The sequence below is a fragment of the Sturnira hondurensis genome, unplaced genomic scaffold (assembly GCF_014824575.4).
Source record: "Sturnira hondurensis isolate 20B ecotype Veracruz unplaced genomic scaffold, ASM1482457v3 Scaffold0022215, whole genome shotgun sequence".
Classification (NCBI taxonomy): domain Eukaryota; kingdom Metazoa; phylum Chordata; class Mammalia; order Chiroptera; family Phyllostomidae; genus Sturnira; species Sturnira hondurensis.
Genome location: NW_028094846.1, coordinates 1790604 through 2068302, shown reverse-complemented (window position 1 = coordinate 2068302; position 277699 = coordinate 1790604). Strand labels below are relative to the sequence as shown.

General features: G+C 58.2%; 7 protein-coding genes across 11 annotated transcripts in view; 4 read left to right on the top strand and 3 right to left on the bottom strand.

The window, feature by feature from the left end:
• Positions 1–23825, top strand: part of FAM78B (family with sequence similarity 78 member B) — a 24903-nt gene extending 1078 nt beyond the window's left edge. Inside the window, exon 2 of the mRNA XM_037035144.1 lies at positions 23033–23825. Coding sequence (XP_036891039.1) covers positions 23033–23555 — 523 coding nt within the window. The 3' untranslated portion in view covers positions 23556–23825. The remainder of the gene's footprint in view (positions 1–23032) is intronic.
• A 33804-nt stretch (positions 23826–57629) lies between these two features.
• On the bottom strand, positions 57630–95745 carry UCK2 (uridine-cytidine kinase 2). The gene is made up of 7 exons (XM_037034895.1): positions 95452–95745; positions 66890–67049; positions 65791–65887; positions 65089–65231; positions 61216–61313; positions 59551–59599; positions 57630–58728 (listed from the first exon to the last, which is right to left on the bottom strand). The coding sequence occupies exons 1-7, from the start codon at positions 95548–95550 to the stop codon at positions 58589–58591; spliced, it is 786 nt and encodes a 261-aa protein (XP_036890790.1). The 5' UTR covers positions 95551–95745; the 3' UTR covers positions 57630–58588.
• Positions 95746–108172: 12427 nt separating this feature from the next.
• On the top strand, positions 108173–125719 carry TMCO1 (transmembrane and coiled-coil domains 1). Its single transcript, XM_037035133.1, has 7 exons — positions 108173–108410; positions 108735–108812; positions 112581–112640; positions 114436–114482; positions 115792–115859; positions 116836–116980; positions 125208–125719. Exons 1-7 carry the CDS (start codon positions 108188–108190, stop codon positions 125304–125306), a joined length of 720 nt encoding a protein of 239 aa, XP_036891028.1. The 5' UTR covers positions 108173–108187; the 3' UTR covers positions 125307–125719.
• Positions 125720–128234: 2515 nt separating this feature from the next.
• ALDH9A1 (aldehyde dehydrogenase 9 family member A1) lies at positions 128235–141581 on the top strand. 2 transcript variants are annotated; one of them, XM_037035311.1, is made up of 12 exons: positions 128235–128474; positions 130253–130398; positions 132142–132271; positions 132633–132767; positions 133891–134087; positions 134459–134510; positions 134885–134973; positions 136066–136254; positions 136424–136511; positions 137651–137792; positions 139467–139579; positions 140942–141581. In XM_037035311.1, the coding sequence occupies exons 1-12, from the start codon at positions 128294–128296 to the stop codon at positions 141034–141036; spliced, it is 1557 nt and encodes a 518-aa protein (XP_036891206.1). In that variant the 5' UTR covers positions 128235–128293; the 3' UTR covers positions 141037–141581. The 2 variants fall into 2 exon arrangements, with proteins under 2 accessions (XP_036891206.1, XP_036891205.1); XM_037035310.1 differs by lacking the exon at positions 134459–134510 and having other exon boundaries at positions 134833–134973.
• A 2957-nt stretch (positions 141582–144538) lies between these two features.
• On the bottom strand, positions 144539–158283 carry MGST3 (microsomal glutathione S-transferase 3). Its single transcript, XM_037035317.1, has 6 exons — positions 158175–158283; positions 148134–148257; positions 147151–147224; positions 146339–146396; positions 145570–145642; positions 144539–144722 (listed from the first exon to the last, which is right to left on the bottom strand). Exons 2-6 carry the CDS (start codon positions 148248–148250, stop codon positions 144586–144588), a joined length of 459 nt encoding a protein of 152 aa, XP_036891212.1. The 5' UTR covers positions 148251–148257; positions 158175–158283; the 3' UTR covers positions 144539–144585.
• Positions 152922–265018, top strand: RXRG (retinoid X receptor gamma). 4 transcript variants are annotated; one of them, XM_037035316.1, is made up of 10 exons: positions 240909–241379; positions 253222–253469; positions 256391–256535; positions 257461–257640; positions 260209–260369; positions 260472–260601; positions 261606–261738; positions 262174–262265; positions 263292–263397; positions 264759–265018. In XM_037035316.1, exons 1-10 carry the CDS (start codon positions 241331–241333, stop codon positions 264904–264906), a joined length of 1392 nt encoding a protein of 463 aa, XP_036891211.1. In that variant the 5' UTR covers positions 240909–241330; the 3' UTR covers positions 264907–265018. The 4 variants fall into 4 exon arrangements, with proteins under 4 accessions (XP_036891210.1, XP_036891208.1, XP_036891207.1 ...); XM_037035315.1 differs by lacking the exon at positions 240909–241379 and adding an exon at positions 152922–152969 and having other exon boundaries at positions 260209–260601; XM_037035313.1 differs by lacking the exon at positions 240909–241379 and adding an exon at positions 157073–157626 and having other exon boundaries at positions 260209–260601.
• Positions 181848–189745, bottom strand: LRRC52 (leucine rich repeat containing 52). Its single transcript, XM_037035318.1, has 2 exons — positions 189130–189745; positions 181848–182173 (listed from the first exon to the last, which is right to left on the bottom strand). Exons 1-2 carry the CDS (start codon positions 189743–189745, stop codon positions 181848–181850), a joined length of 942 nt encoding a protein of 313 aa, XP_036891213.1.
• Positions 265019–277699: the final 12681 nt, after the last annotated feature.

Here is a 277699-nt window from a genome sequence, read left to right as displayed (position 1 = left end):
CCGAGAGCCCACCGCCGAATCTCGAACTCCTTCCAACAGCGCCGCCCCGTGCGCACCCGGCACTGCGGCCGCGGTGAGCACCCTGCCTGGAGCCGCTCCTCCGCCGCCAGGGGCCGACAGCCTGCACGCTGGGGCTTGGGCGGCGGCGTCCAGGACTCTCGTATTTACTAAATGTTCGTATTTCCCCGCCAGCTTCCGTTTGGAAGTAGACTGAGCAGATGGCAACCCCAGCGTTTGGAAGGGTTGGGGCCTTCGTTCCGCCTGCGGCTCCAGTGGGGCGTCCAGGGCACCCTAATTAGCCTGGAGTCTCTAGGGAAGCCCTTTTCTGGAAAGCCAGCCTCCTTTCCTTCATTAACCTAAAAGTCTAGAGCTCCCGAGGCCAGTCCAGTGCGTGAGGATGTGGGTCAAACCACCCAGCAGCTGCGGCAGGCTGCGGGCTTTTAGTGCGCCCTGGGAGCCTGGGCGCTGACAGCTCCTCCTAGGCGCTAAAAGGAATGTTGGCAGGTCGCTTTGTCCTCCCCGAGGAGTTTGCACTTTCCAAGTAGAAGGCTCCGAGCGAGGGGGGGGAAAGCCCCTCCTGCTGAGGGGTGTGAGGCTCTCCCACCCGCCAGGTCTCCACACACTGTGTCCCTGCCCTTCCGGGGAGCAGCTGTGCGTGAGACACGGGGGACATTATTTTGGGTGAATCGCGTCACTTAAAAACAGACACACCCTCACAGGAATGATTACACGTGGACGCATGTGTCTCTTAGGGCTGCTTTCGGATTTTTCTTGAAACCCATTATTTCCAGCCTAGTCAGCCAAAGGGCCAGATGGGGCAAGGGAGCCCTCCCTTTGGTCTCCCTGGCCTGGTGGCCCTAATGGCTGTGTGACCTTGATGGGGGATTGGGGACAGTGATTGTAGCCTAAGGCTCCAGTAGAATTGTGTAGGTTGCCTTATTCTCTTGTAAGTAACCAAACCAAAAACAAATACATGAAGAATTGTTTCCATCAGAAAGGATCCAGGTGACCTCAGGAGGCGCTGAGGTGAGAGAGGAACAGACAGGGGGTGGAACGCCCTGGAGTGTGTGGGAGGGCGTGGCCTCCCCCGACCACCTTTCAGGGGCGGGGTCTGTGCCCTGGGAGGCTCTGAGGGACCAGTTTCCCTGGCCCTTCCTTGCTGACTTCTCACCTCTGGGATTGGCTGGAACGTTTGCCTTTAAACTGCTCCTTTCAGTATCTTAAGTTGCTGACGCGGGGGAGCAGGCATGGTCCCCCAGGAGCTGTACAGCATGCTGTCGTGGGTCTGTGGGCCTGCCTGTCTCGTTGTGGTTGCAGCCATGCGCTGTGTTTACGGCCACCTTGGAGCTTGGAGTTGATGGAACCAATTTCCACAACATGCTGATGCCCGAAATCTTGGCCAGTGCCCACTTTTTCATGGGAATTCCTGTGACATGAATGTCACCTCGGCCTGTTGATTAGCATGCCCCCTTCAGCCAGCACCTGGAGTGGGACACACGCCACACCTGAAGTTTTCACCGCATGCAGTTAGCATGTTTATCATGTGGAGTGTGACAGGGGCCCAGTGAGAAAGATTCCTTTTCAGCAGCTTCAGTGGGACGATGCCGAGGAAATCCACAGCCCAAAACAGCACGAAAACTCCGTTGCATACTTATGAGAAAAACGTGAACTTCTGTGGTGTGAATTTTGAACATTTCCAAGAAGGGCAGGCTTCTGCAATGGCTGATGGTCAGAGCTCCCCTCAGTGACCCTGTAGAGGCCAGGGTGGCCAGGACCAGCCCAGTGGACCTGCTGCCACAGGTGGCCCCGCCAACATCGCTGCAGGCCTCGTCCCTCGGGGGGAAGGGCCACTCACCGCTTTGCTCAGTCCCCCACCAGTAAATGCACACTCGCCAAGGGCCGCGGACACACAGGGGCTGGCGGAGAGAAGACCGGAATAGCGGGCAGCTTCCCTGGCCCTCAGAATAGGGGTGTGGGCCCTGAAGAGAAAGCCAGGCTCCCGGACTGGGGGGAGCGGGAAGGAGGAGGATGCCAGAGAGAGGGACATGGGACCTTTACAAGGGAGCTCTGGACACTAGAGCCCAATGCCCGGGAGGTTTTCCTGAGCGAGGGTAGAACCAGAAATGGAGTCATGTAGCAAGGGTGGTGAGGAGGTGAGGCTGAGGTCGAGGGGAGCTGGCCGTGCCTGAAGCCCCTCCTCTGAGCCCCCACATGCCTTGTCTTCTGGGGCCGAGCGGGAGCTCTCTGGTCAGCCCAGGGCCGACCGCCCTGCAGCTACTACAGCTCCCAGTTTGGAGCTCGTTGGCCTGGGCAAAGCTTCAGGAGGCAGGAGGGCCTAGCTCACCCGCCCCCTTCAGCTCCTGCCTCCGCTACCCTCGCTCTCGGTCTGACTCTCCCCACCCCTCTCTGGAGCCTGTTTGGTTTTATCCAAGCCGGTTTCCATCGGTCTCGGAGCAGCTTCGACTCAGTTTCTCGGCTATGTCCACTCTGCCAAGTCTAGGAGAGACGCTCGCCTTTTCAGCAACAGCCCACTCAGCGGGCGGCTCCGTCCACCCCTGATCCCTGCCTCCTCTTAGCTCTGATGCTCTGCCCCTGTCTTCCCTGAAAATTGAGTCCACCGTCAGGATGCTTGCCATTCTGTGCTCTTCCTGGGAAAGCACGTCCACTCCAGGGCAGCCGGTTCGCGGTGGCGGGTGCTGTCTGCCCCACATTTCCCCCCGCCTGTCTGGGTGACATCCCAGGCCTCGCCTCTCCAAACCTGAACTCGACCTCCACTGCAGCGCCCGCCCCAAATCCCATTTGGGGGTCAGCCTGCATGCTTCCCCACACCTCCGATCCATCTGCAGGTCCTGCCAATCCCTTCTCTCCGGGGCCACCACTCCCCGTGGCCGGCCACCCCTTCCAGCTCAGGACACGCCACCCTCACTGTCACCGGCTCCGACAGAGGTTTCTAACCAAACTTGCCACCTCCAGATGCTTCCCCACACAGCAGCCAGAGTGGTGCTTTAAAAATAGAAATGCTACCACATTTTTTGCTCAACCCCTTGAATGACTTCGGTGCCGTTGGATAAACTCTGAAGATTTCTCCCACGCTCAGAATTTCTGCTCTGAAGCCGGGTCAGCCTTTCTGCCACAGAACGAGCCTCTCCCCGCCCCGAAACTGGCCGCGCTGCCCACAATGCTCTTCTTATGTAGTGCTGTGCATCCCTGCGCCTCCTCTGGTCTCAGCCGCAGGCTCCAAGGACTGGCCACTCCTAACAACCTGGTCCCTTTGCTCACGTGCCAATCCTTGACGTGTCACCGTTCGCCACACGTGAACTGCTCTCAGCCTCGCAGCTGCCTCGAGTCCTAGAATGCAGGCCCTCTGTTCTGTTCTCCGCGGGTCAGCGGTGCGGGGCCCGCAGCTTGGGTCCCAGAGAGTCTGACGAACAGGAATAGGTGAGCCGGTCCTCTGACCACACACAGGGTTCCCTCCTCCCTGAATTGTGTCCCCGTCCAGCCTCAGCTTAGTCGGGGAGCATGAGGCCCCGACCCCTCGGAGCTCTCCAGTGTGGGATGTTCCTGTCGTTGCTCGGCACCTGAGCAGCGTCATCCGCTGCACCTCATGGCTCTGCCAGTCCCCTCCCCCTTGGCACAGCCTGTCACGTCGACTGTCCCCTCGGTCTTCTGTGCCCCAGCAGGGGCGTTAAGCAAACACTGAGGCCTCGCTCTCACGTTTCCAAGGAGGAGTGACAACGAAAGCTTGTCCTAGGCCCATTCCACCTGCGTCACTGACTCCGGGCCCGCCCAGACCCCCAGGGCTTGTAGACATGAGGTTCTAGCTCTTGGGGCTCTGTCCTGGGTGCCCCCAAAGCTGACCTTCCCTCATTCCCAGCTGTCTGCCTGAGGGTGGTTCTGAGCCTGTCCTGCAAAGGTCATTGAGACGCCCCCCTCAGGCATTTTGCCCTGGAGGCCCATCTGTCCAGGGAGCTGCTGGGTGTCCAGAGCATTGCCCCACCCCCTGCACCCCCACTCCCACTGCGTTCCCCCCCAGGGGCTCCTGATCAGGGGGTAGCCACAGCTGCTCCTCAACAGAAACGCTGGGGATCCTCAGTCTAGAACCTGACACAGATACAGCGCCTGTCCTTGGGGCAAGTCCCGAGTGCCCTTGGCAGGGCTCTGGCCCCACCCTGTGCCTCTAATCGTCCCCATCTGGGTCGACAGCACAGCAGAGATTAGCAGGTCTTACCAGGAGCACTGAGCGCCCAGGGATGAGGCTCCATGTCAGAGGGGCTCGGGGGTGGGCACAGGTAACGGGAAGGGGTTTCGGGGGAGAAATTGACTGGGAGTTAAAAACGATGTGGGCTTGGGGGGCCTGGGGAGCTGAGACCTGCCGCCCAGTGCTGGGTGGGCTGCAGAAGCAGAGGCGGGGCAGTGTGGGCCATGGTGTGCCCATGACCGTGCCCATGACCGTGCCCATGACCTTGCCCATGGCAGCGAGGCCAGAGCTGCACAGAGCCAGGTCTGCAGGTGCCTCGTGTTCCGGGTCAGGGAGGAGGCTGGCACTCGAGTGAGGAGATGGGGGGCCTGCTGTAGGATGGCCCCCCCTATGCCACTCCCCACTCGGGTGCACAGCGCTCCGGCTTGGCTGGCCCTCCCTGCTACCCTGTGGGCTGTCATTCTGCCCATGTTACTGATGGGGAAACTGAGGCTTGGGGAGGTCAGAGCATTGGCTTCAGGCCATACATCTAGTAAGTGGCTGAGCTAGGGTGCCCGTGTGACCCCGCGTCCTGCCAGTCTGTACACGCACTGCCCCTGCATGGCCCAGCTGGGACAGGGACAGGTGATCTAGTGTCCCATCTGCTTCAGGACCAGGAACCTCGAGGTCCCGGATGCCACCAACGTTGGCTGGGCCTCCACGTTGGCCAGAGGAGACATGCCCAGGCTTGGCCCCAGGACCCAAGTAGGTGACTCGGTAGATTCTTTCCCGTCACCAAGCCACCAAGGCTCACTGGCAAGAACAGTTGTCACCAGTGACAGAGGGGCACTGTTTCTGTTGTGTGAATGCGGAGCAGACCCCAGGGAGTGGCCGTGATGAGACCCAAGAGAACCTGAAGTTCACAGTCACAGGGCAGCGTGGGTGTGACCACCCAGGGGCTAGGGCAGAGCTGTGGGTGTGTCCTCTGTGCGTGCCCATGCACATCGGTGAGGCACGGGTGTTGTGCTGGGTCAGTAACAAGTGGTGTGAGCTTGCAGGTGTGGGGACCATGTGACTCTGGGGATCCTGCCAGAACAAATGAGATTAAAGGTCAAAGTGCTGGGTGCTTCCCACACGTGCCCTCGTGGGCACCACCATGGAGGGATAGTTCCTAGCAGGGGTGAGGGGCCCCTCCTCAGCTCAGGGACCCCCTCCCCAGCCCCAGGCTTCTGGGCTCCTGCCCGGGGAGCTGCCTGGCGGCCACATGTCAACCCTAAGGGGCGGTCCTGGGCCCAGCAGACAGTCACCCAGGCCACTCAGGTGCTGAATGGGGAGTCTGTCCATCCCTCCAGATCTCCAAGCAGTTTCTGTTTGGGCCGGAGGGGAGGTCCACCCCGAGGGAGAGGGCGCCTGGCCCTCCCGTCAGCAGCAGCTCTGGGAATCTTGTGCGGCCATTGATTTTTCAAGGCCCCTGTGCCACCGTGTTGGCCTTGGGACCCTGTCCCCTCAGGTGCTGGCCGGGGGGAGAGGCAGCTGCTGGCTCCCCAGCACAGGGACTTGAGTCCAAGTGCCATCTCTGTGACCTTGGCAGTTCCCTTAACAATTCGCTGTCTCGTCTGCCTGCATGTACGTGGACGATGAGGTCTGTCCTGTCCCCTTCAGGAAGCCGGTGAGATGACAGGAGTGGCGGGGTGGGTGGGGCTGCGAACTGTGAGGTACCGCTCTGATCATTCTGTCATTCTGGGGTGAGGCTCTTGTTACTGGGGAGTGCGACCTGGATCAGCCTGAGGGGACAGGAAGGGTGTGGGGTGGTCCTGCGGCTTCCCCCGGCACAGAGGCACCCAGACTCTGTAGCGGGTCCCTGACCCCTCAGCCGCACTCAGAGCCAGCTACGGGGAGAAAGGTGTCCCAGCCAGGGCCATCCCCGGTCGTTAGGGGTGGCTCCCTGTCCCGCCCTGGAGTTGCTGGGCATGCTTCTGGCTGTGGATCTGGGCGCAGTGAGGGCGGGGGGTGGGGCGTGGGCGTGGGGCCAGCACCACGCAGGATTTGTGTCCGAAACTCTTCTAGGTATATTCCTTCCAATACATTTTTAGTAATATGCATGCATTCAGGATTCTCTCTCATGATAAGGGGATCTCCCATTATCAGCCATGCTGTGAGCAGGAAACCGCCGCAAGACAACTGCTTTTCCCCTCCCATGGCTCGAGGTCACTCTGGCAGGTGCCCTGCCTCCGGCCCTAGTGTCCGCCTGTCCAAGCGCACGGCCAGCCACCGGGGGCAGGAGCGGTGTGCCTCGGGTACGTCCGGCCGGGCGGGCCCCTGGGCGCTGTGGGGGCCCCCCCGACGGCCTCTGAAGACGAGCGAGGGCAGATAGCAGCATCCCAACGCGCCCGACGAAAGCACAGAGAAATCTCGGGCTGGCAGGCTCAAGCAGAGTAACTGAGACCTTGTGCCATGTGAAGGCGGCTGGGCAGCTTGTGCTGACAGCCTGCCCGCAGCCCCGGCTGTCTCCCTCTCTCGGGGCCTGACCTTTCCGCGCTGCCGCGCGAGCCTGTGCCAGGCCGGCGCTCCGAGCTGTCAGGGGTCTGACTAACGGGAGGCGATACATCACACCCCCCGTGAGCGCGGGGCCGGACATCCTGAGGGCAGGCAGGCCGTGGAGATCGGGCTCCCGGGCACGAGTGGTGGCGGGGACAGGCCTTGGCCAAATGGGAGCCTGCCAGAGACGGGCAAGGAGATGCTGGGCTTTGCCCGAGCCTTGGGGCCTGGGGGTCAGGATCCGGGATTTGGGGGAAGGGAGAGGCTTGCCTGGGACTGAGACGTGCTCGTCCTGAGGGTGTTGCCTTCTCGTTCCTCCTCCTCCTCAGAGCCACCAAGCTGAGCCAGCGTTCCAGAGTGGCAGCCTCTACCCCTGAGCCCGGGGACACACGACCAGATGCTTTTGAGTGACTCACATGTTAGAGAGTCTGTCTCAAGTGTCCGTGAACCACCGTTACACTTTTTAGGAAGGATAAGAGCTAGGCAACCAGACACTGAACCCAAATGCCTGTCGAAGACGTCTTCCCGGCCCTCGGAGCCAGGGGCCTGTCTTCTGCCGGGACAGATGTCCACTTTAAGGGACGGGCAGATATTGGCTCCTTGTCTCTCTGTCCCCGCAGGAGGCCATGGGCGACTTACTCAGGGACAGTCACACCAGCACTGGTTGAGCATTTATCTTTGCCAAATGCCTCACAGACACTGTCCCTGAAATCAGAGCCATTACTGTCCCGCTTGTGCCGACGACGAGGAAACTGAGGCCTAAGGAGGTCAGGCAGCTCGCCCAACACTTCCCGCTGGTCAGTGTCAGAGCCAGGCCCCCGGCGGCCCCTCCGGAGGTCAGTCTGCCACACGGACTGACCATCAGAAGGCCGGATGCACAAACAACAGAGCAAGTGAACGAGTGGGGAGAGGTCGGGGTGTGGCCTGCCTGCTGGCTTTTGTCCTTGCTGGGGACCCTCGGAAACAGGGTTTCGGTCAAATTGGAAAGAGCCACCTCCTGGCCTCTCAGCTGGCTTGCTTAGCTGGTCAGGACATGATGTCACTGAGACCAGGGTCGTGGGGCTATCCCAGCAGCCGATCAGCGCGCTTTACCCTTCCGGCGACCTTGAAAGTGACTCTGCTACCGGCCACCCCAGTGTCTAGATGACAGAAACAACCAGAAAGCACATTGGGGTCAGCAGCATCACCCTTGGGGTTTAGGGTGGTGTGTGAAGTCATCGAGCCCCTCTGCTCCCGTTACAGAGCGGGGCACCGAAACCCAGAGAGGGGGCAGTGACACAGCCAGTGAGGGCTAGCACAGGACTGTGACCCTGGCCCATGACACCACGGCCAGTGATCCCCCCACCAGCCACGCCAGCCACACTGGGCCTGACGGGAGGGAGCAGCTCACTTGCGGGCCAGTGCCCAGCCCCTAGTCTGTAAGGCAGTAAGCAGGCGTCACCACCTCCTGTTTTTGTCATCTCTGTCCGTGCTCTGTTGGTTGAGGGTCTGAGTGTGCGGGCCGAGGTGGCCACCGGCACTGGGCGCAGCCTCCAGCAGCCCCGGGGATGTCTGCACAGTGGCTGGAAGCAGAGAGAACAGCCGGTTCCTGGTGTCTGCAGGCCGTGGTAGCTCGCAGACAAGGAGAGGGTCTCCCCAGAGATGCCCATCACAGATGACGGGAAATGGGTGGGCTTGGTGGCCCAACGGAGGGGGTGTGTGGACAAACTGGGATTCACTCTGGGTCGCCAACACCCGGATTCCTTTTCCCTCCCCTCCCCACACCCCAGCTCAGGTGCTGGAGCCACACACGGGCCCCTGGCCCACAGACGGGCAGGGGAGCTCGATGGCCCCTGGCAGCCCCAGTGGAAACGGGATCCAAGTGGTGTCAGAGATGACAGATTGCGAGGGGCCGGGGCCGCCCCGGATGGGAGGCTCCGCTGGGAGGCCGGGAGCCGAGCAGCCGGGGACATCTGGGAGGGGCGGCCCGGAGACGCCGCTTCTGTGGTGGTTTCCAGTTGGGGTTGGGTTTCTCTCTATTTCTGCTTTTATTTTCTGTGGGCTGGACGTGTTGTCGCAGAGGGGCAGGACCGCACTGCCACGACTGCTTCCTCTAAAGGAGGGGTGGGGGGAGGGGACGGCCCATGCAGTTGGCTCTGCCCTGGCTGGATTTAAGGGGTGGGGGGGATCCCACCATCCGCTAAGTGGCAGACCAGCTGGGATCTTCACAGGGTTAAGTTGATTTTAAAACAAGGCTGTTTTTAAGTAACAGTTCAATTCAGCGAACCTCAGTTTTTATGAGCCACGCTTCAGCGTGCACCGGCCGTCCCCTAGAGTGACCCCACCGGGCAGACACTGTGCTGGGGGTGGGGAGGAAAGGGCCCCTGCACCGCGGTCACTGGGGCCTCTTGGCGCCAGGTGGCAGAGCGAGCTGTCCCTCCCTGTGTCCTCATAGTGCCCGTCAGAAACCTGGGCTGCACCTCGCCCCCCAAGCTGTACGTCCACCGTCGATTCATCACCCAACAGCCTGGGACAACGTGAGACGCTCGGGGTTTCGCGCCAACCGCGTCTCTCTCTAAGCTCCCCTGCACCTGCACGCCGTCTCCCTGCGGAAACCGAGGCCACGGAAAGAGCACAGAACTTGCCCAAAGTCCCAGTGCGACAGGCAGAGCAGAGCCCGGGTCTGAAGGACTCTGAATCTGCGTTTCTGAGACCCTTGTCACTGTGCCACTGCTCCATCGGAGACCGGGAATCCCACCTCCGAGGAGGCGAGGACGGCGCGTGGTGTGAGGGTCTGAAAACAACCCACCACAAACATTCCGCCAAACTGCAAGTTTATGAAGGCACTTCAAGATTTGTCTGTCGGCCCAGAGAACACTCTCATAAAAAAATATTAGCAAAGATTTGAATTCTTCATGTTACCAGCTTTCTGGACCCTCGGTCTCTTACCTTTGGCCTGTATCTGGGGTCCCCAAGGGGCCGGCCGCAGGCTGGGGAGGCGTCGTCACTTGCTGGTGCTGCTGAAGGTGACTCTCGGACAGGAAGTGTCCCCCTGGAGGAGGGCCTGGGCTTCGGGGCCACCAGGCAGCGGGCACTCACGGCCCTTCCCTCCTGTTGGACTGGAGGCGGCTCCCCACAGGGTCAGAGCTGCCTCCACCCCCGCCCGCCCTGTGGCCCCGGGCAGCTCCCGTCCCGAGGAGTGTGAATGCTGTGCACTTCGTGAGGCCGTTAGCCAGGGGAGCGGGTGGACGTTACAAAGTGCTCACAGCGGTGCCTGGTGCAGGGCGGGCACTTCGTGTTCAGGCTAAGTTTTTGAAAAAATGGGTGAAGCGTTCTGGCTGGTGTGGCTCAGAGGGTTGGGCGTCGTCCTGTAGACCAAAAGGCTCCTGTTCGATTCCGGGACAGGGCACGTGCCTGGGTGGCGGGTTCGGTCCCCAGTTGGGGCGTGTATGAGAGGCAACCAGTTGATCTTTCCCTCCCTTCCCCTCTTGCTAAATATATAAACAAATAAAGGATGAGGAAATAACTTAAGTGGACAAATATTTATTGCGTGCCTGGTGGGTGCCAGGAGAAAGGCTGGGAACATTTTCGTTCTGTGAAGAAAACCGTGTCTCGGGTCTGTCAAAGCTGCTTGTGCAGCTGACCGGCTGGTACTCGTCCCGCACCTACAGGCTGGGCCTTGAGCCGGACACCAGGGAGCCACCCGGGGAGGGGACCCCACGGACGTGTGCAGAGGGTGCCATGCGTGGCCTTCCTGCCCATCCTCCTCCGGGCAGAGCATGCCAGCTCCCAAAGGCGTCCGTCTGGGTCCGGTGACCCCGTCCCCAGAGAAGGTCTGGCCTGAGCTGGCAGCAGCCACGGGAAGATGTCCCCGAGTCCCATCTGGGCATGACGATCCCAGCCGTGTCGCCTGCTCTTTATCTCCAAGACCACAGCGCTCCGCTCCAGTAAGAGATGGCAGCTGGCAGCCGGCGCGGTCACTGACCCGGGGACTTCCTGGCCGCCCTCGCCCCTCTCACGGTGGCCCTGCCTGTCTGGGTGGGGAGCACACCTCCCTTCCCCGAGTCCCTCCCTGGCCCCCACCCTGGGGCCAGGCCTCTGCTGAACCCGGGCGGCCGAGAGCCAGCCCCAGGGCCGAGAACCCTGGAACCAGGGTACGAGCCCAGAATTCCTGGGAACCCTAATGGCTTCCCATGTGGGCCTGATGGCCCCAGGTGAGACCTGCAAAGAGAGACGGGAGGTGGCTATCACTAAGTCATCCACAGAGCCTGAGCAGTGACTACTGAGGGAGGCAGGGGACCCAAAGAAAGTCAGGCTAATTCCAGGTTCTGCCTGGGGGCTGTATGCCTTTGCTAAGGTGTTCACAGAGATGCCCCTGGGGCTTCTTCTCCATGGTTGGTTCCCTTTACCCCGAGATGGGCCTTCTGGGTGCTGGGTCTGAGCTCCCAGCGCAGTGGTGAGTCATCCCCACCCAGAGATGGAAAGGGTGACTCAGGAGCCAGAATGCACGGGATGCCCTGTGGTCCTGGACGCCATAAAGCCCTGCACGGACAGGTGGAAATCAGCCCTTGGGGTCCCAAGGCTGGCGAGGGGCAGACATCAGGCCATTGAGCTGCAGGCCCGAAGTGCCGCCCTGAACTGTCCTCAGGGAACAGGCTGGACCTGCCAGGCCGTGTTAAGAACCATCCTTCATCTCGGTGATGGAGGCTTACAGAGCGTGTGTGCTCATCACGCGGCTTCTGCTACTCACAGCAGCTACGCCAGGAAGGCGGAGAGGTACCGTCCTTCTTGGGAACAAGGGAACTGAGGCTCAGGAGTTAGGCAAGCCGTCCAAAGCCACAGGTGTGGACAGCCTGGAAAGTGTCTCCTCCTTCTCCGCTCTGCCCACGACGCCGCCCTCCTGGCCTCCGGGCGCTGGATTTGGGCATTGGCTTAATGTGCAGTCGGCCCAGAGAAAGGGGCGGGCACATCCCTGGGGAAGCTCGCAGAGACGGGCTCCGCTCGGTGGCAGGACTGTGTCTGACGTGGGCTGGTCTTCAATCGTCAGCAGACCCGAGGCTGGACCCTGTGCTGATTCGTGCTCGGAGGAGGCTTGGGGGCCTTTCTGAAGGTCAGCCATCAGGAGGGGACTCGGGACACACTGAGTCGTCCCTCCCCATGCCCCTCACACAGCCCAGAACAGTGCGTGTTCCGTGCTGCGCAGGCCCACTGAGAAGCCCTTGTTCTCTCTGCGGGCACAGGTGATGTGCGGGATGCACCTGGTCCCGACCCGCAGGATTGGCCAGGTGAGCTCAGACAGGGTGGGCAGGGCTGTGAGGCGGGAGGGAGAGCCTCCCAAATGGGAAACCGGGTCTCGGTCCCGTGCTTAGGGGAGCCTGAGTCGGGGCAGGAGCCCCTGATGGGAAGGGCGAGAGTCTAAGCCAGGGGACTCGATCCCCACAGCCCAGACCCTCAAGTCTGCGGTGTCGGGCAGCAGCTCGGCTCTCTGGTCCCAGGGCCGTCCAGGTGGCACTTTGACAGCTGTCCTGCACATTGATGGGAGAGGACTCAGCCCAGCCTCAGGACTCCCACCGCTGTCTTCTTGGATAAGAATGCCTTCTTTGGCATTCAAGGGACCTGGGGCTGAAATGCACCGTTAGAGTGACGGCCAAGTAGAGTGGGCAGCGCCGAGTCCCCCAAAGCCCACCCCACCTGTGGCTTTTTCACAGAGACCCCAAACTCCCCCCTTTTGTGGCAGGAGGCTGCACAAGAGGGGTGCGTCTTTCATGACAAGGTGAACGGACTGACGGAGAAGGCCGGGCTGGGCCAGGTGCCGGGCGGGAGACAGGGCTTCCTCCGCAGGTTGCCCTCCGCTGCGGGCTCTGTGCCTTCCCCGGACTGCCCGCCTTTGCAGCTGAAGATGTGCCCCAAGGAAAATTGGTTTATGCCTTGTTACTGAAGAACGTAGCTGGGGTTTGGGAGATAAACAGCCACCCACTCGCTGTCTGTCAAGAGCCAATGCAGCTGGAAATGAATGGGGGTCTCTCTCTGCCCCTTTCCCCGCCCTGGCTCTTCCTGTGCTGCTGCCCCAGGGGACGGCCAGCCCCTTCTCCCACCCCGGGGAAACAGGCCCAGGCCGCACTCTCGGGCCTCCCTCCCCCGAAGGCAGCTGAAGGGCGCCTGTGATCCTGGAGTTCGGTCTGTCTCCCCCACTTCCTACAAACGCACTGCCATCTGTTGGTTTTGTTCCTGCGACACCCACGCCGAGATCATTCACAGAGAGGAAGGACCAGAGCCGTTCCCAGACCCTCCTGCTCTCAGCTCTCCCTGCGCCGGAATGCCAAGCGCAGGTCCGGGAACTCTCTCTCCATCTCTCTGCCTCAGTCTGGCTCTCACTCTCACGTGTGTGAGGAGGGGGGGACCGGTCACACCGGTCCCTGCTCCCCCCAGCTCCTGCAGCTGAGCGGGTTTGCTCAGCGGGGACTCTGCAGGTGTCCCCGCCACCCCTCCACAAGCTCCTGGACCCGGGACTCCATCCCCCCGCTTGCCTGGATGTGCCCATCTGTGCCCACGCCGACTTTTTTTTTTAATTCTCACCTGAGGGTGCTTATTGATTTTAGAGAGAGAGAAACATTGAGCAATTGCCTCCTGTACACGCCCCAACTGGGGACTGAACCCCGAATCTAGGTACATGCCCTGACCGGGGATTGAACCCCCAGCCTTCTGAAGTGCGGATGACATTCCAACCAACCAAGCCGCCTGGCCAGGCCACACCACGCACTTCCCGATTCCCAGTCTTGCGGGCAGAGTGGCACTGGGCTCAGCTCGTCCTGAGGCCCCTTGACCCCATCACAGATCCTGCCAGGCTGCTGTCAGGCCCCACAGCTCCGCCACACTCCACATGGGGACCACAGGCCGAGTCTCTAGTCTGGCTTCACAGAGGGAGCAGGGAAGGCAGGGCTACGTGGCAGGGTCAGGGCCAGGGCCACACCCCTTTGGAGGACAGCCCTTCGTCTCCTCCCGGTGCCGACTCCAGCCTGGGCTCCCTGGCAGGTGGGCCCCAGCAGGGTTCCGGGAGGAAGGGCCCCAGCAAGGAGTGCAGGCAGGCTGTGGGGGCCGGTCTCCACCTCCTTCAGCACAGGACCATGGGGACATTCTTGTCCTTATTCCCAACTCAGACGAGGGAACCGAGGCATAAAGTGGCCGAGTCACCCTAGGTCACGTGGCGGGACCAGGAAGGGGGGCCGCCATGGCACCCGCTTCCTTCGGTGGTCTCCCCAGGGAGAGGCAGGAGGCGGGGATCTCTGCCCGGCTCCGTGCGGCCCCGGGGGCCCCCCGAGGCCCCCAGGGGAGCCAGAGAACCACTCTGGTGCTTTCCCACGCGTCAGAGCCCCCAGGCATTCTCAGGGTTCCTCAGAGACAGACAATATGTTGGGACCAGATGTCATTTTAAGCTGAAAACCTGTGATTGTGTTGCTTAGATGGCCGTCTTTATTTACGATAACCCGCAATCCGGAAGCTGCCCTAGACGGACCGCAGGCTGGGAGACTTCCTGCGAGGACAGTGGCTGCCCCCAGCGGGGATCACACTGCTGTCCCCAACCTGCGGCCTCCACTGCCCCATGGGCCCTGTGTGTCTCCTGGCACAGACCTCTGCCTGCCTGCGGGCAGAGCATCACCCCCAAATAGTTCTCGACGTGCTTACCTCAGCCCCAGGGATGAGGAGAAGCCCCTACACTGGAAGCCCCCGTCTCTCATGACAAAGCCCCCCCCCCACCGGGCATGGCCCCTGTGGCTTGGGGGTGGATCCGGGCAGGGACCACAGGACACTCCTTCCTCCAGGGCTTGTGGTGGCCTCCTGCTTCTTCTGTTCCCAGCTTCCCACTTACTACTTGGCTTTGACCAGCACCACCTCTGTCCCTGCATTTCATCTGCCTCTACTTTCCTGGGGGCTGTGGGCAGGGGCACCGTCTCCCTCCCATGGCTTCTGTCCGGGGTCGCATTCAGTGCTTCCCACCTCCCGCTTCCTGGACCCGGGCTCTGTGAAGCGTGGACTCAACACACGCGAGCACGCACATGCACGTATTCTCCAGAAGCAGCCCCGTCCTTGTTGCGTCCCAGCCAACCAGGATGCCAGCCTTACTCCGGTGCCTAATCCACATCTGCTCTTTCTGCCTCTTTCTTTAAAAAACAAACAAAGAGCACTTTGCACGGGCCTGCCTATCACCTGCCTGCTGTCCTCGGGCCCAGAGGTCTCTGCTGACCAGAACTCGTCTGTCCTGCCAGAGTGGCCTGGACGCCTGTCTCCATAAGGCTGTCCTCCGTAAACCTGGTGCCGGTTCGATCTTGTGGTGCCGTCCCCCATGGAGGCAGCATTCTGCAGGGAAGGCGAGCCCCATGGTCACTGCGCATCTGTCTGTGAGCTCTGGGTCGGTGGGGCCTGGCCGGGGAGGGCAGTGACGGTCTGGTCCCCTCCCTGGGCTTTTGGCCCAGGAGAAGAGGCCATCAAAAGCGACAAATGCCCCATCTGGCCCCGTTTTTCTTGGCGAGAGTTCAAGGGCAGGGCAGTGATTGGGGTACCTGCCTTGACGGCTGGGATTCCTGGTCCCTGGTGCGTCTTTCCTGCGGTTCACGACCACCAGTCACAAGGGGACCTAAGGTGGTGTCTCCCTGCCACCTGTCGCCCCAGTACCTGCCCGGGGTCTCCCCTCTCCAACCGACATGCCGCACTTTGAGACACTGGGTCTAGATGTTAAGGAGACTCAGGAAAGGGGCAGATGAGTGACTGCTTATTTCCCCGTCACAGGATGACTCCTGTTCCAAACACGTGTCTGCCCGGGGCTCCGCTGGGCGCGGCCACCCCTCCGTGTGTGTTCTTGTCTCTACACCCGCAGCTGCCGGAGGGAGGGCGGACGTGACAGCGTGTGGCGCTGGGGCTCAGAGAGGCCCGGTGTCGTCCTGAACTGGCTGCTCGGTGGCGGGCCCGGTCTCTTGGCCCCGTGTCCTGTCCCATAAAATGGGCATGGCCGGGGGTGAACGTTACTCCTTATTCACCAAGGCGTGGGGCAGGCTGGCACTTCCAGGGGCCTCTTTTCCTGTCACTATATCACACAAAACATTTCGATGGTAGCCCATTTCAGCGACTCTCTTTGGGCTGGTCGGGCTGAGAAGCTGTATCACAAACCCCAAATTCCCTTCAGGGAGCCCTTGCCTGGGGGGGCCCGAGGATCAGGACTGGGGTTCCGGGTGGACAAGGCTGGCGTGCCGCCAAGGGGCATGGAGTGAAGGAGGACCACTGTCTCCCTCAGTGACAAGGACAGGCCTAAGGAAGCAGGACACCCAGGAGGCAGAGGATGAGAACTGATGTCCGGCCAAAGGGCTTGGGGAGAGGGGGCTGGTCAGGACCAGCTTGGGCCGCAAGAGGTGGAGGCGGTGAGCGCACCGACCACCTGCAGGGGTCCCCCCACACAAGCCCCTCGTGGGAGGAGGGGTCCAGAACACCAGGCGGATTTGCACGGAGGGCAGGCTCCCCTGCTGGGTTGGGTGGGGGGTGCAGGCCTGGGCCCCCCCATCAGAGGGACACTCGTCCTTGGCTTTGTGTTCCCCACCCCTGCGCTCGCCCCCATCGGCAGAGATCATTAGCATCGATGGGGGCTCGTTAGCTAATTGTTCCTGGCTCATGTTTACCGAGTCTGTTACTGGCAGTTTGGACAGAGCCTTCCCCCAGAGAGCCAAGTTCTGGAAAATTCTTGAGAAAAATAGGCTCTGGGTACAGAAGGCTCCACCCTGTCTGTCTCTCAGAGACAGGCCAGCTCCTCGTGGTAACCACAGGGTCCCGCCTTCTCCAGCCGACCTGCCCTGTGAGGGCGGGATGAGCGGGCGGGGACAAACGGGGTGTGCCGGGGTTCCAGATCCCCTCGCCCCATCATTCACTAACCACTGGGCCTTGAGGAGACTCACTCGGCCTCCCTGAGCATTGCTGTCCTGGTGTGACAAAGAGGGGGCTCCTGTCTTCTTCCTGAGGGGACAGGAGGGTGAGCAAAGGAGCGTTTGGGAGAGGGGTGTTTGCGAATCGTGGGGCTAAGCCGGAGTGGGGCCAGGCTCTTTGCCCAGTCATTCGGGCACGACTCGGGTATCTCCACGGCCATGGGAGGGGGCAGGAGGCACAAAGGGTGAGGCTGGGACCCATCCCCTGGACCACCGGGGGCAGTGGCCAAGGCCCCTGGCCACCCTAGCTCTTGGCCTGACTTTGCGTCCAGGTGAGACCGAAGTGCCTCCCGCTTCCTTCCAGCCCTCGCCGCGCCGGAGGCCCAGCCATGCTGCCTCCTCTCCTCGACCTTCGTCAGGACTCCACTCAGGAGCCAGCAGGCCCGTGCTCAGGTCCCGCGTTGCCCCCAGCTTAAAGTGGGGACAGCGCGGGCTCCGGCCTCACCGGGTGCCTGGGAGGGTTACTGAGCGAGCCTCTGGGACACAGCCACGCAGCTGTCCAAGAGCCAGGCGGAGGGGACCAAGAGGCCACCCCCCCACCAGAGGCGCATGGGGTAGAATGGTATGGCTGTCCCGGGGTGTTCCTCGGAGAAGCGTGGAAATCGCAACAGGCCTGAGACCTGACATTCCACGCACAGCTCACGGAAGCGGCCCCCCCCGGGGACCATGTGTCCACCTGGCCACTCCGGCAGCTGAGTGACAAGCCGGAGTGTGGACGCGGAGCGCCCGACTTAGAGCCTGGTGCTCTGGCAGGGTCCGCAGGAGAGGGGACACCCCCTCCTAGGGAAGGGAGGGCGGGAACTCAGGACGCAGCGCACCGCGAGCGCTCCTCCTGGACCCGCACAGCCGCCACGCAGCTTCAGCGGCCCTCACAGCCGGGGAGCCCTTGAGCTGCTGGCTTCAGCTGGACATCTAAAGAGCAGGAGTTTCCAGAGGCCTCGCTGCAAGGTGGTTCCCTGCAGGCACCCTGCCAGAGGCCACGATCATCAGAACAGAGGTGGCCCGTCTGGGGCAGTGGCCAGTCCCTGGGTGTTTGATGCAGAGGACCAACAGCTGGCCCGGAACCGGCCCAGGGCAGCCACGGACTGGACTTCCCACGGGGGGCCAACTTCCAAGCCGCCCTCCTGGGCACCACGGGTGCCAGGGCTCTCTGGAGGGACGTGGGGAGCAGCCCCATGGCCAGTAACACCAAGGAACGAGCAGCCGAGCGGCAAGTGCCCTCTGCCGGCCCCAGCCTGTGTGTCACTGCTCGTCTGGCCCTGGTACCAAAGTCATTACCCCAACCCAGGGGTCCCAGCACAGCTGGCTGTGCGTCTCTGCCCCCTATCACCCCCAGGGACTTCGAACATCATGTGTTAAAGGAATTTGTCGATTCACAAAGCGTGTGTGGAAGGTGCCCATAAACAATGAAACTTCACAATGGAAAACGCAGCACAGTCTCGGGGGAGGCACCTAGTCCGGGGGCGGGAGCGCGAGTCCCACCCACGCCTGACAGCCCCCCTCGCCCCTCACCAGCTGAGACTTGACTCCCCTCAGCCCGAGTGGCTGTGTCTGCACGTCAAGGCTCAGGAGGCCCCCTCCTGTGGACAGAGATGAAGATGTACCTGGCACAGAGCTGGGAGCACGCTCCATCCCTGGAGCGCCCAGGGCTTCCGTCCACTGAGGAGGCCGCTGTGTGGGGGGACACCTGGGCCCTAGTGGAACGGCCGCCTGACCCCCGGCATCACACCTTCCCTGTGGCTCAGTTCCTTCCTTTACGAAGGGGGGCAGTGGGCACTGGGTCACTGGCCACGTTCTTAGAGTAAGCCAGAGCAGGTGTGTGAAGTCCGCACCTGCGCCACAGCCAGGGGGCGCCCGCCGGAGCCAGATGTCTTGGAGTTTCTGCCCAGCTGGTTGTCTGGCCAGGTGGCCCCCGTGGGAATTCCCGTGTTCCCTGCATGTGCACTCCACCCCTGCAGGCGGGCACCCTGTCCCCCGGACACACGCTGAGCGGCCCCGGGTTAGCAGCTGCCCTGCGACTTCAGCGTGAGAGCAGCAGGCAGTCACACAGCGGGGAGCCCACGAAGGCCCGGAGCTCTGACTGCGCCCAGCTGTGGCACCAGACCATGTCTGGCCAGCCTCAGCCTGCCCTCCGCCGAGCACTGTGGGCCCGCCCCTGCCTCACACTTTGACCTAGCTCCTCCGTGTCCTTGGGTGGGAACCAGGAGCCCCTTGATGGGAAGACAGAGAGCTTGTCAGCTGGGCGAAGGGGCCTGGTGAGTCCCGGGGCACATCTGTCGTCACCATCAGGAGCGTCAGGTTCGGCCCCAGACAGGCAGCCATGTCGTGGTGAACAAAAGCGAAGCCTGCACGTTCTGTGTGGGTCAGTGAGCTTGTGGGCGTGCCGTGCCAGACGGGGACAGGCAGAAGCGGGGGCCCCCTAATGTCCCCCTGCAGCAACGCACCAGGGGTGGGAGGGGGCTTGTCTTGTTCCAGGACAGGAAGGTCATGGCTGTGGAGACACACAGGGCACTGCGGGGGACCCAGCCGTGTGCCGTGGTGGTGTATGTGCTCAGAGGCTGGCGTGGGGTTCTGGAGAAGCCATGCGTGATCTGGCTGACATCCTACTCTCAGACGTCACCCACTTGAGACCTCAGGGCCACCCATAGGAGCAAGCCAGCAGGGACCTCTGACAACCCATCTGGACGGGGGTTCGAGGGGACCTGAGCTTGAACCGTGAAGGGTGATTCTGTACTGAGAAAGTGCCCCCAACACAAGAAGAGACCCCGTCCAAAGAGAGCGGGAGGGCCCTTTAAAAACCCTGGAAACGGTCTTTTTCACTGTGGGAAACAGCGCCCGGCCGCAAGCCAGAAAGAGGAGGATGCGGTCAGAAGGGAAGGGGGTGGAGGGGCGGCGGGGGGATGGCAGCCACAGGCTCCCGGAGTCTGACATAAACAGAGCAGAATGAGGAAAACCTAATTTTAAAACTTACTCTGCAATCATGGTGTGACCCTCTGAGAACTGGGCCCCCAGCCAGCGCTGGGGCTGGGTTGGCCTCTGCGTGGGCTGATGGGCTGCCCGGAGGCGTGGCTTCGAGGCTCACCAGGTGACGAGGGCCCTTGGCATCACGACCCTCCTGCTCCCACCTCCTGGCACAGCCCTCTGCCCTCCACCCAGAGCCCTGCCCCCACCTGCCCCTGGAGGAGGCTTCTCTCCATCCACTCCCCTCTCTTGACCTCCCACCCTGGGCTCTTATTTCCAGCTCCTTCCTGGAGGCGTTTGCGGGGACGGAAAGGTGTGGGGTGCTGCGTTTGCCACGGCAGGACGACGTGGAGCAGGAGGCCGGCTGGCACGTGGGCACAGGCCCTTCTCGGCCCTGGAACTCCTCTGACGGAATTTTCCAGATGCCGAGGGGCACTTGGTCGGGGCGAGTCGTGGCGATGAATCGAGAAGGAAGCCTCCCTTCCCTGCTTTTCCAGTCCATTTACATGGCTGCTGTGGCCGCCCACGGCCCAGCGTGCGTGCCCAGGTGGAGGGGACTGCCCCGAGGAAGACAGGCCAGGAAAGGGCCCTGCAGGCCCTGGAGGCAAGTTTGAGGATGTTTGGGTGAAAACACAGAGGTCCCAGATACCCAGAGTGCGCTCTAGAAGGAGGGGCATCGGTCTTCTTAGCCCCAAACCCCTTGAGGGCACAGCCAGAGGACACCAAGTTGGTGTCCCAGGCCCTTTGGGGTGTAGGGCCGGGCAGGGGCTCCTGTCACTGGGGCCCAGGGGCAGCACCACTGTGAATCGCCACCCTCCCTGTGTGGTCCCCGTGACTCCCATCCCATGTTCCATCAGCCCCCACATACCTGCTGCCACCCTGTCCCCTTGATGACCATAGGGCTTCCAGGGAGCCAAATGGGGCTCTTCAGCGAGGTCCCTCGCCCAGGGACCACTTGAACAAAATGCTTTGCGTGAGCTTGTTTGAGACTTGCCTCTTTGAAAAATGCGAAGCAGGAGGCTGCAAGGTTGCAGTGATCAATGTTTTCATTATTAGCTCCATCGGCAAGTCCATTAGCCTTGGGCGCAGGGTCAGAGCTGATTGTCCAGAACACAGACCCTGGGCTGGTCACAGCGAGGAGACGGGGGCTGTGGGAGGAGGAGGGATGTGACAACAACCCACAGAAGCCTGGCGAGTCCCAGTGTCCCCAGCACCTGCACACACCTCATTGCAGCTGGCTCTTGGGAAAGCTGGGGGATGGAAGGGGGTCCCCAGCTGTGCCCCATCCCACTGCACCCGGAGGAGCTGCTTTTCCTCATGGGAGTGTTGCCGGGGGCCGGTGGGGGCGGGGGTCTGCAGGCGAAGGCTCGTGCCCTTCCCCGTCCCCATTCTTCACTAAATGTCTGTCACTCACTCTGTGCCACACGCCAAGCTGAGCACTCCCCCTTCACAGCCTCCTTTAATTCTTACCCGAGCCCCTTGTGACCAAGCCACTCACTTTTACGTGTGGCGTGGCTGCCACCCGCTGAGCAAACATAACTTCAGTGCTAGGATGCGGCTCTAAGAATAGGTCCCAAATGAATGTAGGTGCTGGTGTCTAGGGCGAGTGGGGAACTGGTAAAGCACTTTGAGACACGAGCTCCACCAAGCCAGGGCCGTGTAGGCATGCCAATGATTCAAATCAAATACTAATGCATTCCTTTGATGGAGACTTATGAACATCTACCACGTGCCAGTAACGTGCTAGACGCCGATGATTCAAAAATAAGTCACAATCCCAGGCCAGAAAGCAATGGTGGCTGAATGGGGAGGCAGGCACAGAAACAAGACCTTGCCGTCTGGGCCCTGCAGGGACCTGGACACACCCACAGGCGCACAGGAGAGAGGGCTTCCTGGAGGTGGAGACCTGCAGCAATTCTCAGAGGTTGAGTGGAACTTTCCTCTGAGGAAGGGGAAAGGCAGTGTGGGCAGGGGGCAGGGCGTGGGCAAAGGGAGGGAGAAACAGCATGGTGTCGGGGGTGGGGAGGCCCGCGCTGGATGCATCGAATATGGGGCCAAGTCGCCCATGCGTGGTGAAGCAGTAGACGGGGCAGCATCCGGGGGAGCGCACGGGAAGAGCCAGCAATGACCCTCACTTCCAGCCTGGAAGCCGGTTAGGGCTGGGCCACCCCGGCAGCGGAAATAGGGGGGGAGGGCCAGCTTCACAGTGCACACGGCGAGTTTGGTTTAGCCCGCTGGTGATGTGAAGGGCCTCCATCCTCTCTTGTGTAAAATGGAAATAAAAATCCACTTATCTTGCAGTATATTTTGAGCATGACCTGAAAAAACATGAAATACTTAACACAGTGGTTTGAGTAGAGCAAGTGATGATGGTGATGGTGATGGTGGTAGTACCGGTGGTGATGACGGTGGTGACGGTGATGATGATGGTGGTGATGGTGATGGTGGTGGTACCGGTGGTGATGATGATGGTGACAGTGATGATGGTGATGGTGGTGGTACCAGTGGTGATGATGGTGGTGGTGATGGTAATGGTGGTGGTACCGGTGGTGACGATGATGATGACAGTGATGATGACGGTGGTGATGCTGGGAGTGGTGGCGACGGGTCCATGGCAGAGGAGAGAGACAAGTGCTAAGAGTTGGGCACGTGTCTCCCTCCCTCCTCCTGTACGAGGTCAGGGGCAGCCAAGAGGAGCAGCCAAATGCCCCGGGGGCCAGTTTGCTGAACTAAATGATGAGACTTCCTGCTGTACTTGAAGGTGGCAGGAGGCCCAGTGGGAGGGGCTGTGCCTGTCAGCCCATAGCGCAGGGTCCCTGTCAGGGTGGTCCCAGGAGGTGACCATCATCTTCTTGTGTCACAGTTTCCATGCCTGTGTTTTCTGGGTCGGCCAGTGACTGTGGTTTAAACCGCCTTCTTTGTTGAGTAGAAATCCTACTACGTGATTCCCTAGGAATTAGTATAACCTTGAACTTTGCCTCCATCTGCCCTCTTACAACCTGATGGTATCTTCCACGCACATTGAACGCTGGCTGCCTCTTCCCAGCACACAAACCTCACTCACTTCCCAGGAGGGTGGGTTCTGCAGCGGGATACGTCCAGCCACGGTACTGTGATTCCCCACCCAAACGGTCAGTGCCTTTTGGTGGGTCTCACAAAGGCCCATCCAAGTTCTCTGCTTCCAAATGGGCCAGCTATGGTTTTATGGAACTTGTTTTGGTATTGCTTTCTTATTTATTCTTGTTTTGCTTTGTTCCTCTTTATTCCTGAAACAGCACAGCACGGAACTTTTTGACCTGAATTCCCCTGTGAACTTCCCATTCTGCTCAAGTTGTCTGTGTTAGGAGGTGGCGGGCACCTCTCCAGCTCTTGAAAGATTCATTCAGCCTGTTCTTTTCTTGTGCTTTGCCAGGTCAAGCTGGGAACTGCCGGACTTGAGGGAAGGGAGAGTGAAAGCCATCAGCGACTCGGACGGGGTGAGCTACCCTTGGTATGGGAACACCACAGAGACCGTGACCCTGGTCGGCCCCACCAGCAAGATTTCCAGGTTCTCTGTCAGCATGAATGACAACTTCTACCCGAGTGTGACCTGGGCAGTGCCTGTGAGTGACAGCAACGTGCCACTGCTCACCAGGATCAAGAGGGACCAAAGTTTCACCACCTGGCTGGTGGCCATGAACACTACCACAAAGGAGAAGATCATTCTGCAGACCATTAAGTGGAGGATGAGGGTGGACATTGAGGTGGACCCTCTTCAGCTCCTGGGGCAGCGGGCCCGGCTGGTGGGCAGGACTCAGCAGGAGCAGCCCCGGATCCTGAGCCGGATGGAGCCCATCCCTCCCAACGCACTCGTGAAACCCAATGCCAATGATGCCCAGGTCCTCGTGTGGAGGCCCAAGCGGGGGCCGCCTCTGGTCGTGATCCCCCCTAAGTAGAAGCCACCTGGCTGGACTGTGTGTGGAGCGCACGCCGTGGAGACATACAGCGAGGCTGCCCGGGACAACGGGAGCCAGACTGAGTTTTTCTGAGCCAAAGCAGACCTCTTGGTTTGCCAGCCTTTGCGGCTGCTCGCGAGGAGCAGGGCTGCCCCTTGGGTGGTGGAACCATGATCCTTAGGAGAAGCCCCTCCCTCTTAGGAATAAAGAAATCCCTGATTTGGCGGACTTGCGGGGCTCACCCTGCAAGTCGCCACATTTCGGAGCTGACCAGGATGATTCTTTTATTAGAACCATTGATCATTTCTCTCCTGTGAGATGCAGGGGGTGGAAACGAAATCAAACAGTGCCTGTGGCAAGGGCTGCCGCCCCGCCCGTCAGACGTGGGAGTGGAAACGTGCACGCCAGGCGTGTGGAAGAGAGACGGAGCCTCTGTCCCGTGGGGGGCTGTGGGGCAGAGTGGGTGGCCTGCCTCCGGTGGTGTGGAGAGTGGGTGGTGGGGAGAGGGAGGCTGAGTTGTTATTACCAATTAATTATTGTGCATTTATCAGTTGACTATCAGATCATCAATTTACTCACTGGAACGAAAGGATCTCCCAGGAAACTGCAGGCATTTTGGCGCGGCCCGGAGCGGGAGCCCTGGGAGCTGTCCGCGGTGCTGACGCGAACAAACCGGGGTGACTCTCGGTGGTTCCATCTACCTACCTCTTTCCGAAAAGCGATGACTCTGAGCGTCCTTAATCACGGCACGTGGATAGATCGCCCCTGCGCCCTGCTGTCGCTGGGGTGTGGGGGGCCTTCACCATGTTTTTAGGGGAACCCGAATTGTGATTTTGTTTACAGCTGCCTATTCTGTTCCCATCACCAGTCCTAAATTTACGAAAAGGTAGCACGTACAAGCCATGAATCCATGTAGGGCTTCAGCAAATAAGAATAGCATTTTCACTTTTTGTTCGTCGGTTGCTTTAGTCTCTGAGGGGTTTGGACACATAGAATGAACACGTGCCAGCATGCGTGCCAGGGTCCGTGTAGCGTGATGGCCAGCAGATCTGCCCAAGTCCTGGCCATGTGCATGTCGCCGTGGCGGTACTCAGGGCACACACGCTGTGCCTGGGTGCGCTGGCTTCAGCTCGGTCTCACAGCGGCTCAGCTTCCGCTTCCTGGGCCGTCATGAGGGCCGGCTCCACATGCCTTAACTCCTGAATTCTTGGACAGAAATCGGGGCTCCTCGAGTTAGGCAGGCCTGGGTGCCTGACAGCCAGCTGGTGAAAACAAGGAACGCGATTTCCTTTGATCAGGCCGATAGCACACTTTCTAAAAAGACTTTCTAATTTGTACAATAAGGATTTTTCTGGCTCTTGTAGCTAATATCACCCCTCCCCCCAGAAAGAGCTCTCCCTTTATCCTCAGTCCTGCAAACTGTGCTGTGCGAACACGGTGCCTTATCAACTCGCCCCATGCAAAGCAATTCTAGAACGTTCTCAGTGTCGCCGTGGACTTCAGGGATGGACGTGCCAGGCTCAGTTCAGAGGTGAGCGGGCTGAGGCTCAGAGCAAGTATTACGGTCCTGAGGTTGGCTCCAAAGGTGTGTCTCCCACCGGGGCTTGAGGTTGGAGCAGGGAAAGCAAGAGGCCCCCCATTATTTATTAAGAGTGCAATGCAGGTGAGTTCCCTTCAGGTTCTAGTCCCAGAGGACGGCACTTATTTCCCTGAGAGGGGTTACAGACCCACTCCAAATGACGTGGTGTGAGCCTCTCGCCCCGTAGATTAGTTATTGATGGCAAGCTGAGCTATTTATAGCAGCACACTAATGACACATCAGTGACTCACAGAAGACCAGAGACACTTCATTTAGAAATAATTGAGCTGTTACATCTGGATTCCTCTGTCCCTTCTTGGGCTTTTGTGGGGTTTGTGGGGTTTTGGTTTGTTTTCGGGGGCGGTAGCCCCAGAGAGCTCCGTGGCTGAAGCATCGCGTGGCGTGTGGTCCATTCCGAGCATCAGAAGCAGCAGTGTCTCGCTCTGACGGAGTTGGGTGCTCCTCTATCACTTTAAGAAAACCTGATATTGAAAAACCCGAAGTAGTAAAAAAAATTTAATCTGAAAGGATTACTTACATGATAAAATCCTACCCAAGACTTCTGTTTCAAACCCCCTCCTTGCCCACTAGAGGAAGAATGAATCCCACGGTTATATTGATGAATGACTTTTTCAAGGGCACGCCTGTGTGTGTAAAGCAAGGTGCCACACACTTGGACGTGTTCCCGCTGAAAATTCACACTCTTTGGAATTTAAAAAAGACTCGACCCCTCCCCCCCACAGGCCATTCTTCTGGGAAACTGTGTAATGACAAAATGTGCTTGTGAAAGATAAAGTCCCTGTGGGAATGACATTGTGGTTACTGTCAGTGCTGCTGTGGCCAGCTCGGCCCTTGGGCCCCTCCAGCCTGGAGCCACCGGCAGGATGCGGCAGCGCCCGGCAGACACTCGCTCTAAAGTTATCGTTGTTTTACCAGAAAACACGCCCCTTTCCCTCTGCAACCCTGAGGTCGTGGCTTCTCAGCTTCGTCAGGATGTCACCAGGCGGAGCCTCTCCAGCGAGAGAATTCGCCCCGAGGTCCCCTCCCTCCTCCTGTTGGGCCTTTGTCCCTGGGGTTCCAGGCCTGATGAAACAGTTTAAGGGTTTGGTTTGGTGCCTTGGTTGGGTTTCAGTTGGATGGTCTCAGGATTACAGTTGGGTTCTGCACACAGACACACACAGGGTCTGGAAGAGAGCATTTCATCACGTCACGGATTCTTGAATACAGTCCCCTGTGGGATCTTTCGTCCCACAGTCCCAAGGAAATGGAGGTCCTGTGAGGGGCCCTCAGCTTGTCCCCTGAGGGCCACATACCTGCTGAGCCCCGAGGAGAGCCCGTGTCTCCCAAACCTCACAGCACGACACAGCCACACTCACCTGAGCCCACCGTCCCCTCCTGGCCTCCAGCCACATCGTCACCATCCCTGAACCGCTGACCCTCCTAGCGCCAAAAGAGTGTTCCAAGTTCCCTGTGACCTGTGACCGCTGTCTTGAGACTGAGCCCCCCCGTCTGCCCCTGTGCAGCATGCGTTTCTCACCCCTGGGGACCAGATTTGGCCCACGGCACCCAGGAGGCTGGCAGCAGGCCCCCTCTCCTGTCCCAGCCCTGGGCCTCTGTACGACTCTCCCTGTCCCGGTGCCAGGAATGGGGTCTCACAGATCATAGCCATGTTCTCGGCAGCGGTCCTGGGCATGACAATAAAAGCGCTGTGACTCACGTCCCACCAAAGGCTGCCATATGCATTTTCTCACCCCCCCGACAGTCTTGGAGGAGAGTGACATTGTCACCAGCACCCCTGTGTCACCAGCGCCACATGGAGCAATGGAGAGGTTAAGTGACTTGCTCATGGACACACAGACAAAACGTCAGGGGCTGGGGGCTTCAGCTATAGCCGGGCCATTTGGCTCCAAGTCCCTGTCCTTCTAGGTCCTGGGCTGCCCCCAGGGCCCCAGCCAGGAGGCCACAAAGGAAGAGAAGCGAAGGAGGAAGCAGCCATTCGCTCCCACACGGCCACACAGGCCCTCCCAGTAGGCTTCTCAGATGTGTCCAAGTGAGAGAGGGAGACTGTTTTCCGAGGCAGAGAGCCCTGTAAGCCCCGGGGGGCTGTCCCTGAAGCATGTCTGTTGGGGGCAGTGCGGGCGAATGGCCTGCCACCTGCAGCACCCAGCTGGTGATTAGTGGGCGAGCACATCTGCCCTGCGGGCCGCGGAGTCCCGGGAACACCGGGAGCACCGGGAGCACCGGGAGGAGGTGGCTGCACCAGCCCCCAAAGCTGAGGTCCCTGCTGAGCGAGGCCAGGCCCCCGTCCTCCTGCTTCACTGCAGGGGTGGCCCACAGGGCGGAGGCAGTGCCCACATCGACCTCCTGAACCCGGCCAGCATGGGAGTGCCCTTGTTAGAGCCGAGGGCACAGTGAGTGCTGCCGGAGCCAGCTCCCAGCTGAGCTGCAGAGAAAGATGTCAACAGTCGCACCCAGGCCCGCCACACGCACCCGTCCTCGGGCTGAAAGGAAAATTAATCGAACAGGCAAGGAGCACCCGAGCTCTATAATTAAGCCAAAACGGTCCTCAGATAGAGAGGGAGCTGGGCGGGCAAGCTCCGTGCACACGGATATTTTTGCCCCGGGTCTCACTGCCCTTCCTTTCTCGGGGGCTCCTGGGCACATCTGGTTCCAGCTTCCCCGCTGAAACATCTGCTGACCGAGGCCCCGCTGGGGAGTTGCCAGCTCTGAGGACACAGGACGCAGGCGCCCACTCATCTCGTGACAGATCCCATCACAAGCCTCAGGCCTCCTGAGGGTCCCTCCGACGTGTCCAGTGCTTTACAGTTTCCAAAGGGTTGGGACTGCGCAGCTGATGAACAAACATCTCTGTTCAAGACCGGGGGGGGGGGGGGTGTGTCTTCGTGTCTGTCGGCCTCATCTCTCTGTCCTTCTTAGTAATACCAGTAACTCCCACCGATCAGCCTGTCACAGCGGGCCCAGCACCGACATGCCTGTTTCGTCATGTGGTTCTCAACAGTCCCATGAGACCTGCCGCATCCCCCCGCTTCACAGGTGAGGGGTCTGAGCAGTCGGATCCGGTGGCCTATCCAAGGTCACACTGATCTGCCAGGGGGCTCTGAGGACTCAGGCCTCCATCTCCTCTCTCCATGCCGTTCCTCCACTTCCATGGAACGTTCTCCCCCTGGTTAGACCCAAGCACCCTTCTCAGCTCTCCCAGCCACAGCCGTGCCTTGGGCAGGGATGGCTGTCAGGCAGTTTCTGGGGGCTCTGGCCCCCTGGCCCCTGCGCGTGACCTGACCGGCAGAAGCAGCTCTCTGAGGAGCCCAGCCTCAGCAGCCGCAGGCTCGGCGCCCACCAGTGATTTCTCCCCCAACCCATAGCAGGAGAGAGGCCCATCAGGGTTCTCTGAGGTCAGAGGCCAGCGCCAGGCCCTCGGCACACCTTGAGATTATCTGGACCCAGCTGGTGCACTAGGCCTTGAGCGAATCACTCTATTCCTGAGCCTCTGGCCCAAAGGTTTCCTCTCTTAACTGAGCCACAGATACAGTCCAGCCCACATCACAGTGAGGAAGACATAGTGGGGTGATGTCTAGGCATGTAGATGCCCCCCCAAAAGTCTGAGGTGCTGCCTAAGTGTAAGGTCTGGTCTCATCCGCAGCCCCACAGGGCCTAGCATGCACCCGGCCCTCAAGCCCCATCCCTCTGCTTGGAGGCCCAAAGCCGCCCCCGGGAAACCCAGTCTGCCTGCCCGGGGGCCTGGCCTCAGGGGTAGGGAGGGCTTTGGCCCTGACACCACGCTGGAGAGGCCTGGACCCTGGCAGGCAGGAGAACCTCGGGGAATGCTGCAGGGTCCTGCAGAAGTCGGCTTGGGGCAGCCTTTGTGGCTGGAACTCCAGGAGACCTTTTGGAGGGAAAGGGAGGCTGAGCTTCGGACCTCGGCCAGACACCAAATCCCAGCCCCATTTGCCTAGTTGAGGACGACTGAGGAAGCCAGCCAGGGACTGCTGTGCTTCTCCTGGTGTGGGTTCAGGCAAGATACAGAGGGGAAAACTAATACAGATGGATGGATAAATAGATGATAGATGGATGGATAGGTGATGGATGGATGGATGGATAGATGATGGACAGATGGATGGATACGTGATGGATAGGTGGACAGATGATAGATGGATAGATAGGTGATGGATGGATGGGTGAATAGGTGATGGATAGGTGGATAGATGGATAGGTGATGGATAGGTGATGGATGGATAGATAGGTGATGGGTGGATGGATAGGTGATGGATGGATGGATAGATGATAGATGAATGGATAGATGATGGATGGATGGATAGGTGATGGATAGGTGGATAGGTGATGGATGGGTGAATAGGTGATGGATAGGTGGATAGGTGATGGATGGATGGATATATAGATGATAGATCAAGAGATACAGATCTCTCTCGCTTGCCCCACTTTCAGTGGCGCTCCATGGCCTGTCTGTCCCTGCAGAGGTCCCAATGCCCCGGATCTCAGCGGGGACACCATGTTCCAAGGCAGCAGCACAGATCTGGTCACATGGGAGCACGTTAAAGGAGGAAATGCCTCTTCCTGTGCTGGGCCCCCAACCCCCGGCTGTCCCACCACCCTGGCGCCGTCTTGGTTCTGGGCCCTCTCCCTGTCCGCTCTGCTCAATGCAGCCCCATCAGGATTGCCACACAGCCTGCCTGCCGCGCAGCTGCTCCCCCAGCCCCTCCCAGTGCCCACACCCCATGCTGCGCCTCTCCCCAGGCAGGCCTCCACCACAGGCTCCCTGAGGGGACAGGTATTTTGCCCAACTGGGGAGGGGTCCCGAAGAGAACCTCCTGGCCCATCTCAGCAGAAGGCACGTGAGCCAGGACTCCGGGTGGCAGGCTGCACAGCCCCACACAGGGGTCTCCCCACAGCCTCCACTCCTGCGCTCCCTGCTAACCCAGACAATGTGGCGTGGTCGCCGAAACAGCCCAGTGTGCTGGGTCAGGGACGCCCAAGAGCAGGGGAGTAGACCTCAGAGTCACAAGGGCAGGGGACCCCCAGGCGTGGGAAGGTTGAGACAGTTCGGGGAAGGGCTGCTGAGGCCCTGCATGTCAGCAAGGACACAGGGAGGAGGAGGGCGGATGCTTCGCCCCAGGCAGCCCCAGGATGAGGGTGAGTCCATCGAGGCCCTGGTGCACGATTTATGGCGGCACCCACTCAGGTTTGTGCAGACACCCATGTAAACTTGCTGCTGGGCCCCTGTGGGGGCCCGCCAGGCCATAAGGGGACCAAGGACAGAGTTCTCCACTGTGAGAATGGTGGATGAACTTGGTTTCTGGTCCCTGGAGCCGGCGAGTACCTTGACACTTTCCTAACCTTCTAGTTCCCAGCCTTGAAGGACACAACAAGACCCTGGCGCAGGTGTCATGTTCCCAGATGGTTATGAGAACTTCTTGACCTTTTGATAGCTTAAGGGAGTGCACGAACTTTGAAAAACAACATTGTTTCTAGTTCCCTGCAGTCTTGCTTTAGGCATTAACAGTTTGTATATAAGACAGCTGTTCCTTGAATAAATTCGCCATTTTGCCAGCAGAGCTTATGGTCCTCTCCATTTTTTAAGTCCCTCGCCTCACCTCGTGACCACGCTTGCTGCAGCGGGCTGCGGCAGGCCCCGGAGTCCGCTGTGGACCCAGGCTGGTCTCATCCAGCCCCGGCCCCGCTGTTTTCTCCTCGGGGAAACAGAGGAGGGGCCCGTGAGATCCCTCCGCATGCTCCGCCTTTCAGTGGGTGTTTGTGCGCCTACTGTGCGTCAGGCTGAGGGAGTGTCTGCTCGCAGGGCCACCTGCTCTCAGGGGGCTTTGGGAGCGCAGCACGGGGAGGCCCAGGTCCTGGTAACTGCTCCCTGAGTCCCCTCTCTTTCCAGTGCCTCTCTGGCCCAGGACTCGGGGAGGATGGGGGAAGTCACAGGGCAGCGGGCCGTCCAAATTGGAGCTCATCACAGGAAAGGCGCCAGGAAGACAGAGCCACGCCCACCCAAACACAGGCCCAGGGGCAGGGGGTGGGGGAGTGGGGTGTGGAGTATCGTCGCCCCAGTGGCCTGACACTCCCACCCTTCAAACCAGTTAGAATATGCCACCCAGGCGTGAGCCAGTGAAATGTTAATTGGAAAAATAACGAGAAAAATAATACATGCACTTCAGGCTACGAACGATTTCATTAAACTGGGCTTTGAAAGCAAGACAGCCAATTAAATTATTTCCCACTTCATGCCCTGGCACACCAGAACTACAGAAAGCTATGACTTCTAATTAAGCAGGACAGATGGAGGAACCCTGCCTGTGCATCTGGGATGAAGAGGGGCTGAGGCTGGACCCCCACTCTGGAGTGCACAGGGTGCACACTCACGTGCATACATGCACACACAATGAGCACACTGCACCCATGTGCACACACATGCACACTTGCATAGGCACACATATGCACACGGTGTACATCAGGGACTAAAGAGTCAGCAACTGTCTCCTGAAGCTGATGTAAAACACCTGCCCTAGAGCCACTCGCAGAGCCAACCAGAGGCAAAGGCCTGTGGGCAGGTCCCTCAGAAAAGGAGGCGGGCATTCGCCGGGAGAGGGCGGAGGGCTGGAAACTCAGACTCAGAGTTTCTGCAGTCAACGGGAATCTGCCTTTTCCTCCTTCGTGAAGCAGTGGGCACTCCCCAAATACCTGCTTTGAAGGATGGCACCCTTTGGTCACTGTCACGTCCAGGTTCTGGTCACCCAGAAGGACACGGCGCCCCAGCCGGCAGACCCACGTGGCAGAGACTGGGGGAAGGAGTAAATGGAGACAGGCGGCGCCGACACGGAGCCCCGGACAGCCCATTACCCGAGGGCCGTCCTGCCTGTCTCCCCACCACACGCCCATCCGATGGCCGGTCGGTCCCACCCACCACATGCCTGCGGCACGCTGGGGGCCGGCTGGGCTGGCAATTGGCTCGCGGGGGGGCTGGGCTGAAGAAGGGGTGGTGCCTGCTGTCTCTCTCTCGGTGCAGAGACTGGGCCCATCCAGGCCTCAGGTCCATCCCCAGCCCGCTGAGTGTGGCTGCCCAGGGGTGAGGAGCCGGCCAGCCTGGACTTCAGGCACCTCGAGTGGCCCGGCCGTGGCTCCCAAACCCTGCCCCTCCCACCCTCCCCTTCTGGGTGGGGAACAGGGACTGTGTGTCTCCCCTCTGAGTGTGAGTGAGTGTGTGTGGGTGTGTGAATGTGTGTGCATACACACGAGGCCGTAGACAAGCCAGCACCCTCCACAGAGCTGCACTGCATTCTCCATGGGCCCGAGCGCGTTCCGTATCAGACGCATGCACGGAACGCTGTGACCGGGACACACCGCCACACACACGGCCTAGGCCACCTGTGAGTGCATGGCTGTTTTGCTGCCGGGACCCACACCGGAGTGCCTCGGAGGGCCAGTGAGTGCTGTTCCACACACACACCCCGCCAGGGGCCCCGCCTCCCCTGCCCGCGTGCGTACCCCAAGCCTCTTCCCACAGTCAGAAGGTCCCTGTGTGCCCCATCTCTCGGTCCTCCTCTCTGATAGGTGCCGGTTCGGTCCGCAGGTGGCGAGAGCTGAGTGTTCCCCTCGAGGCCACGTTTACGTCTCAGCAGGGTCTGCAGATGACACCTTAACCCGCAGAAGTGGCTCTGATGGTGGGGACTGCAGGCACAGTCCTGGGCCAGGAAGGGAGGTTCTTTTTTATTGGGGGGGCGTGTTGTTTAGAGTTCCCAACTCAGAGCTGTGTCCACGCCCCACCAGTGCACGGGCACAGGCGAGCACACCTGCCGACGGACCTTTCCCGTCACTCTGAGACCCCTCTCTCAGAGTGGCCCTATCTTCAGAAATAAAAGGGAAAAAAAGGAACCAGCCAAAGTAACTTAAACCTCCCTGGGGAACATGGGTGGCCCCGTTGTCACCGTCAGCCAGCCATCTGGTCCACCCCGCCCCTTCCACTCGCCGCGTCAGGGAATGCGCTCCTGCGTGTCCTCTCTGTGGCCTCCCCACAGTGTGTCTCCTTCCGTTCCTGAGTTCCACTTAGAACCCTGCCCTGTGGGCACAGGGCCCCACGCTGGGGAATGACGCTTCCCATAATAGAGGGACCTGAGGCCTCTGAGGAACAGTCTGAGGCCGGGAGGCACGTTCACCTGCAAGCAAGTTGGCCCGCAGGCCATGGCAAGCCTGCCACCCCCGGGAAGGCTGGAACGTACAGAAACGACTCGGGAGCCTGGGACTCAGGGCAGAGGGCCATCAGTGACACATCCAAGGCCGGTGTCCTCCAAGGAGGCATAGCGGGATGTTTTATTCACGGCTGTAGTTTGAAGGGGCTTGCTCATGACTCACAAATTATTCACGAGCTTCTTTCTATTTTTAATGCAAATTACAAGGGTGCTTAAAGGGGCGGAAGTGCTATGTCCTCCCCCCACCCCCGCCAGCTCTGGGCTGCTTTGGGACAAGACTGTCCCCACTCCAGGTGCAGAGCCTCTGCCTCGAAGAGTCCCGTCTCACCATGCAAAGTGCAAAGTGAGGTGGAGACGTTTTCCTCTCCTAGCCAATCAGGAGGGGTGCGCACCTACCTCCCAGGCCCCGCCTCCCCTGCCACTCATTGTTCCCACAGCTCTGAGCCAATGAGAATCCAGGGACTGCCCCCCACCCCCACTCAGGCTTGTTGCACTGAACCCCCACCCTCAGACCCGTTCTGAGTCCTGGGCAAACCCCCAGACCTCCAGGCCGCTCTGCGTCAGAACTCCGGAGCTGGGGTCCGGAGACTCTCCTCCTGACTCGGCTCCCCCAACGAGTGCTGCCTGCACAGAGCCGTGGAGGAAGCGCCAAGCTGGTCCGCCGCAGGTTTTCAGACTTGAGCACGTGTGCGGGTTACCCGGACAGTGGACAGCTGAGCCCCACCCTGGAGGGTCTGGCCCAGCAGTCTAGGGCCTGAGGGTCTCCAGCAAGTTCCCAGGTTATGATGACGCTGCTGATCTGAGGCCCACACTTGGTGAGGGTCACCCATCTAGTCCATCGTTCTGAGGACCGCGGCGCAGGGGCTCAGGGTGGCGTCTTGCCCCAGTGGTCTCCCGGCCCCAGGTCTCCAGGACACCATTGACTGCTGGCCCCTGCCCACCCCACCTCTGAGCCTGTTCCCCAACCGCCACTGGCCAGAATGTGGCCAGGGCAGTGACACAATTTAAATATGACAGCGTTCAGAAAAATGTGCCAAGTCCTCCTGTTCAACCCCTCATTCTAGAATTCTCCGAAGGCCCCACAGAGGCACAGAGGGGACCCTGCCTGCACGTCCTGACCCCCCAAACGCCCGGTGAGCCCTGACTGCAGGCCCAGGTGCTGCAGAGACCCAGGGTTCCTGCCGCCAGGGAGCTGATGGGACCCAGGTTCGGGTACGGGCAGGTGACTAAGATGCGGCAGTTCTAGACGATGTTGGCGTTTCTGGAAAAACAGAGAGGGGGTGGAGGGGCCCTGAGGTGGATGGGTGTAAGCAGTCTGCCTGTCAAGAGGAGAAAGGTGGATTTAGCAAAGGAACCGAGATGAGGAGTCGGCAGGGGACAAGTCCAGCAGCAGGGGGGTTGTCCTCAGTCTGTGGGGACAGCACCTCTGACACGGGACAGGGCTCGCGGGAAGAGAGGAAACGGGACTCCCTCGGCTGTGTGAGGTGGAGCAGAACAGAGAAGAAAGTGGAGCCCTGAGCCTGTGGCGTTTCACGACCGTGACTGTGAGCATCGGCCCCCAGACCATCACTGCTCCAGTCGGCAGGGACGGGGACCAGGCGGGCTGGCAGGAGGTCGGCGAGCTTTCTGAGGTGACCCCGCAGGTGGCCTTGAGGAGTGGGCCCCCCTGACGGGCCTTCAGGAGAGCCCTGCAGACCCTCTGCACCCTGCCTCCGGACCCCCAAAGTGAAGCTACCCTCAGGCCCAGCTGAACCGCACCCTTCCCCGAGAAGGCCGCGCTGCGCCCCCATTGTCAAGGATGTTCCCCTCCTGTCCTGTGTTCTCATTCCGCCTGCGCCTCCTTCCAGCTCCGGAGACTGCCTTGGAGACCTGCACCTCCTGGGCTACACCGAGGTTCCCGAGGGCAGAGCCTGAGTCTCGTTCCTTTCTCAATCAGACACCCAGCAGCCGGCCGAGTGGCTGCCACGCTGTAGCGTCTCCAGGCTGTCGGCAGAGGGAGGAATGCGTTGCCTCCAGAGGGGCCCGGACGACGTCCTGCGGCGGCCCCCTTCCCAGGAGCAGGCTGCGGCCAGCAGTCGGAATAAATATTTAGGAAGGGCCGGCCTCCTGATCCCAGGTGTTTTCTCTTAGGCAACCAGCCTCAGAGAGGGAAGGACCCCCTTCGGAACCTCCTGCACCCCAGAGGGAGGTTCGCCGAGGGATTCAAGCTGTGTGGTTCCCTCTGGCTCCAGACGGTCCTCATCTTGCGAGGAGGTGGCTTCGACCCCAGCAGGGGTCATAGGCGAGTCTTCAGAGGTCCCTGGGAGCTGCAGGAAGCTGAAGTTACCAAGAAAACGCCCTCCTCGGGGGCGTTCCAGAATCACGTTCACCACCAGCTGTCCAGGGCTCGCAGGCCAGCTGAACGGACTGGAAGGGAGCGAAGCTATGTCTGAGACACCAGGTGACGGGCGCTCAGCAATTCCCACCTTGCAGACACCGAGCATCTGCAAGGGGACCTTGTGGGGCGCAGAGGCACGTGACAGGCCTTTCCCCTGCACCGTGTGGAAGTGGGCTCTGGGTCTGCGGCCATCCGGAGCCTCAGTGTCCTTATCTATATGCAGTAACCTTCTCAGAAGAACTCCAACAACTGTCAACACAGTATGGGCATCAAGACTGTGGCAGCCCGTCTGGGAGACAGAACGCGCTGGGGGGGGAGGGCTGGCTGCCCAGAGTCAGTGCGACCGAGTTGGTGCCGCCCACAGTCAGGACGTGGCTGTCTCTGTGTCGGGGACTCTGGAAGGACACCGGCGTCACTGGAAGGCGGTGAATTGGGAGACAAACCCTGGAGGCACTCCACAGTCCCCTCTGGAGCCCCCCCGGCACTGGCCTTTCCTTCTGCTATGTCCCTGCCCGGCACCCACGTACGACCCCACCACCCAGTGCCGCCACTCCTGGCTCCGGGCTGGGAGTTTGCCTGCTTCTCCAGCCCTTCTAGGAAGTTGCCTCCCGATCGGTGGCCCCTTCAGGACCTTCCCTTCGTAAAAGGGACTTTCGTCCCACCAGCTGCCCAGTGTCCCAGCTGCCTGCGTGCCTGTCCCAGGGGAGCCCGAGGAAGGGGCTGCCGAGCTGCATCCCCCTGCATGTGGCCACTGACTAGACCCAGGTGGGTCTCTGGGAGGCAGACCCATACGTGGTGCTAACGCCATCGTGACACTGAGGGTGTCATCCACGCTCTGATCACTGCCCAGTGCAGCAGGGTGCAGAAAGGGCCCAGCCTCACTGTCGTCCTGTGTACACGCCCTTAGAGACGTCTGCCAGGCCTCGCCGGGGGCTGCTGACGGGCTAACTCGGTTAGGCCTCTCGTTTCATTAGGGAAGAGACCGTAATCACCTTTGGGAGCCCGTAAGTAAAGGGTCATGACAGTTAAATGAGTGGGGTGGGCTGCAGAGCCCTCGGTGACTCGACCGGGCTGGGTGCAGGGAGAAAACGGGGTTATCGGGACCCCGGTTTTCATCAGTCCTCGCCCAGACCGCTGTGTGTGCAGGGCTGGGGGTGGGGGGGGGGCAGTTGCGTTCCGTCCGCCTCCTGTGGCTGGAAAGGCCATCGGATTCCCTTCAACGTCCACTTGGCAGAAAATTTAAAACAACCATGTAAACAAAACCAGCCTCATGTCCGCCGAAATCTCATGCCCAGCTTGGGGATGAGGAAACCTACTCAGGGTGGACAAGACCAGATACGGGTCGAGTGCACCCTTTCGGATTCGCTGCCCTTCGTCACTTACCAAGCGTTGTCACCTGCACGCTCTCGTGTACCCTCCCAACAGTGCGCGCCTCCACTTTTCAGGTGCAGAACATAACCCTGGGGACGCCTTCTCCCACTGACCCAGCATTTCCCCCCCGATGAGCAATGTATGGAGGGGGGAGCACTGCCAGGTAACCTGCCCTCGTCCCAGAGCCAATGACCCTGCCCCTTCACCTCCTGCCCTGGGTCTGGCTGTGCCCGTGGAGCTGGGCCAACGGAATCAGCCCCTCTGACTGGTAGGACGGACACAGAGTGCCTCTCCCCTCCCTGGGTGCACATTCGTCATCCTGGGACTCAGGTCCTCCGGTTTGAAAAGGTCCATCTAAAAACTGTTCAAAGTAAAAATCAATTTGAAAGTAAATGATTTATTCTCTTCTCCTGTGTCCCTAAGAAGGAGCAGAAGCCTGGGAAGATGAATGAGAACTCTCGGAGAGAAAATGAAACAGCCACGTGGGCGCCAGGACCCGGCGAGTTCTGCATGACACAGCTCTCTGCCCGCCTGTGAACGTGGCTTTGGGGGCCTGGGATTTTCTGGTCCAGGGGCCAATACTTCCCCGTAAAGAATAATTCCGTACAAAAAGGCTGTGTCTTGTCACCGGTCATCCTGTTGTCCACTCGGAATTCTCTCCTGTGGGTCTGTCCCACCTACCATCAGGGTGGCGCCTGGCCAACATCTGTGCTCACCACTCACGACACGTCAGTGCCCTGGACAAGCCCACGAGCGTGTTCAGGTACGCTGCTGCAATCACACAGAACGCGCCAGAACCAGGCTTTCTACGGTGCCTGGAAGAGCGCTTTTCGGGCACCACGGAAGTACCCCCCAGGGCACACACAGCCTCATACACGACTTCCCTTAACGGCCTCAGGGGCCACCCCACCGCTTCTCTGCTGCCCCTCCTGTTTGGCTTGGGCCATTGCCGTGGACCACGGCAACTCCTCCCAGGGGCGGCCAACCTTTCGGTGTCTCTGGGCTGCGCTGGAAGATGAACAGCGGTCTGGGGCCACACCTCAAATACGGTGCGACACATAATCACAAAAGCATCTCGAAATGTTTCGAGGACATTTACAATGTTGTGTTGGGCGGTGTTCACAGCCCTCCTGGGCTGCATGAGGCCTGCGGGCCGTGGGTTCGACACCCCTGTGAGTTTTCACCGAAGACGCCTCCTCCCCAGATTTAATTTGTGTGCTGACAGCCGTGACCCTTCCATATCGACGTCTCTCCCCCCCCGACTGGGAGTCCTCCGTGTCTTCGTGTCTGTCCTGAACTTGTCGGTACCGAAAGAGCAGGTCCACATCTCAGGGTCAGACTCACACTGAACAGGGCTGATGTAAAGAGTCAGAACACAGACTAGTCCACTTACGAGAGGACTTGTAACTGTGCCAGTGACCTGCCAACGGGCCCATGGGAGGGACCAAAGCCCAGCCAGCCACTGGCTGGTGATAGGATGCGGCGGGTGGGTCCCGTGGCCAAGGGCACCAACCTCCACAGCAGGAGGACCTTGCCCAGGGGCCAGAGGATCTCCGGATGAACTGGCTGCACCCTCAGCCTGGCTGTGCCAGGGGTTTGGCCCTTGGGGTTGGTCTGATTGCTGAGTCACAGTGCCCTCAGGAGTGTCCGAGACACAGAGCCCTGTGCTTCCCACAGAACCACAGGAGCCCTCTCTGCCCCCGCACCCTGAGTTCACAAGCCCTGTTCACATCCCCAGAGAGGGTTCTGAGGAGCCAGGCTGAAAACCCCCCACGTGAGTGAGTCAGCACGCCTTGCTTTCCCTCCTACCTCAGTCACCTCAGCCTCTGATGGCTCCCCTGTCACTTTGAGTGGTGTGCTCAAGCTCCCAGGAGTTTAGCCTGCCCACGCCTTCGCAGCGCCTCCAGCCCCTGTGGACAAGGGCTCTGGAGAGGGGTGGGGCCCTGTGGGCTGGCAGGCAGCAGGGAGTGAGCCAGAGCTGGCCTCCTAGGAAGAGGCCACCTGTCACCATGTAATCTCAGAGCTTTCTCTTTTATAGACAGAAAATCTACTTGAGGCTTTTACCAAAGCAGACGAGGAGTGAGCCTGGCTGAGAAGCAACCCTGAGGGGCAGGGAGGGGGCGGGGCGCTGGCTGTGTCACTTGGGTTGCCAACACAGAGAAAGAATGCAGGACCCCCTAATCTAAACGTGGGGTACAAGGCACCCCAAAAAGGCTTTTTCCTTTAAAAATATTACATTACTTATAAACTACAACAGGTATGAGTGGCACAGGACAACAACATACACTGGTTTTTTTCAAAGGTTTTATTTATTTCTTTTTAGAGAGGGAAGGGAGGGAGCAAGAGAAACATGGATGTGAGAGGAACATCAGCCCCCACACGAGTCCACAGCAATAATTCTACACCTATATTTTTCCTGACGCCGTGCCCGGTGCTAGGAGCCCTCTCCTGTGCATTACTTGACACCCACAAATATTCTTCAGGTAAAACAGTAACAACTGCTCTGTTCTCCCCACCCCACGTGATAACTGTCTTTGTCGAGAATTCGCCGTGTGCTGGGCACTGCTCTTGGGGAGGTGCGGGCGTCGCTGACCCTCACCACCCCCCTTGGAGGTGGGTATCACTAGGAATAACGAGGTAAGATGAGGGAACAGAGGCACAGGACATGAAGTCAGTCGCCTGCAGCCTGGGACTGAAATGTCCAGAATCTAAACCCCAGCTGTTTGGCTCAGAGTCTGACCTTTAAGCCACAGGCCTCTGAACGCGTTACATGCCGCTGACCTCAGGGCCTTTATCCACGCTGTTCCCTCCGTCTGACATCCCCCTCTTGCCCATCCCACCTTCAAGCAGCTGCTACTCGTCCTTCAAGACCCTGAACTTCTCTGGATCCTCTGCAGGGCTGACCTTCACCCACCCCTCGGCCGGATAGCATGCTGCCTGCAACGAGGTGTGTCGCCCCGGCACCGATGTCATTCCAGTTCAGTAATCTGTCCCCACCTGCCCAGATGAGGCTGAGGATCCTTGCAGAAGGTCTACGTGGCCATTGCAACCCCAAGACCACGTGCGTGGGGGTTAACACACTGTTGCCATTCAGTGGCAACAGTGAGTACTGTAGAGATTAAATGAGGAAGCAGAGTTTGCCGATAAACTGCTTGAATTCAACAAACAGTAAACTGCTGAGTTCACAGGCTGACCCTCATAACAAAATGGCTGACACCTCATGTTTCTGCTGCGAATCTGCCAAGGGTGAAATCGGATGCCGGGTCCCATCAGCTGCTCCTGGGCCAGGTCAGTTCCTCTCCCTGACTGCCGCCCTGCTGGGCCCCCAGCCTGCCTCACCCCTTCCCACCCACCCACCCAGGCACTGCCAGAATGACCTACAAAAACAGACCCAACCAAGCCATCTCCCACCACCCCTTCAATGTCCCCACCTCCCCAAGGGTGACCACCCTACTCTGCGGTGGGCTGGTGCCGCCCCTCCCCCCAGCCGCAGGGACGCATTTGACAATGTGGAAATAACACCGCAGTCCAACATCAGAGCGCAGGGCCGCGAGAGGATGCTGAAGTCATCTCACAGGCGGGAAGCAGAGAAATTCTAAACGCATTGGTTTTCCGTGCTGACCAAGTCCTATTGGGCTGGAAGCGGACAAATCAATCTCATCATCTTCACTTAATTAGCCCCGAAGCTGCTGGCCTGGGCATTGTCCCTGCCGAGCCAGCAGAGGCCTGCCCGCCTCACTTCCTTCCACATTTGTCAGCAGACGCTGTGGCCCCTCCACAGTTCATCCCAGTCTTGCAGCCACGCCCCCGGACTCCTGTAGCCACGCCCTGGACTCCTTCAGGCACGCCCCTGGGCTTCTGAAGCCACACCCCTGAAGTCCTGTGGCCACGCCCCCGGGCTCAGGCTGCCCTTCACTCACTTCTATACTGGGAAGCTTCTCTCACTCTGCCTCCCGAAGGAGGTACCTCTCTCCCCACCAGGCTCCGAGTTCTGAAGGGGCAGATACAATGCCCACTCATCCTTTATCCCAGGATCTGCATGGAGCCAGAACCCAATTAATGTTCAATAAATGACGTCACCTCCTCCAGTGAGATGCGCCAGAGCCATGCTTAGGACTTAAGCTTAAACTGATCGAGCCACTCCAACCCCTGGAGAGGGGCCCACAGGCCAAAGGGGCCCTCCCTAACTTCTCTCTTTAGGCAGGTACACAGCACACTGTATCCAGCTGTCCCGAGTTAAAGCCACGCCCTGGTACCCTAGTGACAGCCTCTCCCAGGTCCACATGGGTCAACCCCTCCTTGGGCTGTTAAAAAAAGAAGTAACCAGCCCAAGGTCTCGCTAGCCTTGGAGGCGTTCTGAGAGTCAGGCGACAGTTGCGACAAGTGCAGTGGAGTGCCGTGCGTGTCTAGGGTCTGTGGTCTGTGGGTGGTCCTTGGGGCAGGCAGCCCACAGCCCCTTCCTAATCCTAGCCCCTCATCAATCCACGTGGCCACGGACAGCCCCTCTGTACTCCTGATCTGAGGCCGACCCCCACACTGATCGAGGCAGTGGGCCCTAATCCCTCCCCATCACTCTAGCAACCTTCCTCATTCGCTCCTGTATCATTCCATTTCTCTCTCTTTACCAGGTATTTTCCAACATTCTACAAAAGCACTGAAATAGCTCCAAATTTTTTTAAAAATCCCCCCTTGATCCTGTCTCTTTCCAACTATATTGTCACCACAAACGTGAAATTTTTCTATCCTCACTGTCTCCACTCCCTCTTATCCCTTCTAATTGGGCTTGTCCACAACGTTGCACCAAAACTATGTTAATTAAGTCGCTAAAAAATACATTGTAACTAAATCGAACCCTGGGGACACAGGACTGTCTAACATTTCCAGACTCTACTTACACCATTCTTCATAGTAACAGATTCTGTTGACATTTTAAATAGAAACAAAAAATATTTGAGGGAATTCACACAGTTTTTAATCTTAAAAAATTCTCAGCAAATTAAAATTAGAAACAGAAGGGAACTGTCTTCTTTTAAAAAACAAAATAGAGAGAATCCACCAAAACTTTATGGCACGCGTAGCGCTAAGTTGTGAAATTCTAGAAGTGCTCTCATTAAAGGCAGGAGCGAGACAAAAATCCATTTTTGCCACAAATACAAGTAGCCCAGGTCTTTGTGCAGTAAGACCAGAAAAGACAGAGAGGGTTTGGGAAGTAAGAAACAACTTGCATTATGAAAAACTTTCATTATTTACTCATGACATAATTTTCTACACATAAAACCCAGGAGAGAAAATGACATGACTTAGAGATATTTTAAATGCTTTTCTTTAAAGCATCCCTATATTAAAAATAATTCTTCCAAAAAATAGTTCAAAGTTATAGGATCTTTAAAAGTAAAGCATCAGCAGGATAGTTTGGATATAATTATAAAGCCGAATTTAATGGCAAAAAGGAAGACTGGATAAATCGAGTGACGTGCCATATGTGGAGGGCAATTTTGGTTTTATTAATATGGGAAAATTCAACACATTAGAGATAACTAATTCTCCCCTAAATCAATCTGCATAGTCAATGCAGTCCCAATCAAAATTCCGACAGAATTTTTGGCCAAACTTGGTAAGTTAATACAAACATTTATACAGAGGAATAAAAGATCAAAATCACTAGGACCATTTTGAAGGCAAAAAATGAGGAGGGAACTCACCCTATCAGTTAACTGGCTATTACACAATAAAAATTAAGACAGAGTGGAAGGTGTGAAGGTTGCTTACTCAATATCCATTCCCCCTTGTTCCTCTTCAACAAAATTCCAATGTATTCCAATTCTGTTTAGGTTGGAAATGAGAACAGTTAAACTAACTCGCCTTCTCAGACTCTCTTGCAGCTATATGTCCATGTGACTCAGGACATAAAAAAACTTCCTGTTTTTTTAATTTCCTTTTCTTGTTTCCTCCTCTTACTTCCTAGTTGCCTATCTATTCTTTCTCCATTTACATACTTCCCCTTTTTAATTCTCAAATTTTCATCCCTCTTTGTGCATCTGGTTCTTTTCCACTTTATTGATATATAATTGACAATACGCTGGATGAGTTTAAGGCGGACTATGTGATATTCGACACATTTGTAGACTGCAAGTTAATTACCGCCATAGCATTAATTAGCACCTCTGTCAGGTCACATAATTACCATTTCTTTTTTTTGCTTTGTTAGCAACTTTGAAGACTCTAAAGCATGCTGCTAACTATCATGGCCGTGCTGTACATTCGATCCCCAGGAATTACTTGATGAGTAACTTCTCCCCTTTGACAAACATCTCCCCTTTCTCTTCACCCCTCTAACCACGGGTCACCCCCACTCCACTCTGTTGCTACGAGTGCAGCATTTTTAGATTCCACACAAAGTTATAGTCTGTGTATTATCTAATTTAAATTATTAACAACTCTAAGGAGTGAGGTCTATTTCTGGGACAGGGACCCAGAACATCAGGAGACTGAGGTTACCTCCTCACCCCCATGACCCACTCTGGATCCCAGGGATGTCCGCACAGTCCCAGCCCCATTAACGAGACTGCTGGTCCCCCTGAGACCTCTTACCCAGTGCTCTTCTCTCTCCACTGTGCTCTCCTGGGGACCAAGGATGGAAGGCCACATGACCCTTTCGAGGGGCTCACCCTGCACCCCCATACCCGCCTCCTTCTCCTCAACCCTGTGAGCTCGTCCTATGAAAGTGATCCCTTTCCCGTGTCGCTGCCATCGACAGAGAAGTCTGATGATTCAGAAGAAACAAAAGCAGGTGGGGAGGGGAGACAGCAAAAAAGGGGCTTCCCAGCCATTAGGGAGACCCCGAGGAGACACACAGCTGCTCCAGGATGGGGGGGTGCCCGGAAACCCAGCTGCTGCAGCGGCATCTCGGTCCAGGCCGCTCAGCCTCCGCACCTGTTCCAGGGCCAGCAGGAGAGCAGCCAGGGCCTCGAGCAGGAGGCAGCGCTTCCTGCCGGCGGTCCCACCCGTGAAATCAGCACGATGGCCTCCCTGCCTGCGGTAATTAGACGGGATGAACAAACCGAGTCCCCTCCGAGGTCCAGGAGAACGTGAGGTGTGAGCGTTTGTGGCTGTGGGTCCCAGGGCACCTACTATGTGCAGGCACCTTACAAACCCGCTTTTGGTTCACTCTCCTGACGAGCCCACAAGGTGCAGGTATCATGATCCCCATTTCACATGGGAAAAAATAAAGCTCAGGAAAGCCTAGGGAAACAGGCCCAAGGTCACACCAGCAGTGGGGCGCAGCTGCATTTAGGGTGCCAACCTTCGTGCCCCTAGTGGGGCAGCCTGTGTGTTTTCTGGGACCCGCACGCAAATGCTGTGTCACTGATGACCCAACAATTGGGTCCCTTTAACCAGTATGAATACAGGTCTCACCCTGTGACAGAATCTAAAATGATCCTGAGCAGCCAAGGACAGTAAGGGGCTCCTCGTCCAGGGGAGGAACAGATGGGGCGACGACAGGAACCCCGCCCCAGCTGGGAAGTCCCGCACGGGGCGGGTGCCACCTGGATGACATTTTTGGTCTGCATCTTTCCTGACGCCCTCAGGACCCTAAGCAGGCACAAGGGCTCGGGATACAGGACGAAATGTTTTTGAGATAAAGGAAGAAAGACGTGATAAGTGCAGGAAACAGGAAGAGAAAGGGGAATTATTTATCTACGTCTTAGAACGGGGTCCCCAGAGCAGCTAAGAGGAGATAACATGGTCAGGCGCTGGGCAGGCTGGCCACCAGCGACCAGGGCTTCTCTCTGCGGCTCAGAAACCAGGTGGGCCCACAGTTCGACAAGGATCCCACGGCTCAGCTCCCACCTTCCCACCTCGGGGTGCAAAAGGCTGCCAGGTCTCCCTGTGGTTACCATCTCACCCCCCGAAAAGTCAGGCTGGAGTAGAGCAAGTCTGTGCTACCAGCAACTCCTAGCAGGGCTGCAGACATCGGGTGGTCATTCTCACAGGATGGGCCAGAAGCTTCCTGCCCTGGGCCAGCCAGGGGCGTGAGTACCGTGCAAGGGCCACTCCCACTCTGAGGGGCCTGTGCTGTGATGTGACTGCGGCGAAGAAGAGGGCGGGACAAGAACCCAGTGAAGGCTTTTGAAGTTGCGGGGAGATGGGGACAAGCCGAACACGAGGAGGTGAATGTATGAGAATGTATGAGGATGAATGTATGAGAATGTGAGAATGTATGAGGTCAATTTCCCCTTTGAATCTGGGAGCAGAGCCCCCCTTTGCCCCCAGTTCGTAGGAGTGGCGACCAATACAGACCAGGAACCCACCCCCTCCAGGTACACGGGTCTTAGCAGGAGGACGCGGACGATCACCCGTAAACAAGGAAACGATCCCTGGCAGGTACGGCTCCGTGGATGGAGCGTCAGCCTGTGGACTGAAGGGTCACTGGTTCGATTCCTGGTCTTTCTAAAAATAAATAAATAAAATAATTTTGAAAAACTCACAAAGAAATGCAATAGGTAATTCTAGGCACGGGTAAATTCTAAGGAAAGAAAATGGATAATGTGATAAAGAGGGATCGCCAAGCTGCCAGACTCGAAAGCTCAGAAAGAAGCTCTCAGAGGTGACCTTGAGGAGGGTTGTGGAGAGGCAGAGGTGACTCAGACACGGTCCGGAGGAAGAAGGTGGCCCTGTGACAGTGAGGCTGCTGGGCTCCAAGCCAGTGCCCCTGGGAATGGGGAAGGGGAAACAGGGGGGACGTGGAGACAGAGCTCGGTGACAGTCGGGTCACCAGAGGTCTCACGGCTCACGCTAAGGGGTCGCGCTTTACGTCCCTAATAACGCTCCGGCGTGGGGCGGTTTGGGCAGCAGGGGACGGGACCTCACTCACACTTTTGGATGATTCTGGCTGCTGCGTGGAGTTTGCGCTGCGGGTGTGGGGGACAAGCTAAAATACCACAGGTGGGATTTGGTCCCTTAGAAAATCGTCTCCAGGGATCCCTGAAACAGAGGTGGTCCCGTAAACATGAGGGCGGTCCGACAGGAAGAAACCTGTGGATGTTCCACAGCACAAGTCACACGAGACGAGAGCACAGGATTATTTCAACGGGTGCGAGGAGGGCACCGCATACAATGTGAATGCACTGCAAACAAACAACATTTCTAAGACGCGCGACAAGATGGGTTGTTTTTCAACATGATGAAGTGACCCTGTTTCCAGCTGACATCATTTTGGGGTGTAAAATACTCGAGGCTCGAAGCAAAGAGGCCCGCCATCACCACGGTGGTTTATTGCGTTCTTTATCAAGTTCAGGACAATTCAACTAGACAGGAAACATAGATAAGAAGCAGACATTGGGAAACCACCACTATTGACAAAGAGTGTGACGGCTTCCCCTGCTGCGTACCTAACCCGAGGCAGCAGCCGGCTGAGCACCAGGTGCTTCTGGCCCCCACCTCACCCCACCCCCAACACACCAAGGGGAACGGCCTTTCCTTTGTGGACAGATGACGAAGGTAAGTGACCGTCCTGGCCCGAGGCGGGGCAGCTGGGATTTGAACGTAAGTCTGTGCTTACGAGATCGGTGCCCTCACACCTCGCTGCCAACTCAGGAAAAAGCCGGGTGGGAAGCTGCCAGCACTTCCTTTGCCCGAGTCCCCAGAGCCGGGCACCAGCCAGCCGCCTCCAGGAGCCGGGTAGGAGCCAGGGCACCCCAGCGGCTCGGAAGGCGCGTGCCAAGGGAAGCCCTGTGGCTGGCCACGGCCTCCTTCCCCGTGTCCCGGGCCATTCTTAGGGAAGAGGCCGCAGAGCCTCGGTGCTGGGCAGCAGCAGCGCTGAGGGAGTCTGTAGCTGAGCTCGAGGCTTGGCCCCTGCAGGGAAGAGTGGTATTTCACGATGCGCCTTCTTTACCCAGACGAATGTGGGCCTGGCTGAGTGGCCAGACAACATTCTGAAGGTGGGAGGGGCGGGTCCTGGAGTTCGGCCCATCTCCTCCACGCTGCTAGCTACCAGTCACACCCCCTCCGGTGCCACGTGAGGTGACTTCAGGACAGCTACACAATCTGGCTGGTCTCTCCAGACCCCAGGGGGACTCCTCCCGCACCCCCACACACCCTGAGACATACCCCAAGATGAACCCCGACAACGACATCAGGATAGACTCTGTCTCCTCCCCTTTTCAAACGCAACCCCTGGTCCCAGTGGTGGACACCCATGGCCTCTCCAGGGCGAATGGGCTGAAATCTCTCTGTTGTCCTCAGTTCTTGAAACCCCAGGGCCTCGGGCAACGGGCTTCTCAGCAGCCGCCTGCCATCCGCCCAGCTCAGCCCCTTCCAGCTGCTGGCCCCTGCGACGCCCACACTTTCCTTTGGGCATTTTCTTGCCTCCCGTCTGAACAACGCTGTGCCCACCTTCCAGTGGCCACCGCATCCTGGCCCTCCGCCCCTCTCGGCTCTGCAGCCCGGGGCGGCCATGCTGCTGGGATATGATGGGGGCTGGGAAGGCAGCCTGAGGAGGGGCAGAGAGGGGCCAACAGAAGACTCTGAGCCCACAGGGTCGTGGCACATGGTGCCGGCTCCGACTGCGGAAGCTCAGGTCTGGGGGGAAGCTTCTCTATCGCAGCCTGAACCATCTGCTGCGTTACCTCGGTACCTCGAGGGCTAATCCGTCCCCAGTTCTCAACTCACGTGCCAGCCAAGCAGCCAAGCACCGAGGAGTGTGACACTTCACCGTCCTGGCCCCTAGGGAACCCGCCCTCATCCTCCGGACCAAATTTCGTGGAGCACCATGGACAGCTCCCATGCCCCCCTCCCTCCGCAGAGACTTCCAGGGAGCTCCCAGACAGACCGACTTGACCAGCAAACTGGGTGGGGGGCACCCGACCCACAGGCAGGGTTGGGCGATCCGCAGACCCCAAGACTCTTTACACACGGGACCCACGTCCCCCAAGCTGCTGTGTGTCACTCATGACGAGACGTTCATCAGCCGCAGTACAGTGAACGGTGAGTGAACCCCTGAACACAGGGCTGAGAAACACTGTTAATCACAGCTGTGGCACAGCCAGCAGTGCGGACACCCCCTGCCTCCCTGGCTCAGAGGCTGCGTGGCCCCCAGTGGAGGGCTTCCTCCGGGGGCACGCACTCCAGTGCCCTCCTCACTAGGTCTGCAGCAGCCCTCCTTTGTGTCAGCCGCTGCCCTCCGTGTCTGGACCTGCAAATGCCCAGCTCCAGCAGCTGACTGCGCACAGTGAGGCATGCACACCTGCACGGCTCCTTGCCTTCTGCCCCACCCCCATCGTCGGCCACACCTCCCATTTCTTGGCCAGGACCCAGGCTGTACCCCAGGCCACCACTGCCTTGAGGTGGGCATGGCCACAAGTACTGCTAGTGTGTGCGACGACCCTTCAGAAGGGTTGCCCGGTACCAGCTCATGGTCATGGGCCTCAGAGAGGAAGGAGGGTTTGGCCACGGCTGGAGACAGACGCAGTGAACCTCAGTACTGTCCTTCTTGGGGGAGGCCTCGGCGTCGTGGTGGTTTATCTACGTGGCAGCTGCTCCCTGTCTCCCAGGCCACTCAAGGCCACCAAGCAGTAATGCCCCTCATGGGTCACCTGTCACAGGTGCTGCTGCAGAGAAGAAGGGAGGGGTGGACTGGCTCGCGTCCCCACCACCACTGCTGGCGTGGGGACTGTCTTCCGCAGCAGCTCCCACTGGGGCCCCGGAACACAACCTGGAATACAGGCAGGTAAGGCCCCGGGGTGGGGGAGCTTGGCCTGATCGGAGCAAGAAGCTTTTGCTACCGTTTTGTTGGGTTTTTAATTGGTGTGGATGTAACTTACTCCTGCTTCCCAGAGCCTCCCCCTGACCCTGGCAGATGGGCACCGAACGCATTAGGATTCTCTCCTCCCAGACACGCAGGGGAAATCTGTTCTCACAATCAGGTACCCCGCCTAAGCTTCCTCTGACTTTTTTTAAAACCATTTTCAGAGTGGTCTCTGGCCACCTAGCGGCAACTCTGAGTAAGAATAGATTCAGTGTAACCGCTTTTCCTAAAGTAGGTACCGGCAGCTCCAGGCCACGCCTCCCAGCACTGGGCCAGCCAGGGGCATCGGGGGTTTTCACAAACGGTGGCACGGAGCCAGGGTCACAGTTGTACTTTCCACGGAACCACGGAGCATGCAAAACCCCACGATCCTTCATTTCCCTTTGTGAGGCTTCCAGGTCTCCTTGCGGAAGAGGAAGATGGGCATGCGCATGCCTTCTCCTTGGTTGGTATTTTGTTACAAGGCAATAACTCCATACATCCGGCTAGTCTGTGCCCAAAAGACACCTCAGGGTCTCCTCACTGCCAGCAAATTAAATGCCACATCTTTTCAAGCCTCAGCAGCCGGCATCAAGCAGTGAAACTAAACCCGAAGCTGTGTCCTTGCAGGGCTGTGTTAGTGGCCGGGAAGCCAGCGAGTGACTGCCCCAGTGGAAGGCCTGGCTGACCGACGTCTCTACGGGGTTAGTAAACCTCCATCCCCTGAGGCCGCCTCCTCTCTTGCTCAGTATTTTCAGAGTCTCTAACAAACTGACCCGTGATCTGTAATTCATCCTCTACAGGTGCCTGGTCACAGGATGACATCTGAGACGCAGCTCCATCCTCTCCTGCCCGCAACAGGGGCAAGAGTGCCAGCCGGTGGAGCACAAGGCCGTGACCGCAGAGCCAGGCCGCACAGCCCGGCTTTGAAGCCGCTCCCTGAGACGCACACGCAGCAGGGCGCAGGGCCTGGGGGCTAAGCTCTGCAGCCAGGAAAGCCCAGGCTCAACTTCCAGCTTCTCCGCAGCGCTGGGACTCAACGCAACCGACTGGCCCGCCCCTAGGCCCGAACTCTCTTTACAGAAAAGGGAGGTAATATAACCCTGTTCCTAGGAGTCAACTGAGGTTTGAAACAAAGTACTGTCTCCATGACAGCCGCACAGCAGAGGCTGCTGGGGAACTGGCGGGATCTCGGTTGCGCCCCCTGCTGGGNCCCGAGGCTGCCTCCTCTCTTGCTCAGTATTTTCAGAGTCTCTAACAAACTGACCCGTGATCTGTAATTCATCCTCTACAGGTGCCTGGTCACAGGATGACGTCTGAGACGCAGCTCCATCCTCTCCTGCCCGCAACAGGGGCAAGAGTGCCAGCCGGTGGAGCACAGGGCGGTGACCGCAGAGCCAGGCCGGACAGCCCGGCTTTGAAGCCGCTCCCTGAGACGCACACGCAGCAGGGCGCAGGGCCTGGGGGCTAAGCTCTGCAGCCAGGAAAGCCCGGGCTCAACTTCCAGCTTCTCCGCAGCGCTGGGACTCAACGCAACCGACTGGCCCGCCCCTAGGCCCGAACTCTCTTTACAGAAAAGGGAGGTAATATAACCCCGTTCCTAGGAGTCAACTGAGGTTTGAAACAAAGTACTGTCTCCATGACAGCCGCACAGCAGAGGCTGCTGGGGAACTGGCGGGATCTCGGTTGCGCCCCCTGCTGGGGTTGGAGGCCCAGCGCACAGGAGAGGCTGGAACTTTGGTCGCTCTCTCCCCCTTATCCTCGGAGGATACAAGCCAAGACCCCCGCGGGTGCCTGAAACCGCGGGTAGTACCGAACCCTGGATATACTCGTTTCCTACACATAAAAACACGTGGTAAAGTGTAATTCATCCACTAGGCGCCGTAGGAGATCAGCAATAACTAATAAAACAGAGCTACTGTAGCCACGAACTATAAGAAACAGGACGGGATGGGGATCTCTTTAACCTGAGACTGTGCCTCACTCACCGCCTCCTGGCGACGCTCCAAGATGACGCAAGCCTGGGTTACATCACGGAGAGCGGTGAGTGACGTGGACTGGTGATGTCAGGCTTCTCTTGGGCGCACGGGAACCGCCCGTATCGCCGTTCCAGGCTTGGGGCATTCTGTGTCACGAGGCCACGGTGACTGAAACCCAAGCCCCACGACGGGGCCAAGTGCAGCCAGTGCCAGAGGCTCCTCGGTGACCGTGGGGTGGGCCATCCGGAGTTGGACAGGGGAGGAGTCACGTCCCGGCGGACGCAGGACTCGCGAGATTTCACCCGCCACTCAGCGCGCGGAACCTCCTCACGTGTCAGCGGTTTATTTCTGGGTTTCTCCCTCGATTATCTTCTGCCCGGGGGGGCGCGGTGGGTAACAGACGACGGGAAGTGGGACAGGCTGGTAAGGGCGACCACAAGGATGTGTCATAGCCAGTACATGCGACACGTGCGCACACATGTGCACACTGCCTGGAAATCTCACTTCAACGGAAGTTTTCAAAACGCTGTGATCAAATTGATACACAATTTTATCAAATTGTATCGATAATAGACCGGCGGCAGCGGGACGCAAGAATGTCCCTGGAGCGTTGTCTTCTGCCCTGGCGCCCTGGGCGGTGGGCAGGTCTCCCCTCGAGACTGGGGACGGGAAAGAACCCACTAGCCAGCCGTTCCTTTGTCACCTTGTTCCCCAGAAGTGACAGTGGGTTTTCTTCTTGGCAGCTTGTTTCAGGCCTGGGGCAGCGTCACGCTCCACGCGCGCAACCCAGCCCCACCTCCGTGTCCTCGGCTCCCGGTGGGACGTCCACAGGTCCCCCCCCCTTGAGAGCCCCTCAGTCTAGGAACTGGAATCGCCGTCCTTGTGCACGTTCCATTCTGCCCGTCTGAGCCCTGTGTCTGCACACCAGTGTCCCCTGGCCACTTACGAGGTCCCCGGAGGCAGGGAGGGCTGGCGCAGGGCCTGGCAGTAGTAAGTGTCCAGTGGTTTTGAATCGACTGTCCTGCTGTTCTGAAGGTTCAAGCCGGACTGGGCTGTGCTGTGGCTCCCTCCCGCCACCTAGTGGCCAGTTCTAAGAAAACAGCCCACAGGTGGAACCCAGTTTCCCACGCCACGTGCTACGGGGACCCCACAGCCACGCCTAGACTGCAGTCCATGCTTCTGGTCAGGAACAACTCACAGACCCCACGACACTTTTGACGTCTCTGTGCACTATTAGGCATCCATTCCGTGGACAAGTACTAGGCGGGGCGTTAAGATCCAAAAAACGCACATTTCCCGGTTCCTGACCTTCAAGAGCCTACACGTGAATCTGGAGTGGCCACACCCACAGCCCAGAGGTCCCAACACTGGTCACATACTTTGAGCAGAGGAAGTTTGAGAAGTACAAGTGACATTTGACCCCGCAGACAAAGCAGAAGTTTCCTGGAGAAGAGAGCTTGAGGAAACCAATGGGATGTTTTCCCACTATCCTGACTCAGGTCATCGGAAAACCCTCTCGGTACAAAATAAACACGAGAAACTAATAATCATAAAATAAAAATCCTGTTTAATGCATAAGAAAATAGTGACATTTTACAGGAGTCAAGAATAAGAAATGAAAAATAAAGAGAGAATCCACAAAGACATTTGCAGTGTGATGAAATAAATAGGAATGGTCACTGAGATGAAAAGTAAGTTTTTGGACAGCAGAGTAAACGTGGATGAAGCGACAGTAAGTGAAACTTGGCAGAAATGCCACCCGTAAGAAATTAGAAAGAAGCCCTGGCTGGTGTAGCTCAGTGGATGGAGCACGAGCCTGTGAAGCAAAGGGTTGCTGGTTCGATTCCCAGTCAGGTCACATGCCTGGGTTGTAGGCCAGGTCCCCAGTAGAGGACACATAAGAGGCAACCACACACTGATGATTCTCTCCCTCTCTTTCTCCTTCCCTTCCCCTCTCTCTAAAAATAAATAAATAAAATATTTTAAAAAAAGAAATTAGAAAGATGAAAAGTGAAATGAGAGGAGGGACTTGGCAGAGACAAGAAAGGGTCCCGCGCAGACGTAGCCGCAGGTCTGGAGGCGGAGGACAGAGAGAGAGGTCCAGAGGCAGCCAGCGCCGGAACGGAGAGCAGCCTCGAATCTCCCTGAGTGGGTGAAAGGCCTTCCCAGACCTGGCCAGTCAGGAGGCACCTGTGGGGTCATTACAAATAAACCTGCAAAAGAGTTTAAAAAATAAAAACTTAAAAAGTAAAATAAACCCACACCTCACCACTTCGTGACAAGCTGCAGAACATCAAAGACAAAGAAAAGCCTTTATTTAAAAAAAGAAAAAAAATAGAAAACATCCCAATGGTCAAATTGTTGAAAGAATACACAGCTAAATTATCATTCAAAAGTGAAGGTAAAATAAAGACTTTTCAACAACGGCTGTGATAAGAGTCAGTGAAGGATGCATTTCAGGGAGAAAACTGAATCCAGAACGAACAGTGCGAAGAGAAACAGTGAACGGAGGCATTTGTGAAAGTCTGGGTGAGCCTCAGCAAACCCTGCCCGCACCAACAATGGTTTTTGAAACCACAACAATCGTTATAACTAACTTACAAACTACAAAATCTAGCTCCTTTAGTTCCCTAAAATACTTAGCAACTCTAACACGTACGGTGGACTGTGTGACGAGGTAACGCTTTAGAAACCCCTTATATTATTAGGGAGGAGGGTAGAAATTTTTGTCAAGTAGGTAGTTTATTTGAAGAAAAACATCATGTGTTATTTCCAAAACTGTGGAGACAATGGAAATAAACACAGGATCTCGTAAGCTCTGGGTCAAATGTGGGAAGGTGGAGCCCTTGTATCTCTGCCTCCTCCTGCAACCCCTGGAGACAGATGGCCAGCTTGGGGAGCTGCCATGGCAACGGGGGGGCCAGCTCCTACCGGCCCGAGTGGAGGCTTTAATAAAGATTTTCCAGGAAAAAAAAATAGAGATCACACCGGTAGCTAGGTTTCTGAGGGCTCTCCTGGCAACCCCAGCAGCCAAGCAAACGCCATCAGTCCGCAGGCCCACAACCCTCCTGCTGAGACCCGAACGCACCGCTAGGGGGCGGACACGCGCCGCAGCCTCATCGGCCACCGGGCCCACATCCTACTTTCCGGGCGGGGCCGGCAAAGCGGGAGTAACTGCATTCCTTCCGCACGTACTTCGCAGGACTGTTTTAGGGATCGGAAGAGGCAACGTGAACTTTTGCTGAAAGTTTCCTGATGCCTGACGTGAACGTACAGAGTTAGGTGGAAATTTCAGGAATTGGAAAGAGGAATCTTGAATTATCTGCGTCATTGCCTTGCACCAGAATCCCGGGTTTTTCAGCATAAAACCCTGCCGGGCACTTCAGGGCGAGGCCACCCTGGCCCTTCCTGGCCCTGAATGTGGGGTCACAGTCTGGTCCAAACGAGTCCTTGGTCCAGAGGGCGGTGCATGCAAAGTGTGTCGTATCAGGCTGGATTTCATGTCCTCACCTCTGGTCGCTGCGTGGAGAACACATCTGGGTTTGGTCTCAGTCAAGTCGGGCTATTTGACATTACCTTAGTTCCCAGTTTCTTGGGGAAAAAACCCAAACACATAAACACATGTACAGGCACAGCCCAAGATTTAGCAGCTGGGGCAGGTTACTTTTTAAACTCTTTCCATGCATATCTTTTCAGTATCATTTTGTATTGTCCAGGGGCACCATCCGGTGGTTATCAGGGTCATATGCTTTCCCGCAGGTATTTCCAAAACCCAGAGGGGGGTGAACTTTGTGGGTTTTAGAAAATGGAATGAGACGCACCCTCAGCACCTGCGGACAGGAATCCCAGCCCCGTCTTCGCACGGCGATCTGTCCCACACAGGACCTTTGAGCGGGTCCTAACAGGCTCCTCCTCATCTGCACTGTGAGTGAAGCAGCACCAGGTGAGGGGGTGTCTCCCGGTTTGGGAACAGAAGGCTGCCTCTGGGGATGTGGTGACAGGGTGGGAAGGACCTCACTGGCCTGCACTTTGTCCCCCAATGAGAAAGGACAACAGAGTCCTGAGCAATGAGGGGAGTCCCAAGCAAGCCTGCAACTGCAGAGGTGGACAGAGGGCAGGTGTGTCCGGGACAGGGATGAGGACGATTCAGAGCGGAGCCCGCACCAGCCCACACAGCCACCGCTGTGTGGCACCAGCCAAGCCACCCTCTCCGTGACTCACAGGTGTCACCAGCCTGCAATCCCTGCCGGGCTGGGCAGCAGCTCTCGGAGAAGCGCATGGGGGGTCCCCTGTCAGGGGGACACGTGGCTGTCAGGAGCAGTGGTCCCAGCACATCGAGGGTCACGGGGTGCCTGGGGGGCCAGGATTGAGGAGGAGAAAGGGAAGCTGAGAAAGGCAGGGGAGAGGAGGAGGCGCTGGGCTGCTATTCAGAGCCAATTATTTAAAAGTCCCTGGGGGGTGGGGGTGGGGGTGATGGAGGTCCTTTACAGCCAGGAACAGGAGTCTCTGCGGGGACCACCTGGGAGCAGACCACACAAACGGGGGTGATGCCCCTGCGTACCCTCATCAGGGCTTATTCATACTGTGGGGACATCAACTCTCAGAGAAGGTTTGGTTTTGCCTTCAGTTTTGGAGGCTGAGGAATGGGCGGTGACTGGCCCAGGGAAGGCAGTGATGGGGGACGAGGCCCAGACTGGGTGACAGCAGGAGCCCCAAGCCACACATTCAGGGAACAGCAGCCTCCAGACACGGCAGCCTGGCCTCCAGGGACGAAGGGGAAATGTTCCTGTGCACCCATCCTGCCAGGGGCGAGGCTGGGGCTGGGAGGCTTAGCCGCCGCGTGCGATGGACCCCACGAAGGCCAAGCGCTGCCCTCCCATGGCCCCCACACACGCTCTGGTGGGCCCCGCCTCCTCGTGGCGGCTCCCGCCCAATCACCACACGGAACGAGGTGGCTCTTTCAGCTTGGTCTTTATTTACAGCCAAGTACAGAGTATGTGGTCATTTCTGTGACTGCAGACAATGGCGACCAGGCGGTAGAAGGCAGAGGGGAGGAGCAAGCGTCTCAAAGGAAAAGTCTTTCCCCAGCTATCGGCCTGCTCCCGAGACAGGACCAGCTACCATGGGCCGCCTGCGTGGGGAGGCAGGGGCCCAGACACAGGAGATCATTGGGACTCTGGGCTCCAGACCCAGCCACCGGATTGCGGGGCAGCTGGGTCAGAAGAGAGCCCTGGAGAACCCTCCACACCCTCCTCAGCCTGCTCCTCAGGGCCCTATTGTCACGGCCACAGCTACCGAGCTCTCACCAGCCCCCCAGCAAAGGCCACCCGAGGTCACACCTGCTCACAAGACCTGCGTGCCCCTTATCTCGACTCCCATCTCTGCTCCTACGGGTCTCACGCTGCCCAAGGAAAAGACCCCATCAGCGGGAGCTCCAGCGGCTGGAAGAGGGAGGGGCCAAGCCTTCTTGCGGTGGGCTTGGACGCCTGTTTCCCACACGCCTGGTCTGTGGACGGCACCTGGGAGGGGCGGCAGGGAGGGAGAAGCAAGCACCGAGGAGGGAGGCTCCGAGGCCGAGACCCCACGAGCACTACCCGTGCACGCAGCTTGCGGCTTCAGAGCACCCGGGTGACTTGGGGCCTGGTTTCAGGCCTAAGGACTTTCCAGCGGCATCAGAGACCCAGGGGCTCTGTAATGCCAAGGCCAGGATATATCCCACAGAAAGCTCAAGGTCAGCCCCCAGGTGGCTACATGCTGGCCGGGACACAGGGCAGAGCTTCCCATCCCTTCCTGCGGCCCCAGGGAGTCATAGAACCAGGGGCATCGTCAGCACCGCAAGTGAGGTGGCCCAGCCCCTGGGGCCAAGCTGCCGAGGCCTGGCACCGGTCCTCTAGGAGGCGGGGCAGCCTCAGCACTGCTTCCCGGCCCAGACCAGGCGACCAGGGGACACGGAGGCTCGGTCCCAACACCACAGGCAGCCGAGGAGGTGGCTCAAAAGCCAAGGCTCAGAGATGAGAGGAGCCCACCTTCCAGGGCAGTGGGACCGACGGCCAAGGCACTAAGTGGTTTGGCACCTGGACAGGGACGGGCCTCCCCCAGGCACACGGGCCCGTGGGGGCAAGAGGACCCTCCCCCAGGCCTGCCACACACCCTACGCTTCAGAGCCATCCACGGCAGGATGAGAAAGGCCCTCCAGAACCTCCACCCGGAGGGCACTGGCCTTCAGAGCAGGCCCCTCAGAGCCCTTGCGCTCCAAGCAGGCAGCTGTGGCCGCCGGGAGCCCCCTCAAGGGCCTGTGACAGGGTCTCCCTGGTGGGGCTTGAGGGTGGCAAACCTCAGTTGGGGACTAGGTCGGACTTTTTGAAACAGCACAACAGAGTCAAATCGAATCCACAAAAGGGGGGTGAAAATAGACGGTGCTGAGTGAAAGGGGGCGGCTGGGTGACCGGAGAGGACCAGTGACAGTGGTACCAGCTCCAACGGGCTGGGGGAGCCCCGGGAGGGGAAGGGCCCTGAAACACCCTGGGCAGGGCAGCCGCAGGGGACAAGCTGAGGGCATGGACCAGCTGGGGCGGGGCTCTGGAATCGGACCTCAGCTCTGCTTGGTTCCCCCGACTTCCTACACCCCTGTAGCAAGACTCCCAGAATCTGTGCTTCCTCCACAGATCCAAGTTTTCGCCAAGAGGGAGCCCCGGGGAAAGTGGGAACTCTGCACCCTAAGACCCCAGGGTATTAAGACCTATGGACTCCATTTGCCGCCCGCCACCCCTCAGCACCCAGTGCTGCCAGACCCTGAGGTTGGCCCGTCTGGGACGCTGCTGAATGCACCTGCCACCCCGCCTCCCTGCAAAGCCCCGTATCTCAGGGACAAAACCTACTGTCCCCTGTGCAGGTGAAGCTCTGTTGCCCCCCTATGAGGGGCTGCCAGCTGTCCTCCTGCCCTCAGAAGTCCTCACCAACACCCAGACTGCAAGGGACAAGGGACAGCTGGCAGCTCCGGCTTTCGAGACACCGAGGTGTGGGTGAGGACGGAGTTGTGAGCGACGACCCAAGCAGTTAGGGACAGGGTCACAAGGTGGGCGTGGGGACAACAGGGAAGATGCTCTGTCCCGAGGGGCCCCTTCCCTGAGTTTGCTTTTTCGGTTGAGGTCTTGCCTAAAGTCAACTCAAAAATGAAACAAAAAAGGAACAAAAAAAAGCATCTGTCATCAACATAACATTAAGCTCTGGCCCCCTGCGGGGGCTTCCACAGGCGTTCAGGCAGAGCGCGGGCCGTGAGCCTGCCACACACCCCGCCACCCAGGTGCCAGCTTGCCACCCCGGGACACGGCAAGACGAGCCACATCCCCGTGAGGAAGCTCCAGCTCCAGTCTCCAAACATCAACGCGGGCCCTCCTGCAAAATACTTCCGGCAGACAGCTGAACAGTGTTTGTACGGCTACACAAAAATAGATCCTTTATACGGATATGTATTTATAACTGCTTACAGGTTGGCTCCGCCAGTTGGCATCAGTCAGCAGTAGTTGGCACAGCTCGGCACGCAAGCTTGGGGTCAAGTTCTGTTTCGAGATCAAAGGCATTTCTCCTCCGTGTTGTTTTCTTCAATAGGCAGAGTCAGAGGAAACCGCCTATTCAGATGGCCAAGGCCCCCCCTGCCACCACCTCCCCCCACCCCGGCTCCCGGAGCGGCGGGGGCCGGGGTCCCGGGGACGCGGGGTCAGTGCGGCCGGCTGCTGGACTCCGAGGCCTGCCTCTTGCGTGCCGGGGTGCAGCGGCTGAGACAGCTGTTGGCCTGCCGCTTGGACGGCCCCCCGTTTAGGATGTCCTGGATGTGCTGCACGATGAGGTTGATGGCCACTGCGGGGCGGAGACGGGCAGCGCGTCAGGGCGTGGGTGGGAGGTAACACCAGCCCCCCAGCTCCCCACAGGGGTCCTCCACCTCCCTCACTGGAAGCTCCCCAGAGTAAGACGGGCAACACCTGGGACCCACAAAGCCCTCATGAACAGAGGGGCTTCCTAGCCGACGATCAGACTCGGCCGTGTGGAGGTAAGCAGCGCAAACCCTGCCTTCCCCCCCTCGCCGCCCGTGAGCCGGGACCCATCCACGGGAAACCTCCCGGCTCCCCACCCAACACAGCGACCCACAGAGTGCCCTCTCCTCCAACGACTCCCTCTTCTCATCCTTAGAAACGAATTACGCAAATGACTGACTAACGTCACCAAAACCAGACAGATGTGGAATGCCTTCCTAGGAGGGTGGGGGAAGCACAAAGAGCCACATGTCTCCCCGAGCTGTCCTGATTGTCCCCACTCCGATGGTGGGGACACAGAGACAAACCCAGGGGAGGGGCCACTCCACAGAACAGCATTGTCATGAAAAAGGGGAGAAAGGCTGAGAGAAGGTGGGACACAGACGGCCAAACAAAACCACTGTGACGAACTCCCAAGTGGCTCTGCAACACAGAACCGTTTTCAAGGAGGAAAATTTGGAATAAATTATAGGGAGGGCCAGGAGACGGGGCCTTTGCAGCTCTTCTATTGGCTCAGAGGATAACGGTCCACGTGTGTGCCCAGGCACCTGTTCGGAGGCCCGTACCCAAGGCCGAAGGTCGGCGGAATTCCTTTGCCCAGTGGGTCCCCACACCCTGCCCCCAAACACAACGCCCTACAAGGACTCACCTAGATTGTCGACGCCCCTGGGGATGATCACATCTGCATACTTCTTTGTCTGGGGAAAGATATTCCAGGCGTCACCGAGGGGTTCAGAGACACTGGCCGCCAAGAGCAGTGGGGGTGGGGCCTTCTCTCTGCACAGCCCGGAGGGCAGCCGGTATTTTTCAACGGCTTCATCTGAATGACTGTGAATCAGCTTTTCCTGGAGTTCCCATTATTAATGTCCGGCCTGGTTTCAGTCCACAGTCTACACAGGGAATGGGGCCTCTGAGGCTGGACCTGCAGCTGCAGCTTCACCACGGGGAGGAGCAGGAATCGGGGGCATCCAAACCAAGGAGGGCGGGCAGGGGGCAGGGCGCCTTGGGGCTGCCAGGCTGTGGGCTGGCACTAGAGTGAGCCCGGGAGCGGTGTCCCCACTGGGCCCCTTGCGCTGGCTGCGTTATCACACTTTTTTCAAAGGCACAATCCTTTCTCTTTTTTTAATTTACTGAGATGCTGCAGACCCCATGTCCAGGTGTGTAACCAGGTTCAGGGTGGGACCGCATGAAAAATGTCTGGTGTCCACGGGCATCTCTCCTCTGCAGCGTCCAGACTAGAATGGCTGAGATACACCCAAGCCAGGGCCTGGCCCAGCCTGACCCGGGCAGACGGGCGGGTCCAAGCCCCAGGCTGACTCAGGAGTGGCCTGCTCTTGCCTGTCCAGTAGCTGGACAGCAGGAGCCACCCAGGCCCCGTGTGTGCAGAACTCGGGGCTCTGTCACAACCGCGTGCAACGGTGGTGGACTGTAAACACATTCACTTCTCATTGGTCATTACATGGCGGAGAGCCTGAGCGGTCCGTTGGCCCGGTGGCGGGAGGATGGATGGATAGAATTTCACAGCTGATTGGCTGCTCTGCCCGCTTCCCAGAAACCTAATCCTGCAACCCGATCCCTGAGGTTACTCACGCTGACTCAGCCTGCCCAGCCCCAACCGGAAACGCTCTTGACCCAAGACCCACTGACAGACTTAAAACAGCGAAGGTTGGGGAGTCGGGGGGGCAGCCTACTTTCCCAGGAGAGGAGGAAGGAAGACAATGCCCACCTCGGCCTCACTTAAAGCCCTCATAGGGGGCTAGGCCCCCTTCCCCCCTTCTCAGAGCAGGGCCCTTGGGGAGTTAGACCAGGCCTTGGCCAGCCTGGGGGCGAGGGGGAGAAACATGTGACCTGGGTGTGAGAGCCCCTCCTCCACTGCAGCCCACCCCCACCCCTGTCCCTGGTGGTCTCCCTCATGTTCACTGTCTTTCCCCAGGAAGCCCCCCACACCCAAATGCCCTTCTCAGAAAGATCTCCTTCGGGGAGCCCTGGCTGCCAGGACCGACGGCTCTGGGCCAGGACAGACACACGGAACCTTACCCAGCATGGCACCCTTCCCACTGGGGATGTGTCTGGGCCGAGACCAGCTCACAGCAGGCTCGGCCGCAGTAATGGGAGTCAGAAGGAAGACCCCGCACACACACGCCACCCACCGCGCACCCTTCCCGGATCCAAACAGCCGAGTCCGTCCCGAGAGAGTGGGGGACACCCTGCAGCGTGCCATGAGGCCGGGCTCCTGCGCTCCACCCCTGTGTGTGCACGTGACGAAGTCTTAAATTCTGAATCCAACGAAAACCCAGCCGGGACCGGGACTTACCGGCAAGCAGAATTCCTCGAAGGCAGGCTTGACAAACGTGATGTACTGGGTCAAAATCTGCTCCAGGTCCCGCCCCCTTTCGCTGATGTCTCGTAACACTGCGAGAGAAGGGGAGACAGGAGTCGGCGCACCGTCGTGCCGGGGCCCACACATGTCTGCCTTTGGAGGCAGAGCCGGCTCACAGGTGCCACGGCACCTCCCGTCAGACAGCCCAGCAGCCGGGCCCGAGACTCGACTGAGCGCAGGGCACCAGCATGTCAGAAACAACGAGTCTTGTGCCCGCCTGCAAACCACAGGGTCCCGGTTCGACTCCCAGTCAGGACACATGCTTGGTTGTGTAGTTGGCACTCTTGGGCCAGGTCCCCAGGAGGAAGCTCGAGAGAGGCAACCACACACTGATGTTTCTCTCTCTTTTCCCCTCCCTTCCTCTCTCTAAAAATAAGTAAAGAATCTTTAAAAAATATTTTAAAAGTCTTTTAAAAAAAGAAAGAAAGAAACGAGTCTCGTCGCCCCATCTTGCTGCAGTTAAGTTCTGCGACAGCACGTGCTCTCTGAGGCAGAGGCTGTCCACGGGCTCCACGGGCTCCACGGGCCGAGCAGCACTTGACCCTGACAACGTGCAGTGTGGACGATCCAAGAGCGGGACAGTCCTGGAGAGCTTCCCGCAGGGGGTGGTACAGCTCCTGGCGAGCAGGCCACGGTGCCCGACTCCTGCCCCCTGCACCCGCCTGCCTTCCGGCGGCTGCTGCCGACGTGCCCCACCCGTTGCGCCTGGCTCACCCCCCCATGCCCCAGGCCCTGCAGCGGGGAGCAGGCAGGGGTCCGTCTGAGGCTGGCCTCCCTGAGAGTCACGCGCTGAGGTTGGCCAAAGGAAAACCACTCAGGATGCCCTGGCCCGGTGGCTCGGTTGGTTGGAGGGCTGTCCCAAGCACCAAAATGTTGCAGGTTCAATCCCAGGAGGCGACCAATGGATGTTTCCCTCTCTCCCCCTCTCTCCAAACTGTATAAAAACATATCCTTGAGTGAGGATTTAAAAAAACCACAATCCCCGTGGTGAGGATGAGGAAACTGAGGCGCGGGGAGTGACGGGCGGGCCAGTCGGGGAGGCAGCCAGACCGACCAAACTTTCCGCGTTCTACTCCACCCCCCCGCCCCGGGCAGTGCTACTCGGAGTCATTCAGACCATGTTTTGTCTAAAATGGAAAGGCTCTGCCTCAGTCTCCCCAAAACTCAGTAGTGAGTCACTGAGGAGGACAGGAGGCCTCATCCTGCAGTTTCTGCCCCGAGCAGGCAACAGCAAAGGATGAGAATGTCACCCAGATGCTGGGAACACTGACATAAAGGCCCACCTGCCTCCCACCCCCAGGATCCCTCCACGGAGGTGTCACCGCAAACTGACTGGGAACCACCCACCTCCATGAGAGAAGCACGGGTGGCCAGGTCATGGCCAGGTCACTACTGGCTCCTGGGCCATCAGGACATGGGGCCAAGCCGAGTGCCGAGTCTGAACAAGCTCTCGGCATAGAGCAGAAACCACAGGGACTCAAAGCCGGCTCCCTGGCCGTCACTGGGACCCAGCCCAACTGGGCCAGGGGTGAGTCAAGGGCAGAACACTGCACGTCCACCCAGTTGCTCTGTGTGGCGTTCACCCTGGCCCGTCCAAAGCCACTGTACCCCTCCGGCTCAGCCAAAGACATGGACACAGGTCAGAAGGACCCGGAATCGATACAATTCCTCAGTTGTCCCAGGTCTCCGTCCGGGTTCTTCCGGGTCCACGGGAGTCCGAGGGTGACAGGAGATCCCAATGGGAAGGACAAATGCCTTTCCAGGGCTGCACAACTCACGAGGTGTGACAGATAAAACCAGGGAGCTGGGCCAAGCCCACAGGAATGTCCTCGTGACCCACAGCTGCTCCTGACTAACCTCCCCCCTCCCCGCACTGTGCCCACACAGAGCCCACGCCAGGCCTGCCCTCGGCCCTGTGCGGACGGAGAACGGATCTGTAGAAACAGCTGTGCAAAGTCCCACGAATGCACCAGGGAAGCGACACCAGCAGGTGGCATGAGACAGCAGCACCTTCCCGGAAGCCACGGGAAGGAAGGCAGGGCTGCTGAGCCGAGCCCACCAAACCCCAGGGGGCCGCCACCCCCCATCTTTCCCCCACGTCCCAGAAGAGCTGGGACAAGTGAGGGTGGGAGGATTGGCCATGCAACCCCCTGCCATGATCGTCTGAGTGAGCGAGAGGCTGAGATCCGTCGCCGTCCAGGGTGGAAACTGACACAGGATGCGGCTCTACCTCCCTGGGCGGGGCCTCGGCCCCTCCCCCGGCACGTCCGTCCCTCCTGCTGGGACCACCAGCTCCCGGGGTCCAGTCCCCACAGAGCCACGTGTGCCACCTCAGGCAAAGTGGACTTCCGGTCCACGAGACCAATGTTTACTGATGATGACGAATGCCCTGTGTTACCTCCACTGTCCTGAGAGAACCAATCAGCAGATGATCGACAGGAGAACGAGGTACAAAGGGGTAAAAGCACAGCTTGCCCAAGGCCACCCCCCAGCACGGTGAAGCGGGCACTTGTGTTAGTTCTTGGGACTCGTGTTTCTCCTCCCGGACCCCATGCTGTCCCCCTGATGTGCGAGCGAACACGGACCGGGGAGACTGACCAAGGCAGGGCCCGAGCTTGCGACTTGAATGATAAGCCAGCCTGGGGGCGGGGCGGACACATGAGGGACGGTCACGCTCAGGCCTGGACTATCACAAAAGGCCATGCAGCTCCCAGCTGGCCAGAGTCACGACCCCAAAACCTGGCCTGTCTCCCTATCGCCACAAAGAAATCCGAACCTGGGGGGGGGGATCTCAAGGGCCACCAGCTCTGCCAACCAGCTGGGGCTGCTGGGACTGAATGCAGGCCCCGCCCCCACCTTCTGGGGCAGAAGTCACATGCCATCCAAGGTGGGACGTCACCCCTGAGGAGGTACAGCTTCTGCGAGGACACTAGAGCCGAGTGAACTGCGAGTCCGTCTCAGGACCGGGCACGTCTCCCGGGGACTGACGTCAGAGGGCTCTGGGCTGGACGCACAAAACCCGACCTGCCGGTGAGGGTTCAAGGTCCAGGGCTGGCCTGGTCATTCCTGAGCCTCGGCTCCAGGCCTGGGGCAGCTCTCATTCCACCCTCTGCCTCCACACGCCCTGGCTTCAATGAGTCCTCTCCCACCCCCCACCGCCCACCACGGAGACGGGGTGACGGCTGCCTGTTGTCCTGATCAGTGAAACCATCCTCCCGTAGGCTGTGTGCAGGATTGCACATGTGTGCATGGGCGTGCAAGTGCACGTGTACTCCTGTGCATGTGCTGTGTTTAGGTATGCACGTGTCTGTGGGTGTGGGTGTTCTGAGTGCATGGGCGTGCACCTGTGCGAGTTTTTGCACCATGGACCCCTGTGGGTTGCCCAGGTCACGCAGCTCCCAAGCTCTGCTCATCCCACCGCAGAGCCGAACCTGGGCTCGGCTCCCAGCCCACAGGCAGCTCTGTCTCCAGGCCCCTGGCCACACTCACTGATTGTGGAAGGAACAGCCGGTTCCTAGAGAACTTTCTGGAAGCAAAGGGGCTGGAGAAGCCGACAGGCGTCGCCGCCCTAGGGGCCCTACGCCTGGCTCCCATCTCCCCCCGATGCCTGCAGGAACCACACAAGACCGAGCACCCAACCAGAGGTTTCTCCGGAGAAACTAGAACACAAATTTCTTCTCTTGCCGCCGTGAGCTCACAAGCCCTTTGTTACCACAGGGAGTGCCTAGTCCCTTCTCAGGTGTCACCAGGCATCTGGGCAGCAGGGCACCCTGGCGCTGGGCGCGCGGCTGGGCCCCAAGAGCGCACCTCTGCGGGAGAGCCGGGTGTCAGCGTCCGTGTCCACGAAGAGCTTCATCTGGAACAGGTCCCGCACCTCCTTCAGGTAGAAGGCCAGGATGCCTTCGAAGAGCACTACGTCTGCGGGGTACACAGTGACTGTCTCCTCCTTCCTGTAGGCACAGGGCAGGGGGCGGGCTGAGCAGGGAGCCGGGGGTCCTCCCCACAGACGTCACACAGGGTGCACGCTGCCCGACACAGCCCTTGGTCCCCACTGGAGGCCCAGTAGAGGGCGGGGCCCGCGGGTCTGAGCATCCAGTGTGAAGCAGACACAGGGCAGACGTCCCCGTCCTTAGAGGGACAACACCTGCCACGGAATGGAGACCAGAGACCAAAGCGGGCGTGTCGCCTCCTTTTCTCCAAAGGCGTAGGTGGCGATGCACTCGGGCCCGCCTTCCCTGCCCACTCGAAACCAGGGCTCCAAGTTTCCTCCCAAAAACTGCACCCCGCCCCGAGTCCTGGGGCGGCTGAAAGCAAGGACGAAGGAAGGGACCGAGGGAAGTTCCAGCTGCCCCCAACAAACCCACCCGCTTCAGTTTGGGGCATGTCCCAAGAAGCACCTGGGTGACGCCCCGACCCATGCCGCTGTCACCACCCTTCCCGGACAGGCAGCCATGGGCGCAGGCAGGCGAGAGCGGCGGCCGGGAGCCTGCAGAGTAGTGACTCACTCACCGTGAGTGAGAGACGAAGTCGTACACGGGGATCTGCACGGTCTTCCCCTCGGTGATGTCTCTGAGCGTTTTGAGGATGAGCTCATTGTCAAAGGCATCTGAAAGGGAATCAAATGGCTAAGACGCTCTTCGTCTTAGAAGGACCTCTCCCATACCCATGCGCAGGGCACCCTCCATGCCTGTCCTTCACACCTGGGCACCACACGCTGGAGAAGCATGTCCTCCCCACGGGGAGAACCAGACCTCTACCCGAAGCAGAACACAAACTCTGTGTCTCAGAACGTGTGCCTGAGGCTGAGAAGCGGATTTTTCTTCCCGCCCCAGAGTCCTTCCCTGGCCTCGGGGCCGCTCTCCTCCCTCTCTTGGCTTGGTGGCTGTCCTGGGACGAATCCACGCCCACCCAGTACGTTCCCCAGGATCTGGAGGAGGCACCATGCCCACCAGCCCGATTCCAACCACTAGAGAACCCCCCAGCCACCCTGGCTGGTGTGGCTCAGTGGACTGAATGCCCGCCTGCAAACCAAAGGGTTGCTGGCTCAATTCCCAGTCAGGGCACATGCCTGGGTTGCAGGCCAGGTCCCTAGTAGGGGGCATGCAAGCAGCAACCACACATTGATGTTTCTCTCCCTCTCTCTCTCCCTTCCTTTCCTCTCTCTCTAAAAATTAAATAAATAAAATCTTTTTTTTTAAAAAAGAACCCTCAGCCAAAGGGGAAGCGTGCTGATCAGGGACTATCCAGGCAAAAGTCATTCAGGCAGCCACCCTGGGCCCCCACCGCCTTCCTGCCAGCCAGGGAGTCTGACGCCCACGCACGTCGGCCCAGGGCCAGGCACTGGGGACAGTGAGACAGACAGGTTACTTCAGCGAGGAGGGGCCAAGACTACCAGCCTCACACAGGGTCACCTCTTCCAGGACACAGATCCCACGAGAATTTGGGGCGCCGAGCACTGCGTGTTGCGTGGCAAAAGTGCATCCCGCGCAGCCAGCCCCCTCCAGGACCCTGTCAGGCTCCCATCAGCCCCCGTTCCCAGACAGGAAACAGCAAGGTCCAGCGGCTCCCCCATCAACCCCCCCACCACCCCGCTGAGCCCCCAGCTCACCCGGGTGATCGAAGTTGAACTGGCCCTTCAGGGCTTTGGCCTTCTGCTCCGGGGTGAGGACGCGGTAGAAGCTGTCCTGGCTCACGATGACCACCTGCTTCTGGCGGTAGTCCACCTCGTTCTGGCCCAGGAGCTGCACGATCTTCGCGCACACGGAGGACTGCGAGGAAGGAATGTGGCGATTGGAGGGGCGCCCGTGGCCCCTGCCCTGGGCAGCGAGGGCTCTGGGAGTGAGAGCCCAAGGCTGCTGCCTCATGGGATGGCAAGAGCCCGAGGGACAGGGTGCATCTGCTGGGAGGGAGTCGGGGCCCCGCCCGCAACATAACCTGCCACTCTCGGGTATTGTGTATTTCCCCACCGCCGGGTGGAGGGGCCACCCAGGCTCTGCCGTGCCCCGAGTGAGCAGTCTTCTCCTGCCTGAATGCCCCCTGGCTACATCCCTTTCAGTTTCCCCTGGCTGCCCTTGTCACAGGCACGAGAGGGTGCCACAAGGTGTCTTATTCCCTTAAGAAAGGAAAGAACTCGGCAACCACTTGGGTGCAAGCAGGCAGCAGCGCCTGCAGCTGGGCAAGGAGGAGAGAGCGGGTGACTTCCGGGGAGGCCAAGGCTGAGAATAATTAGTCACCCGAGACAAACGCCAGACGACCCCACTTATGGGCGGTATCCAGTCAAAGTCAGAGAGATGAAACGCCGAGTGGAGGGTGCCAGGGGCCCGCAGAGAAGCTTCAGGATCCAGTTTCAGTTTGGGGGATCGAGTTCTGGGGACCGGCTGCCCAACCACAGGAACGCATCTATCACGACTGCAAGGCCCACCTGCCTGTGGTTGAGGTGGAGAAGTTCCTGCCTGGCCTATTCTGCCACACTTAAAAATAATGACTGTGATTGTAAGAGTCTGCCTGCAACAGGCAGCTTCCTGTTTTGCTAGGTGCCAGGCTCACCTCACTTTAAAACAATCTCGTTTACTGATTACCGCCTTACATGACGAAAAGTATTTCTCTTCTGGTGGTGGGGACTAGGGGACAGAAGTTGAATGACCCGCACGAGGCCATGTGGCAGTGGAACCCCGGCTGCAACCCAAACAAACAGCCAGACCCACAACCCACCTCCCAGGCTCACTGACCCCCACCCCCCCCGCCACGTAGGGCCCGGGCCAGGCTCAGTTCTGCACTCTGTGCACACACAGCGTGAGGCTGGGAGCGGACATGTCCCGCCCCTGCGCCTCCTCACTCGCCACCCCAATGGGGGCCGCTGCGGGGAGGGGCGACAAGCCAGGCAGCCGTGGGGGCTGTGGCCTGAAGACAAAGTCAGGAACAGGTCAACGGCAGGTTCTCTTCAGGAAAAGAAAACCCCACGAAATCACAAGAGGCTGTCTGTCCGGTGACTTTCTCCTGGTGGGGAAACAGACTTCGAGAATCGGTCAAGTGCACTGCCTCGCTCAGTGGCTGGGGGGCGAATGGCACACACACCGCACTTTCCACTATTCTAGAGCCGAAGCCACACTGCCTCCACTAGGTCACCCCACGTCTACGAAGAGGACAAGGGGACAAAACGGGGAGGGACTTAGTCAGAAATCAGGTGCTGCTCTGTCCACCTCCATCCCGGAAGCCCACGTGCCTGTGGAATTTCCCACGGTTTCCTGGAATCACAAAGGCAGGCGGGTGATCTGTGCATCAAGAAGCTATAAGAGCCCCGGCTGGGGTGGCTCAGTGGTCTGAGCACCAGCCTGCGAACCAAAGGGTCGCTGGTTTGATTCCCAGCCAGGGCACAGGCCTGGGTTGCAGGGCAGGCCCCCAGGTGGGGTGGTGCGTGAGCGCCAACCGCACGTTGATCTTTCTTCCTCCTTCCCTTCCCCTCTCTCTAAAAATAAATAAACACAATCTTTAAAAAAAAAGAAGCTAGAAGAAAAAAAATGGCATGCGTCCACCTGTCCCAGGTATTTGAAACCTAAATTTGGATTATGTTCTAAAGAAACCAGCTGTTCCAAGTCAGTAACTATGGGCCCAAAGAATGCTAGGCAACGCAAGGAGTATACCCACAGCGAGCTTCACGACCAGGCCAGTCCCCCCAGATGTGCTGAGTCACAGGCAGGGCCCCCCTTCCTCAAACACTTTCCCCTTGGGAAACCCCGGGGGTCAACGGCTCATCCACAGGCCCCAGCTGGCGGCTCCAGGCCGTCCGCTCAGGCTCCCACGCTGCTCATAGGGAAGGGGGCCCTGACTTGCGGGGTGTCTGCCAGGACCCGGTCCCCCAGACCCTCTGCCCGTCCCAGTGTCACGGAATGAACAGAGCAAAACGCAAGCAGGGCCGTGGGCCCTGGGAGCCTCTGGTTCCGAGCCCTCCACGCAACACTCACTGCAACAGGGGCACCCTTACAGGTGTGTGTGTGTGTGTGTGTGTCTGTGTGTGCACCCCCGCCCCAGCCTCTCAGGAAGCCAAGCTCTGGTCTCAGCCACAGCCTGGCGGACAGCTGCCACCAAGCAAAGGCAGGACGGGACAGGACAGTGCCTGCATTCAAGTGGTGGCGCCGGCCTTGAGGTCGGCTAGCACACGATGCTGGTTGACGGCAGTCTCCCCGTGCAGAATCCGAGGCTGGAACAAGAGTCTGTGGATCCCTGTCTGCACTCCCCACAGGCACACACACACACTCTCTCTCTCTCTCTCTCTCTCTCTCTCTCTCTCTCACTCACACACACACACACACACACACACACACACACACACCTTGCTGCTGTGCATCCTCTCCTACAGGTGGAAGCCCTGATGGGGCACCTGCTGGCAGTCTGTACTTCCCACCGTGTGGGTTCAAGTAAGGTTGGCCCTGTCACCCTCCCCATCTTCTGTGAGGGTCAGGAGGCAAGCTGAGATGGTAAAACCTAGGAAGGGAGCCCTTTGTCCCAGGGAAGGACAAGGACAACTCTGGCTGGGGCATTCCGAAGCCACCCACTTGCTTCCGTCTGGCTTCCTGAGCCAGGATAAAGAGCCTGTCAACAGAAGTGATGGCCCAGGACCCGAGGGCCTTCTGGGGGACGGGCTCCGGAAGAAAGACAACGTCCGCGTTTTCAGAAACTGAATGGACGAAGGAGAGCGCGCGCGGCCAGCGGGACCCTCTGCTCAGTCTCCCCGCGTGGAGGCCGCGCAGGCGCGGGCGCCAGGCTTTGTTGTGAAGCGGACCGTTAACCCTTCCCGTCCCGCGGCCCCTGTTCCAACTGCGGGAACGCTATCAAACCATGCCTTTTAAATGATTATTATTTCCTCCCTAGATCTCCGCCCCCTCCCGTGCCACGCCAGTGCCTAACCACAGAGTGGTGGGGGAGGGAACCGAAAGCAGACGCGCAGCACCCACTTCCTTTCTCCTGGCCTCGAAAACCTGCCACTTAAGACTCATTCCTTGCAGCCATTGCCCTCTATTCGCAGACGCCGGTTCCTCACGCCGTTCCTTCTAGCTCATTCCCCAGCACCTCCCGAGCCCCCAGACTCCCCGGAATCCAACAAATAAAATGCTGAAACGACAGCAGCTAATCTCCGGCGGAAAAGAGAAACTGAAAAGTCAACACCCTCGGCAACGACGATCTCGCCGCCTCGAGGGACAGAAGCGACACTCAGATGCTGGACTTCTGTCCGGGACCCACGTCCACTCTGTGTGGCTCTCTGGACAGAACGCACGTGCACCTCGGTGGCAGGGGGACACCTTTTCCGGACACGGAGCTGGAGCACCTGGACACGCAGGGGGCCCGACGTGGGCCTGACCCAGCCCGCTCACCTCACGGGAAAATTAACTCAGCAGGGCTTGTGGACAACGTAAGACGGCAAAAGTGACTACGAAGAAAAACACGAGAGGAAGTCTTCGGCATCCAGGGTGTGGCCAATCCACAAAAACACTCAAGTTCACCCAGAGTAAAACTCAGTGGGGCCTGGTCAGGCAGCTCCGTTGGTTGGAGCGTCTCCATTCACCAAGGCTGTGGGTTCGATCCCTGGTCAGAGCACATGCAAGAAGCAACCAATAAATGCATAAGTGAGTGGAACAGCAAATCATTGTCTTTCTCTCTCTCTGTGTTCCCTTCCCCCCTCCCTAAAAATCAATCAATAAAAACATTTTTAAAGTAAAACTTGGGAAGACTCTCTGAAGAGGATGAAAAGACAAGCCACAGGCCGGGAGAAAACACTCACAAAGCACGTCTCACACAGAGGGCTGTTACCTGGAGCATGTCAAGCATTTTCAAACCTCCACAGTTCAGAGACCATCAGTGAGAACGTGGGCGAAAGACACCAAGAGCCCCCTCCGCCCCACAGCAGGCACACAAATGACAAAAAGCACAAAAAGAGAAGAGATCCAGCTTCACTAGCCACTGGGGAAATGAAAATCAAAGCCGGGATGTCACTTCCCTACGTCCCTACGAGAACAGCTGTGAACAAAAGATCGGTGACACCTGTGACGAACAAGAGACGGTTCCACGCTGCTGTAAAACGGGGGTGAGGGGGGGTCCAGCTACCCAGGAAAGCAATTCCACGCCTTCTTTAAAAACCAACATGCAACCGCCCCATGATCTGGCAACTGTGCCCCTGGGCGTTTACTCCAGAGACCGGACCTCATGTCCACACAGACACAGCAGCTCTTCCACCAGCGTGTGCCCCCTACGGTGAACGGTCACACAGCTGGGGGGCCGCACAGCCCGAGGAGCCCTGCTGAGCCACCAGAAGACGTCAGTTCCACCCCTACGTTTCTCCGAAGAATGACGCCAAGGGGAGAAGGCTGCACCCTGAACAGACCCACACATGACACATGCTAGAAGTGACGAAACCGTGCAAGCAGGGCACCGTTAGCGGCCGGCCAGGATTAGGGACCACGGGGGGTGGCGGCCCACCACGGACAACGGGACTGGATGGCCCCGTGATGACGCGAACGTCCTTTTTCACTTCGACGCCAGCGCCCTGGGTGTGTCTTATAAAACACTCTCCATGAGGAAACTGAGTAGCGAGTACGTAGGGTATTTGTTTCTCTGTTCTTTTCTCCCCCTGTAGGCGAGCTATGATGACTGCCAAAATGGGGCTCGCCTGAAGCCTCTCGCCCGCCAAAACTCTCTTCCCTCACAAGCCAGTGTTCACTAATGGTGAACTGCCGTGGGGTGAATGCGCTCACGGACCGATGTACATCTGGGAGGCCAATTAACAGACTGTCTTGGATGAAACTGTGGGCCCCCCAAAACAGACAACCAAGTCCTAACCCCCCAAACTTCAGAATGTGGCCTTATTTCAAACAAAGGTCTTTGCAAATGGAACCAAGGTGAAGGACTGTGAGGTGAGACCATCCTGGATGGGGGGCGGGGTTGCTGAACCCCCTGACAAATGTCCTCGAAAGAAACAGACGAGGAGGAAACACAGAGGCAGGGGGAGGGGCAAGTGAAGAGGGAGGCAGAGGCTGGATGCTGTCTGCCTGAGCCACCAGCGCGGGCAGGAGCCCGCAGGACCCGCCTGCAGAGCCGAGGCGGCTGAACAGCTGGGCTGCAGAGGGGTCGGGCCTCCAGAACCAGAAGAGAGGGAGTCTCTGTCGTCATGAGGCTCCAAGTCTGGGCAGTCGGTCACCGAAGCCCCAGGAAAGGAACAGGCCCGTCATTTTGTAACAGATGGCTTTAATTCCTCCCTCTTCTAATCGCAGAGCACTTTCTTCAACGTCTGTGTACAGTGCGCTCCTGCACACAATCTCTTTCTTTGTCCCGAGCTTCAGGCCATAAGGATGCATTTCCGTTTTATCATCTCTTCCTGCAGAATTTCCCCAGGTATTTCCTGTTTGCTCTCATCGAAATCTATGGCCAGCTGGTGCATAGGAGTGTCCGCTTCATCAAATACCCGGGTTAACAATTAGCACACAGGCTAAACAGACACCACCAACTTTTAAAAACTTCAACTGTACTTCAGGATCAGCACAGACCTGAGAGCGGTGTGGCTCAGTGGGTTGAGCGTTGTCCCCCAAAGCGAAAAGTCACGGGCTCGGTCCCGTTGGGGTGCATGCGGTCCTACTGGGGTGCATGCGAGAGGCACATCGGTGTTTCTCTCCCTCTTCTTCCCTCCCTTCCCCGTCTCTAAAAATAAATAAATAAAATCTTTTAAAAAGGAAAAAAAGTAACACTACACCGAGCCCTGGGTTTCATCTTGCTGTTTCTCTGGTGACGAAGAAGTTTCCAGATCCAGCAACTGCGCAAAAGTGTTGCTTCCAGAGAGATTTTTGTTTCGATAGAGACGCCCCAACAAACTTCTGGGCGAGACGGATTAAGAACAACAACAAAAAAGAGATGGACGTAAACGACCCCAAACTGCCACAGCAAAGTACAGGTCCTTTAGAATCAGGGTGGCACGCAGGACCCGACTCTACCCCACCCACACCAGTCACCTCCGGGATCATCGTCACGGTCCTTATCGACCTTGAGAAATGACTGCCCTCCACTCCACAGACAGGCTGACATACCAAAGTCGGTGTCTAACCCAAGACACACGTTCACGACAAGTTATTCTGTTCTCTGAGCCTCCCAACACTGCCATGCACACGAACGTCTCCCGGGAGCAGCCTGCCGGGAAGCTGGTTCCTCTAGTATCTTTATAGCTAACGAAACCCAGCAAAACTCTGGTGCCCCTCTGGCCGGGGATCCGTGCTACCGCTTCGTCCTTCCGTCCTGCTGATCCAAAAAACCTGAGCTGAGGTTCTGGTTCCTGTTTTCGGGTTCTGACCCTGGTCTTTCAACTTCTTTTATTTCTTTCTGTTACCCTCTTCGGGGCCGTCCACTTGTTGAGAGGCCGTATCTCCAACCCAGCCCCCAAGGGGAAGGTCCGGAGTGCCAAGGCTGCCTCCTTCCCACCCCATACCCCCATCACCTGACCCCTGACCCCGCCCAGCCTGTGTTTCCAGTCCCACGCACATCCCTTTAGAGGCGGTTGCCGCAGGTAAAGCCACAAGCGTGAGCACGCTGCTCCAACACAGACTCTGACACCACGCTGTCCGAGCCTCCGCCCACTCGTGGGGCCATGGAGGGTGCGGCGCTGCTCCGGTAGCGGTGGACGTGTACACTGCACCCGGCGTTTTCTAACGAGAGCTGAAGGCTTCGGTGTGTGTGTGTGTGTGTCTGTAGGGACACACTTTCAGAGCAAAGAACCAGCATTTGCACATCTCTGAACACATGCCCAGTGAGCCCCCCCCGCCCACGGCTTCCACGCTCCCACTTCCTCGTTCCCTTCACGGCCTCTCGCTGGCTCACTCGCCCACGTAAGCGACGACGCACCAGCATCTTCCCGGGCTGGCCCGCTCTCCGCTTCTCCTTTCGGGCCACCTGCCTGCAGACACCTTGCCCTCGCTGTTCTGCTGAGTTACTGGTTTTTCTTACTGATCTACAAAAGTCCTTTACGTGTCCAGAAAACCGGCCATTTCTCATTTGCGCCACCAATGTTTTTTTTTCCAGTTAACTCTCCTTTTACTTTAAAGTGAGGTTTCCTAAACATTTTTTACCAGTGAAGTGGAACTGATGACCTGTATGTGTTTTTATATTTTGAAGACTTTCACGTGCGGGCATTTACAATAAACCACCCTAAGTCCTCTTCTCCCGAGTGTCCCCCCTTGCCCACCCTTGCTTTGCCCTCGCTGCCCCCTGACCGAAGGGGGGCCAGAGGAGATCACCAACCCAGCCGCTGCCACCCCTGAACCTGCGGGTGGGGGCCGGACACCGCCCCCCGGGGGGCACAGAGGGCACTAACGGAACGGAAGTGAGACCTCAAGGAGGGGGCTGCCCCCAGCTTCCTGTGCATGTGCAGAGTCACAGAAAACCCTGCAGCTGCGTCCCCCGGGAATTCACCCGGGAAGACGCGCAGGATCCACTTGCCGCCCTCCGGCCTGCAGCTGCGCCCACAGGCACTGCCCGTTGAACCGAACCCTGCGGCATGTCGGCAGTACACCACACTGTGGCTGGCAGGCGACAGCCACTTGTAACGTCAGTTTCTTCAGAAACACCCTGGGCGGGGCACTCTGGGAAGAGGGTGAAGTCGCGTTTCTCCCCACGGTGACGAAGCGCTAAAATAAACGTGCGCGCACCCACCTGAGAACACCGCGGACCAACGACTGATGGGACATTTCAGCCGCAGCAAGCCCTCGGTAAACAGAACACACAGAAGTGAAGGCAGGAAGCGAGGCTGCACAGAGCTACCATGAGTTTCTCATCTTTCCTTCACAAGCTTTTCCTTCCCCCAGCTCACCTGCACCGGCCCCTGCAGATTTCTAGGAAACAGTGAGCAGAGAGAGCCCCCACGGAGCTCCCTGGCAGCCCGCAGGGCAAAGGAGGCTGGAGCTTCTTCCTCCCCAGCCATTAAACCGGGACCCCTGAGAAGAGCAGCTTAGCATCTCCTTTCATCCATTAAAATGATCAGATCAGGGAAGCTGCGTAACCACATGCCCCTCCCCCCAAAAAAGGCGAAGCTGGAACCTTACTTTACACAGTGTGTAAAAATTAACTCAAGATGCCCTGGCTGGGCTGTAGGTTCAACCCCTGCCTGGTCAGGGAACCTACAAGAAAATCAGCCAATGAATGCAAAAGTGGAACAACAAATTGGTAATTCTTGCCTTCTCTCTCTCTCAAAATCAATTTAAAAATTGTTTAACTCTAGCCCTGGCTGGTGTGGCTCAGCGGATTGAGTGCTGGCCTGCAAATCAAAGGGTCGCCAGTTCTATTCCCAGTCAGGGCACATGCCTGGGTTGTGGGCCAGGTCCCCAGGAGGGGGCGCACAAGAGGCAACCACACATTGATGTTTCTCTCCCTCTCTTTCTCCTTCCCTTCTCCTCTCTCTAAACAAATAAGTAAATAAATAATCTTCAAAAAGAATTAACTCCACAGGCATCAAAGGCCTACACATAAGAGTTTAAACTATCAAACTCGGAAGAAAATGCAGGAGGAACGAAAACATCACGATGTTGGACTTGGCAATGACTTCTTGGACCAGACACCAAAACCACAGGCAATGGAAGGAAAATAAATATGACGGACTTCAAAATTAAAAACTTTTGTTCATCAAAGGGCACTATCCACACAGTAAAACAGCAACCTAAGCAACGAGAGAAAATGTTCACGGACCACATACCGCACAGGAAGACTGGTATCTGGAAACCATAAAGAGTTCCTACAACTCAACCCAAAAAGCCTGATGACAAAAACAGGCAAGACTAGAACCGATATTTCTCCCGGGAAAATGTGCGCATAAATGGCCAAAGAGTACCTGAACAGAGGCTCAGCATCACTCATCACTAGGAAATGCAAATCCAGACCTCAACCTGCTATCTCTTCACACCCAATGGGACGCTGCTTGAAGAGAAAACAAAAAATACTCAACAGTGGAAACCAGGGCTCTGCAGGTGGGACGTAAAACGCCGCAGCGATCCCTGAAAACCTTGGACCAGACCCGCCCTGCGATCCGGCAATTCCACTTCCAGGTAGAGCCCAACGGGACTGAAAGCAGGAAGCAGATGGCTGCCCACCAGTGTTCGCCACCGCGGCGTGATTAATGACCGAAAGGTGGAAGCAGCCCAGGTGTCTGCCACGGAGGAGTGGGTACAGCAGCGGCAGGCCGCACGTACAGCGGAGTGGGGGTGCGCCCTGAACAGGAAGGAAGTTGTGAGCCTTCGAGAATGTGGGCAAACCTCGAGATGACAATTCCTCAAGGGATTAAACGAAGAGACCCCACTTACATATGGCCCCGAGAGCAGTGACATTCAGGGACAGAAAGGAGAAGGGCAGGCGTCCAGGGTCTGGGGGAGGGGGCAACTGAGAAGTGGCTGGTAGGTGCACCCAGAGTTCAGGGTGGAGAGGGTGGAAGAATTCTGGAGATGGCTGGTGGTGACGGCGGTGCTGTGATGGCAGGATGCGGAAGGCCCCAGGCCCTGATTTGAGTGTCTTATCAAGGCCGGTCAGCAAGGACACCAGACCTGTGAGCTGAAACTGCGCCCACCAGGCCGGTTCCCAAGGCGGCAGCCGGCAGCCCCCTGCTCCCGACTCTCCCCAGCTGGACAGCCTGGACACGAGCCTGCGAGCCGCCCGCTCACGGCTCCTGCAGAAATAGGGGGCTGCGTGGAAGACGTTTTAACCACGTCTCCCTAAAACGGAGGTCTTCCGGGTGTTGGTCCTGGACAGGGCGCTGTGGCTGAGCCAGGCTGACCTCGCAGGTGCCAGAGGGACCTCAGACTCCAGGCCCCCAGATTCACCATGAGCCGGCGCCCCCGGCTGAGCGGCGGGGACGCAGCCATACAGCCTCGCCGAGGTTGCCGGCCCTGGCTGCCTCAGCCACGTCGTGCCCGGAGCGTCTGCCCCGTCGCAGAAAGAGGCTCGGTCGGAGCCCAGGTGAAGGTCTGGCTCCCGAGAGGCACGTCAAATGAGGCTCCTCGAAAGGACGGGAAAACGGGGACAGAGGCGACACACATGAGCAGCAGGCAGATGAGCGATGGCACGAGTGAGAGGCGCCTTCTCTAAGTCCTCAGTCAAGTACTAGGTAAGGATTCCTGCGAGGGCTGGTAAGAGGTCTTCCTTTTCAATGAGCAAAGGCCTTCAAGTGAGAGGCGTTTAAGAATAAAACCAACCAGGGCTCCGGTTCAACCCCTCCTGCCTCCCAAGGCCCACCCTGTAATTCTCCATCTACTTGAAAACGAGGACATCATTTATGGAAATTACCAAAGTGGTATGGATTTCCCCCGAGGCAGGGTAGCATAGAGCAGAAAACCAGGCTCGGGTTACAGGGCGCTGGGTTCGAATCTCACTGTGGCCAGGAGACCCCTCCGGCCTCAGTTTCTGCATCTGTGAAGTGGCCGCATCTCGGGTTCCCCCTGCAGGGGGGCCCTCCAGGCTGAGGGCTGAGCAAGGAGCCATGTCCAGACACTTCAGCTGCAAGGCCCGGCAGAGCCGTCCCGGATTTGGCCGCTCTCTCCAGGGACCGGTTCCAGGCCCTATCACAGCAGCTGGACACTGGCTTGTCCCTGTCAGCAAAAACGAGCTGGCCTGGGCACAGCTGCCGGGTGCTGCCGGGGAAACCCAGCTGCCGTCTGCATGAGACTCCCAAGGCAGAACCAACAGCCCCCCCCCCCCAGGAGGCACGGGCTTGTGGGGAGAACTGCACAGGCCACCCAAGCTCTCTGAGCCTCCACTTCCTCCCCTGAAACCGGGGACCAGGACCTCACACCTCAGGACGGAATCGAAGCCTGGCTTCACTGCACCTGCGTCACCCAGGAAATGGCCAACCACAGCTTCTGCAGTGGCTGGAACACCCCAGGAATGCCAGAGGGTCCTCCCACGCCCACCTCTCTCTATCTCTCTCTCACACTCTCTCACACTCACACAGCTAGTGGGTGGGGACACTGAGTCCGCCCTCGCTTCCCTGGTGCCAGGTGAGCAACTGCGGCAGCTCCCAGTGTCTCTGGAAGGTGGCAGAGCCTCTGGCACCCAGGGATCGAGAGACACACACAACAGACCCCAACTCGGGCCTCCTGTGATGGGCCCAGCGGGACCAACCCCTCTCCAGTCCCCCTACCAAGCTCCCCGCCTCGCCGAGGGCACATTCCAGCACCAAGCCCCTTGGGCCCCAGCTCTAGATCCCCTCAAAGACTCCGGACATGGGGAAACCTCCCCAGGGGACAGAGGGTGTCCACTGGTTCTGACCAGCTCCCAGGGGAGGGCAAAGTGTGGATGGTGGACAGGAGGGGGGCCGGCAGGACAGTCAGTGACCGCAGGCGCTGCGGGTGAGGGACAGGTGGTGCGCAGTGGCCTTGGGATGTCGTCCAAATGCTCCCTCAGCACTGGGGCTGTCAAGCTGGTTGCAGCCTTCTGCTCCCGCCTCTCGCAGGCCACATCCCCGGTGACACACACACTCTGCTTCTCCCAAATTCTGCCTGTAGCACCTCCGTGCATGTTGCCCCCCTCCAATCCAGCCAACATCTACCCAGCCCTATCGTCACCTCCTGCTACCTGCTCCCCCCACTCCTCACCCCAGCAGGGACGACCCCTCTGGGTGTCCCCGCCATGCTCTGCACCCCGCACCATGCCTGCCACTCACTCCCACGCTGTACCAGCTGCCTGTCCTCTGACATCCCTGACTCCTCTCTGTGTGCCTGGTACTAGGGACGCCATGGGCCCTCGGCCCTGGCTGGACCAACCCATGATGCAGGTGGTCCGTCGGACCACAGCCAGCCCATAATGCCCACGGTGCTCAGGAGCTCGGCTGAAAGGAGGACGAAGGGTCACTGCGCGAGCTGTACATGCTGTGTGCAGTCACTCTCAGTTCAGGGGGAAAAGCAGGTGGGGGGACTCAGGGTACCCACCCCCCGCAGCTGGGGTGGACCTCAGGGAAGCTGGCGGGCAGACTCAGGTGTGAGAGGCCCCGTTCCCATCGCTGCCCCCTGAGTGCCCACGCTCTCCCAGCCCCGGAGACACGCCCTGCGCAGAGGACAGAGCCTTGGTGCGTGCGGCAGCCCCCAGAGTCTCGTGTGTCTCCGCATGTCCCCAAAAGTTAACATCCTCAGGCTCTAGCCCTGGCCGGTGTGGCTCAGTGGATTGAGTTCAGCCTTCGAAGCAAAGGGTCACCAGTTTGATTCCCAGTCAGGGCACATGCCTGGATGGCGGGCCAGGTTCCCAGTAGGGGACACGCAAAAAGCAACTACACATTTATGTTTCTCTCCCTCTTTTTTTCTCCCTTCCCTTCTGTCTGAAAAGAAATAAAATCTTAAAAGATTTTCAGGCTCTAAATACTGGTCCCCAGCCAGCACCTGCAGCGGTGACCTTGGGCTCGACCTGCGTTCTCTAATTAACTTATCTAGCAAAGCTTTCCGGCTCCCACACGAGGAGCCCGGCCCTAGGGTTTGGAGGGCCGGCAGTTAAGCCGCCGCCTGGCTGCAGGGACACAGCAGCCACGAGTCCCAGCTGAAGCCGTTCCCAGTGTGTTTTCCTGGGAGACGCCCCTCTGGCCACTGCAGAGTAAATACACGCAGGAATAGCAACTCAGAAATGAAGACCACGAACCCAGGGTGCAGCATTAAAAAGATGTTTTTAAAGCCCAATGCCTTTCAAGCCCATGACCAGTTCTGTAGGGGGAAAATTGAAGATAACCAACAAAACTCACCCACAACACCTCAACTGCCACATTTTAAACACGCAACAGACAAGCGGGCAGACAGGACCCAGGGCCCAGGATCCCGATGGCTTCGATGGACCCCAGTTAGCCTCCCAGAAACTGGGTTTCTGAGGGAAGCTTCAAGCACTGGCCGTGCCGTCTGTGAGCCTGGGGAAGAGGAGGGTCTGGGAGCCGCAGAGTTACCGTCTACTCTGAGGGCGACAGACACGCTACATCGCATGTACCGCATCGTTGCAACAGCCACCAGGGAACCCTCCCTCCCACACTGGAAGACACATGGGCAGTTCCCTATGGTTTAAAAGCATTGTCACACCTAGAGCACCTCTACAGTTCGGTCTCTCGATCCCTGGGTGCCAGAGGCTCTGCCACCTTCCAGAGACGCTGGAAGCTGCTGCGGTCGCTCACCTGGCACCGGGGAGCGAGGGCGGACTCAGTCCCCCCACTTCGCTACGCCGTGTCTCTGCCCAGCACAAGGAGACGAACACCCAGTTCCCTGTCCCCGCCCATCGGCTGTCCTGGAACCCCCACGTTCCCCATCACTGGGGGCCCTGCTTCTGCCCGCCAGTCTCTGACACAGTGACTTCCAGTGCCTCACTCAACAGGGGCTCAAGGGGCACACCCTGCACCCGCCTGCACGTGTCCAGACACCCGCGGAAACTTGGGGTGTGCGACTCGGCGGACAGAGTTCTGTGGGTCCCAGCTGGACCGGAAAGAATTTGGCCAGAAATGCAAAAACTGGGAAGTGACCAAACGCACACGTGAAAACAGTTTTACTTCCCACCAGGGTGGCGTTTGGTGCCTCTTGAAATACGTTGCACCGTGAGCCGTGCTGAAACCAGGGGCGAGGGAGTGGGGTCTGTTGCTATAGATAAACACGTTATTTTGGGACATCTTCGCTGCGAGGTGCACACAGACGGCCAGGAGTAGGTGTTCATGGAATGGATTCAGAAAGCCTGACTCATGGCAACGTGCCCCGCCCCCAAAAAGCCTGCAGCCTCGGGAAAGGAGCCCCCGAAGAGGGACAGCTGCCCTCTGCCCGTGACAATCTGTGTCGTTCGGAAATAACAGATGACCTTTCACCCACAGCCCCAGTGTTCGCCCTCCAAGGCCAGGCAGTTCAAAAGAGGGGGGAAGAACCACCGCCTGGCAGAGGTCCCGCACTGCTGACTGCTGGCCAGGGGGCGACGTCACCGCCCCCTTCACGGACCTGTCCCTTCTCTCTCCAGTGTCCCCATCGACAAGGTGCCCAGCAGATTAGTAGTTACACCCTCAGAAGGGGGTGTGTTTTAAGCCCAGTGAGCAGCTTCTCCCTCTGCTCACCCCAGGCGGGGTTCCGTAAGCGGCGGGGTGCTCGATGTTGGGGGGAACGGGGTAGAGCAGAAAGACTCGGAGGACTGGAATAGAGAAAGAACAGTGTTCTTTATGGAGTAGATGAGAGATGGCCAAGCAGGGGTGACCTTCGGCAGTGACCCAGGGCCACTTCCCCTCAGTCTGGGACACGGAGGCCATTCTGGGACACGGAGGCCATTCTGGGACACGGGGTGATGGTCTCGGTCCTCTGGCTGCTCCACACCATTTCTGCGTCACCGGCCTGCTGGCTCGGTCACTCTGTTACTCATTCACCCAGGAAGTGGCCAAGTCACAGAGGCCTGGCTTCACTGCACCTGCGTCACCCAGGAAATGGCCAAGTCACAGAGGCCTGGCTTCACTGCACCTGCGTCACCCAGGAAATGGCCAAGCACAGAAGCCTGGCCTCACGAGCAGCCTGGCCTTGGTGAAGGCCGAAAGCAACCCCGAGTGAGGCCACACGCCGACAACGGAACGTAAAATGCCCTGAAAACCCGCAGCTCCCCGCCCTGCCCCAGGAGACCTGTCTTTCATCAGACACCAGTGTTTCCGGCAATCACAGACGCTGAGGAACCAGCCCCGCCATCATCGCCGCCCCCAAGACCAGTCCCCGACACCGGACACACAAAGCCCATCACAGCCAAACACGGGAAGGGAACTGTGTTTTCGGCATCCGTCTCCTTTTCCCGTATCAATGCTGGATCTTACCACGTCGGGTAAACCTGCGGGGGGCGAAAGCTTCGTCCTCTCACTCCTTTGCCCCCCTCCCCACCCACCCCTGCCCTCTGACCTCGGAGGCGGGCATGGGATCACTCACTTCATCAGGGCAACCCAATGAGCTGGAGCCCCAGGGGGAAAGCGTCCCTTGGTTCTGGGCCTCCCCACCCCCTCCCGGATCCAGAACCCCCTACTCAGATGTGCGACTGTATGCACAGACAACACCCACCCTACAGTTGGGATCTGGGGGCACAGGAACCACCTGACCCCCTCCATCTGGTTCACCGGTAACCGCAGGAGACCCCAAAACCACAACTCTCCTTCTCCTCATCGCCCCCCACCCGCCCCCAGCAAACTGTACCAATAACAGTAAATCAACCCTGACACTCTGAGGACCTGCCTGGTCCTTCTGCTGGGAGCACCTCCCAGGCTCTTCCTTCCCCAGCGTTTCTTAAAATCCTCAACAAGGATAGGTTTGTGGACATCAGAGAGAGAAGGAGTGGGGAGGGAAGGTGGGGGGAGGGGAAGAGAGAGAAACACTGATGTGAGTTCGAGAGAAACCTGGATTGGCGTGCATGCCCCAGCCGGGGATCAAACCTGCAACCTTTTGGTAAACGGGACAGCACTCAACCCACTGAGCCGCCTGGCCAGGGCCCATCATTCTTACTGCTCATCATCTCGTTTGCTCATCTGCCTCTTCCCTCGTTGGGCAGCGCTCTCCTGTGACCGCCGTGTTCTCTGGAAGGAGCTGAGGACCAGCCACTTCCTCTCCCAAACTCCAGTTGATCGAAAGCCCCGCGCTGCTTCATCTTCAAGTTTAGCCTCTGCCACATCTTTATAAGGTTCCAGAATAGTTACACGAACAAGTTAGGTAGAACTGAACACGGAGGAGGAAAGCGAAAACAAAGCTAAAGAGACAGGAAGGACAACTGAGAACTACACTCACAATCAAAGGCAGACCCGCAACATGACCCCTCGTTCTCCCCGACTCAGACAGCAGTTAACGCGTTCGGAACACCCAGCACCTCCCCCACCATGGTCAGGTCTGCTGAGAACTCGCTCCCATCATCCTAAGGTCGTAAAACCCTGCTCACTGCTCTAACCGAAACTCGATGTGATTACATTAGGACAGTCACACGGGCAGCGTCACGTAAAACCTAATCGTCCACTGTCAGAGGTCAATAAAGGATGCCTAATACTGGGAGGGGGTCCTCAGGAAACAGCGGTGTACACACGCGTTTCTAAGAAAACAAGAACACCGCGGAGATAAAGGAAAGGAGAAATAAAACGAGATGGAAGTGGGAAGCACGGAGCAGCCCTGTCTGTCCCGGCTCACGACATTTTTAACTGTTACCAAAGTAATAACACTCGGGGCACCCTTCTAATCGTGCACATGTGCACAGGCAGCAGCATGGGACCTAAGGATGGCCCGTGACACCAGAGGGTAGAGCTATCCCCCTCCCCCCACACGATCTCAGGCTCGCACGGGATGGACACAAGTGCCACACTGCTCTCACAGCCGCGCGCTCATTCCATCTGCCCGGCACACCACCCCCCCCCACACACACAGCCTGAGCCCAGACATCCACCTGGTGCGGGAGCTCAGTTCATGCCCACCTCACTTGCTGGGACCGCAAGAAGTATTTCCAGTCTCTGAGTCAAGCCAGCTTCCGGGATCCGCCCTGGCTGGAGCGGCTCAGTGGATTGAGCGCTGCTGGCCTGTGAACCAGACCAAAAACGTCACCAGTTCGATTCCCAGTTAGGGCATGTGCCTGGGTTGCGGGCCAGGTCCCCAGTAGGGGGCGCCCAAGAGACAACCGTACATTGATGGTTCCCTCTCATTCTCTCTCCCTTCAACTCTCTCTAAAAATAAATAAAATCGTTAAATTAAAAAAAAGTTTCCAGCGTCCTTGCGGCCAGAGACTGGGTGTGTGTTGACACCATGTCAAAAAGGGCTCCCTCCTCACTGTCCTCAAGCTCCCTTCTGGGATGCATAGCTCTCTCAGCACAATGTGCAGGGGAGCGGTGGCCTTTCTGAAGACCACCCATGGGCCCCTGCCCTGCAGGGAAGCCCTCTGCCCCCACTGGACGGGGGAGAAGGAAAAGACAGACTGAACCACCTCCTAAACGTTATTAAAAGTTCTTTTACATGCTGTCTTTTTGCTCATAGACACGATTACATGAACCAGAAAAAGACTGCAGTCAAAACCCAGGACGCTCAAAACCCCAAATACCGTGTATCCTGAGAAACCACGGACAGTAACGTTCTTTGCAGGGATGATGTCTTCCAGCAAGAACAGAAAACAGGTGGCCGCAGCCCGGGCAGGAGCGCACCTCCGCAATCGCCGCCGCACCCCCCCCCCACCCCACAATACTGCTGGTGAGGCTGATTTCCCAGGTCTCAAGGAGACGGCTATTTATTTGGCTCAGGTAAAACCACCTCATCCTGTTCACTGTGGCACAGCTACGATGATGTCACATCTCAAGGGACATGGGCCCTGAGGAGCCCTGGGTAGGGGGAAAAAAAGTGTTTCCCAAGAGGGTAACAATGATATAAAAAGGACAAGCCATGGTTGGTGTGGCTCAGTGGATTGAGTGCCAGCCAGCCTGCAAACCAAAAGGCCACCAGTTCGATCCCCAGTCAGGGCACACGCCTGGGTTACGGGGCAGGTCCCCACATGCCTTCCTCTCTCTCTAAAAATAATTAAGTAAATATAATGTTTTTAAAAATGACAATACCTGTGCTTAAATGTATGTCATTGAAGTGAGAGAGGTTTAGGAAAAAAACAAATGGTGCTGAGGAAGGTTGCTAAACTAGGATTTCTGTGTGCACATTTCACGGGTGTATTTCACGTTTATTCCACACACCAGGTGCCCTACCAGGAGGTAGGGTAGGGCCCCCCCGGGCTGGGCTGGGCGCTGGGACGGCAGGTGCACCTGCCCGTGTGGTTCCCCTGAGACTCAGGAGCAGAGTGGGCTTCTGGTCCCTGGGGCCAGGCTGGTGGGTTTCAGTACCCCCGGCACCCAGCTGCTCACATCTCTTAACGCAGCCCCTGAACTTCCCTGTTACATTCTCCACTGGAGGCTGGAGATAATTACACTTTTACCTCTCCGGACTCTTAGAAAGATTAAAGAGTTAATAAGCATAAGGCACAGTCAGTGTTTGGAACGCACTAGCTATTATTAGTAGAAGTATTTGAAGAAGAAACAGGCCATAAACAGATCATTTCCGCCCGTACTCAGTGATGTAAGGAAAATAAGACAGGCAGCCCTCCACCAGCATTATAATCAAGTTTTCACAAGAGCACATGTTACTCCTGATTAAAAAAAACGTGGAGAAACGTGATAAAAGTCCTTTCGAATTAATTAAAAACTTGTGCCACCCCTGGAAACACCTGCGAGCCAATGACCCCTGACCCTCCCACTTCGAGCTCCACAGAATTCGCTGGGGTTTGGCTATAAATACAGGGTTCACCGAAAGCTGACTTTTCCACGCTCTTAGACAATAACTTTGAATACAAACTAGCACCGTTTAAATTCACAGGCTGAAGTTTTCTGTCCTTGTCCCGAGGTCCAGAACAGGCACGCACAGTCCCCCTCCCGTGCCCGGCCACATGTCCGCACTCCCGCGGCAGGCGGGGCAGAGTGTGCCTCCTGCTGCAGCGCTGCCCACCACCGGCCAGCGGTCACTCTGCTGACAGCAACGCCGGTGAAGACCAGCGGCACCGTCACCCCAGAACTACACGTCAGGTGACCTGGCCAGATCTTGAATTCTGATGGCACAATGAAAAGAAGTAAAATAAAATAAAATGACCGAGAGGAGCCCCCATAAAACTCAGTCCCACATAAGGGGCCTCGTCACATCCATTCGAGTGTTCGGAGCACCTGTGTTCGAGGCACAGTGAGCGGAGAGGAGGCCCCTCAACTCCACCCACCGGGAGGACGACAGGCAAGTCAGCAGCAGCCCCAGGGTGGCCGGAGGGAAGGACGCGAGGCTGAACCTCAATGCAGACAGGGGTGGAGTGACAGAGACGCGTCCTTGGGCTTCGAGGCGACCAGATAAGAGGGCAGGGGACACGTCAGGTGAAGCGGAGTCAGGTCTGGAGGTGCCGGGGTGGTGGAGGTGGCCTCTCTGAGATGGGAAAGGACGGGCCAGGCACGTGGGGGTGACAGGAAGGCCGGCTCCCATGGGAGGCGAGGCTCACAGCCAGACCCAATGGCCACGGAATAATTCCAGGGCGTGGCAGCCGGTGAGAGTCGCATTTTTACAGCCGCCGTCAGCGGTGATTCGGAGGAAGTAGTCCAAGAGGACCCGCTGGTGGCTGGGAAATCTGGCCACTGAGGAGGAACGAAGCGGGAACCTGTGGACTCAGGGGAGGAGGTGAGGCGGGGGTGATTCGGGGAGAAGCGCAGGCCTCTGAGTGGGTGTGGGAGGAGGTGGGAATGCTGGAGAGGGGCAGAGCCCGCTCGGGCCCCCGTCCTCTGATTCGCGTGGTCAGAAAGCGTAGGCCGTGCTCAGGTTTTAGGGTCTAGTTCTGAATAAACTTAGTTCACCAACATCAGGCAGCACCAGCCCCGCCTGGTGTGGCTCAGTGGACTGAGCGCCGGCCTGCGAACCGAAGGGTCATCGGCTCAATTCCCAGTCAGGGCACATGCCTGGGATACAGGCCAGGTCCCCAGTGGGGGGCGTGCAACTGATGACTGATGCCTTTTTCTCTTTCTCTAAAAATAAATAAATTTTAAAAAAAAACAAACCCCCAGGCTGCAGTGCCTGGGAGACAGTGGAGTAAGTGGGGAAGGAGGCAGGACAGGCCGGCATGCCTCCCCTGGCACCAGTTGCAGCTTTGGGACCCAGCCTGGAGCCCTGCCTGTGCCAGAGGCTGGGCACTGGAAGATGGGGGCCCGCCTCCTGGGACCCTGGAGCCCAGAGGTCACCAGAGGGTGGCTGCCCCCCGTGGGAGAAGGCTAACGTTTTGGCTGAGCAGACCTTCTCTGAACACCAGCCACATGGCCAGACGCCGTGTCAGCCCTGGGCTCGCGCTCACCCAGACGAGGCAGACCAGACAGGGACACCACCAGGCCAGGTCCTCACTGAATGCAGCGGGACCCCCAGCATGCACTCTGTAAGAAACCGGTCACTACGGACTGAATGGGCAATGGGTGGCCTTGCGTCCAGCGGCCGTCCCGGTGACAGCTCCAGCGGAGGACGTGAGACCTGGATAAAGGGGCAGCAGGGTTTTCCGGGTCCTCGTGGCTGTCAGGCTCACGTGCCCAGTTAGAGGCGGATGGCGAGACGGCCAAAGGGCCCACTGGGCTGGCAGCAAAGAAGCCCTTTCCCAGCTGTGAGGTGCGTCTCAGTCACTGCCTGGGAGAGCGACACTGCGAAGCCTCAGTTCTGTCCCCCCACCAAGGCCCACCCCACGAAGACACGGCCAAGGAGGTCAGTGCCAGCCCTGTCCCCTCAGAGGACAACGTCATCTCCTGGCCACATTCTGCAGAGGCCTGGGCTCCGTCCTGCGCTTCCTCCTGGAAGGGCACTCACTAGTCCTCTGGTTCGAACACTGACTGATCACAAGAGCCCGTTTCCAGCCCCAGAAAAGACTGGGTCCACAGGAGGCACCCCTCCCTGAGCCAGCCTCCTCCCCACACTCAGCTCTGGGGAAATCTGGAGAAAGTTCCTCAGACAGCCAAGATGCCATCCAGCGGAGGTGCACACCCTTGGAGGCCTGCCCAAGACAAGGGTCTGGCCCACTGCGCCCGCCCCCGTGGGCACAGATGGGGCAGGCCACCCGGGCCTTGGGCTCTGCCCTGGGTCCTCAGGTCTCACCCTGCTCGGAGCTCCTGCTTGTCCCCAAGCCTTTCCTGGGTAGGCGAACTCCCCAACTGCTCCGGTGCACAGACTGTCTACATTGCTTTCGTCACTCAAAGGACACGTTTTGGACGGCAGCACCTGGGATCAACTGCTGTTTCACAGCAGACACAAAAGTGTGTAATGCAGGTAAGTGTGTAATCCTTCTTGCACCTGTGTTGGTGCAAGAAGGAGCACTAGCAACCCCAGTGTTTGGGGATGACACGGACAGTCAAGCCTTGGGAAGTGTCTCTGCTGTGCCGAGTCACCGATTCAATAAGGGCCCGGCCGGCTCCCTGCAGCCACGCCACGCTCGAAGGACCGACCGAGCTGCCCGCCGCCCAGGCGGCCGTTCCGCTTGGCGCTGTCCCGGCTCCTCCGGTCCACACTCTGAGCCTCAACATGCTGACAGCAAGTGCCCGACGCACAGAGACTTTTCCTCTGAAGATGACGGTCCACCTCCCACTGAAACAGGAAAGATCGACCCTCTGGTTTAAAAAGACTGACCTTTCTAACAGTTCCTGAGTGGAAAGATCCAGCCCTGATCAACGACCGTTTAGCTAAACAAACAGCCGGCATCTGCAGTAAGAGCTGCACAGCAAGGTCTTAAGGCTACGCTCCAGTTGGTCTTTATTTTCTTAAAGGCACCTTAAAAGGGCACCAAAGCCACCTCACACGCACACACACCGACCTGACCCCTGTGGCTGACAATGGACAGGCAGAACCGCCAGGGGAAGGGACCCCAGGAGGAAGTCCCAATAAGGGCTAAAACAACAGGTTCAATTTTTAAAAAGATTTTACTTACTTTTTAGAGAGAGAGGAAGGGAGGGAGAAAGAGAGGGAGAGAAAAATCAGTGTGTGAGAAAAACATCAATTGATTGCCTCGTGTACACACACCCCCAACTGGGGATGGAACCCCAACCCAGGCATGTGCCTTGACTGGGAATTGAAATGGCAACCTTTTGGTTTGCAGGCCAGCACTCAATCCTCTGAGCCACATCAGCCAGGGCAAAAGCAACAGGCCAAAATGCTGTCGGGGAGGAGCCCTCTGCACACACCTGCGGAGCCGTGGACTTCTGGCAGGATGGGCCCGAGCAAACAGAACGTCTGCTGAGGTGTGACCGATCAGCCCTGCCGCCCAGAAATTAAGTGGGCCAGAAAGCCAGGCCAGCGGCTTTCACCGGCCTGCCGGTGTGAACAACGGAACAGCGCAGCCCCCAGCCACCTCCACTCGCGAAATACTCACGCCTCCACCACGGACGTAGCAGGCAACATTCTTATCAACGCCCCAGGATAACATGTCACACAGCACACAAAGGGCCCTGGTGGAACCCTCTGTCATCAAGACCGTCCTCTTCCGAAGGGAAGTGCGGGACGCACAGGTTGCCAGGGAAAGGCACCCCTGGGCACGGGCTCTGCGGAGGGCAAGGGCGAGTGCGGCAGGTCCACGGAGAGTCTGCACACGTGCCCTGCCGTATCCTAAGGACTGACTGTGTGAAAATAACTATTAAAAAAATAGAAGCCCGTGTTATGTTTGGAACGATCATTTTTAACAGCCAGGGGGCAACAATGCAACTCTTCTCTCGAACGAGTACCCTCTCCTGATCGTGACATGGGATTCTGAAAGCACGTGCAATTCATTTTCAAACCAGCCCAGGATCAAACCACTGCTTAGGAGGGGCCGAAAGCCCAGTGCTCCATGCGGTTGGTCAGGTCACTCAGGTAACTGTGTTCAACAGCCTGGTGACGGTCCTTCCCCGGCTGTAGGTCCGTGGGCTTTCTCTGCGTGACCCTCGTGTCAGGCTTCGACTCCTGCATGTGCACGGATGGCACGCTGGTTAGGGCTTCCTGTGAATGCCTGACAACTATCACACCTTTACTTGGTCTTTGAGAAAAATCTTGTCTTTCCCTACTCGTTGTCATGGAAACTTTGCTGTTACTTGCTCATTTGAAAATATTTCACCTTGAAAAATGAAGTTCTGACTTGCTGTGTTATGTAGGATTGAAAGAAACTACTACCTGTATTTAAATGATCAAACTGTCTGCTACAAAGATACGTGAAATTGCTCCCATCATTAAGCAACTTTGTTGCCAAAAACTATGTTGCACCTGTAAAACTGAAAAACATAAAAAAAAAAAACCTTTAAATGGGGCACCTCAGTTTCCAGAAACAACTGACGGACAACAGGGAAAATGAAAATTTTCTAGCTGGTTTTTAACAAAAGCCACAGCATACTTGGGCAATGGCACTACTGTGATTTGCAAACCCCGGAAAAGGTGAGTCTCTTATGCTTGGTTCCTTTTAGGCGATAACTCTTTCCAACGTGATGGCCATCAAATCAACACTCAGGAAGACTCACGGAGAGCCAAACCTCAGTCAGCCTCGAACTGTCCCAACGACAAATATCACCCATATCATCCAAGATCCATAAATCTCATGCATGAAACAAGTTGTTTAAAAACAAAACACTTTTTGTCACAAATAGAAAATATTTTTGCAAGAACCAAAGCCTTTATACCATTAAAACCTATCTTAGTGTTTGCTTCACTTCCCTCATCCTTTTCTAGTTCTTATTTTGGGGCTTTCGGAGTCACATATGGCTTATACTTCTGTAATTCATATGTACACATACATGATACATTATAAGATAATCAAGTGCTTTAATGATTAATCAGCTTAAAGATGAGTACGGTTTAGCAGACAGAGCACGGGCACCCATGCACGTGAAGAACACACCCTCCAACCTCTTTTATCGATTAAAAAAATTCTCATGTCTAAAAGACCTTGGAGCAGTCCCAAGGGCGCCATCTCAGACCCCACCAACAGAAAGGTCAGGTCTTCAGCAGTGAAATCCCCCAGTACAATCTGCCTCCGTCACAGAATCCCCTAAGAGCCACATGGAACAAAGCGGTGACAACGCCAGGCACTCAGGCTAAGCAAACACCACTCTAGAGAGCCGTGAGCTAGAGCCAGGGGGCGACAGGCCGTGGGCGTCCGCACCACACTGCAGGGACACTCTGCAGCTGCCCGCAGGCCCGAGAGGGTGGGACCCCAGGACGGCAGGTTGTCTGCATCCCGCCCAGGGAACCCGAGAACCTCGGGCCGGGAAACCAGCGACTGCAAGGTCCCTGGGAGGGCGCAGGGTGTGACTGGCATAGAGAGCGCCTGGGGACAGCGGCGGCCCACGTCACTGCAGGACTCGATGACCCTGGTGGCAATTCGGGTGGTAGAAAGCACACGATGCCAGCTCTGAGAAAACAGAAGGACCTGCCCCGCTCCCTGGCTCTGGGGGCCCCTGATAGAAGGAGGGTGTGGACTGGGCAACTTGGCCAGACAGGCGGCAGCTGAGGTTCTGGGAACAGCACTCAGGGGTCTGGAGTGGGTCGCCCCCTGAAGCAGATGCTGACTTAGGGTGGAGCTAACTGACAGCCCACACCTCAGAGGGGACAGAGGGACTGCACTGTCCCCTCCTCATTTGGGCTGCTCAGTCAGACCAGCCTCCCTGAAAGGACCTCTGAGGATCCGTCACTGCTCTTGGAGACGGCTCAGTAAAGGACAAATCTGGATTCCTGTTCAAGTATTTCCAGCCGGGTGACCTCAAGGCCAAGGCCGTCCTAACCTTATCTCTCAAAGTCATCTATCAACGGGGAGGGCACCTCGGGACTTCAGAGGGAGTAGGCCTCCGGGCTCCTCGGCCGGAGTGGTTCAAGCCGCTTCCAGCTACAGGACACCGACCACCAGACACTTGCCCTTGTGCTCCCGAGCAGGTAACACAGCGTCCTGCAGAGTGGCAGCCACGTGACAAACACCCACGCGGTACATGCTCCACCGGGGCCGAGGCTCTGAAGCAGCAGCTCCGCGGATGAGGGTTTGGAGCGTCCTTCATTTCTGAGCCACTGCCACGGGAACGACAGTCACATGCGGTTCCACCCGCGGCCTGAAATCCTAATTCCAAGAATCTCATGGGTTAAAAACTAGACGGGAAACTGCGAATTATGGTCTGCCCGAACGCAACTCAACAAATGCCCTAATAACGGGCACGAAGGCACGAGCGGGACACTCAGAACTTTCATTACCGCCGGCACCTCTGCACAGTCCCTGCGAGGCTAAATCCACGGAAGCATCCAAGGCAAAAAGGGACTCTGATTAAACGGAAACAGGGAACAAGGTCTCCCGGAGGGAGTTATTCACAGAACCGCGGCTTCAAAGGTCAAGGGGCCGCTTCAAAGAGGGGCTGGTGAGCCCAACCAGCAAGGAAGGCAGCCCCCTAGATGTGTCTTTTTGTGTTTGGGTGTCGGGAAGGAGTTAAGTGTGGGAAAATAAAGTCCAGGACCATAGTCAGGGGGCCCGGGGACCCGCACTGTGTGGAAACTCTGCCCTTCAGTCCAGGGATGGGACGTCATCCAAGGTTTCCAGGAAGGCGAGGAAGACTGCCCCGGCCCCAGGGCAATGAGGACGTCACAAGGACAGGACAGCAAGGTGAACAGGACAGGAGATGATGGCGAAGAGGCTTACACAGTTTTCCCCCCATTCCGAGGCTGCTTCTTGCTCCTTTTCTAGACCCATCCCTTAGGGGGAAACTCGAGAATCTGTTTTTTCACACAGATCAGAATAACTCTCTCACCCTACCGCAGCCACGTGAACAGGCGATTTTCACACCGACTGGCCAGGTCAGCCCAGCAGAGTTTCCTGGGAGAGTTGGAAGCCATCTTCACTCGAAAAACACACTAGCAAAGGTGGTCTGTGCAACGAATGGCACTCAGAAAGTTTCACCCTCCCCCACCAGAATCCTTTAGTCTGAGATAAAACACACTCCCTCGGGCAGCCACAGCACCGAGACCAATGAGAGCCCCGGAGAGACAACCAGGGAGCACGTTTTCCTTCTAGGGGTTGGGGTGGAGGTGGGGGACCACTGCCCAGGTCCCTGCCTTTCCGCTTCCAGTCCCACACCTTGGAAACCAGTCTGACGCCTTTCCTCCAGGTAGCCCCTTTCCAAGGGGAAGCTGCAAATATGTGCCCCACCCCGCCCCCAGCACTCAGCCCCGCCCCTCAAGCCCGAGGCAATTCCTCTTCCACAAGGCAGCAGTGTCAGGAGCCACCCAACCGGCACTGGCTGGGCCCCAGATCCAGGTCTGAACACATTCTGTCTCCTCTAAGTGATGAGACTGCGTGTCGGGCCCCAGAGGCTCTGAGCTTCCACCTCTCATTTTTGTCATTTTTGATGATGCTCTCAGGCCCTCTTGCCTTCATCCCGGGCATCAGCCTTGCTTCCAGACTGCCCAGCACTACAGTGCTCGGGCCTGAGACTCCGGGAAGTGGAGCTTGCTGCTGCTGACCGTCCTCGGAAAAGAGAAACTGGGAATTTGTTGAAGGAAAGGCAGTTAGGGACCGTAACAGCAGAATAGAGATATAACCACAACACAGCGCAACGACAACGTGGAATTGTAGAGGGCCAAGGCTCTTTAAGTTAAAAAAACTACAGAACAGCCCTGAGTGGTGTCACTCAGTGGCTTGAGCGACCTCCCACAAAGCAAAAGGCTTTGCTTTTTGCTTTGCGGGTTCCATTCCTGGTCAGGGCACACACGTGGCTTGTGGGCCGGGTCCCCAGCTCCGGGCGTGAGAGAGGCCACTGATCCATGTTTGCCTCCCACACTTTCGCCCTCCCTTCCCCTCGCTCTAAAAACAAAGTCTTTTTAAAAGATCATAAAACCACCTGAAGCAACAACAAAGTACTTATTAGTGTCAAAAAATTTACAACGAGCTTTGAAACAGGCATGAAAAGAGACCCTTTCCTGGGAGTTTCAGTAATTGTCATCCTTGGTAAGAAATAGGGACATCAGAGTTGGCTACACACACCCCCCCAATAATGGCTCACGGACTCCCCTCCCGTTTGACAGTTTATCAGCTTAGACGAGGAACTGAGAATGGGTGGGGACAGAAGGACAAGGAGAGCGGTGTTCTAGGACCTCGTCCCACCTCCGCAGTGACTCGACTATTTCGGTGATGTACCCAGGAGTTTTGGCTTCTAAACGCTGCACTCCTCAGCCAGCTTCAGCCTCAACGCTGCACTCCCCGCCGCAACGCCCCCAGGACCGACCCGAAGGCTAACATCTGGACCCAATCACGCAGCAGGCACTGAGGCAAACGCAGCCTGAACAAACCGGGGGGGGGGGGAAGTCCCGTGAACAGGAATGCGCCACGGAAAGAACAATTTTGAAAAAGAGTTACAGCTTCCCGAAAGAGCGGGCATCCTGCTTTGGCTTTGAATTACTGGTAACAGTACCACTGGTAAAGCATACCGGGGGGGGGGGGGGGGGGGTTTTTTTTTTAAAATGCATTCGACCGGGGCAAATGCGGCAGAAATTTATGGGACCANNNGTAGCAAACTTAAACAATACGGCAGGCCCCCCCCCCCCCCCCCGCCTCCCGCGCCAGCTGCCCAGTTTGCTCCAAAGCCAAACAGACCTAGAGGGGAAATGTGGGACCGAAAGGGAGGGGCCACGGCAGAGTCGGCCCGGGCAGAAAACCTCGTGGTGGCTTCGCATGGCGCCGGCAGCCTTGCACTGGGCTCTCGGGCCTGGAGGCGCCAGCCCTAGCCGAGCTCGACCCCGGCAGGTGGCGCCCACCTCTGGCCGGGGCCCCAGGAGGAGTTCCCGACCAAGTTAGAGGTGGCTGAACGTCAAGGGAAACAGTGGGCACCTCTTAAAGGCAAAGAAAGAAACAGCTGGGAGGTACCCACCCTCGTCCACCTGCAGAAATGGCCCGGGGTGCTCGAGGGGAGCATTTCCCTCTCCTCCCCGCTCGCGGGTAACACCAAGACGACGGACTCCGGGAGAGCCCGACACCCGCAGGAGGACCCCTTTCCGAGGGCGCCGGCGCGTTGGCCCCGGCGTCCGAGAGCGCGGAGCTAGTGCAACTTTCTCCTGGAAGCCCGCCACGTTTCCTCTGTAACCACAAAACGGGAAGCCCCGGCCATTCTCATCTCGCCGATGTCACCGCACCTCTGTGGCTCTCAGGATTTCACTCGGAAAGCCCCGCGATCCCCAGCCCAAACAGGGCTCGTCGCCCCGTACGCTCTCGTAGCCTCCGGTCCGGTCTCAGCTCGCTCTGCCCTCGGCAGGCGGCTGCGCCGCTGGGCGCACAGCCACGAGACCCCGGAGGAGGAAGGCGTGGGGGGCTCGCTGGAGACCCGGCTCCGAGCCCTGTCCCCAACAGGGCGCTGACTTGTAAAACAATAAGCATCCGCCTCCTCTGCCCCTCCCCCACAGGACCCCGGCCACGAGTTACCGGCGCCAGGGGGGCGAAAGAAGAACCTGCGCTGGGTGGCTGGCACCCCGGACCTGCCACGGCCCCAGCGCCTGCCCGCTGTGCCCGCAGCGCCCCAAGTCCGCGCTGGAGACCCAGCGCTGGAGCGCGGCCAGCCGCGAGGCGCACGGGCCACGCGGTGGCTGAAGCAGCTGACACGGCCCGCAGCCACCGGGGAGGGAGAGAGACCGCGGCCCGCCGTACCTTGCCGCTGGCCGTGCCCCCGCTGACGCCGATCAGGAAGGGCTCGCCGCCTTCGGGCTGCTGGTGGCTCTTAAGGGTCTGCTCGCTGTCCCCGGCCATGGTTCGCTCTGCCCCTCCTCCGCGGCCTGTGCGCGCGGACGCACGCGCCCTAGCTTCCTGCTCCCTCCGCCCCGCCGCCGGCCCCTGGGAGGCCGCCGCCAGCCGCTCGGAGCCGGTGTGGGCCGCGGTCCCGGAGGAGCGAGCGTCTGCCTCTGCGCGCCCCGGTGGCCCGCTTACATCCCCGGCGGCGGGCAGCGTGATGCCGCTGCTCCAATCCGGCGGGCGGCGCGCTGCGATTCGCCAGGGGGAGGCGGCCGGCGTCTGGCCCAGCCCCGGCCCGCCCGCAGGCCCCGGAGGGTGCGAGCCGACCCCCTCCCCCTCCCCTCCCCTCCCCGGCGGTTAAGCCTCCCCTGCGACCTTGGGCGGGCCGCGCTTTAACTAGGTGGAAATTCACCACTTTTTTCGAAAGGCATAAAATGCTGGAGGGGAGGATCCCATCGTGGAGGGCATGCCCAGGGTTAAGGAGCAAAATTAGAACCCGCGCGGGAGGTTGGGGTGAAACAAAGAGTTACCGCGTTCACCCGCGGTCCGGGCTACAGACGCGTTTTCCAAAAATGAGTATTTTCCCTTCCCGTTGGCCAAAATGTTAGCCCCTGGCTTGAAACATTCGCCTCTCAACCACCAAACACCATCCCCCTTAACAGGCGACCGGGTGGAGCAGGGTTATTTGAGGGCGCCCTGCCTCCCCAAATCGGCGCCCTTTCAAACAGCCCTTAGAAATGCGAAATGCCGAGATTCCTGCGGAGCCAGGGTTTGTGAGAACAGGCACGGAATACTTAATGCCATGCTGAGTAACTTTGACTGGGCTGGTTTTCCAGAGGCGGGCCTGTCGGGTTAGGAAGGCAGCATTTGACCTGGACTCGGAGCCGCCTCCACCGCGGGGGCCCGGGCGGTTTCCCGAGCCTCCGCGTCCTGCTCACCCGGAGTGAGGGGCACGGGTGCAGGGTCGGGTTGTCGGGAGTTGTACGTGAACTGTTGTACTGGGAGTTCTGAGAGTGGGCCTGGACTCCAGACCGCGTGTAGGTGTTCCAAGAGAAAAAGGCCCACACTGGAAAGGGGACTGTCATTGGGGCCGGGGCACAGACTTCCCCGTCTGTCACTTCCAGCCCCGATCTCTGCGGACCCCAGGCTGGGATTCAGGCGCTGGTGGGGGTCCCTCAGTCTAAGAGGAGGTAAGGCAATAGAATCCTCTTTTAAAACTTAGTAAATTAAGGCCCTGGCTGGCTTAGCTCAGTGGATTGAGCGCAGGCCTGCGAACCAGATGATCGCGGTTCGATTCCCAGTCAGGGCACATGCCTGGGTTGCAGGCTGGTTCCTTGCAGGCTAGCTACCAGCAGGGGACGCTCAAAAGGCAACCATACATTGATGTTTCTCTCCTTCTCTCCTTCCCCTCTAAAGATAAATAAATAAATAAAATCTTAAAAAAAAACAAAACAAAAAAGATGCTTATCTTAAAAAAAACTTAGTAAATTAACTTAGGCTCAAGAAACACGTTGGAAAAAAAAACTATTAAGGAAAATTAAGTGTATTAGGAAACAGCAATGTTCTTTTCATGTTTGAAGTTGGCTGGGAGGAGGCGCCCTCCCAGAGGGCTGTGGGTGGGTGGGTTTGCATTCACGCGTGAGTGGGACACAGGACACCTGACAGCCCTTAGGGACTTCTGCAGAGAGGCGGGGAGCCCAGATGGGGGTGGAATTCGGAGCCCGACACACCCGCAGCTAAGGGGATAAGCATATGGAGTAGCTTAGAGGAAGAGAGGGAGATACAGGGAAGCCACACCCTCTCCCCTCCGGGGGCTTCTCCCAAATCCCCACCTTCCTCGTCATTCCCATCACGCCCCCCGCGCCCCACCCCCACACACACACCCCAGCACTATTTTATCCCGAACATTTTCGGATACAAAGCTGGTAGGTTTTACAGTAAACACCACCTGGAGGCTCTGGTTCACATTGTTCTGTTCCTGCTTTTAACTAGTCCTCTGCCCCTCCCTCCCTCTGGCCACCACACTTTGTTACAGTACTTGTTTCCACCCTTGCCTTTGTCAGTTTTAAGTGGATTACTCTGAATGGGTCGTTACAGTTCTCGCTGTGTTTGTTGTTTGTTTTTAATTACTGTGAGCCCAGAGCCCAGCGCCCAGCGCGGTTTCCGGCACCAACTAGGACCTTAATGAATATTTGCTGAATGAGTGAAGAGACACCACGTGTCACTGGACCGCTCCTAAGGGTCACGTGAACCCCTGTGGGAGAGGTAACCAAGTCCCACCAGGACCCCCCTCCCCCCCGACCACCAGGGAAGGAAAGGCTGAGCACCGGAGCTGGCATTCCTGTGGTTCCCAGCCTTAGCTCCGCTCCGAATGCTTTGTCTCCCTGGCATTCTAAGTGACTGCCTCCCTCTAGTCCTGGGGTAAGCCTCCTAACTAGCTGAACCAACTCGTTAACTGAGCTAACTCATTACACGTCTCTGCACTGTTTAGTGAGAATTATTTGACCTCTGTGCTTGCCTTGATACCCAAGGAACCAAAGCCGTCTGGGTAAAGGGAAGGCCTGACGGACAGGGGATTGCCCCCAGTCACAGTGTGGCGCTTCTGCTCTTTCCTGTCCCTAGGGCTCGCCCCCCCACACATCCGCTGCTCGTGTCCCTTCAGAAGCTGGGAGCTCTCCTGGCTCTGGGGCCCCCACAAGGGCTGGCGTGTCTTTGCTCTCTGCGAAGCCAGGCAGGCAGCCTGCAATTCCCTGCGCTGTGTCATCCTCTCCGGGGAGCCCGGTCACCGAATCCCAGGGCTCAGGATGCTCAAGTCCCGTCTGAGTCCACGCCAGCAGTGACGCTGCGGATTCTGGATCCAGTGCTTTGTTTTATTTATTTATTTATTTGTGTTTGGCTGTCCTCCTTCCCCACCCCCACTGAAACAAAACAGAACATAAACAAAAACCCACAAAAACAAAGGTATTCAATAAAACACAGAGTTAGAAGAGATTCGAGGAAATATATGCTCCTGAGACATGTGATCACTCCATTTGGCATCACCAACCTCATCAAGCTCCGGCCTCGGTCGCATCTAGGGGTGAAGTCAGAGAGAGAGGGCGGCTGCTGGCCATTCCTCCACACCCCGGCCGGCCCGGCCGCCTTCTCTGCCTGAGCCGCTGAGCGTTCCGTTGTGCCTCCAGCCTGGAAGTCCTTCCTGTAGGGGCCCCATGCCTAACTCTTTAATTTCTGAGCACATTTGTAAAATGTATTTTTCCATTACAGTTGACGTTCAGCAGCAGGCTGTATTAGCCAGGTGCACCACGTGTGTGTGTGGAGGGGGGGGTATGATTGCGTACTTCCCAAAGAGGCCACTGCTGCCTTCCCTGGACCAGCCCCCGCACTGACAGACTGTAACAAGGCAGCTCTGCAAAGATGATCAGACGCTCGAGGCCACTTCACGTTCAGGTCTGGGATCTCCATCAGTTGCATTCGCAGACACCGCGGCACTCACAGCTCAGTCGCAGGCCGCAGCGGCATCAGGGGTGCAGGTCCGCGGGCTCCACCCCAGAACCCGCGTGGGACTCCTGGGGAGGCTGGCAGTCTGGGTCCCACCAGCCCTCCAGGAGACTCTGGGACCCACGCAAGCTGGAGAGCCACTGGCTTGGTGGGGAGAAGACCATGTGAGCTCTGGCCAGAGAAGCAAGGTCCACAGTTTTGCGTTGCTGCTGGCTTTGTGACCGTGGTGAGTCTCTGAATTTCTGTGTGCCTCAGTTTCCTCGACTGTTAAATGCCTGCCCATGGCTTGCGGGATGGTCATGAAACTAATGACTACATATTGTCACAGAGTAGCTGTTAAATAAATATCATTTCTCTTCCCCTCTGTTTCTACCCCGGCTCTCTAACTTATACAGAAGCCCCACCATGGAAGGGTCAGGAATCTCAAAGCTAAGGTCTTATTCCTTATCCCCAAGGGCATAATAGAGTGGAAATTAAAAGCCCTGCCGGGGCAGCTCAGTTGGTTAGAGCAGCATCTGGATGCACCATGGTTGCGGGTTCGATCCCCGGTCAGGGCACATACAAGCAAGTGCCATTGTTCCCTCTTGGACCCCACACCCACATACAGCATCACAACCCAGCAACTGGGTTGCCCTGCCCTGGTGAACATGTAAGGCTCCTCCCCTCACTACATAACAGGCACATCAAGACCAAAAAAATGGCCCAAATGAAAGATCAAAGCTCCATAAAAAATACAACTAAGTGATGAACAAATAGCCAACCTATCAGATGCACAGTTCAAAGCACTGGTGATCAGGATGCTCACAGAATTGGTTTAATTTGATCACAGATTAGATGAAAAAATGAAGACTACACTGAGTGAAATAAAGGAAAATGTACAGGGAACTGATAGTGATGGGAAGGAAACTGGGACTCAAATCCATAGAGTCGACCAGAAGGAAGAACAAAACATCCAACCAGAAAAGAATGAAGAAATAAGAGTTCAGAAAAAATGAGGAGGGCCCTGGCTGGCGTAGCTCAGTGGATTGAGCGCAGGCCTGTGAACCAAGGATCACGGTTCAATTCCCAGTCAGGGCACATGCCTGGGTTGCAGGCCAGTTCGCAGCAGGGGACACACAAGAGGCAACAATACATTGATATTTCTCTCCTTCCCTTCCCCTCTAAAGATAAATAAATAAAATCTTTAAAAAATGAGGAGAGGCTTAGGCACCTCCAGGATATCTTTAAACGTTCCAGCATCTGACTCATAGGGGTACCAGAAGGGGAAGAGGAAGAGCAACAAGTGGAAAAGTTATCTGAACAAATAATAAAGGAGAACTTCCCCAATCTGGCAAAGAAAATAGACTTCCAGGAAATCCAGGAAGCTCAGAGAGTCCCAAAGAAGTTGGACCCAAGAAGGAACACACCAAGGCACATCATAATTACATTAGCCAAGATTAAAATGAAGGAGAGAATTCTAGAAGCAGCAAGAGATAAGGAGACAGTCACCTACAAAGAAGTGCCCATCAGACTGTCAGCGGATTTCTCAAAAGAGACCTTACAGTCTACGGCCATACCACCCTGAACGCGCCCGATCTCATCAAAAGAGACCTTACAGGCAAGAAGGGGCTGGAAAGAAGTATTCCAAGTCATGAAAGGCAAGGACGTACATCCAAGATTGCTCTATCCAGCAAAGCTCTCATTTAGAATGGAAGGGCAAATAAAGTGCTTCTCAGATAAGGACAAGTTCAAGGAGTTCATCATCACCAAGCCCTTATTATATGCAATGTTAAAGGGACTTATCTTTAAGATAAGATAAAAAGAAGATAAAAAACATGTACAGTCAAATGACAGCAAACTCACAGTTATTAACAACCACACCTAAAACAAAAACAAACTGAGCACACAGCTAGAACAGGAACAGAACCACAGAAATGGAGATCACATGGACAGTTAGCAACAGGGGAGTGGGAGGAGGAGAGAAGGGGAAAAGGTACAGAGAATAAGTAGCATCGATGGTAAGTAGGAAACAGACAGGGGGAGGTTGAGAATAGTATGGGAAACATAAAAGCTAAAGAACTTATATGTACGCCCCATGGACATGAACTAAAGGGGGGGACTGTGGATGGGAGGGGATGTGCAGGGTGAAGGGGAATAAAGGGGAGAAAATAAGACAACAGTAATAGCATAATCAATAACATATATTTAAAAAACAATAAATGAAAAGAATTTAAATGAAAAGATAATGTCCATAGTCCACACCCATATCTAGGAAGTTCCCTTTGCGATGGAACCGGCTCCCCTTACACCTTGGTGCAACCAGAATTTCGAGGCTTCTAGAAGCTCGCACACAGAGACATGTACACGGCACATGGCACACGCGCACACATGCGGGAGGTGAGGGAGGTGCCAACCCCCCAGACTGGGGTCCTTCACAGTACAGACCAAGGTCGCGTCATCAGGATGTACACGTTAACTATCTTGCCAGCGCTATTTGTCCCTTGTACCTCGATAAAGCAACGTTGCTTTAAAAACTAATAAAACATCTTTCACAAATGACCCTTTGGCACAAGATGGCACACCTGGGCTGACAGCTCCTTGACCGAGCCCAACAGTCAAGATGCCCCGGGAGCAGGAAGGGTGTCGGTGGGTTCCAGAGCTTCCCCCAGTTACTGCGGGAAAACGCCGGGGCAGAGGAAAGCAGCCCAGCAGTTCCCGCAGGGGAAGAGATGGCAGGCTGAAACCGCGCGAGGGCCGGGGCCCTGAAAATGGGCATTTTCAGGGGGACAGAGGTGTGTGTCCTTCTCCCTCACACTGGTGCTTGGAGGCGGCCCCCTGAAAGTTCGTTTGCCTGTATGACTTCATTCAATAATGCTACAGCCCCTTGCACAGGCTGTACTACTTTGCATCCCACCAGCAACCTCCGGGAGAGAGGGGCTGCCGGTCCACGGCCACACTGGCTGCAGGTGTGGTCCAAGGTCAGGATTCCCGAGAAGTTGACCGTCCAGGAGGGGGATGACTGAGAAACGGCTTCAGTGGGTCTTGAACTGGCGTTCTCTCAGTGTGTGTATATGTGTGTGTGTGTGGGGGGGGAGCACAGCCATCTTTTTATTGGTTTAAGGTGCTTTTTTGGTGAACCCTCTACTGGGGATTTCTGTCCATTGTCTTGTCATGATTTTGGTCGTCATTTTTTTTTCATAGCACATAGCAAGTACTTGGTCGTTTGTGTTTTGCTCCTGGTACTTTTTGCTATGCAAGTGTTTTTAACTCCATTTCTAAAGAAACTTAGAAACTTGTGTCTAAAGACACAAGTCCTGTTTCTTGTGGGACTTGTATGGTTTCATGTTTTTACATTCGGGTCTCAAGTGTATTTCATGCATAATTACTTTTCAAGTCTTTTCTATCCTTACTGATTTTCCGCCTACTTGTATCAAACCAACTCTCATTGTGGATTTATCTATTTCTCCTTACAGGTCTGCCTGTTTTCATTTCATGCCTTTTGAAGCTCTGAAGGTGGTGCAAAGACATTTAAGAGTGTTCGGTCTTCATGTTGAACTGACCCTTCTGTTATGATGACGTGTTTGTTCCCTTTGTTTCTGGTACCTCGCCTGTCCTGCAGTTCACAGGCTCAGCGCGACCGAGGCCTCCAGCTTTGTGGGAGCAGGGCTGGCAAGGCTCCTCCCCACATTCAGGGCCTGTGGAAGGAATTATCTGCACGGGCTGAGAGCCCAGAGACCTCAGAGAACAGAACACCAGGCCAGCGCCCCCTGCAGGGCCATGTCCTTTTGCCTGGGACAGGCCAAGGAGCCCAAAGCCCTGGAAGGAAGAGCTGAGTCTTCTGCACTTTGGCGGAGGGCTTTTGTGTACGGGACATGCATGTTGTCCCTTCCACAGACATGTCTCAGTGTCTGCTCAGGGGCCCTGAGCTGGGTACAGAGGCTGAGCTCCCTGGAGTCGGAGCGCTGAGCTGATGGAGGTCAATAGCACTGCTTCTGGTATTTGTGCTTCTCCGTGAATGAAAATCAATGTCTTTTTGGCAGCCGAGCGCATCACTCCGATGAAGGGTAAGAGTCTGTTAGGGAGTAAAAGTGGACTAGGGGACAACAGTGCATCACGGGCATCCTGAGGAAGCACGGCAGCCTGCATTTGGAATGGGAAAAGGCACCTCGGGTTTTAGCTTCTATTTAACATGGCCCAGCCTCACACATGACAAAAATAAAGCAAATTTGGGTAAGTGTCTAAATATATTCAAAGGCTCCTTGTTTTTTTAAAAGAATTTTAAAAGATTTTATTTCTAGAGAGAGGGGAAGGGAGGGAGAAAGAGAGGGAGAGAAACATCCATGTGTGGTTGCCTCTTTGCACACCCCCCCCCCCCCCGGGGACCTGGCCTGCAACCCAGGCACATGCCCTGACTAGGAAATGAACCGGTGACCCTTTGGTTCTCAGACCAGTGCTCAATCCACTGAGCCACACCAGCCAGGGCTCAAAGGCACCTTCTAATATCACAGAAATTTAATGTTGAAACTGAAGTTTTTATATTTCCCTCTCTTAAAAGCCTCCCCAGCCACCGTTGGGGTGGTCCCAATCCAGTTGAAGTACAGACAGGTTTGCCCTGGAATCAAGGAAACTCCAACTGAGACCCTCACTTGCACTGCGCTCTTCTAATTAGGAGCTCACTTCGGTTTCTGACCCATAAGTCCATAGTCTTTTTTTTTTTTTTTACAGATTTATTTATTTATTTATCTTTAGAGGGGAAAGGAAGGAGGGAGGGAGGGAGAGAAATATCAATGTATGGTTGCCTTTGGTGTGTCCCCTGCCGGGAACTGGCCTGCAACCCAAGCATGTGCCCTGACTGGGAATCGAACCGCGATCCTGTGGTTCGCAGGCCTGCGCTCAATCCACTGAGCTACACCAGCCGGGGCCATATTCTTTTTTCTTAAAGAGTCCCAAGGATTGTAAAAGCTTCAGGGCACAGAAGACTTGGAAATGCCTTTGGTCGAACCTTAGAATTATTAAAGGATTTTCCTTCTTCATCCCATCTTATTTAGTTCTAAGAATTACTATTTTATTCTTCAAAATTCCCTGGGCTTTTGCTCTTCCTCCACAATTCCTGCTGATGCGACGTGTTCTGCTCAGGGCCCCTCACTCCAATGCAGCCTGAAGGCAGCCCAACCGCGGGTTTCCAGACTGTGGTCTCCCTCCATGAAGCCCCCTATTTCCAGCTGCCAGACTGATTCAAAACCAGAAACACTGCTTATTTTGCACGTTTACCATCCAAGCTCAAGATACTTCGGTGACTCCCCGCTACCACAGCTAGTGGGAAACAGAGAGACACCATTGTGAGAAACACTGACTGGTTGCCTCTGCCACACGTCCAGACCTGGCACCAAACCCACAACCCAACCCCGGCTCCTGCCCTGACCGGGAGTCAAACTGGCGACCTTCTGCCTTGCGGAAGACACTCAACCCACTGAACCACACGAGTCAGGGCTGAATCCACTTCTTTTTTAGGGCTGACTCGCATTCCATTACTCGTTGTTGCTGTTTTTTATCCACTCATTCAGTGATGCACCCGTGGGTGGCTTCCACCCTCTGGCTGTCGTGAATGACGCGGCTATGAACCCCGCGGGACATACATCCACTCAAGTCCCTGCTCTCGGTCCCCGTGGACACATACCCACAGGTGTACCTGCTGGTCTTGTGGGAGTTCTTGGGTTGAGTTCTTGAGGAAGGGCCACGCTGTTTTCCACAGTGGCTGCACCATTTTCTATTCTGCCCTGAGCAGTGCACAGGGGTTCTGATTTCCACATCTTTGCCAACATTTTAAAATTTTTTGTTTATTGAATTTGGTGGGGTCCGGGGGAGACAAACATCAATTTGTTGTTCCACTTATTTGTATCCATTGGTTGCTTCTCTCAGTTGCCCTGACCAGGCATCAGCCCCACAGCCTTGGCCAATCAGGACAATGTACCACCAACCGAGCTACCTGGTTAGGGTGCTTGCAACACATCTTCCGGTTTCGTTTTTGTAGCTGCCTTTCTACTGCAGGTGAAGCAGCATCTCACTGAGCTGATTTGCATTTCCTAGTGGCTGGTGAAGTCTGGCATCCATTCACGTGCTTACGGGCTGCATGAGGTCTGAAACTCAGGAAAGAAACTCGGGCTACAGATACTATTTTACGAATCCCCAGTGGACAGACAGTAGCTGAAGCTACTGATGAGAACGCCACAGGCAAATGAGTTGAATGAGGAAAAAGATGCTTTCACAGGTCACCTGCTGGTGGCTTAACAGAACCAATTAACAACAGTCACCACTTACTGTGTCCCTTCTAGCCAAGTACTGTTCCAGACATTTTACTCACATCTTCCAAAAACAAATCACACCCCCCGCCCCGCCGGACTTAGGTACTATCACCAGGCCATTCTGCATTCAGGGAAACTGAGGCATGGACTGAAGAAATGATTTGCCGAAAACCGCACATCTGGTTGAATGGCGACGCAAAGATCTGAAGACAGGTGGTCCGACTCCAGAACTTGCTCCCACCCTTCCTCAGTAAGCCTCAGTTACTGTGCAAAGGAGGAATTTTTACCTCTCCAGATTTTGAAAAAAACGGTGAGGCTCAGAGAAGTTCGACCACTTGCTCAGGTAACAGCTTGCACTGGTGGGGTCAGGGGTCAGACCCACAGCCGTCTCCCTCAGACCTCAGTTAGCAGCACGGACTTAACTTCCCCCCAAATCTTTCGGGGTGCCTAGTCCTGTCCAGAACGTCTGTTTACAGAACAGTATTATTACTAATCCTACTAACAATGTGAGAACACTGCAGGTTTACCTCCCATTTACCTCTCACAGGAAGTGGCCTGAGGATGTGCAACATTAACAAAGTGGAAACTAAGGAGGGAGACATGGGAGCAGGGAGCAGGGAGCCCTGCCCTAGAGAAGAATAGATGGAGTCTCAGGACAAAGCCTGTCATGGAAACCAGAGCAGGACAGGGAACTTTGGGTGGGTGGTCTTTATGGGGAAACCCTACAAATCCAACACAGGAATCCGGGAGGACGTTGGAGAGATGTTATGTGAACTTGCCTCTAGCACTGGGGGGCTCAGGGTTATAACATCACTGCCCTAGAGAAGGAAGTGTGACCCTAGCGTCCCCAGTTCCGCAGGTAACGTTCACACAGGAATCAACAAAATGCTTTCCTTTCACTGACTGTGAGACATGTTTTTCTTACATTTTAGCACCTGGGAATGAAACGCATCTTCCAATCAAGGGTGTATCATGGCTTAATTAGTTGTTTATTTATTTATTTTTGGGATAGGAACTAAGGGCACCCCTTACGAGCTGTAGCTCGCTGGACTGGAAGAGCTGAGCGCGCCAGGAGCTGTAACACGCTCCTCCGCAGGCAACCTCTGTAACAGTTCTAGGCAGCTGGTGTTATCACCATCTCGCACAGAAACTAAGGCTCAAGGACTAAATGACATGCTCAGGGTGGCTGTCGAGGACGTGGCACAGCCAGAAGGAAAACCAGGCAGGACTTCAAAGCTCATGCCCTCGCTCCACCTCTACATTTATCAGGGACAGTACCAAGCAGAATAAAAACCTGCTGGACCTGAACCACCCACATCAGGGTGCGGCTTCCCAGCTCATCCAGGAACCACCCATCTGGCCCGCCCTCACCTGTGCTCTGCGAAGGTTTTCTGACTGTTGGGAACAAGAAAAATAGTCTCAGCCCCAAGGAGCCTGCATCCCTAGCAAACATCCTGTAAGTTGATTGCCAGCTGTTTAGTTTCAAAAATTTCCTTTCAGTTGAGCCAGACCCCACCCTGTTCCCGCAGGCTCTGTAAGCCAATAGCTAACCGCCACATCTGCTTCTGTGCAACGCTTGCTTGCTTGCCTCTATATAAGGACTTAGCTGTAAGCGCTGGCCGGGACTCTCGTTTGCAGCCCTTGCGGGCACTGTGTCTCTAGACACTCTGAGAGCTCGCCCCTGCGCAGGTTAAACTTGGCCAATAAAGTAACATCTTTGAAACCCTGAAAGTCTCTGACATTTGTTCTCGCGGTTGGTGGATGCAGTGTTGCATCTACCACCTCTATTATACCTTCTTACAATGCCTAACTTAATAGTGCCTTCCTCGCCCTCTCTGCCCTTATGGTGCCCCGGCGCTGTTCCTGCCGTGGCAGGAGCTCGACGTCTACTGGAAGGAGCAGGGTCTCCGTCTCTAAGTCCAAAGAGAAGACAAGAAATGCACATATAACTAAGTGAGGACAAAAGCTGTGTTACCTGAGCAGCATAAAGTGCAATGGAATTTTAAAAGACAATGCTAGCAAGTGCATGTCGTGGGGAGACAACAGTTCAGCCACCTTCCAGATTCACATACACACAACATCTGGCGGAAACCAGGCAGCTGAGACATTTTCTTTAGACGATGCAGCAGTTTTTAATTTTAATGAACTACCAGCACTCATAATTGAACTTTCCCATTTCATGAGGACTCTGGATTTTCCTGGGAAACGGGGCGACGTTGGAAATGGGGCGCTGGTTCTTGCAGGGGGCCCCCTCCTTCATCCCAGAACCTCCCACCACTGACCCACGCCCAGCCTGCAGAGCCCATTGACCTCTGCCCTCCGCAGACAGCAGGGTTCGCGGTCGCGTCTCGGGCACCCCACCCCCTGCTCCGTCCGTCTCCCCCGTCTCCCCCAGAAGCGCTGCTCCTCCGAGTCGCTGCGGTCACTGCTCCTGCTCGTTGTTTGCGACCACCCCGACCGCTGGGCCGCCGCATCCCCCGGCGCATACCTCTAGTTCCCTAAATCGCACTGTGCGCGCACAGCGTCCCTCCCTCGCTAGCCCACAGTGCGCGAGCGCCAGCGGCGCACGACCTCCGCGGGCCCAGCAGGCATGCAGTACGTGCCGTACGCGTTGGTGGAAGTCGGTCTCTCCACTTTGCAGCAAACGTTGGCTCCACTACCTAACCGGCCTTAGAGATGAGGCCGAGGCAGAGCGCAAACAAAATCCAGACGCGTGGTTTCCGGGCCCCTGAAAGCGCACCCGCAAACGCGACTCGGCGCACGGGACCAGGTCCGTCGGTCCAACTCCACCTCTCGCGAGACTCGCCTGAGCCCGACTCGGTTTTCGCGAGATTCGTGCGGCCACGCCCCTCTCCGGAAGAAGCTTTACGGACGCTATGCCCCGGAAGCGGAAGTGTGACGCCCAGGCTGTCAGAGTCGTGGTGCTACTCGGTGGTACCGAAGTCCAGGGAAACCGTCTCTCGCTGCATTCTCCGTGGCCGTGGAGCGCTTCACCCCGGCGAGTGGAAGTGCAGAGCCGAAAGTGCGAGATGAGCACCATGTTCGCGGACACGCTGCTCATCGTTTTTATCTCCGTGTGCACGGCTCTTCTCGCGGAGGGTGAGGGCGGCTGCTTCCCTGACGTTTGAGCTGTCCCCGAGGGGAGGGTCCCAGGCCAGGGGTTCCTCGAGGCACCGCGGAGGAACCCCAGGGGGGTTGCTTGGGGGCTCCACCCGCTCCACCCCAGGGAACCTCGGGGCGGCTCTTGCGCAAGGGCGGGCGAGGTCGTGTGCGCGCGACGGCCGGGAGTCTCCGGTCACGGGCATGTTTGCGGAGACACTTTGACACCACGGTCCAGGTGCTTTGGTTGAAATGACGAAAGCGTCAGTTGTTGGGACCTCTGCAAACATGTCTCCATATAGCACGTCGCTGTTCACGTTGCAGGCATCACCTGGGTCCTGGTGTACAGGACAGACAAGTACAAGAGACTGAAGGCGGAAGTGGAAAAGCAGAGTAAAAAGCGTGAGTATGGCAGCTTCCTTTCAGAAGTAGTTTCAGTGGGCCAAGTGCATGAAGCACCTACTTGCGGGGGATGTTTGAGGAGCACCAGCTGATAGGAGCACCGGAGAGAGATGCAGGGACGATCCAACTCGAAATCTAGTTAGGAATAGACTTTCGTGCAGAGTGTCCCAATGTGACAGGTACGTGTTAGGGGGGATGGAAGCCTTTTTGACGCAGGAAGTCTCGTGGGTGGTTAGAATTTGCAGGGAGAGTGAGGTGGGGGAAGGATTTCCAGACAGAGGTTGTGGCAACTGTGCAGAAAGAGGGGCATGTTAAGGACTAAGGTGTGTTTGGCAAATAACAGTTCCTTATGATTGGTGTCAAGGTAAGTGGTGTCCTGGGGGATAAGTCCTATTCTGGTTGGTTGAAGGCATGTTCGACGAGGAGGTTGAGAACAAGTCTTGTTTGTTGCCTTTGAAATGAAGCCACAATTTCTAGGGGACATTGCCGAGGGGGCTGCTGGAGGTTGAGTGAGGATTGTTCTCAGGAGTTCTGTTTGGCCTTCTGTGTTCTTTTCTGTCTTAGAAAGATTAAATCTAACTTATGCATCTTAAAATTCCTATGGCTCCTGCGTTCTGGGACTTTTCTTTCTGTTTTCATTAGAGTTTGATGTGTTTTGCTTCTCACAGCGTCTCCTTTGACCCACCTAGCAACCGTGTGTGGTTGGCTGTGTGAATGTTACCTCCTTTGCAGAGAAGAAGATGAGGGCTTAGCAAGGTTGAAGGACATGGTACTGTCACAGGAGACAAGGGATCAGAGGACAAGTCAGGCTTTTTAAGTTGCAGCTTCCTCTTCTCTCTCTTGTTTATCACTGGCAGTGCCCCCCCGCCCAGCATTTCTAAAAGCAGATTCCTTGGCTTTACCTGTCCAGGTGTGACCCTCTCTCAGGAGTTCCCTGTCTGGGGAATGTCGGGCAGGCCCAGGCTGAATCTTCACTCCGTTCCAGGATGCCTTGTTCCTTGGCCTTGCTCTCCTCTGGCTGGTTATTCTCTTGCAATTTCCTTGTGGGTTTTTCTTCTTGACTNCCTCCCCTGCTCTGGCTCCCTGACTGCGCTTTCAGCACTGGCTTTGCCCCCCCCCCCCCACAGCGTTTCTAAAAGCAGATTCCTTGGCTTTACCTGTCCAGGTGTGACCCTCTCTCAGGAGTTCCCTGTCTGGGGAATGTCGGGCAGGCCCAGGCCGAATCTTCACTCCGTTCCAGGATGCCTTTTCCTTGGCCTTGCTCTCCTCTGGCTGGTTATTCTCTTGCAATTTCCTTGTGGGTTTTTCTTCTTGACTTCCTGTTGTTGGGGTGGTCCCCAATTTTTTCCTCTACACTCACTGCCTTGGTGAACTCATTTGTTGCTCTGTTTGCTGATGCCCCTCCAAGTTTATGTCCCTACCCCTCTCTCCTTACTGCAAGATTCACATGTCCAACTCTCAACTTGTTAGTCCCCTGCCATGGCTAACACACACCTTAACCCAACATGCCCAGATCGGACACTTGCTTCTTGCTGCATTGGTAGCTTGCATGATAGTGTTCAGTGGCAGTTCTGTCCTTCCAGGGGCTCAGGCCATCACCCCTGTGTCCTTATCCTCAACTCTTCTGTCACAGCCTGCGTCCAACACTGCTGGGCTGTCTCCCACTGTGTCCAGAATCTGAGCACTTTTTCTCACCTCCACTGGTGTCTACCATGGTCCAAGCCTCCACCATCCTTTGCGAGATTGTTGCCTTCAACAAGTGTTTCTGTCTCCCTTACTCTGTTCGCAAGGTGACAGCCAGAATAATCCTTTCAAAAGCCTATCAGATCATGTCCTTCCTCTGCTGGTGACCCTATGGCAGCGTCCCAGTTTCACTCAGGAAAAGGCAAAATCCTCCCAGTGGCCCACCCAGCTTCCCCATTCCTGCTCCGATGTGCTTTCCCTGCCACTCGGCCCGCTGCACCCGCACCAGCCTGCTGCGGCCCCTCACTGCACGTCAGCCACACGCCCGTGCTGGGGCCTCGCTGGGGCGGTGCACTCTGCCCAGAACACTCTCCCCTGGTAGGTAGCCATCACTATTATTCATTCATTCACTCATTCATTCATTCATTTAAAGTAAGAGGCCCTCGGGTCTTTTTTTTTATTTAAAGATTTAATTAATTAATTAATTAATCTTTAGAGGGGAAGGAGCAAAACATCAATGTATGGTTGCCTTTTGTGTGTCCCCTGCTGGGAGTTGGCCTGCAGAGAACTGGCCTGTAACCCAGGCATGTGCCCTGACTGGGAATTGAACCACAATCGTCTGGTTCGCAGGCCCTTGCTCAATCCACTGAGCTACACCAGCCAGGGCACTACTTTTTTTTAATAAAAAAATTTTTAATTGTTTATTTATTCTTACAATACACCTTTTGAGTTGTTTTTTCCACTACTCAAAGCAGGTTTTGAAATCATCTACTTTGATGCCTTTTAGTGCTTCTGCTGTTTCTGTTTCCCCTCCTCCACATCAGCACAACGTTTCCCTTTGAGGACTTTTTTTTTTAAGGTTTTATTTATTTATGTATCTTTAGAGGGGAAGGAGAGAGGGAGAGAAACATTAATGTATGGTTGCCTCTCCTGCGTCCCCTGCTGGGAACTGGCCTGCAACCCAGGCATGTGCCCTGACTGGGAATCAAACCGCGATCCTCTGGTTCGCAGGCCCGCAGTCAGTCCACTGAGCTACACCAGCCAGGGCTCCTTTGAGGACTTTTTTCATCCGGGGAGACAAACACTAAAAAAGTCGCTCAGAGCAAGGTCGGGGGACCAGGAGGGTGGGGAACAGGGCAGTCATGTGGTTTTGCTCAGAAACTGCTGCGCCCTCAGCGCGGTGTGGGCACGTGCGCCTGAGTCAGCCATCACGAAACAGGCAAAGGTGTTGAAGGGGTCTTCCCAAAGAATTCACTGAAGCTGAACGCAGCTCTCACAACAACGCCAGCTGGCGCACTGCTACAGGTCGGTTCCTAGAACACTCACCCAGTGGGGGAGCCTGGACTGCAAGGGGCCCGCCCTCCAGATGATAATTCCGTTTTCTGGGGGGTACCCCTTCCGGTAGTAAGATACTGTATGGAACAGACAATGTAAATAAACTAAGGAAATGTAACTTTTGACATGTCTATTCTTGGTTTATTCAGTGGGACTTAAAGATAGTAAATATAAAATATAAATGTACTACAGCATTTCTCTTTAAAATCTTATGGTTGCTCCATCATCCTGTGAACTGAAACACTCCCAGAAACATGGTCTAGGCTCTCCCTGCCCCGCGCCTCGTCCTGCACTGTCACCATTACCTGGGTCGCTCTATAGATATCGAGGATCCCATTTGTCTTCATCTCCCCAGAACGGCGCCTGTCGGGTGGGTGGCTGACCACTGACCAGCGGACCCTGCCCCTGCAGTGACAGTGCAGCTACGAGGACCGGAGTTCTGTGCCATGGCCTGAAAACTGCGGGCCACGCCCCCGGCAGGGGGTCTGCAGTCCCCATTCAGACCACGCCCGTGTTCTCCTGTGGTCCTTTATGGGCCCTGCAGCCAGGGCGCCTACCCCATGGCCGGTGTGTGTGGGCCCCGAGCGTGGGGTCGCCTCTCCCCACCAGCAGGCGTGGGGTCGGACCAGCTGGCTCAGTCCTGACCATAACCAGAGTTGGTGTGGGACTTAATCCTCTGTCATGGGCTCAGACTTTGTTTCTTTAGCCTGATGCACAATTAATTTTCACTGTGTTCCTCTGTGTTCACAGTGGAAAAGAAGAAGGAAACAATCACAGAGTCAGCGGGCCGGCAACAGAAAAAGAAGATAGGTAAGTCGAGTAACTGGTGGATACAAAATGCAGGTGCTCCTCGAAGAGGCGAGTTCCGAGTGCCTGACGCTGTAATGGTGGTGTTGACAGCGGTCACGCGTGTGAACGAGTCAGTGGCCCTCCGAGCATTGGCTCACGCTGCCTTTCTCGGTTCTCTTGACCGTTTGGTGGGGAAGTTCGCGCAGTTGCTCCTTGTGCCCTCAGCTTTGAGATGTCTGCTTCGGGCTGGTGTAGCTCAGTGGGTCCAGCGCGGGCCTGTGAACCACATGAAATGTCTGCTTCGGGGGAACGATGTCAGCAGCTGCAGCTCTTGAGCGTGGCTGAGGGGCCTGGTCTTGTTTGGGAAGCACACTGTGTCTCACATCTAGGGCGGTCATTTCCAGCCGAGTCTGTGTCCCCTGCATTTGCGGCTGCCGTGGCTTCCTTCCCAAGGTTCACGGGGGATGGAAATCCCCAAGGGCAGGAGGTTTTCTGCTGAGTAATGCTCATCTCATCTGAAAACCGGCGATGCGACTTTGGCTTTTGGTGTATTGTAGAATTTAATTACCAAATGTAGTTCTCTTCCAAAAAGACAACGTGTAAAGGACTGGATGTGATTTGTGTTCATGATGCTTCCTGACCCAGCAATCGGGGAAATGTGTGTGTTCGGTTCAGATGCTGTTTCTCTGCATAGGTCACTGCTGTTCTGTCGCAGGAGAGGACTCTGCCAGGCTGGATAGGGCCAGCGTCCTCTTCGGATGAAAGCTTTTCAGTTTAGTGTGGGGGTCTCAGGGGTCTTCCAAGGGGCCTGCGTGCTTAGTTCTGTGGCCGGATGCTGCCATGCGTCTGCTGTGGGGGGTCGGTCACCCTGGAGAGACTCTGGGAGATGCGGGTGGGAGAGAGGGTGGGGGATGGGAGAAGCCCAGGGCTCTGGTCGGAGGAGTAGCAGATTGGGGTGGGCAGGGGAGAGAGGATGGCCTCAGATCCCAGCACACTGGGCTTGGCGTGCCTGTGTGACCACGGGGGCGGACGTTGGACGCGCTGCTGGGTGGTGGCTTTGGAGCTCACAGAGGGAGAAAGGCTGCCAGGACGTGTTGGAATCGTAGGCTGGTGAGTGGTAGTTGCGTCCACGGGGCAGACAAGACCCCATGGGGAGAGCGCACGGAGGGAGCGACGCCAAGGCTGGGGGCTGAGGGGCTGGAGGGCACGGTCTGCAGAGAGCTCCGTGTCTGCCTCTGGACGATGTACAGTTGCTCCTGCCCTCTCACCTGGACATGGGCACCCTGAGGCCTGTGGTGAACAACTCACCTGGGTGCAGTCTGCCTTGGCACTGCCTCAGGGTTCAATGCAGGGTGCTGCTGTGTGAGACACGAGACAGCCCCGGAGGGAGTTTGCAGAACTGAAACTTGAGCCCTGGCGGGGGGGCTGTTGGTTGGAGCACCATCCCACGCGAAAGGTTGCAGGTTCGACCCCCATTCAGGGCACACGCAGGAGGCAACTGAACGATGTATCTCTCTCACATTGATGCCTCTCTTTGTCTCTTTTCCTCTCGCTCAAATCAGTGAACATATCCTCAGGTGAGGATTTAAAAAAAAAACCTTGAAAGATTTTCATTTATTTAAATTGAAATAGTTTGGTGCTCTGCTGCCGGTGAATCTTCTGTTAATAACGAGTATACAGTGTGCCTGGTAATCAGCTGGTCTTGTTGAAATAGGCGAGAGAGAAGCAGAAGCACTTTCGCAGCCCCAGTCAGTGGTGGGCACATGTGTGCCACGCTCAGTGCCCTGTGCCCTAACCCCTTCTGTGTCCCTTCCAGAGAGGCAAGAGGAGAAACTGAAGAACAACAACCGAGACCTATCCATGGTAAGGGTCCTGAATATGCCTTCCTGGGAAGCCACACGCTGTCTTTGTGGTGAAGACCCTGATGTACATTGAGGACCCCACGCTTACCTGTGCAGAGATGGGAAGTCCCTGCAGGCAATGCGGAGTGTCGGGCACTGCCAGGTGGACAGAGGTGGAGAGAGGCCTCGGGGTCAGGAACGGCTCTGTCTAGCAGCTGGGCCATCCTTTGTTCCTTCCCCTCGGCTCCAGACTGGGCCCTGGGTTTAGGGTCTGCTCCTTCCTTCTGGTACGGCTGCCTCTCCAGGTGGGGGGCCTAGTGACCCCAGTGTGGGGGTGGAGCGTTACAGAGGGCCTTCCTTGTGCCCTTTGCCCTCGGAGGGGCCTCTGTCCTGAGGGGCAGGCCTGCCGTGTGAGGCCAGGGTCTGTGACCTCTCGCTCGCTGTCTGTAAGGAGTGGTTCGTTCAAGCATCTCTTTCAAAGGCGGAGGTGGGCTGATGATAGGGCTTGACCGCTTTTTCCTCCTGATTCCTGAGCATCTCACGTGGGGCATCTGGACGTAGCCACAGTTGTTTCTTGGTTACTGAGAGACCTTTCGTGGATATCTTTATTTTGAAATTCTTACTAAGAAGATTATAATTTAGAGGTACATTAAAAATAACTACTTTTCTATTGACACAATTATTACATGTTTACCGTGTAATAAATTGGGGTAGTTCCCAAATTTGGAAACTACCGGAAGGGGAGATAAAGATGCAGCCACGACAATAGTTAATCTTACACCTTTATGATCTTCTGTTTTACTACACCGTTACGGCATGGTGATTAAGGAAGAAGTTAGCTGCAAGCAATAGCACTTCCCAACAATGGCTCACACAGATGAAGGTTTTTCCACTTGCTCCCGAAGTCAAGCAGTGGAGGCCCCTGGTGAGGAGGCAGCTCAGTGACACCATCCGGTCCAGCGTGCAGGTGGCCAGCCTGAGCCGCTCGCAGGCTGTTGGGCGTTGGATCTGCCTGGCCCTCAGACCTCTTCATTCCCGACAAGAAGGAGGGGCATGGGGCCTGGCACACCGGTGCTAGCTCCTCCCTTTTCAGAGTCCCCGTCCCACTTGTGCTTAGAACTCAGCAGCCAGAATGGAGTCTCAGGGTCGCTCCGGGGCAGGTGCCCAGCAGGCAGCCAGGAGAGGAGGGCTGGCAGGCGAGAGCGGTGGGCCGGCAGATGGCCTTCAGCTAAGGAGCACCTTTAGAAGTGTAGCGTGGAAGCAGAACTCTGGTGGTCTGCCCGGGGGCAGCAGCTGCCCAGTGTGTAGTGACGCTGTGGGTCTCCTTGCAGGTCCGCATGAAGTCCATGTTCGCCATCGGCTTCTGCTTCACTGCCCTGATGGGGATGTTCAACTCCATGTGAGTACCTCCTGCGAGTCTCCGCCTGCCGTCGGCTGCGGCTCAGTCGGTGTTGCTGTTCCCGGTGCCCCGGAAGGGCACAGGTCTGGGGTGCCCGTCGTCCAGACCCACGGGGTTGGCAGTTTGCCCCTGCCCTCTGCTTTCCTCTCTGCGCGTTCTACGTGTGCGCACACGGGCACAATCTGTGTGCTTCCCCGAACCCTCGGAGAGAGCGCCGCGGCCTTCCTGCCCCTCTGCGCTCGCGCTTTCACCGCCACGCCGTCTCTCACTTCCAGGGCAGGCGTCACTGTGAATCCCGGGCAGGCCGATCACCGAAAGGCCGGGTCGTTGACGAGTGAGCCTCCTCGGCACAGCCCCAGCGCGCCTGTTATTGGCTTTGCCCCTTTCCCGCGGAGTGCTACAGAGGCGCTCACACTTCTGGTTTCTAAAGTAGTGTCTTTACAGCTTAGTGGGGGCGGGGCGGGGATTGGATGGCTGTTCTTTTTGGCCTTCATTACTGCAGTGGACTTGAGCCCTGCTTTGCGCGAAGTCCAGCGTTTGATGTATCCCCTGCCCTCACGTGCAGATGCCTTCAGAGGGGACAGGCCGTCCCCACCAGCAGCGGGGCTGCCTCTGTTCACGCGCGTCCCTCCCTCAACGCTGCGGGCGCACGTGGCACATGCGCAGTCCTGTGACCCCGCCCAGCTGGGGGCACGCGCCTGTCTGAAAGGCGGCTCTCGGGGAAGGGCTTCAACTGTGTCTTTCATCCAGGCTCCTGCGGCTGCAAAAATCAGGAACCACTCGTTCAGAGAAAGGTTGACGGGAGCGGTCCGCGTCCGCCCTCACCTCGTGTGCCGAGGCCTCTTTAGCCTGCTGGCCTCTCTGCTTCCTCAAGATCAAGGGCCTGGAAGCTCTGTTTTGGACCCAGGCTCTTCTCTGGAACTAAGAAGCTTGTCAGTCATCCACGAACAACAGGCCTCTGTGTTCTCCTTTCCAGATTTGACGGCCGAGTGGTGGCCAAGCTGCCCTTCACTCCGCTGACCTACATCCAGGGCCTGTCGCACCGGAACCTGCTGGGGGACGACAGCACCGACTGCTCCTTCATCTTCCTGTACATCCTCTGCACCATGTCCATTCGGCAGGTGAGGGCCGGGCCCTGCTGCCGCGGCTGGTCGTGCGCCGCGCCCTGGCATTTTGGGGACCGGGAGACCTCGCACAGCGTGGATGTCACCCAGCCTCTGGGTGTGGTTGGCTGGTGGCCCTACCTAGGTTTGTGCGGGTGTCCTCTCCGAAGGTCAGAGAGAACGCAGGTGCCTGAGGATGTGGTCCTCGGAATGTGCCCGTCGGTACGCAGCGAGTGACGGTGTGTCCTCCCTGCTCTCAGGGCCTGCGTCAGCCTTTGCTCTCGTGGTAGCAGATGTGCCCTGTGGCCCCGGGGGCCTTGCACTCCTGGTTCTAGGGCCCCCGTGTCCCAACGGCCACTGCTCGAGGTATGTGTGGGTCTGGGTCCCTTAGGGACTGGGCTGTAAGCCCAGATGGGCCCCCCAGTGCGAGATCGGGACTGCCAGGTCCCCTCTTCCCGGTGGCCATCCAAAGGCACCTTCTTCCCACAGGCTTCCTCTCCGCGGGACACTGGTGCCCTGTGTCACTTCTGCACCCAAGCCAGCGGGGGTGGGGGGGTTGGTGACTGAAGTTACTCAGAGTGGGGGTGAGGCTAACGCGAGGGTCAGACGTTCACAGTGAAAATGAATGAGCAGGAGGGGGGCGCATAGACGGCTGGGGAAGCCCGGAGGGCCAGCTTCACACTGGTCAGTGGGGGGGTTGGGCAGGAGGGCTAGAGAGTGACCGTGCTCTAAGCAGGGGACTTGAGAAACGGAAGGGAGAGGGTTCGGGGTTCAGGGCGCCGCTCAGAGTCTGACTGCACGCGCGCGCCCGCTGTGAATCTTGTTTGTTGTGGTAGAATGGACATGACGTGAGACTGCTCTGGGGACCGTTTCTGACATTAAGTGCACTCCCCGTATTTACAGCCGTCACCGCTGTCCAGCTCTGGGGCTTCCTTTTCATTTTTAAAGATTTGACTCCTTTTTTAGAGACAGGGGAAGGGAGGGTGAAAGAGAAGGAGTTAAACTCCGTTGTGAGAGAGAGACGTCGATTGGCTGCCTCTTGCAGGCCCTTGACCAGGGACCGGCGGCAGCCTAGGCCTGCACCCGACCGGGAGTCATCCAATGACCCTTCGGTGGCAGGCGGGCGCTCAGCCCCCTGGGCCACACCAGCCGTAGCAGCTCGGTCCCCAGAACTTCCTGATCTCAGACTGGAATCTGTCCCCTGGGATGCCAGCTCCCTGCCCCACCCCCAGCCCGCCGCCAGCCTCCGTCCGACCTTTGTCTGCGTGAGTCTGACCACCCGTGTCCATGAGGGTGGCCTCATTATCGGTAAAATCGTGTCGTATTTTCGTCCCTTTGTGACTGGCATAACCCTGTCCAGGTGTTTCCGGCGTGTTCAGAATGCCCGTCCGGTGTTAAGGCTGAATACTGTTTTCCTGGCAGGGTGGACCTGCCTGTGCACACAGCGGTTGCCGCCCGGCCTTGGGGTCAGCTCGTCTGTCCGAGCCCTGGTCTCCGAGGCGGCCTGCGGAGTTGCACGCAGCCCGGCCGCAGTCGTGCGGGACCCCCTCACGCATGCCTGTTTGTGCACTGTCTCACCCAGCACTGCTGATCGGAGGGCTCCCTGCCAGCCGGGCCGTTCTCTGCCAGACACACGTCATTTCTCGGGTTTCAGCTTCACGGAGCGAGGGCCACGGTTTCCTCTCTTCGGGCTAATGTTTGCACTTGGTGGGTAAAGCCCACAGACGCCGAATGCGCCTTCCCTCTGCCAGGGGCAGGGCCTCGCGTGTTCTAAGCTGCGGGTCCTCCTCCCGGGAGTCGGAATGGAACGCAGGGAGCTGCGTGCGCGGGTCTGACGGGGGCGGCCGTTGGGTGTCCGCAGCCCCTTTGCCGAGGGAGGTGTAACCGTCAGGTGGATTAAAGAGCGGATGTGAACCTGCAGAGGGACAGTCACAACCACCCCTGCCTTGCCAACCGCTGCAGGTGGAAGCAGGTCGCACCCAGGGTTCCTGAGTGCCATTCTCACCCATCCCGAGTGACTGCCCCATTCTGGGGCGCTGCTGATTGCGGGGTTTGCCATCGACTTGGGAGCTTTCAAGGGAAGGAAACAGTATCACACTGATCACTCAGCGTGAGGCTCAAGTAGGCTTACAGTTGTTCATGTGGAAAGTAATATGATAACTAATAAATAATAATACAAGAATAAAGTTTTGCATATTCTCAACTGTAAACCTACTTTTTTTTTTTTAAGATTTTATTTATTTATCTTTAGAGGGGAAGGGAAGGAGACAAGGAGAGAAGTATCAATGTACGGTTGCCTCTCCTGTGTCCTCTGCTGGGAACTGGCCTGCAACCCAGGCATGTGCCCTGACTGGGAATTGAACCGAGATCCTTTGGTTCCCAGGCCCGAGGTCAATCCACTGAGCTACACCAGCCAGGGTCTGTAAACCTGCTTAGGCTCCATCCTGTAAAGTAGAGTTTAAGACCCATTTCTACTTTAAATCGGTGGGAAAGGGCAGGACTGCATCGTCAGGCTGAGGAATCTCATGGCTACACAGGCTGAGAGTCCCCTATGAGCCTCAGTTTTCGTGGGGGGGACAAGGGTCTGCTGAGAGTCAGGGCAGCGGCCAAGCAAGGAGACGGCTGTTCTCAAGGCCACACCGCCCCTCCCACCCCACATTCTGGGCTGAGTTTAAAATGAGTGTGTGTTTCCAGCCCAGGAGGGAATGGAGTTCCTTTTCACAAATCCAAACATAGGGGGTCACGTTGAGTGAAAGTGAGTCTTACTTACCATTTGTCGCTTTGTCTCTCTCTGTCTGTTGACATGTGGATGTTCACTGATTAACAATAAGCTGCCGGGGCCTTCCCGGCCGGGCCAGGGCCTTCCCATGTGCGTCGGCAGCAGCGGACACTCGGGGCCACCAGCTTCCTGGGAGCTGCTGCCAGGTCAGCGCAGGGCGGCGGGGCATGTCCTTCACGCCTTACTTAGGGACTGGTTGTTCCGTTTCCTTATTCTGAGTCAGTGGAAGGATGCAGGGTTCTCTCCTCTGTATGAAGTGCTCTACATCTCAGTAAAACTCCAAACTCACCGGGTAAACAGCCAGGGGGAAACCGGTCCCTCTTGTAAACGCACAGGCCTGGGAAAGCTGTGGCCCGGGGAAGCTTTGAAGGTGAAAAGGATGAGTGGGTCTGAGGAAATGTGGAATTTAAAAGAAATTATGATAATTTTTTATCCTGCTGGGTTTTCGTTAAACTTCAGAACATTTCAGCCGTAATATCTTCAAGTATTTTTTCTGCCCATTCTTCCTTCTTCTGCGATGCCAGTTGGATGCCAGTCTTTCTGGTGTCGTGTCCAGTGGGGAACTGAGGCTCTGCTTGGTTTTTTGAAACCTTATCCTTCTGTCCTCAGGCGGGAGGGTTCCTGTCACCCACTGTCAGCGTCTCTGGCCTGAGCTCGCCTCACCTCGTCCTGTGACTGTAACGTTGTGACATAATGTTCCTTCAGTTCAGAGTTTTCCGTCCGCCTCCTTTTCTCCCTGCGGAGATTTCCTGTATGTTCATCTACTACCAGTGTGTTCTTTATGTTTTTAGGCTCAGCTATTTATCTGCTTTAGAAACCTGTCTGTGGATCCCAGCCTTGGGGTCGCCTCAAGTCTGGACTCTGTCACTTATTCTTTTAAGAACGGGCTGTGTGTCCTGTTTCTTGGTGCGTCCCATAATTTCAGATCGTACCTTGGACCTCGTGAATGGTGAGTTGAGAGACTCTGGACTCTGTCCGTCCTTGAAGAGTGCCGATTTGGGCAAGCAGGCAGGTCACTTGGTGTTCAAACTCCAAACCGCCGCCTCTGCAGTCGGTCCAAAGTCTCCCCCTTCTCAGCCCTTCCAGAGCCGCCCAGAGGCTGCCCCGGGCACACGCAGATTAAGGTTCGGCCAGAGATCTGGGCAGAGAGGTTGGGGTCAGCCTGTGAGCTGCCCGCTCTTACCTGTTTCCCAGCGCCTGTCCCTCAGTTCTGAGAGGTCCCGCTTGCCCTGGTCCCTGTCCTTTGCTTCTCCAACCAGTAACACTGCAGTTTCCTTCTCTCTTCAGACACCGACGTGGGGCCAGCTGGGCCGAGCCGTCCACGGTGGGACTTGGAAAGTAAACACAGTAAAGCACCTGGTCTCACTGCACTAAACCGAAGTCCAGAACGTTCCCTTTGACTGGCCCTCAAATGAGGGGCTGAACAGGAGGCCCGGGGAAGTTTGCATCAGAACAGTGGGTGACAAGGAGACAGAGGTTGTCCCTGGGCCCCCTGAGCAGAAGCGGCCCGTGGACAGTCGAGGACAGGAAACAGTCCCCAGGGTCACAAGGGAAGCAGTGTGGCTTCCTGTGCAGACTCGCTGTGCGGGTCCTCCTTTCAGAGTCCAGGCTGTCCCCTCGCAAGGCCGTGTTGACATTGGCCACGAGATTCGTGATGACCAAGACACGCTCCAGAATGGGGGGCCACAGCCGCCGGGGGCTATGTTGTTCTTTGAAGGTTCTTAATTGCAGGGAGCTCGAAGGGCCCAGCAGGGACCCCTGGTCCCCAACCCTCTTTCCCCAGTTTTCTGTGTGGGGTTCTTACGTGAGATTTTGGTGAAAGGAGATTCTGTGGCTTACTGGGTTTGAAAACGACAGATTTAGTGACTGCCCCATCCCACCATTGTAAGTGCAAGGAAGCCGAGGGCTGTTGAGGTGGAAAGACGTCGCCTGTTGCCCCTTCGCCCGGGTCGCCAGTGCTGGCACATGGGCATCCGATGGCTGACCCAGGAGGTCACCACGGCCAGCCTGGCTTTGTCAGGGCTTTCGGTTAATTTGAGCCATTTCCCCAGACGGCCTATTCAGACACATTGGACGACAACAAAAGGCACAACCCTGGGGATGTTGGCGCGGCCGTTGGGGGTGGCTGGGTCCCGCACACAGCTTTGCAGGTGTGGCCAAGGTGGACTGTGGACTCGGTGCGGCCGCGGTTGGCTGTGAGTGCGGTCGGGTGGCCAGAAGCCGAGAGACGGGGCCGCCCAGTGGTTCCCCGGGCCAAGCTGTTGTGGCCACAAGACTGAGGGGAGCAATGTGACAGCGTGTTCACTGCCGATGGCTGGTTCTTCCCAGAGTAGCCGGGGTGCCCAGCGAGGTCCTCTTCTTGATCACTGGCTCTTCCCGTCAGGAGGAAGGGCTGCAGAGTCCGAGGCGCCTTTGTCGGTTCCTGCCAGGGGAAGGAGTCAGGATGGGATGCATCTGTCCCTCCGGACATACCCTTCGGCTGTGACCCCAGGACCAGGGCTGGGGAAGGCAGCATAATCGCTGTACAGTTTTCTGAAACTCGGGTGAGGTGGCGTCCTTCTCTATCATGTCTGTGGCGTGTGAAAACCCCCGTCTGTCAGCAGAGCTCGTGTTTCAAGGAGGCCCGAGAACACGGCTGCAGGGGGGGCGCCGAGAGGCGCTGTCACCCGGTCCACAGCCCCGGTGCTGACTGGCCCACGACCCGTCTTCCTGTCCGCACGTCGGGGTGACCGAGCCCCTTCGCCGGGCTGGGAGGGTTTCAGTGAGCGGCTCTGTGGGACGTGCCCAGAGCGCCGTCTCCACTTTAAACTGTCCTGTTGCGCGGCATCCCGAAACGCTGGCCCCGAGCGCTGGGAAGGCGCCAGCTGTTGTTAACGCAGCGTGTTTCCCGTGAGGCCCTGCAGTCTCGGCATGCGTTTTTCAATGGCCCTTGTGTTTCAGAGCAGCTGCGGGTTCCCAGTGGGGCGCGCACGCCCAGCCTTCAGAACTGATGCTTACAAAGTAGGCCAGCCTGCGACAGGGCTGTCGTCCCTCCGGGGAAGGTCTGTTGGAGAGCTGGGACTCACGGGGGGACAGCCGCACGGCGGCTCTGGGCCAGCTCACGGCCCGGCCTCTCTGCCTCGGCTCTGTCACTAGGGCAAGGACGTGTCCCTGAACCGCATGTGGGCTGGAAGCACGTGGAAATGTCGGCCAGCGCTGCTGCCGTAGAGAGGACAGTCGTGCTGGGCCCTCACGCGCGCCTGTGATCTGGAGGCCGGCGGGGAGTTCCCGCATCACATGTTTACAGGAGAGACTCCACTGAGGGGGACAGGGGGCCAAGAAGAGCCGTCCTGAGACCTGGCTTCGTGTGTGGAGCGCAGTGCAGGAGCTGAACAGAGTGTTTCCCTCAGGCTAAGCTCGCACACGGCACACGCACGGCGCCTGTATTGAAGTAACGAATGCTTGAGTCACGGCGCGTCCCCATACTTAGCTCAGTGTTCCTGGAGGGGGTCCTTGGCCAGGGTCACAAGAGGTGGCAAGCACAGAGCTGCCGGGTCCCACGAGCTTTAGGTCCGGCTGCGAGCGCCGGCCTGTGTGTGGTCCGAGTGGCTGCAGGGGCCGACTGTCGGCAGTCCGCCCTCTCCTTTCGCTGGTCCTCAGTAACTCGCAGCGAACTGGGACCTGCAATGGTACCTGCATTGGCGGCCGAGGCTTTGCACTGGCCTTGATCTCTAAAACGATAGACTCAGCTGCCTGTCTGTGCAGAACAAGTGAGCAAGGCCCCTGGTCTGTTTTGTCTGGACTCGTGACTGTGTTTGTTAACTAGACAGCTGTGTCTGCTAGCGGCTAATTTGTAACAGCTTATTGTTTCACATTTTATCTTTAAAGTAATTTCCCACAGTGCCTTGCTTAACCCTGGCTACATTGTAGGTGGTGAGTAAATGCTGGTTAAGTAAAAGCAATTGGACATTCGTGACTTGAGACGTATCATTTGGTCTTCTCATTGCTCCATCAATGGATTTTTTAGAGGTGGGCAGGTGGGGCTGCTTGTATTATGCAAATAGTCCGTACTCTGGCTTTGCTAAGGAGAAGTAGCGTGCTCTGCTGCTGATTTGTCTTCTTAACTGGTTTCCAGGTTTTTTCTCAAAGTAAAGCGTGAGCTGTAGTGTTATGAATAATAAAGTATTTTACAGTAACAGTATTTAAGTGAAATCTTACGGCTGTGACTTTACATTCTCTTACAGTCTGTTGGAACCTGACAGGCTGTCATCTCAGAAGTCAAAGCTCTCTGCTCTGTGCCCGCCAGCGTCCTTCTTGCTGCAGGGCCGGGGCGTGCGTGGGGGCGTGCGTGTGCACCTCAGGGAAGCCTGGCTCTGGGGGTTCGGGGCTGGGGGGCGGGGGTGGAGCTCTTTCTAAGACCCGAATGGTCGAGTGGGAGGTGCTGGTTGAGGAAGCCCATTGGATTAAGAATCAAAATCTGTGGCTTCTAATTCTGACTCTGCTCTTCATTTGACTTTGTAACTTTGAATGAGCCATCCTGCTTTTCTGGGTTTTAATTAGAATTCCTCAAATATGATGCGAAAGAATGGAGCATAATCACATGATCTTTAAGGGTTTTCCCTTGTCTGTGTTCCGCACAGAAGAACGACACCTGGGTCTTGGTAACCTCTGCGCTTCGTCAGCCTCTCCCTTCCCTGTCGAGAGCCTGCCAGGGAGTCCCCGTCCCACGGCCCCCACTCCCTCGGCGGCCGGCCCGCCCACGCCTGTCTGCTCCCACGGCTGCGTCACTGTCTTCGATGACTGTCGTCACCCCGACACTGTTTATGCCCGTTTTACTTGTCGGGTTGATGTGTTTGATGCTTCATTAGCTGATGGGGTCTGAGTATGACCCCGTGGTGTTTCTGAGAACTGGCTTGAATGAAGGTGAGTTTCCAGAAACACCGTGGTGTCCGATCCAGGTGGGACAACTCGAGGGCTGGGGGCTGTCCTCCCATCAAGGAGAGGTTGGGCCCAGGTGACTGCCAGGGTCCGAGTGCCCTCGCTTCTTTGGAGAAATTGAAACTGAACGTTTCGGTTTCGGTTTCATCCTGCGTGGCGCAATGATGACCAAATCCATGCGGGAGACCCACACTCAGGAAGGCCTTCCTTCCAGACACAGCTAGTGAGTGCGCTTTAGATGCTTTGTGCGGAAGTGAAAGATGCCTCTTTTTGTGGTTCTCCATGGGGAGAGACCAGCTCCCCCAATTCATGGACGGAGGCCCCGTCAGGTAAGAGGGCTTCTGTTTGTGGCCTCCGCCGTGTCCCGGGCCTTTCAGGAAGTCACACGGCAGCAGCCGACCCGCAGCAGCCGACCCGCTGGAGCTCATCCGGGGACGCTAGTCTGGGGGCCTCCCCTCCCGTGGGGGCTGTGTTACGTGCCCTCCCCTCCTGTTACGTGCCCTTCTGCCGCCCATGGTAAACCCTGTCTCTGTTCTCTCTTCCTCACAGAACATCCAGAAGATTCTCGGCCTCGCCCCTTCACGCGCTGCCACCAAGCAGGCCGGCGGGTTCCTGGGCCCTCCGCCCCCCTCTGGGAAGTTCTCCTGAGGCCCAGAAGAACCCTGTAATTCCCGTCACATTTAGAGGTGCTCAGAGGAGACTAGCAGCTGTTTCGTAGCCAAGCCATAAGCATCCTTCGCACTCAGGCCACTTTCTAGTCCTGTTCTGGGGCATCGTGGACGGGATTGGAATGAGGACGGCGCCCCGCAGACAGCAGGCCAGCGCGCTGGGGCCCAGGGCCAGGCCTCCAATCGGCGAGTTGATCAGAGAAGTCCCCGGACGCTGCTGCAGCGCACACCTGCCCGCTCGCTCACGCGGCCGCTCTCGACAGCCCGAGCCCGCGGCGAGCCCGCAGGTGGTCCTCCCCGAGCATCCAGCAGGGGAGACAGCGCAGCTTTCCTCTGGTTAGCCACTCCCAATCGGAACTGATTGTCCTGTGGTTTTAAACATATGACCTGCAACCAATAAAGAGACCCAAAATTGTTGCTGTCTCACCTGCAAGGAGAGAGCTGTGTTGTTCTGCCTTCTTTGCTCATACGCGTGTTTGGTCCTCTGAACGTAGAGGCAGACGCTGGTCGGGGAGAGCTCGGCTGCAAGTGTCTGATGTCCCGTTTTGTCATGTTTGTCCCCTGTGCGCCAGCCGTGCAGCTGTCCTGCCCAGGGACTAGAGAGCGGGTGGGGACTCGCAGGGGCCCGCAGTGCGGCTGTGACGCGGCCTCCCAGTGAGCATGTGGCCCTGAGAACATGTCCAGACCGGCCGTCTGGAGGACGTCAGACCAGACCGTCCCCGACGCATTTGTGCTGACGTCCCAAGCCAGGGAGCCCGAGTTCCGTTGGAACTCGAGGTTTGGCTGCTTGGCCTCCACACCCGCTGTGTGAAGGACAGCATGTCCCCTTTCTAGTTGAAAAGAAGACTAGGAGCCCGGGCGTCCCTGATGCCTGCATCAGGCTGCCGGGCTGCACTCGTAGCCTGCGGAGGCGGTGCCTGTCTCATCAGCCCGGCACACCGAATTCCTTCACGGGGTTTCCTAGGTCGCCGACCTGAGCCGGGTGAGACTGGACAGAGGGCGGGTGTCTGTGCTCCCGCCCCTGGTCGGGCTGTGGGTCCTCCCCCCTGGGGGCCACCCTCCCCAGTGGGTCAGGGCCTGGAAACGAGCACCCAGAGCCCCCGTACCCCCCAGCCAGAATCACGGCCGCGCACTGGTGTGCCGTCGGGTGTGCCGTAGACGTGACACCTCTGTGCGTCCCACACTGCCCTCCAGCACAAGTGTGAGACCCATGCATGCACTTTCCGTTGGGATGGCCCCAGACCAGACCATCACCGAACTGGATTAATTCTGCTTAAGTTGCAGTCATTTGTTTCGGTTTGTTGTTTGCTTTGAATTTTTAAAGTTTTCAATGGAAAGAACCTCGCACACAACTAAAAGTTTTGGGGAAGTATGGTGTAAAGAACACCCAGGTACCCACTGTGCATCTTGAACACCTCCTGACTCCTGGTCGTCTTGTGTCCTGGGCGGCCTTTTACCCTAACTGTTCGGGGGCCTCCACACACAGGTATAATCTCGATACCCCCGACACTCCTGTAGGCGGACAATCTGATACCATAAGTTGTCTGCAGATATCAAAACTTTCTGTGTTTCTTCGGGACGGGAGCCAGCCAGGAGAACCACATCGCCGTTGGCGGATGCCGGCGTAAACTGCGTCCCGTCTGTGGTGCTGGCCATTCAGACGGAGGGGCCGCAGGCTTTCCTCAGAGGGTCCACCTAGAGCGTCCGGCCCCAGGCTGCATGACGCCTGGGCACTGGCCTCTCAGACAAGTTCCGAGGGGGGCCGCCGCTGCGGTCTGGGCCCCACCTCCCTGTCACTGCTCCCACCCCAGCCGTGTCGGGCCTGAGAGCCTTCCCTGTGGACCCTGTCAGGTTTCCTGATTGCAGGCCTGTTTTCCATACCATCGGCTTCCCCTTTTTGATTCGTTGACCCGTGGGGGGCCGAGAAATCGGGGTGCACAGCCGCCACAGGGTTCCCCGGTGGTGAGTGTGTTGGACAAGGCAGAACGGGTGCCCGACTGTCAGGTTGTCAGAATGATGGGGTGCTCACTGGTTCTCCCCGGATGAGCGGTTCGTGTATGAGCGTGGGATGGGAAGTGCATATATTTACACACACTTGATTCACCTCAATCCACAGGAACTAGTTTCCTGGTGGGTGCCCCGGCGAAGGCTTTTTAGTGGCTCCTGGCCCCTCTGAAACGGCCCTCCTCACTGGTGGCATCTTGGCTGCGTGGTGTGAGCAGTCCCAGGGGCTGCGACTGGGGACGGTCCTTCTTGGCGACTCAGGCATGGAGTCCGTTCTGGGACTTGGCTGCAGGATTCCCAGGCCTGCCTGAGGGACCAGGGTGAAATGCGTCAAGAACTAATGCTGATGCTCTCCTTGCCACTCAAATTCGGGGCTACAGAGTCTTTACTTAATTTCTTTGACCTGTGTCTCTTTAATCTGATGCTAAAAATTCTAGTTTTCAGTCCCAGGAATGATAGAAGTAAAATATCAGGTAGTTACTGATTAGCATAACCCCAGAATGTCCATTCCAAAGACTCAGAATATCAATACCAACATTAATACTGACAATAGGATTGCTGAAAACATTTGAGGTGTTTTGGGGGAGGTGGGTGGAATACTTTTTATTTACTTATTTATGTATACATTTTTAGAGAAGGGAGGGAGACGGGAGCGAAACATCCCTGTGTGCTTGTCTCTCGTGCGCCCCCTACTGGGGACCTGGCGCACAACCCAGGCGTGTGCCCTGAAAAACCAACACATACATCGGAATGGGCTTCCGGGCTAGCCCCAAAATGCATTTAATCTGCGCAGGGTGGGCCCCTGGCTGCCCCTTGTCACCTTGCTCTTGTGCAGCCCCGCCCACTTAAGGCCCGCCTCCAGCGGCCCCGCCCCCCCGCGAGGCTCCGTCCCCGTGAGGTCTCGCCCCTCCCCCAGGGCGCGTCCGCGGCTACTCCGAGCCCCTGCCCGCAGCCTCCCGCCGCATGTTGCTTCGGGTCGGCCTGGCAGCGCTTCCCCGGCTGTTGCGCACTCTCGGGTCCGCTTCCGTCGCCTCCATGAGCACCGGCACCTTCGTCGTTTCGCAGCCGCTCAACTACCGCGGCGGAGCCCGCGTGGAGCCGGCGGACTCCTCGGGCACCGAGAAGGCGTTCGAGCCGGCCACCGGTAACGGGGCGCGGGGGCCGGGACGGGGTCCGGAGTGGGGCCTGCCCGGCGCGGCCTGCGGGTCCGGGGCGGCGCGGGGCCTGGAGCGGGCGCCCAGCCCCGCCGCGCAGCCGCTGCCTGTTAATGATTACCGCCCAAAGCCAGGCCGGCGGCGGAAGGGGGCGGCGCGGGGGGGCGGGGGACGCGGGCGCGGGGACGAGGAGGCGCCCCGATGACGCTGGCGGTCTCTCCCCGGAGTTAAACTTTTCTGTGCGGGAATCTGAGTAGGGCCGAACCGGTGCCCAGCGCTGCTCGGGGGACATAGCTAAGGAGCGAGAGGTTGCCCGTTTGGTTTGGTTTGGTTTGCTGGGTTTTGTGGGTTACTTGCGGGGTGTGCAAACCAGAAAGGCCTGCAGCCCGAACGCTAAGTCAGCTTGCAGGGCATTGAAGGGCCGGGACTCGCCCATCTCACGGAGCCACCGAGCAGGAAGAGAGGCCTGGGCACCAACACCCTCCGAAAGGAGGGAAGAGCCATTCACCCGCATCCCCTCCGCCCCCTGGATGAACACAAGCCACAACCCTCCCTCGACCCATGGACGGGGAAGCGGGTCAAACCGGCTCCCTGTGTTAATCCCCTGCGTTGTGTGTGACCATAGCCTTGCCTTCACTGGCTGGCTGCCCGACTTTGTAACAAGTCGCCCGTTTGTGCAACAAATTGCAGGTTTTCGCAGGAAAGCAGAGGCCCCGGAGTTCCTGTGGGAGGGACGGAGAGGGGCCGTCTTGGCCCACCCAGTCGGTGGGTCCCAGCCGCGCCCATAAGGGGCTAGGACTGCATTTTGCCCCAGAATAGGGACAGGGAATAAGGGGGGAGTGAAAAGAGGAAGGGGCTTGGAAAAATATGTATTTGAGGGAAAAAGTAAACTTGGTTGCGTGCAGGGAGACTTTTCCCGGCATTGCTGTTTTGACTCACCCTCTCCATCGAGGGTTAGCGCCAGCACTGTGTGAGGATTTACGTGGAGCCCCGGCCGGGGACTTACAGTCAGAATTCATAACCCAGGAGGCTGAGCACGGTGCCTCCCGGTTGGTTGGTTTTGCAGGCCCCTGCCCTTCTCAAACCCTGGCAGTGAGCCTGGCAGAGCAATTCACCGGGCAGTTAGTGTTAGCAAACACACCTGTGAAGTAGGGGAGGCCAAGAGGGCACTCCGCCTCCCACCCAGGTGTGCTCGGGGCAGCGGTCGCCATCTCCCTGAGTACGTGAGGGGATCGTGTTCCTCTGCAGAGGCATCTGTGGCTTTTATTAGAGTCCTAAAGGGGGCCCGCGACCCCAGGAGCTGCTGGGGTGGGGCTGGTCACTAAGTCACCCCACACTGAAAGACAAGAAGGGGCTCTGTCCTGCCGCCCGTCAAGGCCGGGCGGGTTCACGGGGGACGCAGGCAGATGGCACGAAATTCGAGGGGCTGTGGGCATGTCCGACAGGCCTTTATTCTGGGAAAAGTGGGGCAGTCCATGCATGCCACAAGCCAGGCGTCACATGGCGGGAAGTCACGGCTCCCTTACATACTAAATGCGCATGAAGCTGGCTGGATGCCGAAACATTATGTAACAGCGCAGTGCTTCACGCGTAGGGCCCGTGCTCCAGGTCACGTGAACACGGCTCAGTCACCGCCGCCTGGACATCGAGGGAGCCGGACTGACTCCTTTTTCCTTGCAGGAGCCCTGAGAGCAACCTGGGATACGCAGTAGCTCATTTCACTGTGTGCAGCGGTGTGAGTGAGCCCTTGTCCTCTGTCTGTCTCTAGGCCGGGTGATAGCGACTTTCACATGCTCAGGAGAGAAGGAGGTGAACTTGGCTGTTGAGGATGCAAAGGCCGCCTTCAGGACATGGAAGCAGAAGTCTGGCCTGGAGCGAGGCCGCATCCTTCTGGAAGCTGCCCGCATCATACGGGTGCGTTTATTCCCTTCCCGGGCAATAGGTCCGTGGCTCGGAGGGCCGTTTCAAGATTCCCGCTCTCAGAGAAAACTCGGTTTACTGGCCGGCCTTTGAAGTTCTTTCTGTCTTGTACCATCATTCTCCATGCTCCCAGAAAGGTGATTTGCAAAAGATCGCCAGGAGATCTATAGATACGAGAATCATCCAGAAACATCCCAAAAACTAGCACGGAGTCCAAGCGGGTCCCGGCTGAGGGCGTTCACACCGACTGGTCCGGGAGTTGTTTGTGCATCCCCAAGGGACCCGGCGCCCCTCCGCATTCCGGAACCCACATTCCCGCCCCCTCGTGGCTGGGAACCTGCACGGTCACTGAGGGGGAGCTGGTGTTGCCCTGTTCATAGGCTGGCCCCTCCAGCGTCCCCAAACCGGGGACACGCGCTATTCAGAGGCTGTTTCTGTGAGTCCAGAATCGGGGACGGAGGGGACCAGGTGTGGCTTTGGGAGGCAGTTCAGTGTGCACGGTGCTGGAACGTGAGCAGGTGACCCTTTCGGAAGGAGCGCGCCTGTTGGGTCAGAGCTGCCTTTCTGCTTAGGGCTCGCTGACGTCCGCTGCTGCCAGCGAGCTGCCTGCAGGCCGGACGGGCGCTGTGCCCTTCTCTCAGGGACGAGGGTGGAGTGAGGGCATCAGAGCCCTCCCTCCCTCTGGTCCTGGTCGAGCTGGCTGCGTCACGATACCACTGTGTCCCTGGCTGTGTTTCCCCTACTGATTTTCCAACACCGGATATGTGTTCCCCGAGATTCTGTGTTGGTTGCTGCTGCTGTTTCCCTTCGCTTCCGGGCAGCCTCGCTCCTTGTCGTTCGTTTGGTTCCTCTGTCGTGTACAGATGTCGATCCTGCCGTTTGTTTCAGATCCAATCCATGAAAGCAGGTGTCTTTCTCTTGCATGTTCAATCCTTTCGTCTCTTTTGGGGGGCAAAGGCGTTATTCAGATTTCCCAGACTTTTCCGTTCATCCCCCAGCCGTCTCCACCATCTTTGAAATCGTAGGCCGCAGACGGAAGCTGCATCTGAAAAGAGAATCGCTGAGCTCCGAGCGCTGGGGGGAACTCAGCCTTTCTCTGGGGGAGCTAACGCCTGCATGCCTGACCTCTTCTGCCCATGGGGTGGCCGGCTGGCTGTCTTGCGTACCTCTCTAAGGACGGGCCTCTCCTGATGTGCACATGCAAACTCATATACATACACGCATACACGCATACCCGTGTGACACTCACTTCTCCAAACGCCCCTTTTCTAGGTGACCCTGGAACGAGGCGTCTGTCTCAGACCCGGGGCCGCTCACTCGGTGGGAGAAGGGGTTTGCTGCTCAGCACTCAGCCTTTGTCTCTCTTCCCACGTAATGGCATAACACTGCCATTCCCTTTCTTTTCTTTTTGTTTTTTTTTTAAGATTTTATTTATTTTTAGAGAGAGAGGATAGGAGGGAGAAAGAGAGGGAGAGAAAAGAAAGGGTTGCCTCTTATGCGCCTCCTACTGGGGACCCAGGCGTGTGCCCCGACTGGGAATCAAGCCAGCAACCCTTTGCCTCGAAGTCCAGTGCTCAGACCACTGAACCACACCAGCCAGGGCCCATTCCCCTTATTTTCCTTTAAACGAAAGCTGTTTCCGTCCTTCCACCTGGGCCCCACTGTCCGTCTGCGGGTGCCCTCGGTTTCCTCCAGTGAGTGGCAGTGTGCTGAAAGCGTGTCTCTGCTTGGCTGCAGGAGCGCAAGGATGAAATCGCCACCATGGAGACCATCAACAACGGCAAGTCCGTCTTCGAGGCCCACTGGGACATCGACATCTCCTGGCAGTGCCTGGAGTACTACGCAGGCCTGGCCAGCTCCATGGGCGGTGAGCCTCGCCCGCTTTCTGGGAGCGGCTGCTGAGGGCAGGAGGGCAGAGCCCGGGGTGCAGGGCACAGGGTTGAGGAGTGAGGCGGGTCTGGGTCGCCTCCCGTTTCACGTCGTCTGGACTATCTCCTGGAGGCCCGGTGGTTTTAGAGAACGCTGGGTGGGAAGGAGGGCCAGGATGCAGTCTGTGCAGCAGCTGTGCCGGGGCCAGCGGGGATGTTGAGCACTGACGGGAGAGTGCAGCCGGGCGGCCGTGTGCTGCGAGCAGCCAGGGGCGGGTCGAGGGCCAGGCGAGAACAGGCGTCTGCGAGGCCCCGGGAACCGCAGACCTGCCTTCTTGCTCACTCTCGTCTTCCCTGCAGGTGAGCACATCCAGCTCCCGGGCGGGTCCTTCGGTTACACCAGACGGGAGCCGCTGGGCGTGTGCGTGGGCATAGGGGCCTGGAACTACCCCTTTCAGATCGCCTGCTGGAAGTCGGCCCCGGCCTTGGCTTGTGGTAAGAAAGAACCGTCCCTCCAGTGCGAGCCTGCCCAGCATCTCCCTCACTTCTGCACACTCATACACACACCCATACTCACATATACATATACGCACTCATTCTCACTCATACACACTGACACGTACCCCACACACACTCTTACACATACACACGCCACTAATACATACTCACTCAGGCACGCATACACAGTCACGTACCCATACACACTCATACTCACACATCACATGCTCACACACACTCGTTCTCACTCATACACACTGATGTACACACGTGCGCAATTTCTTCACATCAGGAGGCCATGCTGGGCGTTTGAGGCCTCAGAGGACATGTGCTCCCTTCTTGCCTGGCCCTGCGGGGGCTCACACTGCAGGGGTACCCACAGGTGCCGCCAGGTCGCTCCTGGTGCTTCGTCTCACTTGTTTCTGTTACCGGGAAGGAAGGCGGTCAGTGCGGGTGCCAGAGACGCGTTTCTTACTTAGGAGTCAGATCGAGTTAGGTGTGTGCTCCCGGGAAGTGCCCCTCCTTCGTGGACGTGGGTTTCTGCGCAGGGGGAGCCCTTAGGAACCTCAGGGAGCAGAGGCGAGCTCCTGCCTCCATTCGTGTGCAGACAAATGACGCCCACGGCCCCCGTCACGGGTGCTTTGGCCGGTGGACTTCACAGGGGTCCTCCTCCTGTGTGAAGACAGGAGCCTGTGGGGAGGGCGACTCCGTCTCAGAACACCTGTGAGGGTCCAAAGGACGCGGTGCTGGAACGCAGCCCTCCACCTTCTGCACGCCCCTGAGTCACAGAGAGAAACGGGGCGGCCTCCCTGGTTTGGGGGACTTGTCAGATTCGTTGGCCTCTCTGGCTCCAATGTCAGCTGTTGTGAAATGGGCCCAATCCGACCTCCTCCTCTGGCTGGCACAGGTGTCAGGTGCGGTACACGCAGGTGTGGGGGTGCTGGTGGCTGCACGAGATGTGGGGGGCCTGTGCGATGAGAGAGGCCGGGGGGGAGGAACGAGATGCGCCTGCTGAAGGAGGACTTGGTGGCACAGGGAGCAGCTGGAGGCACTCGATTTGTCCCCGGTCTCGCTCTGAGAGGGCCGCCCACCTGTGTGTGTGTGTGTTGGGCTTGTGCAGGGAACGCCATGGTTTTCAAGCCGTCCCCCTTCACGCCTGTGTCTGTGCTGCTGCTGGCCGAGATCTACACCCAGGCCGGGGTGCCCCCCGGCCTCTTCAACGTGGTGCAGGGCGGGGCGGCCACAGGCCAGTTCCTGTGTCAGCACCGCGACGTAGCCAAGGTCTCCTTCACCGGAAGTGTACCCACTGGTGCAAAGGTGAGGTTCCCCAGGGCTGTCAGTGTGAATGGCACCCGGTGCCTGCAGCGGGGCCCGACTTCCAGTCTTCCCCGGCTTATCTCGGAGAGAGGCAGTGGGGGGCCCCCAGGTGAGGTGTGAACAGACGTCCCTGCCTCCCGTGTCCTGGGGCGGACCCCAGGCTGCCACTGTGGGTAGATGACTCAGCTCATCTGGAGCGGCCGTCTCGAAAGGTTACTTCACATTCACGGCTTTGACCTTAATTCGGGCTCTGAGACTGCCGAAGATTTGAGTGTCCGCGGGAAGAGTACTTAAATGGACAGAGCGCAGCGAGGGTCAAGGACAGGGCTGCGCGCTCCCCGGCGTGGAACGTGCGTCTGTTGTTCCGTCAGGTCATGGAGACGGCGGCGAAGGGAATCAAGCCCGTCACCCTGGAGCTGGGAGGCAAGTCTCCACTGATCATCNGTCCTGGGGCGGACCCCAGGCTGCCACTGTGGGTAGATGACTCAGCTCATCTGGAGCGGCCGTCTCGAAAGGTTACTTCACATTCACGGCTTTGACCTTAATTCGGGCTCTGAGACTGCCGAAGATTTGAGTGTCCGCGGGAAGAGTACTTAAATGGACAGAGCGCAGCGAGGGTCGAGGACAGGGCTGCGTGGTCCACGGTGGTGACTCCTCTGGAGGCCCCAGGCCGAGGCCACTCGGCGTGCACGCGCCTCGGCGTGCACGTGCCTCGGCGTGGAACGTGAGTCTGTTGTTCCGTCAGGTCATGGAGACAGCGGCGAAGGGAATCAAGCCCATCACCCTGGAGCTGGGAGGCAAGTCTCCACTGATCATCTTCTCAGACTGCGACCTGGAGAACGCCGTGAAGGGGGCGCTGATGGCCAACTTCCTCACGCAGGGCGAGGTGCGTGTGCCCCAGATAGGCTGCCAGGCGGGAAGCCTTTGTCTGCGCGTGGTCCCAGACAGCTCGAACGCTCTTTTTGTTTATTTGTTTAAGGATTTTATTTATTTATCTTTAGAGGGGAAGGGAAAGAGAAAGGGAGAGAAGTATCAATGTATGGTTGCCTTTCATGCATCCCCTGCTGGGAACTGGCCTGCAACCCAGGCATGTGCCCTGACTGGGAATCGAACCGCGATCGTCTGGTTCGCAGGCCCGCACTCAATCCACTGAGCCACACCAGCCAGGGCACTCATACATTTCTTATTTCCCGCCTTTCTTATGCACAGAAGCTGCCATATCGGAGGCCCTTCCTTGCACTTTACTTTCTCAGCTAATATCTGGACATCCTGGCTGCCCAGAATAAATCCTTGTGCCGCTGGTGGCATTTGAATAGGATTGAAGTTCATGTCTATGGGAGAGTTGAAATACTTGTTAATTGTGGTTTTGTAGACAAGCATTGATTGCGCAATGCTCTGGGCTTTTCTCAGGCTTACGCCCTGAGTTCTTAACTGTTTTTGCTCTCTCCCCTCCCATTCTTTCCCTTTCCTGTTGATTGTGCGCCAGACTGAGCAGCTGCTAGGAGCAAACAGGAGAGGGCCCAAGAGCCGTGGGGAATTTAAACACAGGAAGAGGGAAGTTTCATCTCAAAGGGCAGACAGGTGGTGCTGTGGGCTGATGTGCCCCCAGTGACGTTGTGATCCTCGTCATACAGGGTAGTTTTCATCCATGGAAGTAACCTTTACACAAACAGGGTGTATTTTTTGCTCTGGCTGGTGTGGCTCAGTGGATTGAGCACCAGCCTGCGAACCACAGGGTCTCCAGTTCAATTCCCAGTCAGGACACATGCCTGGGTTGTGGGCCAGCTCCCCAGTTGGGGGCGTGCAAGAGGCAACCACACTTCGATGTTTGTCTCCCTCTTTCTCCGTCCCTTCCCATCTCTCTAAAAATAAATAACATCTTTAAAAAAAAAGTAGAGTGGTTTTTTTAAGTTTAAACCTATATGATTTTCCTCCCTTTTCCTTCTTTGCACACTGATGATTCGTGTCTGTTTCTCAGGTTTGTTGTAACGGCACAAGGGTGTTTGTGCAAAAGGAGATTCTGGATAAATTCACAGAGCAGGTGGTGAAACAGACCCAGAGGATAAAAATCGGAGACCCCCTTCTGGAAGACACCAGAATGGGCCCCCTCATCAACCGGCCACACCTGGAGCGTGTCCTTGGGTTTGTCAGGCTGGCCAAGGAGCAGGTGAGGGGCTGTGGGGGCCCTTCTTGGGAGCGCACGCCCTCGGCTCTCGGGGTCTGGGGCGGTGTCCCCACCCGTCCCTGCGGTGGGTGACTAAGTACGCGTTCGTCCAGGAGTGCACAGGGACTTGCGTGTGTGACACGAAGCGAGCATTGTGGTTTCTTTTTTGCAGGGGGCCAAGGTGCTGTGTGGGGGAGACCTGTACGTACCCGAAGACCCCAAGCTGAAGGATGGCTATTACATGAGCCCCTGCGTGCTGAGTATGTCCTTCCTCTTCTCGTTTGCTTTCAAACCGTCTGAACTAACTAGCGGATGGAAAAGAATTCTTGTCAAGTGCGTGCATGGTGTGAAGCCAGGGTTGGCAGATGGTGTGTCCCCATCACCCCGATTTAAGAAATAGCAGTTTGCCGTCACCTGCAGAGTCCCTGGCGCCCCTCCCCTGGGACGGCCTTGTGGGTTAGCACCCCGGGGACTCAGGCTGTCCCCACCTGTTGTCCTGGAAGGAAGGAGCTCAAAGAAATGGACGTGCACGTTTGATTAGAGAGAAAAGTCATGGATTTCATTGCTCAGAAGGGCAGTTAAGAACGCACCTTTCTTTGAACTGTTTCATATCAAGGAAACACCATCTCAGTTATTTCTAAGTTTACGTTTCTATTTCTAATTCTGACTAAATCACAGAGTCATTATGCAAAAGAGGAGCCCTGGCAGGTGAGGCTCGGTGCATTGAGCTCCAGCCTGTGAGCCAAAAAGTTGCTGGTTCAATCGCCAGTCAGGGCACATGCTGGGTTATGGGCCAGGTCCCCAGTTGGGGGTGCATGAGGCAACCACACACTGAAGTTTCTCTTCCTCTCTTTCTTCCTCCCTTCCCCTCTGAAAAAATAAATAAATGAAGTCTTTAAAAAATAAAATTAAAAAAGGGGGGTAAGGTATAAAAATCATTAATCATATATGTAACATTTTCACAGAAACCGGGATGAGACCTTACCCAGTTTGTATGTTTTTGGTGAATGCTTCCTCGTGGGCATTTACTTACGAAATTCTCTCCAACAGCGTCACTCAGAGAAGCTTCGGCACAGCTGGGCTCGGGTACATGGTGCCCGCGGTCCTTTCCCGTTTGCCAGGTCACTCTGGAAGGTGACGTGGGGTGACGACTGTCCTGCGTAGGCGAGCCGGTCACCTTGCTAGCTTGTGATGCATTAAAACGTGGATTTAAAATTACACAAAGGCCGTGGGCTGCTGCACTGTGCAGCCGCCACGCAGAAGGGGCGCCCCGATGTCCCCTCCCGCTGGGCGTGTCCTGTGGAAGCGTCTCAGAAGCTGTGCGTTTGCGCGCCGGAGACACGGAGACCTTCCCAGGGACGCCCGCGCCTCACGAGCCCGGTTCCCTATGCCCGTGCAGCTAACTGCCGAGACGACATGACATGCGTGAAAGAGGAGATCTTTGGCCCAGTTATGTCCATCCTGTCCTTCGACACCGAAGCCGAGGTTCTGGAAAGAGCCAACGACACCTCTTTTGGATTGGCCTCTGGTGTCTTCACCAGGTGCGTGGGGAAGGCCCCTGCCAGCTCAGAGGGGGACGGGGTCCGAGACACGGGGTCTGCATGCCCTTGCTGCGTTTGCCTCACGCTTCCTGTGAAGGTGGTTGGGGGGGGTGGTTGGTGCCCAAGTCTCGGTGTGTAGTTGGCCCCGAACGGCCAGAGAGCTCGGCCGGCCACTGAGTGCACGTTGAGCCATGAACTTGGCCGGTGGAGATTCCCTCCTCTTTCATTGCTTTACTGAGTGAGCATCTGAGGTGCTGATCTGGTCAAGTGTGCAGAGGTGTGTGTGCAGGGACCAGAAAGTCCGAGTGCGAATGGAAGGCAGAGTTCCTTGGGAGCGTGCGCCCTGGAGGCTCTGAGCGATTCCTTGGTGGCCCGCGTCGTCATACGGGGGATGCTCTGTTCCTGCCGGTTTACAGTGTTTCCGGTTTTAATCTTGCGATTGACACCTTTCTACGTGAACTCCTACCTCGGTGATAAAAGTGAAACGGGACTCGGAAGCAGAGTGTCTCCGAGGTGGCCACGTGGTGTCCCAGGGTGTGCACACTGGGACTGGTCCTTGGCCGTCGCCAGCAGCTGTCAGGGCTGCTTCGCCCTGGGGTTTCGCCGTTTCTTTGGTGATAACCAGGGTCACATCTTTTTGTAGCTTTGCGGTCCGGAACCTGGAAGGGAGACCCGAGTCTCCCTGGGGGGGGGGGGCGGTGGTGGCTGATGGAGCAGCTTCTCTTCGAAGAAAAAATGGAGGGGCTGCTGCTTTAAAAGAAAAAACAAAGCAAAAAAATGTATCTTTTAGAGCAGTTTTAGCAGAAGGTACAGAGCTCTCCCACCTGCCCTGCTCCCTGCCACACACTCACCGTTTCCTTTATTATCAACGTCCCCACAGACGGGCCATTTGTCACAGTTGATGGCTCTGCATGAATGCATCGTCCTCACACCAAAGCTGCCATTGACACCGGGCTCACTCGGTGCCGTGCAGCCTGTGGCTTGGGCAGGCGTGTGGTGACCGGGACCCGTTTAGGGCCACACGGGGCAGAGCCCCTGCCCTGCCAGCCCCATTGAGGGGCAGCTCGGTGATGCAGGGGTCCTGTGGGCTGAGCCTCGGCTGCCGCCTTGCTGCCAGAACACGGGCACAGGCCACAGAGGAGGGCATCCCTGAGCTGCTTCAGCTCTGACGGCTCTGTCGGGCGATCCCTGTATGGACCCTCGCCCAGTCCTGGTGTGCGAGCCTCGGTGTGCAGCGTGCTCACGGCAGTGTGACCCTCCCCACACCCTGAGGTTAGCGCGTGCCCCCGGCCCAAGGACACTGAGCCAGGCCTCACCCACCCTGCTCCCAGCTCTGGGCAGCTGCCACTGCGGGCGCTCTCTGTCTTCGCAGATCTGCCTACTCTGGGTGGGCTGCGTGAGTGGGCGACGCACTGCGTGACCTTCTGGGTCTGGCTTCCATCACTGAGCACGTTTTCAGGGCTCGCTCATATTGGAGGGCAATGCCACGCATGGCCCTGCCCCGCTCTGTTCCCCAGTAATGGTCCAGTGCGTGTTTGTGCCACGCCTCCGTCACGTTGGTGGACATGGGGGCCGTCTCCTTGTGTTGGCTGTCATGCACGACTAGGTGTGTGCCAGGCTCAGTGTGGGAGCTGAGAGCCTGCTCCCTGACTGAGCAGCGCCCTCCCCCCACAGGGACATCCAGCGCGCCCACCGAGTGGCAGCTGAGCTGCAGGCTGGGATTTGCTACATCAACAACTACAACGTCAGCCCCGTGGAGCTGCCCTTCGGCGGATACAAGAAGTCAGGTGAGGGTCCGGCCCGGGGCAGGCCGACCAGGTCTCTGGGGACACGGGGTGTCATTCAGTTCTTGTCAGCCGGTGCGTGTCACAGCCTCGGGGAGCACATGCAGTCTCCTGGTCCCCCCCAGGTCCCTGCATAGTCGGGGGGGTGGGTGTTGCCGGTTAACGCAGGTCTCACGGAGGTGGGAGACCTCTGTGAGGTCTGGTGGCCGTGAGGACAAGGCCTCGGTGGTCGTCCACCCTGGGATCCGCAGGGTGGGTTCAGGGCAGCATCTCTAGTGTCTCAGAAAGCACATGTGAATTTGTCTTCTTCATCACGAGAGATTAGTAACAGCCCCTCAATCCAGCACTCAGCCATCAGTTACTGTCATTGTCATTCCGGGCAGCATGGAAACGCAGTCCCTAAGCCACCATGTGTTCCTGCCATTTCATCAATAATCAGCCAGGCCTGTCACCTCGACGTGGCAAGTCTGTGCATCAGGGGACATTGAGGCATCAGGCCTGTCACCAGTCCTCCCAGGGCCTCCCTTTGGACAGGGTTGCCTGTCACTGTTCCCTTGTGTCTTGTATGCTTCTTGTCAACGCTGGTTCGGACCCCAGTCCTGTCCCCTTGTCTGCTGGTGCACATTTGCGGCCGCTGGTGTCGGCCCACGCAGAAGCCCCAATGGCAGCTGACCTGGGTGTGCGCTGCTCTGGCAGTTGGATTTGGTCTTATCCTGGGGCTCCCCGAACAAGACCCCCGACCATCCTCATCCCCATGGGGCCCCCCATGAGCTGTATGCAGGCCCTGATGCAGAGTAGGACCAGGGGGCGCCTTTGGTCTCATGTCACCATTGGTTTAGGGAGAAGTTTGGAACCTGTGGCATGGCCTCACAGGGCCCCCAGGCCACCTCTCCCTTCCCCAAGTCCAAGTGTCTGGTGCAGCGCCCACGGGCGTGCCCACTCGGGGGAGAGGAGACAGGGGGCGCCCAGTCAGCTCCACCCCAAGGGCTGGACAGAGCCTGGTCAGGACCTTTGTCACCTTTGAGGGTTGTGCCCTGGAAATGTGCACTGTTGGGGACCAGGCTCGCCCTCAGGAGGCAGAGCCTACCTAGGTCTGGGCAGGGTGACAGGAAGGGCCAAGGGGGGGACGCCGCCCCTTCAGCTCGGAACCTCCCGCACGGCCTCGGGGCGGCCACTCGGCCTTGCAGGGCGGCAGGTCCCTTCCCCGTGCCTCGTCTCACAGCTCATGCGGCAGGTGAGGCCGCAACCTCCCACTTTGGGGTTCTGGGTCCTTCTGCACCTGAGGGGCAGTGACCGTGTCTGCAGGTCACTGTGCCTTCCGGACGGCCTCAGCAGTGGCTCCCCTCCCCCTCGTCTTCCTCCCAGGGTTCGGCAGAGAGAACGGCCGGATAACGATCGAGTACTACTCACAGCTGAAGACCGTGTGCGTGGAGATGGGTGACGTGGAGTCCATTTTCTGAACGTGGCCGTGAAGCCTGCGAATGCACAGAACACAAGTGCAGCCCAGCGTCCCTCCCCGTCACTCAGTCGTCCCCTGGTGAAAAGTGCACAGAAGTGCCTTACATTCCAGTCAAGAGAGTCAAAGTTTCCCGCAGCTCACGTTTCCGCGAGACCCTGAGCAGCAGTAACACGCGCCTCTGCCCCGTCCCCAGACTCGACCCCCACCCACTGTGTCCTCTCTCTAGCTTCCTGCAAAGAACGTGCTCCTTTTAGGTGCCTGGTGGACCCAGGACAGATGACTTTGGGTCACTGACATGTTTTCAGCTCCAGCCCGTTGTCATCCCCACTGCGAAGCTGGCAGTCGGGACAGGGGGGTCAGACACTGAGGGGCGGGGCACGGGATGGGTCCATCCGAGTGGGCATTAACTTGCCAGAGAAAGCGTTGTGTTCCCTGGGGCTGTGTCTTTGACCTTCAGCTTGTTCCTCTGTGACACCACAGTTACCTGTTAAGTGGACAGGTTATTTCTGCCACTGCACCGGAATGAAATAAATCACACGTTCAGTTTCTTGCTTCGAAACCAAGTGCCTTTCAAGGTATGGGAAGAAAATTTTTATGTTTAGACGGAGAAGGGAGGGAGAAAGAGGGAGAGAAACATCAGTGTGGTTGCCTCTTACACACCCACAACTGGGGACCTGGTCTGCAACCCAGGCATGTACCCTGACTGGGAATTGAACCGGGCCCTTCAGTTCACAGGCCAGCACTCAATCCACCCACCACCAAGGCTAACAGGTGATTCTTATGTACAGCAGTTTGCCAGGTCGGTACAGCGGTGGTCCTTGGCTGTGGCCGAGCGTTACCATCACCCGGAGAAGCTTTAAACATCCCAAGATTCTGATTGAATTGGTCTGGGGCAGCAGGAGACTCCAAAGACGCTGCCCAGGGGAATCTGGTGGACAGCCCCGGCTGAGGACGCTGCTCTGGGCCGGGCTGTGTCCAGGAGCCGCGAGCCACATGCAGCTGCTGAAAATTCAGTTCGCTACGGTTAAATACAAGTTCAGCCCATCAGTCTCACCATCCTTGTTTCAAGTGCTCAGTGCTATGCGTGGCGGTGGCACCGGGATTGGAAAATGCAGGTGTACGGTGCACTTGGCCCGGAAGGAAGAGGGAGGCCCACTGGGTGCTTTGGAAAATCTGCTGTAACTTCTGACTCCGCCCTGGGCCCCAAGAAGCCGCGCGTTCGCCAACCGGTGATTGGAAGCGGCACTTTCGATCCGTGGTCGGGAGTCCGGGGCTGAGAATGGGAAGAGGATTCGGTTCCCCGTCCTGGGTGGTTGAAGCTGCGGATGTGCAACCCGCGGATGCACGGGAACATTTTTGACGACAGACCTGTGTGTAAGTGCCCCGTGCAGTTGTGCCCCACAATGCTGCAGGGTGAGCTGTACTTCCAGTGTCGGGACCCTCGAAGTGCGCGCTGTCCAAAGGGGAAGTGACAGAGACCACACAGCGATGGTGTAAGAAGGGGGCAGGCCCGGGGCCTGGGGACCCGGAGGACTACCTGGCTGCCAAGCGCTGGCCAATTGAACCGGCGCCGTTTCTCCAGCAGGTGGCGACCGAGTCCACCCCAACCTCCGGCAGGAAGGGAGCCTCTGAGACTTGAGGTGAGTGCCGTCCCTACCCCAACCCACCTGTCTGCTCACTGGGCACACGGCCCCCCACCGTTCTCTTAACGTCCCCCTAGGAGAGCTCGGCTCACGTCTTTCCATGAAATAAACCGACTCCACGCACATGGCCATGTTAGAGCGGTGGGGATCCCTAGGCCAGTCCACCAGGCAAGGGAGCTGGGCAGAGACTAGCAGGCCAGACAGGGTCGCTCTGCAGCGCCACCTACAGACTGGACTGCGTCCAGCCCGAGGGGGCCGGGATGTGCAGTTGTGGGGGCCCCAGTGTCCCCATGCGAGTCCCAGCACCATGTGATGGGCTGGGGCTCCTTACAAACGGCATCTGAGCCCAGGCTGTGACAAAGTGACAGATAGGACGGGTTCCTTTGAAGGCACTCCCGGTTAGGTCTACAAAGGTGAAAACCCACCTGTCCCCAGGTGCCCTGCCTGCCTGACTGCCACCTGCACCCTACGTGACAGGGAGGGGCCTCCGCAGGTGTCCCTGTCCCTCCAGGGGTGTTTGCCACCTGACAAAACCGGGACAGACAGACACCCCCGGCCCCCAGCTCAGGGGACGCTCTTCCTTATGTTACTTTGTAGCGTTAGGACCCCATCTTGCCCGCACCGTCACCTCCTTTCTTAGGGTTGTCATAAAGCACAGGGTCCATGTCACTGCCTTACGGAAACCACCTCGCGTCCGGTGGCTCCTCACTGCTGAGACCTCCTCACAGACCGACTCGCCCTGGAGAGTGGGCGGGCCTAGTCCAACCTCACTGGGGGCCGCGGGGCCCCCGGCTGGTCCTGTGGCCAAGGCTGCCCCCCCAGGGCTGGCCGGAGCACGTTACCCCCAAATGCCTCCTGACCTCCAAGGGGCAGAGGGCACGATAGAAAATGCATGGGTGTCAGACTCGGGCTTGGGGCCCCATCCTGTCTCTGATGCTCCCAGCTATGGAGCCCTTGAAATGTAGCGACAGCAGCCGAGGAACTCATTTTGTTACATTTTATCCATTGCAGCGCAGACAGCCCCACGTGGCCGCTCCCACGCTGCACAGCACAGACCCGGGCCCTTCGGTTCCATCGATGCTGCTTGTGGCCACTTTCATGTGAGGAGCCGGCAGCCCTGTCCCTCCTGAGTCCACCAGAACCTGTAAGTCCTCCTGTGTAGTCGCTAAGTGTCTCTGTGCCCATGTGCCCGGATACAACCCGGTCTTTGGACCCAAATGTGGGCGCTTCCGTTCATCTGTCGAGTTTCACCTCCTCCTCCAATTTAACCTCTGACTTCAATTGTTAGGCCATGGAAGCAATATTCTATACTGATTTTTTAAAGAAGATTTTACTTATTTGTGGAGAGAGGGGAAGGGAGGGAGAGAAACATCCCATGTGTGACAGACACATCAATTGGCTGCCTCTTGTATGTCTCTAACTGGGAACCCGGCCCGCAACCCAGGCATGTGCCCCAACCAGGAATCGAACCAGAGACCTCACAGTTCACAGGCTGGCACTCAGTCCACTGAGCCACACCAGCCAGGGATCACCATTTTTAAAACTCTTCGTTACCATCCTGTGTACCAGCCATCGTGGGTCCTAACGAGAACAAGCCCTTCCCCCTGGAGCCCGTGTTCTGCAGCCGTGAGAAACGCCGTGAGCCTGTTACCACAGTTAGACGTCTTCCGGCCTCCAGGGCAAGGTGGAGCCGGCGAGCGTGCCCCAGCCCCTTGGCCCCTGTTGCCGCCTGGGAACAGGCCCTCAACAGGAAATAATCGCAGAGTCAGGGTTCCGTATGAGGCTGATGCCAGATAAATTTTATTATATTTAGAAAAAAAAGGAACTGGAACTAAAAGTCGTCAGTCACTCGCAGGGCATGAGCGTGTTTAACGCTGCACCCCCCCAGTCCCCCCAGGGCTCCTCCTCTAGTTGCAGCATCTGGACCCCCCGCCCAAGCCCGTCTTAACCCAGCCCAGGTGCTGGAAGGCAGAGCACACGGTCGTGCCCATCAAGCCGAGGAGGGCGATGGAGCCCAGGGCGCCCCTGTTCCGCTTGCTGGGTTCTGCAAGAGAAGGGAAAGCCGGAGTCACCGGGAGGCTCCAGGACTGACGCCGCCTGTGGCGTCCATGGAACGTCCCCTCAGGGAGTCGGCTGGGGCACCACGGCCTGGTCAACCCACTTTATGCAAAGGAATGTGTCATGACAGGGTGGCTCGGACCTTAGAAGAAGGTCGGGATAACACCTGGGGCCGCTTCGAACCGGGACCTCGGCAGTGCTCCCCTCTTCCCTGAAGATTTAAGTGCGGCAGGAAACGTTTGCGAGCAGGGTGGGCCCCGAAGGCGGACCCTCTGCCTCTGCCCCAACCCACAGTGTCCACATGGTGGCTCTGGGTCCTAGGTAGGGGCTCAATCTTTCTTTTTAAGATTTATTTACTCTTAGAGAGAGGGGAAGGGAGAGAGAAAGAGAGGGACAGGAGTTGCCTCTCACCTGGCCCCCACTGGGAACTGGCCTGCAACCCAGGCAGTGCCCTGGCTGGGAATTGAACCGGCTGGCAGGGTGGCACTCAATCCACTGAGCCACACCAGCCAGGGCTAGTGCCTTACTTAATCTTCCTAAGCCTCAGTTTCCTCATCTATAGAATAGGGAAATATTATCTACATCACGGGATTGGTGGAAGGTTTCTAATAGTAATATTGCAAAGTTCTTAGAACAGCAACTGACGCACAGAAACTGCTCCATCAAAGCAGTAAGTTTTGTTACCATTCACAGGTTAGTAAACAGAAAGAAGGTATGGGCCTTTCACCCAGACATCAGGTTACACTACACGCCTTTCCTTAAAGCCCAGACAGGGCGGGAAACAGTAACACTGGGGCCCGTTCGCCTCCCCAGGCCGGGTCTGCTCCACTCACCTCCTGTGTAGTAGCCGTAGGCGTAAAGCACGCGTCCAACAATCCAGGCCAAGCCCAAGCCCGAGGCTATTCTCTAAAAAAAAAAAAAAAATGGAGGGGGGCCTGTGATGTGAGTGTTTGCATTCAAGAGACAGGCAGCTTGGTATGGACATCTAGGGCCAACTGCACCACGTTTTAGCCAAAAGTCCATCATTTCACTCCTGGGGCTGGGGGTCCTCACTTTGGTGGGTCGGGAACTACAGACCTGGCTTCTGGCGGCTGGTGCAGACCAGGGGACTCTGGAGGTTTAGTTCCAGGAGCGGGAACACCTGACCCTTGGTCAGAGCTCGGCTACGGGGAGACACTTTCTGTCCAAGGCAGGACCCAAAAGGCAAGTAACTGGTGTCCACCAACCCCGAGGCCCACCCCGTCTCTAACAGATGCGTCATACATGCAGGTGCCTACAAGTCAGGTCCGCCTGGGTCATCTCAGGGGACCAGTGAGTGTGTGTCGCACGAATGCATGAATATGCAAAGGAAAACGGTAACGGACACAAGCCTTCTAGAGTCAGACCTGGGTTCAAATTCTGACTCTCCAACCCTGTATCCCTTTGACCTTGAGAAAGTTACAGAGTATCCACCACGTTTCCCCTTATCTGTAAAAAAAAAACCTGGGGGAAGTCTGCCCACTTTAAAGAACGCAGTGGGAAGTAACTGAAGGAGATTCTTTTAAACACAGGGTGCCCGGCTGAAATCCTTCGTATCCCAGACGAAAGCGCCGACTAACTTACCGGGTGGTACACACCGCCCACAGCCAGGAAGAATAAGAAGGGGGGGTAGACTTCCAACCTGCAAGAGATGGATGGGCACTCGTTAAAAAAGTGCCCCTGTAAGTGTGCTTACGTAGGGTGGGGAGCCCTTTACTCTACGCGCCAAGTTCGACACCCGAGAGGGAAATGAACAAACACTGACTGAGGGAGAGGGGCCAGGCCCTGCCCCGTGTCAGGGATCAGAGGTGGCCGAGAAACCGAGTGGAGGCCTGGCCCTCTAATGGCTGACGAGAACGGCCTGGTGACTTGGGTGGGCTCCCTTACAGAGCTCGGGGCCCCTCCCCCCCGGGCCAGGAGACCCCGATGTCACTTTAGGGGGGGGATGTGCTGGGTTTCCATAGAGATCAGTGTGGCAGTAGGGGCAGTCCTGAACAGACTACCCACCATCTGACACTCTTTGCTTAACATTTAATCTGTTCACTTACAAGTTTTTATAAAATATTTTATTTATTTATTTTTAGAGAGAAGGGAAGGGAGGGAGAGGGAGAGAAACAGCAATGTGTGGTTGCTTCTCATGCGCCCCCTACTGGGGACCTGGCCTGCAACCCAGGCGTGTGCCCTGACTGGGAATCGAACTGGCGACCCTTTGGTTCACAGACCAGTGAGTGCTCAATCCACTGAGCCACACCAGCCTCGGGTATTGACAGGTTTTTTTTAAAGGATCATTTTAATGATGGCTCCCATCACTCTGACAAATGAACGGGGCACTAAATGCCGGGGCAGACGGAGGCACTCCCTCCACAAGGGGCGGAGGTGCCGCAGGGCCCACTCACGTGTTCTGGTGGGCTCGCTGGATGCAGTTGAAGAGGTGCCCGTTCTCCGGGTCCAAGCTGTACATGGTGGGGTACTGCGGACACGGAGGGCGCGCTGGTCAGACGTCAGGACAGGTAACCACCAGCCAGAAGCCACTCCACCCCCACGCATCTCCCACTGGCCCCCCATCAATGTCCGCTCGGTGCAGCAGTGACCGGGGCTGGTCCCCAAAGGCAGATCTGATCGGGGCCTGTCCGCACCCGGTGACGGGGACAGAGCCAGCTCGCGCAACGCTGTCGCTGCCGGGCTTCTCACGCATTGCAAAGACGACCCAGGGACACAGCTCCTGCCCAGAGTCGCCAGGTGCCCTGGGCCTTGCAAGAGGCTCCTTCGTTGGGGGGCGGACACTGAGTGTGTGAGAATTTTAATGGACACGACCATTAAAAAAACAAACAAACCAAGACACCGGGTATGAAACATTAAAAGCAGCTCTAGTTGGGGAGGCTGATCACAGGCTGCTGAACAGAAATGGACGCCTGGACGCGCTCGCGGGGGACAACCGCAGTGACCGCCCCTGGCCCAGCCTGGGCTGATGGGGCATCCGAGGCCTCCTCCCTATACCCGGCGCGCCAGCCCAGGCTCACGGCAGCACCGCGCACTCCCTGCCCGGGACACAGGGCATCACCAGAGGTGGCCACACAGGGAACAACGTGGCCGTGGAACCCTTGTTAGAAAAAGAACACCCCTCCTGGCAAAGAGCTGTGGCCAAAGGCAGACCGGTCTCCTGCTGCCCACCAGCCTTTCTGCATTAGAGACCGAGTGAAGCCAGGAAGGGACCGCTCCCAGCGGGGCCTGGCATTCTCGCCGTCTTCCTGCTGGAAAGGGGCGGAATTCCTGACAGGTGCCGCTGCGGACCCCTAGCTAGCTTCACTTGTCCCTCTGGGATGGGAGACAAGCTCTCCCCTGGGCAAGCCCATGACAGTGCCAGTGTGCCCCCACTCACCTCCACCTTGTACTTCTTGCGGGCCTTGGAGACGTTGATGGCAAGGTGGGTGACCATGATGAAGCTGGCAGCCCCGGTCAGAACCACAAACCCGTATTCCTTGGAGAGGACGGCCATCTCGACGCTGGGGGACAAAGTACAGGTGAGGCAGGCCCGAGGCAGGTGCGGCTGGAGTGCACACCCCCCCGCAGGTCAGAGAGGCAAGTGAACGATGCTTCGGAGAGGTGGCGGGGGAGGCTGTGGGATGTCACACAACGGAGTTTAGAAATTTCCCAAAGATGCTGCATTCACGGCAAGTTCACGGTCTGTTCCGTTTTGTGCTGAGCCCTTTGGATCAGTGCGACGTTCTTGAGATGCTTCTAATTTCTGAGCTGCTCGCGAGGGGCGTCCACGCGCCCCTGTCTCTGGGATGGGGACACAGGGGAAAGGGCTGTCTCCAGCCTCAGCACAGGGGTCACCTGCTGGTCCCATCTCCGGGCCGTCCTGTATGGCCACAGAGGGGAAGGAGACAGGCCGCACTCTGAGTGGGCACGTCCCCTACTCACCTTCTGGTGAGTCACTTTCAAAGTGTCGAAAGTCAGCTCAGAATAGAAATGTGCGCCGTGTTCTAAACGCCTTTGAGAAGGACCGCCTGAGCCGGGCCACCTGACGTCCCTGGAATTTGGCACATCTGAGCCACGGGGCCATTTCGAATGAAGCTGTCTCTCACTTTACGACAAGCTGCCTGTTTAAGAACAGCACCACCAAGCACATTGGGTTTAGGTCCAAGTGTCCAAGTCGAGAGTCAGCCTCCAGAACCAAACGTCTGCACAGGGTACCGGGCTGGCTGGCAGCGTGGGGACGGCCACCGGGTGTCTGCCCAGCACCTTCCAGCTCCGTTCCCTTGCACTCCCCCAAACCCCCACCAGCGGGAGGAGGGCAGAGATGAGACCAGGGCGCGTTTTAGGGATCTTCCCCAAGTCCAACGAGCCCAGGCAAACCGTTAGCATTTGGCGGCTCAGTCCTTCACCTCTGCTCTTCCGATGCGCAAGGGCGGGGGGTGGGAGAATCCCAGTGGCGGGACCGAGTGCCCCCCCGAGCGGGTGTTTCTGCTGCAGGCCACGAACCCTCGAAAGCGAGAGCGAGCGCCCAGAGACCGACAGCTAGAATCGAGGGGGTGTGACTCCGCTCCTCTTCCAAAGCAGAAACGCGGTCCGGGAGGTCAGACCCAGTGACCACCATTCTCCCCACGCCTCGCTAAGGTGACAGGGAGGGTTTGCAAAGGACTGCATCGCCCTTGAGGGGACTTGGAGGGGGGAGGAGACAGCCCAGCCTCCCTCCCCAAGGCCTCCCTGCGGCAGCCACAGACCCAGCTGCACAGGGGTGGAGGCAAAGCCTGCACAGCCCTCCCGACGCCTCCCTGCCCCCACCACGTGAGGGGTCCTGCTCCACAGGCCACGTGTTGACAGGGAGCCCCCACAGGAGGGCGTGTTGTCGGGCACCCTCTGTGCCAAGCAGGGGGGGTGTGTCTCTGGATGCCTGGGGGACCCCCGGAGCGACTTGGCATTCCAGGTGGCTTTCAGGAATGATGCCCTCCAGCTGTGGGGATGCTTGTCCTTGCCTGGCAGTGCTGGGAACACAGGAAGCCCCCACCTACTGAAGTTTCCTTTTGGTCCCCTCGGAAGTCCCTGTGGAAACAATGGCAGCGACCATGGCTGCACTATTTGGAAGGAGGAGGTCAGAACCCAGAGACCTGCTGGACACAGACGTCCAGCAGGGACAGAAGGCAGGTGAGGCGCGTCCTTGCGGGAAACAGTCGACTTAATTCGCTCAGGGGTCAGGACACCTTTATCATGTGCATCCCCCTTTTCCTAGGAGCCCGGGGCGAAGGGAGGGACTTCCCAGGCCACGGAGACTGGCCTTTGCAGCTCAGTCTGGGAGCAGGCCCAGGGGCTGCTGGCTCAGCTCCCAGGGCCACGCCTGGCAGCCACAGCCGAGCCCAGCTCCCCAGCCCGCAGATAGCTTCCTGGCTCGGGCTCCAGAGGCTGATGAGTGGCACCTGCCTATCTCGGGCACAGGGGCTCCTGCGGGCGGCACACCCTGCTCTGTCCCCTGCAGCCCTTTTATCTGCCCCCCAGATAAGGTGCTGGTGCTGGGGGGTTCCACCCTGACTGTCCTCTACATGGTGCTGACACACAGCCGGTGCAGGAGCCCCCAGAGGACTCAGCGTGCTGCACGGTGCAGACTCTTGCCCTTCTCCCCGCCCCACTTGGTCGTGAGCCGCCTCACCGTGCTCCAGGTCACACGCTAAAACTCTCGGTGTGTATAAACACACCGGTGTGTTTAGGGGCACACAGGGTGGGGCAGGTGCAGGTTTGCTCATATGGGAAATCATACAAGAATAAATAATAATATAAGAGTAAACTGTTTCCCGTACTCACGGCGGCCCCCCCTGCTTTGTGACCGTGTCCAGTGTGTGTCAGTACACACTGTGGGGGTGCAGGGGTGGAGGGGGCGGGACAGCCTGGCAGGGGGCCGGTAATACTCCTGATGTTGTTCTTACCTCCCACCTGGTTATTCCTTCGGGAACCTAGCTGGTTCAAAGACCTTCACCCCAGCACTATTTATCATCGCGGACACAGAAATAGTACAGACGGCCAAGCAAAAAGGACTACGTGAATGATGCGACAAAAATGTCGACACGGTTAACTGGTCCCATGCGAGGTAGAGAAGAACATGTATGTATGTATGTATGCGTCCTACAGTCTTGGTTTTCTCAGCGACAGAAAAGAAGAAAATAGCAAAGCCATAGCCTACTCATTTCTCGATGGCTGAATCATAGATTTTTCCTTTGTACACTCTCCCATAATTTCCAAAAGGAGCCAATAGCTACCCAGAAAGTTATATAAAGATGGCCTGGCCATAGTTGACAAGGAGGGGACGGGAACAGGCAGTGAGTGGATGGCACCAGGGTCGGGTCCTAACGCCCACTCCGCGGTCACTGGCGTTGTGCAGCGAGAACGCTCTCTGGGGGTCCAAAGTTCTGAGTCAGAACCTGGCCCCCATACCTCCTAGCTGTGTCCTGGGAAAAGTTGCCGTCTTTCAGCTGCCTGCCTCCCCGAGTATTCAGTGGAGATACTAAGGGTGCGCGTCCCCGCCTGTGGGCGTGAGGAGCAGGTGGAGGCGGAGCCTGCACCCCACCCAGCGGGCGCTCATCAGCGATCCCCGTCGGGTTATGTTCCGTGCACCGGTGCTCTGCTGCCTGGGGCTTGGCCCTGATTCGGTTACAAAACGGGATGTTTGAATAAGTGATAATGGGTGTGCATTCAGGCGCTCATCATTTAGAACTGCTATTTTAAAGTGGCAAACGAAGCTTGTGTGTGTTCCCCTCATTTTCTGAACTCCAAGCAGCCAACCGCGTCCAAATCTACCATCTGAAAATCAGGGATATGTAAGAGGCTGCATCTTACCAGTGCTGACTCAGGGAAGAAAAAGCCAAATGCGTCCATTCGGCCCGTCCCTGGCAGGGACTTGTGTGTGCACATTCACCTGTTCTCGTTTACCTGTGCCTACCTATGTGCCACTCACTGGGCCGGGGCTGCAGGCGACGGGGGTCACAGGCAGACTCGGGCCCCCGCCCTCATGCGGCTCGCTTCTAGTCGGAGGAGCAGAAAGTAGGCAGCAGGCAGCCAATTCCAGATTTTCCCATCACAGTGACGGTCAGAAGCTGAGCCCAGAAAGCCCCCACAGAAAGGAAACCACGCGGGTTGGGGAAAGGCAGGGGGCGTTTCTGAGGAGGTGCCTGTGGGCTTCACACCAGCAGGTTCCTGGCCATCTGGAGAGGGGTCAAAACAGTGCACTTGAGAGTGTCATGGAGTTAAGAGGAGGGATGCCCCGGGGGATGCCTCACTCCCAGCAGAATACGTGCCTCACTCCCAGAATACGTGGCTGATGCGCCCTGCCCTCTCCGGTGGGGGAAGTGTTGGGAGACGAGACAGCGAGAATTCTGAGCTGGCCCTGTGTCCACACGTGACCTCGGTGAGCCGGGGGAAGCCACCGAGTTTCTCTACAAATGAGACACTACTGACCGTGACTGCCGCAGGACGGTTGGAGGAATTCAGTGACGTAAACTAGGTACAGATGCTTGGTACGTCCTGTCCCAATGCAGACAGTGTGGACCGGGGTGAGGGCGCTGACACGTGTGTGTGCCCATGGAGATGTGGGAAGTGTGCCCTCGCTCATAAGGCACGGCGTTCTCTGCCCACCAACAGCTTTTACTTAGACGTGAGTTCTGATGTGGTTTGGAATGGGTTCAGATCTGCCTGAGGGCTGGTCTACTCAGGGTCCCGAGGGGAGTGGGTTTCCTGGCATGGACAGCCCGCCTCGTCCAAGAGCCCCGGATTCCTTCATTCCACCGTGCTATGCGGAGCGCCTGTTCTCTGCCAGGCCTGGTTTAGGGCGGGGGGGACACTGTGAGCAAGATGGGGTCCCTGTCTGCGAGGCACTGCCATTCCCGAGATGACGAAAGACAGACAACGAACACAAAAACCCAACCCGCCCCACATCCCGGGGAAAGAATGCTCCGACTGGGGCCGCCAGTACAGAGGCCCTGGCTCAGGGCAGCCCTGCACACTCAAGGCCGGAAAGGCGGCCGCCAGGGGCATGGCGGGCCCCAGCGAGTGGTGGGAACAGCAGGACATCGGGTTAGAGGGTCTGTCCCGATCACGCAGGGCTTTAGGGCCATGTGATGATGGTCAGCTGTTCTTGCTTCTCCCTCCAGGGACTGGGATGGGGGCATGGACCCTGGGCAGAAGGGAAGGAGTTCTGACACGGAAGAAGTGGTCTCGGCTGAGACATGTGAGCAGACTAAGGATGCCCTTGGCTTTGGTGACGGGACCTGCGAGAGCAGCTTGTAGGGAAGGGCAAAGGCGGAAGGTGGAAGGATGCTAAAGTGCAGGCCCGCCTCCTGAGCCCACTGCCCAGTCCCCCGACACCACCCGGGCACGTCCTTCCCCTGCCTTGGGAAGCCTTTGCTCCTAACCCACCCTCACGGGCACACCTCGGCCCACGAGTGTGCATGCCCTGGTTTCACACCGATCAGTGGGCTGCTTCACCTGCCCCAGAACTCAATGGGGCAAGGAGACCAGAGGCAGTTCTCCCCACGGACAGGACCGCACCAAACAGGTGGGTCGGACGGCCCTGCACCTTCTGGGGGCTTGAGCTCATCAGTCTCACCTGTGATAGCCACTCGGTTCCCGGTTCCCTCTTCGTGGTCACTGTCACTCCCTGGATCACACATCCCCACCCGTCGAGTGAGTCAGAGTGAGTCAGAGTTCAAGGCTTCTCATGTCCCCCAAAGTGAGGCCTGTTACGCCAAGCATGGCCTGAGACTGTCGCTTTTGGACCATGGATCAGGGTTGCCTGACATTCTGGGCAATCGGCCACACCACTGCAAACGAAAGGGCTGTTTAAGGGTCCAGCGGGACCGCCAGCTCGCTCCTGTGAGTTTTCGGGGGACTTGCTCTTTGTGGGGGGCGGGGGCGGGGCACAGGTGCAAGTCAGGAGGAGGGAGGTCTGACCCTTTCAGAGATGACTCTGCTGTGGTCCAAATGTGTCCAGCTGTGCACTTAAACAGCCTCCACTTGGCTGTGGAAAGGATTCAGGTTTTAATGTTGTTTGAATCCTGACCCTCGGGGGGTGGGGGGCTGTGAGTTCATTCCTGCTCTGCAGGGGCGGGGGGCGGGGGGGAGCGGGAAGGGGGCGGCAGGATGCTCTGGTCTGGGCGCCGCTTCCCGGTCAGCAGGCCGTCTGGACCGACCCTGTTCAGCCCAGGGAGGCTAACTCCCTGCTGCCCCTCTCCAGAGCGTGAGCTCGGTGTCATGTGTCCGTGTGGAACTGCGTGTCTGGCCTCTGGGAAGTTGGGGCTCCCACTCGTCGGGGCCTGGGGAGAGGAGACACGCAGCAGGATGGAACAGGGCCCAGGTCCTTTGCTGGTGTGAGGGCACTTTCCCAGACAGACTTTGGACCCGAACAGCTCTTGACACAAAGGGGCAGGAGTTTCCTTGATGTGGTGACATCTCACTTAGATGCCCCCGGGGTCACGCTGGGCCCTCTGGAGCCTGTCCTCCCGGGAGGTGTGACACCGGGGACAGGCCACAGAATATGCTCCAGGGTCTGAGGGCAGCAAGCTCAGAGGCAGGGAGAGAATGGGAAGAAGCCGCAGGACGCAGAAGAAAATAAAATTCCCAGCGATTCCTTCAACGGGGCTTGACCTGTTCAAGTCACCGCCGGACAGACCATTCACCGATGGGGACTGCTTGCCTGTCGCCCTCACCTGCCACCTCACAGCCCAGAATGACTCCTTCCCTCCCCGGACACAGCCTTACACCCCATACTGGACACTGTGCTCCACGGGAGGGGCCACGGTGGCACTCCTGATGGGGAAAGAAGGACACAGACAAGTGTGGAGGGACAGAGCATGGAGGGCGGTGAAACAGGAGGGGACAGACTGCAGCACAGAGACCGGACACGTGGGAGAGAACACGTGTTCTCTCAGCACGGCAGGCCCGCAGCATGGACAACAAAGAAAGGAGACCAGCGTGTCAGGGTGGGGAGTGGACAGGGGGAAGGGCGATCGGAGTGATCAGTGACTTTCACCCGTGACATTCATCACCAGCACGTTTATTGTGTACCGCCTGCCAACCGCTGTCCCAAGGGGCTCGCCCATCTTAACTCGGGAAGCCCTCAGAGCGGCCCCAAGAGGTCACTGTCTGCCTGCTGCAGAGCAGGAAACAGCATCGGGGAGGTTGCTCTGTCGGCCAAGGTCACACAGCAGGGCTCACAGCTAGGCCCTCGGGGGCAGGGTCTGTGCCCTCAGTCCTAGTGGCCTTGCAGGCTGGAGCCAACGTTGACCACACCCGCTCTCTGGAGTTCAATGGCAGCAAGAACAGAAGGCTAATCATTAACTCGAAATCAGTGACCGATTAAAGCCTGAGATCTTGCTCAGGGGAAGAAAGAAAAACCCTTGGCTTTCATTTTGAATGGAAGGGCCGATAAAGTGCTTCTCAGATAAGGTCAAGTTCAAGGAGCTCATTAACACCAAGCCCTTATTATATGAAATGTTAAAGGGACTTATCTAAGAAAAAGAAGATAAAAAATATGAACAGTGAAAGGACAGCAAACTCGCAGTTATAACAACCACACCTAAAACAAAAGCAAAGCAAGAGGACAGCTAGATCAGGAGCGGAACCATAGAAATGAAGATCACATGGAGGGTTAGCAACAGGGGAGTGGGAGGAGGAGAAGGGGGTAAAAGGTACAGAGAATAAGTAGCATAGACGGTAGGTAAAAAATAGGGGAGAGGGCGAGAATAGTAGGGGAAATATAGAATCTAAAGAACTTGAGACATGTGGTCATAAACTAAAGGGGGGGATGGTGAGGGAGGGGGTGTGCAGGGTGGAGGGGAATGAAGGGGGGAATAAGACAACTGTAATGGTTTAATCAATAAAATATATTAAAAAAAATAAAATTAAATAAAAAAAAAGAAAAACCCTTGGGAAAAGGTCCAAAAAGGAACTGTTTAAGAAAAAACGAGTGCCGGCATCGCAGTACAACAAACGAGGAGCGATCACAGGCAGGGAGGGGCGCCCCCCTGCCTCTCCAGTGCCCAGGTCTGCAAGGAGACAGCTGCACAGGGACGGGCACCCCGTTTTTGTGACCTGTCCCTTACTGGCAATAGACAGGCACCGAGGATCACGGGGAAGCAGGACCCTGATTTCCAGAAGAGGGAAAACGGCATCTCAAATGGGTCACGCCGACACCACTGCATTTTCCGTCACAAGAAACACGACTGATGGCAGTCAAGTCCTAGCAGCTGCAGGGTCCCCACCAGGGCACCAGCCCCTGGGAAGGAAGGGACCACCAGGCCCACTGGCTTGCACCCAGGACAGGAGTCTGTCTGTGCCAGCCATTCCCGTTTCCGAGGCTGGAGAGAGAAAGCATCGCTTATTTTAAAAAGCGTTCCAAGGCACCAAAATATTAGAATCTGACTCCCAGCTAATAAACAGATCAGCTCTAGAAAGGACTTGGGGGAAACCGAAGATTCCAAACGCTGAAATCCTTAAAGGCATTTTGCAGACGCATTTGGAAGGCACACACCTGCCCTGTCCCCTCACTGCTCCTCTCCCACACTCCCCACCTGTGGGAGAGAGTGCGGGGAATCTCGGGAATTCTGTTTTACAAGGCAGCCACCTACCGGGTAACCGCTAAGTCCTTCTTTCCAGGAGGATGGAAAACTCATAACAAGGATCCATAAATCAGCTGCAAAGACTGTAGCAGTCTATGTCCTTTTAAACAAATACTGCCTTGAAAACGCAAAACGGTTCACGGGCAGATGAGGTTGGCAATGGGGTTCTGAATATGGCTTCAGAATGTTTACAGACGGATGTGGGGAACAGTGTATTTAAACGCAGTCAGCGGCACAGTGGGCACCGAGTGACTCTCTGACAGACTGATGTGCCACCCACGTCATTCCAGATGGTTCAGGGGCTGTTTAAAGCTTCCCTGGATCATGGGTGGAAGCCCTTCTTTTACGGGCACTCAGTCCACACACTGTCGTCCACTTAGGAGGTTGCCTTCGGTGACCTCTCCCTGGAGGGCTAGGCCAGCAGGAGGACTTCAAAATGCGGGAACATTGCCCTTCTCCAGTTTGTCCCTTCCTGTAAGGAAGACTGGGGTGCAGTTTCTAGGGCTAGCCACCGTGTCTCTCTCTCTACTAGCCAGAGCCGTTTTATATTTAGTAACATGAGTTGGGGAAGATGCTTGACAAAGTTTTCTATTTCTGTAACACTGTGTCAGATGCGAAGCTTAACACGTCTTCCAAGGGGTTGGGAAGTATTTGTTTGGATTTAGATGTTAGTTTTGTTGAACCCCCTGACATTTCACTCCTGGGAGGAGAAACATTCTCCATCCTCCTCAGGTAGTCATGAGCCAGGTTCATGGAAGTACACTCAATGAACTGAATTCACTAACCAAATAAAACAGTGCCTGTAACTCTGACCAACACCCCCGTGGGAGCCTCTCCAGACCGCAAGCCTGCAGTGACCTGAGAGACCCCAAGAGAAGCCCTGCTCTGGCCCCCAGGCACAGAAGAAGCTACACCGGGTGGCAGCAGCCCTGCGTGACCACGCCTAGCTCCCTGGCACATCTGCAGAGCAGAAAAGTCCTTCATCCAGGGCGCCCCACCCGCTCTCCTACCCAGCCTCCTGCCTCCGCTTCGCCTTCATCTCCTTTCCCACACTTGTCCCCTACGCTACAATGTAGCTCATAACCTCGTGACTCCCGAGGAAAGAATTAGCTGAAGCCACAACTCGCGGATGACTCACCAGGGAGTCTCCAGCCCCTTCCACCGCCCCGCAGCGCCACCAGACAGGCGGGAAGTTGACAGAAATCCAAGGCAGAACTGTAAATGAGGATTCCGCCTCCTGCAGCGCACAGTTCCTGCTCTAAGGCTGAGGTAGGAAATGCCCCCCTTTAAGGTTCCAGTGCAAACTGACAAACGTTTCTGCGCAGCAGGAGGAAAACAAACACGATGCTCTGGGGACTCTCGGAAGGTCCCTAGCCACACAGCCATCTGCAGCGGGCGCTGCGCTCCAGGCCGCTTTAAGCATGGAGCTACCGGTGGGCCCACTGCCCAGCTGTGCCTGGCCGCCCATCCTCTGCAGCAGGGCTGCGGCCGGCAAGGTCGTGTGCGCTCGGGAAGCACGGTGGGAGGACAAGAGGAGAGGGAAAGAGGGACTTCGGGAGGGTTGACCTTGAGAATCTCCGTGAGTTGCCGATGGCAAGGCCAGGCCCAGGTTAGATGCCACAAACCCACTCCATCCTGGAAGGGTGCAGGGAAGGTAGAGGGCGAAGGGGATGATGGAAAGGTAGAAAGGAATCTACAGACAGGAAGAGGAAGAGAGGGCGAGTCCCTATTCAGCTCGGGATGACAGTTATGGGCAGTGCCCAGAGCAGGGGCTGAAGTGCCCCTGAGGGCCGGCGCGCCCCGCGGCGTGCACTCACCTGGGTCACCTCGGAAGCGCTGGTTCAGACCCCAGGTGCGCCGCGAAGTGTGGATGCAGCGCCCAAGGCCTCCGGCAGGATGGGGCGTGGCTCGAGAAGGCCCCGCCTGCCCCCAGGGCCGCGCGAGGCCCCGCCTCCAAGGCGAGGGTTCTTTTGCTCCTTTGAATGACAGCTCCAGGCTCCGCCTTGTGAACCAGAGACTGAAATTCTCGCTCCTCACGGCCGTCCATTGATTTACCCCTTCCACTCCCAAATTTATTTATTTATTCCCACCCACAAATGCCTTAGTAGCTGCTTTTCCACTGTGGCCCTGCCAGTTCACGCTCTCCGGATTGGGTTTGCAGAACGGTTGCACGTAAGTAGTTTGTTCCCACCACAGCCACCGTAGCTTGCGTCTGGGCGAGGCGCAGGCTGGTACTGCGCGTGCGCGGAAGTAGGGGCGCACCCGATGGGGGTGGGGTTGGTGTGGCACGTGCGTGTTGTTCCAAGCTGCTGCTTTGGCCGAGGGAAGGGGTGTAGGGGTGTGCCTCGGTTAGTAAGGGTTCCTGTTAGTCACCGTTGTCGAGAGCCCGAGCTGAGCTCTGCTGCTTGGTGGCTGCATCCGCCCACGCTGCCTGGTCGGCACTGCCTGCCCACCCCCTCGCTGTTCTCTTTTCCGGAACCGGCTGCGTGGCCTCAGGGACCACAGACCTCCGATCGCGTGCACCGGGCCCCAGTTGCCTGTGGAGCACAGTTGCCCGTGGAATCCCGTAGCGGGCAGCTTGGCGGCGAGCGCGGTCGCAGGAGCAGGACTCGAGACTCGCCCTGATGCTGTGAATTCGGCTCGCCCCTTTGCTCTGACCCGACCCCCACCTGCTGCCAGGGCGCCACCTCTGGCCCCCTGTGGGTGCTGGCCCCCTTCTAGCGCCTGGGAGCCAAAGGATTCCAAGCGGAGATGCGAGAGGCAGGGCTCCAGATCTCAGAGGGCTGCGGGCTGCGTGTGGGGCCGGGTTTGCTGGGCTGGCATACCCGTACATGCGGAAGCCTGGCGAGGGCTCGTAAAATGTCTAATGTCGTCGCTTCAGCAACTTCCAAGCATCTCACGCTTTCAACTTCTTAGGTGCAAGAAGGCCTTACATATTTCAGGGTTCTGGCACACTGCTTGGAAAGGTCTTGCTTTATTGAACGTGGAAAGGGAGAAAATAGGAGAGCATTCTTTCCTTATGGAGGGAGATCCCCCTCCCCCACTTGCTGTTATAGACCAGGTGCCCTCTCTTCATATCTTGAAACTTAATCCCCAGTATGGTGACATTTAGAAGTGCGGTCTTTGGGAGGAGGTGATTAGTCCTGAAGGTGGGGCCCCCGTGAATGGGATTAGCGCCCTGGTAAGAGACCACCGAGAGCACCGTGGGCCAAGGCTGTCATCAGACTCTGAATCTGCTTGAGAATTCTGGCCCCTCCTTCCCAGTGTTTCTTCTTTGACCCCAGAATCGAGCATTGGAAACTGCAACATTTACCTTGAGTCACTTCTCTCTCCTTCTTTGCTTTAGTTTGTACCATGTGACCTATTAGGGGACTCACTGAAGTCACTGGTTTATGATCTGGCTGCCGCCATCCAGGGAAAGTTGAAGGGGGTGATATGGTCTATTTGCCGCTGTATCCCAGTTCTGTGCAGGGCCTGGCATACAGCTAGCACTCAATCATTGCTTGTTACATGGATGCATGAACAGGGCATCCTTTGCCTAGCTGTCTGGAACTCCCTGGATTCCAGACCTTTCTGTGAAGCCTGCACCTCTAGCGACCACTGACCCTGATAGTCCCGCAGCCTTGCAAGTAGCATCCTATGCACCAGGCGAGCCAGAGTCCCTCTCTGATGCTTGTGGGGCCACCTCATGTATTTGGCAGAGGGCAGAGACTATGTCACTGCCTCTGCCAGAGACAGGGCCTGGCTCTGGTCCCTCACTCCTTGGGCCTGGGACTCGGTCCTGCAGGGACACTTCAGACTAGCCATTTTGTAGCTGCGTGATTCTGCGGGGAATAATGTAACCTCTCTGAAACTCCTGTGGTCTTTTTTTTTAATTTTTTATAAAATATTTTATTTATTTATCTTTGGAGAGGAAGGGAAGGAGAGAGGAGAGAAACATCAATGTATGGTTACCCTTCGTGCGTCCCCTGCTGGGCGTTGGCCTGCAGGGAACTGGCCTGCAACCCAGGCATGTGCCCTGACTGGGAATCGAACCGCGATTGTCTGGTTCGCATCCTGTGGTCTTTTTTACCTGCAAAATTTGTCCATTAAACGTGTATTTTGCCCGGCTGTTGTGAAGATAGCACGCAGTCAGGGTCCACAGTAGGTGCTTAATAAAAGCTGCTGTTACTACTGATTCTTGTTGATGGCGCCTTGGAGTGGTCTCGCTAATTCCTCTGCTTTCGTTTAGGACTGACCTGGACACACACAGTGGTGTCTTAACTGGCTTCTCTTGCAAAGTCCCTTGCCCACACCCACAGCTCCCGCTCTAAAGCTGACCTGTTTGGTGGCTGAGCAGCGCCTTCAGGATGAAGTCTAGACTCTGAAGCATGAGTTTCCATTCCACCCCATCAGAAATGGGCGGAGGCCCCCGGCGGACCCTAGTCACCTGCAGCCTCAGCCCTGCCTGCTAGGAGTCCCTCTATCCTGACTATCCTGGGGTTATAGTTTCCTTGCATTTAATTTTTTTTTTTACTATCTGTGGATGTGTTTCTAAATAAGATAGTTATTTTTGTTTATGGGCTCTTCCAATGGAATCGTACTGGAAATTTGTTATTTCTTGCCTCTTTTGCTCAATGTTAGGTTTATGAGATTCATTATTTTGTAGCGTGTTGCTGAGTTCATTTTCATTGTACTATTCCATTGTACTAAATCACACTTAAAAAGTCCATTCTCATGTTGGACGTTTGGATTGTTTCCATTTGGGTCTCTTGTAGAAATATGCTTTGACAAACGAACACGCTCATAAATGCCTTTTGGTGTATGTGCACCCAGTTTAAAGGTACGTTTCTAGGACTGGGATGGGCTGTGTCAGTTTCACCGGGTGGTCCCCCCCCCCCGCCCCCAGGGCAGCAGAGCGGCCTCCCCTTGCTCAGCAGCCAGCACTTGGTGTCATCGGACTATTAAATGATGTTTTATAAGTTTCTTGCTGATGGTCGATTTAGTTTTTTCTTTTTCCTTCCAACCTTTGTTATTACAAAAGCTGTAAGAAACCCACCTCACAGAATGTCTTGACAAGATTCTCTAGATATATTCATATGTCCTCATTAGTGGGATGCTAAGTCTAGGCATTGTAAACGTCAGTCCTCATCAGACTTTCCTCCCCCAGAGCCCATGGGCACAGCCCAGAGCACCCCCCAGGGCTCTCCAACCCCATCACCTTCAAAGGGTCGTCAGTTGTACATGGGTCTCATTTTTGTTTTGATTTGCACTTATCCAATTATTAGGAAGTTTCACTATGTATTCATCTGTATTTAACAGCTGATTTTATTTTTTCGGTGAACACTGTTCCTGCTCACCTGTCACCTGTTTTCATATCAGATGGTCCTTTCCCTCAACTTCTGCAAGCGGCTCACTGGCCAAGGAGGTTGTAAATCTCTTTTTCATTTGCCACTGGTTTGGGGTTTTGTTTTAACTCTCAAGCTACAGAGAAAAAAATTGTGTTTGAATTGACTGGTTTTCTATTCTTTCTCAGCAGGTCTTTTCCACCTTCACTCATGCATCCTTTTTGAAATGTGGTTTAGCTTCCTTGACACATGGTAAACTGTGATTTGTATGGAAACCTCTGAGGCACCAGACGGAGGGCCTGCGTTAGGAACTGAGCTTCCTACTCCCAAGAGCATGTCCGTGGGTTCGTGTTTTCTTTCCTGTTTGAATGTCGCCTTCGCTGTGGACTCAAATGCCATTTGTATTGGGGTCTGCTTTTTTTAAATTCTTTTTATTTCAGTGATGTCTACTTATTTTTCTCCCGTATACAAACTTTTGAATTTTGCTCCTGCCTGGGTTTTACTAAGCAAACATTCCCTTTTCCTTACCCTGCAGTCTGAGCCTGAGCCTCACCCTGCGCACAGGGCGCGGCCCTGGGGACCTTTGAGCCAGGTTGTGGGGGAGGTGGTGTAGGTGTGGCCACTTGGCACAAGTCCTGTGATGCTTGGTTGAGAAAAAGTGCCCCATACGCTCACAAAACTTCAAGTTCAGCAGGGCAGCATACAGTAGGTAGGGCCCATATCTTGTGGCAAAGTCTGATCTCATTTAAAACGATAGTGTACGCGATGCCTGGGTTAGTTTGTCCTTAGTTAAGTAGTTCCAGTGTAAGCCAGCTGCAGGCCTCGGGGGGATCAGCGGCTGGGGGAGGAGGTGGACTGACTTGGGTCCAAAGGAGAACAGGTGTGGTATGACTCAGGCTGTCCTCCACCCTCAGCAGACGGCTCTGTTTGGCTCCGTTTTCGGGAAAGAACGGAGGTCTTGAAATCGCACAGCGCGGCTCATTTGCACTACTTGGATGGCGACCGCCCCTCTGAGTTCCGGCGTGTCCATTCATGCAGTCCTGGCACAGGCCCCGCTCCCAGGCCCACCTGGTCCTGCCGGCTGCCTGGGACCCTGTCGAGGGTTCTCAGGTGGTGCCTCCTCATCTCTGTGTGTCGCGTGTTTGCTCCCATACTTCTGGATGTCACTCTCAGACATTGCTGCTGGACTCTGTGCTGTGACAGTGGCGTTCACCCCCCTCCCCCCCTCCCCTTCCCGTCTGTGCACCTCCTTGCGGGACAGCTATCTGCCAGGCTTGGGACCACAAATCTTTTCTGACGTGCCCCCAAGGCTCTGTACTTGGCCTCCACAAGTTCTGACCTGGACATGGCCAGGCCCTCCTGGTGCTCAGAGGGGGCGGTGGTCTCACCTCAGGAGGCGTCTGCTGTGCTCACTGGGGGGTCATGCCCATGGTGGGAGGTGTGACAAGGACTGTCTGTCAGTCCCATGGAAGCACCTGTGAACTGGGCGGGTGGCTTGTTGGTGAAAACAGCCTGCTACCGGGTGATGGGTGGGTCGTACCAAGTGGCTCCTCAGAGGGGGAGCCTGCTGAGGCCCTGAGTTGCAAGCAAGAGGGGCCCCGGGCATGCCTCCCGGGTAAGGCAGCATAGCGGCTGTGACGGCCTTGGTGAAGCCTCCCGGGGGGGGGGGGGGTCAGGAGGTGCTGCTGTCACAGGGCCACAGGTGGCCAACGCCACCCCTGCGGGCGTTGCCAAAGAGACATCTGGCCAATTAATGCCAACACGGGCGTGCAAGGCCTGGAAAGGCGCCTGCAGGGTGTAGGTGAGGCGCCCTCACCCGGCCTTGCTCTCCCGATCCGTGAATCTCCCTCGCCCTCCCACCAAGCCATCCCTCGGGGAGCTGGTGGAAACCCAAGGGCGGCAACACCAGTTTCAGGAACCTTCTTTCCCGGCCGGTCTAAAGTGAGAGTGTTGGTGCCCCTCCCACCAACAGGGCCCATCACCGCATCCTGGGGAACCTGGGGCTGGAGGCCCCGAGGAGCAGGGGCTGGGGACTTTGTACCCTCGGCTCTCTGCCTGACCCACACACGTCCTTAAAAACACAGCCGAGAATTACCAGAAGCAGTCTTACCATGCCAGCTGGAGGGCATGGAAGGACAGGTAATGTTGCTGAGAGGAGGGGCAGGAATGAGAATGAGTCGGGGTGCCCTGCGGGCTGTCAGGGGGAACCGGTGTCTGCCTGCGCCCAGCCCCGTTCCTGGAGGCCAAGTAGACGGGGGTGGCGGAGTTTTCCGGACAGGCGGTCTGAGGGCGCCGGTGCACGCTGCTCCCAGTCCCAGCCTAACCACCAAATGACCAGTGGTCGAGACGAAGGCAGCGCAGAGATGACAGCTGGGGCTGTGCTTTCCAATCTCTCACCGTCAGAAGTGGATTTTACATCGCAGCGCACAGTGGGCGGTCATGCAGATCCACGCACATGCTGGCATTCGGGAGAGTGGCAGGACCTGGGGACGTGGCCAGCGCGAGGCCGTGACGGTCTCCAGAGGACAGAGATCGCTGGTCCAGAGCTGGGCGCAGGGGGATGAGGTCCCACCTCTTTCCAGATGTGCCCTAGGGCACCTTTTCCTTCTGTTGACCAGGGCTCCCAGCCAGCAGACCTTTGTAGCACGGCCAGAGGGAGCGTTCAACCAAGGCCATGAGGTGTTTGCCAAAGAAACCGAGCCACTGGCCTTCTCTCAGTCCCGCACGTGGATCCTCGGGGAGCAGGGCAGAAACGCCTGCTTCCCCAGTGGCCACTTCATTCCTCACAGAGGACTGGTCCTTGCGACCTCTCATCCAGGGCTCGCATGCATCCCAGGGACCCCAACAGGCTTTATTCCCTCACAGTAACATCCGTTGAACATATTTCTTTCACTGAATGTAATATCCCTGACTCCGCGTGTCTGGTTTTCTTGGACAAACTCTCCTTTCCCACCCTGTTTCCTGTCTGAGCCCTGGGGACATCAGCGTGAGTTCCAGCTTTGTTTCCTGCGTCTGAGTCTGTGCGCAGCATAGGGGCTGGCGGTCAAGGTCAGGGTGACTCCGTCCTTCAGGGCTGATAGGGGAGCTTCTGGATGGCACCAGAGGCCCAACCCCATCCAGAGTCTTCCGGGGCTCAGGCGTGCGGGGGGCATGGGGTTGGTTTGCAGGTGTCCCGCAGCCTGTCTCCCTGGCTGGGGGTGCCCGGGGCAGGTGGCAGGGTGAGCGGGGAGAACTGACTCCTGCAGTTTGTCACCTTCTGTCCCGAGGGTCCCTGATGCTGGCATTTGCAGTGTCTGCGGTTTCTGCGAGGAGGAGGTGGCCGGGCTGAGGAATGAAGTGTGAGCAAGGCCGAGCCTTCCTCTCCCACTGGCCCTCAGCTGAGAGGCAGGAGGCTGTGCACCCCTGGAGAGGCCTGGAGAGGCCGGCAGGGCCAGGAGACGAGGGAGGGCCCAGAGGGGCGGGAACCCAGCTTCACTCTGATGGCTCCCCGTCCCCTGCGATCGGGGACAGTGCTGTTAGTCAGTGCTGCTCCTCCTCCATTAAAGGGCCACCATGAGGATGAGACACAGCAGAGGGTGTCATTCACATTTGAAGGCACTAAACGTCTAATGCACCAGAGGGGAGAAGCGGGGAGGAGTGGTTACTGCATTAGACGTTCTGCGTGTCATAAATCCTACAAGGCGGCTGTCCCCACACTGTACAGATCAGGAGGTGCCACTCGGAACAACGGGGTAACTGGCCTGCAGACTCAAGGCTGGCTTCAGACGGGAACCAGCCTCCCGGTTCTGAGGCCCTCATCTTTGGGCCCTGACCCCCCAAACCCGCACAGTGAAGTGCTGCCCTCCCACTGGTAACGCCCCATGTGTGTCCCCTGGAGAACGTCAAACCCTCTAGAAAACTCTGATGGGCCGGAGAGACAGCCCGTCTCAGGGAACTCGGAAGGTAACAGACGGTGCACCCACAGCCTTGGGACCCCAGCTGCATGGTGGGGGGGGGGCGGTGAGGGGATGCTAATCTGTGGGCCTTGCTCTGACCTCCACTGACTTGGAGGTGCCCCAGGGAGCCCGCTTGCCAGAACGGGGCAGTCGCTGAGTATAGGACCAGCTATCAGGGTCCACACTGGGGTGGAGCAATGAGAATAGACATTGTTTTAAAAGAGGGACAGGGCAGGAGAAAGCCCACAGGTGGGGAGTGGGGCAGAAAGGGGGGGCAGCCATAGTTGCCCTTAGGACTTGCGTCCGGAATAAGGGCGTTTATGATGGAAGGGAGTCCCGAGCAAAACGGAGTCGCCCCACAGAGAGGGAGCCCTCTGGCTGCCGTCCTGTGCCCCCCGCCCCGACCGTGGCCACCTTGTCACTTCCCACCGAAGGCTCCACTTTGCTCCCTCTGCATTTCCTGTTGCAGCTGCTCCTTTCAAAGCCAGTCGCTTGAGTGGTGCCCACAGCAGGGCTGAAGTCCAGTGGAGGGTCGGGGACAGGGTCAGAGGGCACGGCTTCCACCACCTCTGCAGCAGGATCTGACTGTGGAGCCCTCCCCGAGGTGGGCAGGGCACAGAGCACCTCTTCATGGATTTCTCCCTCCGCTGCTGCTGCTTCGCATGGAGTCACTGGGGAACCACTGGGGGGTGGTCCCAGCCTCCCCGGAGGGGGGCTCTTGTTCAGCCCCCGCACTGCAACAGATGTGAAAATGGATTCTGATGCCGTTGCTGGATTTTAAGCAAAAGCTTATTTGCTTAATTCATAGCCTGGACACCAAGTATAGCCCATGGCAAGAAAGGGACAAGTCAGTATGACAAACTGCCACTCTCCTTGCCCAGAGGCTCACACGTGGGGCAGACTGCCATGCGTGTGGGCTTGTGGCTTTGCACTAGCAACAATTAGTGCCTGTTCAGCACTTTCAAAAGCCAGGCCCCACCCTAAGCACTCTGTATTATTAACCTGTTTCATCTTAACGAGCTTCACAGGCTGGGAAACTGAGGCTGAGTACCTTGTCTGGGGTCACCTGAGAGCAGGTGCCTGAGCTGGTGTGACGCCCCCCTCTGCATACTGTCTCCCCCATATGACCATCTATCTGTGCAGAGCGCTGGGATTGCACCTGTGGGTGGGCTTCTTCCTTGGGGCCTTGGCTGCTCCTGGGGTGGACGCCCACCACTTCGGCGTTCTTCGCTTTTGAATTCTCCTCTTCTCAAACGCTGTATGGGGTCAGGAATACACAGGGATGAGTTCTTGGTGTTTAATACATGAAGGAGGCCAGGCCCAGCTGGACTCTGCCCCAAGGCAGGGCTTTCGGAGGGCCCTGTAGATGACGCAGGTTGTGAACCAGGGCATCTGCTGTGGGACGGTTACTGCCTTGCCCGTTCCCTTCAATGGCTTCAAGGCCTGCCATGTAATTCCTCTAAATACATTTCAGGGGACGGAGTGGCTTAAAACACCCCGAGGGTGGGTCAGCCGCATTAAAAGAGGGAGGAAGGGCCAGGAAACAAACTTGCCTGCTGCTCCTTAAGTCCCCCTTGGTGAAGCCAAGTGCCGCCTGCCTTTTCCAGCGCCTGGCTCCAGCGTCCGGTTTCAGAGAGCTGTTGAGAACCAGGAGTGAGCCTCGACGCCTGCTGTTGGAGCTCGAACACAAACCAAGAGAAGCTCCGAGGACACGCGGAGAGACCTGACCCGGCAGAGCTGCGCACGGAAGTGGATTAGAGTAAAGCCGGTTTCCCAGGACCGAGTGAGACACCCAGCAGTGCCCAGAGTCGACAGCGCTGCGGTTTATCCGCGGCTGGGGGGAGGACCCTTCCTTTCCGGAGGAGAGTTGCGCAGACAGCAATTCTCTCCTTGCCCAGGCAGCTCCGGATCACCGCATCCTCTGCGGGAATCAGAGCCCAGCTTGCAAAAGAAGTACACACCCAGCGCAGTGGTGCAGCAGCGGGGAAGGGCCTTCCGGGGACCTGCCTCCGGGGAGGCAGGGCCTTTGTGAGAGCAGGGGACAGTCAGCCGGCACTGTCGGAGTAGAAGGGGTCGCAGCGATTTGAAAAGTACAAGGATGGCCCTGGCTCGGTGCCTTGGCTGGTTGGAGCGGCGTCCCGTGTACCAAAAGGTGCCGGTTCTGTTCCGGGTGGGGGCGCCGAGGCCAGGCAACAGATCAAGGTATCTCCCTCACATCCATGCTTCTCGCTCTCTCCCTTCCTCTCAAATCAATAAACATATCCTTGGCTGAGGACTAAATAAGTAAATAAATAACAAGGAAATGACAGATGCCGCACACATGGAGGCTTTTGCAAAACCATCCCCTCTTAGAACAGGTGTGCTTTCGGAAAAAGGACGAGGTCTCAGCCGCTGAGAGCGATTCCCGTTTTACGTGCGTTTGATGGAGAAAAAGAAAAACCCATCCTGAGGTGTACGCCACGTGATTGTGACACAGGACCGGCCACGTTCCCGGCGGCCTGAGCGCAGCACTTCCCACTCAGAGCGGGGCCGGCTGGGCCTTTTTCCCGTCACCCGGGGTCCTGTGACCCCCCCTTCAGCGCCGGGCCTCTGGGCTGGCAGCCACGCGCGCCCTGGGCTTGCAGGGCATAAGTCACCTAATAAAGCAGCCTCAACCTTCTCCACCAGGGCAGCGGCTTCTTTTCGCGCGTGGAGATGGAGGGCCATTTACCCACGGAGAGGCGGCTTAGGAAATTCTCCCCTGTTTGCACTAGGGAGAATTGCGGTTCTCGTCCTCCCAGACCCTAGAAACGTCCCCCTCGTCCTTGCTCTGTGGTCGCTTCTCTTCCTGACTCCGAGTGCCTCTCCGGCACGCGGAACGGGGCTGGCGGAGGACCGGTCGCCTCTCCGCGCTCCCTGGTTTGCGGACGGCATTTCTTCCTCTTTACGCGCAGCCTTGGTTCAGCGACCTGCCCAAGTCTTTCCTGGGCCCAGCACCAACATCCGGCGGTCGTGCGCGGTCGCTGGGGCACCTGCGCCCTCCTGGAGCAATGAAGGTGGTGAGGATGAGGATGAGGATGAGGATGAGGATGAGGATGGGCGGTTTTCTTTTCTTGGCTCTGGGAGCAACCCCTGGGACTGGGGACCAGTTAGCTGCTCCACCCCCAGAGGGTCTCGCCAGGTGTGATCTCCCAGCAGCTCCTCAAACCGTCACTCAGCTTCGGGCATTATTACGTAGCAGCGCCTGATTGGTGGGTCCTGGAGAACACGTAGGAGAGGGCGGAGCCCTTTGGTCAGAGATTTGACAGCTGGTGCGTGGGCGATGCAGCCTGTTGCCCTAGCAACCGCGGAAGCCGCTGTGGAGTCGCAGGTTGCTCCGGCATCACTGAGGATGCCTGTTGCCTTAGCAACCACGGAACTCAGGGCAGCGCGCGCAGTGTGGCAGAGCCCCGGGCCCCGGCGCAGACCCCACGAGCCAGGACACAAAACCCCTTCTTCCAGGAAACCTTTCCGGATTGATGGAGAGCTGGCCCGGCCTCAGCCGCCTCTTTTCTTCAGCGAGGGAGGGCTTCACACTCATTCTGTGTCCCGAGTATTTACTCTTATTCCTCCATCTTTTTTTTATGTTTCATAAATTACCTTGTCGTTGTTCAATTACAGTTGTCTGTATTTTCTCCCCACCACTTCCCCTCTACCCCAGTTACTTGTCAGTCTTAAAGGAGAAATCCATCTGCCTTGACATGGGCCTAAGAAATACGATTCTGTGGTCAATGTAATTGTTTAACAAACTCAGTCGTTCTGAAAACAGGGCACTCAGCCTTTCCCTCATTTCTCTCTTCTCTGAGAAAAGCACACACATTTCCCACTGGTTATTTTATATGCTTGCTAGATATCTTTTGCTTAGTGCCCTCGTGTGTTTCTTACAAGGGAGGTCACCTCGGGGATCCCTGCGACCTTCTGAAATTTCCAGGTACGTTAAGTGCAGAAGGAGCAAAAGACTATGAAGTCACGGGGGCTGGGTGGGGAGCGAGGAAGGGGTCATCCGCTGTGGGGGACCTGATGTGAGGTCTCATTCCCCATCGCCTTGGGTTAAGGCTGTGCCTGGGTTTTGTTCTTAGAGGCTGGATGGAAGGGGTGGAGAAGGGAGGGGAATGAAAGGGAAAGTGGGGGCTTTGTGGGTAGCCTCAGTGTGGACACATTTCCCTTATCTGAGAGTAGTTTTTCAAGTTTATTTTTATGTATGTAATTTTTCTTTTAAAATTTTTAAAAATTTATTTCTAGACAGAGAGAATGGGAGGGAGAGAAATATCAGCATGTGGTTGCACTCATATGGCTTCCTGCCAGGGACTTGGCCCACAACCCAGGCATGTGCCCTGACTGGGAATCAAACCTGTGACCCTTTGGTTTGCAGGCCAGCATGCAATCCACGGATCCACACCAGCCAGGGCTAGTTTTTCTCTTTTTACTAAGGTTTTATGTTTTTAGAGTAGTTTTAGGTTCAAAGCAGAATCAAAGTGTAGAGCTTTCATGGCGTCTCCTGACCCCACCCCCCAAACACAGGCAACCCTAATTGTCACCATCCCCCACCAGGATGGTTACAGGGACATCATCCTCATCACCCCAAGTCCACCGTGCACCTTTGGGTTCCCCTTGGTGTTGTACAGTCAACAGGTTTGGAGACATTTTGCAGGTAATTTAGCAAATAACCTGAAGGCCTTTGGACCGAGCTTGCAAAATAAGCAGGTTAACCACTGGTTGATCCCAGATTGGAATATAGGAGCGAGAAGGAGAGCTGTGTGGAATGTGCTGGGTTTCCCCGGAAGGTTTGGAGGCAGTTGTGCCTTACCACTCTGGGCAAGGGGACAGTGCCACCTGGAGGTCGCCGTACAGCTTCCCACTGGGACACCTTTGAAGAGCAAGCTGCGTTTGGGTGTGTCAGTTCTGATTATCCAAATCAGTTCATCTTAACTTTTTTTTTTTTTTTTGCTCCTTTCTCTCTTGCTTCTTTGTCTCACTTTCACGAAGGATTTGGGGTCATGGCTTACTGAATACGTTCATGTCAATTCAAGCTGCTTTGAAATGTGAAAAATACAGGGTCTAGCACAAATAACACCCCTTTTTTATTACTTAAAAATTTTTATTACAAAATTATAAGCATGTAATTCTGCAACAGAACACCGTCACACTCAAGCACACCATGTGACATTTCAGGTGACATGTTCAAAGTGCTGTCTGTCTTTGGTGGGATGTTCACGTCCCCTATCTATCAATCACACTCAGTACTGTTACCTCTGCCAGATCCTGCACAGAAATGTGGAGTTTATTACTATTATTTTAGGCAGTGCCACATTTATTGCCAAAACTCTTAGCTGTCACTGACTACGTCTTGGAGTATGGAGCATAAAACTGTCTCTGGGTATATTACTGAAAAGTTTTGTAGGTCAAAATGGAAAATGTTGAACAAAATATTTTTGTGTTGCCTGAGAGTTATCACTTGGGAAGTATTTAAAAAATCCTTATTTCACTCTGGCTGGTGTGGCTCAGTGGGTTGAGTGCAGGCCTGCAAACCAAAGCGTTGTGGGTTCGATTTCCAGTCAGGGCACACGCTTGGGTTTGTGGGCCAGGTCCCCAGTAGGGGGCGCTAGAGAGGCAACCACACGTTGATATTTCTCTCCCTCTCTCCTTTCCTTCCCCTCTCTCTAAAAATAAATAAAATCTTAAAAAAAAACTTTATTTCTGTCACTTTGAAATTAGTAGGGATTCCTAATTCTCTCCATTTTTATTTTTTCCAGCCCCTTTGTTCATAAACTGTAGTTTGACCGACATGGGTTTGCCAGAGTTTTGGTTCCATTTGGTCCAAACAGTCAATGACATTGGCAATTTCCTGCGATTCCACCTAATATCTGAACAGGAAAAATCATACTTCAGATGTTGATGTTGAATCCCTTTTTTAATATAAATAATCAGCTCCTAATGGACTGGCTTTGTAAGTGAAGATTTTATGTGTTGTGCTTCCTCGCAGCCGGCCCACTTCCAACCCGCCAGCCTTCTCCGTTCTGCACACGTGTGGCGCGGTACTCCGACCACAAGTGCAGGAATTCAAGGGCAGCGAGAAAGCTTTCAGCACATGTCTTTCACAGCTTTAGCCACAACCCTCCCTGACAAGCTGGTGGTTACTGACTCAGAAACGGAGCCGGGCGCTGGGAGCCTGGCGCGCGTTCTTTCCGTGACCCTGCCAAGTGGGCCTGCTTCCGATTAGCGATCTTTTGTTTTGCCTCAGACCCGCCGCGGTGCGGTTTCTTGGTGAATCGCCATTCTTCTTGTACAATTCGTTTTCTTGGCGGTGGGTCTCACCCAAAGACACGGGGCACAGAAAAGGGGCTTCTGGAAGTTATCATGTTTCAGCAGCAAAATTGTTGGAACATCTGACTATCATTTACGACCAGCATCTCTGGTCTCATCCATGGAAAATATCACACATAACAGGAAAATTGAGAGATGCTGGCAGCAGATCCCGGGGAGGCGCACCCTGCACTTGCCAGTGGGTTTCTGGGAGACCTCAGTCCAAGGTTATTTTTCCCTTCGACTTCACTTGTGGGGTGTGTCCCTTTCTGTGGAGAGCTGAGGTTCAGCCTCTAGTTCCCAAGGTGAACTTGAGAAATCAGTTCATCCGTATCGGCCCTGCAGAGAGGGTGGGGCCCAGCCTGGCCCCGGCGCTGTGCCCGGGCCACCGTCCTGAGGGCTCTGCAAGGAGGTGACTCCATGTGGTTTGGACCCCTGGTTTGTCACCCTGGGGAGCCATCGACAGAGCCGGAGCCCGTCCTCATCTCTGGTTAGGAACTTTGCTCCTTATCTTAAGGAGTTTGTGGCCTTGTCGGTTTCTCGAAGGCCGCTTTTCCAGGGTTGTTTTGGATGAGATTCGGAAAAACCTTCCAGGAAGCCCAATTAGTCTGGGAAGGAATGAGCCTTGGGGGCTGGACCGCTTTATCCTCACAGGGCGACAGTCTAGCTCTCAGAGAGATTTCCGTGTTTTCAAAAGCATCCAACTTGACAGGGGCAAAGATGCCTCGGGCTGGAGAGGGCGTCAGGCAGCAGAGCCTTGACTTTCTTTCACAAAAGGAAGGGGAGGAAAGTGCTTCGAGAGGCCGTGAGCTTCCTGAATATTCATTACACTCTTATCAATGGAATCCGCAGGGTGAGGACATTGGGATACTTAGGGAACAAGCCTGTCACCTGTGAGACACACAGCCAGAGAAAAATCGGGCTTCATTCGTTCCTGACAGTGTGACTCCTGGTTACGAGTTACAGCCGTCTGCACCGAGCTGCCGGTGGAACAGACCTCGGACTCTTGCCCGCAGTCACGCACTAATTAACGTACGAAATGCCCCCATTCACCAAAGCACACTCGCTCTCCTTAAACTAGCGGTGCCTGATAGAAATACTGTGCTGCCCACATGGGTGATTTAAATGTTCTAGTGGTCCCCATAAAGAGGAAAAAGAAACAGATGCAATTAATTTTTAGAAAGATTTTATGTATTTATTTTCGGAGAGAGGGGGAGGGAGGGAGAAAGGGAGGGAGAGAGACTTGGAGCTGTTGCCTCTTATATGCGCTCCGACTCCCGGGACAGGACCTGCAGCCCAGGCACGTGCCCGGAAGGGAACCGCAATGGCGACCTTTCGCTTCAAGGAATGCACTTGATGTCAACAATATATTTCACTTAACCCAATAGACCCCCAATAACATCATGTCACCATGAAATCCACATGAAAGTCATTAGCGAGATCATTTGTATTTCGATGCCTGTATGCAGTCTTAGAAACCTGGTGTGTATTTTGCATATATGGTGGGTATCAGTTCGGATGAGCCGCGTCGCAGGTGCCCAGTTGCCTTGGGAGCCAGTGGTCCCCGGAGCTTCGAACTGCTACTGTGTCTGCAGCCAGGCAGAGGACTTCGGGGGCGGGGGGGTGGGGCGCCAGGGAAGGGGGTGGGAAAGAGGAAAGGAAGAGCCCCTTGCTGGAGAGAGAGCATCCGTGGTCCCCGATTTCTCAGGCGTCCTTCTGTTCAAACATTAAACCGAAAGTGTTGGCTTCCCTTGGCTCACACCCAGCAGGAGATTGTGACCCAAACCGTGGAGACTCACTGTCTGCCCTAAACCCGCTGAGCGGTGAGCACAGGCGGCCCGGTGGCCATGGGCAGCAGCGTGGAATGGGCTTGGGGAGCAGAGCACCCCGTTCTGATGGGCGCCCTGTGTCTGGGCTGTGAGCGTCTGCGGGTCTGTGGACTGGCTGGCCTTTCGAGCTCAAAGGATGTGCCATCCCCCCCTAGGGACTGAATCTGACGCATCCAGTGACCGGATTCTTGCTCCGACGGGGGGCCTCCGCATGGAGCGGACCTCTTCCTCTTCCCTCATCCATCTGTCTCAGCAGGCTACTTTGCCCAAATGCTCTCCCCGCCCACTCCCTCCCTCTGTTAGGGTCTGAACTAATATGCCCTCCTCCACATTCCCAGAACCTCATTTCTGCTGTGGCCCCTGCCCCCTAGGCCCGCGGTGATCTTGGCTGTGTTATCCACGTCAAAAACTCCTTGTTACCTGGCTGGTGTAGATCAGTGGATTGAGCGCGGGCCTGCGAACCAGAGGACCGCGGTTCGATTCCCAGTCAGGGCACATGCCTGGGTTGCAGGCCAATTCCAGGCAGGGGCCAGTTCCCAGCAGGGGATGCACGAGAAGCAACCATACATTGATGTTTCTCTTCCTCTCTCCTTCCCTTTCCCTCTAAAGATAAATAAATAAATATTTAAACAACAACAACAAAAAACTCCTTGTTGACGCCCCACTGATCATGGCAATACATCCAGCAACCGCCCTTTCCAGATCCACGAGATTTCTGTGAAATCACTCCGGGCCTGGGAGCAGACCAGCAGCACTTCCACTCTTGACCTGCAGGTGGCAGCGTTGTCTAAGTCATTGCCCTCTGCGCCGCGAGTCCCCTGAGTTGAGTTTCCTTTTTTGGGCTTTGAAATTTTCTATGGCTCATTCTCACAACGTGGAAGAGAATTTTAATCAAAGAGCCCAGGGTGGAGTTCAGTGCCAGCCCCCCGTGTGCTGGAGGAAACCCAGGACACAGCTGCTGCCACTGTGGAGCACCTGGGGAGGCAGGAGGCTCAGGCCCAGAGTCCAGCTGCCTGCCCGGTGGAGGTGGGCGTGGGGCAGGGCCCCGGAGGGTGAGGGCAGGATAACCCAGCCCCCAGCAGGGGATCCCAAGGCCAGGCCGCGGGGACAGAGAGGGCAGAGGGGCCGTCCCTCAAGGCGAGGAAAATAGCAAGACCCTCCGAAGACAGAGGCCGCTGACAGTCATCGAAAACTCATCTTGCCGGTTCACTGTGGCACCTGGGAGGTGATGTTCTCACTACCCTCTCCCCTTAGCAGGACCTGCCGTCTCTAAGTTAGAAGGACGTGTCGAAACAGCTATTCTGGGGTTTTCTATCTTGTCACCTGGAATGGAAGTCCCTAGCACCCCGCCCTGGCCAGGTAGCTCAGTTGGTTAGAGCATCCTTTTGATTCAGCAAGGTTGTGGGTTCAGTCCCCAGTCAGGGCAAAAAAAAAAAAAAAGAAGCAGCCAGCAAATGCAGCAATAAGTGGAACAACAAATAAGGTTTCTTTCTCTCTCCCCCTGTCCCCTCTCTCTAAAATCAATAATTTAAAAAAAAACTGCAATAAGCCGCCAGCACCCAAAGCAACGACTGTCTGGCTGTCATTGCTGATCTGCAGACACCGCCTCCTCTCTCCTCTGCTTGGATTGAAGACAGTCCAACCGGGAAACCGAGCTAGCTTATTTTAACAACTCTCGCCCCACCCACGTCATATGCCTGACCAACGTCCAGCTTCCTGTTTGCTTCTCAGATCCGCCACTTACTTCCCCCCCGGTGCACATGCCTTTTACCCTTGAGGCTGCAGTCTCCCTTCAGAAACCACCCGACACACCGCTTTCCCATAGAGCAATTCTGCTCCCTGCCTCCCCCCCCCTCCCCCGGGGAATAGTCCCAGCTTTCCCTGAACTCACGGGGGCTTTGCACCTGGTCTGCCCCTTCTCAGGGCCGTGAGTGCTTTCTACCTGATGTGTGTGTATGTGTCTCCGATAAGGTCTATCTCGTCACCACTTTTCTATGCCTCATTCTGCTGGTCATGCGGGTGTTTTCCAGGTAGGTGTCATGTCTTGTTGAGTGTTTGTTTATTGAGTGCATGCATGCATGCCCGTCAGAATCTGCACAGCGTATGGCCTCTCAGCCAGACGGCGAAGACCCCGGCATTAAGTTTGAGAAGAGTTAACCCTGAGTGGAGTCAGCGCCTGCAATCGCAGGCGTGGGCGGATATCCGAGTCTTCAGATACGCTGCAAAGGACAAAACTGTCCTTGTTGGGGGGAAATCAACAGCCCTCTAAGGCATCTCGCCACCCAGTCCGGTTTTTCTCCAGATGTTTAAGGCGGCCTCCCCACTGCAGGGGCCACGCGGAGAAGGTGCCGGTGGGGAGGGCAGGTATTCANAATTAAAAAAAAAAACTGCAATAAGCCGCCAGCACCCAAAGCAACGACTGTCTGGCTGTCATTGCTGATCTGCAGACACCGCCTCCTCTCTCCTCTGCTTGGATTGAAGACAGTCCAACCGGGAAACCGAGCTCGCTTATTTTAACAACTCTCGCCCCACCCACGTCATATGCCTGACCAACGTCCAGCTTCCTGTTTGCTTCTCAGATCCGCCACTTACTTCCCCCCGGGTGCACATGCCTTTTACCCTTGAGGCTGCAGTCTCCCTTCAGAAACCACCCGACACACCACTTTCCCATAGAGCAATTCTGCTCCCCGCCTCCCCCCCCCAGACCTGAACTCACGGGGGCTTTGCACCTGGTCTGCCCCTTCTCAGGGCCGTGAGTGCTTTCTACCTGATGTGCGTGTATGTGTCTCCGATAAGGTCATCTCGTCACCACTTTTCTATGCCTCATTCTGCTGGTCATGGGGGTGTTTTCCAGGTAGGTGTCATGTCTTGTTGAGTGTTTGTTTATCGAGTGCATGCATGCATGCCCGTCAGAATCTGCACAGCGTATGGCCTCTCAGCCAGACGGCGAAGACCCCGGCATTAAGTTTGAGAAGAGTTAACTCTGAGTGGAGTCAGCGCCTGCAATCGCAGGCGTGGGCGGATACCGAGTCTTCAGATACGCTGCAAAGGACAAAACTGTCCTCGTTGGGGGGAAATCAACAGCCCTCTAAGGCATCTCGCCACCCAGTCCAGTTTTTCTCCAGATGTTTAAGGCGGCCTCCCCACTGCAGGGGCCACGCGGAGAAGGTGCCGGTGGGGAGGGCAGGTATTCAGATCTCGGGAGAGAAGCTGCTTGTCTTGGAACAGCATCCCGGGTCCGTTGGAAACACCTTCATGTTTGGTGGCTGTACAGCGTTTCCAGGTTTTCCCATGACTCACAGATGGAACCAGGAGGGACAGCGAGGAGGCGCTGCCAGGACTCGGGGCCCGGTTTGCTGGTGCCCGTCTGTGCTGCGGCTGAAATGCTATCGGGGTAGTGGAGTTTCTGAGATGTGGCCTTCCTTCCTCCCTGCACCGGGCTCCTTTGATCTCTCCGGCCACGTGTGCTGAATGCGGTGCTAAGCCGAGGAGGCCGATGGAAAATGCCGAGCAGCGTCACGTTTATTTGGGTTTCACATCAGGTCTCAGTCTTATAACGGGAGCGTCCGGTCTGGTCCGTAGGAGCCTGTGGTTTCTCATGTGCTCACACGGGGCTGCGCCCCTCCTTGCCAGCAGAGTCCTCACCGCCCACCCTTGTGAGCCCGAGGGTCCCACAGAATGTCTTCCTGGGGGAAGACCCAGGGAGACTAAGTTTGTTACTGATGACCTGCCGGGCGTGGAGTCTGGCAAAGAGCAACTCGATAGTCTCTTTAAAAGCCTCTTGCCGGTGGCTTCCCCCATCTTCTCTTGCCCATTTTCCTCCCCGACCCAGTGACTGGCTAGCTGGCAGGCATCCTGAGCCAAGGTCAAAACTACTAAAAGAGGCTCCTCCGCCCCCGCCCCCTGTCCTGAGCTGAGGGCTTCCCCTCCACCTGGCCCCGGGGCCACATCCCCAGGGTGGAGGTCAAAGGTACATTAGACCCGAGCTCTCGGTGCCGCCCTCCTTCCCCCCCTTACCCCCTGGGCTTTCACATTCCCTTCCTGCGTCCCCCTTTCATCCAACCTGACTCACTCACACGGACGCCTTCTGGCGTGTTTTCCCCGGAAAGCAGGGGATCCACGGGCTCACAACATCGAGTCGTAGGAGGAGTTGATCTGGTGTGTGTGTGTGTGCAAGGGCCTGGTGTCTCCTCCTCGGGCCTTTGTCCCCTGGGTCCTGGCTCCCACAGTCTTTCCCCTGCTGACCCCACTCCCCGCCCTCACGTCGCCCGGGTCTGCTGCCTCTGCCTGCTGCTCGGTAGGACCTTGGAGACGGTGGGCGGCTTGATTTCTGTAATTAAACATTAGTGGGAGTCCCCTTTGACTAGGGGGGTCCATCAGAAGTATCTTTTGTGGGATGGCTAGCAGAGGCTTGAAATTATACGGGGTGCCTGGGCTGAGGATTAGGAATTCAGAGTTAGAATGGGCGGTGGGGGTGTCTCTTCAAAGAGTCCCGCCATACAGAGTGTGCCAGAAGGAGTTGGCAGAGTTAGGTGGCCCACCTTAGGATTCCATCCCGGACTGTGAAGAGGGACCGACTGAGAAAACGGACCATTTCATATCTCTGAGTGTCTTATCAAACCTTCTGTAGCGATTGGCGGTGCGTGTATAATATCCGAACCGTGGGGGAGAATTAAGGCGAGCAGGGTTCGAATTACGTTTTGGGGCCCTTTAAGGCTGACTTGTGGCTCGTTTTCCTGGCAAAGCAGGCAAAGGCGTCTCTACTTAATCCTCATGAGGAAGAAATCACCCCACCTTCTTTTCCAGGTAGAGGGACCAAGGAAACAGGCTGAGGGCAGCCAGAGGGGAGGGGCCTCCGGAAAAAAAAAACGATAAAAAAGATAAAATAAAATCAGCGAAAGTGCGCTGCAGCGATTGGGGCTGATTAGAGGCTTGCGCTGGTGAGCTGCGAGAAGTCTCCCAGCCCGGCGGAAAGCAAGACTTTTCCGAGAAAACACAGACAGACGCTGCACACTCGTCAGTTTGTTACCCGGCCGTACAGTTCATAAAACCGACAAATGACAACTCGGTGTTAGAACACCAATCCATGCAAAAAAAAGTAGGGGATAAAAGAGACGCCAGCAGGTTAAGGTTGATTGCACTGACGTCACATACAGACACAGACAACCCGGCCCTCCGACTTCAGGCACCTGGATGTCTGTACTGCGGTGAGCACACGGGACCGAGGGACAAGTTCCCGTCCAGACCCTTTTCTTCTGGAAGGAGAGCAGCTTCTCAGTGGGGGGTGGGGGGCAGCCGCTTCTGTCCCTTGGGTCCCAGGGGACAAGGAGAGGGAGCTGAATGGTTGGGCTGCGTCCGTGGGCAGGGCTGTGCTGGAGGGAGGCAGAGCATTCCAGAACAGGGGCTGAGACTTGAGAGGTGGTTTGGGGGCCTTTGGGGAGGGTGGACTTGAACTTGGAAGTGCCTCTGTGCCTGATGAGAGATGAGGAAAGGGTTTGGAGAAGTTATGATGATGATGAAGAAGATGAACGGGGCGCCCTCTGGGGCCTTGTACAGGAATTGCAGCGAAGATTGCATTTGCTTTCCAGGTTGCTTTGAAGACCTGCCTGTTCCTTCTGTGGCCCCAGCGCCGCCGCAGCTGTCCAGTGTGCTGTGTTTCACGGGCTAAAAGGCCAAGGCACTAGTCCAGGTTTTTGCTCTCTCGTGTGGCATTAGGTCAGGGAAAGGGCGTCAGCGACACGGGGAGCCCACAGTGGCACCCAGGAGAAGCCCCTCAGAAACAGCCCCTGGGGGAGGGGTCCATGCTCATCTCACCAGCTCTGCTGATGGAGGTCAAGTTGAGGCGACAGCCAAAGACCTTGGGTGCGACTTCTGAGGATCTTCACGGCTGATTCTTTCACCTCTAACCCAGGGGATTCTGGGCGCTGCTCTGGTCCGGCCAGAACAGCACAGTGACCACGAATGCCCCTTACACACCGGATGAGCCACAGCACACTCTCAAGGGAGGGCTTTCCCAATTTCACCCCCTTTCCTAGCTCGTAGTAACCCAGGTCTTGGGACTCCATCCCTCTGGCGTCACCGCCTGGGCTGCGGGGTGGCCCGGGGTCAGGAGCCGGCCACGGGACTGCAGTGCCCTGGCGGAACTGCTGACCTTGGCCCGAGAGAGAATCCACGGAGACCGAGAGAGATCGGAGGCCGGACACGGACTCTGGCGTGTGGTGTGTTTGGGGATGGCAGGTCAAACCTCGCTGAGAGCGGGTGTTTTACACACCCCCCGCCCCCCAGCTTCAGGGCTGCAGGCAACTATGAAGAAACCCAGTCTGACCGACTGGGAGGTGTCAGGTGCCCGGCTCCTCCTCCTGGTTGGGGGCCGACTTTGGTCTGAATCACTGCTTTCCACCCGTTTCTTGGGGGTGTCGACGGCATTAACGTGTGGGAATTAGCTTTGAAGGGGGCATGGCTGTCTTCGGGGTCCAGGCGATGCCGTGGAAGAGATGGCTTGTTGTTCGGAGACAGCCTTGCAGCTGGCCCGGCTGTGTGCTCTCGACAGAGTTCTCCTCGCCTGGCCACAGAGGCCCCGAAGTCCCAAGGCATTTCTCCGCATTCCCGCAAGGTGCCTTGCTGCTGGAGCCCCGTGCTGGGGTGGAGCGGCGTCCCGCAGGTGGAGAGTTGGGTGCCCGGCTGCCAGGGAAACGCCTCCCGCTGGGAGAGGGGTGTTGGCGGCCTCCGCAGAGGACAGCAGGGAGGGCGGTTGGGGGCCCACCCGCCAGGCCTCCTCCGACACACATCCGAGGCCCTTTGCAGAGGCATCGCCGAGACCCTTGAAAAGTCAGGGGTGTAAGTTACACGCCGTAAACTTCCCCGTCCTATGTGGACGAGTCGGTGAGATTTTGTGGATTGACAGGGCTGCACAGCCCTTGCCGCCCCCCAGTGGGAGGCGCTGCCGTCACCCCGAAAGGCTCCTCACGCCTGTTGGCAGCCAGCGCCTGCCCCTGGCCCCAATCCTGGCCACACAGACTGTCATCCTGGCCACAGCCTTGACGAGCTGTGCGGTCAGCCAGGCTACGTCCCCCGACTCGGTTCTTCTCTCTCTGGATTGTTTTGGCGACTCTGTCCTCTGCGTTTCTATGGAAGTGTCAGAACCCCTTGTCCGCTTCTGCCGAAGGCCCCCCGGGATTTTGTGTACGCGCCACTGAACATGTCAATCAACCAGAGGACGATTCCCACCTCGGCAGCTTGGAGCCTCCGCATCCAGGAAGATGGGGCGGAGGCTCCATCTTCCTTTCCTTTTATGTACATCTTTAATTGCTCTCAGCAAGGATCGTAGCTTGTGGCATGCTAGTCTCCCAGTCGGTACTCTTTTGGGGGTTCGTGCGGTCCTGCTGGGGGGACCTGGTTTTGAAATGGGTCGCCTCCTGTCCGCTCCTCCCTTTGTGTAAGTGCCGCCCAGTGTATGACATTCTCACCCTGACCTCCATCGTGACATCGGTTATGTCGACAGCTCCGGGGTGGGAGGCGACTTCGTGTGAAGGGGAGCGCGTGGCCTCTGGGGGGCTTTGCTGCCGACCGTCTGGGGGGGTCCCGTCTTTAATGTGCCCAGGCCGCACTCTGTCACTGTGAACTCGTGTGGACGTCGTGGGGTCGCTGCCTTCGTTAGGAGGGGGCATGCACACGCCCACAGGTGACTTGCATTCATGTCAGCTCTCGGCTCTGGTGTTTTCCTCCAGTTGATCCATTTTACCCTTGCTTCCCCCAAACTGTTTACCCTCGGAGGGTGCACCTTGCACCCCACATGTCTCGGTCCCCTCCGGCACCTGGCAGAGGGTGGAGCCGCCTGCTCAGGGGGTGCTGCCCCAGGCTTTCTGGGCTTCGGTCTGCTGTCCTGCTGAGCCCTCAGCCATGCCCGTGGGCAGGTCGAGTGGGAAAGGACCAGCCTGTGAACCGGCAACCAAACTTTTTATTTTAGTGATAAGTTCCGACCTCCAGGACCGCTCTGTGGGTGTGGGAAGGGAGACCGAGGGCGAGGGCGAGGGCAGGAGCCTGGGACCGGCAGCCCCACCCTTGGGTGGCCCCGGCTGCTAAATCAGCTGTGGGAAGCCATCCTGGCCTGCGTTCACCCTGCTCTGGAAAATCCGCCGGCTGACCACCACCCGCTGCCCGTGCTCATCCTCCTCCTCCGCCTCGCTGGACTTGCGCCTGGCGCTCTGGTAGACCACGGCACACATGCCCGTGAGCCAGGCGGCCACGGTGCCCGCCGAGAAGATGCAGAAGCCGATGAGCAGCAGGAAGAGGTAGTCCGGGCCATCCAGGTGTGTGATGCACATGTACCGCAGCGGGTTGCCCACCTGCGTGATGGGCCACCCGGCCAGCTCCGTGGGCTCCACGCACGTGGCGTTCTGACCATCTGGAGGAAAAGCACAGCAGGCAGAACGCTGAAACGGCAGACTAACTCCCGGGGTCCCAAGGCCACAGGGCAGCCTGGACCCTCCTTCGCTGCTCCAGGTGTGGCCTGGGGGCCCCACGGGGGCCTCGTCAGAGACGCAGCATCTCCAGTGCAGGGGGTTGGGACGAAGGGAAGGGAAGGAAGATGCTTGTGGGAGACAGTGTAATCAGCGGCCTCGGGGCGGCCCTGGAGATGTCAGGAGAGGGGAGGGGCAGGGGGCAGGGGACACAGTGACCCTTCAGAGTGTCTCCATTGGCCTGGTTCAGGAGCTCTGGGGCTTCAGCCAGGAGGCACCCCCACCTCCCCCTAAGGGTGGGGTGGGTGCCAAGACCCAGCAGGGGAGGCTCCAGGTGGCTCCTCAGGGATTCTAAGCAGGAGGGGCTCGGGTCACCGCCCCAGCCACCACCTGGGAACCGGTACAGAATGACGTGCTGAGAAAGGAAACCATGGACTTTGGAAGAGCTGGGTGTGCCTGGGGTGGGGGTATCACATTCTGATTCTCAGAAGGTTTATTCGGCTTTCACACTGGGGGACTTGGGCGGCAGAGATGCGACCAGGCATCGACCACTTCTTCTCTGTTTAGAGCTTCACCTTCGAAGGAGCAATTGGGTGGTGATTTTATCTCGTTGTCAGGCGGCTCTGAAGCGAGGGGTGTGGGGGCTGTGGGGGGAGGGGGCCTGGGTTTTTCTACCCACTTCCTCTGTCCCCGCCCCGCTCCCTGTCACTGCAAGGCGTCCACTGGTTCCTAGTCTCTCAGCTCCGGGCCACTTCCCACACGCCCAGGGTCTCCTTCATCGAGCGCAGATCTGCCCCGGCTCTCTGCCTCAGAGCCCCCAACCCCCACTTTCCTCTGGGCCCTCGGAGCCCAGAGCACCTGCCCTGTCCGCCTTCCCCTCCTGGCTTCTCCCTTCCCAGGTCCTGTCACGTCAGCGCCCTCCTCTCCCTCGTCCTGCCTGAAGCTGCCTTCGTTTCTCTCCTTCTTCACCCAGTGCCCCTCACTGCCCCTACCCCCATTTATCAAGATTGCTTTTTTTCTGTCCCTCGAGGTCAAGTGCAAATGTATCTTCCCAAGAGGCCTTCTCCAACCTCATCCCCATGGCTCAGAGGACACGTGACTGTCCCCACCACTGAACGCCTCTGTGGCACTTCTTCAGAGCATCCCGATTGCCCCACCACATGCTAACTTGATGGTGGTCATTTACCCCAGGAGAGGGGGCCGTTGTTCTAGCCTGCAAGGCCGGCTCTGAGCTCATGGAATCCATGTCTGGTCCTCGTCATCCCTGTTAATAAGAACCATCATTCATGGGAAGAATTCATTAATTTTTTAAAGATTTGGGGATTCCATAGTACTGTTTTTATTATCACATTCTAGTAGAAGTCCACTGGGGTCGGAGACATACCCTCTATAATTTCAGGGCTCTGAAATTTACTGAGAAAGTGCTTTCTGGCCGAACCTGAAGTTGGTTGTAGCAGCTTGGGCCCAGGCCCTGGAACACTGCGTGTGGGCTCTTTGCCGAATCCCTGGTCCCAGGGCCGCTGACCCGGTTGTGGTTTTTACAGAGCCCTCCGTACCCTTCCTGACTCTTGGTCTTTGCTGCCTTTCTGTCGAGTTTTCCGGACCATTGTGTCTCCTACTTAGTAGCAGTCTATTCGTTATTGAGGGAAGGATGTTCAAGTCACCAGTTCGGGGCGTGTGGCGCTCTGCTTCTGCGCCCTCGCTCCGCCTCTCACAGTGAAGCTGCGCCCCCAGTGAGGTGCGGGGGAGGCCAGAGCCGCCCCCTCTTCCTGGGATCCTGACCCTTTCCTGCCATCTCAAGTGACGCTGCTGCCCTCAGGGCCGCCCCGTCCCAGGGCAGGAGAAGAGCCGGATCGAGTTTCCGGGTTAGGGTTCAACTGTGCAACTGTGTATCTTTTTCCGTGTTTGTTTACTCTTTCTGTGTGTCTACATTCAAGGCGGATTTGTTTCTTGTCCAGTCGGGCAAACCTTGTATTTGAATCGGTCCATTAACATTCCATGTTAGACCGAGACATTTAGAGTAACTGCTTGCTTCTGCTCGCCTGCTTCCTGATGTCCCTTTCCCTCCACTTTGTTGCCTTCTCATTGGTTATTTCCTCTCCTTTCTCTAGCTGGTGGACTGCCCGTCCTTTCCCTGCTCTGGTGTGACGACTCGGGGGTGACAGACCCGTCCGCNCTGTGTATCTTTTTCCGTGTTTGTTTACTCTTTCTGTGTGTCTACATTCAAGGCGGATTTGTTTCTTGTCCAGTCGGGCAAACCTTGTATTTGAATCGGTCCATTAACATTCCATGTTAGACCAAGACATTTAGAGTAACTGCTTGCTTCTGCTCGCCTGCTTCCTGATGTCCCTTTCCCTCCACTTTGTTGCCTTCTCGTTGGTTATTTCCTCTCCTTTCTCTAGCTGGTGGACTGCCCGTCCTTTCCCTGCTCTGGTGTGACGACTCGGGGGTGACAGACCCGTCCGCTGATTCGGAGTGCCTGACACGGGAGGCGCTTTGCAAAATTAACCTCTGCTCTCGACCACCCTGCCGCGCAGCTTTAATTACTTCCGGGCTACAGAAGGAACACATTGTTTATAAATCATGCCCTCTCTGGCCCGCGTGATCTCCTTGGCTCCTACAAAACCCCTCCCAGGTCCCGCTGTGTGCGCTGCGCACTGCCGAACCTCGTTGGCCTCCCGGACAGGTGCCTGGGCCCATGCACGCCCGCACTCCACCCCGCGCCGTGGGCCCCAGGCCTTCGCCCCAGTTAAAGAGCCCAGGTATAATTACAGGTGTCATTAATGTTTAAATTCTTCCTGCAAACGTTCCTAAGGAAACATAACCTCCCCCCTTATTTATTTCCACGGGCAGCACATGCTGCTCGTAGGTAGGAACCTTGGAGCAAAGAGGCGCTCGGAGGGGCAAGAGGCCTGGCGTTTCCCAGCTTGAGGGAACCTCAGGGCACCCAGGGTCAGGGATCCCGACTGGGCTGGGCCGTGGACAGTCCCTGGGACTCTTCCTGAATCGCACAGGCGTGCCGCCTCCCTGGTCTCTCAGATTTTCTGGGTGGTTTAGGGACCCCTGGCACAGCTGTCCCCCCTCAGCCCCTCACTGCCCCCCTGGGGCTGCTCCTCCCGCTGTCAGCCGCAGGCCAGGGCTTCGAGATCAGGTGGGGGACACAGGTGAGCAGAGCCCTGCACAGCCTGGGGAGTGTCTGCTCCCGGCTGCAGGGGACTGGCGCTGTGGCAGGGGAAGAATGTGAGGACCAAGTTCATTCTGGAAATCTGAGTTTCGGCGAGTTGCGGGTGACTGTGCACTGGGTGGGTGGTCGTGGGGCGGTGACCCAGTCACAGCAGCCTTCCGTGGGGGAGGAACAGCCTCAGAATGAGGTGAAGGTGCTCTCTGGTCACGGGGCCTTCAAACGGCTTCAACCCAGAGCAGCACGGAAGGAGCCGTCTTTGCCCGAGTGGCTTTGCGCGCCCCCCTCTTGTGGCAGTCCTGCCCAGACCACCTGGGGACTGTCACTGAACAGCTGACACCGAGGTTCCCTCTGTCCTGAAACCACCCCACGCCCACCCCTGGCACCTGTCCCTTTGTGAGTTCTCGGTTTCTGATTGTTCCCAGTTACAATGGGGACGCCGAGCACGAGGGAGACATTTGGAAACATCACCCACTAACGTCTCTGTGCCAACCAGGTCAGAGCAGCTGCTGAGGGGCTAGAACGCAGGCCATTGGCATGGGGGTCCCGGGGTGTGGCCCGAGGTGCGCCTGCCTCTGCGCCTCTCTGAAGCAGGAGCTCTGGGCCTGGGGCTCCCGTGCTCCCCGAGCTGGAGAGCTGCTGGTTGAGCAGGCCAGGCCTGGGAGGAGAGGGCGGGGCACCGAGTCCCGGGGGGGCGGGTGCAGGTGGTGGAGCCAGTAGAGATGTGGTTCTAGTCAAAGACAGGGCACTTAGGACAGGGTGGGGAGCCCAGGAGTGACAGGCTGCCCAATTTTTAATCACACCCCTGGCTGTGTGACCATCGTCTCATCTCTGGGGACAGTGATCTCAGCACAGACCCATTGTGGCTCGTCTGGGACCCCATCTGCCTGCTCACTAGCTTCCTCTCACTTCATCTAAGTGCACCTTGCCTTTCTCTTTAGGTCCTTGGACTGCCAGCTAGGGGGGCCTAAGAGAGTGTGTGACCCTATTCCCTTCAGGGACAGGTGAGGCTCAGAGAGGGAAGATACCCCAAATCATTCAGTGGCACGGTGGGGCCAGGACTGTGCCCTTTGGCTTCCACAGTACTTTCTCCCTGGCTTGTTTTATTGAAGTCAGGAACTGTGACCTCTCTCTCTGTGATCCAATCACCCCAACAACCTGTCCATGTGATGAACATACAATCAACATTCGAGGTGAAGGGACTGTGGTGTGACTCCCCTGGCCCCAGCAGGAGCATTGAACTTGTATGGCAGGGGCTTTCCGTGCTGTGAGGAGGCTGGATTCGAAGGCATCCTGTTAAACGGTGGTCCGGACCCACGCGGTGGCCGCTGGCCCTTCACGTGGCTATTTAGAGCAATGGAAGTGGAGTGAAATGGGAAGTCCAGTCCCTGGACTTCGGTCGCACTCGCCGCATTTCAAGGGCTCAGTGACTGCATGTGGCCAGTTTATCGGCAGGCTCAGATCTGGACTGTTCCCTCTGGGCAGCACTGGACCAGGCCTTGGGGGTGGGGGGCATGGGTGCAGGAGGCCCCCCCCTTTGCATTTCTGAGAGCATCCAGAGAGGCCCGGACCCTGTCCTGCGAGGGAGTGCCGCTGTCCCGGCGGGGCTCAGTTGCCGCTCTCACCTTCAAATAGCTCTGATGACCGGAAAATTCCAGCTCCCCCCAGGAGCCGGTCCTCCTCTTTGCTGATCTCTGCCAGAAAGGAAATGGGCTCCGTGCGTCCATTTCAGCTCCAGATCGATCAGGAGGAGCAGGGCTCAGAGCGCCCTGGCAGCCGGCCGGGGCGGCACTTCCGCCGGAATGTCCTCCTGTGTTGCAGAGCGAGCACGCGGACCCTTTGGGAGCCCGGCTGGATTTCGGTGCCTTCGGTGCCTCAAATAGCTCAAGCTATTTGAGCGTGTCCTGTTGGCAGGTCTCTTTAGAGGGAGCCCTTTGGTAATGGCACCAGGCTTCCACGTTCCTGTTCAGCGTAGCCGTGAAATCTGGTGAAGGGAACACCTTCTCCTGCACCTCTCCGTGGGGGGCGACTTTAACCAGAATGTGACACGGGAGAGACGCATTGTTGCCCTGAGGCCTTTTGTCTGGTGACCTCTCCATCTCTTTCACCGGACTCGGTTTTCTTCAAGGTGACACAGTGTTGCAGATAAATCTCAGCTAATGGGATTTCCCAACAATTTCCTCCATCCTCTGAAGCAAGAGTTGGTAAAGAGTTAGGGGCTGGTGCGTCATTCTGGCCAGGGATTCCTTATTTTTGCAGGGTCCTCTTCAAGATCAGAGCACTGTTTGGGACCCAGACAGGTGCACCCCAAACCGCTCGTTTTAGCCTTTCCCCTTTGGGGAGGCCTCAGACAGGGAGATATTGGAGCAAAGGCGTTGCTCGTGCCCTGCAGGCCCCCCGCAACGCATGCAAAGTTCGTGACTTTCACCCCAGGCCAGGTCCGTCCCACAGTGGGACTGGCCTCCTTGCCCTCATCCCCAGAAAGTCACCTGCACGCCCACACCCGTTTCTGGAGGGGTGGGGGGCTGGTCTCCAGGGACGGACAGCTGCCCTGCTGTGGCTGGCCACGCCAGGGGGCTCACAGGGCCCAGCTGAGACCAGGTCTGGTTGGGCTTCTGGGTTTCTTCTCCAGGGGCTGAGCCCCTGGGTCCATAACTTGTGTGATGGCCCAGCTCCCTCCGAGATGCCTTCTGTCCCACCCTCTCCGGGACGAGAGCCCCCGGACCTGCTGCCCCACTTCCCCACTCCACCTGTACCCACAGGTGCCTGTGCAGTTGTGTCTTCTGGACAGGCGCGCTGTCCTTCCGCACCACGCGTGCTGACCCTTCCCGACACCCAGTGCCCGTCCCGGGATCACCTGGCTCCATCCTTCCACATCTGCCAAGCGTTTGTTTATGGAATGCTTACGGTGTGCCAGAACTCGGCCGGTTGGTTCTATTCTTATACTTGTCTGAAGGGTGGGGGAAGAGGCGCTAGGGTGCCCCCGGGGCCCTGGCAGAAGGGAGGGGGCAGTGGACAGAGTGGCAGCCACTGGCCTGGAAACCCACCAGGTGAGACCCGGATTCAGGCCGTCCTCTGCCGCCTGAGGAGGTCAGCGTCTTGAAGACAAAGGGGGGCTCGTATCAAAGCCGCTCCCTGCCTTGGCCCTCCCCTCTCTCACTGTCCAGGGCTCATGTGTCCCCCCCAGTGCCTATCCCTGCCATGTACACACCACAGCCCTGGGCTTTCTATTGCCTGAGAGTGACCAAATGTGCTTGGGCCCTGGAAGCCGGCATCTGAATTGAGCAGATCAAAGTCTTTCCCAGTGGGATACAGTGTCCTTGTATTACTCTCTTCCTTTGTCGCCGTTTCCACACTCACCCTTGTGCGTTGACACGCCACCTCCGTGTGTTCGGTGATATGACTGTCCCCACGTCGGGGATTGGGAAATGGGGGCCCAGAGCAAACGGTGACTCTCCCAAGGGCAGCCCTGCTGTGAGCACGTGCCAGGTTGGGGACCAGATCTCAGCTCTTTGAATCCCTCTTCCGGAACCTCCCCACTGTCCCCACTGTCCCCGCAGCCAGCCCAAGGGTGGGCCCTGCAGCGCAGTCAGCGTGTTCTCATTCCATCGGCTTCGCCCACAGGCCCCCTCCCTCCTGTGTTTTGACTCCCCCTTGTCTGGAGCCCGTGGCTCTGACTCCAGCACACGCCCGCCCCCCACTGCCCCGTCGCGCCCTCACCTGGGTGGTCCAGATGGGACACGATTAAGTAGATGGTGAAGTCCAGGAAGGAGCAGTTACACTTCCAAGGGTTCCCACTGAGGTACAGCGTCTGCAGCGTGGGGAGGTTTTGGAAGGCAGCGTGGTCCAAGGTCTGCAAGCCAGTGTCCCGGAGGTCCAGGAGCCTCAGAGAGCTGGTGTTGGCGAAGGTGTACTTGTTCAGAGACAACAGGTGCGGGTTGTTGGAGAGGTTCAGCTGCACCAGGCTGCTGAGCATGGAGAAACTGTGCGGGGAGACCGAGGTCAGGTTGTTGGAGCTGAGGTCGAGGTAGATGAGCTTGAAGACCCCGATGAAGGTGTAGTCCATCACGTGGCCGATCAGGTTGTTCTGGCAGGCCAGGTAGACCAGGTCGCTGAGCAGCCCGAGGTTCATGGCCGGCAGGAAGGTGATGCGGTTGTGGTCCAGGTAGAGCCTCCGGGTGTCCAGGGGTATGTCGGGGGGGTACTCCTTTAGCTGCGCCCCCGTGCACACCACTTCCTGGGCTTGGCACTGGCAGCTGTTTGGACACTTGGACCCCGACACCAGCCCCATGCCGAAGGAAAGGAGCAGCCACCCAGGGCCTGGGGCAGGGGACATCGTGGGACGGCACCGAGCCACCACTCTCTCTCTCCTCCCACCTTCCGTCAGTGGGCGGGCAGGCGAGAGCTGTCCCTCCGATCTGAAGGCTGCGGAGGGGCAGGCTCAGGCGGGGGAGGGGCGCCGGAAAGAACTGGAACCCTCTAGCCTGGTGCAAAGCGATTTTCCATTACAGCAGAACCCGACTGTAGAAGCTGAGATGCGAGGCCTAGGGCTCCGCCGCTCCCCGGGTGGCTCTGCCTGTGGCGCGCTCCCAGGTCGCCCTGGCAGCTGGCCTGCTTGGCAGCTCTGAGAGGTCTCACCCCTGCCCCACACTTGGGAGTGAAGGAGAGCCTGGGGACAGCCACCTGACCATGAGGTTGCCCTTGGGCACCTCTGTGATGTCAGCAGCCTCAGAAGAGGGCTGGGCGGAGGGAGCTGCCTCTCCCTCCGGGGGTGTGGGGGGTGTTTGTGTGTGGGTACGCGGCTGTCCCCTGGGGGATTCGGGCTCTTTGGCATGGGTGTGTGTGTGAGTGTGTGTGTGTGTGTGTGTGTGTGTGTGAGACAGCTCCCCGCGGCAGAGGATTAGGTTACACTGGACTCCCGTATCTGTGGGCCAAGAGGGAACGTGGGAATCTCCAGTCCCACTCCCTGCTTCACTGACGAGCAAAGTGATTGGTTTAAGGTTCCCCCTCAGAGGGGTCTTGTGGGGGCGACTTTCCTCGCAAGTCCCCCCGTGTGTCATGGATGAAAGTAAACACTACCAAGACGTGATCTGCTTGGGGAGGAAAAGTGGCTGATCCCTCAAAGAAGGAGGGCCAAGAGCCCCTTCCTCAAGGGGCTTTTATTGGGTTCATTTGCACAAGAATACAGGTAAGGCTCAAACAATAGATATCATTCAAAGAACTGTGAGGGCTTATTCTCAGTCAGGGACAGATAGCTAACAGACCCACAAAACTTTGAGGAACAAACTTCTGGCTTGGACCCTTATCATTTAAATGAGAGCATTCTAAACAAAGCAGGTTTCACAGGATTTTTACATATTCTTTCTTAGGCCTGATTTACTCCGATACCCACCCTTTCCAGCACAGGGCTGCACCGCCTTCTCCATCACAGGTTTTTAGGCTTAAGTGGATTAGAGCCAGGAAGCACTTCTCCCAATGGAAATGGGGACTCGGGCTATGTCACAATAGGTGGGGGGACGAGGGCCCATCACTCCCTCTTTGTCGCAGCCCCCCGAGTCCTTCCATGATGGCCTCCCAAGTGATCGTGTCTGGCCTAGGTTGCCCCTCTCCAAGGGGTCATACACACCATGGACATCGACCATGCTTTGGGGTCAGGGGAAGAAGCAGAAGCAGCGCTTGCTGCCAGAGACAAGCTTTGTCTCCTGTGGCTCACATTCCGGAGGTCGCTCACTTAGCCGTGGGAGGCAGTTACAATTCCTGAAACCAGGCAGGGCCGTTCCCAACAGGGTCTTGAACTTGGAGGGGCGCCACTGTTTCTGTCTTGTACAGAGAAGATGGGGAAAGGGGGAGTCCCTTTGAGGTGAGCAGGGGCCTTTTGCTGCTAAGGTGCCTCTCTGAGACTGCACCGCTAGTTTGCATGTGATGCTGTCTGCATTCTACACACACACACACACACGGTCCCACAGAAGCAGTGGGACCCCTTTTCATCACAAAACCTTGTATTGTAAAATCGTAATCATGTAGTTCTGTAACAGAACACCGTCACATGCAAGCACACCATGTGACATTTCAGGGGGCATGTTCAAAGTGCGGTCCAGCTCACGGTAGACATTCATGTACCCGGCCAACCTTGCTCGAGCATTCCTTCCGTTCCTTCCCCCCCCAACACACACACAACACACATATGCTGGTGTTTGAAAAGACCACTTGAACAAGGATAAGCCACTCTCCCTAGAACAAAATGCAGATGCCAATTTTAAAAACCTGAGTGTGGTGCTATGAACTGCGCCTTCCCATTGCTACTCCCCAGGGCCTTTACAATGGCGAGGGCTTCCAGCATGCACCTGTCTGCATTCCCTACCTGCCAGGGGAGGGGTGGACAGAGAGCCCCTTAAGGTGTAAACTGTGCCACCCAGTCTGGAAAATGATTTTATTCTCTAAAGCGTCCCTGTCAAAGCAGCTGTGATCACGGAGGAGGAAATGGAAGGCACGTCTCGCTCTGCGCTGTGCCCGGCACCTGGTGGTGGAAACCATTGAGTGGCCGATGCCCGAATGTTCCCTCCTCTTCCCTGCCAGGAGCGAAATTAATACCCTCAGCAGATCCGATGCTGGGCGGCTGACCCCGACTGTGATCACTTACTCAGCATTCCTCCGGTGACTGGGTGTGAATTAAGATGATGACTGAGGAGTGTTTACCAGATTGAAAGTGACCTCATTTAAGTAGAAATGAAAACACTTACAATAACGACCCCCAGGGTAATTGTACTAATTGAGGCAGGGTGGTATTGATAGGGGAGTTACCCTTTCCCTATAATTAAAAAAAAAGTTCCTGGCTGGCTCTTCCGGGACTGCCTTGGAGGAGGCTGGTTTCTGAGCCGTTGTGATTTTTCTGGGGGCCGACCCGGGGGCCAGACGGGGCAGTGGGGATGCTTTCCTCAGAGGGGCAGTGGTTCTGCTTGTTTCCTTTTTGTAACTGACTTCTGAGAGGTGACCTTGGCTAGTAAAGTTATGGAGGTTTCACGGTACGATGGCACAACCCATCATCTGTGTGTCGTGCTGTGTGTCCGCCACCCCGTGTTTGGTCTCCTTCCATCACCGCTTGCCCTCCCTTTACCCTCCCCTGCCTCCCCCACCACTTCCCTTTTGGTCATCACCGTGCTGTCCCCTGTGTCTATGAGACTCTTTTTCCCCCCTCAATCCCTTGGTAGCCGATCTCTTTTCCACGAGAGCTCATGGCTGCCTGGCCCGCCGAGGCTCACCAAGCGGCTTCCCAGCCTCTCCACCTGGTCTTTCCCGCCTCTCTCCCGAGTCCCAACCCTCCCTCTCCCCGCAGAGCCTGCCTCCAGGCTGCCCCGCCGAGTTCCCCGCGTTCTCCCGCAGACCAGACCGGCTTTCCCAGACCGTAGCTTCGGCCTCAGGTTCGCCGGTCTGACTGTAGGGTCCCCAGAGCTTCCCCTTAGCAAAACCCCAGAGACTCCCAGAGGGAAAGCACACGGGGGTCCAGACCCACACCAGTTGGTCCCCCCCACCCCCCCCCACTGTTTTGACCCAACCGTGCAGCGATTAACCTCCCAGATCCACCCTTTTGCTGGAGGTGGCACTGTGTTCGGTCCCGAAATCTCCACAACCCCGGGGGCGAGTGTCAGCCTTGCCCGTGNTGGCTGCCTGGCCCGCCGAGGCTCACCAAGCGGCTTCCCAGCCTCTCCACCTGGTCTTTCCCGCCTCTCTCCCGAGTCCCAACCCTCCCTCTCCCCGCAGAGCCTGCCTCCAGGCTGCCCCGCCGAGTTCCCCGCGTCCTCCCGCAGACCAGACCGGCTTTCCCAGACCGTAGCTTCGGCCTCAGGCTCGCCGGTCTGACTGTAGTGTCCCCAGAGCTTCCCCTTAGCAAAGCCCCAGAGACTCCCAGACGGAAAGCACACGGGGGTCCAGACCCACACCAGTTGGTCCCCCCCGCCCCCCCCCACTGTTTTGACCCAACTGTGCAGCGATTAACCTCCCAGATCCGCCCTTTTGCTGGAGGTGGCACTGTGTTCGGTCCCGAAATCTCCACAACCCCGGGGGCGAGTGTCAGCCTTGCCCGTGTAGACCAGGTCCCTGAAACGTGGTCCTCATTTCAACGCCTTGGAAATATTGGTCCGGTGGAGACCGGGTGGGGTTAGAGGAGGCACAACGGAGGGCGGAGCCTTCCCAAGCTGGCTGACTCTCAGAGAGTCCCCAAAACTGGTTTTCAAGCCATGCCCCATGAGACGGCGATTTCGGGAATCCCGCCTGGGGAAGTTTCAGACGGGGCTGTTGGCCCCGGGTAGAGTGGCTGGCGTCTCCGCCTTTCTTCCTGTCGTCTCTGCACCGACGGAGGCGGCGCGGTGCTTCCGACTCTCTTTGGGGCTGTGCGTTCCCTCATCCAGGAAGGTCTCAGACACCGCCTGGGAGGGGAGGTATTTGAGGCCACATGGCCTCTGTCAGGTGGCTGCAGGGACGGGACTTGCGTGTCAGCCACAGCCGGACTGCCCTTGGTGCGTGTGGCTGTCTCACCAGCCCACCTCTGTCCCCTGGGGGCAGGAGTGCAGCCAGCGGCCGAGGGGCCCCCTGTACGGGCACAGTCTACAGCTGAGTCCAGCCTTGGCAGGCCCCCATTTTTAGCTGAATCTGATGGGGACACTGCCTTCCCCGAGCAAGGATCCCCTGGGAAGCGGATGACCTGATTCTGCTAGAAGAGAAAAAAGTTCCATCCTGGTTCATGTGGCTCAGTGGATTGAGCTCTGCCTGTGACCAAAGGGTTACCAGTTCGATTCCCAGTCCAGGCACATGCCTGGGTTGTGGGCCAGGTACCCAGTGGGGGCCTGCAAGAGGCAACCATGCATTGATGTTTCTTTCCTTCTCTTTCTCTCTCCCTTCTCCTCTAAAAGTAAATAAATAAAATCATGGGGTGGGGGGAGAGAGAGAGAGAGTGTAAAGTTTCAAAACCTGCTGGAAGGTGGGCTGGGGCCCCAGGGCCAAACATATACACCTCCTGCTCCCATGTCCGTATCTCCCTGTGAGCCTTGGGTCTGTTTTCAGGACCGAGGGGTGGGATGTTTTTTGTCTCTTCCCTCAGCCCTCCCAAGGGTAGCTCAGGAGGGGAGACCGTGACAGGCACAGGCCCGAGGGGACCGCACCCACCGAGGCCTGTGTCTTCAGGTTCCTTTGGCTTTCAGCGTTTCCTGCAACTTTCCAACCCAGAGTGACCCCAGAGGGCTCATGGAAATCGGTGTCGTTTTGAGGGGTTTGGATCACAGTGGTGGCTTCTAACACATGCACACGACCCCACGAGGACCTGTCATCGCGCCGGCACTCGTGTGGGGACCCGGGGTGGGAGCCTGCTGAGCGGGGGGGGGGGGGGGGGGGGCTGTCTTGCGCTGGGTGCCGGGTGGACGTCCTTGTGTGGAGGCAGCTGCGCGGGGTCGGAGCTTCGCAACGGGAGGGCTCTCACCGGGTGACTCTGGGCGGGCGGGCGGGAGGGCGTCTGGGCCCCTCTGGCACCCGTTTCCTCTCTGATAAGACAGGGGTGACAGATACTGTTTCCCTGGAATTGCTATCAAAGTCGCACGTGATTGGATAGAAGACAACTGCTGTCCTTTACGAATCCCGCTGTGTCCTGTATGGGATCCCCCCCGCAACCCAGCGAGGCACGCGGCGTGACCCCCGTTTTACAAACCGGGAGACTGGCTCCGCGAGGCACCCCTTGCCCAGGGTCACAGTTCAGGCCGGATGTGGTCCCCGCAGCCCCACACCCAAGGGACAGCGCCACAGGACTCCGCTCTGCCATCTGCGGCAAACGCTGTGGGACGGCCATCCCTGGACCTGCTGGTGGCGGGCGCTTCCCCGTCCGCCCCTGCTCGCGCCCCGTGGCCCCCTGACGAGCGGCCCGAGCAGACCACTGTGGCCGAGAGCTGTTCGGTCTTGCGGCTGCTCGTCCCTCAGGAGGTGTACGATACTTTTCGGCTGTAAGTGCCTTGGAGATGGTCTTGTGTCCTGTTCCTCATTTCTCGGGCCAGGGAGCTAAAAGCAAACACAATTAGCTGATCTCACTCAAAAAAGGAGCAGGGATGCCAGCAGCAGCTGACTGGCCCATGGCCGAGGGGACGAGGGGCCCTCAGCAGCCGCTCTGGACCGGAGGGTCCTTCCCAGGTGTCTGGGTGAGCTCTGTCCCCCTGGCCCCGCCCTGGGCATCCAGTCCTGTGGAAACCCGTGGGGGTGAGCACTATAGAAACCTCCCCCAAACCGGGGTGGGGGCCCTCCCCCAGGGCCTACTCCCCAGAGCTGTGAGACACTAACATCCTCTCGCAGAAAGCCCCTCTGGTGGCCCTTGGGGGGGGGCGCGTCTGTACCTCCCACAGGCCTGAGGGAGGCCAGGGCGAGGCCTGGGGAGGCTGAGTTCTGTCCCTGTCTACCAGTGTTTCTTGCGCAGAGGTTTTTCGGAACACAGGTGGGGGGGAGGGGAGACTTTGAGCACCCCTGCGACAGGCAGGCGTTAGAGGTTCTCTGCTTGATGCTGTGTCCACTGGGCAGGTGACCGGAAGTGGAGAAGGGCCACAGTACCCCTGAGCCGGGTGGTGAGGCTGCCCCCACAGCTGGCTTTTCCTGGTGTCTTTGAAAGGCTGTTGACTGGGAACGGCTGGCGTTCAGCGATGCACTCCACCGTACGGCTCTCCCGTCGGGACCTCCCCCCACCCCACCCCCGCACCAGGACAAGAAAATCGTGGGGCAAGGCAGGGATGCCGAGGGGGCTGGCTCCGTCTGCTGTGCTCTGTCCAGCGGCAGCAGGACTTCCCACTGGGGCTCACTTGGCGGGTGCGGGGGGCGCTTTGCAACCCTCTGCTCCCTGGACCTGCTGAAAGTTCCCGGGAAGACCTGTCCACGGCCCCAGGGATAATGGAGCCCAGGAAAGCAGGGGGTGGAGGCACTTGTTACCTTCGTGGCAAATGCTCTGGCTTCTGTCACCGGGCCGGCTGTCCATCTGAGTGCTGTCCAGAAGAACCCCGGGAGGCCAGAGGTGGCCCCGGGACCGCCCCCACCCCCACCCTGACATCCTGCGATTAGCGTCAGCCCCAGAGGCAGGAGCGCTGATCTGTCGTGGGGTCGACAGCCTCTGCTTCACGGATCTTGTCCTTCCTGGAGATTCCGCTTCCCAGTTTCTCCACACCCCACACCGCAGAGCCAGGAAGTCAGAGAGATGCCCACCGGAGACTGCCGGGCCCCTCGCCGTCACCCTCTTTTCTCGGCTGACAGCTGCCACGTTCGTGCTGGTGGAGACAGAGTCTTCGGCTGTTGCCCTAGTAACAGAATTGTTAAGCTAACTTGCAGACTGTGCCTGGTGAGGTGACATCTGTCATATCCACCCTCCTCATCCTCCCTTCCCTCCAATAGCCAGCTCCCGGCCCTCCCGGCCTCACACCTGGACAGCTCGCTACCCCCGGCTCCTCCGCGGCTTTGTGCCCCTGCCCACCTTCCCCTCCCGGCTCCGTGAGGCCCTTTCCTGGTCTCGGAGCCCCCATACTGGCCGACTCCCCACCAGCCCGAGCACCCTACGGTGCTCCTGTGCCTGCAGTGCTGCGTGCTCTGGCTGAGAGCCCGTGGCTGTGGCCGGCCGTGGGCAGGGATGGGATGGAGCCAGCAGGGGCTAGAGGGGGGCACCAGAGGGCTGAGTGGGGGCTGCCTGGGTGGGAGGCAGCACGGTGTAATGTTTAGGGTTAGGGTAGGGTGTCGCTGTTGGGTGTTGGTGTTGGCTGATGGGCGTACACCCACGTATGTGGTGGTGGCCAAGGAGGAGGAGGTCGTAGGTGGAGGGACGGGTGAGCTGGGCCATATTTCCTCCATGGATGTTCTTGGCAAAGGGGAGATGCTCTGGGAATCTAGGGGTCACAGATGTGCCTGCAGAAAGTGGAACGCAGACACTAGGGTTCACCAGAGAGGCCAACCTGACGGACGGGGGGGTCTCGGGGGGGCTCTTGGGGGGGGCCGGTCAGGTGGAGCCCTCATCAACCTGGTTAGTCTTTTAGGAAAGAGGCCCCAGGGAGGGTCTGTGGGGTGGGGGGGCACATGGAGTCTGAGACTGGAGGTGGGCCCTCCCCTGACCTCGAGGGTGTCCCGACCGCAGGCCTCCAGCGTCCAGACCTGGGAGGGGTAGGTGAGCTGTTTGTGAGGCACAGCCGGGTGTACTGCATGGCAGGCCAAGCCCAACGAGACACCGGGGTGTGATGGGCTGGCTTTTAACTGCCCTCGGTTCTTTGAATAACAATGCCTCCCCGTGGAAACTTGGAAGGGCCTCCCCCCCACCCCTGTCGTTCCCGGAACCTACACTTCCAATAACCTGTGCGTGCGTTTCAATCCTATCTCATTAAGCCTGAACCTATAAAGACGTACATTTAATACCCAGAGTAAACTCTCGACGTGTTCCCTGTGAAGATAAACACTTGAGATGCCTTTCGGAGCCAGCCCCGAGAAATTACACTTAGTTGCCAGAGAGAGAGAGAGAGAGAGAGAGAGAGAGAGAGAGATCAAAATGCGTCATATGCTCCTCGTGTTGAGGAAACTCGTTTAATGAAATGTTCAGGGCCACCGAGTCCACCCAGACCCAGATACCTATTCACGGGTTGAACAGCCAGCCCCCCAGGAGAGCTTCTGACGGCCCCCCGACTGCTGGGAAGCTGGCGGTGGCTCACTTTAGTTCCCTGCATGGAGGGCGTCTGATCTCAGCGTGTGACAGTCCATCTGTGGCAGAGCTGGCCCCAGCTCCCTTCCCCGGGCTCATTTGCCACCAGCTCGCGCCGAGGATGCTGGCTGGCTCCGTGACACCCGGTGTCGTTCACCCTTGGGCCCTCTTTCTCCCGTGATCTTTCTTGGCTGTTCCCGAGTGCCCTTCAAGACCCCGTTCAAGTCCCCATCCAGTTTAGACAGTAGTTTTTTTGGGGTCCCTTCAGACAGCATAGCCCGGGCTCCCTTGGGCTTTGTCCGTTCGCGGCCATTCTCCTCATGGTGCAGCCTCAGTATTCATTTCCCCGGGAACACTGGGAGCTCCTTGGGGCTTGGGGACCTCGTCTGATTTATTTGCATATTTATACGAAGCCCAGCTCCGAGCTCTGAGCTCCAAGTAAGTCCTGAATCATTCTTGCTGAAGGGCGTCGGTTAATGCTGCTCCATCGCCAGTTAACAGTATGTGTCTCAGTGTGACCCCAGTCTTTTGTAAGGGAATGAATGATCTGACCCCAGTCTTGCCCATCGGGCTGCAAATAAAAGCCCCCCAGGGGCCTGTCGAAGGAGGCGGGTCTTTGCCGAGGGGCAGCGAGAGCGGGCAGCTCGCCCAGGACTATGCTGCCCCTGGTTAACAGGCGGAGGGGTCAGGGCAGAGGCCACTAAAGCTTTGCTTCCTTCACGGTCCCAACCACATCCTGGAAGGGCTGGGAATACTCCGTCATGGGAGGTCCGACCCGTTCGGTGCTTCAGCCTCGAACGTGGGGGTCAGGCGGACCTGGCCGTCCACCGCGGGACTGGTGACTCACTGAGCTTCTCTTCCGTTTTCTCTGGGAAGGGGAGGCACCACCATCTGGTGCCTAAGGTGGTTTGGAGTGTCAGTAAAACATTGAGGCCACACGAGGAACAGGGCGCCTGGCCCGGGGGACCCTGTTTAACAAAACGTGGTCCGACTCTGTCTGAGTCGGGGTGGTCTCGAGTTCCTGAAACAGCTGCAGCGGTCACACTGAAGAACGCAGTGATGTAAGTTCGTCCCCCTGGAGAAACAGCCCTTGTGGGGACCACTGCTTCCTGGCGGTGACTTAGGAGATGGCTTGTGGTTCGCTAGGTGAGGGCGGCCAGAGGCGAGAGCTGGTCCTGGAGGAATCCCGGACGCCCTTTCCACTCAGGTGGCCGAGAGGAAGCCGCTCGGACACCCGTGGGTCTGAGACCAGACAACAAGGTTCCCGGACTGAACATTCCAAGGATGCGTTTGATGAAGCCGGGCTTAGCCACGCGGGCCCCGCCACACGGGCATGACCTTTGGCACAGCCACGCAGGGGGCTCAGAGCGGCGTGAGGCCATCGGCCCCGTGCCGCTCCGGGAACTCTTGACAGTGGACTTTCATGGGGGTCCTTCGGTGGCAGGCCGCCTCCGAGGCCGCCGCCTCCTCCTCGCTGGATGTGACCTGTGATGCCCGGGCTCATCCCCTCTCATTCTGACTGTGAGGTGAGCGAGTGCAAACTGCGGTGAACACGTAGAGCTGTAGAATGGGGACCCCGCGCTCCTGTTTTCTGTCCTAAACATTCCTCTCTGTGACTGTGTGTGGCTGCGGAGAGGAGTGGCTTCATTCAACGCCCTCTGCCCTCATACCATTTGCGCTCGCTCTCTCTCTCTCTCTCTCTCTCTCTCTCTCGTTCCAATGTTGTAAGGGCAGAGGTTTCTGCAGTCAGAGCACCCCGGTTCTGACTTGGGGAGGGACTTTGTGCTCGTGGAGGTCTGTGAAGGAGGCTGAGGCCTGAGGCAATGACCAGGTATCCCTGTGGGCCCCCCGTCCCCCATGCCTCTGGCCCGGCCCAAAGCCCAGGGAACACCTGTGTTAGACTAGTGCCCCTCTGAGGGTCCAGAGCTGCTGGCCGGGACCCCATTCACCCCCGCCTCTCACTTCGCACCCCTCAACACGACAGGCAGGCCGGGTGGGGGGGCCTCGGGAGGTGCTCTAGCTTCGAAGAGCCTGCCGCTGGGAAGTGGGGGACCGGGGCGTTTGTCCTGGTTTTTCCTGAGCTCACTGTGCAGCCTCGGGTGGGGACCTGCGTTCCCCAGGCTTCCTATTCGTCCTCCGAGGAACACAGGAGCTGTGACTTTGTGGGTAGCGCGGGGGGGCCAGCACAGGGGCCTGTTGGGGGACTCTGTGTTCCCTCGGAGCCAAGGAGCAGCGTGGCTCACACAGAGAAGTGAATCCTTTGGTGATCCCCAGTTCCGGCCGCTGCTCCCAGGGCCAGAGCGCCAGCGTGTCCGAAGTCATCGGCTCGGACGCAGCTGTTTAGCCCAGTCTCCTGATTCTTGGCCCGTGCTTGGCGCCTGGCCCCATGCCACGTTGCCCGCCAAGGCCTGTCCTGTGACTGCCAACCTTCCAGACTTGCTGAGCTGCAGGGTGGGGCTGTAGCCCCGCCCCCCAAAAGGAGGCAGGGAGGTGTCGATGGGCGAGCCGAGGTTTGGATTCGGAACCTTCTCTGTCGAGCAGTGACACCAGAACCTGCCCCAGACGATGTGACGCGACCAAACCCTGCCCAGCCCTGCGCACTGCCACCGTGGTCCACGTGCCTGTGCGCGACTGAGACTCCGTCTCACCCCGAAAGTGGCCCTCACGCTGCTGTCTCCGAGGGGCTACGGGCACCTTGGCACCATCACCCGGGGAAGGTGTGGTGACGAGGGGGGAGAACAAAGAACTCAGAAATCCCTCCCCCATCCTCGTGTCAAAATAATAAAACCATTTTTCTGAGTATAAGACCGTTTTTATTACTATGCATTTTGCAAACAATGGGAAATGCAGGAAAGTTGTAGGAAGACACTAAAAAGGTCTAACTCCATAACCACGGTTCATACCTGGGTGCACTTCCCGGTTCTCTGCCCATGGGCACAGGGGCTGCGCAGCCCCCGGACGCCTGGCCTCCAGCCTGTGGCTCAGCACTGAAGCCAGCATCCCTGTCCCCGTGGTCCCGAGGTGGCCCCGCCGTGGCCGGGACCAGGCAGGGTCATGCCGTGACCGCCGGCCCGTTTCTCTGGCAGTGTATCCTCAGAGCGCTGCTTCCTTTTCCTTCGGCTTTGTGATGTGTAAAAGGCCCACGTTTCCATCTGGAGTGATCTACTCAGTGTTTTCTTCCAGCTTTTACGCCGGAAAAACCTTTCTTCCCCTTCAGCTCCTGCCTCTCCCTTTGTTTCCTTTTTGGAAAAAAGAAACAGTTTCATCTTCATGTTTAACTCTTCGCTCCCTCGGGGGTTTGTTTTGTTTTACGGTGAAGGATATGCCGGGGGGGGGGTCCCCAGTCTACCCTGGCCCTGTGCTTGGCTTAGTGGCAGGCTAGTTGTTCAACTTCTTTTAATGTCCCTGCCCTCCTTCGGAGGTGAGCAGGGAAGACTTCCTGGAGGAGGTGGTGCTTGCTCTGAGTGTGGATACAGACGAGGAGGGGGGCGAAGGTCTCGCTGAGCATCACAGCCGGAGTCAGGACAGGGTGTTTCGGGGATGTCGGAAGGGGGGCTTTGCTTTCTCAGGTAGAGGCATTTGACAAAGTAGCAGCATCGAGGAGTCGGGTGGGGAGGGGGGTTGGTTAATGACAAGCGCCTCCCGAGCCGGGTTTGAAAGGGAGTGGGAGGCCCGTGGCAGCCTTAATTGCCGAGAAGAGTTAAGAGGAGAAGTGTGACAGACACGCCGGGCCTGAATGTCTGATCTGTCACTTCTCCAGACAGGCGCTTGCCTCCCGCCTTCCTCTCCGTTACAGAGCAAAGGACGCTCCTGAGGGTAAGCTGACGTTGCCACGCAGTGCCCGGCCGTGCGACAAAGGATGAGTCCTGTCCCCTTAGGAAGAAAAGTGCCACCTCGGGTCACCTCCCATTTATTCAAAGATAATAACTCGAGAGGTGCTTTGAGTCGGGTGTGACAATTTCTTCCTTTGGAAAGTAAGAAACAGCTGGTTTGGGTCCCCGCCCAACACTTGCTTGTGGCTTTCCTTCGGAAATCCAGGCGGACCCCGGGGTGAGGAGCCTGAGCGCCCAGCCCTCCCTCCTGTGTTCAGAGCGGGTGTGCTGATGTGCGCAAAGCCGCGTCTTCGAGATGAATGCAGGGGACGTGAGAAACGATGCAGTATTAGCGGCTTCTGGTTTGCAAAGTGGCCGCCTTGCGGGAGCCATCTGGAGAGATGGCGCCCCATGCCGTGGCCAGAGCGTAACCGACAGACACCGAGACAGAGAAGGGGCCCGTGGAGCTGGACGGAGCTGGACCCAGGCTCCGGGGTTTTGGGCCCGGGATGGCCAGAGAGAGGGCCGGGGGAAGGACGAGGTTTTCCTGACGAAGCAGGGGTGCCAGAGGGAGGAAGCCTGCTGGGACCCAGAAGAGGCTCCATGGAGCTGAGAAAACAAGAGGCTTCTAACACCAGGGGCAGGTCCATCAGACCAAACCCAAGGTTCCACCCAACTGGCACTTTGACCCCATGGCTCTCTGAATGAGGAATCTGTGAGATTTTCCCCACAGGCTCTGGTATCTCCTAGACCAAGAGCATCTTGGGGATACATACCTCACACGTGTTAACAGATCACCTCCCCGAGCTTCGCTGGTTTACGACTGTGTAGCGCTCTGCAGTTCGAGGGGCCCCGTCCCACAGACTCTGTGGCTTTTCTCTGCGACAATGATGCTGTGTGACTTGCAACCGAAATCTCAGCGAGTCAAGAAACCTCAGTGCTGTGGCCCTTGCGTCGGGAGGCCTGCCAGGCCCCTCTGCTGGTCTCGGCTCAGTTCCCTTGGAGCGTGGGAGGCCGGCCAGCGGCCCGCTGCTCTGGGCTCTCCCGTGTTCCACTGAGCTGACCCGGGCATGTTGTCGTGGTAACCAGAGGGGGGTGAGAGAAGAGGCTTGGCCAGCAAGCAGGAGCTGTGGCTGCTCCTCAGCAAAGCGGGGGGCCCTAATCGTGGGGTCGGACAGTCAGACGTGGGGCTGTGTGTATGTCTGAGACTAGGAGGAACGGCTGCCGTGGTCCCTTCCCAGGAGCTCTGGGCGGAAGCGCTCGCTGAGCCTTCTGTCCCCCGTGGTGTGGGAGCAACACCCATTGCAGGACCCGGCCGCACTGCAGGCCTGTGCCGGAAGCCAGGGCTCCTCCCCCTGCAGACAGGACGGCTCCGTCACAGGCAGCCCCTCTCCCAGGCATTGCAGAAGTTCATGGACTCGGTCTGGCTACTCGAACTCGAGATAGCGTGTTTGCATTGGGGGAAAAACCACGTGCACCGAGGGCCTCCCGGGAGCGAGGCAGAGGGCTGGAGGCCCTGTTCGCCTCGATGGGGTGATCGGAATCGCCCTGGGGTGGTTTGCCTCCGGACAGCAGTTGAAACAGATTCCTGGGGGTCGCTCCCCGGCCATTCAGCCTCCGGGACCCGCACAGGACCCTGTGTCCAGCGATTCGGACAGGCCCTCTCAGGTGAGGGTGGTGTGACTGCTCGGGAGCTCACTGGCTAGTACCGGGAGGCTGCCATGTCTCCGCAGGAGCTGTCCCAATAACGACCCCAAAACGTGACAGATGGAGATCCCCCCACGCGTGCTCCCCCGCTCGCTCATAAGGAGGCGTCCTGGAAAAAAAATGGTGCCTGCGGCTTTTGACAAATTGTGTCGGGAGATAGACAAGTGCATTACGCCTGTGACACAGATTTCCATCCCACATGGTTAATATCTCCAGCAAAAATATTGGTGCTGAAGAGGTAAGCCCTCATTTTCCCGAAAACTCGCCGACGTGGAAAGCTCCATTTCCCGAGAATGCCGGGAAATCTGCGTAAATCTGTGTTGCGTGCGGAGCCCCATATGTTGTGGCTGCTGGGGAATGGTTCGGTTTTATTAACCTCATTAACGGGGGTGACGCTTGCTTTGTAACAACCGGGCCGGCCATCTGGAGCCTGGAACCCCAGAGTCTGCGGCCCCCGGCAGACGGAGGGGAGGCTCCTGCTGGGGCCCCAGCCCAGAGCGCTCCTGCCCGCGGGAGCGCTCCTGCCCTCGTGCTCGGCTGCCGGGCACACGCGGAGCTGACTGATGGGATGTTAGTTCTGGCTCCAGAGGAAACAGGGACCACGCTGAAGAGAGGGACGCTCAGAGAGCGCAGGGGCTGCCGGCTGTGACCTCCCTGGTGAGATTCCTCCTCATCTTGCCAGCCACTCCAACAGTGGCTTTCCACGTGTGTCCCCGCACAGCCCCGGGGACCCCCGACTCCGCTGCAGCCATCCTGACCAGTGAGCGGGGTGATGGGGTGAATTGGGGTTGAGCGCATGCATCTGGTTAGGATCTACTTACCTACGAGGGGCGGGGGGACCCCCCAAGCGCCAGGTAACCACGCACACCTGCCTGGTGGCTCTCGGAGGCGCCTCTGTCCACCTCCCCCAGATCTACCATTTCCAGCACCGCCGGACTGCGGAAAGCAGCGTTCTGAGATGAAATGGGACAGCAGCTCAGTGGAATGGACTCGACTGCCCCCCTGCCCCTAGAACAGCCCCCATGGGGTGAGGGGAGGAGCTGGAAAACCGGAGAAACCGTACGTATGGGCATGGCCCCTGCGCTGCGGACAGAGGAGAGAGCGAGGACGTTTCTGCAGGTGGGGAACGAGGCCTGGCTGCGGACCGGCAGGTGGCGGTGGGATCAGGCCCACAGCTCTGCGTCGGCTCCTCCGGGGACCACCCGGTGCTCCCGGGGGCACGTGGCGGCCCGCAGTCGTTCTGTGATTCTGACCCACAGAACTCCGGTTGGCATCACCGAAGGCGACAGTGTGCCCACGTGCGAACCCTCATTTCCTGGCTTCCCTTGTGTGTACATGTACCCTTGTCACCACGTCCTGGTCACTGGCCTCCAGGTGGACGGATGGGCTGCGTGGTTGGCCCCCCAGGAAGGCTCTTTGTGAAGGATTGCGGACTCACCTGGAAAAGCGCCCATTTTGCCCTACTTCCTGTTCTCCTTCCCGCTGCCTGGAATTTGAACCTTCATGCGAACCATGTAATACAGGGTCTTTATAGCTCTGTCTCTCAGCCCGATGCAGCGTGTATCACTGTTTGGCCGTTGCTTTCGACGGCCAAGTGATATTCCGTGAGTGGAGATGCCACGTCGGCTTAGCCGTTCATTCCTCCCTTCTCGGACGTTTGGCTCATCCCCGCCTTTTGGCTATTTCGAACCTTTGTGGGCACGTTTTTGTTTGAACGCTTGTTTCCAGTGCTTCTCGCTGTATTTGTAGGAGCGGGAGGGCTGGGCCCCGGGCATGATATGCTGAAATTTTCAAGGAATTGCGGAATTGCTTTCCGCAGTGCTGAGCCCTCTTGGGTTCCCACCAGCCTTATGCAAGGGTTCTAACCTCTCTCGTTTCTTCACATCCTGGCCAACACTTGCTGTTTCCTGGTCTTTGCTCGTAGCCATCCCAGTGGGGGTGATGTTACATGGTACAATAATTTGGGGCAGGGGTTGTAATATTCTCAAAGTCTGAGGGAAAAGGTGGAGATTTTTGTTTGATTTTTGCCTTAAGCCCATCGAAGCTTAGCGAAACAGACTTTCAGCATGAGAAGGGATTGGCAGAGAAAACAAATAAATTGTCTAGAACACGGAATACGAGAAAGGGCAAAACATCACGATATGAACGTCGAGGGCCCCACGAACACTTCGCTGTAAGACGCATCTGTTCCCACAATGCACCAGGCTGCGGGCTAGGCGCCGGCTCTGAAGATGAACCCAGCAGGTCTGGAGCCTGCAAAGTCTGTATTGGGGCGCAAGGGGGAGGGGCCCCTCACACAGTCTGGGTGAGGAAGCCTTCTCAGAGGTGAAAAATAAAGAAATTCTAGATGTGTTGGGGGGTGGGGACCGGAGCTGCAATATTTGGAAAACATAGGCTCTGGTTGGCCGTTTTTTGAGGGTTTTTTAAAGCCCTTTCGGCGGCAGTGGTGATGGGAATCCGATTGCCTTCTCTCCCCGCTGGGGTGGGTGGGGGTGGGTCTTCCGAGGGGAAAATAAACTGTAGCCAAGACTTTCATCAGTATTGCTGGCCTTTGAGCATCTGCACTAATTAAAAGGGGGCCTATCATTCGGGATGGTAACAATCTACACCGGGTTTACGTGGACTCGGGAATACGTGTTTTCTGTTGGTTCCCAGATGTGGCCGTGGGAGACGTTCCTGGAACACAAAGGCCCGACTACGTCGCTGGGGGCCGGCAGACCGAGCCTGCGGTCCCTCAGGCTGACGCTTTACCAGGGCTGCCGGCTCCCCCCTTCCCTATGGGGAGAGAGAAATATTTGGGCTTTAGGGTTTTTTCGTGTCCTGGTTTTTGACAGACAGGCACAATCATTCGGACCCTCTCCATCTATCCAGAGGTGGCAAAACCTCTGAGATCGCCCGGCTGCCCATTCTCTCTTGGTACCATACAGACTTTTTGCCCGGTCCATGGAAAATGCATTTCTTTGGGTAGGATAAGCTTTTGTTTCTCTTACTCAAGAGAAGCCCACCCGTGGCCTTTTGAATCAGCGCAAATAACCGACTTAGCCCCAGACATCCGCCCCGGCCCATCACACAGCACACACGGCTGTGAACTGGACCGTGCTTTTGCGGGCTTGTTCCGGAGGGGCCACCAATGGAGAACAGACCATACTCCCAAATAAGTAATATCACTAATGGGCCAAAATGAGAAGCAGATTCGCAGGCGTGCAGTAACACCCGGAACTCATTTGGGCCGCTTCTGGGAAATTAGCAACCCGTCTTCAATAACTATTTTAAAAAGTTTTGGGAAATGAGGATCCTCGAGTATCTGGTTTGGATGGATGATAAAAGTGAATTGTAATTCGCACGTCAGTTGTGAATTTGTTATGTGCCAGGACATAGCAAATTCTCCCCAAACCAAGTGGCCGAAGGTAACAGGAAACAACTATTATCTACAGTTTCTGGAAATGGAGCGCCTGGGTGGTTATGGCCCAGGGCCTCGGTGGAGACTGCAGTCAGGATGCCATCTGAGTCTTCGTCTGTCATCTGGAGGCCTGGTGGCCGCAGGGTCTGCTTCTACCGGGGTGCCTCTGGTGCCAGAAGGCCCTCCCCCCAATCTCTCTTCAAGGAAGAGCCCCCACAGGGCGGGTGAAACGTCCCCACTGCATGTCAGCTCCTCCTGGAGCGGGGAAGGCAGGGCAGAGGCAGGGGTGTCCTTTACGACTGCGTGGGAGAAGTCCCACATCACCGCTCCTGCTGTGGCTTCTGGGCCACCCAAGAAGCGGCCCTGGGGTGTGTGGAGAAAGACCACGCTGGGTGTGCACGGCGGCAGGCGGGGTCCCCGGCGCCACCCACCGCCAGTCATTAATGCCCAAATCACAGTGAGTCAGTTCACCAGAATGGGCTTGGATAGCTCTCCTTTGGCAGTCTTCCCCCAAGTACTGCCGTTATAAGGAAAAAAAAAATTCCAAGCGTGTGAAGCCCAGTTGTGAGCTTGAGCTCTTTCGGGGAGAAAGACTTGGGATCCACAGTGGTGGGCCACTGAGCAGGGCTCCGGAAGCTGGATTGCACCCTTGGTCACTGTGAGAGGAGAGCCCCCAGGTCCCGGGGTCTCTGAAACACTTGGGGGTGGGTCCCTGTCACGGCGAGTCCCTGCCCTGCGGTGTCTCCATGAGGCTCGTTACGCCCCCCAGTGGCTCCCAACCACCTTCCCACGACCAATGACGTCCCCTCCTGTCACACGCCACCTGCTCATGGGCCAATTCTCAGACGAGGGGCATTTCGCAGGCCACACGCTGCTACCCTGGTCTGGCTTTTCGATTCCGGAATGCCAGTGAGTGAGAGAGGGCTCCCTGCGGGCATACGTTCAACTCTCTTCTGCTTTGTGTTAATGAGAAAGGCATGTGCCACCTCGCTGTGGCCCGTAACAAGTCCTCTGCGAGACCCGGAATCCTCTGCCCGTGACCGAGGCCCCAGCAGGGACCCCCGCATGCAGGGCAGCGGTGTGAACCCTGCACCGGTCTCTGCATCATTCCCTGCTTCACGGCAGCTTGGGCAGGGGGTGCCCTGGGTGGCTGGGTCTGTGCTGTTGGCTCCTTCCTGTCCATCGAGACAGGCCCACTGTCCCCAGCCATGGACAGTGAGAAGTAGGTCAAGTTCAGTCTTGGATGTTGGCTTGCCACCTGCCGAAGGTCCTGCAGGTGGTCTCCTGGGTTCCCATTGCCACTCCCTGGCTTTGTTCTCTTATCCCTCATTCTCCAATTCTGTCTGCTCTGTGCTTGACCAGGTAGGTCCTTGTGCTGCCATGGTTGGTGTGGGTGCCTTTGCCAAGCTCATCCCTGGATTGGAGCGGTTTTGGCTGAACTATGCTGAAGCTCTTCTGTCCTCCGGGACCCCCGTGTGGGTCCATCCTGGCCCCCCTGTGGGGGGCCACCACACAGCCACCATCCCCACAAATGCATCCACCCCTGGGGACAACCCGCCAATGACCTTTAGTCAGGGTCCTGACCATAATTTTAATTCGTAACAGTGAACATTAATTCCTTAAGGTGTTTTCATTTTTTCTTAGTAAATGAGGAGATTTGCATGGGAGTTTTCTCCTCCCCTCTGACACAGGAGAAAGCCAGGCTGAGAGAGGCTAGACCACCCAGTCATGAAGTATGGGGACAGGATGCCCCAGCCTCCAGACACCCATCTGGGTGGCTGTCATCATGCCAGGCGGCGCTGAGCCCGTCAGGACCCGGAGTGCCACAGTCCTGGATGGTCCGTGGATTCTGCGATGAGCGTGCCCAACGGCAGATCCTTTAGGGATGATTTTGTAACAAACTCCGGACTCTTTGAAAAGGAAGTGTGGACGTTATTCACTCACCCCAAGAAATTAAAACAAGAAAACGTGCCCTGACCATCCTCGGAATGATCTTGTGACAGCCCGTGAGCCTGGGAAGGTTCAGTTCAACCAGGCGGGTGCTGCTGGACAGACGCTGGCCGCAGGGGACAGTGCCAGGGTTCCGGGTGGTCGGAAGGACGTGGGGTCACAGCTCTGTGTGTGTGTCCTTCCTTCGTACACGGCAGACTGGAGTGAAGCCGCCGTGAGGTGCTTGCTCTGGAAGCCCTCCCTGCCCTGGGTGCAGCCGGGTCCTGACCCGCGAGACCCCGAGGGGCCCCATTTGGACAGCAGCAGAGCCTGGGGTCCTTCGAGGCCCCCTCCTGGGTGCTCTGTGGGACGTGTTTGTGTTTGACACGGGGATGCTGCAGAGAACCCCGTGGGCCTTCCCGGCCGCGGGGGTCAGAGAGCTCAGTCTGGAGTCGAGCTGTGGGTCTCAGGACCCACGGGGCCTCCTGGTTTGCATTTCTGTGTCCTAACTTGACCCCAGCTCTGGCGTTCAGAACTGCGTGGTTCTCATCGGGTCTTTGCTTCAGCTTCCCTCCCCTGTCGTCACACCTGCTCCTGAGGGGACGCTGGAGGAGACGGGAGAGTGGATGAGCTTGTCACTTAACTTGGGGAGACGGAGTGATGTGAGAGACTTCGATGGAGGAAGTGTGAACTAGCAGATGGGACTCGTTTTTGTTTATTAATGCTGCTTCCCCGAGAGACTGAGAGTTATCATCTAGAGAGAAGTAGATGGGAGAAGAGGGTGGAGGCGGCAGGGCAACTTCCTGCGTGCTGATTCCCAGGCGGGGGCTCCAGGGGGCTCCTCTGACGTCGCTGTGACTTTCCCCTGACTCCCGCCCTCAGTCTTACTTGGCACAGGCCGGCTGAGACACTGGGGGGTGTCCTAGGGCGCTGAGAGGTGGCTGGCTCGCAGGAGATCGCTCATGGCGATGGCTGTCGCAGAGATTTCTTCTGGATTGGAGCCCTGTGCGGGGAGGAAGCAGCGCGTCCAGCCAGAGCTTCCTCCAGAGGCCGAAGTGCAGGCCTCTGGTGCCCCGCGTGCAGCCAGCAGCAGCGTGGTGGGGAATGCGCTCGAATGTAAGTCTCACCCCACCACCCAGAGCGGCGAGTTGGAAACAGGGCGTGTGGGCCAGCAACCTGCATCTGAACAAGCCCTCCTGGCTACGCTCCCAGCTTGGGCTTGGGCGCCGCTGGGCTGGGCTGCTCGGAACACGGCCCCGGAGTCAGACTGCCTCCGACAGCCTCCGGGAACGGCCAAGTGTTGGCTGCGAGCCTCTGCACAAACCGCGTGACTCCCCTGCGCTGTGGTTTTCCTGTCCGTGATTATCTGGGGGTGATTCGAGTGCCAGATAATCGAAAAGTGGGTGCAAGCATTCGATGTGTGGCTTTGATGAAAATAGGGCCCCACGCTCAGGAACAAGCTCAGGAACACCAGCCACCGGGACTGGGAGCCGAGTAGTCCTGGGAGCACCTGAGGGCCCACCCATTCCCTCTAACCCCGCCCCCTCCGAGAGCCCCGCCCCTCAAAGAGCCCCGCCCCTCCAAAGAGCCCCGCTCCCTCGCAGAACCGGGTGTCTCTCCTGCGACCTTCTCTGAGCGGCTGGGCAGGGTGCAATGGGCAGGTCCCAGGGCTTCCTACCGTCCCAGGCACGCAGCTCCCGGGAGAGCCCTGAATTGTGAGAAGCGCACTTCCCTTTGTTAGCGTTGCCGAGGCCAGGCCCAGGCCGGTGGGGTGGACGACGGATTCTCCGGTGTTTTTCCAGGGACAAGCCCACACAGGGGCTCTGTGAAATTCACACCAAACTCTCAAAATAATACCATCTGAAGTTACTGTCAAATACTTTTAAAGACTCAAGCTTCATTAGGTTCTCTAAAATGGTGCGTTTGGGGAAAGAGTCCTGACAGAACCAAAGGACTCTTCCGGGGGCTCGGTGGCAACATTTCGGCAGGTTCGCTCCCCGCCCCTGCAGCTGCGGCTGACACACGCACCCACCCAGCCCGCGCGCCCAGCTCCCAGGCGAGGGGGTTGGCATCCCGACCCCCCTCCTCCGAGTCTGGAAACTTTCCTGAGATGAGACGCAGCTTGACCAAATTAAACTGCCGTCAATGGGATGAAGGCCACCAGAGCCATTGCGGTTTCCGCTCGGCGGCCCCGGTGGCCACGCCGGCTCATCATCTGAGTGGCAAGGAAGGCTCCATCCCGCAGAAGCCGTGGCTGGAACGCGGTTTGTTCGGGGAAGGCGGCCGGAGCTGGGAGGAGCAGAGATTAAGCCTAGCAGTCTGGGGGGCCCAGCAGCCTCTTTTCCTGTTCTCGGTGGGGTCACTGAGTGCAAGGAGAGGACACAGCCAGAGAGCATCAGGGCCAAGGTCCTCTGCAGCAGCCCCCCCCCCAACCCGAGTCCTGGCGCCCAGCCTGAGGTTCTGGCAGGTCTCTCTCCTGCCTGTGGGCCGACGTCTGAGAACCTTCTGAGACTAGAGACAACATTCTGGAGCCCCGGCCCTAGTCCCACAGGCTGGGTGCAGGCCTGGGCTGGGGGTGGGGGGAGTGCTCCCTGGGGCCCGTGTCCTCTCGGTGCCTTCCACTCCTAACCCACCCTCCTGCCTCGCTGGCTCCTCTGGAGCTTCCCGGTGCATTAGCTGTGCATTAGCCCGTTGCTTTGACAACAGTGGGGAGGACAGAGCGGGGGATGGTGAGGTCGAGGACAGCGAATGCCACATCACAGTGACAGAACTGAGCAGAGGAGCAGAGCCAGCCCAGGGTGTCAGCAAACGGCAGTGGAGAGCCCGGGCCCTGGGCTGGGGCTTCTCGTGCCCACTCTGGCCCCTTTCGATGCCCCCAGGAACTGGAAACCAAAGGTTTTCTCTCAGGGGACACAGCCGGTGGCCTGCTGAGAGAAAAGCGAGCAGATCGCAACAGGTCGAAGCCCGGGGTTGGAACAAAACTTGTGATGGGGGTTTTCGGACCGAAGGAGGCAGCACGGGGAGGCCTGGGCTGTGTCCCCCACAGGAATGTCCCAGGTCCTTCTGCACATGAGGAATGAAGTGCGTGGGCTGGTGGGGCCGCTGAGCCATGCCAGGTGATGGCGCAGTCCCAGGTTTGGCCTTGTGCTCGGAGCCCAGGAAGTACCAGGGCGATGCCTGCTGGAGGTGCACCGATGACCAACAGGGGCGGCGCCCAGCTGGAGGTCACACGCCCGCCTCCCGGTCATGTGGCTTCTTCCCAAGCTGCAATGCTGGGCCTGGAAGGGGGGTCTGCTGCGAGTGGACCGGGTTTTCCCCGAGCGTGCATTAAACACAGAGCCACTTCCCATGAGAGGGGGCTTCCCGCTGAGAACACTGTCCTGAAGGGAGAGACATTTCTCGTCCCTTCGAGGTCGATGGTGCGCTGTTTGGGTTTGGAGATGAGACCGGCGCTTGGGAAGCTGGTTTTGCCTTCCTTCCCATGTGTGGCGGGTGTTTAATAAGACTCTGGCCATCTCTGGCCTGGGGTCAGAGGTCAGGCAGCCAGAGATGTACGTGGGCCTTTTTCAGGGGCAGATGTACTTTCCCTTTCTCTCTTTTTCTTTTGCAACAGAAGGAAAGTTTTTTTTTTTTTAATGTTGCTCTTGCTTTGTGTTTTGTTTCTGTGCTCTTTTGAGCTGGACTTTGGGCAGCAGGCCCACCTGGACACGAATGTGTCCACCTCGGCGGCCTGTCTGCCTGCTGCCACCCCCGCCCCACCTAACTCTCGGACGCAGCAGCAGGAGCCACAGCCTCCCCAGGGCCAGACTTGGCCTCACCTGGGCTTTGAGGCTGTTTTGCATTCTTCTGAGGGACGCAAGGAGGCAAGGGCAGGAGCAGGCTGGCCCGGGGCCCAGGTCCTGTGCTGCTGCCTGGGCACATCTGGCCTGTGCCCTGGCCCCAGTGGCCTGTGTTCTGTAGCCGGGGCCCCAAGCTGGCCGCCCACCCCTCACCGGTCTCTCTCTTGGGTTCCAGGCATCCACTTGGCTCCTGGTCCTTCCCCTCCTCTCTCTGAGCTCTCACAGGCCCTTCACCAGGGTCTTCTGCTCTTCTCTGACATGTGACCTTTCCTAGGGCGCCCTCGCTTGTCACGATCTCCTCTGGCTGCCCCGACTCGTACCTGGGGCCTTAGTCCCCCCCATCTAGACGGTGGGCTCCCAAACATCGCTGCCCTGTTGCCAGCCCTCTGGGCCAGCCCTCCGTGTTTGCTCCGCGGGGGCTGTTCTAACGTGTCCCCAGCTGAACTGAGTACCTTCCCCGAACTAGATTTCCTCATCTTGTGTGTGGGGTTGATGGGACCGTCCATCTAGTCCCCCGGGTGGAAAATCCCAGAGTCATCCTGGACGATTTCTTCCCCACGTTCAACCAATCACGTGTCTGCTGTTTTCGCTTCGGGTATTCTTCTGGGACCCTGCCTCTCACGTCTGCTGTTCCTGTTCACGGCGGTCCAACCCCTCATCCTCCTTCACCTGTAAAATACATAGTGATTCCCCAACAAGCATAAGCTGCACAGAGGTTAGTTGAAACAATGAAGGAAGGAATGAGTGAACGAACCACGTATCTAGACACAGAGCATCACCAGGGTCCGGTGAGCTGCTCCCTGCAAAGGGCACTCAGCACACTGACCTGCTCAACAGGAACCGAGTAAACGTGACCGGTGGCGTCCAGGATGATGGTCCCGTAGATTAAATGGAGCAGAAAATTCCCACCGCCCAGGGGCGTTGTAGCCAGGGGTAGGACGCTGTAGCCAGCATCCGGACGCCATAGCCAGAGGTGTTGTCAGGGATTATGAAGCAACGCCTCGCCCAGTGCTGGGGGTGACGCCGGTGCACCCAAACCCAATGCCAGGCCCCAGGGCCACTTTTAGCTTGTATCTGAAGGTTACGCAACTGCTCTTCTGTGAAAGTATCCTCAGCTGGGCGTTTAGCGGAGCCGCTGGCCTGGCCCTGGTGCACAGACCGGGCCAGGGTGCCATGTGACCGGAGGCTGTGTGCCCTATCGGTCCCCAGTGTTCTCTTCCCCTCTCCCGATGCCTCTGCTCTGTGCGGCACCCCGTGTTGGTGTCCGATTTGAGGTGTAGAAGTTGCTCAGTGAAAACTGAAGCCAAAGCGCCCAGTAAGGCTCGGAGAGTTCCTATTGAGGGGCGGTCTGTCCCTCACCGCCATGTCACTCCGGGTCACTGGGAAGGGCAATTAGACTCGAGTTTCTTGAAACCCCGGGGTTTCAGCATTCATGTCGCTCTCATCCCCGCACAGCTCTGAAGTCGGCGCACTCTGATCGTTTCAAAGAGGAGGAATCTGGGGGCGGGAAGCGGCGTCACCCGCCCAGGGCCTCGCTGAGAGGGAGGCCAGAGCCTGCGCTTGTCACCAGTGAGCCACACAGGTGATGCTGCTCACGGTGCAGTGTCCACAGACTCCCAACCTTCCAGTCCAGTTTGTAGAGTCACCAGCCTGTGTCCCCTGAGGGAGACCGAGAGCCATTCCTGGCTCAGCACCTCCGGGGGGAGCGACGTCCATGTTACACAGTGGGGTGGGGAGAGGTAGCTGTCCTGGAACGCATGTGTGCTCAGGGCTCTGGAGGGTTGGCAATTCCTCTGGGCGCTGTCCCCAGGCAGGGGCTGGGTGGGACCGGGCCTGGGACGCTGGAGGACAGTGACAGCTGGCACGGGAGCAGGGACACTGGCTGGCTGCTGAGTGGGCTGTGTTTAAACCTGTCCCTGACCTTTCCCCGGGCACCTGCCCCGTCTTATCCGGTTTCCACTTTGGTGCGAAGGTTGCAGACCAGTGTACTGATGGATGAAGACGACACCCCAGAAATGATCTTGTTAAGGGGGACATTTATCTCGGGAGCGGGGAGTCTGTGGTCGGGCAGGAGCTCCGGGCGAACCCCAGAGAGAGGCCTGGGTGACCCCTCGCCGCCTCGCACTCGGAGAACCTTTGTGGAAAGAACTGTCGTTCTGTGCAGTTGGAGCAGGTTGAAAATAGTTCTCCCGGCTATAAAATTCACCCACTGACACCAGCCAGGCCCCAGGAGCCAAAGATCGACTTTGCGCCGGCCACCGGCCAGAAAGGATTCGTTTGTAAGTTTTCTGACAGTGAAGCTGAGTGTCCAAGCCAGAAAGGGGGACAGGTCGGGGCCCTTAACCGGGCAGCTGAGTGAAAGACCGGGACACCGGCTGACCAAGAGTGTCTAGACGTAATCACGGTCGTCCTGGTTTTAATTTGTAGTTCATCCATGGCCAGAAGTGTGGTTTGGCTCAGAATGTCTGTTTAACAGCTTGCTTGTTTCATCTGGCCTTGGATTCCGGCTTCCTTGGATGTCCCTACCCCCCCCTTCTTTGGCTTGTTCTCGGCTGTGGAAACCAGGCACTGCATTGCCGGGGGCTTCCGGATGGCTCCCTGGCTGGGGGAGGGCTTGACCGTGCTGGCCCAGAGGGGCTGGAACCCCTGGTGTCACCCGATAGGTGACACTCCAGACCTGGGGCTTCGCGTGGGGCTTTCAGGAGGTGGCTCAGCTGGCACAGGGGGAGCTGGGCCCAGGCGGGGCTGCCCGGGCACAACTGTAAGCAGAGAGAGGGAGCAGCCTTGAAGGCCAACTGGAGAGATGCATGGGGCCCACCGCCCCAATGTCTAGAGGGAACGGGGAAGTGGGGGTGCAGCTGGGGGACTGATTGATACCGAATCACCTGCATCTCCCCCAGGCAGATGTCCCCGCACTGGGACCAGGCTGCGGGGAGGCTGCTGGACCACTTCTCAGGCCTGTGAAGGACGTCAGAGGCACAGGACGTGGAGGGGCCTGTTTTCAAAGCTATTTTAGATGTTTCTGCTTAGTTGATAGCTTTGTTCATTTTTCAAAAAAGAAATGACGGCTCTTGTGAGGCCAAGTTTGTGTGTGTCTCTGGGAGGCACCGGTCGTTGGTGACTTTCCTAGAATATATGTAACCACCTCCTGGAGGCTCAGATATCTGCGGAGGGGGGCCTGTGGCCCCAGGGACAGTGGTGTGGCTCTCCCTGGGCATTCGGCCAGGTGGCCAAGGTTGGGAAGCCAAGTTCATCCTGGTGATTTCCAGAGGTGAAAAAACTGAGGCCCTGAGGAATTAGTTTCTTGCCCAAACTGTGTTGCTAGTTAGAATGTGTCAAAACCAGATTCTTTTTAATTTTGGATTGTTAGAGGAAGGGAGAAAGAGGAGAGAAACATCCATGTGTGGTTGCCTCTCATGCGCCCCCTACTGGGGACCTGGCCCGCAAGCCAGGCATGTGCCCTGGCTGGGACTCGAACCAGCGACCCCGTGGTCCTCAGGCTAGCCCTCAATCCCCTGAGCCACAGCAGCCAGGGCTCATTATTCTCTCTGAATGTATGCAGGGCCACTCGGAGGTGTGGATGTGGCCTTGATTGTCTAACCGGCTGTCTCAGGCCTCTGCCCTCATTCTGCTCCTGGCTTGGGTCCCCACCTCAGGTGACCTACATTTAGATTATGTGAGAGGACAGAAAGCCAATGGCCTTGTGTCCTAAGGTCAGAGTCCAGCTGTGCTAAATAAGGCCACCTGAGCTGCAGGATCCTGCCAGTGGGGCTCTGTGCTATCTGTCAATCAGCTTCGCCCTGCACTTGACCTTTGGTCCGCCTGGGCCTGTGGTGACGGCCAAGAATAATCCCTCCGCATATCACCTCTGGCAAAAATGAAATAAAAATAAAAGAGAGAAAGAAAGAAAAAAGCCTCAGACATTCCAGATTCTGCTCTGGCCCCTTCCAAAGGCATTTTGCAGGAACGCTTTTTAAAGTTAAAAAAAACCCCACCAGGACAAGGAAGTGGTTTTCGGAGGAAATTTCAGGCAAATTACGGGATCAGCAGTGGTGCTGGAGGGCTCGGAGCAGCAGCTTGGCCAGCCTCGTCGGAGAAACTGCAGTCCTAACTCTGTCCCCGAAGAGCCCTGGGGGACAGGCGGGCCGTTGGCTGCAGCTGCCTTTTCCGGGTAGGGGACCCTCCAGCCACCCAGGACAGACGCTCTTCCCGCGTCCTCTCAGGGGTTTCTCTGCACGTTCCTCTTCAATCCCCTCCCCCGTCGCTGCTTCATCAGCGTGGCTGCCGCAACGTTCTTTCTCGTGACCGGCTGGATTCTTGGCGACTTCACTGTGAGGTCTATTTTCCAGGCCTTGTCAGTTCTGGTTATTTCACTGTGGATTCTTCCCAGATGTGGTCACGGCTTCCACGACGTGCCGAACCGACTTGGCCACGGCAGGGCCTGCCCGCTGCCCAGGATGTGGGAGCCGTGACACCCTCGTCCCCGTCTGCCAAGAGCCGATGGTTTGCCCTGGGACCAGTCGCTTCCCCTGTCTGGGCCTCTTGTTCTGACGTGAGGGATCCAGACCACCCGATCTCCGAGGTTTCTTCCAGCCCCGACATGGGCGCTCGACAATTTTGCTGAAAACAGTGTGTCTCCAGCAATGAGTCAGTGCCCAGCACGGATTGGAGACGCAGGGAGGGTGTCTGTCCAGCAGCTTTGAATCAACCACAGGGTTTCCGTGGAAGGCTTCTGGCAGCTCCACTCACCCTTCTAAGCCCCTCGATCCCTCCCAGGAGTGGCAGGCCCCCTTTTGTGGAATGAGGAACCGGACCCCAGCAGCTCCTTCCTGAACTGTCCTGGCCACCCGCCTGTCAGGATGGCCAGGCCCTGTGGACAAGCAGGCCCAACCTGCATATCTGGTTACTTTGCTGTCTTAGCTGGTCTATTAAAATACCTCCGTGAACCAAGTGTCCCTGGGGATGAGGTCATAAATGTGCCCCATTATTAAATATACCCCGTTAGAAACAGATATTCACCGGGAGCTCCAGAGACATTCGTGCTCGGCACCCCGAGCTGAGGTCAGGAGCGCAGCCTGCCATCCGGAAAGTGGTCGCGTTTTCCTCCGTGGTTCCTCGGCCACATCTCGGGGGTGTGTATGGCTCCGCGTCAGCCACCGAGCAGTGGGAGCGCTCACAGACAGACTCCTCTGGGAAAGCCCATGAGAGGTAGCATTAGAACCCAGTATTTTTTTCTCTCCAGCGCAGGACCCAGTCTGAACTCCAGGGAGGGGTTGGGCGACTGAGTTCCTGGGAGGACCAGGCTGACCTTGGAAAGAGAGAGTGGCCCATGGGCCCAGCACCCGGGTCTTTAAAAGCAGGCCGGTGGCTCCGTTGGTTGGAGCGCCGTCCTGTGCACCACAAGGTTGCAGGTCCAACCCCTGGTCAGGGTGCAGACGGGAGGCAGACGATGAATGTTTCTCTCTTGTGCTGATGTGTCTCGCACTCCTCCCCTCTAAAATCAATAAACCCCACAAAAATATAACATCAAATCAATAGACCTATCCTCGGGTGAGGACTTAAAAAGAAATAAACTGAAATGAAATAAAAGGACGTCTGCCACAAGTCCCGGGGTGTGGCAGAAGGAAGCCAGGGCGGGGCGGAGCTTCCACTGGGGTCCAGCCTGTCCTGACTGGGGGACCCGGTGTGGGGGGCCATTATCTTGTTCTGAGCCTCGGGTTTGTGCTGACGATGGCCAGAGGTGGAGCAGGCAGGCTGAGTAGCCCGGGGCGGGCAGGCGGGTTTGCCCTGTGGCCTCCCTGCCTGACTGGCAGCCGACTGGCCTCCGGCTGCGTCTCCAGGCGGCCGTCCCTCCGTGCCCGCAGCTCAGTGTCTCCCCGAGTGGCCTCATCTCCTTACCAGGACGCTGGTCAGGTCGGGTCAGGGCCCCGACTAACAGTCTCATTTTAACTTATAGTCTCTTTAAAGGCCTCATTCCACAGTGACCTTCTGAGGTCCTGGGGTTTGGACTTCAACCTCGGAAGATGGGGTGGGGGGGCAATTTTGTCCTCTGCACAAGGACCCCCCCTGAGCCTGTGCAAGGGGCTGAGACCACGTGGCTCCGTGGGCCTTTGCTGTGCAGCCCCCACAGGAGGAGGTTTGGTGGTAGGCCGGTCCTGCCCCCGCTGCCCCCTCCCCCTGGGAGGAAGGTGCCTACTCACACCTCTGTTGGACAGGTGAACGCCTCTCCTTTCCACACACCCTTCTTCACCTGTGGTTGCTCAGGTTTATACCCAAGCACACCGGCAGTCCGGGGTTCTCAGGGGAGCCCCTGGGCACCTGGGGCACACTCTTAAAAACTCTTAAAAACCTCTAGAAAGTGGCTCCATCCTGAAGGCCGTGCTCTTAGGTGGTGGCTGTGAGGCAGAAGGCCAGAGCCCTGCCCCTGGGGCCTGGACCAGGCCCTGTCCCCTGGGACTTCCTCCTTCCTCCCCTCAGCCCCTCCCACGGGTGAGTCACCCAAGGCCCGCACCCAGCTTGCTCCTCTGAACGGGAGAAACTACTTCGGCCAGAGGCGTCTGGACCCCAGACTCCGTCTCTCTCTCCTCTCTACCACCGTTTCCCTCCATCTCTGACTGTCTGTCTGTCTGTCTGTTTCTGTCTCTCTCTGTGTCTCCACTTCTCTCTCTGTCCATTTGCTCATTTCCCAAGCCCCCTCTTCTCCCCTTCCCATCACTGTGCCATTCAAGGCTTCATCTGGGGATCCGGAGACCGCGGGTCCCTGATCTGTGGAAAAAGGAGTACTGGCCACACGGGCAGTTTTCTCCCGCGGGCGCGCCCGGTCTCCTGGCTGGAGTCCTCGTCTACAGGCTGCGTCTCGTGAATGGGGACTGGGTCTCGCCTGCCGCGACCCTCAGGGGGTCACGGTGTCGTATACACAGGAAAGCGCAGCAGGTGTTGAAGAAGGCAGCGGCACTTTTAGGAACAGCGTGACTTTCCGAGTGGGCGGGGCCTACCGTCAGCCTTGAAGAAACTCGGCAAGCCCCTGCGTGATCGACACCAGAGCTGGTGCATGCCACCAAGCTTCGCCTCCTCGCACTGTCCCTCTCTGGCCCTCTACTCAGCCACCGGCCTCCTCCCTGGGTCCCGGGGCCTTTGCTCTGGCTGTCCCCTCGGCGGCAGCCCTGTGCTCCTGATATCCACCTGCTCACACCCTTGTTCCTTCACGTCTTGGCTCCAGTGTCCACTTCCCAACCAAGCTTGTGACAATCCTACTTCACAATAGAAAGAGCACCATCCCAGTGCCATTCAAGCCATGCCGGGGACCCTTCTGACACAGCTCTGCCACCTGACCTAACCCTCCCTTCCTGTTCTTCCTGCCCAAGTTTACTTTCCTGTCCCTGGGACAGAACACAGGTGCCTGAGGGTCCTGAGTGCCCAGGGCCCCTTGAGGTGGCTGCTGAGTCCTCGTCTGGACCGGGGCCACAGCCCCTCTGTGCGAGCCAGTGGGCTGTGTGGGAACTGCTCACTGCCCGGTCAGCNGAAAGAGCGCCATCCCAGTGCCATTCAAGCCATGCCGGGGACCCTTCTGACACAGCTCTGCCACCTGACCTAACCCTCCCTTCCTGTTCTTCCTGCCCAAGTTTACTTTCCTGTCCCTGGGACAGAACACAGGTGCCCGAGGGTCCTGAGTGCCCAGGGCCCCTTGAGGTGGCTGCTAAGTCCTCGTCTGGACCAGGGCCACAGCCCCTCTGTGCGAGCCAGTGGGCTGTGTGGGAACTGCTCACTGCCCGGTCAGCAGACCCTGCTTCCCTGGGATGGCGAGTTAGCTTCCCAGGGTGAGTGAGGACCCGTCGCATCCTCCAGCCTCAGGGACCTGACCCCCCAGTGAGCCTCCTGTGTTCTTGGGGTTCCAGTTGGCAGGGCTGGGGTTCCATTCAGAGCAGCGCAGAAGGGCTTCCCGGGGCAGGCAGTGGCCGAGGGACCCCAGCCTGCTCCCAGTGTGAGTTCCGCACACCCACGAGACCTGGGGTGCCCGGGGTCGCTGTCACCTTGCAGAACTGCTGCCCACCCCACATGTCCCCCAATTGTGCAAGCCTCACGAGGGCGTCTCCGATGATTCAGCAGCCAAGAGGACGGAGGATCTGAGACATCGGAACTGAGCCTTGAAGGCGCCCGGGCCCCTCCCCTCACCGAGAGCCGTGGATTTTCAGGCCATTCCATGGGAACAGTAAAGCCGGCCTCTCTCCTTTTCAGCGACCTGAGAATCAAGTCCAGCGATGCACATGGGAATGTTCCGAAAAGAATAAAGGGCTTTTCTAGGATAGGAAGTGGTGTTCGTTCCAGGTGGTGAGTCAGGGGAGGGACCTGAGCAGTCATTCGTAGGGGCTGTTCTTGTAAGCCCTGCCGGTTTAAAGCCTGAATACGGAGAGGCCCGTATTCTGCCCTCCCCAGAGAGTGGGAGGGAGCCCCGTCCCTGCAGCCTGGCAGGCCGCCCCGTCTGTGGCCCCGCCGGCCTTTCCCGTGGGGGCTCGATCTGATGGGACGCCCCGCTTGGCCGGGCACCTGCCTGCTGCCACCGCCCTTCCAGTGGCCCGGTCCCGGTCCACACTGCGTGGTCACGGGTAGAGCTTCTTCCCTTCGGAGCTCCCCGGGCACCCCCAAGAGGCGGAGGGAAGCGGGGTGCCCGTCTTGGTTTGTTCGGGACCTGTTTGGGGCTTGTAGAAAAAGTGGGAGAACCCTCCTCTCTGCAGGGCCCCTCCGCTGTGCCAGGGGCGGGCAGGAGCTCCCGCCGCACCGTACGCCTGCCTCTGTCTCAGCAGGGGTGTCCAACCTTTTGGCGTCTCTGGGCCACACTGGAAGGAGAGTTGTCTTGGGCCACACAGTAAATACACCATGACATGGAATTAAAAAAAAAATCTCATCGTGTTTTAAGTACATTTACCTGGGGAGGGTCCGGCCCCCCAAGTTCCGCCCCCTGTGCTCTGATGCCCCGCCCCCACCCCAGCTAGCCTTCTCTGGGCCCTTGCAAATGGCACCTCTGAAATGTCCTCCCTGCCACCCCTTTGCCCATCGGGCTCTCGCCCACGTCGCCCACAGCCTGAGCCGTCCAGCCACATGGCTTCCGTGGGCTGCCCGGCGCTGGTGCCGGCGTTCTGCTGCTGTTTCCTGACCTTGAGAGCGTGTCTTCGAGGGTCATGGAGAGCCGTGCTCAGCGCTCTCACGTCGTCGGATATCCTCCCAGGACGCTGTGCGGCACTTAGGACCCGAGGGCTGAACTCTCAGAAGACCTCGGCCGCTGGAAAGCTATGGGCGTAGGGCCTCTGCCGTCTGGTGCTGCTGCAGGTCATGGCAAGGTCGGCAGACCCCTCCCTGGGTGCACGCCCAGCCTGAGCCTTTGCCCCTCCCGTCTGCCTTTCCCCATGGCCTGTCCTGGCCAGGCCGGCTCGGGGTCCCAGGACACCATCCTGCCGACTGAGCATGGCTTTCCAAGCCAGGTCTGGGCGCCGGGCTGTGCCCAGCTTACCTTCCAAGAGCCCTGAGAAAAGAGCCCAGGTGTTCCCTGGGCCCGAGGAGGCGCTCAGCTCCTGGGCTTCACGGGGACGGGCACGGAGCTCAAGGACAGGTCGGCTGGAAGCGTCAAACCCATCGGTGTTCCAAGGTCCCCAGGTCCTTCTCCTTCTTCAGCACGAAGGGGAACAAGTACTCAAGGGGGGCAGGTGCCCATCGCAGCGATGGAAGTGCCACTGGGCATGTTCCCTCATCTCTCAGAGTCTCGGTTTCCTGACACCTGGCAAACCGGGGCGACGGTGACGGGAATGATCTGCCGTAGAGGGCATGCCCGGCAGGCCCATCTCCAGTCCTCTCCTTGGCCGTGTGTTGTACAGGTCTGAGCTCGGCGACCCCTGCTTCGTGAGACCGCCCTTCCCTCTCCCCGGGGACGCCCCTGTGCCCGCCTCTCCCGGCACCTCCGATGATCTGTGATGATCTGTGATGATTTTATCTGTACACACGTCCTGTCTGTCCCCTCGTAGAATTCGAGCCCCGGGAGGACAGGGGATAGGTAGGTCCTGTGCACCACTGTGTCCCAACTCCCAGAACAATGCCTGGCACCTGGCATTAGTGAGTTGGGCCTTGTTCCACAGAAAGTGGGGTGCTGTCTGTCAGGGGCAGGGACATCGGGGCCCACGTGTGACCCTGAGCAAGCTCCTCCCTGTTTCACGCAGAAAAGGAACGTCACGGCAAGAAGAGGCTCCTAGGACACAAAACCTCTTCCTTCAGAAAGAGGAAGACTTGAGTGTGGGGGTGGGGCCCTTTCCATCGGAAGCAGCTGAACAGATGCCTCCTCTTCCTGGTGTTGGGGGGCCCCTGCCTCAGCAGCTGGACGCCTGGACAACTGGGCAAAGGGCGAGCCTGGGTTGTTCCCACCGGACAGCTGGACACCTGGAGGGGGGCATTTCTGGGCACAGCAGCCCCGGCTGACCCCCTTCCTGGGCCCAACCCTCCTCCCCATGGCTAAGGGAGCGGCAGAGGGCCACACCTGGGCGTGTCCTGGTCACGGTTGCGGTTGGTAAGAGCTGTGCCCTTTCCTGCCCAGTGCGTGCACAGGAATGAGGGACAGGAGTATTTAGGGGACAGGGGCGGGGAGGCTTGTTAACGACTGTTCTTTGAAGGAAGAAAAGTGCAGAGGAGATGAGAAGAGAGAGACAGAGGCCGGGGAGGGGGGAAGGGGAGGTGGAGAAGGGCAGAGATGGGGGTACGGAGCAGAGGTTGGAAGGGGCACAGAGGAGCAGGGAGAGGGACGAGGGGAAATGCAGGAACACAGGGTGGAGGGAGGCAGACACCTGAGGGAGCCCAGGGCGCCCAGGGGTGGCCGGAAGCACCGGGACTCCTCCGAGATGCCCTCGATTACGGGGTGGGGGGGGCCTGTTTCATCGGCACCTGGCCTGCAGGGGCGAAATGCGAATGTGGGGGGACAGGAGGGAGCCGGGGTGGGGGCTGGGGAACTGATGGGGTTTCTCTGTTCTTTCCGTGAACCAGTTTGGGCCGAGTGCGCACCTGGGGGTCCTCAGTCCTCCAGTCTGGGGGGCGGGGGCGGGCGTGGGGGAGGGGGGAGAGTGTTTGGGATGAGTATGGAAAGCAGATGAATTTTATTTATCTCCTGAGGTGGTGGAGCAGGTTCTGCTGTTCCATTAGGGTTGAGAAAGAGGCAGAACGTCAGCCACCAAGTGGCGGGTCAGGCCTGCGGTGCGTTCCCGCTGCCGATCCCGCGTCGGGGGAGGTGGCTGGAATCCCAGATCCGTACTGTAATGGAGTGACCTCCGTGGAGCCGTTCAGGCTGTCAGTCCAAGTGCTCACGGGGCGGTTGCCGGTTTGCTGTAATCACTGTGGGCTCATCGGGTGCACTGATCTCTTCCAGTGCATCTGGTGTTCTGGAAGCATCAGAGGAAGCCTGCCCTCCCCTCCCCCACTCCCCTCCTCCTCTCTGCACCCCTCCTTCCTTCCCAAGGCTTCCCTCCCCACCCCCCAGAGCCTGCACACTCCCCGCTCCACAGCGTGGCCACTTGCTCTCCAAGTGAAGTGTGATTTCCCGAGTCTTCACACCCCTGTGTGCGCGCACACACGGCCTCTGTGCCCGACAGTGCGCTCTCACTGTGCCCCAGCAGCAGAGACAAGGGGCCACTATAGTCCCGCGAGACCCTAGGGCAGGGAGGCCACCGTCGGTCCTGCCAGAGACATTGTCCCCATTGAGGCTGCTCTCCGGCTCCGGGCAGCTCACAATCCCAACCTTTGTGACCACCGAAGAATCGAGGCCTGTGCCCGTCCCCTTGGACCCCACCCTGCGGGCCCCCAAAGGTCACGGGTGGTGATGTCACGGAAAAGCTTGTGGTCAGAGAGCCTGTCCCCCCCTAGATACACTGGAAACAGTTGGTGGACACCCTGTCCCCACGCTGCCCGGCCTCCCAGCAGCCCCAGCGTCAGACCTGGAGAATTTCTCCCGCTTGGAGGCTCGGCGCTGGGGCCGGGCCCACTGAGAGCACGCGGCATCCTGTCTCGTCTCAGCTCTCCTGGTGTCCACCTGGCGGTCAGTGGGGACTGAGCCAGCTGGGCCTCAGTCTCCTCCCCTGAAACTCTGTACCTGCTAAACACACACACAGGCACATCCGCACACCCAGAGAGACAGGCACACACACACCATCTCTGCGAGCTGTCAGCCTCGTCCCAGCTCAGGCCCCCTGGAAATCACCAGAAGTGCCTTTAGCTGGAGCCCATGCCCACCCCTGGAAGTTGGGGGCGGCAGAACTCCAGGTCACAGAGAGGGGATCGCAGAGAAAACAACCAAATGGGAATGGAAGCAGCATATACCGAGCACCCCCGTGTGTCTGGGAACATCCTGTGCATTCCCCCTGGGAGGGTCTTGGTGCCCCCGTGGGGAGCTGCCTGGGAGCCTCTGGCCACTGGACACACGTGTCCTCTCTCCCTGGAATCTGGCCTTCCGACCTCACTCTGCCCGATATCTCCCTGTAGCTCCACCCCAGGCCACCCTGCTGCCGCTGCCATTGGGAAAAGTCCCGGTTCCCAGCCTGGTCGCGCCCCTCCACCTGGTCCTCCCCTCCCACAGTGCCACTCTGCAGCTTGTCCCGGCCTGAGATCCCCGAGCGCTGGGGCCCCAGCCTCTGCACAGAGAGCCCTTCTCCTGACAGATTGCTCCCCCAACTCTCAGTGGCGACCTCCTACGGTCCCCTGAGTCCTGCTGTGTGACACTCCAGTAACCCGACCGCACTGTCTTCCCACACACTGTGCACAGCAAATCTTGCCTTCCGAGCATGGCCGGGGCCGTGTCCCTGTGTCGGAGGCGTGGAGGTCTGCTGGGCCAGAGACAGAGGCTGGGAGACTAGCCGTCCAGGGAGCTCGGCAGCAGACTGGTGCCTTCGGGGGGGGGGGGGGGCTGGGGCGGGGGCTGTGGGGAGGGGTTCAGCAGGTTGAGACGGCAGGCGTGCCCCTGAGTGGGACTCCAGGGTTAGTTGTTGGAGGCCCGAGCCTGCCTGAGGCAGGTTTCGGGGTCTTGCCTGTGGTGGGGACTTTTCTAGAAGACCTTCCGAAGACCCTTTCAACCCTGCCCCCGATCCTGTTCGAGCCCCACATTCCCAGGGTTGCTCGGAAGANGGCCTCAGTCTCCTCCCCTGAAACTCTGTACCTGCTAAACACACACACAGGCACATCCGCACACCCAGAGAGACAGGCACACACACACCATCTCTGCGAGCTGTCAGCCTCGTCCCAGCTCAGGCCCCCTGGAAATCACCAGAAGTGCCTTTAGCTGGAGCCCACGCCCACCCCTGGAAGTTGGGGGCGGCAGAACTCCAGGTCACAGAGAGGGGATCGCAGAGAAAACAACCAAATGGGAATGGAAGCAGCATATACCGAGCACCCCCGTGTGTCTGGGAACATCCTGTGCATTCCCCCTGGGAGGGTCTTGGTGCCCCCGTGGGGAGCTGCCTGGGAGCCTCTGGCCACTGGACACACGTGTCCTCTCTCCCTGGAATCTGGCCTTCCGACCTCACTCTGCCCGATGTCTCCCTGTAGCTCCACCCCAGGCCACCCTGCTGCCGCTGCCATTGGGAAAAGTCCCGGTTCCCAGCCTGGTCGCGCCCCTCCACCTGGTGTTCCCCTCCCACAGTGCCACTCTGCAGCTTGTCCCGGCCTGAGATCCCTGAGCGCTGGGGCCCCAGCCTCTGCACAGAGAGCCCTTCTCCTGACAGATTGCTCCCCCAACTCTCAGTGGCGACCTCCTACGGTCCCCTGAGTCCTGCTGTGTGACACTCCAGTAACCCGACCGCACTGTCTTCCCACACACTGTGCGCGGCAAATCTCGCCTTCCGAGCATGGCCGGGGCCGTGTCCCTGTGTCGGAGGCGTGGAGGTCTGCTGGGCCGGAGACAGAGGCTGGGAGACTAGCCGTCCAGGGAGCTCGGCAGCAGACTGGTGCCTTCGGGGGGCTGGGGCGGGGGCGGGGGCTGTGGGGAGGGGTTCAGCAGGTTGAGACGGCAGGCGTGCCCCTGAGTGGGACTCCAGGGTTAGTTGTCGGAGGCCCGAGCCTGCCTGAGGCAGGTTTCGGGGTCTTGCCTGTGGTGGGGACTTTTCTAGAAGACCTTCCGAAGACCCTTTCAACCCTGCCCCCGATCCTGTTCAAGCCCCACATTCCCAGGGTTGCTCGGAAGACAGAGGCTCCAAAAATAGACAGCCTCATTATTACCGAGGAAATTTCTTTCCGCCTACGGAGTTTTCTGAACGTCAGAAGACAAGGAAGGCTGAGCGGGCGCTGAGGGTTTTGCGGGGCAGAGGTGTACTGAGCAGTGAGGAGGATGCAGCGAACTTGAGGCCCAGGGCCAGAGGCACAGCTAGGCTGACCACACACCCACTGACCACCCCGAGGGACATGGCACCGTTCTGGGTGCACGGCGCTCCAAGGGAGGTGCGTGGGGGACATCACAACAACCATGTCTCCACGAAGCTGTCGTCCCAGCTGCAGGGGGACAGGACGGCGGGGGGGCAGGGACTGCGCCCCTGTCCCTGCCTGGGGGCCATGCCCCTGTGCTCCTCTCGGAGGTAGCCTGTGCAGCCTCTCATCAGGACGTGCTTCTTGCTCCTGAAAGGCCCCCGGCGGGGCTCAGAAGGGAACCCTGGCGACCAGGGGTCTAGAAAGTCGTGTGAAGAGGTGAGCCCGAAGAAGAGAAGAAATGAAAAATACTCGTGCTTTTCTCCTCTTCTAAAGCAGCGACTCCCCTCAGTCGAACCCGTGTGGGTCCCGTCTGCAGACCTGGATTCGTCCCTCTAGTCCCACTTCCCTCTGGCGCCACCTTGGAGCCACCGAGGAGGGCTTCCCTGCCCCTTTCTCCGGCACCAAAACTCCCGTTCTCTCTCCCTGGGTTTCCCGTGTCTTCTCTTCTCCCGGGTGACTTAGCCCACTCTCCCGCTCACTCCCCGACCACACCCCATCAGCGTGGGTGTCCCCAGGGCTTTGCAGGCAAAGCAGGACTCTGGCTTTTGTCACTGGCATGGGCTGCTGACCCCTTCCATGAAACAATTCCGCACGGCCCCTTGTTCAGGATAGAAACGGTGGCGAAAGGGTGGTTGGCCCTCACTCCTCTGAGTACTGTTTTCTGCAAAATGGAGGGCGTAGGAGTCACCGTTTATGGGGCGTAGAGTGTCCATCCTGCAAGGCGCAGATGGCTCTGGAGACCAGCCGCCAGCCTAGGAACCGAATTCCAGCACATTTTAAGGACCTTACCGGCCCGTGCTTCTGCCCGGGCTCCAGCTGGCGCAGGAGGCAGATGAGGGTCGTGCATGAAGCCGTGCCTGCCTGGTCTTGGAATCCTCGGGCCCTTAGCGAGGAGCACTATGGACAGCCTGCTGTCCACCTGCAGGTCCAGATCGTGGCGCCGTGTGGTGGTCCTGACTTGTGCATGGTGTCCTCGTCAGCCTGGCCTGTTGGGGTTAATCTCTGAGGGTCCCCCCTGGGAAAGGGTGAGAGGGCCGGTGGGCCTGCTGGTCAACCCCAGGTCCTGCCCCTGGAGTTGAGCCCCTTCCCAGGTGAAGACGTGTGCAGAGCGTTCCTTCTCGTACTGAGCGCTCTGGACGCCCCCAGAGCTTTTCACAGCCCACCCGTTTCCACCACAGATCCGTCATTGTCACAGCGATCAATCCCGTTTCACCGAGGGGAGCATTCGAGCCCAGGGACAGTCGCCTGTGCTGTGTGACAAGCGGCATGAAGGACTTGACCCTGGGTCTCCAGACGCCACAGCCCACAACCTCCATGCAGGCACACGGGGCATCGGCGGGATGGGAGAGGACTGGGGCGCGCTGGGACGGTCCAGGCTCTTGGTGGTGTGAGTCTCCTTGGTGACGTTCCGGCAGGGAGGGAGAATCAAACCTCAAGTGAGTGGTCACAGGTGGGAGGGAGGTGGGAGCTGAAGAGGCCGAGTCATCAGCGGGCTGAGCAGGTCTGGCGTAGTTCAGGGGAGGGGGATGCTCAGAGAATCCAGGTTTTCCGCTCCCACCGCAGGGCCTTTTCAAGGTGGTGAAGATCCGGCCTTTGTTGGTTGGTTTGTTTTTTGAGCTACTGGCCTCGTGAAATAAAATTCATGGAGGAACAGGGCAGTGGCTTGTGATGCACCGTAGCGTGAACAAACCTTTCAGACAACTAAAGAATGACTTTGTTTAGAATATTTAAATTATTTTTCTCCCTGTAAATACAGTAGGTGACAGGAAAAAGCAACGGAGAACTTGTGAACTATTGAGAGGCACACGGAACAGACTGGAAATCACCTTCAAAGCCCGTGACCAGTTCCCCGCTGTCCCATCTCCGCTGGGTCCCAGCCTGGAGAACAATTCTGAAAAAAAATCTAAAGCTCGTTGAAACCCACGTAGAACAGGGAAAGGACGGGCAGCGCATCGCTCATTTTCCCTGCAGGCATGTCCGATCTGAACCAGGGGATGGTTCCAGCGGATGGAGAGAAATCTAGGTTTTCCTAAAAACCAAAGAAATAGAAAAAAACCAAAACCCGGCCACCCAGGATACACCGTTTTAACTGCCCCCTGTCCCCCCCCCCCCCGCATCCTGGTAGAGCCCGGGGTCCTTTCAGTTTCTGAGGCTACACCCTCCTCTTGTTCATACCCTCGTCAGTCAGTCCTGGGCACCGGGGGATGTCTGTGTAGCCAACAGATACAAATACAGTCGCGTTCAACTGTCCTTGGAGGCACCTGAGCAAGGTGATGAGCGAAGACCAGGGAGGGGCTGGTTGCTGCTGCGCCTCAGTCGTCACAGTCACTGGGACCAACAGGAGGAGATTAAAAAAGAAGAAAGCAAGGTTAAGGCAGCTGGGGACCCCTGGAAGGGGAAACTCTTTTAACCACACATCATAATGACATCTGTGACCAGGGTTCTTCTCACTGAGAAAGCCCAGAGCTCTCACAGCGGCTGGTGGCCCAGAGCCCGTGGCGTCTGACTCCAAGGCCGCAGCTGGTGTGGACGGAGCGCCCGGTCCAAGGCCTGGAACTCAGAGGGACTCTCGAGGCGGGAGCCCCCTTCCTGGCTGGTCCACGTGGCTTCCGTTGCGTCGACAACCTGCCCTGTCTTCAGACAGAGAAGTGCTGTTTTCAGAGGGTAGGGGCCTCGGGTGGTTCGGAAATCAGCCTTCCTCTTCTTTAAAATTTTTATCTAGTTATTGATTTTTTTAGAGGGAGGAGGAGCAAGTACCTGGGGAGTGGGTTAAGAGAGAGAGAGAGTTGTTCCAGGTAGCGATGCGCTCATGGGTCGATTCTTGTACGGGCCCCGACTGGGGATGGAACCCGCAACCTTGGCGTTTTAGGGCGGTGCTTCAACCATCTGAGCCGTGCCCCCCCCTCCCCGTAGTCTGGACTCTACATGCAGTGTGCAGTCTCACCGCCTCCCCACTGGCAGGACTCACAGAGAACCTGGTCAACACAGAGGCCACGCTGAACAATCCCACGGGGGTTCTGAGCGTCCCCCCGAGCTGAGTCCAAGGAATCACGCACGTTTCTGATTTTTTCGCAAATTGGCAACCCAGTTTTATCCAGGTTTTGGTTCGTGCTTATATCTTGAAAACAAACAAGACTTTGGGCTTACCCGCGGGGCCCAGACAGAAAAGCGCCACCCCCCCCCCCCCCCCCGCCCAGGCAGGACCCGGAGATGCTGTCTGCAGGTTCCCTGTGGTGCTGTGTCTGTCTCCTGTGGCCCCCCTCCCCATCTGCAGCTCCCTCCTCTGATCAGAGCTGCTCCGCTCGCTCTTCTCCAGATCCAGTAATGCCCGTTACCATGGCACCCGGGCCTCCGCATTAGGAAGACATCTCTGATCTCTTTATTGGTGAGCCTGCCCCTGCTGGGAGTCCTGAGGAGGCGCTCGGGGACTGGCCAGGGGTCGGGCGGCTCTGTCAGGTCGCAGGGCGCGGCGGTCATGCTGGGAGTCCTGGGCGGCTTCCCGGGACTGGGACCCCCAGCCACGTCTCCTCTGCCATCGGGCGCTCCAAGTGGCCACCCGTGCTGTCCCTCGTCGCACTGTGCAGGGCGATTTCAGGTCCACGCCTTCTCTCAGTCCTCACGGCCCCGCCCTGAGCTCAGAGCACGGGGCTCACTGTAAAGGCCCAGGGCGCTGGAAGGGACAGACAGACGGCTCGAGTGCTCAGGGCCACGCAGCTGCTCAGAGGCCAGGCTGGGGCTTCCTAGAGGTCCCTCCGGTGACTCCACGGCCGCATTTGTCATCACAGACACGCAGACAGAGGGACAGGCACAAGGACGGAAGGACAGGCACACAGAATTCTATGCTTCATGTAGGATGGGTGTTCAATCATTGTTTGTTCATTTATTGGACTAAACGTGTCTGCTTTCGACTCAAATGCGATGTCACCGACCCCCAGCACTGGCCTCGCATTACTTCCTCAGTAGACGGACTTCTTTCCTTCCCTCCCCTACCTTCCTCCTTCCCCCCCCCTTTCCTCCTCTTTGAGCACCTCCTATGGACACGGCCCTGCTGGGGGTGCCAGACGGTCAAGGGTGGGCCACAGCCAGCCTGCACACACTCGGAGTGTGATCGACATCCTCCAGCCACACACCTCCCGTCTCCTGCTCAGGATTCGGGGGTGGGTGACTGAGACATGGGCCCCACACTCGTGGGGCCTCTGGCTGTGGGGGTCCCGGTGCTGGGCACACAGTCAGACAGTTACTGCAGCTGTGCAGAGTGCTGGAGAGAGGAGGGGTCTTACCTGCGGTNCCCCTCCCCCCCCCCCCCCCCCGGTTTCCTCCTCTTTGAGCACCTCCTATGGACACGGCCCTGCTGGGGGTGCCAGACGGTCAAGGGTGGGCCACAGCCAGCCTGCACACACTCAGAGTGTGATCGACATCCTCCAGCCACACACCTCCCGTCTCCTGCTCGGGATTCGGGGGTGGGTGACTGAGACATGGGCCCCACCCTCGTGGGGCCTCTGGCTGTGGGGGTCCCGGTGCTGGGCACACAGTCAGACAGTTACTGCAGCTGTGCAGAGTGCTGGAGAGAGGAGGGGTCTTACCTGCGGTGGGTGGAGTGAGCAGGCAGAGAAGGTCTGGCCTTGGCTGGGGTGGGGGGAGGGGGCGTGGTGTGGGGAGCATCCTAAAGAAGAGAGGTGGACCCAGACAGACAGGAAACCGAGGTCCCGCCTCGTCAGGACGGGTGGGCCCTTCCCGGAGGCTGAGAAGACAGCGGCGGGTGAAAATTGAAGGCGCATGGGCTGGGTCCTCAGGAGCGCACGTGCAGCGGTGGAAGGGACAGGCTCTCAGGCCTGGGGGTGGGGTGGGGGTTCAGAGCAGGGACAGATGCAGAGAGACACCCAGAGAAGGGGAGTGGGGAGCCAGACGGAGGAGACTGAGGCTGCCTGGAGTGGGGATCAGGGAGGTGCATTGAGGGTAAGCTTGGATTCAGCTACCAGGGACGGGCAGCGGGGAAGACAGCGGTCAGGAAAAGTGAGGCAGCGGGGGCAAGAGCAGGGAACAGAGGTGTGCACGAGAGTGAGTTTGCCGCACGCTTTTCCGGGGACAGGAGTGGACTCGGTCTGGGGAGGGCTGACGGGCTTGATGAAGTGGGAGGGGACCGGTGTGGACACCCGTGTGGGCAGTGGGGGAGCTGTCAGCATCCGGCCAGGGTGCACAGGCGGGCGGCCGCTGGGGAGGGCAGGCGGCCGCTGCCGCCCTCGTGGCTGCCCCCCTGATTCACTCCTGCGTCTCCCTGGTGGACCTCCGGCCAGCTGAGCAGTCCATGGAAGTTCTGGTTCGCAAGCTGGCGCTCAATCCGCTGAGCCAATCAGTGGGAGCTTCCACACAGGCCGCGCCCACCCCCCCTCCCTCCCTCGGAAGAGTGTGGTTGGTTTTAGCGCTCATTATGGTCGGGTTTCTCTCGGACCCTGCCCTGAAGTGCAGCAGGCTGGTCCCTGTCCCTCAACGGTGAGAATAACGGATGTTCAAGAAAGTCGTGTGGGGTCAGTCGAGTCTCCTCCCTTTTTGCTTTAGCTTTTGGGGGCCGTGGGTGCTCAGGAGCTGCGCCCACCTTCTGGGATCTCAAGGGGATGTCCTCATTGATGTCACAGCTGTAGAGCCTAGGACGAGGCCTGCGCAGGACCGGGAACAACCGACCGCCAGGCTGGGCCGAGACAGGAGGGGTGGCGCCAGCGCCCCACGCGCGGAGGCTGGGATTTGGCGTCAGAAAGGCTGAAGTCCCTAAATATCCGGGACCCGGGCTGGCTGCTGTGTCTGAAATGCCACGTGGAGAGGTCTGTGCTACTTCAGAAATAGCAAGGGGTCCCTCACAGCTGCTCCTGGAAGAAGTCTCGGGCAGCCTGAGAGCTCCGCACCCCGGGAACTGCTTCCCGCTGCCCCCCGCCATCCCCCACCCCAATCCTCCAGCTCTGCCCCTCTCCCCGAAGACCTGGATGCCTTTGCCGGGTGATGCCCCCAACCCCCCCAAGGCCTTCTGTGTGAGAATGCTCCCAGCTAGTGCTAGTCTCCCGGGCCTGCTTTCTCCTCATGAAGACTTTCCAAGACGCGTCGCCGCAGGCCAGCATCCACTGGCCACCACACTCAGCCTCTTGCCCAGAACCTTCCCCTGACCAGCGCCTGGCCTCCTGCTTGCCAGGGACAGAGGTTCGGGAAGTTCAAGGGCTGTGGCTCCAAGGTCAAGTGTGCTGGCTCCTAAGTAAGGCTCCTAAGCTTGACTGGGGACCTCAGTAAAGGAGAGAGAGGTGAACTTGGCCCCCCAGAGCAACCAGGAGGCACAGTCCCACACCCAAGGTCCCGATGAGGGGGGTCCAGGCAGGACCTGGGAGTCTCTGTGTTCAGCAAGCCCCCCCCCAGAGGAGGCTGAGATGCCCGGTGCCCGGGCCCTTTGAGCCCCCTGTGCCGCAGGGGGCCACCGCCCTGTGATGATTCTCTGTATGTGCTGTGGTTGATGCTGGCCGCGCTGGTTCCGGTGTCTCTCCTACGGCTACCGTGATGCGCTGCATAGAAATCTCCCAAGGTCTGTCTGACCTCGGTAAGTAAACCTTCCAACTTCACAACCCTCCTGGTGCTGCCCCGCCCCCCGCCCCGCCTCTGATCACCCGTGTCTCCACGTCTGGGCCTTTCTGTTCGTTTTGGCACCTGGGCACAGTTACCCAGATGCTGGTGTGAAGCAGCTCTCACTTAGCTGTTTCCAAAGTGAAATGCTTTCCGGCCTTTTGGGGTGCGCTGCCTGGAAATGGGGGTGGTCGCACGGGGTCTGGCTTTGGGCCACGAGACAGCCACATCCTGGCCGGACACCACACAGCCTTTCCCCATCAGAGAGAAAACCACACAGCCAGGCAAATCCTCACATCCTTGAAGTCAACCTCCTCTCTGTCCACGGCCTCCTTGGGTTTGGCTTTTAACGCAATTTCGTAGCTGTTGATACACAAGCTAGGAAAGCGTCGTGTCGGCGGCCAGGTGTTACAGGCGCGAGAAGTGTCATGTCCACAGTTCACAGAATGGAAAGACCCGGCTGTGGTCTGGGTGCCTGGGAGCAGACCCGGGTGGTGTAGCAGCGTCCTCAGTGGCTTCCACACGCTTTGCTCAGGGGATCTTAGTGACAAAGAGGGACAAAGCATGGCCTTTACTCTCCCACAGAGCCCCTGCCCGGGACCCAGTCAAATAGAACAGACACTTGTCTTTCTGTAAATATAGCTCACAAGTACCGAGGTCCTGGGCTGCGCCGAGGTTAGCGCCTGGGCTCCTGGGTCCCTCTCGGCCCCGCCCTCGTCAGCTGCCAGCAGGATAATCTGCCTCCAGCAGCCACTGGGGGTATATTTAGAGCCTCCCCCCACCCCCTGCTCTGATGGAGTGGGACCTGAAAATAGATCGCTTGGACTGCGTGCAAGTGGGCCACAGACCCAGCTCCCCACCTGGGGACAGCCAGGGGCCAGCTCGGTGTGTGTGTGTCCAGCAGTGTCCCAGGGACAGTGACCTGGACCTGGGGGCTGGGCTCTACTCCAGCATCGCTTCCTCTGTCCTCGGGGACTTGCCCAGGCCTCGCTGAGGCAGAGCGGTGACACGTACCCCTTTGGCTGGGGTGCCTTGGATCTGGAGGAGAGTGTTTGCAATGCTGGCCTCTCTCTCTGGCAGGGACCAGGCCATCCCTCGGGACCCAGCCCTGCCTGTCCCTCAGTGGGTCACGGTTGCTCTGCACCCCCACAGGCTCTGCAGTGGTGGCTGAGTTGTCGTGTGAAGTTCAAGGTAGTTTTGATTTGCCCTTAAACTCACCCTGGCAAAGTGAGGGGAAAGCCTGCCCTGTTCCTGGTGGTAATCCCAGTGTCCACTTGGTAAGCATTTATGGAGCAGGCTCACTGCCTGTGAAACGCATGCTAGATTCTTCGATAAAGTAGAGGGAATAAGAGGTTGTCCCTACCCTGAAGAAAAACATTCCAGCGTAGTGACCGGTGATAACATTGGGTTGGCCAAAAAGTTCGTTTAGTTTTTCCCGTAAAATAAAAGACACAGTTTCCATTTTCACCAATAACCTTATTGATTTGGACAGTTTGAGTTTGTGGGCTCTCTCCCGTGCGGTGGAGCATTGATTGTTCTCCACTAACATCTGGATTTGATCGCCGTCGCCTTCAGCTGGTCCACCCGACCGTGGAGCTTCGTCCAGTGAGAAATCTCCAGCACGAAACTGCTCAGACCGCTTCTGACAGGTCTGATCGGTCACGGCACCCTCTCCATACACGGCACGAATCTTTTTTTTTTTTCATTTCAGTTGCGTTTTTGCCTTTCGTGAAACAAGAAAGCATACACTTTCAAATGTGTTTTCTTCCATCTTCAGTATTAAAGTGGCTACACGAAAATTCACCGGTTTTGTTGTTTTGAATGCACACAGAGGACGGTTGTCCCAACACCATCTAACAAAACTGTTTCGAATGACGTTACAGACAACAAAGCCCTGCTAAAGCGCATGGAAAAAACTGCACGGACTTCTTGGCCAGCCCAATACGGAGGGAAACTGAACTTGTGCCGTCATGATGTTTGAGCAGGTCTTTTCTGGGGAGAACAGGAGTGGCACTCACTCTCTGTGGGGAAGGTCCACAGAGGGGATGAGCCCGAGGTGAGCGGCGCCTCTGATGGACCATGTTGAGGGCCGAGGCGCCGGTGGGAGCCTGTCGTGCGGAGGGCACCAGCCCGCACACCCGAAGTCAGTGTGCCCGAGTCCTCCCACAGCGGGCCTTTCCCCGCCACATCTCCTGCTTCTGGGGTTCACGCGCCCTGACGGCGAGCCCGGGCAGGTGCGCCGGGCGGGTCTCATTGGTACTTGGGGATCACCCTGGGGAGCGGAACCTTCAGGGAAGGTTCTTTCCTGAAGGCAGGAGCCCCCCAGATGGGCACCTTAGAATCGCGTGGGGCTCCTTTACCCGTCCCGAAACCCAGACCTGCCCCCCTGCCCTGGCCAACTGAAGCATCTCTGGAAGGGACAAAGGCCCTGCTGTTTGTGCAGACAAGTTTGGGGGCCGGTCCCTTAGGGTGGAGCCACCGGTGACGCTACAGTCAGCTCCAACAGGAATGTCAGCCGCTGCAGAGCTGTGGGTGGCATCTTGCGCACAGAGGGGGCGCCTTTGGACAGGTCGCAGGCCTTTCGGGGGTGGCCCCCGGTTTCCTGAAGGCAGAGGCAGTTCTCATGGAAGTCAGCTGGCACGCTTCCCGAGCTGTCCCTGTCTCCAAGGATCTCAGCCACCCAGATGGACATGCTGTGCCGCTGCCGGTGTGGCGCCCGTGATGCCAGGAGGAGGGGCCCGTGGACGTGGCACCTGGGCAGTGCACTGTGCCGGGACCCGGGGACTTTGTGTCCTCGAGGGCTGGCGTTGGGGGATCCCGGCATCATCAGCGAACCTCTATTCCCCCATCAGTCTCATTCACAGGACTTCCGTTCTGCGTTAGACTCTGGTGTGAAGGTTGTCGGGGCAAGAAAAATGCCACCGGCCCAGAGGCCCCTCACTGGGGGCTTGCTGTCCAGTAAGTGTTTGTGATAATAGTACACAGAGGGGTGTGTTGCGAGGCCCAGGCGTGGCCCCGGCACAGACCGAGGGGCCTGGGAGAGAGAGTGCTTCCACCTGAGGTGCCCAGGGGACTGGCCTCGGGGACAGAGTCCTCCTGGACAGTGAACAGAAGGGAGAAAGGGAGGCTCTCCTGAGCAGAAGAGCATATTGGACGCAGGCATGAGGCTGGGTCGGTGCCTGGGAAATGGGTCGGTGTCGGCAGTGGGAAATGGCGCGTCACCTGGGACCAGGCTGGGAGGCGAGGTTCCCTGCAGCCCAGGGTGACGGGGAATGCCGAGCACCAGCTCACGGCCGAGATCACGGTGTGGGGGGCTCCCGAAGGCCACATCTTCCAAAAGGGAGGCCTGAATGTCCTCTGCTCCCCGCAGCCTCTGAAGTGCACTGGGCTCCCTCCCTCCCTCTCTGGGGCTATGCGACCCTCTGGGTTTGGGCCTGGTCCTGTCCCCCCTGGCTCAGTCCTTCCCGCCCTCAGACCCCAGTGTCACTGTCGTCTCCTCTAAGGGGTCTGCCCCGGCCCCCCTTCACCTTAGCTCCCCTGCTGTGGTGCCCCACCCCCGCGGGTTCCCTTCGGAGCCCTCATCCTGGTCTGCACCGATGCTGTGTTTCTGAGCCGACGGGCTCGCCGCCGCTCTCCTCTGCCGGACCACGCGTGTCCCAGGGACTCCACATGTCTGCTCCCTTAGTCTGTCCCGTGCGACTGACATGCAAAGAGGTCTCCTAAGTGTTGGCTGAGTGATCATTGAATACATGAATGCCAGACCAAAGACAAAAAAAATACATAGGCCACCCCCCCACACAGACGTAACAGAAACATATCGCTAACAAGAGGAGATCATTGTTTGGCTGAGACTCAGCTGGGTTTTCGCAGCCATTTCTGTCGCTTTCGAGTTGAGAGAGATGGCGATCTGAGACCGAATTTTTGGAGTGGCTGTTCTCCCTTTCTGGGTTCAGAGCCGTGGGTCTCATATTCCTCATTTGTAATATCGGGGAAATACAGTCTGTCCTACTGAACTTTAATGTTGGGAAAGACACACCGAAACTTTATATACTGCTACACACACACACACATATTAATCTGTATCGACAGTGTGACGATATTCGCATCTAAATGTTCCATCTCGTGCCTGCTGGCAAGACTCAAATAATGTGACTTTGTATTTCACTCCAGTTTGCTGCAAAAGACTATTTTCTATCACCACTGGGCAAACGCTAAAGAAAAAACCCACGAACAAGACCGGTGGTGACGCCGTGTGCGCTCATTACCAGGCGGGACATAGATACCAGGCCGACTCAGCGTCAGACACCCCAGCGAAAACACGCGCCTCGCGCGTTTCCCGAGAGGCCCGGATGGCTTCAGTAAAAGCGGAGCGTGTCTTTCATTAAGGAGGACTCGGTCTTCTCAGGGCCGGGCTCCGAGTCCTGTTGAATGAATCTGCTAATTCCCCCTCGGAAGCCTGAGTATTTGGCCGTTTGCTTGACGTCCGAGTGAGGACTCCGGGACAGTTGGAGACGCCAGAGTGGCGGAAGGCGGCGGGGGCTGTCTGGGAAGGGCTTACGGGAGGATCACGTTGTTATGCCAACAGTGGTCTGGGACAAGACACGGTGGTGCCATGCAAAACACGTGGATTAAAAACAAAAGCCGCCTTCCTATTTCTTGCCGTTCAGGCCAAGTTCACTGCCTGTTAAGGGGCGTGAAACCATATGGAAGGTATCACAAAGAAAGCTTTGCTAGAACCATACCAGGCATTTTCTACTGAAAAAAAATCTATTGAGCACCTACTAGCCTTTCTAGCATTTACGTGGGAGAATAATTTCTGTGGGGGTGCAGGCAGGACAAGGTCAATGGCATGAGCAATGAACCAGAAGGTGGAATGAACAAACCGTGTTCCCCCCCGTGAGCAAAGTCTCCAGACCAGAAGGGGCCGTCCAAGAAAGGGAAGAGAAAAGGCAAGAAAGTATTTCTTCATCGTATCTGTAAAGAGTTAGAACTTCACAAGCAGAAAGCAAACAAAAGCCCCAAACCCACCCCAAACAAAACACTCACAGTATCATCAATGCGCCATGAAAGCAAAACAAAACCCAGAAACCTCAGTGAGGTCGCGGCGTGCGTGTTTCCCTGGACAGCGAGTAAGCTAGCCAGGGCGAAGGGCTGGGGTGGAGCTGTGGGTGTGTGGGCCTGGTGGAGGCTGTCCCAGGGCGCTTGCCAGAGAGGCCACTCGGGAGGCCTCCCCACGCCAGGCCCAGGAGTCTGGCCTTCACGCTGTGAAGAGGCACCTACCCCAGCGAAAACAGGAAGGCAGACTCCACCTCCAGCCTCCAGTGGGTCCATGTGATGTTGACCTTGGGCAAGGCTCTGGACAGATGTAGAGAGGACGGTTGGCAGGGCTTGGAAGACCTTCCTCCTCCACCAGGCGTGGGACAGAAAAGCCCCTGCAGATACGGTGGCCCTGGGGACACGGCCACTCGCCGGTGTGGTGAGGTGGCTAGCCACGGAGCTGGGCCTCGGGCCGGCATGGCTGGCTCTGCGTTGCACTCTCTCTGCAGAGCCGCCCTCTCCAGGCCTCCGGAAGGTGGCAGGACAGAGGGCCCACGGCAATAGAGCGTTCTGTGGTGCGTTCTAGAGCGTTCTGTGGTGGCTGTCAGACGCCCTTACTATGCCCCTGGCAGCATTTTTATCCACCTGTTGGAAAGCAGTTCACCAGACCTTTAAAAGCTCTGCACTGAGGGAGGCATAAAAAATACAACAGGCAAAAGAAGCTGGACCCTGAAGACCTGGGAGGGAGGTGGACCCCGAATTCTTTGCAGAGGAATGTGGGGAGGGAGTGCGTGGGGGACCCGGGGCTGACTGTGTGAGAATGGGGTGGGGAATGTATAGTAAAGAGGCGGGACCCGGGTGGGGGAGCGCCTGTGAAGTTGCTTTTGTTCGGGTTTACACGTGGGGCCTGTGCTCCTGAATTTCTCCCCCCCCCCCCGGTTTCCCTTAGTTTTTGTCCTGGCTTCTCCTCCAGTAGGAGTCTTGACTTTCCCCCGCGGGGCTCTGATTTGGCTCACCTCCCTGGCTCTCTCTGTCCTTGGCTGTGTCAGGAGAAGCCCTGGGTCCTTGTTCTAGCCCCTCAGGGGGCGCTGACGGCACCCCCATCGCCCTGCCAACACCCACCAGGGGGAGAAGATTTGGGCCCCACCAGGAGAGTCGCAGCCGCGAGAGCAGCCCTGCAAGTTGAAGTCCATCCGCAGAGAGAGAACAGGTCGTGAACGCATCGGACACTTGACGATACACGGCATGATGTTGAGAGATGAGAGTGCTTAGAGACGGGGCACGTCGGGCCTGGGGTTTTGTGACTGGGTTTGCTGAAGACCCCACGGTGACAACCCCCACAGGCTTCTCTCACGTGGCCCCAGGAAGTTGCCTAGAATCTGTGGGCTGAAGCTCTCGGGAGAAGGGGCAGACTCAACTCAATAAAAAACTTTTTCATGGTCAGAACTGTCCAGAAGAGTGGTACAGTAGTGAGCTCCCCGGTGTTGGAGGCATTCAAGTGTAGGTTGAGCTGCAGCTTGTCAGGATAGCAGCCTCACAGACCCAGACATCGAAGGGGAGCCTGGACTATGATCTGTGGGTCGGTTCCACCCATGAGAGTGTCTGTGTCAGGGAGGACCCCGGGGTGCTTTGCCAGGGGGACATAGGTGAGGGCACTGGTCCTGGGAAGGTCAGCGAGGGACCCCTGCATGGGGCCTGCACGCCCTCCCTGCCTGTGAGGTAGGCCTGGCCTCCAGCTACCCTGGTCGAGAGCCACATGCCCCTGGCCAGCACAGGAGTGCCCACTGAACCCCAGGGCTGCTCTGTTGTAGTTTCTGTCGCTGGGCATCTGTCTGTCCTCTCCAAACCCCCACCTCCCACGGCCGGTCCCAGATCCGATGGCAAGGGTGTCGGACAGAGGGCAGCTGGAGGGAGGAAATGCATATTAATAAACCCCATTGATTTTTATGGGTGTGAGACAAGGAACAGACACCTAAAGGGCCTTCCGTCCCCTGCCACCTCCCCCTCGCTCCTGACCTCCTGCGGGGCGGTCACACATCGATTGGCTTCCCAGATAATAGATCCTGCCACCGGCGGGGACCTCTGGGGACCGGCAGGGAGCTGGAAGAGCCCCACGCAGCAGCCCAGCCCTGAGTTAATCAAACTAGCAACAGGGTCTCAGGCGGCGGCGGCGACGGCGGCGGCATTATGCGTGATTACTGACAGGCACCAGCTGCCGCGGTCGCCGGCTCCAGCGCGCTATGTGGCCGCCCCGGCCTAGAGGCGGATTCCTGGCTCGTCCGGGAGGGCTGGCCCAGCCCGCGCTCCCGGCTGCGGGGCGGCGATGACCACTCTCGGTCGCCCGAGTTGAAGGGCGGGGGCTGTGCCTGGGGCCGGGGCCGCGGGCTTCAGGAGCCTCCCGGAGAGGACGAGGAACTGAAGAGGAAGCATGTATGGGAATTATTCGCACTTCGTGAAGTTCCCCACCGGCTTCGGCGGTGAGTGGGGCGCCATCTGGACCGTCTGGGGGGAGGGAGGGGACACGGCAATGTGTGTGTGTGGGGGCAGCTAACGGGATTAGTGTTGAGGCTCGTATGTGTACCTGCGTGCACAGGGTGCGTGCGTGTGAGTGTGCGGGTGCAGGGGAGAGGGGAGAGGCGGCCAGAAGGGGAGATACGGGGCGTTCCAGGCGGCGAGTCGGGCCACCTGCGACTGAGCTACAGCGAGACCTTGTTGCAGCCAGCGAGTTTGTGTGGGTGTGAAAGTGCGGAGTTCCAGACGAATTACCAGGGCCGCGGATCACCCCCCTTTCAATGAGGAAAAGGGGAGAAGCGGTGTTCGCCTCCGTTAAGGGTCCCCCGGACGCCTCCCGAGGAGGGCATGCTTGTCGCATTCAGGAGCAGATTTCCCCATAATAGGGTTTTTAAAAAGCAAATGTAATGCTTTCATTTGTCACCTTGCTCTCCTTCCTGTTGGCTTCCCCTTTGATTTGCTAATAACCTCTGGTGCCCTCCCCAGCCCCACCCCCGCCCCCCGCTGTCCCCAATTCCAATCCCTTGGCAGGGGTCGCTGTCTTTGCTTCCACGGAGGGTCAGTGCTGTCTGGAGCTCCGTCAGGAGCTGTGCGGGGGGTGGCCCCCCGCCCCCAGGCAGACTCGCTCCCAGGTCCCCGGATTCAGGGACGGTCGCCCAGCCAACAGCTGACCGGCCGCCTCTCCCTCAGCAGCTGGTGGTGCTTCTGGGAGCCTGTAGTTCCTGTCCTGGCAGGCAGGGCAAAGCAGAAATTCTTGTCAAGTTTGGAGAGCAGAGCCGTCCCTGCTCGCCTGACCTCTGGTGCAGACAGACTCGGAGCAGAGCGCTGCGGAAACACCCTGCGGGGCTGGGCACGCTGTGAGCTGCGGAGGGGACTCTCAGCCTGGGGTGGTCCTGCGCTGGAGGGGGGCGTCAGGCCAGGGGGCTTGCTCGTTCATTCAGGGCCACGGGGGCACAGTGGTGAGCTGAGCATGGGGTTAGGCACAGGCTTCACCCCTCGGGTAAGGTGGGCTCATCCCGCGGACGGCACGTGGAAATGCCGAGCAGGTTGCTGCTTGGATGCAGGGGGTGTGGGCCGTGGACACGTTCCCGGAAGTGGTAACATGCAGGCTGTTGGGGCCAGTCTTGTGACATGGCCCGGTGAGGGTGGTGGCCGACACTGTGAGCCGGGAGCCTGATCTCCAGTCCGTAGGTGCACAGCCAGGGAGAGCTGAGGGGAAAAGCTCCCTCAGCTCCCATCTTGCCCCGCTCACCACCCCGAGTGCAGGTGCAAAGTTCAGGCTTTCCCCCGGAGATTCTCGGGGTCCCCAAGGTCTGGGGGGCTGTGGCTCCTTGAATGCCAAGGAGACCCTCTGGGACAACTGGGGGCCATAAAAGGGTTGAGGGTGGAGAGACCTGGGGAGAGAGCTAAGACAAGGGCTGGAGAGAGAAGGCCTGGTCCAAAGCTCAGGGGGGCTGCTTGGTGGTGTCTTTGAACACGGGCCCCCCAGGGACCTCAAAGGGCAGGTCAGACCTCTCACGGTGCAGGCGTGTCAACCAGAGTCCCGGGGACGGCAGGGACTAGTCCAAGATCCTGGGGCTCGAGGGAGAAGCCCTTTCAGAAAGCCCCTGACTCAGTAACCCTTCGATGTGGTGTAGGGGCAAGAGCATGACAGGAAGAAGGAAGAAAAGGGGAGGAAGTGGGGGGGGAGGAAGGAAGGAGGAAGGAAGGAGGAAGGAGGGACTGAGTTTGGTTTCCAGTTTTTTGCCGACTAGCTGTGTGACCTTGGGAAAGATGCTGAACCTCTCTGAGCCCCAGTGTCTTCATCTGTAAAGTGGAGTTCACGATCCCTCTTTACTGTTGTGAAAACTCCAGTGCTGATGCTTAGAAAGCAGCGCCTGTACCGTTGTCTGTACTTTGGACACTCGCTAAAAAAAAAATAGTGAACACATCTGCCCCCTCCACGTCCCTTCCGTTCTCACCTGCCAATTGACTTGAAAACCCAACATTCCTGCGGAAAGACGAATCAGGAGTCTGGGGAGGCAAGATGAAACCCGTGAAGACCCACGGATTTGCCGGTCTAGATGGGGGCCCCGCTGTTCAGTTTGGGGTGAAAGGCTGCCTGGAAGGGAGGAAGCCAGTCCGCCCAGGGGAGGGAGGGGCGCGTCCAGACCGCCCTTGGCCCCCGAGGCTGCTTTGTCTGCTCAGTGCTGGGAGAGGAGAGCGGTCCTTGCCTTTCCTTCTGCAGCTGTTTGCCTTGCTCGCCTGGGACAGGTAAGAGGCCGCTCCGACTCTGAGGCTGAGGACGGCCCCTCCGGCTGGAGGTCTAAGTGGGGACCTGCAGTGGAGGCAGAAGGGCCCGCCCACAGGGACAGGCGCACCTGCGGCTGGAGACGGTGTCCCCTGCAGCCTCTAACCGCCTGGGCCCCAAAGCGGTGGGTGGGTGGCACTCTTGGACTCACTGGGGGTGTCCCCACTGCCCCTTTACCCATCAGCAGGTGGAACCTCAGGGGCTCCGGGGACATGTACGGGGACCACCAGGGCCCAGCCTTGCCCTCAGGGGGAAAAACACCTGGGATTGGAGTCTGGGGCTGTGCTCACCTACCAGCTGCCAGACCACCAGGTCTTCGGTGAACGAGACTGGCCAGATTGGCTCAGTTAGGGTCAGACTGGCCAAAGGGTGGTGGCCAGCTGGGTGGCAGTGGCCTCACAAAGGGCCCACTGTCCCCACTCCAGCCCTGCCCTGTGACGAGGAGAAAACCCTCGTCTTCACCGCCAAGTGCAGGGTTTCCCAGCTGCTCAGGAGGAGATCCGTTTGCCAGGATGAGCCAGTCGCTGCCTCTCGGAAACGGCAGACAAGGCCCATCATCCCCTGCTCGACCCTGCGCTTATCCTCAGGGCCAGGAGGCTTCAGGGCCAGGGCACTCCTTCTCGCGCCGCCCCTGCAAGTTCTTGCCCAGCTCAGCTCACTTAAACCTCAAGGCAGCCTCCGCGTGGGCACCCGTGCCGGTGTGATGGGAGCCCGCCTGCAGAGGTGGGTGCGGAGGCTGTGCCGGGGGCCGTCGGTGTCCAGGGCCCTGGAGCTGGGAGGGGCTCAGCCAGGGGCTGGAAGGGAGCATCGGGCTGTGCAGCCCACTCCCCTGCCCTGCGTCTCCGGGCCTCTCTGGGCCTTGGCTTGGCCTTGGGTGCTGCGGGCAGCCCCCCAGGGCTCAGGAGCCCGGCAGCCTCAGCCCCGCCCACTGCCGCAGACTCACGGCCTGTCCTTCCAGGAGGAGAATGGGACAGCTCAGCAGTCACTCTGGGGCCAAGGTGAGCCCTGGAGAGTTCATGGGTGGCTTTTTCTGGGGGCCTCATGATTTGCAAGAGTCCCGACCCTGGCCATCTGGAGGACAGTCCTTTGCCCCCGAGAGTGGACCCAGGGGAGGGCTGAGTTGGAGACGCTTGTGTGTGGGGGGGCAGTATGATGAGGTGTGTGTGGCGTGGTGCAGATGTGTGTGCATGCCAAAACACGTTTTTCCTCTGCACGTGTGTGGGTGGCTGATAGGGGTCCACAGTCCTGCAAGTGGTCAGCAGTGAGGGCTTCTGCAGGGAGGAGTGATGATTCATGAGATCTAGGAAGGAGCACGTTTAGCATAAACTATTTTCTGAAATATTTACAGTTTTACACAGAGAGAGAGAGCCTCACAGCAAGTGGGGGAGAGACCGTGTGCAGAGTGCGGCCGGCTGCCTGCCTCCCCCTGCCTCTCGCTCTCTAGCAGGCGTGTCCGTGGAGACTCAGCCACCGGGGGCCAGGGTGTCCCCGGCTCCCTGAGGAGCCCGGTCGTTTTTCCTTTCAGTGAAAGTAGGGCACGCAGAGGCCCAGGGGTGCGGTTTGTTCTGCAGGACGCCTGGGTCTGGGTGGCTCTCACGAGACCAGCCCGGACCTGGAGCGGGGATGCTCTGGAGCGGAAACAGCCCCCGGTGTTGGCCAGGAACCTGCGACGGGCCAGATCCTCTTCCAAGGCTGTGACAGGGGCCATCGCAGTCCTCTCAAGGACCCCGGGATGGGGGGAACTGTCCTCGTCCCTGCCCCCTTCACTGGGCAGTGTCTAGCCTGAGGGATACTCTTGCTCAATGTCCCTCCCAGCTCCCTAGGGGGCCATCATCACGCTCTCTCCTCTCTCCAACGTAAGTAACCGCAGCGAATGAATGAGACACCGGGTGCGGGGTGAGGGGACTGGGCCCCTGGGGGTCCTAATAAACAGAGGCCCAGTTTTTCCAGGTGGCCCCACTTTGTTCTAATACGTGGGACCCAATGTCCCCTTCTGGGGCAGGGATCGGCACACTTTTCCTTTAAAGAGCTGGAGAGTAAACATCCTGGTCTTGGCCAGCTACGGGGCTGCGGCCTCAATGCCAGGGTCTGTCCTAGTGGGAAAGCTGCTGTCGTCACCGCACAGACCCACGTCACCTCAGGCACAGGGCTTGCTGCCTCTGGGCAGTGTGCCAGCCCCCAGGGGGTCGTTCTGGAGGTGTTTACTCCCATTTCTGATTTTTCTCCCATTGCCAGTGATCCCCACAGTGCTGGCTCATCCCTGGCTTTTTCCTGTCACTGAGCTGGATCTTCCCAGCTAGACTGAGGGTCCTGTGGGTCACCTGACCCCTCAGTCATGGAGGAGGACCCTTAAGAAACAGGCGCGGCATGCCCAGGACCGATAGCTATTTGTGGTCTTCACACTGCCCCCCCCCCCCAGTTCCCCAGGAGCCACCTGGGGCAGAGGAAGGAGAGGGGGGTCTAAGCTACAGAGAGCTTCCCCCCACCCTTAGGTAAAACAACTCAACCCCACCCAAACGGGGTCCAGGTTAACTCTGCATGCACGGTGTGGGGATTCAATACAATGAAGGCTGAGAATTATAAATGCGCAGTCAAGGCAGTTCCCTTTCCCGTTTCAGAACAGTTGGCAGGGCACGGTACTAAGTTCAGCTGGAGTTTCGTCGGTAGATTTTCCCCAGAGGAGGTCTTCTGGTTGGAAATTGCCGGGCCACCTGCTCGGAGGGACCGACAAAGCAAAGCGAAGCAGACAGGGATTCTGCCGCAGTTCCTGAAAATCCCACGTTAAAACGTCACCTCATTCTCTCCCGAGATTTGGCAGAAAGAGAGCGGGGCCCCGGGGCCTCCAACCCTGTGATGCACAGGACACCTCTGTGCGTTTGTCACAGGCTGGGGCTGAGCGGGGGCGAGGGAGACAGCAGGAGCTTCAAGTTCAAGAGCAGCTCAGTCTCCAGAGGGGATTTCAGAATCCCACATCTGAACTTAACACATGGAAAGTCTTGTGACCTTTAATTCTAAAAGCATTTGCAAGGGCGGCAGAGAACGTGCCTAATAAATACGTGGGATTGTTTCCACCACTCGGGGATGGTGCCGGTCAGTTCGTGCTTAGCTGCAGGGAGCTACGAACTGGTTACAAAGTCTCAAGTCTGCAGAACGTTCGGAGAGCAATCGTTTTTAAGAATGTTTCTTAGGGCTCAGGTTGGGTGAATGGGTCTGAGGAACGTAGGTCTGAACCTGAGGATGAATGAGGCTGCGTGCGTTACTGTGTGCGTTACCGTTGGAATGGACAGACTTCGGTCACTGTGTATAAATTTTTAATTTATTGATTTTAGGGACAGAAGGAGAGAGACAGACACAGAGAAAGCAAGAGAGAGAGAGAAACATCAATTTGTTGATCCACTTATTGATGCATCCATTGGTTGATTCTTGTGCGTGCCCTGACAGGGGATTGAACCTGCAACCTTGGTGCATCGGGACAACGCTCTAACCACTCGGTCACCCAGCCAAGGCCTCCTTCACTATTTTAAGATGAGGGCAGTCTTTAGGAGACAGCCTGTATTCAGAGGCTCTGGAGAGGACATCTGACCACCGAGTACAGAGAGACAGAAAGGGAGGGGTGTCTTGGGTTTGGGAGCTGGGCACGGACATGGTTGGTGTTCGGGGACCCCAGGAACAAGGCAGGTGGCACCCTCAGCACATGCCTGAAACACTCTCTGGCTTCTATCTTGAAGGACCAACCACTTTGGGGTATGTAGTTTTGAAATGGTTTAAAGGGACATGACTGTTTCCTATTGGGGACACCCCTAGTCCGCCCAGGCCTCTCAAGTGTTAGGGACAGTACCACACCCACCGGTCTCATCAAGGTTCATAATTTGGATCTGGCGGGGGGTGCAGGTGGGGTGCAAGCAAAATGCTGTGAGTTACGTGCAGAAACGGGGATGGACATTGGGCTGAACTGGACTCAGACTCCACACCCGAGGTAACTCACAGCAGGCCCTGGAGCCTCACGTTGACTTTCTAAACCTGTTTCCTACCTTCGTGGGGATGATTCCTGACTTGCTGACCACTCTGAGCCAGTCTGAAGTTTGAACACAACGACCGTGGCCTTCAGCAGGGACCACCATCTCCGCTGTGCCCAGCAGGGACTTGGCACTTAGTAGGTGCTCAACAAGTATTTTTTTTGACTGAACCAGATGTTATGGAAAATAGTAGCGTAGCGTTATAAGGAGTCATGTGAATGGAAGGCAGTATTACTGAGGGGCGAAATGAGCTTGAACCTGGGAGCAGAAAGACCCAGGGTTTTCGTTCTGCGTGGCTTTGAGCAAATGATTTTCTTTTCTATAAAATGAGGTGGTTCTTCAGCTCTCCAAAGTCTGGTTACCCAAAGCGATATGGCCTTATTAATTTATGACATAATTAACTCAGAAGGGTGATTAAATTGTCATAGTATGAACTAGTTTGTATTTGCTCGTTCACCAAAAAATAAATAAAAATACCCCCCCATTGGTTAAGCAAATAAGACTGTAGAAGGGTAGAGCCTATTTAAATTGCATCTGTTTTCAAGCAATTTAAAAAGCATAGTAGGAGAGTCATTAGCATATTAACGGGGTGTTAATTACAAAGAGTCTTTTAGAGCAGATTTTATAAAATCCCCACTTAATAACCATTAGCTCGTGGTGCTTGAAACACAAACTCTTCACGTGTGTTACTTAGAAGTAATAAAATTGTAATTTAAAAGTAATCTGCCAACTTGTCACGAATTTAGATGGATTTTTCTCTCAATTGATCCAGATGAGTGAGGTTTTGCTATAATTATATATAATGTTGGTGATAATGAGGCTGATTATCAATCTTTGCCTGCTTTTCCCTCTCCATCATTCCAGGTTTTGGGGGAGGGGCAGGTGAGCAGGAGAGGGGAAGGGGCTGCCCCACCCTCTCTTCCCAGCAATAGAAGCTGTAACCCAGCTCCCACCATGCACAGGCAGCCCGCCGGCCCTCCTTTGGGGAATCGGAGCTGCCCCTGTGGGCTCTGAAAGGCCGGCCGCCTGGTGGTCAGTGCTGCACGCAGGGGGTCAGCCCATCCGACACTCTGCACCTTCCTGCTCCTGCCAGTGGCCTGGGGGTGGAGCTTGGGGCACGGGGAGGGTCTCCCTTCCTTCACGTTCCCATTGAGGGGCTCCCCTTCAAAGAGGAGACGTGCATCTCCACTGCCCACACCCTGGGGCTCCTGTGTCTCGGGACCTGGTGTCCACCTGGGTCCCCAGGCATGTCCACAAGCACAGCTCTGTGCCTGCACCAGCCCTCCCTGCCCAAGCTTGGGTGGTTTCTGTGCAGCTCAGACATCTGTGCGAAAGTGCTCTTGGAAATGCAGAGAGCGATTCAAACCTTAAAAAGGCGTGCTGCAACACCCTGGCTCCCGCGGAAGAAGGCGGGAGGGGGGCTGGGCTGAGCGGGGAGCCCCGAGGAGGGCACCGAAGCTGGGAATGAATTGTGAGGGGCTGGGCCAGGATCAGGAGGGCCCTCCTCAGAAAGTGCCAAGTCAAAATCCCGAGAGGGGCCTGGTTGGCTGGGAAGGGCAGGAGGGGGACGGGAATCCGGCGGGGGTGTCGAGAGGGAGGAGTGGGAGTCAGCCCATTCTCCCCAGGGGGGTGAGTGCGTGGATGCTCTGCATGTTGTGGGTCTTTTAAGCGCATCTTCCCACTTGCCTAGACAGATTTACAAAAATTTAAAGGAACAGTTTTTCTAAATGAAAAATGTTTTATAGTTACCAGGAAAACTATAACTTAGGGGTTTTTTGCATATTTTGGAATGACTTGTTTCTTTTTCTAGCTTCTGCAAAGTTTGCAGCTCATACCTCGCAGAGCAGGGCATTTAAAGTCACATAATGACAAACTGGAGCAACACTGTTCTAGAGAGTTTCCCTCCTATTTCTAGGCGGCTAACATATCGGGAGGAAACAACAAAGTTTTGCATAGGCTTTTCCTAAAAAGCTGAACATGCTTTGTCCAGATTTCAGCTTCCCTGAAGAAATGTCTTTTGCAGATTTAGAGAGAAGGGGCCACCCAGAGGGTCAGTACCGGGCAGGGCTGGGATTAGAACCCGCATCTGCTGCTCCCCCCGCCCCCTCCCCCCCCCCACCTCGCGAGATCCATACTCCACCTGTATCATTTCCCAGCATGCTCTCTGGAGCAGGCCATATAATTCTCTGTCCCCCAATTTTTGCGTTTTCCCTCGAGCAGGAAGAGTCCCAGCCTCACATTTGTGGGTGTGAAATGTGACTGTGTACATAAGGAGTTTAGAACCCTGTCCGGCGCATGGTAATTGCTCACCGAACGTGAGCTGTTGCTGTTGTTGGGGGCGGAGGTGACGTGACAGGGCCTTCAGGTGGCAGGGCCCTCCGGGCCAGGCAGAGTAGCCTGTACGTGTATTGCAGAGCGTATTGCAGAGTGAGGATGCGGGAGTTCCCCGAGGGCAGGAGCACAGGCCGGGCGTGAGGGCAGCCGTGGTCCTTTGGCTTCTGCACCACATCCCCCCAGGGATGGAAAGGTGGCGCCCTCTGTGGGTGTCTCCCTCTGTCCCCTTCCCCGCGGGTGGGTACTAACATCCCGAGCAAGGTTGCTAATGGGACAGCAAACTCTCTGCCCTAACGCAACAGCTAAGGCCATTTGCTCCTGCCCAGCCAATCAGAAAGACCCATGCGTGGCATTTTGTTTTCATTGGCTGAGGACGAGGTTGCTAAGCAACTTCCTCACCTGGGTTAGAATTCTGTAGTTGGAAGAACCCAGCTCCTCTTTCTCAATAAGTGCACAACACACACACACACACACACACACACACAAACCTCCTTATTGGGAGATGTCAGAGGTTTGCATTTGGTTAAACATCAGAGACATAGATTTCTTAGGCAAAATTATTTTTATGGGTGAATGCTATCCATGGTTACTTACATTAATGAGCNACACTCCACCTGTATCATTTCCCAGCATGCTCTCTGGAGCAGGCCATATAATTCTGTCCCCCAATTTTTGCGTTTTCCCTCGAGCAGGAAGAGTCCCAGCCTCACATTTGTGGGTGTGAAATGTGACTGTGTACATAAGGAGTTTAGAACCCTGTCCGGCGCATGGTAATTGCTCACCGAACGTGAGCTGTTGCTGTTGTTGGGGGCGGAGGTGACGTGACAGGGCCTTCAGGTGGCAGGGCCCTCGGGGCCAGGCAGAGTAGCCTGTACGTGTATTGCAGAGCGTATTGCAGAGTGAGGATGCGGGAGTTCCCCGAGGGCAGGAGCACAGGCCGAGCGTGAGGGCAGCCGGGGTCCTTTGGCTTCTGCACCACATCCCCCCAGGGATGGAAAGGTGGCGCCCTCTGTGGGTGTCTCCCTCTGTCCCCTTTCCCGCGGGTGGGTACTAACATCCCCAGCAAGGTTGCTAATGGGACAGCAAACTCTCTGCCGCGACGCAACAGCTAAGGCTATTTGCTCCTGCCCAGCCAATCAGAAAGACCCATGCGTGGCATTTTGTTTTCATTGGCTGAGGACGAGGTTGCTAAGCAACTTCCTCACCTGGGTTAGAATTCTGTAGTTGGAAGAACCCAGCTCCTCTTTCTCAATAAGTGCACAACACACACACACACACACACACACACACAAAACTCCTTATTGGGAGATGTCAGAGGTTTGCATTTGGTTAAACATCAGAGACATAGATTTCTTAGGCAAAATTATTTTTATGGGTGAATGCTATCCATGGTTACTTACATTAATGAGCAAAAGGGAAAAAAAAGGAGCCCACTCACGGGTTAGTCAGCAGACACTTTGAGCATCTATGTGGAGATTGTTGCCAGCGGCCGGGGAGGGGATTGAAACTTGGTGACGCCCAGTAGGGCAGCAGACATTCAGAATGCAAGTCGGTGTGGGGGACTGCTGGGAGCTGTTCTGGATCATGGGGGGTCCTGGGGGGCCTTGGGGGAGAGGGAAGGCTGGCTGGGACTACGCAGGGGCTCTCGGGGCCCAGAGCTACGCCTATTTCCTAATCGATTTGGAGAAGTCGATACTGTGAACGCAGTGTGTCCCCACCCCCACTGGTGTCGGCAATGACGACCCTTCATGGGGCCTCTACTGGTGGCCTGGCCTGGGCCCAGACCCTTTAGGCCCACGGTCTGCCCTGGGGTTCAGGCCAGACATGGCCCCCTGCCCTGCACCCTTCCCAGTCTAGTGAGTGATTCTGGCTGCTACCCCCCAGGCCAGAGGCCGCGCATACCTCCATTTGTGGGCATAGGAGCTGGGGTTCAAGGTTCAAATCCAGTCTGTGCCATTTTGGCTTCACAGCCTTGTCTCCTTCTGCACTGTGCTCCTGTCCCCTTGGTGCCCCGAGGCCCTTGGGGACTTTAGAAGCCAGGGCGGTGAAGGCACCCTGCAGAGTCCCAGTGGTTGTGGGTCCTGGTGACCCTCTGCGAGCCTCAAGGCCTGACAAGGCCCAGTCACAACTAGGCTCCTGGATCAGACTCTGAGGATCCCAGACCAACACCTGCACCCGCTTCTTGCAGATGCCAGCAGCCTTGCCATCTCTGTTCAGGAAGCAGGGGCCGGGGGAGCCTTCCTGCCGGCAGAGGAAGCCGGGAGCGTGGAAGGGTAGTGAGGGGAAAGCCCACCAGCCCTTCCCCATCGGAGAGGTTTAGTTTTCTAAAAAGTGTGTCTGAGCGAGGAGCGTGAAAGGTGTGGGTGCAGAACGGTGCATTTCCCCGGCGGCTGGCAGGGGCATGAGGGACGGAGAGGGAACGGCTGGGATTAGAACCCCCTGGCCCCTTTGCGGCCACACAGACGGACCTCGAGGGTCCTCTGTCGAGTGACGTGTCAGGCCAACACAGACAGGTACTGCAGGACCTCACTTGACATGTGGAATCAAATGAACAAAACAAAACGGAAACTGAACTCCGGGACAGAGGACGGACTGGTGGTGGCCCGGGGAGGGGGGTGGCGGGAGAGCTGTGTGCTCTGGGGCTCCAAGTCCCAGCCCCTGGGACAGTCCCTGGCACCTCTGTGGGTGCTCACTGTGGCCAGAATGCGGGCCTGGGTATCTGATGCGCAGGCTCAGCCCATTGTCACGGCGGCAGCGTGGCTCTGAGGCCAGGGACTCTGGACCAGCCTGGCTACCTGCTGTCTTCCCCCGGTGCCTGGGGGTTGGTGGTGGCTCATCTTCCCTGGCCCAGGCCCCAGTGGCCCAGACCTGGGGACCTGTGGGCGGCCCCCACGGCCCTGGCTGATCTGAACCCCTGACGATGGGGTCCGGGTGGGGCCCGGAGAACCAGTGCTTCAGCGAGCAAGCGCGCTCGCTCTCGGCAGCCCTCCCTGCTCCCTGCTCTTCGCTGGCCTTCCTGCTACCAGCTTGCTGAAGGGGCAAGCTCTTGGTTCAGCGGGAGGGCAGGGCAGGGCCCAGAAAGCGAACCGGGGTGGGGTTGGGGGCTCCATCCCCGCAGGGCCAGTCGGCACTCCCCAGCCCCCTCCACCTATGCCCTTCTCCCCACAGGGGCCCCCGGCCACTCTGGCTCCACGTCCATGAGCCCGTCGGCAGCCCTGCCCAGCGGGAAGCCCATGGAGAGCCACCCCAGCTACACGGACACCCCTGGGAGCGCCCCGCGGACTCTGGGTGCAGTGGGGACCCCCCTGACCGCCCTGGGCTCTCCGTATCGTGTCATCACGTCGGCCATGGGCCCGCCCTCTGGAGCGCTGGCTGCCCCTCCCGGGATCAACCTGGTGGCCCCGCCCAGCTCTCAGGTAGGTGCCCTCTGGGTGGGGTCAGCAGCCCCTTCCCTCCTGCAGAGGTCGGTGGACTCCTGTTCCTTGTGTCAGTGGATTCCCGGGGACAGGCAGGAAGAGGGAGAGTCAGGGGGAGGTTCTGAGACACGGTAACGTTTTGCAAAGGGACTCAGATCATCCAGAGGCCTGTTCGTCAGGCCCTCAAGCTTCACGTTCCCGGCGACCCTGCCCTGGGGCCCTGGACGAGCTCTGAGACCAGTGGCCAACGTCTGGGCTGTCACAGCAGTGACGGTGGTGCTGGCACGCCACACGAAAGCCAAACAGACGAGGGTCAGAGTTGCAGCAAACAGCTGCTCTTTCTCCATGAGCAAGTTAACAGGGTGGCCGGGGATGGGGACAGGGCCATGGGCGGGGAGTGGGCGAGCACTGGCCCCCACTGCTGCCTGTGGCCGCCACACTGCGGGCCCATGGAGCCAGCGCTGGCCAGTCAGCCCGTCTCAAAGCCCTGTGAGCGTGGCCATTGTTCCTGGACTGTCTGTCTGCACAGAGGGGTTAGGGTCGAGTGGTCAGCTCAAAGCCAGGTCCTGGCCAGCTGGGCTGTGCGCAGGGCCGAGGTCAAGTTCGGCCCTGGGAGCTGTATTCAGCCTGCCAAATGCTGTTGGGCCTCGGTGGCCTCAGGCTCCCAGAGTGTGTGGGCTGGGGCTCCGGAACCCCACGGCAGTGACACCTGGTCCAGGTAGCCGCCACACGCCCGACCCACCTGTAGACTGGAGACACGGCCTCAGGGGCGTGGCCTGGACACTGCAGCCCAGCCCATAGAGGCGAGGGAGTGGCGGAGCCCCCCTCTCCGCGGCACCACCTTCATCCTCAGGACACAGGCCTCCGAGACCCTCACTGGAGGAGCTGGGTGCTACGAGGAGCCCCTTTCCTGCACGGGGAAGGTCTTCCTGCCGCCCGCAGCCACCCCTCTGCCTTCCATGGGATCGTTTGGGCCTAAGGAGGCTCAGACATGGGGCCCCGGGCTCTGTGTGGCTGCTCCCCGGCCCAGTCTGCCCCGTAGGTTTCTCTCCCCACCTCCTGGAGCAGCTGGAGCCCGGAGCCTCCCTTCAGCCGGGCTGCTTCTGGTGGGAAGAGATGGCGGGACAGGGCTCGGGGACCGAAAGCTCTCAGGTGTGCACTCCGGGGCTGCCTGCGTCTCCTCTCCCACTGCTCCCAGTCCATCGCCTGCCCAGGCCCCAAGCCACAGGGAGGCCCCGAGAAGAGAGAGCCCACCCCCTGGCCCAGCCCCACCCCCTCCTCAAACCACAGGGACTCGGGGAGGACGGGGGCTGCCCCCAGGGCTGCCGCCAGGGCAGTGAGGTGGAGGAGGAGTGAGGACAGGCATCCAGGAACCGAATCTGTGAGGCCGGGAAGGCACAGCCCCGGCACCTGGCAGGTGTGATGGCTCGTGCGTCTCTCCTCCGGCCTCACTTTGCGCTGCTGCTCAAGGCGGAGGGTGGGGGGCCTCGGTCCTTCGCCCACTCCCTCCGGTGGCTGCCTGTAGGCTCCCAGCTTACACCCGCTGTCCTGAGTCTGGTAGCCACCCAGCGCTGTCACCGGGGCTGCCTTGTTCTCCACTTGCTCACAGCAGCCCCGCCCACCTCCTGCGCTCAGTGAATACTGGCTTAGTGGCTTGAAAAGCCACTACACCTAGAAGGAACCTCATCCGAGCTCTGACGTATTTTGTGTTTTATTGATCATCCCTCCCGTCCCGGCTTTGGTTCAGTGTGAAAATTATGGTCACCTGATTCAGTGGCAGGGACTCACAATTGACAGGGACTTCCCACAGACCCCCAGATCGTCACCAACCGCCTTCACGGGCCACTTAGATGCCCCGTGCCCCCTTCACTTGCGTTTTCTCATGCGTGTTATGGACGTCAGTGCCTGTGTCAAATCCTCGATGACACTGCGCAGTTTCGAGGGACAAGGGACAGGTCTTCCGGGCATTCTCCCCTGCTTCACAGAGCCTCAATAGTGGGCCTGCCCCCCCGGTCATGGAAATGCTGTAGGCAGGGTCCTGTTAACCGATCTTCTTGGAAGAGCACAGACCCCTTAGCAATAGCTCTCCCCTGGGGGACACAGGGTGGGTGACGGGGGGCTAATGCCGACAGGGGTGCAGTCGGGGTGCAGAGAAGGTTCATGGGCTCAGACCCTCACACTGCTGGCCCCCCAGCTCAGGCCGGACTCCTGACGGGCACCTGGAAGACAGAGGTGACCGTCGCCGGCTGCATGGATTTTTTAGTTTCTCAGGAAGATCAATCGTTTCTTCCAAAACGCGCTCTGGGGCGATCTGCCTGTTTCTTGTGCATTCGGGCACTTGGCTCCGCATCCTCGGTGGCCTGTTGAAATGCTTTGTCTTCTCTCCCGTTGCACCGGGGACTTCGGTTGACTGACCTCTGTGTCCAGCTGGCTCAGGTGTGCGTGCATGCCCATTGAGGGAACGAGTGGATGTGCACGTTTTCTCCACTCCTTTGGGGTCTGTCTCTTGCCCGAGGGCCGGGGCCCCTCCCCGAGCGAAGTCAGCCCCTGCTCCGACTGAACTGCAGGCTGTGGCCTCGTGCTGGGTGTGATGGTCTGTGGATTTCTAGCTCAGACAGGACGCGTGAGTCCAAGGAGCGTGAGTCCCCGGAGCCGGAGCAGAGAGGCGGGGTGCTGAGCTTGCCGGGCTGGGCCTGGGCTCCTGGCAGGGCTCAGATCTTCTGCGCCCCCTCGTCTGTCCCCCACCCAGTTCATATCGCGCCCATGCATTTCTGACACTCTCTGCTCGGAAACTGCTTCTCGAAGCGGACCTCATGTTTTTTATTGAAGTCACCCTTGTGACTTTTGACCTTGGCCTCAGCCTCAGGGGCTGGGGCTGCCTGCCCGGCTCTGGGTTTCATGGCCTTTTCCCTCTCTTGCAGCTCAACGTGGTGAACAGTGCCGGCCTTTCCGAAGACATCAAGCCCTTACCGGGGCTCCCCGGGATCGGAAACGTGAGCTACCCGTCCACCAGCCCCGGGTCTCTGGTGAAGCACATCTGTGCCATCTGTGGGGACAGGTCCTCAGGTGCGTGCAGAGGCCCCGCCCCCCGCCCGGTGAGGGCGGCCTGCCCAAGTTTACGCTGCCCTGCTGCTCCGATGCTTGGTTTCCGTTGACAGAACGAGGGCCGGTTAGAATGGGGGTCCCGCCTGTGAGTCCTGAGGAATGGAAAGCCTGACCTCGCGGTTGAGAACTGGGTTGGTGGGGAACGTCTTGGAAGCCCCTTGCTCAGGACTTGCTGAGTTGGGTGTGCGTCTGGGACAGAGACGCTGCTCTGATTGGCTGGTGGTCGAAAGCTTGAGTTTCATTAAAGAAAAGATGGTCTCTGAGTGGGTAACTCAGTGGGCAGGAGCGTCATCCCGAACACCGAAAGAGTCACAGGTTCGATTCCCAGTCAGGGCACATACCTAGGTTGTGGGTTCAATCCCCGGTTGAGGTGTGAATAGGCGACAACTGAGTGTTATTTCTCTCTCCCTTCTTCTCACTCTAAAATTAATAAAAACATGGCCTCCGGTGAGGATTTTAAAAAAACGATGGTTTTTATAATTCTGAAAATAATGTCCCAATTTATAGAAAATTTGGAAGAACTAGAAAAGTACAAAAGGAGGTAAAAAACGTCTTCTCTACTGTCCCCTAGAAAGACACACCCCGTGGTGTCCTGGCTCGCTGGTTTCTGTACTGTCTCAGGTTTCTAGCGTGTTTTCAGGGGCGGAAATAAATGTTCTCGCCAATTCCAGCTCCTTTGAACCTCCTCCCCTTTTGCCGGGCGCCCCTGGGCGTGAAGGACTCGGGCACGTGGGCTGGTGCCGGCGAAGGGTCGGGCCGTGGGTGCCTTTCTGCCCCGGGGACACGCGGGGTTCCCGGTGGGGGAGGGGGCGGCGGGGTGTCTTTGGAACCGGGAGGCGGAACCCGGACGCACGCGCGCCCTGAGCGCCCGGCCCCGCCCCCGCAGGCAAGCACTACGGCGTGTACAGCTGCGAGGGCTGCAAGGGCTTCTTCAAGCGGACCATCCGCAAGGACCTGCTGTACACGTGCCGCGACAGCAAGGGCTGCCTCATTGACAAGCGCCAGCGCAACCGCTGCCAGTACTGCCGCTACCAGAAGTGCCTGGTCATGGGCATGAAGCGCGAAGGTAGGCGCCGGCCCCTCCCCCATGCTCCGGGCCCACGCGGGGCCGGGCGGGGCCTGCGGGGTGGGCTCCGTGGGCAGCCGCTGGGAGGGGCCTTGGCAGACTGAGGTTTCTCTAGCGCCGTGGTTGGACGTGTCACCAGAGCAAAGGGGACAGTGGCAGCTTCCGCGTCCACCCGGGAGGAGGAGCCCCCAGTGGTCAGACTGCAAGTCCGAGAGCCCGGGGTTTCGGGGGCCTCGGGCTCCCCTGCACACCCCCCACGCAGGGACGGCAGACTGACCCCGGTGTGGCCGACGTCTCCCTCTGGGGAAGCTGGCTGATCCCACCACTTGGGCTCCGGGAGCGTGTCCGGCTGTGGATCCCCTGCGATGGGCGTGCGTGTGCTGTGGTCTCCGGACGGGCGGCCTTGGCGGTCCGCAGGCTTCGCCGTCCGTGTTCCACAGAGAGACGACTCTGGTGCCCTGGGACACGGTGACATCTTCCCGGGCCCGGGGGTCAGCTGCACTGCCGCAGGGCGAGGAAAACAGTCTGGAAGTGCTTTGTGCCCCTTGTAAGACGGAAAAGCCTCCCCACCAAACCCCACAGATCAGCCAAAGGGCAGCCAGTTAACCAGTGAACTCTGCGCCAGTTTCCTGGTGTCCACGGCGACGCTTCCTCCACAGGATCCCTGGGAGGGGGTCCTGCCTCTCAGGACCTGCTCCATCTGTCTGTCCGTCCATCTGTCCGTCCAGGGACTGCTCGGCCCTGTGGGGAGGGGGGCTCACTGATGGGGGACGAAGAAGAACCTGTGAGCCCCTGAGAGCAGAGGAGGCCGCCCCGGAGGAGAGTGAGGTTCCTGGAAGCTTAGTGTGTCCCAGGGGTGGCCCTTCAGGACCCGAGGGACCCCAACCTAACTGTGTGGCTGATGGGGACACGGACTCAGAGGCGTGTTTTCTGAGGTCTCACATGCGGGGACCAGCTTTTCATCGTCTGGGGCGGAGCCCACCACGGCCTCCTCCCCGTCCGGTTTGCAGCTGGGCCCTGCGGCCTCCCCGGCACCTACGGGACCCGAGCCTGCCGGCTCGTTGCACCACGGGCCCCTTTCCGGGAAATGCCGTCTTCCCAGGGACTCCCCTCCTCCTCTAATGTGCCTCACACACTGGGCGGGGGCAGCCCAGCACCCTTGGAATGGTCTGGAATTTCCGTTCTCCCCGCTCTGTCTGCTGTGCTCCGTCTGCCTTCACCGGCATCCCAGCGCCCACCATCGTTTGTCATCAAGATGGGCTCTGAAGACAGCTCCTTGCTTCCACCTCTGCCTTCCCACGTCGCTTCGTGACGGAGCGGCCAGAGAGAGGCGTCGAGCAAGAGGGTCAGGCCCACCCTCCTCCCCCCAGACCCTCGGGGGCCCTCCTTCCAGTGCCCCTCCGGAGTGGAACCTGTGAGGGGGAGAGAGCTGGCGGTGCCGTCCTCTCCTCCCCAGGACGGGGCGGGCGCTGTGTAGCCTCCCCGCCGTCACGGCCGGTGCACCCGATGGATGACGCCGTCCGTCGGCAAGAGTGAGACTCTGAGACAGCGGGGACATCATCCCCCCGGGACAGAGGAGAGACGTTTCCGGTCGACTTGAAGAAATGTCGCTCTCGTTACTAAGATTGCGCGAAAGCAGCGGCTTTCCTCCTTTCCCACCTCACGGCACCTCATGTAAACTAGTTACTAAAATTCCGCAGCCCACCCAATAGATATATATATATTTGCCAATCTGACTAAGAAAATAGGTGTAATTCTGATCCATTCACACTGGATTTGTGCCCTGGCTCTGGGACTGTGTGGATGGAGACCCTCGCTCTCTGGGTGATGGAGAGTAACACAGAGCTGCTGTCCTCACAACAGGGGGGACATCGGGGTCCACCCGATGTCCTGGATGGCGCCGGGGGCTGCGCTGGGCCTGGGTGGGAATGTTCAGTGTGGGGAGGCTGAGGTCGTCGCAGCCCCCAGGTGGGCCCATGCTCCCTCCCCACTGCTAAATCAGCTGGGGGCCACGGTGTCATGTGGCGGACTTTCCTCTGTCTCTTCACTTATGATTCCCCCACGTGGCCCCGGAAAGCAGCCCCAACAAGACGGAGCAGGTGACATGTGTCTGGGCGGCTGCACAGGGGGCGGAGCAAATGGGACGCAAATGCTGAGGATGACACGTGGGACCTGATGGGGCCTGGAGGTTAAGGCAGGGCGCCTGCCCCTGAAGCCCCGCCTGCTCGCAGTTCACTGGAGGGGGCAGCTGGAGGCCCAGGGGGGGCAAGGGTTCAGGAGAGAGGGCCTCGTGGAAAGAGGGGGGGAATCGGAGGAGCTTAAAGCCTCGGATGCGCACCCCTCAGGGTTGTGGGTGTTAGGAGCTGGGGAGGGTGTGCACCCGGCCCCCACAGTCCCACACGGGCGTAAAAGCCAAAGCCCTGTGCTCTCTGCGTCCCTGTCCGCACCACGACACGCCCGATTCATCACCGAGGTGACACGCATGTCACACACGAGGAGGCTGGGTGGGTTGTCTGCTCCCCGCCGCTGTCCTGTACGGTGCCATCTGTGTGTCCCCCCGTCTGCCAGCGGTGCAGGAGGAAAGGCAGCGGGGCCGGGAGCGGGCGGAGAGCGAGGCCGAGGGGGCCGGCGGGGGCCACGAGGACATGCCCGTGGAGCGCATCCTGGACGCCGAGCTCGCTGTGGAGCCAAAGACGGAAGCCTACGGCGACGGGAGCGTGGAGAACTCGGTAGGTGGTCTGGACCGCCGCCCAGCTCGCCACCTCCCGCGCACGGCTGGAGCGGGGAGCCAGAGTCCCAGAATGTGCCCCCCGCGCTTTGTCCCTCTCCAGACCAGCGACCCCGTCACTAACATCTGCCACGCCGCCGACAAGCAGCTGTTCACCCTGGTCGAGTGGGCCAAGCGCATCCCGCACTTCTCGGACCTCACCTTGGAAGACCAGGTCATTCTGCTCCGGGCAGGTAAAGGCTGTCGGGGTTCGGTTCTTCTGGGGGGGCACGCCCTGGGGCTGCCATTTTGAAATGCCCCCTGCAGCCCGAAAACGAGCAAGTCCAAGGGGCCGTGGTCGGTGCAAGCTGTGTTGTGGGCCGTGCTGCCCACGAGGTGACTCCCTAGGCTGTTCACTTCTGTGTTGCTTGTGGGCCCTTAAATTTGGATGCCCCCCAAAAGACACTTTCATCCCCCCGTGCAGCATCTCTTGTTGACAGAGGGGTGAGACTCCTTTTCCAGGTGGATTTTACTGCGGCTTCACGGTCTGCATTTAACTTTCAGACAGTTTGGTGCTTGGGACTGAGGCCCCTCCGAAGCCTCGTTGCTGTCATGAAATCGGAAAAGAGGGCTGTTCCCATTTCACGGGCAAGGCAGAAGGGGCCGAGAGCCTTAGCTCAGGCTTGTTCCTGGTGCTGCCCAGGGCCCCTCTCGACCGTGAGACTCTGTTGGCTCCTGTTTCTGGGACGTGGTGCAGGTGACATGTGTCCCATCTCCCCTTTGTCACCGAGCCGGTCGCTCTCTCATCCCTAGAAGTGCCGGGTGTTGGCCCAGAACGCCACACTGAGCCAGGCGCCTCGACACAGCACCGCAGACGTTAAACCAGGTTGTCAGGTCCCCGGGGGCGAAGACGGCAAGGCCTGCTCCCTCCCTCCCTCCGTGTGGCATGGACATGGTGACTCGTACCTGCCCTGTGCTCAATCCCTATTTATTGATGGGCGGGGACATAGAGTGCTCGTCCTGGAGCCACCGTCTGGGCTGCACTGGAGAGACTTGGGGGGGCACCAGAGCCCCCACAGGGGCCCCAGGCTCACCCCCTGTCTCTGCGCTCATCAGCGGACACCCAGAACTAGCCTTCAGCCTCCCTGGACTCGTGACCGTGCCTTTGCTCCGTGGGGATGGTGACACGGGCCGGACGATGGTCAGGTGAAGCGAGACTGTGGCCGGGTCCCCTCAAGGCCCCTTCTGGTCCCCGCAGGGTGGAACGAGCTCCTGATCGCCTCCTTCTCCCACCGCTCCGTGTCCGTGCAGGACGGCATCCTGCTGGCCACCGGCCTGCACGTGCACCGCAGCAGCGCCCACAGCGCCGGCGTGGGCTCCATCTTCGACAGGTGTCTCTGCTGCTCCCGGCATGCGCACACGCGCATGTGTGTGCATGCATGCGTGCACCACGCACACACGCTCCATGCATGTGGCATGCATGCACAATTATGCACATGCATGTGTGCCATAGGGTGCATGTGTGTGCATGTGTGTATGTGTGAGGACCAGCCCCCAGAGGCCACTGCCCCCTCACCCCCCTCCAGGTTCTCTTGGACTTGGCTCATGGTCATTCCTGCCTTTTCATGGCCACGTGTTGTTTCCGTGTCTGTCTCTCCGATGACGTGATGACACCCTTGAGGTTCGGGGCTGCGGCTCACCCCTCTCTGAGCCCCCGTGCCTGGCACACCAGTCAGAAGCGGGGTGGGCGCCTAAGTGCTGGTCGTGCTCACTCCCTGGGCCGTCCGGCCTGGGCTTCTCACCGCCTGTCCCTGCTTCCTGTGCAGGGTCCTGACTGAGCTGGTCTCCAAAATGAAAGACATGCAGATGGACAAGTCGGAGCTGGGCTGCCTGCGGGCCATCGTGCTGTTTAACCCAGGTGACGGCGCGGTCCTCAGCCCCCCGCTCGGCGGCTCCAGCCTGCCGACACCCTCTGGTCCTCCGGCTCAGCCGACACAGAGGACACAGGGCCGGGACACTGTTTTGGGGTGGGGGCAGAGGGTCAGCTCTGCATGGCTGCCCCTCCCAGTGCCATCTCCAAAAGTCTTGAGTGTGCCTGGGAGTTTGGGAGCCACTGGGGAGACCAGTGGCCTCCGGTAGGACGGAGGGGGGTCAAAGGTGGCCAGATTCTGCATGGACTTTTAGGCAAACCCCGGGGGTTTTGCCGATGGATGAGACGTAGGTCTGTCCATGTGGAAGAAAGACAGGCGGCAAATGTTGATCTGACTCTCGGGGCTTTTGTGTCGTTTCCTGAAAGGCTGGGAAACGCCTTCGGAGGTCTCGTTTCTGGAGGCAGGGCCGTAAGGGTTGCATAGGCACCAGGACTCTGAGTTTGGACGTCACCGTCTGAGCTGGCCGGGAGACTTCTGGGACTAGTTAGTCCGGGAGTCCATGGTCCCTGCAAGCCTAGAGCTCAGAGGACAGGGCCCCAGATGTGCGGGCAGGGCTCGGTGCCCGGTGTGAGTGAGCCCCAACCCCTGGGCCTGGGGCAAGACTGGTGGGAAGCGGGTGGAGGGCCGGACGGGAAGATTCAGAAAGGACCAGAGAAGGGGCGGTGAGGGAGGCAGGGATGGGACCGGCCAGTGGGTCCTGCAGGCCAGTGAGGACCTCCCCAGCGGGGGTGGGCGGCTTCGCCCGCTGTGCGGTGGTTGGGAGATGAGCTCTGTGAACCACGAAGCCACCTGGGCACCTGCTTCACCCCTGAAGCAGGCGAGACAAAACTCTCCTCCTGGGAACCAGCAGCAGGAGTTTGGGGGTTGGTGGGGTGCAAGGGCGGTGTGTCTTGCAGCTGCTCCCCAGCCAGCCTGAGCCTGGGAACTCCGGGCCCGGGGGGCGGCGGTCGGCGTGGGTGGGGGCAGCCTCTGTGGATGGCCGCCCCAGAGGTGAAATCAGCCGTCTTTTCCAGATGCCAAGGGTCTGTCCAACCCCTCCGAGGTGGAGGCGCTCCGGGAGAAGGTCTACGCCACCCTGGAGGCCTACACCAAACAGAAGTACCCAGAGCAGCCAGGCAGGTGAGGCGGCTGCCACTGTCCTCACCACCCCTCATGGGTGGCAGGGGCCGGGGGCACTGTCCCGATCGCTTCCAGGTGGGACATAATGTCCATGACAAGCTGAAAGCCACCGAGGCCTTGTGTCAGGGAAAGCGGGGGTCTCGCGTCTCCGGTCCCTCACGCAGGGTGGTGTCCTCTCTCCCTCCCCGAGCCCTTTGAGGACCGGACACTGAAAAACACAGAGTGACCGTTTTCAGCGACACTGCAGAATTTCCCAGGGTGGGTGGCCCTGGTGGCTCCGAGCTCCTTTCCAATGGCTGTCATTTGAAAAACTTTGGAACGTACCTGTGTTCCCTTGAAGGGGCTGCCTGGCCTCCGGCAGAGCCTGGGAGCTCAGCGAGGGTGGGCAGAGGCTGAGCCCCTGGGGTCCCTGGGGTGTGGACACCAGGTGACCACCCTGAGGCTGAGTGGCCAAGACAAGCACGTGGTGGGCGGGGCGAGGCCGCTTCTGGGTGGTAGCGTGCTGCCACCCTGTGGGCACTCCTCAGAATGCATGTCACGGCCGAGCTCCGCTCTGGCCGACTCAGGAGGGTGCAGCCGGGTCCCCACACCCACAGCAGGCCTCTCCAAAGCCCACCGCCCCTCTGCTCCCACCCGTGAGCGAGCGAGGACAGCGGCAGTCGCGTCCCAGGGCTGTGACTGCGAGTGAGTTCCCCTCTCAGCTCCAAAACCCCAGCAGACAGCAGAGAGCCACAGCACCGCGTTCTCAGCATTTCACAAAGAACGAAACTGACATTGGTAGAGGGAAAAATATTCTCACAGTTAGTCTGACTCTGCGCTTCCTTCACCAAATTCCATAAAACCCTCTCACGGTGGAGCCTCGCCCGGGGGCTCCCTTCCTGCCCCTTCACCCGCTGCCCCTCCGCTGCTGGGCACAGAGGGCAGACGCACCCAGAGGCTGAGAGCCGAGTTGGGGAGGCTGCGTCGGCCTGGGTGTGACCTTCCGTGTCTCCACGTAGAGAAGCGACCCCTACCTGTCCAGCTGGGGCCGCTCTGTGTTTCTCATACCGCCACGTCCCCTGGTGGCGTGAGGGTAGGAAGAGGCGTGTTTTCAGGGGGTGTCAAAATTCCCAGGTCAACCTGTGTCATCGGAAGCTTCCCCAGAGTTCGCAGGGCTGACCGCCGCCTTTAGGGAGACAGCTCCAGCCCGTGTCCGACACTCCCGGGGGTCAGATTTCCTGGCCCCCTCGTCCCCTTCCAGGCTCCCTCCTCCACACAGAAGGTCCAGAGAGTGGACCCCACCCCGGTCACTGCCCTCTGCCCTGGCGGCCACCCGTGTCCGCCCGTGTCCTGACCCCCTGCCCCGGGCGCCCCCCCAACAGGTTCGCCAAGCTGCTGCTGCGCCTGCCGGCCCTGCGCTCCATCGGCCTCAAGTGCCTGGAGCATCTGTTCTTCTTCAAGCTCATTGGGGACACGCCCATCGACACCTTCCTCATGGAGATGCTGGAGGCCCCGCTCCAGGTCACCTGAGCCCCGGGGCAGGTGTGTGTGGCCCCGCCCTGCCACGGTCCTCCTCGTCCCACGGCCCCTCCCTGTCCACACGGTGTGACGCTCCTAATAAAGACTCCTTCCCACGCCCTGGGCTTTCCTGAGTGGGGTTCCGTGTGGGCGCTAGAGGCCACCCTTCCGCACTGGCTATGGGGCCGGGGAACTTTCTGGAAGTGCTTGGGAAAACTAACCCGGCCTCTGTACATGTAACAGGTTTAAATTACTTTTCCCTTGCCGAGGGAGCAAAGGGATGAATAATAAAATAATATGCCTGCTCTCGGCAGCACCGGAGCCAGTACATCAGAGGGGGGCAGGGCAGGTGGTGGGGGGTGGGGTGCGGACCGGGGCTGGGGTCCTCAGGCAGCCCCTGGACAGACGAAAAGAAACACTGTGTTTCTGTCGGCTTGTCTTGTTGGTTCTGTTTTTCCCTCCTAAGAATGATAAGCAGCAAGATCCTCATCCTGGCCTGGGGGTGGGGTGGGTGTCGAGGAGGGAGGCTGGGAAGAGTATTGGGTCCTGGGAGGGGGGATGCACCGTAACGAAAAATGGAGTCCCTGCCATCATCACCCAGCAAGAGCCCACCGACTTTATTTTCGTTATTATCTAACCCACATCACTGCCCTTAAAAGGGGACCAGAGGGAGCCTCCCCAGCTCTAGCCTTTGGAACCCTACTGTGTGCTGGACAGAGGGTGCCCTGCCTCTGGGTGCCCAGAGGGTAGGGAGCGCGGCTTACTGAAGTCACAACCAGTGCAACGTCTGCAGGTCGGCTCTCTGCCGGCGGCAGGACCAGGGCTTAGCGGTCGTGGAGTCTCTACTGCACTGTCCCCCCACTCCCAGTGAGGCGTGGTCTCGCTTTCCTGGGTCCGTGGTCCATGTGGGAACGAGATGCTGCTGTGACAGACACTAGGGGGCGCTGTGGAGACGATGGCGTTGCCACGGTGAAGTGTTCATTGACTCCACCACTTCTGTTCCTGCCATTCAGGGAAACCAGCGGAAACCAGCTGGGTTAGAACTTGAAGTTGCTTCCCGCTTAGGAACTTCCTGTGAGCCCTTCTGTCTACTGGTCTACTGAGCAGGGGTCTCACGGGGGGGGGGGGGGCAGTTGCGCTCTGTCCCCACCTCCCGCCCCTGGAAGGTTTAGCAGTGTCTGAAGATGCTGTCCCTGGGGGAGAAATGGGGGGGGGGGTCACGGAGTTGCTAAATGTCCACCATGTGTGGGACAGTCCCCACAAAGGTGTCCAGCCCCAAATGTCAAAGGTGGGGAGCCTGAGAAACTGCCGGACAGTGTCACAAATGGAGCAGGTGATGGAGTGGGACATCCTCTAATTTGGGGATGCCGGCTAAAGCCCCCGAGGTGAGACCAGGAGGCCCCCGGAATTCCAGGCAGGAACTGCCTCCCAGAGGCGTCCGCAGGACTTACAGACGTTATGAGGTGACTCTGTGACCGGCACTCACACTCCTTGGGCCCTATAAGCATAGAAGGTTGACACTGAAGGAGAGACCTGCTAACAAGGAGGGGGCCTCGGGGGCAGAGCTGGGCCTTACCCCGCCCTGCCAGGGGGCTCAGGAGGAAGGAGGGGACCCCAGCCCCAAGGCAAAAGGGCCACAAGGGAACCCTCCCAAGCCTGGATGTGGGTTCCTACAGGGAGGGGAGGCTGGGATCCCACTCCTGGCTGAGGCTCCTCCAGGGCATGAATACAAGGCCACCGTGGTGAGCGTGACAGGGTGCCTGTGGACACGGGGACCCACGCCTTCCCCTTGACCAGGGATGTGAAGGCCCAGCCCATCCTGAGGGTGAGAGGGGCAGGCAGAGTGGGCAGCACCGTGTCCCCACCCCACTCAGTCCGGCCAGGAGGTGGCGTTTCCAGGGGGCCAAGCAAACACCCTGCAGGGAAGTCAAGCTCAGGGTGTCTGCAGGCGCGGGCCTGGCGGGGTGGCTGCCGAGGCCAGGGGGCCTGGCAGTGAGAGGCTGTGGCTGAGCTACGGCAGTCGGTGATGAGCAGGTCACCCAGTGGGTGCTGTCCTATCAAACGTGAGGTCCAGGAGGGCCCTCACTGCCTGCAACTGGTTCCCGCTCCAGGTTCTCCCCCTGTGGGGCCCCCTGAAGAACCAGCTCCCCGTTCCCCTAGGGAGAGCCACCTGGGGACACCTGGGGGCTTCACCTGGGGGGGGGCTTGCCAGGTGAAGGGCTTTGCTGGGACCCGCCCCTTTCTTACCGTCAAGTGGAAGGAGGGGCGTTGGAACCAGAAAGTGAGGGGGGAGGGGTGCAGAGTGAGGGGGAGGGGCGCAGAGGAGGGAGAGAGGACGGCAGGCCCAGCTGGGAGTGGTTCTGCAGTGGGTGTGAGGTGGACGTTTAGATGGGACTGGACTTTTTGACTGGGGTTGTGGGAGCCCTGCCTGAGGCCCGGTCTCCGGGGAAGGGGCGGAGGCACCTCGAAGCAGGTGTGCTGTGGGGGCGGAGGGAAGGGGAGCCTCTTCCTGCCTGAATCCCGCCCACGTTAGAAGTGGAGGTAGGGGCGGCTCCCGTCAGTACAGGGCTTCCTCCCGTCCCGCGGACCCACCTCAGCTGCAAGGACAGGGTCCCTCCTCGGAGAGAAGCCCAGGCTGTTCCCAGGGCGACCAAGACTCTCCGTGGCGGGGTCCCGCAAGATCCGCCGCTTCCTCTTCATCACCCACCCAGGGCCCGCTCCCCTCCTGCGCTGGAGCTGCCTCCGCTGCTCAGATGGCCACCCCCCGCCCCGTGGGAGCCCCCAGGGCCTCGCAGCTTTTCTCAGTCCCCCGCGCTGGGTCACTTTGTCACTCTTTGCTGCCTCCATTAGAAACAATGATTGTTCAGCAACAGTCGAAACACAATGTTCTATCAGCTGCAGGTGTGCAACGTGATGATTAGACACTAGTCCCGAGGTGGTCCCCGGGTCCCCTCCACAGTCACTGAGTCCCCGCGGGCCCCTGGTTTGAACATCCGTGCTGCGCGCTTTGGACTCGGTGGCCATCCCACCCGCGTCACTGGTAAACCCCGTGAGAGCAGGGGTCGTAGGTGTCCTCGTGTGCCCCCAACACGGGCCTAGGTGGGTGGTGGGTCTTAGAGACTGGCTCTGCAGCCTGTGAAGGGGAAGTGGGGACCTCAAATCTGTCCCAGCCCCGGAAGAGCCGCTGTCACCCCGCGGTGGAGCCTCAGGGCGTAGTCTGCACACTTTGGGGCCCGGGCCCTGCACCTGCCGCCGGCGTGTGGCCGGCCCAGCCCCGGGGGCCCTCGGCGCCCAGATTGCCGCGCGCGGGCGCCCTCTGCCGCCAGCCCGAGGCGTCGCAGGCACCTCCGGGGAACGGGGCCTGGGATCGCTGCCACGGAAACCACCGGCATGCGGGTCTCCCCCGCCTTCCGGAAACTCGCGCACTGCACCGCCACTTGGCTTTTAGGGAAGACCTACGTTTGCCGCTGTTTCCACCAACCGCTAACGGAAGGAAATCTAGAGATGGTCGCTTCACTGAAAAAGGGCCGAAAGCCGGCCTCACACCGGTAAGCTCCACGGAGCGTCTTTGCACCGCGGGGAGCGCCCTGTCTGGCCACAGGCGTTATTGGGAGTGATGAGCTCCGTAATTCTGGGGTCTGGGAACGCTCGGAAATGTTTCCCTGCAAAATCAACGGCCATCGGTCTTCACTTTGTGCCCTTGGGGGTTGCAGAGGGTTTGGAGAAACCTCTACCTTCAGGGGGAAGCTGGAGGTTGAAAAATGAGCCTTCAGGGGACCCAGGAGGTCCAGTAGGGGCCTGGCCAGAAAGTCCCACCATGCAGTGTCAGCTTCCGAGGACGGAGAGGGGGCTCATGGGAAAGGGGAGGTGTCGTGGGGAAGGTGGGGGTCAGGGGGAGAAGGCTTCCAACACGGGCCAGTCCGGCTGGGAAGGGACCAGCCCCTCCTCACCTGCCAGCCCCTCACTAGCTCCAGGGGCCCCAGGCCTGGAACTTCTGGCTGACGGGCAGGGATCACATGTTGTGTGACCACAGATGTTCCCACAGCAACGGGACATTGAGGCTTCTTTCTCAGAGGAAGATCGGGGTCTCAGGGGGCGGGTGCTAAGGGGACTGTGTTTTAGGGACAAGTTCTGTTCTTTTCCTGGAAAGACCACGAGACAGCCCCTGTGTAGTGTGTAAATGTGCTGGCCCAGCCCTCCCCAAGTTCACAGAGCTCAAGTTCACAGCACACCCTTAGTTCCAGCACTCATCCAAGGTCACGTGGCCAGGAGGGACAGAACCCACACTCGAGCTCAGGAACGTGCCTTAACATACATCACATATACCCCCCGCCCCCTTCAGGAAGACGGCGGGTCCAGGCCCCGCCCGACAAACTGTGGCGCAGAACTGTGCGAATCCAGGCTTCTCTCCCGATTTCGTTGTGAAATCTAGGTCTCACTCCACTCAGACTCCCTCCCTGGGAGAAAGCCGGCTACCCACGGGACAGCTGTTTGCAGTGGTCCACAGCCAGAGACGCACTTGGTTTTTCCTCCCAAGCAGGATAGTCCCCGTTCACCCTGCCTCCCGCCCCAACCCCGACGTGGCCTAATTCCAAAGTGGCTGAGCTACATTTGTTCAGATTTTCCCAAGCAATTTCACCCCTGGGGTGGGGAGAGGGCGTGGACCGATGTGGAGCCAGAGGACAATCTTGGGACGAGGGGGTGGGGACAGGAGGTTGTAACAGACGCCGTCTCTCAGCCCTAACGTCCAGCGCTCGGTCACCAAAGGTCCTGTCTCAGGTGGTGGCGAGGCCTGTGTCTAGATGTCCAGTCGTTAGAGACAGTGACGCCAGCTAGGGACCCCGACCAGATGGGAGAGCACCAGTTCATGTAAAAAAAGAGCAAACCTGTTGCAAAAGCGCCAAGAGAACAACTGAGCAAAAATAAACACTTTGTGTGTATTTCGAAAGTGTCTCAGAGCCTCCCTTTCAAAGTTACACTCTTACACGTCTGATGTAAGGAAGCCCCGAGTGAGGGATGAGCTGCCGGCAAAGCCGAAACGTGTCAGTCATGACAAGAAGGCAGATTGTCTTACGTGGGGGGGGGGGGAAGTCCACGGAGAGACACGGCGTGATTTAGTGTAAGTCCGGTGACATGGGAGGAAGCCAGTTTGTCTCCAAAAGCGAGCTTTGAAAGCCGGTCCAGGGTGGGAGCAGACTGGCTGCCGTTTCCTCGAAGGGCTTTACAAGCTGGAGCTTGACCAGCTCCCGGCCACGCCTTCCGCACAAGCTTCCTGGAGGCAGAGACGCGCTCTTTGGAGTGTCCGTTGCAAGCCAGTGACTTCTCAGGGCCTCCATGTGTTGCCCCGGGGGCAGTAGCGTGGAACACACACACACACACACACACACGCACACGCACATACACAATACAGTCCCGTGGCAGCGAGGCTGCGTGGGATGGACCAGAGAGAAGCGAGGACGGAGGCATAGGCAGGTCGAGGAAGTGCCACAGCGCTGGACTCGGCGGCTGAGTAAAAGTTTCTGACCTGCACCCTGCCCCCCACGCCCCCCAGAATAGGCTCCTGGGTCAAGGCAGCCGCTGACACCATAGCCACCGGTTTTGTTCCTGGGTCCCTGCAGGGCAGAGGGGGCCAGGCTGCGGCTGGGAGCCCGGGGCTGCCCTGCACATTCAGGGCACGAACACTAGGGGGCGGCTGCTTCTCCAGGAGCGTGGGGAGGGGAGGGCTGTCCTTGGTGGCTCAGGGCCAGGTTCTGCCCCTGGTAGCAGGGACAGGACGTGGCCATCCTGATATGAGACTTCCTACTCTTCGCCTCCCCCCTCGCCTTCAGGACCCGTCCCCAGCCCCCTTCCTTTCTCTCCCTGGTCACGGGGTCACGGGGCCCGGCAGGGGGGGGAGGTGACAGTGTCCTGCCCCGTGTCTTTTCAGACCCTTTTTGGAAGTCGGCCTGCTGTGCGGGAGGGAGGCCGACCAGGACCAGGCTATGCAGGTGATTCAGGGATGGTGGGCAAGGGTGGCGTCCTCTCTGCTTCCCAAGTCACCCCTCAGAGGCAGCGCCCACATGGGGCGGGGCTCAGGGTGCCAGGACTGCGTGCCAGCCCCAGACCGCCCTGGCCCGGTGCCCGATGCAGCCGTGGAGACGGCTGTGCCCACAGCAGGTACCCGCCGCGCCAGCCAGAAAGACTGCGCTGCTGCCCCTGCTGGACTGTCCCCGAGGGACTCAGGACCCCAGGCAGGTGGGGGGGGGGGTGCAGGGGAGACTTTCCCTCCGTCCATTCTGTTAAGCGGCCCGCCTGTGTTGGTGACTGGGTGGTGCTGACCTTTGGTGGCTTTCGGCGACTAACTTGTAGCGTGATCTCCAGGACTCCTAGACGCTGGTGTGCCCTTTACCCTCGGCCACTGAATCTGGCGAGAGAGCCGGGCGAGCCCCTGGCAGCCCAGTCGCAGCTGGCCAAGAGGCCACCCAGCTTCCAGCCAGGACGGGGCGGGCAGCCAGAGGTCTGCACTGGCTCTGTGGGTAGGGGTGGGGCACAGAGGGGGCCTCGGGTCTGCAGAGGTGGACTCGGGAAATGGCGACGATGCCCTCGTCACACTGGACCCCGGCCATGCTGGCGAGGCAGCCACGGGAAGGGCAGCGAGGCGCCCTGGAATGTTCTGGTTTCACGAAATCCGCCTGTGCCCCAGCACCCTTCTGAAAGCCCTTGAAGACACTGGAGGCCCAAGCTCGTCCCTTCGCCTCAGTGCCAGGACCTCAGGGGTCGCTGCGTCTTTGTCTCCTGAAGGCTCCCAGGTGCTGCCGAGAACAGGCAGGGCCGGGATCCAGGAGGCCCCTCCCGCAGTTGGGCAGTGGGCCCGGGAGTGACTCAGCAGCCGGGGCTGCCAGCAGCCGGGCCCCTCTCACGTCACCCGTGACTGTCAGCCGCCCTGGCTGAGGCCTGCACGCCCACGGCGTGGCGTCCCCAGGGCCCTCCTGACCTCGCTCGGCCACACGGTGCTGCCCGGCCTGCTCAGGCCCGGCTCTTCGGGAGGGCAGGGGAAAGTGTTGCCTTGTCTCTCGGGTTCCCTCGTTAAATCCCCAAACCGCGAGGCCACAGGCCGCAACAAATCCAAACTCAAGTCGTGGCTCCCGCACAAGGGCCGGTGGGCCCCACAGGCACTGGGGACGGGGGGCATGAAGGCTGAGCGCCTTCCAGGGGAGACCTGGCACACAGAACAGCGCAGAGGCCACCGGCTACGGGATCCGGCTGGAAGCTGAGCCGAGACTCCAGGCCTCGTGGGGGTGTGGCTCGTGGGGTGACGGTGTGGTTCTGTGAGCCAGCGCTCGAAAAAACTTCTGCCGTCTCTGGTGCCCCTGGGTCAGAACAGGGGGCATCTGCTGCCCTTTTAACAGACTCGACATCTCAGCGTGTGCAACACGGCTTCCCTCCCCCCTGCAGCCGCACTCGGCGCGGTGGCGAAGGCGGGACTGGTGATGGCAGACTCCCCGGGGCCACTCGGACAGTCTCCAGTTCTCTCTCGGTGCCAGACTCCTGGGCCACGGCGGCCAGAAAGGAAACAGGGAGACTGAGGCCAGCTCTGAGATGTTCTCCCGCAGGCGTGAGGCTCATGGCCGCCCCCTGGGTGGGACCTGGGCTGAGGCGGGAGCACCTTGACCCAGAGAGACAAGCGCTCAGCAGGAGAAGTGAGTTGGAGACCTTGGTGAGAGCAGGCCGTGACCACCACTGCGTGTGAGGACGCGTCACTGCCCAGGTGGCAGGAGGAGACACCAACACACTGGACGAGAGACTGGGTTCGGAGGGGGGGCGTCTCACCTGGTCCTGGTAACAGCACCTGCCTAGTGAGAGGGGGGAGTAGCTGGCTCGGGAAGGGGGGGGGGTCCTCCTCCCTCAGAGGTTGTGAAACTACTTGACTTCTGGGGAGTTTCGGGGCTCCTCAGGAGTCCTGCAAGGTGACGGAGGATCTGGGGGACCCCATCTGGAAGGACTGTGGGGCCCGGGGCCCCTGTACGTGGGTGGTATGGAGGCCTTGCAGCAGAAGGCCCAGCGGCGCGGGGAACAAAGCCGTCTTTGCCCGCTTACCCGCCGTCCCCCCCGCACCCCCTTGCCCAGTAATTGCTCTTCTCGGCATTCCAGGCGAGGAGGTCATGCTTCCCCTTCACATACTCCCCTGACATCAAAGCGGAAGGGATGGAAGGCACAAAGAAATAGATCGGGGAGGGTGCAGCGCGCGTCTCGGCGGCTTTCATGTCTGGGATGTGCAGGAATGCGGGCGCAGGCTCTTATCTCCCGGTTCAGGGGAGGCCTCGGGCTGGGAGTGCGGGGTCCCCGCGCAGACGCAGTCCGGCAGATGGCAGGGCAGGGGCTGCTTGAAAGCGGGAGGCAGGGGCGAGATTTTTCAAGCAGAGATGGCACGGTGGATAACAGGGGCCTCTGACGGAGCAATAAAACATGCACTACAGTGGGAGGCGCCCTGATGTCAGGAACAGGCTGCAGCGGGCGGACGGTGGGGGGGCCGCCTTGCTCATGGGAGATCCTGGGAAGGGCACAGCCCCCTGCCGGGCCCCAACCCCTCACCCGCAAAGAGCACCTTGCAGTCTGGCCCGCGCATGTCCGAGAGCTTCCTGTGTCCCCTGCCGTGGGCACAGTTCCTTCTCTCTCAGACAGCGAGGGGCACACTGAGGGATGGAAAGCAGTTCATTGTCATAGTTTAGCCTTGGTCCTTGACCTTCACAAGTTTGACATCTGCTGGAGGAGGCGGTGGGAGCCTGTGGGGAAGACGGCGAAAGTCTCAAGCTGCACAGAGCGAAGAGACTCCCGATGGGTTCCATGGAGAAGGGTCTCCAGGGGGAGGCGCCCTGAGTGAGCTGTAGAGGACCTGTCTGGACTCCTCCGCAGAGGAGGGGACCTCAGGGGCAGGGAGGGACAGAGGCTGGTGGAAAGGTGGCCGGTCACCAGCCAGGCGCCGTGAGGGTGTCACCCACATCTGCAAGTTCCTGAAGGAGCCCGCTGTGGCCCTGGGTGCACAGGACGCAATGCGCATTTGATTGTTAAAAGGTTCTCCCGGTCTCCTTTCCCTGCTAAAGGAAATTCATACTCGTTTTTACGGTGCAGCTTGGCGGTGGGCCTCAGAAAAGTTAGGTATGGTCAAACTGCCACACCCAGCCACTTTTTCCATCCAGGAGTGTGTTCCAAGGACACGCTCGGGGTACGATGCCCATGGACCGAGTTCTGTGTGCCAGGCCGGGCACAAACCGTCTCAGTGGGTTGTTTTATTTCGTCCTCGCCCTCATGAAGCACCTGGATGGGGGGCAGCGGTATGGCCGCGCCGTGCGTGACAAGTGTGAGACCTAGGACATCGGAGTGAATTTGCCTAAAAGTGCAGTGAGCAAGAGATGGAGCCAGGATTCGAACCCACGTCTGAGCGACTCGAAAGCCTGTCTCCAACCGACACAGTTTTCTGCCTCTTTAGGGACAGAGATGGGGGTTGACGTGTGAGGACTGATCAAACCAGCGGCACAGTTCGCAGGCTGCGTGTTCCACAGACACGGGCCGCGGGGCTGCACTTCCCGGCCCGGCAACCGTCCGCGGCGTGTGCCCTCTGGGTGACGAGACCCCGCGCGCAGCGGAAGCCCGCTCTCACGGGAGAACAGGACGGCAGCAGCCGTGGTATTGGAGCGCGAGTAAAGGAAAGTGTTGGCGTTTGTTGGGTGTCCGTCCTGGAATTGCGGATGCCGGTAATCTTCCTATTTTTGTGTAGTTTAAAAAGAGATGGTGTGGCTGTTTTGATCAGAAAAAAAGGTGAGAACGCTCCCAGAACGGTTGGCTCTTCATCGTGAAACGAACGCCTGGTCAGTTTGGAGATTCTGGGGGGCCGCCCGGCGGGAGCGGGCCGGGGAGGGTCACTCTGCGCCCCGTGCTCCGGGGTCGGGGGACGGCCCTCCCGCTCATTTCCTTCCAGCGTCTCTTCTGTGCGTGGCTGATTTTTGAGTTATTTCACGTGTTCGGGTTTGAGTGTGGGTGTTGCGGTTTCCGGGGCAACTGGGAGCCAGGAAAGCCCCTTCCTGGCTCCGCTGTCTGCATCCCTTCACTGCCCGCCCGTGCGGGCCGGGATGAGTTGTCATCTGAGTTGTCATCGTGTCCGCGGCCCCTGGGGGTTCAGGGCCTGACACTTCATAGTTGCCCAGCGACTAAGGGGTGCGGGAGGGACCCCCGAGTTTTGCGCATTCTGAGCCCAAGTTTTGCAGGGATGAGTTTGGAGAGGAGGCCCCCGAGGCAGGGCAGGCAAGATGGGGGGCGGGGGGAAATCTTGCCCCTCACGGTTAAAAATTGAGATTTGACATATAAGGCCACAGGGACCCAGGCCTGTCTTCCAAGGGAGGGGGGGACGCTGCATGATTAAAACCAGGGAGCGGAGAGGGGGTTCTGGCAGCTGCGCACTGGTGGCGGGCTGGGGCCAGAGGCTGCGAGGCCGTCCTTGCCGGTTCCAGCCAGGAGGGGCCAGCCTGCGGCCTGGGGAGCCTGCTGGGCCGGGGCTGGAAGACGGGGAAGGGTGACTCGGGGCTGTGATTCAGGGACCCGAGGGGGACCGGGCGGGAGTCAAGGCCCCGCCCGAGAGAGTACCCTGAAGGCAGCCCCCCCCCTCTGGCTTCTCGGCTGCCTGGGTGTACGAGGAACAAATCTGTGGTGTGGACGGGTTCCAGGCCCGCCATCCGTCATCCGCCCGAGTCCTCTCGGAGCTCTCATCACACACTCGCAGCCTCGCCCACTCCGAGAGAGCGTTCTGGGGGCGGTCCAGGGGTCTGCCCCAGGGGGCTTGCCAGATCCTCCCTTGGACTTTGCTCCCTCCCTCGCTCTGTTCCCGGTTTTCTTTCAATTCAGAAAAAGCCACGGCGGCAGCTGGCAGCCCCCTCGCTGCACCAGCCTCGTCCCTCTCTGTGGTTTGGCTGGGAGTGCGTCCCGGCCATCCCAGGGGATCTAACTATGCACTCAGGGCTGTGCCCCCCCCCCCCCCCCCCGAGGCCCCAGGCCTGTCCCTGTCCAGGGCCCTCTGGGGGTGGAGAAGGGGCCGGCCGTGTCCTCCCCAGGCGCGGCTCCAAGCTCCAGTTTCCTGACCTGTGACCTCGAGTGACAGAACACGCCCTCCTTCCTGGGTTGTTGTCAGGCCCTGGGCCCTTGCTGGACACTGTTCATCGTCAGCACCTGGGCTCAGTGTCCCCTCCCGCTCCGTGACGCCGTGCGGCTCCTCTCGGGGGTGGGCTCAGACATGCCCGTGCCTTCCATGGTTTTGTGGGTGTTTTTTATTATTGGTTTTATTGTGCTGTGGATGTTATTCTTGTTAAAACACGAGATACTTTATGTTTGTTGGCCCAAGATACTGCAAAACCATCCATGGAAAACACCATCAGTAAACATGTGGAGACTGAACATTAGAAGCTCCTGCCTGCTTGGCCTGTAAATGTAACTCACCAGGCAGGCAAGGCCACTGAGTGATGGGGACACGGGGCCCGGACAGGGGTCAGATGCAGGTGCTGGGAGGGGAAGCCCTGGTTGAAGGCTGCTGATCTCTTTCTTGGAGGGAGGGCACCCCGAAAGCACCCCTGTCGGGCCATCAGGTGCTCCCGCCACACCTCGGTCTACCCGGGCACCCCTGTGCTGACCCGGACCCCATGGGCTGCCTGAGGGTCCGGTGTGCGGCCACCTCACAGCCCCTGGGGCCGTGCAGCAAGCGCCCTGGGGGTTCCTGAGTGCCCCAGTGAGGGTGGGGTGCACAGAGGAAGGAGTGGGGCGAAGGGTCCCTGTCTCCGCTCCACATGCAGGACCCTGGCAGTGCAGGTGAGTCCTGCCCAGGTGAGACCTTTGGGTGTGTGAGCACCTTGGGAGGAAACCAGTCTGACCGCGGCCAGGCTGACCTGCTGAGACCTGCCCTCCCCCTGCCCCCTGTCTTCCCAGCACCCCCCTTCCCCCAACCGTGACTCGGCTCCAGGCGAGGTGAGAAGGCAGGATCGGGCCCTGGGGTGAGGCTTCAAGCACAGAGCTCGGAACCCCGTCAGTGCTTCACGAAACGGGGGCTCCACAGGGTCCCTCACCCCAGCGTAGCTGGGCCTCCTCGGCTGAGAAAGGGAAACCGCCATGTCTGGCCCCTGTGAGTCTCCCGGGGAAGGAGGAGGTGAGCTCAGAACATTTCCCACCGGAGGCCCGTGCACCCTGTTCGTTTGGCGAGGGCCAGCCCTCCCTCGGCGCTGCCCCTGGGGGAGGTCGGGGGACTTGGTGGGAGTCACTCGAGGTCCCGTGGAGGCAGCCGTGCTCTGGGGAGTGAGCAAGTTTCTCTGGCCACCAGAGGAGACAAGAAGGTTCAAGAATAAAGGCCACCTGTCCCCCGCAGGGACAGGGTTTGAAATGGAGCAGGAATCTCTGGGCCCTGCCAGTGAGTGTGGGCAGCACCAGGGGCTGCACGTCCACGACCGGATGCAGCTCACCCGGGCAGGGAAGGGGCGGGGACCGCAGGTCTGAGTTCTGGCCGGGGCCCACGCTCGGAGAGGGGCCGTGCTGCCGAGACCGTGGGGCCGACAAGGCGGAGCTGGGCTCCTGCTGCCGATCGGGATCGGCACTCGGTCGTCCTGCAGAATCGTGTCCGACGTGAGCAGATGTTTTAGCCTGGGGTCCGCGCTGAGCTCCAGGGGCCTGGGACGTGCGTGAGTGAGAGGCTGGGCTCACTCGATAGATTGGGGGGGCAGCGGAATCCCGCTGGCGAGTGGGNTGCCGAGACCGTGGGGCCGACAAGGCGGAGCTGGGCTCCTGCTGCCGATCG

Coding starts and splice junctions, on each gene's coding strand:
- MGST3 (XM_037035317.1), bottom strand. CDS start 148,250: ATGGCCGTCCTCTCCAAGGAATACGGGTTTGTGGTTCTGACCGGGGCT. Junction 146,397..147,150: donor CAGCGAGCCCACCAGAACAC/GTGAGTGGGCCC, acceptor CATCTCTTGCAG/GTTGGAAGTCTACCCCCCCT. Junction 145,643..146,338: donor TGGGCGGTGTGTACCACCCG/GTAAGTTAGTCG, acceptor TTTTTTTTTTAG/AGAATAGCCTCGGGCTTGGG.
- ALDH9A1 (XM_037035310.1), top strand. CDS start 128,294: ATGTTGCTTCGGGTCGGCCTGGCAGCGCTTCCCCGGCTGTTGCGCACT. Junction 132,768..133,890: donor GGCCCCGGCCTTGGCTTGTG/GTAAGAAAGAAC, acceptor GGGCTTGTGCAG/GGAACGCCATGGTTTTCAAG. Junction 134,088..134,832: donor GTGTACCCACTGGTGCAAAG/GTGAGGTTCCCC, acceptor TTGTTCCGTCAG/GTCATGGAGACAGCGGCGAA.
- UCK2 (XM_037034895.1), bottom strand. CDS start 95,550: ATGGCCGGGGACAGCGAGCAGACCCTTAAGAGCCACCAGCAGCCCGAA. Junction 65,888..66,889: donor GTTCAACTTCGATCACCCGG/GTGAGCTGGGGG, acceptor ATTCCCTTTCAG/ATGCCTTTGACAATGAGCTC. Junction 59,600..61,215: donor TCGAGGAATTCTGCTTGCCG/GTAAGTCCCGGT, acceptor ATCTTTCCCCAG/ACAAAGAAGTATGCAGATGT.
- LRRC52 (XM_037035318.1), bottom strand. CDS start 189,745: ATGTCCCCTGCCCCAGGCCCTGGGTGGCTGCTCCTTTCCTTCGGCATG. Junction 182,174..189,129: donor GTCCCATCTGGACCACCCAG/GTGAGGGCGCGA, acceptor CTTTTCCTCCAG/ATGGTCAGAACGCCACGTGC.
- TMCO1 (XM_037035133.1), top strand. CDS start 108,188: ATGCCCCGGAAGCGGAAGTGTGACGCCCAGGCTGTCAGAGTCGTGGTG. Junction 108,411..108,734: donor CACGGCTCTTCTCGCGGAGG/GTGAGGGCGGCT, acceptor TTCACGTTGCAG/GCATCACCTGGGTCCTGGTG. Junction 115,860..116,835: donor ATGGGGATGTTCAACTCCAT/GTGAGTACCTCC, acceptor TCTCCTTTCCAG/ATTTGACGGCCGAGTGGTGG.
- RXRG (XM_037035312.1), top strand. CDS start 241,331: ATGTATGGGAATTATTCGCACTTCGTGAAGTTCCCCACCGGCTTCGGC. Junction 256,536..257,460: donor CTGTGGGGACAGGTCCTCAG/GTGCGTGCAGAG, acceptor CCGCCCCCGCAG/GCAAGCACTACGGCGTGTAC. Junction 263,398..264,758: donor TACCCAGAGCAGCCAGGCAG/GTGAGGCGGCTG, acceptor CCCCCCCAACAG/GTTCGCCAAGCTGCTGCTGC.